The sequence below is a fragment of the Desmodus rotundus genome, chromosome 8 (genome assembly GCF_022682495.2).
Source record: "Desmodus rotundus isolate HL8 chromosome 8, HLdesRot8A.1, whole genome shotgun sequence".
Lineage (NCBI taxonomy): Eukaryota > Metazoa > Chordata > Mammalia > Chiroptera > Phyllostomidae > Desmodus > Desmodus rotundus.
Genome location: NC_071394.1, coordinates 126,767,703 through 126,981,884, shown reverse-complemented (window position 1 = coordinate 126,981,884; position 214,182 = coordinate 126,767,703). Strand labels below are relative to the sequence as shown.

General features: G+C 53.0%; 8 protein-coding genes across 28 annotated transcripts; 3 read left to right on the top strand and 5 right to left on the bottom strand.

Annotated features, from left to right (window-relative positions):
* The first annotated feature begins 1,293 nt into the window (after positions 1-1,293).
* Positions 1,294-39,024, top strand: CCDC13 (coiled-coil domain containing 13). Of its 2 annotated transcripts, XM_024566084.3 has the most exons (16): positions 1,294-1,376; positions 9,404-9,630; positions 11,412-11,560; positions 15,314-15,456; positions 16,967-17,056; positions 20,792-20,908; positions 22,091-22,195; positions 24,204-24,365; positions 25,148-25,324; positions 26,595-26,801; positions 28,766-28,905; positions 29,371-29,454; positions 31,564-31,686; positions 34,804-34,958; positions 36,884-36,998; positions 37,557-39,024. In XM_024566084.3, exons 2-16 carry the CDS (start codon positions 9,410-9,412, stop codon positions 37,714-37,716), a joined length of 2,148 nt encoding a protein of 715 aa, XP_024421852.2. In that variant the 5' UTR covers positions 1,294-1,376; positions 9,404-9,409; the 3' UTR covers positions 37,717-39,024. The 2 variants fall into 2 exon arrangements, with proteins under 2 accessions (XP_024421852.2, XP_045055820.2); XM_045199885.2 differs by lacking the exon at positions 31,564-31,686.
* A 4,419-nt stretch (positions 39,025-43,443) lies between these two features.
* HHATL (hedgehog acyltransferase like) lies at positions 43,444-52,451 on the top strand. Of its 4 annotated transcripts, none has more exons than XM_045199886.2 (12): positions 43,444-43,643; positions 45,314-45,431; positions 45,834-45,901; positions 46,394-46,507; positions 46,640-46,834; positions 47,185-47,394; positions 47,771-47,942; positions 48,165-48,309; positions 48,410-48,445; positions 51,307-51,508; positions 51,857-51,998; positions 52,200-52,451. In XM_045199886.2, exons 2-12 carry the CDS (start codon positions 45,326-45,328, stop codon positions 52,322-52,324), a joined length of 1,515 nt encoding a protein of 504 aa, XP_045055821.2. In that variant the 5' UTR covers positions 43,444-43,643; positions 45,314-45,325; the 3' UTR covers positions 52,325-52,451. The 4 variants fall into 4 exon arrangements, with proteins under 4 accessions (XP_045055821.2, XP_024421853.2, XP_045055823.2 ...); XM_024566085.3 differs by having other exon boundaries at positions 43,444-43,681; XM_045199888.2 differs by lacking the exon at positions 46,640-46,834 and having other exon boundaries at positions 43,444-43,681.
* Positions 52,452-52,521: 70 nt separating this feature from the next.
* On the bottom strand, positions 52,522-58,863 carry KLHL40 (kelch like family member 40). 2 transcript variants are annotated; one of them, XR_006656259.3, is made up of 7 exons: positions 57,605-58,863; positions 56,192-56,352; positions 55,851-55,958; positions 55,498-55,683; positions 54,003-54,149; positions 52,946-53,189; positions 52,522-52,855 (listed from the first exon to the last, which is right to left on the bottom strand). XR_006656259.3 is itself a non-coding variant. In XM_024566206.4 (6 exons), exons 1-6 carry the CDS (start codon positions 58,763-58,765, stop codon positions 53,078-53,080), a joined length of 1,875 nt encoding a protein of 624 aa, XP_024421974.2. In that variant the 5' UTR covers positions 58,766-58,863; the 3' UTR covers positions 52,523-53,077. The 2 variants fall into 2 exon arrangements, 1 of the variants encoding a protein (XP_024421974.2); XM_024566206.4 differs by having other exon boundaries at positions 52,523-53,189.
* A 7,944-nt stretch (positions 58,864-66,807) lies between these two features.
* Positions 66,808-79,686, bottom strand: ZBTB47 (zinc finger and BTB domain containing 47). 2 transcript variants are annotated; one of them, XM_024566086.4, is made up of 6 exons: positions 79,143-79,682; positions 74,242-75,795; positions 72,532-72,679; positions 71,245-71,360; positions 70,523-70,667; positions 66,808-70,225 (listed from the first exon to the last, which is right to left on the bottom strand). In XM_024566086.4, exons 1-6 carry the CDS (start codon positions 79,143-79,145, stop codon positions 69,864-69,866), a joined length of 2,328 nt encoding a protein of 775 aa, XP_024421854.2. In that variant the 5' UTR covers positions 79,146-79,682; the 3' UTR covers positions 66,808-69,863. The 2 variants fall into 2 exon arrangements, 1 of the variants encoding a protein (XP_024421854.2); XR_008427493.1 differs by having other exon boundaries at positions 70,089-70,225; positions 72,536-72,679; positions 79,143-79,686.
* A 4,254-nt stretch (positions 79,687-83,940) lies between these two features.
* Positions 83,941-128,380, bottom strand: NKTR (natural killer cell triggering receptor). 7 transcript variants are annotated; one of them, XM_045200112.3, is made up of 17 exons: positions 128,250-128,380; positions 127,830-127,910; positions 117,311-117,385; positions 115,655-115,762; positions 115,128-115,172; positions 113,307-113,394; positions 104,740-104,769; positions 104,078-104,223; positions 102,957-103,179; positions 102,369-102,524; positions 97,652-97,739; positions 97,002-97,147; positions 92,873-95,770; positions 89,938-90,033; positions 88,803-88,859; positions 88,242-88,346; positions 83,941-86,724 (listed from the first exon to the last, which is right to left on the bottom strand). In XM_045200112.3, exons 2-17 carry the CDS (start codon positions 127,885-127,887, stop codon positions 86,637-86,639), a joined length of 4,407 nt encoding a protein of 1,468 aa, XP_045056047.2. In that variant the 5' UTR covers positions 127,888-127,910; positions 128,250-128,380; the 3' UTR covers positions 83,941-86,636. The 7 variants fall into 7 exon arrangements, with proteins under 7 accessions (XP_045056047.2, XP_024421433.2, XP_024421435.2 ...); XM_024565665.3 differs by lacking the exon at positions 128,250-128,380 and adding an exon at positions 128,094-128,232; XM_024565667.4 differs by lacking the exon at positions 128,250-128,380 and adding an exon at positions 128,094-128,232 and having other exon boundaries at positions 88,242-88,343.
* Positions 128,381-135,777: 7,397 nt separating this feature from the next.
* SS18L2 (SS18 like 2) lies at positions 135,778-138,517 on the bottom strand. The gene is made up of 3 exons (XM_024566022.4): positions 138,195-138,517; positions 137,881-137,957; positions 135,778-136,072 (listed from the first exon to the last, which is right to left on the bottom strand). The coding sequence occupies exons 1-3, from the start codon at positions 138,261-138,263 to the stop codon at positions 135,985-135,987; spliced, it is 234 nt and encodes a 77-aa protein (XP_024421790.1). The 5' UTR covers positions 138,264-138,517; the 3' UTR covers positions 135,778-135,984.
* A 1,874-nt stretch (positions 138,518-140,391) lies between these two features.
* SEC22C (SEC22 homolog C, vesicle trafficking protein) lies at positions 140,392-165,724 on the top strand. 4 transcript variants are annotated; one of them, XM_053929869.2, is made up of 8 exons: positions 140,578-140,852; positions 141,040-141,126; positions 149,752-149,960; positions 152,743-152,906; positions 155,070-155,249; positions 157,304-157,422; positions 158,760-158,825; positions 160,952-165,724. In XM_053929869.2, the coding sequence occupies exons 3-8, from the start codon at positions 149,779-149,781 to the stop codon at positions 161,150-161,152; spliced, it is 912 nt and encodes a 303-aa protein (XP_053785844.1). In that variant the 5' UTR covers positions 140,578-140,852; positions 141,040-141,126; positions 149,752-149,778; the 3' UTR covers positions 161,153-165,724. The 4 variants fall into 4 exon arrangements, with proteins under 4 accessions (XP_045055793.2, XP_053785845.1, XP_053785844.1 ...); XM_045199858.2 differs by lacking the exons at positions 140,578-140,852; positions 141,040-141,126 and adding an exon at positions 140,392-140,519; XM_053929870.1 differs by lacking the exons at positions 140,578-140,852; positions 141,040-141,126 and adding an exon at positions 140,430-140,515.
* A 9,589-nt stretch (positions 165,725-175,313) lies between these two features.
* On the bottom strand, positions 175,314-204,453 carry VIPR1 (vasoactive intestinal peptide receptor 1). Of its 6 annotated transcripts, none has more exons than XM_024565873.4 (13): positions 203,976-204,453; positions 193,381-193,489; positions 188,515-188,616; positions 185,654-185,760; positions 184,233-184,336; positions 183,650-183,782; positions 181,284-181,437; positions 180,681-180,741; positions 180,405-180,474; positions 179,938-180,029; positions 177,665-177,794; positions 177,382-177,423; positions 175,314-176,718 (listed from the first exon to the last, which is right to left on the bottom strand). In XM_024565873.4, the coding sequence occupies exons 1-13, from the start codon at positions 204,051-204,053 to the stop codon at positions 176,527-176,529; spliced, it is 1,374 nt and encodes a 457-aa protein (XP_024421641.2). In that variant the 5' UTR covers positions 204,054-204,453; the 3' UTR covers positions 175,314-176,526. The 6 variants fall into 6 exon arrangements, with proteins under 6 accessions (XP_024421641.2, XP_045055893.2, XP_024421643.3 ...); XM_045199958.3 differs by having other exon boundaries at positions 181,284-181,440; positions 203,976-204,452; XM_024565875.4 differs by having other exon boundaries at positions 184,233-184,339; positions 203,976-204,451.
* Positions 204,454-214,182: the final 9,729 nt, after the last annotated feature.

Here is a 214,182-nt window from a genome sequence, read left to right as displayed (position 1 = left end):
AAGTAATTAATTCGAGGTCACATCTCTAGAGAAGGTTGTGGGTTCGGGACTGGATCCTGTGCACTCAAGTGGTAGATGCCAACAGGTGTTAGAGACCTGGAATGGTGGGCTTTGTGCAATTAATGCTGGAGAGGCAGCATTAATTTTGGTTATATCATAAATAAAATCAGAAAGAGGCGATAGCATGGTTTTGGCTCACCACTGTTTGACCTAGACCAGATCAGATTTTCTCAGTCTCTTCCTAGCTGTGAACTGAGAGATTGGTCTAGGTGATTTGCGTGATCCTATTATCTTACAGGAACCTGGGAGGGGGCGGGGCAAGAAGGAAGTGGGCGTGGTTATAAAAGCCCAACAAGGGAAGATTCTTGTGGTTTCAGTGGTCAGTGTCTTGACTTCAGTGATCAAACCTAGCATGTGATAAAATTGAATAGAACCAAATACACGAATACCAGTCAACATGGGAAAATCTGAGTAAGAGATGGGCTGTGCCAATGGCAATATCCCGGTTGTGATGCTGTGCTAAACTTCTGCAAAACGCGGTCTGGTGCCGCATCTCCGTGCACGTCCGAGTGGCTGCCTTATGAGGTTAAAAAGAATGAAAGACAACTCAGATATCTGAAGATTTTCAAATAAAAAGGCCTGGATAAATATTTGGGAAGCTTCCTCGGATCTCCTCGCCTGGAAATTTGTCTCCCACACCCAAATAGCCCTGAATATAGTAATGGCTTAAATTCGGAAGTTTTTTCCAGTATGAAAATAAACCATGTTCATCATATTCAAAACCCTCTAAAGTACAAACATAAAAACCGCATTGCCGTTCCAGCACCCAAATATAGTGTCTTCCACTATTTCCATGCATCTCTCCCAGTCTTGTTTCTGCGCCCAGTTTTTAAAACATAACTTTATGCAGCAATAACTATTCTGTGTCCTGCTTTTCTCTCTCACCATCACAACATGACCTTTCCCTCACTTTTTTTTTTTTTTTAACATTTTTCAAAGACATTCTTGGTGGGATCGTTAACTTTCATCTCCCCTGCAGGAATGCGGGATGCGCACCTCTGTGCAGAACATTTGGTCTACAAAACTTTCAAAACGTATGTTCCAAAAGCGGACCACTGGACCCACTTTAAGCCTCCAGGCACACGACACACCCTTCCAGCCCGCCGCGCCTGTTTCCATACCATACCACCGCACTCAGGGCCACCCGAACCTTTGCCACTTTCCGAACTCCCTCTCGGGCACCGTAGACTCGTGGTGACGTAGAGCGGGTGGCATAGGTGGTTTCCCTGGTGACAGTTGCCAGGGCAGCGCGAGAAGCGTCAGAAAGAGGTGACCCAGCAGCAGTGGCCCCCAAAGGCAGGAGCTGAGAGATCGCTGTAAGTGCGGGGAAGTGGAGCCCGGGGATCCCGCGGCCTTTGGGGGCCTGGTCCGGAGCCCGGGCGCACACGCTCGCCTGATGGCTCTGCCCCCCAGCTGGGCGCTCACTGCACGCGGGACGCAGAGCGACGACTCTCCACCCTTGCTTCTTTGAATCTGCACGCACCGTCTCCTTCCTCTCTAGACACTTATTTTCCGTGTGGTACAAGGGTTAGTGAGGTGCAAAGGGGGGATCACCTGCCCAAAGCCACATTAGTAGGTGGTGGCAAAGCCACAACTTCAACTCGGGTCCGCTAGACCTCCGGCGCCCTCTTCTGGTCTCTGCTGCGGAGGCCTCTCGTACCCCACGGGTGGAGCTGGAACTACAGGACCTGGTGGCATCCGCTACCCCAGTCCTCTCGCCCCAGGGCCAGCCCCCACGGGACCGGGGACTCGTCGGAGAGCACCCCTTGGCGCGGGGCTCCAGCCCGGCGACCCAGTCATCTTCAGCCCATCCCCAACCCGAACCCATCCTGGCATTGATGCTGGCCTGGCAGGCAGCGGAGAGCCTGGTCCTCCAGGAAGCCCAACTAGGCTTCTCAGGCCGACTCCTCTCCACCCCCAGGAGGCTGCTGGGAGAGGAGGGAGGGAGAGTGGAAGGAAGGAGAGAAAGTGGCAGGCTGGAGGGGACAAGGGAGGCCCAAGTCTGGATGGGGCCTCAGCCCCCTCCTCACTGGTCCAAGTCCCCTGTGCACTCAACTGCCTCTGGGATCTTCGCCACAGGAAGTGCCACTCTCCCTGTCCCATGGCTCAATATATATATATATACCTTATTCCGTAGAACAATTTTAGATTTACAGAAACACCGAACAGAGAACACAGCAAGACCCCAAATATTCCTCTCCCCTTCCCCCCATTATTAACATCTTGCATTGGTAAGGCATACTTGTCACCATTGATGATCCTATGATGTTATTATTAACTTTGTAAGTTTGTAGTTTACCTTAGCGTTCATTTTTGTATTGTACAATCCTATGAGTTTCACCAAATGCATAATGTCGTGTATTCACCATTACGGTATCATGCAGAATACTTTCGCTGCCCTAAAAGCTCCCCGTGCTCCACTGCTGGTCCCTGCTCCCCTCTGCACACAACCCCTGCAACCACTGATGTTTTTACATCTCTCTCTCTCTCTCTCTCTCAGTTTCCCTCTTCCAGGGTATCACATAGTTGCAATCACATAGTGTGCAGCCTTTTCAGACCGCCTTCTTCACTTAGCAATGTGCATCTAAGTTCCCTTTATGTCTTTTTGTGGCTTGAAGCTCATTGCTTTTCATCAACAGATAATGTACCATCATATAGGTGTGCCGATTTCTTGATCCATTCACCTGTTGAGGGGCATCTTGATTGCTTTTGATGTTTGATAATTATGAATAAAGTTTCTATAAACTTTTGCTTACAGTGTTTTGTGGAGACAGGTTTTCAACTCCTTTGGGCAAATATGATTGCTGGATCATGTGATAAGACTATTTGGCTTCGAAAGAAACTGCCAAACTGCCTTCCAAAGTGGCTGTGCCATTTTGCGTCCCACCGGCAATGAACGAGAGCATTCCTGTTGCTCCACATCCTCGCCAGCATTTGGCGTTGTCGGTGTTCTGGGTTTTAGCCATGCTAACAAGTGTGTACTGGTATCTCACTGCTGGTTTAATCTGTACTTTCTAATGACACGTTATTTTGAACTTTGCACGTGCCTATCTGCCGTCTGTAGATCTTCTTTGCTGAGGTGTATGTTCGGATCTATTGCTCACTTTTTAATTGGATTGTGTCCATGTTGTTAAGTTTTAAGACTGTTTTGCGTATTTTGGATACAGACCTTTGTCAGATGTGTGTTTTACAGATTTTCTCCCAGTCTGTGGCTTGTCTTTTCACTCTCTCAACAGTGCCTTTTGCAGAGCAGACGTTTTTAATTTTAATGAAATCCAACTTGCCAAATTTTTCTTTCATGGATCATGCTTTTGGTGTTGTATCTAAAAACTCATGGCCAAACTCAAGGTCACCTAGAGTTTCTCCTATATTATTGTCTAGAAGTTTCGTAGTTTAGCATTTTAGACTTAGGTCTGTGATCCATTTTGAGTTCATTCTTGTGAAGGGCGTAAGGTCTGGTCTAGATTCACTTTGTTGCATGTGGATGCTCAGTTGTTCCCATGCCATTTGGTGAAAAGAGTGTTTTTTCTTCATTGGATTGCCTTTCCTTCTTTTTGTTGATTCGCTTTGCGTGGGTCTGTTTCTGGGCTCTCTATTCTCTTCTCTTGACCTATTTGTCTATTCCTTCACGAATACCACACTGTCATCATCACTGTAGCATTATAATAAGTTTTCACATCAAAGCATCATCTTGCAACTTTGTTCTTCTCCTTCCTGTTGCATTGGCTTCTCTGAGTCAAGCCTTTTCATATAAATGTTAGAATCAACTTGTCAGTATCCACAAAGCACCTTGCTGGGATTTTTTTACAATTGTGTTGAATCTATAGATCAGTTTGGGAAGAACTGACGTGCTAACAATATCGAGTCTTCCTATGCCACATACGTGAAATATCTATTTAACTGTTTGATTTCTGTCATCGAGTTTCATAGTTTTCCACATACAAATCTTGTACATATTGTTATATATGTACACCTAAGTATTTCCATCTTTATGCAAATGTAAATGGTATCGCATTTTAAATTCTGGTTTCCAGTTGCTCATCGCTGGCCAGTTCCTCATCACTCTGCCTTAGGCTGACCGGGGTGCCAGCCTCCGCTGCAGGCCCCCCAGGCCCGTCTCTCAGGGCACTCACACCTCTCACTCTCACTTTTCACTCATCTTTAGACTCCTGTGGGAGGTTTTAAAAACAGACAGGTGCCCAGGCCCCAACCCAGACCAATGAAATTCAAACCCCCACTGGCTGCGTGCATGTCACGGAGCAGATGCTGATGCCCTGGGGGCCGAGGTGGACCGCAGGGGCCCGTCTGTCTTCCAGAGGCTCGTTGGGCTGGCGGCACTGCATTTCATATGATGAGGAAGATAATAAATTCTCAGGGGTGCTTGTATGCCCAGCACTGTGTTACATGCTTTCCGTCCATCCTGTCACTTAATCCTCATGACCACCCTGTTAAGTATGTCGTGATTACCTTCCCATTTTACAGATGAGTAAACTGAACCACAGAGAGATGAAGTAATTTTCCCAGGAAACAGTGTACATCCTAGAAGAACCTGTCTCCCACTGACTCCCAAGTGCACGTGGGGAACAGAAAAGAAAAAAAGCTTTCAGAGTTACTGTGTTTATTCATTCATTCATTCTTTCTCACATCCTAGAGCACCTGCTACGTTTATTCAATGACAACTCTACAAATATTAATTGAAGGCCCATTCTGGGCAGGATGCCAAGAGTTATAAAATAAATAAGACATAAGACCCCTGCCTTTAAGAGGCCTCTTAGTAAAGGAGAAGAATAGAAACAGTCATAGATGATTATAATACTTTCAGGTAAGTTTAGTGACCAAGGAACACCTGGGGGATCCTAGGAGCCCAGAGTGCCCCCAGAGGAACCCTAAAGGCTAAACAGGAGTTTGTGGGAAGGAGAAGGGCTGCTGTAGGGGGCCTGGGGTGGAAGGCATCCCAGGCAGGCAGAGTGGCTGAAGCAAGCGTTTGAGGTGCCTCCAGGTGTGAGCCTTAGCAGGGGTCATAAGCCTAAATATCTGCAGGGGCTGATGGGAAGTGACAAGGCCGAATCCAGCAGGTGTAAGAGACAGAACAGCATTTACTGCAATAGTAAGGGGCAGCTCATGTGCCAGCGGCAACCTCTGGGAGTGGCAGGGACCGTGGTGGAGTGGAAAGGACACACCCTGCCCAGAGAGAGCTCCCTCGGCCCAGCAGCTGCTGCCCACGTGGGACCACGGGCTCAGCATTGCCAGGTCCATAAACTCTTACAAAAGAAGCTGGAAATCTGGATTTAATTGAAATCTACAAATGTTTGGATGTTGGCAACAAATTCAAATCCTAACATAGCATTCTGTGAGAGTCAAACAAAAGTGTCTGGGTGGATGCAGCCCTCGGGCAGCCAGGGCACATCTGTGAGTCCTGGGCCCTGGGCAGCCAGGGCACATCTGTGAGTCCTGGGCCCTGGGCAGCCAGGATGCACTGAGTCCTGGCGAGTCTTGCAGAGGCAGGAATCACTTAGATCTGGTTTTGGAAAGGTCCCAGAGGGTCGTATGCAGTAGTGATTAAAGGGACAAGACAAAACCCAGGCAGCTAAGGTGGGAAGCAGGTAGCCAGAGAGATAGGGAGACACTGGGCGGAGCTGGGGGGAGCCCGGTGCCACCCAGCCTGTGGAGCAGGCAGGAGATGGGGTTCAGAGGAGGCGACCTTATGATATGAGGCAGTGGCTTCAGAGGCTGGAGGCAGCTGTCATGGGGCTTAGTCACTGTGGGCCCAGCAGCCAGGCAAGGTTTTCTGCTGAAGGGTCACAGGGACCGCTGTGAGGGACAAGTGTCTGGATGTGGGGCAGGAGGTGGAGGAAGGGAGTCCTCCACAGAGACCACCAGGAAGGGAGGAGATAGTAACATTTTGTTTCTACCAGTGGTGCAGCGGATGGAGCGTTTTCACACTGCCCTTTGCATTTGCCCTCTCACGGCACATCTGTGGCCTCCACGCCGTCATCTCCTGCTTACTGAGCAAGGGACCGAGGCCGGGGGAGGTATAGAAGCGTTTTAGATTCACACAGCTGCTACAAAGCCAAGTTCACCCTGAACTCCAGCTGCTGTCTCACCTTGGACCAGGCTTCTCATACGGTAGCCCAGACCACAGCACCCAGGCTGCACCCTGACCGATGACAGAAGAACCCCTGGGCACAGGACCCAGCATCAGTATCTTTAAAGCACCCCGAGTCGTTCCAGTGGGCAGTCCAGGCGGGAACCCTCGCTTTACATGCTGGTCACAGCCTCCAAGTTGCTTTCTTGACTCATTGTTGACACAGGAGGGGTATTAATAGCTCTCCCTTGCACTCTCCAAGGTGACCCAATTTGGAAAATGAAGTATATGGATCGTCCCTTCTTACAATCTACAAAAACAGGGACTCACAGGATAAATTTATTTTTAAACTCTATTAGTTAAACGTTTTCAAATAATTGGCTCAATAAGGTTTTCTTCATGCTCTAGACTCCTTTTCAGGTGAAACTCCTCTCATCTGGTTGGCACACTAAGGCTCACAGTGGGAGCTTTAATTCCAATCCCTGCCCGTTTTCGTAATCAAGCTGCATTGGGCCGCCGCTGTGCCCACTCATTTCCACCTTGTCTCTGGCTGCTTTTCACAGTGAGGGCGGAGAGCAGTAGTTGCAGCAGAGACCGTGTGGCCCACGAAGCTTAAAGTATTTACTGTCTGGCCCTTTGCAGAAAAGTGTGAGTGGGACTCGATGGAAATTGAAGCTAATCCGGCTCTTTTTCTGGGAGATGTAGGTGCAAAGTGACACTGGATGGAACCGCCACTATTAGGGGAAAACAGGCTGGAAGGAGAGACTCCCAGAGCTTTTAATGCCTTTGGACTTGATTTGGGGCTAACAGGCATGCACTGAAGATTTCGGCAGAGGGGGCATGTCAGTGTCAGAGCTGTGCTTTGGAGAAAGTAGTTGGTCAATGACGGCGGGCTAGACTGCAAGAGCGGCGGGAAGAGGGAGGGGGCAGTGGGGCAGCAGGGACTCGTTCGGGCAGGTCCTGGGGCAAGTCCCTCCATCATCCGCTTGCCAAGTATTAATTCCATGCCTGCTACACGCCAGCAGTGAGCATCACACAGCGCCTGCCATTGTGGCGCTGGCGGGGAGGAAGAGAAGCAACCAACAGACAAACGTAGGATGTGTCAGGTGAGGCTAAGTGCGTTGGAGAAAGATGAAGCCAGGTAGGGGGCCTGGGGTGAGGGTACAAATGCTTTCTACGACAGAGCAGTGGGGAAGGCCTCTCGGACGGGCGCGGCGAGCAAGGTGGATGTCTGGGAAAAGAACATTCCAGGGACCAGGAACGGCACGTGCAAATGCCCTGAGGTGGCCAGGAGGAGGAGGGTGAGAGTGGTGTCGTGGGGACGGAAATACGGGGGCGGATTTGAAGACATTTATGGAGAACCAAGATTTATGAGTGACTGGTTGGTGGGTGGAGGATGTGACTTGAGTTTGGTTTAAGTCGGGGGTGCTTAGCACTGATTACGCTTGAGAAGCATCTGGGGGGAGTTTCCAAATTCCATTGTTGGTGCTCTATTATTCCATTTACGTGAAATTCAGAAGTAGACGAACATCCAGAACATATAAGGAACAGTAAGCACTGACCGGTGTGGCTCAGTTGGCTGGGCGTCATCCTGCAAAGGAAAAGCTCGCTTTTCGGTTCGGTTCCCAGTCAGGGCACATGCCTGGGCTGTGGATTCAGTCCCTGGTCAGGGCATGTACGGGATCAATGTTTCTCTCCCTCTCTTTCTGCCCCCGTTCCTCTTTTTCTAAAAATGAATAAATCTTTTTTTAAAAAAGGAACTCAACAAGAACATAACAAAGTTTTTAAACGGGCAAAAAATGTGAATGAACAATCACAAAAGATGTGCAAATGGCCAGCAAGCACATGAAAAGAGGCTCTACATAGTTTGCCATCAGAAAAATGCGAAGTAAAACCTCACTGAGATAGCGCTCCATACCCACTAGGAAGACTAAGATTCCTACTGACCCTACCAGGCGTTTGCAAGAAGGTGGAGCGGCTGGAACTCTCACGCACTAGTGGTGGGAACGTCAATGGGACTGTAACTCTGGAAAGCAGTTTAGTGGTTTCTTATAAAACTATCATAAATTTACCACGTAATCAAGCATTGCTAATGCTAAGTATTGACCTAAGAGCAATAAAAGCATGTGTTTGTACAAAGACTTTTTTGTGTATGAATAGTTGTAACAGCTGTATTCATGGTAGCCGGAAATGGAAACAGACCAGGTCTCCTAACAGGTGACTGTGTGAGTAAACTAGGGTGTATCTGCGCAGTGGAATACTACCCAGCAGTAGGAAGGGATGAACTAGTGATGTGTGCAAACACGGGTACATTTCCAAAAAGCAGTGCTAAGCAAAACAAAACAAAACCAAGCAAAAACCCCACAAAAGACGGCCTACCGTATGACTCGAGTCGTCCAGAATTCCGAAAGGACAGAAGTGCCGTGGTGGAGAGCAGGCCGGGGTTCGCCTGGGATTGGGACGGGCAGGGGGACTGGCTGCAGAGGGGCCCCAAGGAACTTTCTGGTGCGATAGAAATGTTCTATCGTGGTGACGGGGGTTTACACAGGTGCATGTATCTGTCACCACTCATTTGCACACCCCAAATTGGTGTATAATATTGTGTGCAGATCACACTTCAACGGAGCAGATTAAAAAGAAAACAGACAGAACTCATCCTCAGTGGCAGAGGTCAGAATAGTGGTTACCTTACGGTGGGGGGGGGGACGATGGACTGGAGAGGGCACCAGGTAGGCTGCCCAGGGACAGGTGGTGCCCTATACCTCGGTGGTCGCCAGCCGAGTGTGTATTTATGTAAAGATTCACTGAACTGGGTACTCAGGATTTATGCCCTTTACTGCATGTAAATGACACCTCAATTTTAAAAGTAAGGACTGAGTCCCATTCCTAGGAATTGGGATTTAGTGGGTCCAGGCCTGTGCCCTGGCCTTGGTATATTTTAGGAGATTGTAATGTTCAGCAGGAGTCAGCGCCACAGGAAGGGCTGAGGCGTTGCGTCTGAGTGATGGGGGAGCGTTCTGATGCCATTCGCAGCCTGGTGGCCCCGCCAGGGCTAGTGGAGGGAGCTCTGCTCAGCTTTGGCTTCCAGGGCGTTTGAGTGGGGCTGGGTCCTCTGAGCTTCCACGTGGCCACACGCAAAGCTGAGCGGGAAACTGCAGGGCTGGGGCCGTACACGGGGCTGACTATGCACTGAGCGCTCTTGGGGAACCTGCCCTGTGTGGGGTTTGCTCCAGCTCGGGCTTTTTCCCTGACTCCTAGGTCAAGATGGCCACGGATGAAGGCTCGCAGGACACCTTGAGGCTCCAGTTCAAGGCCATGCAGGAGATGCAGCTTAAAAGGTTGCAGAAGCGGATGGAGAAACAGAAGGAAAAGGAGCTGAGCCTCAGTGGCAGAGCTGACGACCCGAAAGATCCCTTAGAGACCTTGGATGGCCTCAGCCCTCTCCAAGCCGGGGAGCAAAACTCGAAAGACAGCTTCGAGCAGAGGTAAAGGCAGGTTTGACCCCTGCCAGGAGCACCATGGGGAGGTCGGCAGGTGGGGGGTCATGGCTGCAGACAATCAGTCAGGTCGACTAGGTGCGCATTTATCAGGTGAGACGCAGGGGTTGACACAAGGGTTGACACTGAAGACTCTTGTGTCTGATGGAAGGTCCGCGCTCCTGTGGACAAAATTTCACAGGAAACATACTTAAAAACCCTGTAAAGTCACAGTGAAATTGGGAACTCCTCAGGGTGTAGTTTACTCACTTGGATTTTCTTATGTAGTTAGTCTCCCGTGGACACTGTTTGGGTCTCTGAGGAGCTAGCTGGCTGACTTCGATGGCCATCGAAAGTCATTGTCCCAGGCTCGTCTCCGGGACAATGACTTTCCGGTGCCAACGTCCCTTTCCTGACATGACACATACACCTGTCTGTCCCGAAGGAGCCCTTGGTGGGTTCCTTGCTGTTTCACAGTTGGTGGGAAAGTTGTAAAGGGTCCAGAACCTTTTCGGTTTGCTCTGAATTTGCCGTCACACAGATGCATACTCATCTGTGCCGGTTACGAGAAATGGGAGTTTGTACTGACACAAAATTCCCTGCTTGCGGTTTTTACATAAAAAACGTAACAGTTGTTGAGCTGTCTCCTTGTTTCTGGCTTCACCTGGAGTCTGTTTTCTCCATCTTCAAATTCTACTTTTCATGGCTTCTCAATTTTCAGTACGGTCTACCAAAAATGCTAATTGAGGGACAAAAATAAAGATCTCTCAATAATTGAAAAAAAAATTCATGCAAGTCTTCAGTATTAGCTCTACCTGTTTGGGAACGATTTGCCCAAATCTGAGAAACTGGAACTGATGGAGACTTGAGCCATCGATGGGTGAACGGCAACAATAGTCACAGCTCTTTCCTAAGTTACTGTAACCTGGAGCCCCTATAACTCACCCGCTCCCTGAGCCACTGTCTCCCAGAGCCTGCCCCATTCGCAACGATGGACGTGATCCCAGACGTACCGTCGCGGGTCACTCGTGTTCTGAAAAGAGCCTTGCAGACTGTTTATGGCGCCCAGCCCACCACCTGTTCTGGTTCTCTGAGCAGGTTCTGCCTGGTCTTCTAATGCACATGGGCATCGAAGACTGTCACTGTTCTAAGAATGCCCTTAGCTGCAGCTCCCGAGTTTTATCGCAGATCGCTTCCGCGGTCCGTCCGGTCTACATGCTTCATCACACACATTGTGATTTCTTCTTAATCCACCAACAATTCAGGAGGGTGCTGGGTTTTGTTTTAGTTCCAAACATAGGTTTGCAGTGTTGTTTTCTTATTTTATTCTTGCTGTATTTTTAGTGTTGATTTCTAATTCCAGTCTATTGCTATGAAAGAAAGCGGTCTGCGTGATGCCCGTTGTTTGGAATTTGCTAGGACTGCCTTTGTAGACTGTATTAGGACATCTTTGTGTGTGTCCCAGGGGTGTTTCAAAGTAAAATGAATTCTCCGTGCGGGGGTTTTATGTCGCTCTCTGTTAAATCCACGGTAAACCACGTTCTTCAAAACTTCTTTCCCCTTTTGCATGTGTGTGAAAGTGCGTGTGGCACGCGTGTGCTGAGCCACTCTGTTTGGAGACCATGTGTTAGCATCTGCTCACTGAGGTGTCCCTAATTCCTCATTCCTATTTTGCACAGACCAGTTCTTATCACCACCTAGGGCCCCACGAGGGGCAGCAAACCCGGGCGCGGAGGCCTGACCCTGGGCCCGGGCCCGTGGGGAGGCAATAATCGGCCTCTGCCTTGCAGGGCGCTTGAAGACGAGATGGAGCAGCTTCGTAGTCAGCTCCGGGAGACCATGGACGAGAACGGGCGGCTGTACAAGCTGCTGAAGGAAAGGGACTTCGAAATCAAGCACCTCAAAAAGAAAATCGAGGAGGACAGATTTGCCTTCACAGGTAGCTCCCCCATGGTTGTGACCGTCCCTGCCCTGAATCCCAGGTGCCCTGAAGCCTGGGCCCAGCCGTGATGGAGCCTGCCCAGCAGGGCAAACAGCAGGTTCCACAGGGCAGGTGCCCAAGTGAGAGGGTGAGGGGCCGGCTGTGGCCCAGCTCATCCAGATGTGTCCTGGGAATGAGGGAGTGGGGGGGAGAGAGAGTGGGCCGAGGAGGCCCGCATGCCAGGACGTGGGAATGGGAGAGCAGTCGGGACAGCGGGGCAGCAATGGGCTTCTGGGTGGTGTTGGTGACTCAGCTGGGACTCGGGACATGGTCCTGCATGGTGCTGGCTGCATGTTCAGTGAGCCAACAAAGTCCATTTTGGGTTGCTGCTCCAGCTCCAGCACAGAATGGTGGAAGTGAAAAAGCCCCGGTAGTAATGGGCATTTACTCGCACGGCTGCCCCAGATGGGACAAGGAAGCTAGCTGTTCCCGGGGATTTCCTAGCACCCAGCATGGTCTACAATGAACCTTGGCCCCTTCAAGGCCAGGCTGGACCTTGGCTAACACTGTTGGTAGAGACCTTGACACCATGGATCTGGTGGGGACTGTGGCTTTGTGGGTTTAAGGTTGACCTTAGCCCTGGGGGTGTGGGCTGGACGTTGGCGCTGTGGTTATGAGCTAGACCTTGACCCTGTGGATCTTGGTCAAGGTGGGGACCTTGGCCTCTGTTCCAGGTATGCCCATTGAGCAATTCCCAGGTGGCTGACTAATAAACCACAAAGTCAACTCACCAGTCACAGAGAGCAGCGGGCCTCACCCAGCATCTGCCAGAGCGCCCCTCCCTGTCTGTGGCCTTAAATGCCTTTAAGGGTGGGCACACCCACCCAGGGGACCCGTGCTGGATTAAACAGCAAGGGGCTTCGGCATCCTAAAGACCCCTGGAGGTCTACTGTGTCTCCCTCCATGCTTTGGCCTTTTCTGTATGAAACAAAACACCAAAGACCAGGCTTTGTGTTGTGAGGACAGAAGCACACTTGGGGTTCAGATGTGAAGGGGCAGCTTGCCCTCTGGCCAGGCTGTGGAGAAGCTGCTCGGGCTCCAGGGAGAGCAGGAGGTCCTCCGTGCCCGCAGGAGACCCAGGAGACAGGACCTGGGCTGCTCCCTCTCCCCAGCCCGCCCTGCGTCCCCTCTCTCTGCCTGTCCCTTCCAGCTCACTCATGGCCTCACCTGGTTGCCTCCCCGCTCTCCCTTAAATCTCCCCTCTTAAATCCAGTTCATACTCTGAAGTCACCATTTCTGATTTGCAGCTCCGCCCGTGTTTGGAAGAGAAATGTCTGACTGGCCCAGTTCGTGTTTTTAAACGAGGCCGCACGTGACAGGCTGAGGGCAGCTGAGACACTGGTTTTCCTTCGGCGGGATTTTTAGTGACCATTATAGTTTAGTGTTTTTATTTTATTTTCAGTTTTTTAAAGATTTTTATTTATTTATTTTTAGAGAGAGGGAAAGGGAGGGAGAAAGAGAGGGAGAGAAACATCCCTGTGTGGTTGCCTCCTGAGTGCCCTCTCCTGGGGACTTGGCTCGCAACCCAGGCCTGTGCCTGGACTAGGAATCGAACCCTTCGATTCACAGGTGGGCACTCAATCTGCTGAGCTACACCAGCCAGGGTAATATAGTGTAGTTTCTTAAACTATATTTCTGTGTACTGTTTATTAGCGATTGCTCTAGGGGTTGCACACTTTGCTCTCACAGTCGACTTAGAATCCCTGTTCTTATCACTGCAAGTGGAATGAAGAAACTTTACCTCCGTGTGGCTCCCTTTTCCTCCTCGTTCTGTTGCAGCTTCTATATTTATTATTTCCATATATTGAAAATCCCATCAGACAGTCTTACCGTATTCGCTTTCAACTATGAGACGTAAAGAACGTAAGGAGACTAGAACAGTCCTCTCTATCTACCCAGATACTGAGCATTTCTGAGCTGTCCTTTCGCCGCTGGCCCACTGTCAACGGGAGGCAGCTCCAGAGCGGGGCGTGTCTGGAGACAGGGTTGGGCAAGAATCGGAAAAAATACCCAGAGGATGTCTCCCATTGTCCCCGAGCTCCCCTCCCTGCCCTCGGGATTAGCGACGGCTCTCTTGGACCTCTTTCTGATGTCAGGTTCCGGGATTCGTACTGCCTTTGAGTCCTGGGAGGAAGGCACAGCCCAGCGGACTCCTGCTGGGCCACTCATACCTCTAGGCCTGGTTTCCTCCCCGGGTGCTGAGCCCTTCCTCCTGTCTGTCCTCCTCCTGTTCTGCAGACAGGACGTGAGGTTGCCGGGGGCCGCTGCTCCTAGTTGCCTTACTCACTGCCTAGCTTGGGCCAGCAGCCCAAGTGCGGGCTGAGCCGACCTGAAAACCTTCAAACACCTTTGTTCACGGTCTTGTTCTGAGGTGCACTACAGCCTCAAAAGTAGTCTTAAGAAGGTGTCTCTGCCGACGACCCAGTGCTGGAGCATCGGAAGCACTCAGGGACCTTGCAGGCCATCCAGCCAAAACCGCCTTTGTGCAGATGGAAAGCTGCCCTCCAGAGAAGGCAAGGGACTGCAAAGCCACCCGGTGGCCACGCGGGTCCAGCCCCCACAGCCTGCCTTCTGTAGCGCCCCACGCCACCCTGTTTACATCCCTCCAGCCACCCCTTGTACAGCCTCTGCCCTTGCCACAGCCTTCCAGCTGCTTCCTCAGCACTTTCCTGCCTCCGGGCCTTTGCGCTTGCTCTTTCCTCTGCTGAGAACACTCTTCTGCATGGCTGGTCCCTCGCGTTGTTCAGCCGGGTCTCTGTCCACAGTTCCCTCCTCAGAGCGGCCTTTCCCGATGGCTCCTGAAATAGCATCACCCCATCTCTCTCATCCCCTTGCCCAGCATTGGCTTATTTCAAAGCCCTTACTCCTCCCAGTTATTACAATACATATTGATGTTTATTCTTCTATAATCTGTCAGTCTTTTCTATTCACCACTGAATCCCTCACACCAAGAGCCTTCAGCACGCGGTAGAAACTCCGTAAACACATGCGTTTGCATCGTTAGGTGTAGCCACAGAATTCCGCGAAGAGGCGACCACACAATTTCAGCAGCATTCAGCCGTGAGGGTCGATGTAGCTCCGCCACCTGGGGGTTGTTGGCTGGGGGTCCGCTGACCTCAGCCAGGCTTGGCTGGGGTGGGCCAGCTCTGTTCCAGGCGTCTCTCTTCCTCTTCCTGGGACCAGCCAGCTGGCCTGCGTGTGCTGTTCCCGTGGAGGTGGCATAGGCGAAAAGGGCGAGTTTCCCTGCACTTTCAAGCCTCCACCTCCACCTTGTCTGCTGACACCCACTGGCCCGACAAGTCCTTGGCTGAGTCCAGAGTCAGGCAGGCAGGCTCGAGGGCCCAGGGGGGGCCCCCTTCTCACTGGGGGGCACAGCAATGTCGCAGGGCACGAGGTGTGGACACGTGACCCTGTCACTGAGGAGGGCAGGAAGAATTGGTACAATAAACTCGTCTCCCATAGAATTAAAACTCTGCTTCCCGACTTTGTAATTTCCCCGGAACACGCTGAGTCCCTGAGTGGCTGTGTTCTGCTCGCCGGAGCTGGGTCTCAGGGAGCCTGGGTGTGGGGTGGCTCTCCTGATCCCCCGCCCCTCTGTGCGTATGCCACCGCGCAGCCTGCGCTTTCAAAACCCTGGCCGTCGGTGGCGTAGCTTGAGTTGGCTGTGTTGGCTGCGTTTTTAACTGACCTCACCGTTTTCCTTCATTTTAGGGACAGCTGGTGTGGCGGGGGATGTGATCGCCACCAAAATTGTCGAGCTGTCCAAGAAGAACCGGGTGCTGATGGCAGAGTCAGAGGGCGCGAAAACCAGAGTGAAGCAGCTGAGCAAGCGTGTCCAGGAGCTGGAGCAGGAGGTGAGCATCCCCGGTCATTCCTGCCCCTAGAGAGGACTCGGCACCTGGGCCTCCCCTCCAGAAGGGGGAGCCACACTTAGGTGCTTTGGGTCCTTCTGAAGGGCTTGTGGGTCAGTGTTGTCAATGAGTTTCTTAGTCCTTGTCACATCCTGAGAGTGGAAAGTGTGTGGGGAAGTGAGGGGACACGGGTCATGGAGAGGCAGCCCGGCACAGAGGTTACGACACGGAGCTGGAGCCCAGCTGCCCAGGTGTGGGTCTCAGCTCCATCCCTGACTTGCTTGGTGGCTTTGAGCAAGTTATAAACGCTCTGTGCCTTTGTTCCCCCATCTGTCACCTGGCAGTAAACAGAGTACTCACCTTTGGGACTAAATGGCGTCACATTGCACAATACTTAGAACAGGACCTGGCATGCAGTAAGCACTAGATAAATGTTTGCCGAATACATGAACAGGGATCCTTGCTAACTGGAAGCTATAAGTCTCACTTCTGTCCGTCTGCCCTTTCTGCTGCCCCCTGCCCTCCCACAGCTACTCACTAAGCCCTCCAGCCAGGCAAGGGCGCAGCCCAAGCAGTTCATGGTCTCTTAGCAGCTAGAACAGGGCCCATGGCCAGACAGGACCTACACAGCTTCTGCCTGTATGGCTGAAGGAGCCGAGGCTGGGAGAGGTTAAGAGGCCTCTAAGTCGCGCCGTGTGTGGTGCGGGACTTCAGATCCAGTTCTGTTGCTCTCCAAAACCCTCCTCAGCCATTGTACTTGGCATGGAGTTGGAGCTGCGTATTCTGTAAAACATTCTTTGAGAACATCTCAGGCTCTGTGCCAGGCCTGGGGAGACTGTGGGGAACAAAACAGGGCAGGCCCTTGCCCTCCTGGGAGATAGACCAGCACCCGGGGCCTCTCAGAGGAGCAGCCTGCACAGGGGTCCCCGCAGGACGAGATGGAGCAGACTCTGGGAGGGCCCCGCCAGCAGGTGTGAAGGCCCCGAGCTGGGAAGACGGTCCGAAAGGAGATGAGTGTGGCTGGGAGTGGAACCACATGAGGTCACCGAGCTGGAGGGGCCACATCCAGCCTTGTTCAGAGACGGGGCGTGGTCTTCGTGTGAAGGGCAGTGGGGGACACCAGTAAGGGTCTGTCGGCTGTCTGTGTGTGGTGGCGGTCTTGGCCCCCAGGCCTGGCCCGACCAGTAGGTTCCTCAATATCTCCTCATTTGGGACCTGAAGCTTCTGATCCCCCCCCCCAACCCCACCCCGCAGACGGCTGTTAGAACTCCGGGATGCTATCAATTGGGTTTTGGGCAAATCCCAGGGCTGCTCCTCTGTGGGGCTGGGAGACAGGCAGACAACCCACCACGCCCTCTCCCACCACACAGCTAGCAAAGGCGATTCTTCCACTGGTGATCCTAACGGGCACGGAAAAGTGGCCACGCACCCAAGGGTGGCACCAGAGCACTTCACTTGGGCACTGCAATTGCCAAGCAGAATTAAATACCAAGTGTAAGGTTTGCTTTTTCAGCTGCAGACGGCCCTGGCCAGGCTGCCAGCCAAGGGGGCCACCGACACAGGAACTAGGACGCCGAGGGCCCAGACGGGAGACAGAGACTTGGTATGAATTCTCTTCTGTGCTGGGGAGTCAGTGAGGCAGCTGGCGGCCCAGGTCTCTCCCATTCCATGGCATGCAGGGGCCTCAGTCCAGGGTCCACCCACCTCCGCTGCATTGGGGAGCAGGTGCCACCATCGCAGGGTCCTCAGGAGCACCATCGGGGAGCAGTGACCAAGCCAGGAAGGCCCCAGCTGACACCCGTGAGGGTCTCACTCTAATTCAGTCCCCAGAGAGGGGGTCAGGAGGGGCCTGAGGACCCTGGAGCTATAGAATTTCAGAACCAGGAGGGAGGGCCTGGTCCAGCTGGCTGCCCACTTTCAGCCCACTGGGGAGATAACCAACTTCTACCTCACCCTAGAAACAGGGAGCTCACTGCTGCCCCATGGAGCCCTGCTTTGGGGGGCAGTTTATGTTGTGGCACCCCAAGTCTAAGAGTAAAGTGACTAGGGAATGGGGGCTTGTTCCCACGATTCCACTTTACTCGACAGCGATGAACCCAGGAGGTGTGAACTGCAGCTCCATGGAAGAAGGCAGGCTGGCCCTGTAGGCTGCCGGGAGGGGCACGGAGCCCAAGTCAGACAGGAGGTAGCTCCAGAGTCTCAAGAACACCCCAGGAGGCCTCCCCGGGGGGTTTCCTGGGAAGCCAGACCAGTGGGTGATGCAGGGGTCCAAGCTTGAGGACTCCTTTCCCAGCCCCACCTCCCACTGCCTGCAGCTCTGGACCGAGTCGCTTCGTGCCTGTCCTGAGTAGAATTCCAGCCCCGTGTGCAGTGATGGGCCCCGCAGGTGTCAGGGGTGGGTATGCCTCCTGAGGCCTCTCTTATGCAAACCCTCTCGATGCTGGGGAGGTGGAAGAGGGGCTCCACGCTCAGCAGAGGCCACCCCTGGTTTGTCCAGAGCGCCGAGCACGGCCTTGTGCCTGACCCTGACTAGAGCTGCCCTGGATGGTAAAGTGCTTGTCCAGGCCCTTGTTGAGCCCTGTGACCCAAAGAATCAGACAGGGCCTCTGTCCAGCGGGGAGTTCCAGAGGACAGATGAGTGGCCATATTAAAGGAAGGAGGCAGACAGGGCCTCCTGAGAGAGGCCGGGCTCTGAGGTCACAGAGGGAGCAGGCCCCTTGCCTGCGGGTGCTGGGAGGGGGCATGGAGGGGGCTCCAGAGGGGGGCCTTGCTGAAGAAGGAGTGTGGGGGAGGGTCTCCCACCAGGCAAGCCGAGGCGCAGAGGCCAGGGAGCCGTCAGCACTTGCATCAGGTTCGCTAGCTGGGAGTCAGCTGGATGACTGATGCCTGCCTGCGGCCCAGTGCTGGGGCGTGAGAGGGAAAGGGGAACGTGGGGCAGGGAGAGCGGGGGTGGGGCCACCATGGAGGGCAGCCTTGAGGGCAGCTGGAGGAGCCCTTCCAGCTTTCTCCTGTGGCTGCAGGGAGCCTGGCAGGTTTCTGACAGCAGAGTGGGTGATGGGCCTCCGGTCTCAATGCATCGGCACTGTGCGTTTTTTCTGGGCCTCCTCTGATCGCAGAGAACAAAAGCAATGTCCCCCTCCACAGACTGTGCAGGCGGCCCTGAGCCACACTGCCAAGGCCTGCAGGCTTGCTCCACATTCTGGCCCCAGAGCTGTGAGCTCCCTCCCTCCTGAGTGGGGCAGGCAGCCCTCCCTCGCTGGGGCTGCAGGGGCCAGTGGCGTGAGCTGGCGCTGTCTGCTCCCTGTGGGCTGGGTTTCAGGTATTTCCTCAAAGAACCCAGCCCGTACCCAAGGCCCTGACAAAACCTGTGGAATTTCACTCTGGTCAGAGACAGCTCTGAGGTGGCAGGAGGAAGCTCTGGCCCCGCTGCCCAGGAGGGGGGACTGGGCACGGCCGGCAGCAGAGGGGTGAGAGCTGAGCATGAACGTGGGCCCCACCCTGACAGAGCACCGAACGAGCACCATCGGGCCCTCCCTCAGCCCCTCCTCCAGCTGCCCTGCCGTGTCGGGTTAGGGCCCTGGCACCGCCCTCTGTCACAATCTGCCTTACATGTGTTATCCTACCAACAAGCACAGGACCCTGGAGGCTGGGTTTGCAACCCCATTTTACAGATGAGGAAACAGCGTTCTAGATCCAGGTCCTCTCTGTGCACTCGTCCCGTGTTCCGAGCAGGCTGCCAGTGGGCACACGGGGGGCTCATGCTCCCTCGCAGCCCCCATGTCCCCACCCAGCAGGGCTGGTGGGGCAAAGGGCACCGAGATCTGACAGGCGGGGGTGTTGCCGCCCACTGCAGGGCAGGCTCAAAGCAGCACTGAAGCAGGTAGAAGACAGCACCCAGCAGCAGTGAGGAGGGGTGGCAGACAGCAAAATGTGGCTTAGAAAAAGATACATTTGGGTTTCGTGTAAGTTTCCAGCATGCAGCTCCTGCTCACATTGGAGGTTCTCTGCAGCCCCGTGGTGGTGCTGCGGAAGCGGGACAGGGAGGCGTTTCGTACCCGTTCCCTAGATGAGGAAACCCGACGCGGCTAGGCTTTCCGGGCCGCGTGTCCAGGTCTCGTCTCCCTAGCTGTGGTTTTCGGCTGGGCTGCCCAGAGCCTTCAGGGCCCATGGAACGTCCCAGACCCCGGCAGCTCAGATCTGCCTGTCTCACTGGCTGTCACACTGAGCTGCTCAATGAAACTCAGAGAGCCGCAGCAGTCCCCGCCCTGCTTCCCCGAAGTCCAGCCCAGCTGGTGTGTTGGGACAGGAGCAGACAGTCTCAAGGTCACTGCTGGAGGGGACGCTCAGCCCACCAGCCACCATTCCTGCTGCCACGAGGCCTGGATGTCAGCAGCAGCTTACGGGAGTCGGGGGAGAGAGAGTCAGCCGGTGCAGCGGGAGGAGCAGGCTCCTGAGCCCACTGCTCTCACCGCCCTCCCCACCCCACCCCGCCGTGTGCCAGGGGCAAGTTGCTTCCTCTCTCTGAGTCTTATTTTCAGCACTTCAGGGAGGGGTTTGAATGGGCTGACCTCAGCATACCTTTCCCACCAAACTTCCGCAATTCTCAGGATCTTCTACTGAAGACAGAATAATGGGCAGCATTCAAATCGTTTCAACCAAACATCATTATTATTTTATTAATTACTAAGAATTTCAGCAGGCAGATTCTCGTGGTTGCTGCAGCTCTACCAGCCACAGATGGAGCATTTGGGGATTAAACGGGGTCCTCACTTCTATTCAGTGAGCTCGCTGCCAGGAAAGGGAGCCCCAGGCCCGGGCTGCAGATTCCAGGAGAGGGAGGCCCCGAGTTTGGGTGGTCGAGGCCCTCCTGCCAAGCCAGGGTTGCCTTGTGCAAAGGAACTAGGTCCCTCTTTACCCCAAGTGAAGACAAATGTGCTGTGATGCGGTCTCTGGTCTCCGGGCACAGCAGAGCGTCCACACCCAGAGAGTGTCTGGAGGTGCGGAGCCTGTGGGACCCCTCTGTGGCCACCACCAGTGTGAGGATGTGTGCAACACTCAGAACAAAGGGCAGGACCCACACCCACACTGCCCGGTCCCCACCCAGGCACCCTGCGCCTCGGGGACTTGCCCTCCAGCAACAGCCTCTGCTGGCATCTGCAAGGGGCCGCTGGGAGAGCCTGCCTCGCAGGGTGTGTGAGGGCTGAATGGGCTGCTCCTTGTCCAGCACTTAGCGTGGCGCCCAGCGCATGCTGGGGTAAACAGGGGCTGCAGTTGTTATTACTGTGGAGACAATGAGTGACTGCTCACTCATTGCCTCCATCCCGTCTTCCCCCACCAGCCGGAGGCCCCAGAGGTGAAGGTCGTGCAGGACAGGCTGGTGGCCGCCAACCTGAAGATGAGTGACCTCCGCAACCAGATCCAGTCTCTGAGGCAGGAGCTCCGGATGGCCCAGAAGGTATTTCAGAGCCAGGCTTCAGGTCTCCTTGGCGGGGGCTGGGCTCAGGAAGGGCATGACAGGGACAATGGGCCCCATTCAGGGACTGGAGAAGGCTTGGCCCCGTGAGCATCACGCTGCTTGCTCTGGGTTGAGCCCCAGGGCCAGAGACACCCTTCCAGCAGCTCTGGAAACAGACCCTTTGGGTGAGCAGGGTTGCTGGCCACCTGAGGGGCCCTGCGTACACGCCCTTGATGTGCCCGTCCAGCTGTGGACCGAGGACAGTGCTACCCAACCAGGCAGAGTCCTTAAAATCTTCCTTGTGCCCTGCGGTGCGCACCCAGACAGATCCTGGGTCCCTCCTTCGTAAGCCACCTTGGACGTAGAAGCCCGGCCAGGACTGCCTTCTGCCCTCTGCTGTCTGTAATATCAGAAAATGAATAGGTTGTTTGTGTATTAAAGGCCCCTTTCAAAGGAAAATCCTCAGACTTGGGATGCAGGCCCAGCTGGTTCATTATTTATTTGTATTTACACAGTGAATTCTCTGGCGTTTGTCTTTCCGGCTGGAACCACTCAGACGGGCCAAGATTTCCAAAACAGTGCTCTATTGTAGAAACAAGCCCCAGAGACTCCGCGCGCTAGCTCAGGTTTCCGACAGGCTTCGGAGGGGCCCAAGGCCCCAGCCGAGCGTGTTGCCCGCAGGTGGGGCCTGAACACCTCCGGCCAACAGCCACAGCGCCCGGCCCCTCTGGAACCGAGCACCCCTGGGTGACATGCAGAGGCCCTCTTTGCTCTCAGGCACGGCCCCTTGTCGGTGGCTCTTCTCAGAGGGCAAGGCACTTCCTGGTGGAGCCGTCCAGAACAGGCTCAGTTCTTGGTGACCGTGAACATATTCAGGAAGCGGACGGTCTTGGTCGACCTTGCGGTTCACTCATCCCAGAGTATGTCAAGAGCAAGGGGCCTCGCCTGGGCCTTGTCGGCAGCTCCTTGTCCCCTCTGAGCATCTGCCGTGTGGGATGAGGGGTCTACTGCTTTCCCAGGGCCAGCTGCACTCGGGGCCCGTTTGGCTGGCCTTCGGGGAGGGAGGAAGGTTGGCCGGGCAGAGTCCAGGCCTCCTGGGAGCCTCTGAACGGGCAGCAGCCCTGGGGCCCTGCTGGGGCCTCCTCTCTCTGCTGGCCTCACCGAAGGCCCCACCCTGTTCAGGTGTTGGCCAGCGAGGTCGGGGAAGATGTGAATGTCCAGCAGCTTCTGTCCTCACCGGGGACCTGGAGGGGCCGGGCTCAACAAATTCTCGTTTTGCAGAGCAAGGTGAGTGAGCCGTCAGACTTCTCCTGGCCCCGGACACTGGGCTTGAAATGCCCCAGAAAGACCCGCACCAGCCCCCAGCAGAGCCTAGAGCCCAGAAAAGGCCCCCTGCAGGGCCATTGTTCCACATTCCCCCCACCCAGCCTGATTTTAATTTGTTACTTAATGAACAAGCATTTACATAACAGTTACCATGTGCCAGGCCCTGGTGCTCAGCACATGCCGAGGCCTTTGATTTATTTGACTGCAGGCCTATTTTTTTCTCCCCCAAGTTTATGTAAATGTGCGTGACTAGTGTACTTTGTAGGCTTTTTCCAGTTTTGTCCAGATGTTTGTAGGCTTTAAAAGTTTTAATTACGCAATAAAAACTTAGCTTTGTCTCCCTCTTAATGTTCTAAACATTTGGAGCATCCTCAGAGCCCGACTGCTGGGACTCAAACCCCTGCTCTCCGCTCACCAGCTGTGTGGCCTCCGGCAGGGGCGTTCCTCTCTGTGTGCCTCGGGTGCCTCGTCTGTCCACGGAGGGTGAGGAAGGATGAGTCAGTGTGGGTAAAATGCTCAGCACAGGGCCAGGCATGGAGGAAGCTCTGTACTGAGGTTAGCTGTGGTTATCTTCCTCGTTTTTGCCTTCATACCAAGAAACACCAGCAGGTGTATAACTTCCCCGGTTGCCAAGCACTTTGCCTTCACCCCAGGGACTTCAGGGTCGCAGCCCCTGGCAGGTGGCTTTTATCTTCAGGGTTTCCCGGCACATCCTTGATGCCAACAAGAAGGGGGAAAGGTCTCAGAAAAACTGTAATTACTGACCAGTGTGTGGCCTTCGGGTTCAAGAGACCGGAGTGTGTGTCTGCTGAGTCACCCATCACCAAGTTCCGTGGCCTCAGGCAATTCCCTGCTGTGTGCCTCAGTCTCCTCACCTGTAAAATGGACAGGATCGCACTGGATTTTTCTTGTGCGGTTTTGAGGGTTAAATGAAATAACCCTGGTAAAGCACAGCGCTTGGACATAATAAGCACTCCACACATTAATTATCTTTGTTGTTAAATAGTGTAAATAGTTAGAAGTAATCCTGTGTTCTTCGATGCTTAATGGAATGACCACACAAGGCCACACGAGGGCGCTGTGGTGTGTTTCCACACGTGGCCCTTCCCTAGTGAGCTAGTGCATTTTGCCCCGGCTCAGGTTTACCCAGCTTTGTCCCATCACTCCTGTTATGTCGTGGTGAGGACCGTGGCTACAAGGACCCTAGGGATTTCCCACTTTAACCCCAGCGTGGTAAAGCCATTGTTCCGTGGGATGACATCTCCCAGCCCCTTGCCGAGATGAGAGCCTTTGAGCACCGGACTCTGAGCCAAGGGCTTCCCCGGGGCCACCTTAGGGTTTCTCGAAGTTGCCTTAGCCTGAGTATCTCCCATAGCACTGGTGCAAAACGCAGGTCCCCAGGCCCTTCCCCTGGAGCTCTGACATACTGATCTAAGCTTTGTTGTTCCGAGAGGCGTTTCAGGGATTCCCAGGCTCAGACAAGTTCAGGGCACTGAATGCTCCTAACAATGTTATCAGGGTGGACCCATAGGGCCATTTCACAGGTGAGAGACCCGAGATTCAGAGGGGTTACGTAATATGTGCGTGGCTGTAAGCGGCCAGGCACCTGGGGCCTCCCTGGCAGCACACCACCTCCTGGGTGTCTGTCTGTCAGAGCTCTTCCTGGTTCTGAGACCTCCCTTCCTCTCCCTCCCAGCTTCCTGGGGCCTCATGTCTGCTTCTCAGCCTCAAGACCCTCAGAGGTGGGGTGATTTTCCCCGCTTGTTTCGAAGTTTCTCTCTTCCACGCTAAACCTCTCTAGTTTTGCTCAGGGTGCCACTTGAGATCCCTCCCCACCCCAGGCCCTCTCACGTGGGGCTGCCATGTCCACCTGTCTGGTGGGGTTTCCCGGCACTCCCCAGGGCAGCCCCTCCGAGTGGTCAGTCTGCCCGCAGACTGCCGGTGGAACAACGAGTCTCACCGCCCTCAGGTTCGAGAGCTTGAGAAACAGTTGGGACAGACCCAGAGCCGGTCTGTGGGAGCAGCCAGTGACGAGCTGTCTGTCTGTCCAGACCCAAGGAAGCTGACGGCACAGGAGAGAAACCTGCTGAGGATCCGCATCTTGGAGAGGGAGAAACAGGAAGGCTGGGAGGTAATGTATACATGCCAAGGGGGATGTCAGTCAGCTGGGCACGTGGCCCCAGAGATCCTGACACCCTGGCAAGGACTCAGAGACACCCCTGAGAGGCAGGAGACACCCGGGGGTTTGGGTCACCTCTGTGCATGCTCCTCACATCCTGTTGATCCAGCTTGAGCCTCCTGACGGGCTCGTGAACTTTGGGTGGCCCCATCCTGGCTGGTTTGGAGATGCTGGACCCGAAACTTTCACTGTAGAAGGAGAGGGAACGCGTCCCGGTCCCGGACAGGGGCTAGGGTTAGATGGTCCTGAAGCAGGAGCACTCCGGGCTGATGAAAGAGGTGGGATCTGCTCCAGGGCCTGCATCTCCCGGCGGGAACAGAGTGTCAGAGCCAAACTCCCCCTGGCTGATCCAGGAAGGGGATGTATTGGCCCTTGTAGCCAAAAAGTCAAGAGGTGGCCTCAGTGCAGGCACAGATGGATCCAGGCAGGGGTGGAGGGGTGGGGACCGCCCCTGGAGGACAGGCCTGGAGGTGGCCAGAAGGTTCCCTGTCATGTCTGACTCTGGCAGAGCAGGGCAGCTGCCTGCATGCTTGAACCCATCGTCATCCACTAAGTGACACCTGCCGTGTGCTCGGGCAAGAGCTGGGGTCAGGGCCCCGGCTCTACTGACTTGCTCCGTGGCCCTCGGCCAGTCCCCTCTCCACTCTGGGCCTCCCCATGAGCAGGAGCGAGGGCCCAGCTGTGCTCGAGGGCCCACTCAGCCCCCTACCGGGGCCATACTTTTCTGCTTCCAGAAACTTGCGGGTGAGCGGGACAGCCTGCAGAGAGAGCTGGAAGAGCTGAGAAAGAGGTCTGAGGGCCTGAGGGCCCGGAACAAGGTGCTGGCGAGCGAAGCGAAGACCCTCCGGAGTCAAATGGGGACCCTCGTGGAGAAGGGCAGGCACGACGACGAACTCATTGACGCCCTCATGGTGCGGCCCAGCATGCGGGTGGGGAATTGGGCCCAGCCACAGGGAGCGCTCGCTTGCCCCCAAATGTCCCCTGCATAACCCAGAAGCCCATTGTCTCCAGCTGGACCCCAGCCCCAAAGCCCCGCCCCAGGGACAGGAGCAGCTCAGGGGCTGCCCACGGGTGCAGAGAGGGCATGCAGTGTGAGGCCCGCGTCAGGCTGAAGCCACTGGGCCTGTGGACCCCAAAGGAGAGAGAAATGGTGACAGGGACGGCTGGGATCACACCCTGGCTTGCTTTTCATCCAGGAATGGGAGGGACGACTGAGGGGCCGGTACAAATCCTTCTCACTGTGGTGACACGGGGCTCGCCCCTTCTGGGCCCCCGGGGACCAGCTTATAATGGCTAGTGGCCAACAGAGCCCCAGGGTCATGTATCACAATCCCATTTCACAGATGGGGCAAGTTCTTGGTTAGAAAAGTCATCCGAGACCATGCAGTTGAGTTCAAACCAGGTCCATCCGGCTGTGAAACCTTCTTTGAGGAGCAGCGCCGCGCTGCTGCCTGGACCCTGGCTGGCCTATTCTTTCTGGGGCCTGCGGCACCCCAGGGTCTTGCCTCTGAATTCCAAGTTGTGCTTAAGGGTGGCCACGCCTGGTTGACCAGGGTCCACAGGGGAACTAACGCTGGTTTAGGCCCTGCCTTAGTCCACGATCATTTCCTCTGCGGGTGGTGGGCGGGGCACAGGACACCAGAAAGCTGGGCCTGCCTCTGCTGATACCTTACTGTGTGCCCCTAGGCCAGTTGCATCCCCTCTCTGAGCCTCAGCTCCCAGTTTTAAAATAAGGTGCAAGGCTGGAGGTCCCCTGAGGTCCCGGTGTATCACCATTCTTTGTCACTGAAGGTGACATGATGAGAGCTGGTCCGGGTCTCCCAGCAGCATAGAATAGGGCTTCTTTTTACCCAAATATAACCCACCCCCCGGCCGAGGGGCCACCATCTGAGCTGCTTTCTGTCATCCTGAGAGCCCCTTGGATGTCCTTTTTGGCCCCGATCTGAGGGAGAAGGAAGTTGAAGGCAGGAAAAGGGCATGGCTGCCACCTGCCTGGTGAACCTCCCAGCATGCAAACAAGAAGGAGTTCCTCCTGCTTTTCAGGGGAACACCAGTGTCCCACTGTGAGGTTTCTGCAGGCACGGGGAATGGTGGGGTACTGGTGGCGGGGGCAGTCTTCCCTTGTCCCTCCTTACCCAGGGGCTGTGGCTGCCCTCCTGCCCTCCTTCTTGGCACCCCCAGGACCAGCTGAAGCAGCTCCAGGAGATCCTGGGAAGCCTGAGTCTTCAGGAGGAGAAGACACGAGCCTCCCAGCACCACCTGGGCCAGCAGCTCAACAACGAGGCTCAGCAGAGCAGCAGCCTCGTCGCCCAGCTGCGCGCCATGGTGGCTGAGCGGGAGGCCAAGGTGCGGCAGCTGGAGCTGGAGATTGGGCAACTCAGCGTGCAGGTGAGCAGGGCGCTGGCTCGGCCCAGCATCCAAAGACATCTCAGCTGCTCCCACGTCTTTCCACCGGCCTTTATTTAGGTCGCACCACATCCTACCTGGTCCCACTTTGGCTCCCTGCTTCCATCTGGCTCTCCAGCCCATTCTGCACACACCTTTCCTCTCTAAGGCGCAAACCCGAACGTCTCCCTGCTCTGCATAAAATCTGTCAGTGGCTTCCCAATCACCCTTGTTGTCACGCAGTCCTCCAGGGCCCGGCTCCTTCCAGCTCACCTCTTGATCCCCAGCTGTGTCCCTCATCCTCCTGATCCAATATGGTGGCTGGAGTGCCAGCCTTCACACTCACATCCCAGGCAGCAGCAGGAAGTCACACTTCCTCATCCAGCCTGCAGGGCACCACTTGACCAGCTCTTGCTGCCACCTCTCCCTCACCTTCCCTCCATCCCTCCTGTTCCCCCACACTCTGGCCACACTTGGCCCTGCCCTCTCCCCACTCCAGACCTGTGTGCACACCTTCCGTTTCCAGCTTCACCCCATGCCTGGCCGGCTACCTCCCCGGCCCTTAGGTCTCACTTATCTAGTCTGAGCGCCTCTGGGAAGCCACAGGGTCCACCCCCCGTCCCCCGCCCCCGCCATCATGCAACCCTCCCTCATACTCTGTGAGTCCCTGTGCGTCCCTGAGCTGAGCTTCTGTCACACCGTGCAATCGCTTCCCAGTTGTCTCCCCCAAGTCCCCCTGGAGGGGACACAGACCAGGGCAGCATCCTCGCGCAGACGCTCAGGACGTGCTGAGTGCACGGGCTCCTGAAGATATGTCACCTCAGCCGAGGCCTCGAGGGCGCAGCCCAGGCTGCGGGAGATCAGGCACCATGGTGCGGGGTGGGGGAGGGGGTTTGGTGACCTCTGGGGAGAAGGATTCCTTGACATCCACACAGGTTTCCCAGTGACAAAGGCGCCTCCCAGCCAGGTTGACTGGCACAGCCACAGGTGTGTCTCAGAGCGTCCCAGACCCCAGTTCCCGGGGCTCTGTGGTCCAGTCAGAGGATGGAAGCCAGGAAGCCCTTGTTCCCAGGCTGGTGCTGGCTGCTGTTGGCGGTTTGCCCTGCAGCCACAGGATTGGCCGAGGTAGAGAATGCCAAAGCCCCCGAGGCCCAGGGCGAGCCAGGGGTATGAGCAAGGCCTGGGGATGGAGCAGGTGTGGTAATGAGGGGGGCATCTCCTTCCGGTCCCCAGGCTCACCAGGGAGTGAAGTCTGAAGGGGCACCCAGCACCTTCACCTCACCACGTCCTGGCTCCAGGTACAAAAAAGTGGACCGACTGATCCTCCCCTCAAAGGTCACCAGCCTGCTGGGGGCCAAACACGACCCACCAGACAAGTTGGCATGTGCCATGAGTTTTGCTCAGAATGGGTGGCACTGGGGCACAGCAGGTTGTTTTGCCTCATACCAACTGTCCACTCCCTGCTGACCAGGATCCTGCTGGGGTCCTCCAAGAGTCCTGCTTCAGCCAGCCCGCGAAACCCAGCCCCGGCCCAAGGCTGCCGGCCTTGCTGAGGCCCTGTTGGCCTGTCTGGCTCCAGGTGCCTGGAACATCCAAGTGTCTCCAGCTGACAAAGGCAGCTGGCTTCAGTCGCAGCTGGCTTCAGTCACACCTGGCAGTGTGGGTGGGGCTGCCAGGAGAGATGGGCCCACTCGGGACGTCAGTCTCTGATCTGCCCGCAGGCCACGCACTTCCCCTTGAGACCTGACTGTCCTCACCCCAGGCAGCTCCCTTTCTGAAGGGAGGCATTGTGAGATGCCATTATCATGCGAGGAGGCCCTTCACCAAACAGGCCTCGCCTTTCACTCCTGAAAAGAAGCGGCTTTCATGTCCCCTGAAAGCCTCAAAGTCAAGCCAAGGCCCCCTCCTGGCTTATCCAGGCCTCTGAGCCAAACCCTGAGAATTGACCCCATGTCTGTTCCCTGCAGTATCATCAGAATAAAGGAGGGGGCGAGGGGTCCAGCGGGCCCAAGGTCAACCCCCCGTACACCACATTCCTGGAGGACCCCGGCCTGGCCAAGCCCCCGGCCTCCGCAGGTGATTGCGGCGGCAGGCTCGGGTCTTCTCGGTGAGTAACGAATGGGCCGGCGGGGTTGGGGAGTGGAGATCAACTATTCAGGAGACAGGATGTTTCCTGCTGCCTCTGCTGGGAAGCCACGGCTGCACTTTTAAGGTGGCCGTGGCCTTGTCCTTCCCATCCGCGCGCCTCTCCTCTTTCATTAGTGCCGCACTGGCGTGAAGGAGCTGCCAGGCCCAGATGGTACCGCTGCAAAAGCGTCTGGTTGCCTCTCCCTTTAAAATCCTCTCGGAAGTCACCAGCTTCTAGGACTCAAGGCTGGACTGCTGGAGGCTCCCTCTGATGTCTCCTGGTTCTCTCGTTTTGAGCTGAGTTCTGGAGAGAAGAGCAGCAAACCCACAGGGCTGCTGCCAGGACCCATGCGGGCCAGCTCCTTGGGCCCCCCAGATCCCTGCTGGACCTGTGCCCCACCCAGCCTGCCTTCCCATGGTGACAAGCCCCTTCACCTTCACACAGCTCTGTGACCAGCCTTGGCCACACACTCGTGGAATCTTCTCTCACGTGGCCTTCCCTGCCCAGTCCTCATGGGGCCTCACCCAGGTAAGCACCCCGGTTCCCCGGGCCCTCTCGGCCCTTCCCATCCTTCATAGCTCAGCCAGGATGGCCTTCCCATTCGGAGAAGGGAAACTGAGGCCACACCAAGGCCAGCAACTTTTCCAAGGTTACCTAGGGACATGGAGGGCCAGGGAGGGCCAGCGCCTTGTCCAAGCTGATAGGCTCAGAACCAGCCTTGGGCTCTGATTCTAGCGTTCCTGCCACCACAGAGCTAGCGGGGATCTTCCAGGGCCCAGAACCCAGCACCTTCCCTTGTCTTCTCTTGCCCACTGAGAACCAGTCTCTCGGGGAGGACTTTGCGTCACACGCGCCCCTACTGTGAGGCTCCGATACCTCCTGGTTCTCTGGCCCCATCTTTGCAATGGAATCAAGACTCGGGGCTAAAATGGGCCCTTTGTTCCTCCTGCCAGCGCACAGATAAAGGGAAGCTTTGTCCTGCCTCTGAGCCCTGTCCTGCGCACCCCACCACCCCTCCGTCAGTGGAACCCAGCCCCTGCCAGCAGCCACCCCACCCCCGCCCACAGGCAGGCCGCTCAGGTTCTGGGGCAGAGCCCCTGAGTGGGACTAGCCCCTCCTCTGACTTGCCTTGTGGCTCCACGCAAATGAGGAAGTACCTGAGGCAGCTCTGGCCTGGCATTTGGCAGCACAGGAACGGGGGCCGAGGCGGGCCCTGCAACTGTCCCTCTCATCAGAGGGCACGAGGGGGGGGGACAAGGGGGCCAAGTCTGAGCCCTGGGGCTTGTGCCACGGAGAGAAGGGACAGGTGCCATCTCGCTGAGGTTTCAGCACAGCAGCAGCAGCAGGGGGATGGACCAGATGACCCCTCGAGGTCCCTTCCAGGCCCGCGTGGCCGGGACCTTTGCACGCACAGGGATGTAGGAGCCAGTGCTCTCCCGGCTGCCCAGCCTGCTGGTTCTCCCACAACATTCAGTGAACCAGGCCACGCACAGGCCTTGCCTTCATGGAACTTACTGTCCCCTCCCATCAGTGACAGGGCCGGCATGCAGGGGGCAGGAGTGACCCCAGAGAATGTGTCTGTCAGGGATGGTGTGGGGACTGGTGGGGTGCCTGGGAGCAGGGTGGGGGGAGGGAATCAGCCCCTTCCTCCAGCCGCCCCTCCCCCACACCGCTCACCCAGATCCTCTGGGGTCCGCCAGGCTAGATATGGCTTCCGAGTCAGCGGCCGGTCTGGTCCAGAGACGGGGATCCGGCGTTTCTGCCAGGCTCCCAGGTGATGCCCCCGCCGACGACTCGGAGACCACCCTCCCAGCAGCAAGGCCTTCGAGCACCTTTAGGAGACAGACCATGCGGAGCCCGTGCCCTCAGAGCCCAGCTCAACCGGCCCTGTGGCTCTGCGGAGGGACGGCTGGGCCCAGGGAGGGGAAGGAGCCTGGCCAAGACCACAGAGCACACCAGCCTCTGGGCTCGCGTGCCTGTGTCCTATGACGCTGGGAGAGCCAAGCCAGGGTCACCAGGGTCTCACTGGGACAGGCGAGGGCAGAGCAGAGAGCAGCTTGGGACTCCCACATCCTCTGGGGGGTGGGGAGCATTGAGGGCAGAGCTCACCTTCTGTCCTGACCCCAGCCCCCAGGTGAGGGGCTGCTGGGCAGGCCCCATGGTAAAGAAGGAGGCAGAACGGGACAAGTCACAGAGCCAGGTGTCCGGGGTCACAGAACGTGGGCTGGGTTGAGGCCAAGCTGAGACATGCAGGAGGGCCGGGGCAGGCTGGCATGGGGCAAGAAGCCAGGCCCCAGGTCACACAGCTACGGGGCACCCCAGGTCCCCAGAAGCCAGCCTCCACAGCAGCCAGACTAACTCGAGGCTCCTGCAGGGATGGGATGGGCAGAGGCGCTGATGCAGCCCTAGCCCTGGGGGAGGCTGGGATTGGAGCCAGCCATGGAAGGGCTAGAGGCTTCATCAGCAGGGCCAGCGATGCTGGGCTGAGGAGAAGCCAGGGGAGGAGGGCTGGGAGGGACTGGGTTGGCTTCCTTCTGACTATCCCTGACCATCACCAGCTCTGTCCCACCACCACAGGGGTGAGTGTATCTTCAGGTAGCCCTTCACATGATCTCGCCCCCTGGCCCTGGTCCCCAGGTTCTCGGACTCCCCAGTACAGAAAGGCTGGCAGGCTCAGGTGACGGAGTTCAAGGCTCTCTGGCAGGCTACCGAGGTGGAACGTGACCGGCTCACCGAGTTTGTCTCAGTCCTGCAGAAACGGTAACACCTGGACTCAGGGGCTCTCTTTCCTGGGCCTGTGTGGGCTGGGGTGGCCAGCCGGGCCTCTGGGATGGGGCCCGCCCTGTCCAGGGCTAGGGCCACCTTACTGGAGAGTTCGGCTCCCACAGTGTTGATCCGGGGAGTCCCCAGACACAGCGCATATACCCACCCGAGTGCCCCACAACCTGGGGGCCCTGTCATCACACTGTGGCTTGCCCTATCCGACATGCTCCCAACGGGGCTGTGGCAGTCAGGGGGACGTGAGGGGAGACTCTCAGGGGAGAGACTCTGGAGTAGTCAAATCAGTCAAGTCTCCCCCAACACTGAAAATCCATGGTGAGCATGGCACTGCCCTGGGCGCCCTTGGGGGCTAGACTGGCCCCTGGAATTACAAAGAGGGAGACAGCAGCTGAGAGCTGGGGCACTGAGGCTCCTCTGGGGAGAGCGAGGGAAGCGTGTGGCCCCAGGCAGTGGCCCAGGAGTACGGTTTCGCCCAAGGGGCTGTTGACAGGTTTCCATTCAGATAAATCAGTGCTCCTCACTCGAGTGACCCTTTTGGCAAGAAAGGCAGGTGCCCGGTCCAACACATGGCCTAACCATGTGACCCGCACCGTGACAGTATAAAGGACACCGTTGAATTTCTGCCCTAACAGGCCACCTCGCACATCAGTCAGGGTTCTTTGGTGACAGGCCAGAGAAGCCAACTCTGGCTAAGTGAAGGCGAAGGCAGATATTTGGAAGACACTGGCAGGCTCCAAGGCACAGAGCAGGAGAGAAGCTCACGAAGGTCCAGGAATCGTGGCAGCAGGAACCTTGGGTGGTCTCCCCTGGGCCCCTCGGGCACTGAAGGCCCAGTGGCTTTCAGTTTGAGTGCCCGTGGGTCTTGGGAGAGAAGGTCTAGCTGGCCTGGGTTTCCCGTGTCCCTCCCTGGACACAGGCCAGGCACCTTGACTGGAAGTACCTCCAGGAGCTCACGGATGGGAGAGGGACAGTTTGCCAAAGAGAAGAAAGGAATACCTTTACCAAAGCAGTTAGGGGTGCCGGCAAATGGTCACCAGATGGCCACCACCTCAGCAGTGACAAGTGATCAGTGTTACCTGTTGTCTTTTCCATAGTGCGCCGGAGGATCTGAGTTTCAGGCCTACCCAGGTCCAGCAGGAAGGAAACAGTGATTTTTTTCCGATGACGGAAGGGTGGTGGGCAGCACAAGCCTGCGGTCCACCAGATGGAAGAAACACAGTCCGGTCAGGCTTCCCTCCCATTTCCTTTGAGCTGCACCTGAGTCGTGCGGGCTTTGGGAGCCGGATGACTCAGTTATCTGTCTCTGTGTGAGAAACCGCCCCCAGCACGGTGGCTGCAGACATGACAGTTTATTCTTCACCGCTTAGGTGTCTTTTTACAAAGCACATACAAGGTCTGTCCAGAAAGTACCTGGCCACGTGCTGTGAAAAAGAGACATTTATTGAAGAAGACACACAGGACAGTGACGCCCCATCCCCCTTCACAGTGGGCACCTCGGGACCTCACACGGTTCTCCCAGTCGCCGTCAGCTGCCCTGTCGTATTTTCCTGAATCTCATTCATGGTCTGAAATCTCTTCCCTTTCAAAGGGACTTTAGTTTTGGAAAAAGCCAGACGTTGCGGGGCACCAAATCTGGGCTGTAGAGGGGCTGAGTCACCTGGGTGATTTGATGTTTCATCAAAAAACCCTGCACGGGACGTGATGCATGAGCAGGCGAGTTGTCGTGACGAAGCTGCCGGTCACCAGTAGTCGCCCGTAGCTGCGGCCTTCTGAGTCCTCCAAATAGTTTCTGCGGAGGAACGTTCAAGCTGAACGCTGGAACACAATCAACACGATGAGATCAAACAAGTCCTTCGTGCGAAATGACCACACAGCAAGGTCTTCGAGGGCCGTGAATTCCTGACAGGCGCACGGAACATAACAATAAGAATAACCATGGACAGCAATACACAGAAGACAATCCCTGACTCCAAGAGAAGCAACAATGGAGAAAGAAAATGTAACCATTCCATTTCCGCTGCAGCCCCCTGTAGGGGACAGGGTCGTCCTCCGTGCCGCTCGCTCCCGGCAGCTGAGCCTGTGAACTCTTTATGTTACACAGCAAAGGGGACTGTGCCCGTGGAATTATCATTATGGACCCTAAATAGGAAGATTATCCCAGATTACTGGGTGGGCCCAATGTAATCACTTGAGCCCTTAAAAGCAGAGAAATTTCTCCCGCTGGGGGCTCTGTCAGGGAGATGCTGCGGAAGCCAGAGAGAGTCACAGGGTGAGAAGGGTACCTGCCTGGAGGGGACGATGGAGGGGGCCACGTGGCCCCTGAAAGGTGATAATGACCCAGCCAACAACTAGCAGGAAACAGAGACCTCAGTCCTTCAACAGGAACTGAATTCTTCGGATGACCTGGATGAATCCAGAAGCGGATTCTCCCCCAGAACCTCCAGTTGGGAGCCCAGGTCAGCAAGCACCTTGACGGACTTGTGGAGCCCAGAGCAGAGACGCCAACAGGACCAGCTGGACTCGGACTTAGAGGACCGTGACCGTAACTACGTGTCACTGTAAGCTGTTACGTTTGTGGTCATGTTACGGCAGCAATAAAAACAAATGCTCCACCTAATGTTAATGCCGCCCCCCAAATGGCAACATAACCGCACTGTGGGGTGCAGAGGTGATTCCGTTGGGTAAGGGGGGAGTATTGAAATAAAGCTATGCTCTCCTGTTGCACGGCGGGAGGTCAAAAGGTTATATTTAACCCTTGAAAGTAGCAGCACAAGCATCTGTGGAAATGAGGCAGAGTGCAGTCGCAGCGGCAGCTGAAAATGTTGGAAGGGGTTGCCTCTGGCGAGCAGGAACTGGGAGTGATGGGGAGAGGGCAGCGGGCAGGTTTCTACATTTTAAGCCTTGGAGAGCGGTGGGATTTTTTTAATGCACGTTCCTGTTGGAATACGTCACTGCGATAAACGTGAAGAACCGGCGCCACCGCCACCCGTGTAAGAAGTGTGCACCCCTTTGAGAGCCGGAGCGGGTGGGCTGGGGAGGGGGCTGCGCAGCCTGCCAGGGCGCATGGCAGCCCCTTGCATGTCCTCTCATCCCCAGGGTGGAGGAGAGCAACAGCAAGCTTCTGGAGTCAGAGCGGAAGCTGCAGGAGGAGCGGCAGCGCACGGTGGTGCTGGAGCAGCACGTGGAGAAGATGCGCCTGGAGCCTGGGAGGGCAGCTGGCTCTCAGAAAGCAGCTTCCCGCAGCAAAGCAGGTGGGGCTGGCCCACGGGCCCCAGGGGCCGGTGGGGGGAAGCCCCGTGGAGGAGGACGTGGGAAGCAGAGGCCTCTGCCAGGGGGGTGCTCTGCCTGATCCTGCTGCTGCCTGTCCTCCTCCCTGGCCTCCCAGTGAGAACCGGGAGCCCCCGAGTGCCATCGCCCCAGGTGGCCCTGGCCCAGCTCACCTGTGAGCCCTTAGTGTAAAGTGGTGGCCACCCCACCCCAGCCCTCAACCCTCTGTCCCAGCTAACTTTGGTCATGGGGCAAAGCAGGTCACTGGGGAGGCCGGAGGAGCAGCAGCTGACCGGCAGAGCAATCCCTCCCTGGCTCCCGCCACCACCGGCATTGTAAGAGGGGCTGAAGGGGCCTCTCCACAGGCCTGGGGACCTGGGCTCCTCTGTCTCATGTGCCACCGTCCCCAATACTCAGCTTCCATCTCGTGGTCTGAGGGGGCTGCTTCAGCTTCCCAACAGCAGCCTGAAGGGACGACCCGCTCCTTGCTTCTTAAGGCAGGGCCCCTAGGTCGCCTGTGACACTTCTGCTTTCAGTGCCTTGGTCATATCCCGAGCCCATGACCACACCCCGCTGCGGAGGGGGCTTGTTGTCCTAAAGGAAAAGGTCTGTTGCTCTGACACAGTGGTCCTCAAAGGACAGTCACCAGCAGCATGAGCATCCTGTGGGGCTGGGGCAAGCTGCGGGTGCAGGATGCCAGAGCCAGAAGCCTTTCTGGGTGGCTGACCCCCAGGGAGGGGGATCTCCTGGGTGGAGGGGCCAGGCCTGCCTCCCTCTGACATCCCAACCGGCCACCCTCCAGGCTCTCAGCACCCCAAGACTTCCCCTCCCTCCCCCCGCCAAGGACACTCAGGCCTTTGTTCCCAGCCCAGATCACACCTTGAGACACAGGGGGCATGGTCCCTTCTCCCTTCTCTCACCAGCAGGCCCAGGCTCAAGGGGTACAGATGGTCTGAGAGAGCTGCTTTCTTGTGAGGGGTGGCCAGTGAAGACCTCCAGACAAGGAGACAACTGAGCAGAGATGGAAGGAGTGGGAGGGGAGGAGGCACTCAGAGCCCTGAGGGAAGAGCAGGGGCGAAAGGCTTGGAGGAGCAGCAGGGAGGCAGTGAAGCTACAGCTAGGGCAGGGGGGCAGGGGGTGAGGTCAGAGAAGCCTCGGGTGCTGAGGCACGGTAGATCGCCCAGGGTTTGAGGGCCATGTGTGAGTTCCCTCAGGCCTCACGAAGTTCTAGAGGCAAGAACTATTCTCATTTTACCAGTGAGGGAACTAGCTCAGAGAGGCTGATAGTTTCCCTGAGGCCACACAGCCGCGGGGGGGAAGCCAGGCCTGCGATGCCCAGTGACCCCGCCCCCCAGGACACTGCCCTGGGAAGTGCCCACCTTGAGGGCCTTTCCAGCACAGAGGGTTTCTGGTGCTGGGCTCATGCCCCAGTTCCCCACCAGCTGGGCTCTGGTTTCTTTTTCGGAGCATTCTGTGGTCCATGACACCAGCCACCCTGGCCCATCTGTGGGTATGGAGCTGCCGGACAGGATGGGGACTGCACAGGGGGTCGCCGTGGTATGAGGACATCAGATGCAGTGACTGCCTAGACTGAGGCTCAACCTGCAGGCCAGACCTCAGGCCCAGCTAGCTTCCAAAAACTTGTAAAGTACAAGGACAGACAGAGGAGCGAGAGGAACCTCCTTGGTGCAAAGTCAGGGCTGTAACAGAGGCCAAAGCCAGTGCTCGGGGGAACGCAGAGCAGTATCAGGGAGGGCTTCCAGAGGGAGGCAGCCTTGTTCTGCACCTTGAAGGAGGTATATCTTTTCAACAAGTGGGAAAAGCAGGAAGTAGGCAGGAGGGGGAGGAGAGGGAGAGCGTTAGCACGGGGCCATGGCCTATCACAGACTGTGATGCTGCTGCCCTACAGGTCTGCCCGGCTCCAACACCAGGCACAACCCGAACGGGAGCGAGAGGAAAGACGCTTCCTCCAGCCAGCTCTCCGGCATGCCTGTGGAATCCCAGATGGAAGAGCTGACCACCAGGTGCTCCCTGTCCTGTCCTCCTGAGGGTGGCACGGTCTAGGCGGAGGTGCTTTGATGGGCAGAAGGACCACAACCCTCCCCTTTGGCTTCCCTTTGCCCAGAAAGCTGGTCCTGCTGGGCTGCGGCTTGTGAGACCGTAATTCAGCGCCTGGCCCTCAGGAGGCAGAGAGACTCAGCCGTGACCCTGATAACCCCAAAGTCCGAAGAGAAATTTTCCTAAGCATGGGTTGCTGAACCCACTTTTTCACTCCGTTAAACCTTTTGAGGTCAAATGCAATGATGGGAAAGGAAGGCGGGGCAACTTTTCCAAATGAATACTACCCTTGGGGCAGCCAACATTTTGGGGAGCTACCTGGTACCAGGCCCGGGGCTGTGGGTGGGCGCAGAGAGAAATCTCACGTGGTATTCCCCCAAGGGCCCTTGGGGAGGATGGGATGGGGCAGAGAGAACCTGCACCTGAGGAACAGCCGTGCTGGCAGCCCCATCTGGGGTCCCAGGTACACACTCGTGCTCGCAAGCCAGCTCGGGCCTCACCGAGCCCTCTCTCCATGGATGCAGGCTGGCCATCCAGGTGGAGGAAAATGAAACGCTGAGGGCTGCCCTGGGCGGCGCCCTGCGGGGAAAGGAGGAGGACTTCCGGATGTACCACGAGACCCTGGCCCAGGTGAAAGGCATCTTCCTGCAGGCCCTGCGGCAGCAGAAGGCGGACAAGCACTAGGACAGCAGCCCAGTGTCACCCTGTCCAGGAGGGGCAGCCAGCTCGGTCCCTGCTCCTGGAACAGGCTCCCGAAGGTGACAGAGCCAACCTACAGGCCAGGGGCACGGAGCACAAAGCAGAAGCCCCAGTGGAGCCCTGGGGGAGCCCCTGGGCAGATGAGGCTGCTGCAGGGAGAGGCCCCGCAGCCTGCTCGGCAGCAGCACGAGTCTGGGACAGCAAGCTGGCTGTGGACAGATGCCGTTTCTCGGACAGTGCTCATCGCCCCTGTCCTAGGGCCCAGCTGGCATGCTACATGCCCGCGTGACTTCCGCTGCACAGGAGAGCCCTCGTACTCTGGGATGAGAGCGTCCCCCAGGCCACTCGGCCCTGCACCACCACTCCCCTTGGCACACCTGAAGCCCCCATGGCTCCATCTGAGGCCATCCTCGCCCTCTGCCAACCCGGGGGCATGGCACTCCCAGCCGCCTTTCGGCCCACTCCTCAGGGATCTTCCTTAGATGCAAACCCTTGAACTTGTAATAACAATGATTATTTTCATAACCGCCGCGGCTCCCAGTGAGTGAGCATCGACTGTGGAGATCCGAGCCCATCTAGTGCTCTCGTGACCCAGGGGATCGTCACTGTGTTTTACACGTGAGGAAACTGAGGCTCACAGAAAGAAGCAGAGCCTGCCCGACTCCAAAGCAGGGTCCTCCCGTGGAGCAGAGTCGCCAGGGTGGGCGTGTCCACCCCCAACAGCTGCTCCAAGAGGCCCCTCCACTTGCTTCCAAACACTGCAGCGGGTGGCCCCCCGTGACAGAGGCCGGAGGTGGGGCTGGGCTGGAGCTTTGGGCAGGAGTTCAGGTGAAGGCGCGGTGCCCCTCCCTCACTGCAGCACGGTGTGGGGTCGGGGGCAGCACTGCATCAGGCGAGCCCCCAGCCTGGCCCCGGACACCAAGGCCACCCCTGTGCACACACAGGCCCACACACGGATACAGATGCACAAACATTCCCAGGCTCGGGAGCACCAGCCACAAGTGTGCACACGCAGACCCACAGACAGGCTGTGGCCCCTCCACGTGGGCCTGTGTGCCCACCGGCACGGGTGTGGGTGCCCACGCCCGTTCCCACACATGGAGGCCAGTCCCTGTGTCACTTGGCAGAGACTCACAAATGTGGGGGCACAGACTCTGAAAGCACCCTCCCCAGGGGTAGCCACCTAGGGCTCCTGGGACCCTGTCTGCTCAGGTCTTTCCTCAGGGACACAGCCGTGGAGGGACTCTGTGCTGACCCCCCCAGTCCAGGAGCCCCAACCTAGCACGAGGTGACACAGGCGGTCAGGAAGAAGAGGCGATTCTGATGGGCCCTGAGGGTCCCCAGGAAGGAAAAGCTTTTCTCCGATCCCTTGTGAAGGGGGGTGGAGGGCAGGGCGGGAGTGGGAGGGCCTGTCCTGGGAGGGGAGGTGTGACACCAGGGAAGGGCCACATGCAGAGCCAGAACACCAGGCTGGGGGCTGGGACCTTCACCTGCTGGTGAGGGGGGCCCCAGAGGGAGATCTGAGTGTGTGGGGTGTAGGCTCTGGCCCTCCCGGCAGGGAGAAGCAGGCATGGGACCAGCCGTCCTTCCTCGGGGATGGATGGAGCAGCAGGAGCCAACTTGAGGGGGTGCGGGGTGGCAGGCCTCACACTCTGGCACCTCAAGGGTGGTTTTGCTGCCCTTCCTAGCTCAGTTCTAGGTCTGAGTGAGGACGGGACATCCAGTCCCGGGGCCTGAACAGGTGGGGGTGCGTGGGGCAAGTCCCTTTCCCCACTCACCAACTGTGTGGCCTTACCTCTCTGAGCCTCCAAGGCCTCTGTACAATGGGGGCAGTGACAGAGCCCTGCCTCCGGGGCTGCTGTGTAAGAATAACTCAAAGACACTCAGCGGATTATTGGCCTGCAGTTTACTTGTGTACAAGGGACTTGCATCGGTAGATTGATTTCGGTCCACAGAGATAAAAGCAGAATTTATGTGAGAGAGAATGGGGGAGCTTGCAGTCAGGCGTGGTGAATAAATCTAGTTTGCACATTTGGGGGTGAACCGATTCCCCGGCATCTTGCAGAGCTCAGTCCGGGCGTTCAGTCCCTGCTTAGGCCAGAGGCGTGTGTAAAGACAACAGTTTCAATCTCCAGGCCCTACAGGCAGCCTTGGGGGCGTGGCCAGGAAGCTGTGGGCCAGGGGTCCCTGTTGCGCCTGCCGGCACCTGCCATCAGCACCCCAGCCTCGTTAGACCAGGCCTGTGCCATTTCCCATCAGACTCTCCTCAGGAGTCACTGAGTTAAAGTGTCAGGTGCTAGAGGGGCAGCTGGCACACAGTAAGTGCTCGATAAACACGAGCCTCTGTTAATTCAACAAATCCAGCAGCTCCTCTGCACCAGACACAGGGGTCTGCGTGAGGCAGACGCGGTCCCTGAGCTCCAAGGTGGCCCAGGCCGCAGGGCCAGTGAGTGCCACCACACGCCAGCCAGACTTGCTGCTGCTCTCCGGGAGCTTCTGCTGCAGTCAGAGCCTGGGAAACTGAGGGCCCTGATGGAGCCGGGGAGCTGGAGGGCACAGGTGGGAGAGGGAAGTGCAAAGCCAGGACGTGGCCCCTCAGAGCCTCCACCTGCCCTGATCCTGCCCTCAGCCCAGCTCTGGGAGGGGAGGGGGCTCTCCTTATCTCCCTGAGGTGTGGCAGGGGGGGGGGGGCGGAGGAAGGGAGCCGGATTTTTAAGGGAAGGAAGGGTTGTCAAAGGAGCCAAGGACTGGGACCCTGAAGGATCTGACTCAGGTGAGCCAGGTGAGGAGTGGGGCAGCCTGGTCTGTCCAGGTTAATGCCACCTGTCCCTGGGGCCCTGAGGACTTTGTTCCCCAGCCCTGCAGCAAGTGGGCAGCAGGCTGGACATGGCCTTTCTCAGAGGAGAACACACCGCCCCGCAGCCACTGGGCGGCAGGGGGAGGGTCAGAGACAATCAAAGAGGCCTCACGTGAGGATGCTCCTTGGCTGCGCCCCAGGCGGGGGGCCGGGGCCTAGGTGCTCAAGTTGCTGCACTGACAGGTGAGACCTGGCTGAGCCACAGGTGTGGCTTGGCCACTGTCCCCACGGAGGCCTCTGAGGCACCAGAGCCGAACTAGACAAGACTGCAGTGGGGCTCAGGCTGATTCAAGCCCCACACACCTCCCACTGCACCCGGGTCTCTCCTCTGGGCCCTGCACCTGGGCCAGCCTGTCCCCTCCGTCCACTCCCCCAGCCAGCCCACCACTGGCCCACAAGGAGGCCTCTGCCCACCCACCCCCTCTGCACACGGCCGTCTCAGGCCCTGAGCCTCATAGGTACATACCTAGTACACACATCACACATGCACACGCCCAACACGTGCTGTAGGCAACACACAACATACATACATGGACTCACACACCAACAAAAACATGTCCTACACACACCCAACATACTTTCCCTACATTTTTACCTGGAGCAGCAACAACAATAACAGCCCTAAGGGTGAGAAGGAGCTCAGCCCACCACGTCCTTCCCAGTAACCCTCGTTGCCCGAGGTGCTGGTGTGGTCTCACCCTGGCCAGCTTCCTGCCCCTCGCTTCGTGGTCTGGCCACAGCGGGCACTGTCCTCCCACCACCCCTCACACGGGGTGCAGCTGGACTGGGCCCCACAGCCCTCTACCCCGCCTGCCATCCCCACGTGTCTAGTTCCCTACAGTCCCCGCTGTGAGGGGTCGCCCGGTGAGCATGTGCTGTGTGCCAGGCCTGCCTCTGGAGTGAGGGGGTTCCTGCCTCTCACTCTCTCTCTTTATTTAAAGACTTTATTTTATTTTTAGAGAGAGGGGAAGGGAGGGAGAGAGAGGGAGAGAAGCATCAATGTGAGAGAGAAACATCAATCAGTTACCTCCTGTAAGTGCCCTGACCAGGGACCAAACCCACAACCCAGGCATGTGCCCTGATGGGGAATCGAACCAGCGACCTTTTGCTTTTCAGGAAGATGCCCAACCCATTGAGCCACACCTGCCAGGGCTGCCCCTCTCTATGAGCAACCCAGTGAGCCAAGCCCTTGTCCTGGAGGGAGTCCTCGAACCCCTCAGGAGCACAGTATGGTCAGGGCCAGAAGTCCGCCCATTTATAGGTGAGGAGTTGAGGCTCAGAAAAGTGGTCACACCAGCGAGGTGCAGCTTGGGTTCAAGTGAGCTGGCTGGACCTGCACGCTTCCCTGTGAGGCCAAACCACCCGCCAGCTTCCCTGAACCGTCTGTCCCCTTGGAGCCTCACAAGACGCCAGCAGGGGCAGCTGGTGGGGCTGACTCACCTCGCAGCCTCCTGCTGAGTCAGTTTCCTTCCCTCCCCACTGGGGCTAATGGCGACGCCTTCCCCACAGGTTGTGGTGAACTTGAAGGGTTGGTCCATGTACAGCCTCAGAACCTCGCCTGGCTAACGGGATTAACTCGCCCTAACAACCATTGGCACTTGCAGGATGCTGCTTAAGTGCCTCCCCCACCCCAGTCCAGGAATCCCTCCCTGACTCCCACGGCAACCCTCCCGGATGCTGGCCTCCTCTAGCACCCAGGACCCCGGCCACAGCCCTCCGCCAGCCCCTGCACTATGCAATGACTGCTCTGAATTCATGCTTCTCTGGGTCGGGGACCAGTGGTGCCAACCTCCCGTCGCTTCGGGACTGTGTGCCAAGATCTCTTGGCCTCTTGCTCTGGGCCAGCATGTCTGCGAGAGTGGGGGGAAGCTCCCTGCCTAAAGGCGCGGTGGGCGGGTCTAGGCCTCTCTCCCCTTCCCATGCCTTGCTTGCTCAGGTCCTCCAAGTGCCCCTGCTGGGGGTGGGGGCAGCCCCTCTGAGCCCATGGCCAGGGCTGGGATCAGCAGAAGCTTCAGGACCTGTCCCGTGACTGTAGTCACACTTCCAGCCCCAGACCCCAAAGCCTGGCCTTGCACACACATGCGTGAACAGTCCCCCATAGGCTCTGAGGCTCTCATCCCCACAGGGGACAATCAGAAGTTCCTGTGCTTGGGGCAGCCCCATCAGTAGGCTGGGCTGAGGCTTCAGCTGTCCCTGCCCAGAGTGAGGGCCCTGGCCCCCACCTCATTCCTTTCCCCCTGAAGAGTCCCAGCTGCTTAGGGACATTGCTATGTGCCTCCGCCATCGAGAGGATGCCAGCCACTTGAAGTACTCACTCAAGCCTGGCCAGGTGGGTCTGCTAGCACCCCTCCACTTGGGCAGCTCCCCATGGGACAAGGCTGGATCAGTACAGGGGGCCCCTCGGCACCTGTCTCGTGCCAGTTCCAATCCCAATAGGCAAGCTAGTCCTCCCCCAGGCCTGACACCTGGCCAGCCGGGACTCTCAGCCCGATGAAATGGACCAGGGCAGGGCAAGATGGTCTGCCCTGTGCCAGCCCTTGGGAGCTCACTTGTAAAGGTGCAGGCTGGGGTTCATGGGGCCGAGCATGAATGTGTGTGTGAGAGAGAGAGTGGTGCAGGCAGACATCGAAAGCCTGGAGAGACTAGCAGGGGCCACCCGGAAGGCTTCCTGGAAGAGGGGAGTCAAGGTCAGCAGTGAGAGGGAGGTGCAGGCTCTATGGACCAGGAGAGGCAGGCTGAAGTGAGGCCCAGGTGTCCCTGTCTGAGCCACTGGCCACCCCCTCCTCTCCTCCCCCCACCCCCCGCTGAGATCCTCCCTGTCGCTCCCTGTGGCCAGCAGCTCTGCAGCACTCGGCTCTGCTCCACTCCGCTCAGCTGCGCTCCAGGAAGGCCACCTCCTCCCTGCCCTCCTCCTCCCCCGTCTCCTGCTGTCACCACTCACCTCTCATAGCCTCGAAGGGGTGGGGACCCCAGAGCTGGACCCACTCCACCCTGGCCCCAGAGTCCAGCTGGTCGGACGGACAAACGGTCGGACGCAGGACCTCGGAGCCCTGAGGTGGGCAGTGTGCCAGGGTCCCTCACAGCCTCCTCAAGGTCAGTGCCAGACGGGGTGCAGCCACCGTGGGGTCCTTGAGACCTTCAGAGCCCACCCCAGGCTCTTCATCTCAGACCTCAGGTCCCAAAGTTGGCTTTGCCCCCAGGTGTACCTAAGGCAGGCAGGGTCAGGGGACGGGGGGGACCTGTGTGTCCACCAGCTGGCCCAGGTCTGGGGGTCTACTGGGAGAGGTCCCAGGCTGGGGACCAGCCCTGGCCCCACTCACGGAGGCCTCATTGGGGACACCCCGCTCTGGCCATGGGGAGCTAAAATTGGAAAGTGGCGAGTGGGAGGCAGCTGACAAAGCTATTTCACGGGCTCTTCACCGTGCTCCGGTTTCAAGCTCCTGCTCCATTAACCTGATCCTCGGGGCCTCCCTACCCCCACCGCCGATGAGGCGGCGGCTCAGCCCTCCGGCTGGCCCTGCAGAAGTCAGGCCCACAGCCCCTGGTGTGGGAAGGGGCAGCAGTGGTTGCTTTTCTCTTATCTGTGACTCCAGAGGGGCTCACTGAGAACACTCCGTCCTGTCCCGGTTTGGCTGCGTGACCTTGACAGGTCCCTGTGCCTCTCTGGTGCATGTCCCCTCCATCTGTGTAAGAGGGAGAGTGCCGACCTAGGGGAGCCATTTTCAGACTTGGTGAGGGACATTTGGGAGGGGTCTGGGGAGGGGGAGACAGAGGTGCGCCTGCTACCTCTTGGCTCAGCCCAGCCTGAGAGGGTGCCGAGACATGTTCCTCCCTTTGATTTGGGCCCTGAGCCTGTTACCTACCCGTGGGACCCTTGGAAAGGTCAAGCTGGAGTCAGATAGGAAGGGAATAAGTGTTAGCTGAGGTCCTGGAGATGGCCCAGCAGAACTTCTGGAGACTTAAGAGACTCTGCAGGAAGGGAGTGGCTAGGCTCACCCTGGGCCTGAGACAGGTCAGCACCTTGGACAGCAGCCAGAACCCGCCTGGTGCCAGCCTGGCCCCACTCCCACTTCCCCAGGGTAGCTCTTCAAATAGCACAGCCCCCAGCCAGCATCCAGGGCCTGCACACACAGAGTGCTGAGAGAGTGGCCCAGGGTGGCCACAGACACAGGCAGGGCCCAGAGACAGGGCAGGCTGGGGCTCAAGGGCTGGTTGGGGCAATGGGGGTCAGTGAGAGGCCAGAGGCTTGGAGCTGGGGGCCAGCCCTGGGGAGGTCACAGAAAGTCAAGGTGGCTCAGGAGGGTACAGAAGTCAGAGGAGGCATGGGAGGGGGCGGGGCTTCATCAGGCACTGAGGGGCAGGGGACCCAGGGGTGATGCAGATGGGGGTCCTCCACGAGAAGGGCATCGGAGGCCTTGGCAGGAGCAGCTTGACCAGCCACCCGCAAGGTGTGGGGAGTAACCGTAGGTGAGGAAGGCAGGCTGAGGGTGGAGGCTACGCCTTCCGGACGTCAGTGGGAAAGGTGGGAGCCAGGGCAGCAACTGGAGTGAGGGGAGGCCTGAGAGGAGTTGGAGACAGGGGCAGGAGGATGATGGCATGAGACCCCAAGAGGCAAGGGGGCAGTCTCAAGAATGGGGTCCTCACCACCTCAGTGGGGACCACAAGGTGAGGGGCTAGGCAGGGCTGGGGGGTCAGCGTTGCCCTCACCCAGTCCGTCTCCCCCAGCCTTTCCAGGCTATGGGTGTCAAGACAGCGTTGCCAGCGGCGGAGCTGGGCCTGTACTCCCTGGTGCTGAGTGGTGCCCTGGCCTATGCTGGCCAGGGCCTGCTTGAGGCTTCACAAGGTAATAGCAGGGCCCCCGGGCAAGGGAGCGGGTCCCTTCTCTTCCTGAGCCCTCAGGGTTCCAACAACTAGCAAGGCCAGAGACTTAGAGGCTCCAGGATCAGGGTACTCCCTCAGTCCTAGGGGCTGGGCTGAGCCAGGTACAGTCACAGGGAGACACCTGCAGAGGCTTGACAGGGACCTGGACACAGAGCCAGAGAGAGAGACAGACAGAGAGAGAGAGAGAGAGAGAGACTCAGACACTCAGGGAAACCCGGGCCCAGACACACAGTGAGAGCCAGAGGGAAGCAGAGGCAGAGAGAGGTCCCTGGTTCCCAGGGAAGGGGCAGCCTCTCACAGGGGCAGGCACGGATGGACGAGGGGAGGAAGTCCTTCCCCTGAGGCCACGCATGCTCTCTTCCAGATGGGGCCCACAGGAAGGCCTTCCGGGAGTCTGTGCGGCCAGGCTGGGAGTACATTGGTCGGAAGATGGTAGGTCCTCCATGCCCCAGGGTCCCTGAGTAGGGCGCCTCACCAGGGTACCTGACCCCTGGCACATCTCTCAGATCCCAAACTCTCCCCGACTCTCCTGCATTCCAGATGTTCAGAGGGCTCCTGATGGGGAGGGTATGTGGCTTGAGCCCCTCCTGCCCAGACCCATTTAGGAAATAAATCAGGACGTGCCTTAGCAGAGGCCTCCAGCACCGTCCTTCCCAGGAACAATGCAATAATGCTGGGGTGTCAGGCAACATGCTGGGAGAGGGGAGCTTTGAGGGGCAGGGCAGCCGGCACGGTGCCCCTCACTCCTCTCTGTCTCCCTGCCTGGTACTTCCCTCAGAGGGCAAGGCAGGGCCCTCCAGCTGTGGCTCTGCTCTAATGTGTAAGAAGAACACGGGGGCTGGGGCAGTGCTGGGGCTCTGACCTGCCCAAGGGCCAGCCCACCCCACCCCTCTGCCCCACCCTAACCTGCCTGGCCCGCCCCAGGACGTGGCTGACTTCGAGTGGGTGATGTGGTTCACCTCCTTCCGCAACGTCATCATATTCGCCCTCTCCGGACATGTGCTGTTTGCTAAACTCTGCACCATGGTTGCCCCCCAGGTGAGCATGTCCTGAGCTGCCCCAGCCTCCCCCACCAGCCCCTCCTCAGCCACAGGGGTTGTGGGAAACCTGTGCTAGGGTCCCAGCCACATGGGTATGGCCTGGGTGACACAGCCTTCTTCCTGCCCACAGCTCCGCTCCTGGATGTATGCTGTGTATGGGGCCCTGGCTGTGGTGGGCACCATGGGCCCTTGGTACCTGCTGCTGCTGCTTGGCCACTGTGTCAGCCTCTATGTGGCCTCGCTCCTGGGTCAGCCCTGGCTCTGTCTGGGCCTTGGCATGGTCAGCCTTGCCTCCTTCAAGCTGGACCCCCTAATCTCCTGGCAGGTGCGCAACAGGGAGGGGCAGGGGTGGCGGGTTCAGGGATAGGACCCCAAACCTCTCACCCATCCAAAGCCCTTACCTCCCAAGTCTCCACTTTCCCAGCTGTCTCCGAGCCTTTGAGCTTGCAGTATGCCTTGCCTACAAGGTGGTCATCTCCACCAAAGCAGGGGTGTGTCCAGCTCATTCCCTACCCTATGCCCAGCACTTAACATAAACCGGCCCTAAGTGGCCCATGTTGACTGGACCAGGAGAGAGAAGGGACAGGACCAGGCAGGGCCCCTGGGGCAACCTGGGTGGGCTTCCCAGAGACAAGGGGCACCTGGTGAGCTGGTGGCCTGTTCTCTCCCATCCAGAACGGGTTTGTAACGGGCACTTTTGATCTTCAAGAGGTGCTGTTTCACGGGGGCAGCGGTTTCACGGTGCTGCGTTGCACCAGCTTTGCGCTGGAGAGCTGTGCCCACCCTGACCGCCGCTACTCCCTTGCTGACCTGCTCAAGTACAACTTCTACCTGCCCTTCTTCTTCTTTGGGCCCATCATGACCTTTGACCGCTTCCACGCCCAGGTGAGGGGACACTTTGTGGGCTCCCAGAGCTGGGCTGGCTCTCCCTCTTCAGACAGGGCTCCCAGTCGCTGGTAGGACACCCAGGGCGGGCTGTGTCCCCATCCTCAGGCATGGCTTCCTTCCTCAGACCCCAGGACTGGGCTGCATTTTCCCGAGTCAGGGATCACAGGATGGAGACGTATCTCCTCTCTCAGACAGGGTTCACTTTCTGCTCAACTGGGACTCCCAGGACAGGACTGGGTCTCCCCCACAAGGCGGTGACCCACTGGAGTGCTTCCACCCTCAGGCAGGGCTGCCAGGATGAAGCTAAGTCCCCCTCACACTCAGAACCCCAGGCAGTAGGTGACTCCCTACTGGGACACTTGGCATCCCCCAGGTGAGCCAGGTGGAGCCGGTGAGGCGCGAGGGCGAGCTGTGGCACATCCGGGCCCAGGCGGGCCTTAGCGTGGTGGCCATCCTGGCTGTGGACATCTTCTTTCACTTCTTCTACATCCTCACCATCCCCAGTGACCTCAAGTTTGCCAGCCGCCTGCCGGACAGTGCCCTTGGTGGGTGCCCCGGGGCCCGAACAAGGGATGGGGCCTCCCTGGGGCAGCCAGGGCCCAGGAAGTGGGGAGCAGGGTGCCCATGGGAGCAGACCTGGGCAGTAGGACCTCCCTGGGGCCTGGGAAGATCCTTTCGGAAGTGGAGAGCAGCCCACCTAGATCTGGGCATCTGGGGTGGGAAGGCCGCTGCAACACCCCCAGGCCGTGACAACATGCTGTCCCCAGCTGGCCTTGCCTACTCAAACCTGGTGTATGACTGGGTGAAGGCAGCCGTCCTGTTCGGCGTCGTCAACACAGTGGCCCGCCTGGACCACTTGGACCCGCCCCAGCCGCCCAAGTGCATCACAGCGCTCTACGTCTTCGCAGAAACGTGAGTCCCGGCTGCAGGCTGCACCCTGGGGGCCCCTCTCCCTCCGTCCCCAGGAGCCCGGCTCCTGGTTGGCTCACACGCAGCTGCCCTCCTCCTACAGGCACTTTGACCGAGGCATCAACGACTGGCTTTGCAAGTGAGTTGGGGTGGGCGGGGGAGTTGGTGGGGGGATGGGCACACTCATGGAGCAGGTGTTTGCGTGGGCGGTGCTGAGGTTGGTCCATGTTTTGAAAGACAGACCCCCCCCCCCCCCCCCGTCCCAGAGGAAGCAGGGAGGGGGGTGAGGCAGACGTGGCACAGGTCTAGACGAAAGAGAGGTTTGGAGTTGGGCAGAGCCCTGGAGATGAGAGAAATAGTTGGAGCAGAGACGCAGCAGGCAGCCTGGACTGGACCTGGGGAGGCATTGCAGGGGGGGTGGGGAGAGGGAGAGATGGCTGCCAGATTCCTACCTACAGCCTGGGAGGGTGGAGGGGTGCTTTCCAGAAAGGGGCTCCATCTGAGCAAATGTCTGGTTGGAACCTGGCAGCAGGCTCAGGGAGGCAGTTCAGGGAAGTCTGGGGGACAGATGCAACTCTGCGCTTACAGGGGTGGGCGGCCTTTGAGCCTGAGCACCCCAAGGAGAGAGGAGAGAGTGAGAAGAGAAAAGAAGGGGCAGCCAGGATCGGGCCTGGAACAACCCTGGATGGGGAAGAAGGAAGAACAGGCCGAAAGGACTGAAAGGAGTGGTCATGGGGCAGGGGTCAAGGCAAGGCCGTGTGGCATCCTGGGACTAAGAGAAGCCCATCCGGGTCTGGTGGGGGCCAGGAGTCAGGTGCTGCTGGGGTCAAGGAAGCCAGAGACTGAGCGTTAGAGTTGGAGGCGGTAATTCAGCCGTTTGCTGGAGAGCAGCGGCAGGCAAGGAGTGAGGAGAAACTGAGAAACTACGGGGGGATTCTTGTGTGGACGACCCCTGGAAGAAGCCTGGGACTGAAGGGGAAGACAGAGGAGTGGCTGAAGGGGACAGAGGGGCATTTAAAAGACAAGAAATAGTGGACCAGCTTGGGTGCTTGGGGGAATTACTCCATAGAGAGGAAGAGGTTGGTGATGCAGGACAGAGGGCTGCTTGACGGACTGAGGTCCCTGAGGAGGGTCAGGGAGGAGGAAGAGAAGCCGGCGTGCTGAGGAAGGAGGGCTGGTTCAGGTGGAAGGGTGAGGGATTCCACCTGAAGGCTCTGGTTTTCTCCATGAAGTGAAAGGCAAGGTCATCATCAGCTGAGAGATGCAGGGTTGGGGCATGGAGTGAGGTGGCATCTGTGTGTCTTCCACCCTCCTGCTCAGGCCCCCCAACACCCAGTCATAATGGGCAAGGACAGAGAAGGGTGGTGTACCCACTGCAGAGCACAGGAGGAGCTGCCTAGGGAAAACTTGGCATTGAGAGCCCAGGTGGGTTGCAGGTAGTGGATTTATGGGCTCTACTATGTGCAGGTGTGAGAGTTTCCTCATCGGCGCTTAGCTTCCTGGGTGCAGGTGAGGAGAAAGTGGGTGGTTGGCCTCTCCCAGATGGGTGAGAAATACGGGGTTTTAGGTTATTTGTAACGATGACTCACTGAATATAAGCCTGTTAAGGAAGAGTCACAAGATGAGGAAGGGTGGGTGTTAATGAGATTGGAGAAGGGGGCCGGGCCAGGAAGGGCTGGGCGAAGCATGGGAATGAGTTAAGTTTCAAGTGATGACAAAGTTGGGGTGTGGCCCATGGGAGTGGGTAGCTGAGGCAGAGTGGAGAAGAAACCATTGGAAATGTAGAGCTCAAGAGTATTACCCAGTGGGTCTCCTACTGAATTTATTTAACAAATATTTATTAAGCATCTACTATGTGCCAGGCACTGTTCTAGGCACTGAGGATACAGCTGTGGACATGGCAGAGTCCCTGAACTCATGGGGCTTTCGGTCGTGGGGAGAAACAGGCCATACACAGGCAAACAAACACATAAATAACTTTAGAGAGTGGTAAACACTATGAGAAAAACAGAACAGCATCACGGGACAGAAGCCGGCCACAGGGTCTGGGCAGAACCCTGGGAGACGATATTTGAACTGAGACCTGGGTGAAGGGAATCTGGCGAAGATAATCAAGATAGTGGGGACAAGGGCACAGGCCTCGAGGCAGGAGCCCGCTGCGTCCGAGGGTCAGAAAGAGTGAACAAGGACAAGGATGGCTGGGGAGGGGGTCAAGGGGCAGCAGATGCCAGAGGACATGGGATCTCCTAGCCACAGTAAGGAAGTCAAGTTTATTCTAATCACACTGGGGGGAGGTATCGGAAGAGGGTTTGATCGTGGACGTGATGTGACCCGAGGTGCACTCTTAGAAGATGCCTCTAGCTGCTGTGTGGGGAACAGAGGGCAGGGGGCGAAGGCAGAGGCAGGGAGACAGTTAAGGGACGTGCGACAATCTCTGTGAGAGGAGAGGTTGCCTGGACAAGGGCGGCAGTGTGGAGGTGGTGAGCCACGGTCAGGGCTGGGTGGAGCCCTCAGGCTTCTCTGGTGGGGATGTGGCTGGAGATGGGAACTGAGAATCCAAGATGGCACTGAGGCCCCGGCCTACCACGGAATGGATGGTGGTGTCATTAACCGAGACGGGGACGAAGTGGGCTTGGGCAGGGATGGGGGAATCTGTCATTCAAGGGAGATGTCTGGGAACAGTTGGATAGACGAGTCCGCAGGAGATGGGGCTGCAGACACGGATGCCAGGCTCACCATGGAGACAGTGTTCAGAGCTTTGGGTCTGCAGGAGACCACTGGGGGGAAGAATGGACACAGCTAGAGGGCATCTGGAGTTCCAGGCCAAGCCCTCCGCATTCTGACATTGGGAAGAGGAAGAGAAGCCACCTGCAGGCAGGAATATTGAATGTGCCCGGGTGATGGCGTTGAGGAGGGCTGTCCCTGTTATGCGTCCTTTGCCCGTCCCCTCCCTGCCCTGTCCCACACTGCCACTGGTCCCTTCTCCCACCTTTCCCACAGGTACGTGTATGACCACATTGGTGGGGAGCACTCTGCCGTGATCCCGGAGCTGGTGGCCACAGTGGCCACCTTTGCCGTCACCACGCTGTGGCTTGGGCCTTGTGAGATTGTCTACCTGTGGTCAATCCTTAACTGCTTTGGCCTCAACTTTGAGCTCTGGGTGCAGAAGCTGGCAGAGTGGGAGCCCCTGGCACGAATTGAGGTGAGCAGAGCGGGGCTGGGCACTGTTGCCCTCTGAAGGCTTCCAGCCACGCTTGGTCCCCAGTCCAGAACTTTCTCACCACCGCCCTCCTGGTTGTCAGGACAACGGCCCACCCTGTGGGTATTGGGCCCTCCATACCATCTGTGGGGCGTGGCACACCCAGGCCTGGCTACATTGGTCAGGCACTGCCCTCTCTCCAGACCTGTTTCCCCACCGTTAACAATGACGGAGAGCTGACCCGGGACTCTCCGAGACCTCAGGGACCACGTGGGCAAGACCTCTGACCACCCATGTCCTCTTTCCCCTGGGCCTCTTGCCGCGCGGACAATGCATTTCTGGACCGGGCAGGCCTCTCTGTCGGAGCAGATGTCCCGCAGGGTCCGGGCCATCTTTGGGGCTGTGAACTTCTGGGCTATCATCATGTACAACCTCGTAAGCCTGAACAGCCTGGAGTTCACAGAGCTGGTCGCCCGGCGCCTGCTACTCACAGGTGAGGGCCAGAAGGGAGGGGGATGCAGAACAACCAGGCGGCATCCTGGAGGACTGTGACCTTTTCATGTGCCCCCACCTCCTTCCAACTCCCCAGGGACTCAGTGGGGAGGGCTGGTCCAGTGGGAGAGGCGTGGGAAGAGAAGAGTCACGGATCGGGGGACAGTCTGCTCCCAGGCTTCAATGACCTCTCCCTACCCAGGGTTTCCCCAGACCACACTGGCCGTCCTGTTTGTCACCTACTGTGGGGTTCAGCTGGTGAAGGAGCGAGAGCGAACCCTGGTGCTAGAGGAGGAGCAGAAGGAGGACAAACTGAAGCCGGAGTAGGTGGGAGGAGGCAGGGACAGCTCTGTTCAGCTATTCTGGGGCCCAGGCCAGGCCGGGCCAGACGGGGCCTCACTGAAAGAATAAAAGACTTTTCTACCGCAGTTTGGCTGGTCCCTCCCTGCCCTTTCCCCAGCATTCTCCTGGCTCCTCGTCTGTGCTGGATGAGGAGCCGGGAGTTCTGAGCCTTGGGGTGGGGGGTCAAGCTCTTGGTGCATATAGGGTGTGGAGGAAACACCCACGTGGAGGGCCGAGACCACCAACCTGGATACCCTGAAAGCTGAACGTTCAAGCCCCGAATCTTCAAACTAGCTGATCACTCTCTTGGAGCACCTGCTTCCAGACCCTGAGCGGCTGGCGCAGCAGGCACTTTATTCTTCTTATGAAAGGAGACATCTGTGCTGCAGGGAGCACTTGGTGGGACACTCCCCCTGTGACAGGCGAGGACCAGCTCCTGTGGGGAAGTCACTGGCACACGCAGCCAAGCTGGGGCAGGGCCAGGGTGCAGCCTGGGATGCATCCTTGTGCGTCTGGCTTGAGGACCAAGAACAGGGGGGATATGGAGACACGGGAGGGGCCTCAAGTTCCTCGTCCCTGCCCCGAGGCTCGGGCTGGCAGTGTTACCTTCCCTGGACGAAGCAGCCACTTGGCCACCACAGCAGATCCAGGTGGGGTCTGGCCCCTCCCAGCCTCTTCCCTGGAGCCCCCAGAAGGCCTAGCCTGTGTGGGCCACAGGGTGCAGGCCCTCTGGGCTGGTCACATCTTGGTCAGGCGAAGCACGTTCAGCCGCACAGGTACGAAGGTGGCACCGGTGGCGTAGGCAATCTCCCGCAAAACACCTTCCCACTTCTTCTCATCCTCATTATATCTGGGGATGGGGCAGAGGCACGGAGCTTGGTCAGCGGAGTTCAGAGGGAGGCCCAGCAGGGAGGGGTGGCTGGATGCACTAGGCCTACCCTTAAGGAGTCCCCCTGGCCCCAGGCCCAGAGAATGGTCCACTCCTGGAGGGCTCCCGTGCTCTGGGAAAGGGGCCCCCACAAAGCCCACCTCCAAAGAGCAGCCACCCCACATTCCAGGAAGGGCCACCTCCCTCCAGCAAAGTCTACTCTACATCTTCCCTTGAGGTGTAGAATTTGCCTACTCAGCCCTCCAAGAAGTACCCCCCGCCCCCCACTCTCCTGCAGCAGTGGGGTAAGGGAAGGTTCAGAAGCTGCCCCAAGTGGCCGAAACCTCTGCCCTCCATCCTCAGGAAGGACCAGCCATGGAAAGCAATGGCTTTCCAAGGCTGGGGTCCAGCAACTTCTCAATCCTGGCCCCAGCCCTCCCACCTCTGAGCATCCAGGAGGGAGGGGAGAGGAAAGGCCTGGCTGCCTCTTCAGGGCCCCTCTGCTTTAGGACCTGTTTCCATGGGTCTGTGCCCTGAGCTTGGGGGCAGCTCCCGACTGTGACACTGTTGGGCTCCCACAGTGAGTCATGTCGTGTGCAAGCCCAGACTTTCCCAACCAAACGTTGAGAACCAGGGCTGAACAGGGGCTGCTTATCCCTGCCCCCTGGGACTTGCGGAAGAGCCACTGGCTCTGGCCCCAGATGAGCCTGCCAGGGGCCTTGCAGCCAGGCCACAGCACTGTGGGCCATCAGCCTTGCTCGTGACTCCGCCCCGCCTCCCTGGGGCCAGGCTCACCTCCAGATGTCGGTGAGCTCTGTGGGGACCAGCTCCCCGGACTCAGTCTCCAGAGTGGCGAAGCCGCCAATGGCATAGAGAGCACCGGCCAGGCTGACCAGGCTGATGGAGCTGCGCTCCTGCGGGAAGGCCTCAAAGGATGCCCACCTGGGGGTGGGGTGAGAAGGTGAATCACCAGGGGGGCCTCAGCAAGCCCAGTGCCAGTCCCACCCTGACACCCGCAGCCTCAGCTGCGCCCCCCTGAAATCAGCTGCCCCCAGGTGCATGGGTTCTTGGCACAACCTCCTGTTTGGGACCTTCTCAGGAGTGTCCACCTGGTGCCTCTGCCAGGGCCTCAGAGTGTCCCAACGCTCTTCCCCTCCCCCTTTCCCCTGGTCTTCACTTCCTTTCCCATGCTCTCCACCCCTCCCATTTCCCTTCACTGTCCCCTTGACGCGCCATCCAACCTGCCCCCAAATCCACCGTGGGTCTCCCCAGTGTCCCTCTCACTCCTGAACCAGCTCCCACGTGCTAGCTCAGAGGCCATCGAGCTCCTGACCCCTTGGACTCCTGCCCAGTCCCCTTCTCCCTCAGTCCAATCACTTGCCTCCCAGCTCTAGTTGTCGAGCCCTCACCTCCACCCTCCCAAAGGGCTGGCAGGTCCCTCCCCACCACCACAGGGCTTGGCAGTCCAGGCCTGGCGCACACACCCCTGCTGCCGTGACTTGCATTTTAATGTGATCTCCCAGAAATCTGTGGGCACGTGACAGTGTGAGAAGCCCTGCAGGGCACGCCCTGTGCCCCTTCCCTTCTGCAACCCCATCTCTAGGCCCCCAGCACCTCTTGCTATAAAGCAGCTCCCCTGCCTCCTGGGAAATTCCCGATGTCATCTCTGCATCAGCTGTCAGGAGGCCTCTTAGTAAAACCCACCAGAGGCATTTTGTTGCCCTCAGGCTAAAGTTCTCCGCTGCTGCCTCTGCAGCCCCAGTACACCCTTCCCCATCTCCTTCCACCCTCCACACTCCGTCCAGCCGGAGCAACGGCCTTTGCTCCGACAGGCCTGCCGTTTTGTCCTAACTGCCTTGGCACCTACCTTCCTTTGCCTGGGCATCCTTCTCCCACCCCAGCGGTTTTCTTCCTGACCCCCAGGGCCGGGCAGCTGGGTCACCACTGCAGCCCTAGTCCCAGGCCGACGCCTGGTGTGAGTCTCAGCATGAGGAACCTGTTGTCTTGCACCCCACCCCCGGGGCTCTCTCCTGCAGGCCAGGCTGACCAGAACCCTTGCCCCACCTTGGGGGGAAGCCCACCTCACTACTGATCAGGGGAGAGGGGCTATATCTGTGCTGATGTCCAAGCCCAACTGCGAAAACCCGAGGCAGGAGGTATGCTTCCCTCGGGGGCTGACACAGCGAGGGCTGGCATAGGCCCACAGCCACACAGCCAGGGGTTACAGTGAGGCCCTGGGTCCCTGGCTGTCCTGGGGCAGGGAGAGGAGACAGGAGTCAAGCGGCCGTACTTGTTGTCGGTGATGCTGTACACCTCGACTGAACTGGTCAGCCCCGTGTCTGTGACCCCAGCAGCCACAAAAATGCGGCCATCATGGACGGTGGCCCCGAAGAGTGATCGAGCAGTCTGCATGGGAGCCAGCTCCTTCCACTCGAACTTCTTAGGGTCATAGACACACATCTTATTCAGGCACTTCCTGTGGGGTGGGGGCAATCAGTGAGAGGGAGGAAGCAGGAGCAGAGCCCCGCTCCCTTGGCCCCGCCCCCAAGGCTGCCGCCCCGCCTCCCCAGGCAGCCAGGACAACACCCCCTCAGATCTAACCTGCAGCCCTGCTGCTGCACTCGCGCCAGGTCTGAGCCTCACCTGTCGCTGCCTTTGCCGCCAATGACGTAGACAAGGTCCATGTGGGAGAGCACCGCGTGGCCGTACACCGTGTAGGGTAGCGGGTCCGATTCGCCCCATTTGAACGACCTGGAGGGGAGGGGAGAGGGTGAGTGCACTCAGCCCCTTTCTCTGCATCCACCGACCCCCCAATTCATATCCCGTATTTGGGGTACACCCGGTAGACTACTGGAACTCCCCAGACCTCTCATTTCCTCGCTCGGGTCCCACCTGCCAATCGCCCGCCCCTCCCCTCCCCTGCCAGTCCCAGCCTCCAGGCTCCCGCCCACACGGGGCGGGCCCCGCCCCCTGCCCATGCTCACAGCCTGTCGTAGCACATGACCGAGTCCAGGCTGCGTTCGCCGTCCTTGAGCTCCCGGCCACCGACCACATAGATGGAGTTGAGAGCCTCCCCCAGGCCGAAGAGGCAGCGTGGCGAGGGCAGCGGTGGCATCCCCAGCCAATCTGAGTCCAGGTGGTCAAACTGAGGGCCGGGGGTGCAGTCAGCTACCGTCCCCATGCCCCCAGCCCTAGCCCCAGCTCAGCCCCGTCTGGCCACCCCGGGTCACAGAGTAGTCCAGGCCTCCAGGTAGGGCCAGCAGAGCCCAGAGGCGGTTTCTGGAGACAGCGCCCCTCCTCCTATCAGGTTGAGAACAACCTAGCCAGGCAGCCCCGCACACCTCCGGGCTTCTGAATATGCAGGTGCCCGGAGGTCACCTTTACAGCACCAGGACGGGCCAACCCCGCCAGGGCCTCTGAGATCCACCCCGTCCCTCTGCACAGCAAACCCAAATGCAGCCAGGCCTGCCACTTGCCCCTTAAAGCCTAGAGTGTAAGTCTGTTGCCCTATCCACCTAAAAGGTCTTATAACAACAATACTAGTGGCTGATGTTTCTGAAAAGTTTTCTGAGGGCTGAGTCCCGCGCTGATGAACACTCTATACCAACCATTGAACCTTGAAACAACCTTATCAAGCAGGAAGAATAACACCCCCATTTACAAACAGAGGCCCAGAGAGAATCAACCATGTGCCCACCCGTGCCTTGGCTGGTAACTGGCGGAGAGGCCCCCACCTCCAAGCTTAGTCCTGGCATCAGGCTACTCCTCACCCCTCTCACCCCTGGCCTCCCTGAGTGCACTACTCACTAGGCTCCTTCCCTGCCACCCTCCCCTTCAGGCTTCCGAATTCCACCCACCTGGCTCACATCCACCTGGTCCATCACCAGGAAGCCATTTCTGCCCTCTGAGATCCCTCCATAACACTACAACTTGGACTGGCCACCCTGCTCTACTGGTCCTTGCGGGGCCTCAGTTTCCTCATCTGTATAATGGGAGGGCTAGGCAGGATGGTCCCTTTGTCTGGGGTACTCTCTTCCACACTCCAGTCCTGGCCTCATGCAAAGGCCTTGCCTAGAGCCTGCATTGACCTTGCTCCTCCTCTGCCCTGTGCCTGACCCCACCCCCTGTGCAGGGCTAGAGCCCCCAACACATCAGACCATCCCGGGGCTGCCGTCCCCCGAAACTGAGACACCAAAGTTAGGCAGCTCGTTGTCCACTGCCTGTAACTGTCTTCAGCTTTGAGGCAAGTGCCTGTCGGTGAACCTCCCTGATCTACATCTCACCCTGGACCAGTGACATTGACCAACAAGTGGACACAAGTCTCTCCTGGGCCTCAAGGCTGACCCCAGTGCCCAGCACTGTGCTCTGGCCACCCCCTCCCAGGGCTGGCCAGGCACCTGCAAGAAATAAGCGCTCATGGGGTCTTCTTTGTTGTCCTCGTTGTAGAAGAGGCCCCCAGCCACGAAGACCTGGTTCTCCTTCGTCACCAGGCTGACGTGGTTCTTGGGGATCTGGGTGGAGAGGGAGGCACAGTAACACTCATTGGCGGCCGGATCATAGGCCACGGCGCCCTCCTCACTGATCATGAAGATGAGGTCCTGCAGGAACATGCCGAAGCGCAGAGTGTCATTGAGGATGCCGGGTAGGACACGCTCGTCCTCCTCCTCGTCCTCCTCTGCCTTGGCTTCGCCCGCGCCCTTGTCAGTCGCCTTGGCCCCAGCTGCCTCCTTCCCCTTCTCCTTCTTCTTCTTGCGCAGCACGGTGATGCGGCCCTCGTGGGCATCCTTCACCATCTGCACCTTTCGCAGCAACTCGGGCTGGGCCCGCACGAGAGGGTGGCGCTCCACGCGGCTCTCCAGGAAGGCGCGCGGCAGCAGGCGAAAGCGCACGCTCTCAAAGACAGTGGGCAGCGCACGCTGGCGCTCGGCCTTGGCCTCTGCGTCGCCGCTGGCCGCCCACTGCATCACCGCCTCAAACACAGCCTCTTCCTTTTCCACATTGAGGCCATCGCTGGAAATAATGGCGATGAGCTCATCTGCCGAGAGCCCAAGAAAGTCATTGTCGCGTGACACGAGCGAGAAACGCGCGCAGATGAAGTCCCGGGCGGCCACGGCCAAGCGCGCGCAGTCCAGCAGGAGCCCGAGGCGGAAGACCGCCAGGCAGTTGGAGAGACACAAGCGCTTCTGCAGGAAGGACACGCAGATGGTGAAGATGGACGGGATCTGGAAGCGGTGCGCCGCTGCAAACAAATCCTGCACGCTCACCTCATCCAGCGAGATCTCCGAGGTGTACAGGTAGTGCAACACCTGGGCCACCACATCCGGGGACACCTCCTCCAGGCGCAGCTCACCTGCGTGCTCTGGCTCTGCCAGGAAGCGCGCCCGGAAGTAGGGGCTGCAGGCAGCCAGCACCAGGCGGTGGCAAGGGAACTCTCGCTCACCCACCCGCACCACACAGTCGAGGAACTTGCCATGGTCCAGCATGTCCTTGAGCCCATCCTGCAGGAGCGTCTGCTGGTACAACCGTTGTTCCTCCGCCTGCTCCAATCCCAGCGCCATGGTGGGTGGCCTAGGGCACAGTGACCAAGGGTGCTAGGGGCCTCCTCTCTACTCCCTGCTTTCCTGCTGGGTCCTGCTCTGCCTAAGCAGCTGTCTTCCTGGGGCTATATATAGAGGTGGCCTTGGCCCTGTAAGGCGAGCTGCCTGGCCTCCTGCACATGACGCAGAGGAGACAACTGGGCAGAGGCCCCCTCCCAGAGCAGCCTTGACTCAGCCCCAGGGCCCTGCTCATGGGATGGGAGTGGGGTTTCTAGGCCTTCCTGGAAAGATGAGGGCCTCACTGCCTCATTTCTAAATGGGTCATGGGATGGCTTTGACTGCATTCCTTGCTTGGGCAATGCTCCTGGGGGGAGGGGATGACCCAGCCTCTGCCCCTGACATCATGGAGGGGCAAGCATCGGAGTCCCACTTCCCCTGTCTCCCTGACTTCATGCCTGCTGGGTCTTTCCACCCAGGTGCCTCTATCTTCCTCTCTGGAGTACATCTCACTCCAGCCACCTCTGGATACAGGTGCTTGGGTTTCATGCTCTGTGAACTTAAGCATGTCATTCACTCATCGGGGGCACAATGGTCCCACCTCTAAAATGAAAGGATCTTTTCCGGCTTCTGCCCCAGCTCAGATACCCTCCTTCCACTGTGCAAGCAAGTGCCTTAGGTAAACTAGGTGGCCACTTTTCTGTGGAGCCTGGGGCAGGTCAGATCTCTCTGTCGAGCCTCAGTTTCCCTTCCTACCCAATGAGGAGGTGGAGGACTTAGACTCAGAGGGCCTCAGCCCATTCTGCTGAGATTCGGAGGCACTGAGGTTCTGTATTCCTAGGAGCACACAGTCGTGGGGTTTCAACGCTGCGAGGCGTCCGACATGCTGGAAGATTCATTTCCTAGAATTCAACTGTTCTAGGTGTTTAAACCCCCAGGCTTTAACATTCCAGGGGAGTGACATTCTGGACTTTAGTGTTCAAACAGTGACACCTGAAAAGTTTAATATCCCAGGACTTTAGCTGTCTGTGCTCATTGGTCGTGGTCCGTTGTTGGCTTGGCCTGACCTTCCTGGCCTTGGGGCCCCTGCCCACTGTCTACAGTCTAAGGGACAAGGGTAGAGACCCAGGGCGGCCAGTCCCTATGTCTGCACTGCTCTGGACCCCTGGCCAGCCCCCCTTCACACACACACACACACAGCAGCCTCCACCACCAAGATTAACTTGTTCCCAAAGTGCCGGAGGCTGCAGCTGTGGGTTAAATTTAGCCCCCTGGACACTGGCGTGAACTGTTATGGGGCATTCTCCCATCGTTCCTCTGAGTCACTTGTTTATAATCTCAGTCCCCGAGGGTGGAGGGATTGGAGAGGGGACCTCAGGCTGGGCCAGGACTGAGTCACCTCCCCTTTTGTGATCTCAGTGGTGTCACTGCCTGTCCCTCCTGAGCAGTGCTTTTGACTGTGGCTTGCTCATCCCACCAGCGGGTCCCAGAGGGCACAGCTCCTGGGAAGGTCCTGGAGGCGGTCCTGCCCATCATGCAGAAAGGACAAGGAGGGCACGCGGTGGGCTTCCAAACCAGCCCTGGAGCGCAGGTCCCTTCCAGCAAGTCCTGTCAGTGACACAAGGCTCTGAGAGGCTCGGCGACTTGGCCAAGACACACAGCTGACAAGTAGCCTGGTCAGGATTCAGAGGGGATCTGCCTACCTCCAAGGGCTTATGGCTCCCCACAAATTAGCAACAGTAGGGACACAACAATAAAAAGATCCATTAATCATAGTCTCATTTTTCAAAGACCAGGTCAGAAGGTACTGACTGAACAATTAACTTATATTTACCAAGTGACTCCACAATGTATTTTTAGATTATGATGAATCCCATAGTGCTCACTCCCTACCAGGCATTCCACTAGAATATATATACGGCCCATTCATTCACCAAGAACCTGCTGGGGATTCAGCAGGGAACGCATCAGGCAAGAATTCCTGTCTTCACAGAGCTTCCATTCAGCCGGGGGCGACGGCAATAAAAGTTATGCAGCATGGCAGATGGTGACAAACAGCAGGACAGGTGTGGGGAGTGACAGATGCGGGTGGTAACGACTTTAAGTGGAGTGGACAGGATGGATGACATTTGAGCCATGGGAAAGGACGGTTCCCAGCAAGGGAATGGCTTGAGCAAATGCCCTGAGGCAGGAAGGGGCCTGGCTCCTTCCAGGAACAGCAGGAGGCCGGGGGGCTGGAGCAGGGAATGAAGAGGTGAGGAGGGGAAGATAAGAAGGGGACGGAGAAGGCAGGGTGAGGGGACCGTGCAGGACCACGGGCAGTTTCCCCCTCCGTGAAATGGGGAGCCGCTGCTTATGGTTTCATACTAATTAGGGAAAATGCCAACATACACAAAGGTAGAGAGACTGACAGACAGATCTCCCGTGTACCCATCAGGCACTTCAACAACTGTCAAGTCATGGCCCGTCCTGTGTCACCTCTGCTGCACCCACTCTGTGAACGACCAGGGAGAGGCCCAAGGGCTGGGTGTGGAGGTAGGAGAGAGAGGGAGACCGCATCCCTCCCCCACTTTTCATTGAATCAAAGGAAGATGTCATCTCACTTCACCCTTTTAATTTTTACTCATTTAATCTTCACGCCCAAATCATGAGGTGGGTATTAGAAACGGACATTTAGATGGCCAGCAAATATGTTGTCACCTGTTGTTTTTAAACAGTGAACTGTGCATATGGAAAGTATACAATTTGATAAGTTTTAACATATGTATATACACTTGTGAAACCGCCACTGCAATCAAGGTAGAGGACATATCCATCGTCCACACGTCGCCTCGTGGGGCTGGTGACACTGGGCACCTGGTCTGGAGGAACCCCTGCTGTTCTCTCAGGCAGCAGAAGCAAAAACAAGTGACAGATTAAATTGTCATTGGAACCTCAGCCCACAAAAGTCGGCCTGGGCCTGCTGGCTAAGCCTAAGCAAGGCAACTGCTTGTTTAAAAAAAAAAAAAAAAGAACCCAGAGTCTTCCAACATAATAGCCAAGATGTCCGGGATACAATAAAAAAATCACCCGTCATAATAAGAACCAGAAAAATCACAACTCGAATGTAGAAAGAATCAGCTGACGGCAACACCGATGAGACAAGTCAGATGCTGGGGTGACTCGCCAGGGGCTCTAAAGCAGCCGTGGCAACAGTGCTTCCACAACGAATCGCACATCCTCTCGAAACAAGTTTGTGTAAATTGAAAATCTCAGGCAAGACATGGGAGTTACACAGAAGAACCAAGTGAAACTACAGAGCTGAAAAAAGTGGAATAACAGCAACAGACACTTGCTGGATGGCCTCAGTAGGAGAGGGGAGAGGACGGAGGATCCAGTCAGTACCTGTGAGGACAGATGAATAGGACGTACCTGATTTGAAGAACAGAGAGAGTGTGGAGTGAAAAATAAAACCTGAACAGCGTCGCAGGCCCACGAGACAAGAACAAAGGATCCAACATTGGCATCATAAGGCCCCGGAAGGAGAGGAGAGGCTGAAAACTTCCAAAATCTGGTGAAAGGCACAAACACGCAACTTCAAAGAGCTGAGCAAACCCCAAACGGGATCCAGGCCAAGACACATAATTAAACTTCCCAAAACTGAAGACAAAGAGAAAAACCTTGAAAGCAGCCAGATAAAAACAACACATCCCCAATAGGGAAACACCAATTTAAATGATGGTGGATTCCCCACCAGAAACCACAGAGGCCAAAGAAAGTGGCATAACATGTTTTAAGAGCTGAAAGAACAGAATATGGTGAATTCTATATCTGATGGGACTATCTTTTAGGAATGAAGGGGAAATAATCTCAGGGAAGCTATAAAACAAAACAAACAAGAAGCTTCTAGAAACTAATAAATGAGTTTGGAGGATATAAGAAGAATACAAGTATCAACTGCATTTCTTTTTGTTCGCAATGAACATGTGGAAACCACAATTTAAAACTTACTGGCATTTATAACCACTCCAAGGAGAGTGCAACATTTATGAATACACTTAACAAAATGCATACATCCTCTGTGAACTGAAAATCCCAAAATGCGGATGAAAGAAGTCACAGGAGACCTAAATAAAGGGAGACACGTACTGTGTTTGTGGATTGGAAGCTTCAACACAGCCAAGATGTCCATTTTCCCCAAATTGAACAAGAGGTTTAATTCAGTGTCTTATCAAAATCCTCGAAAAGTTTTTAATAGACAGAGACAAGCTTATTATAAAATCCATATGGAGAGGCAAAGACCCCAGAACGGTAAAAACAATCTTAGCAAAGAAGAGGAAAGCAGGAGCCATCACTCGACCTGATCTCAAGTCCTCCTGTGCCGTCACAGTCCTCAGGACTGTGTGGTGTGGCCCAGGGACAGACACATAGATCAACGGAACAGACCGGAGGACCCAGAAATAGATCTAAACACGCTCAGCTGATTTTTGACAAAGGTCCAAAGTGATTCAGTGGAGGAAGGATAGACTTTTAACAAATAGTACTGGAGCATGGGGTGGGGGGGGTGAGGGAAAGCCTCGACCTAAATCTCACACTTCATACAAAAATTAACTCAAAATGGATCATGGACTTAAAATGAAAACCATCTAAAACAATCTTGAAAAAGAGGAACGAAGCTGGAGATCGCACGCTTCCTGATTTCAAAACGTACTGCAAACCTACAGAAATCAAATAGAGTGGCACTGGCCTGAAGGCAGGTACAAAGGCCACTGGAAAGAACAGAGCGCCCAGAAATAAACTCTCACATACATTGTCAAATGATGCTTAACAAGGGTGCCAAAACCGTTCACTGAGGGAAGGGTGTCTTTTCAGCAAACGGTGTTTGGAAAATTAGATATCCGCATGCAAAAGAATAAAGTTGTCTTTCATCATCTGCAAAAATTAACTCAAAGAGCTAAAACTACAAAGCTTTTAGAAGAAAACAGAGGAAGAGAGCGTCATGATATTGGACCTGACGATTTCTTGGATACGATACCAGACACACAGGCAATGACAAAAAACAGATGGGACTATGTCTAAATTTAAAACTTTTGTACATCTAGGGCAGAGTTGACAGAAAAGGCAACCCACGGAATAGTAGAAAGTATTTGCAAATTATGTATCTGATAAGGACTTAACATCTAAAATATATAAAGAACTCCTAAAACTCGACAATAACAACAACTAACCTGATTAAAAAATGGGCAAAAGAATTGAATAGACATTTTTCCAAAGAAGATATACAAATGGCCAAGAAGCACATGAAAAGATGTTCAGTGGTACTAATCACTAGGAAAGTGTGAGCCCAGACCACAAGACACCACCTCACACACCCGTTAGAAAGGCTACTGTAGCACCCGGCTGGTGTGGCTCAGTGGACTGAGTGCCGGCCTGCGAACCAAAGGGTCGCTGGTGTGATTCCCGGTCAGGGTGCATGGTCCCCAGTTATGGACACGCGAGAGGCAACCACACATTAATGCTTCTCTCTCTCTGTTTCTCCCACCCTTCCTTTCTCTCTAAAAATAAATAAAATCTTAAAAAAAAAAAAAAAAGGAAGGCTACTGCGGGAACACGACAAAACAACAGAACAACAGGTGTCGCTGAAGATATGGGGAAATCGAGAAAGCCTAGCGCGCTGTGGGTGGGAATGTGAAAGTGGTGGGGCCACCCTGAAAACCAGTATGGCTGTTTGTCCTGAAAGTAAAAGCAGAATTACAGTAATCCCCTTCTGGTTAATCACCCAAAGGTACTGAAGGCGGAGTCTCAAAGAGAGAGAGATTTGTACACCTGCGTCCGTTGCAGTATCTTTCACAATGACCAAAAGGGGGAAGTAACCCAAATGTCAACAGACAGATGAATGGATACATAAAATGTGGGACACACACGTGCACAGTGGAATATTATCCAGCCTTCAAAAAGGAAGGGGATTCTGACACACGCTGTGACATGGATAAACCTTGGGGACCCTGAGGTAGGGGAAATAAGCCCATCGCAAAAGGACAAAGAATGCGTGATCCCACCTACAAGAGGTATCCAGAGTAGTCAGATCACAGGTGCAGGAAGGGGGAGGGTGGTTGTCAGCGGCTGGGAGTGGGCAGGGGGAATAGGGAGTAACGGTCAATGGCGATAGAGGTTCGGTTTCCCAACCTCTATGCCAGGCGTTGTGTGGGTGGACGGTGGTGACGGCCGCACCACAGTGTAAATGTGCTTAATGCACTGCCTGTGTGCAGCCCGTCCTGGCCGACTTCCCAGCCACGGCTCTGGAAGCCACGTAGCCGGGGGGTAGGTCCAAGGGCACTGCCAAGCCAGGGGCTCATGGCTTCCTATCTCGCTGCCCCCTACTGTGCCTGAGACGGGGGAGACCCGGCTTTCTCTGGTAGGCCAGCACTGCTTGGACCTGTGCTCCAGGTCACGGGGTGTTAGTGAGCTGTTTGGTCCCAAAGAGTGAAGCTGAAGAGAGGCTCCTGCCATGGCCCCCTGTGGTGCCCGCCACTCACGGCCTCCGCCTCCCGGTCTCACATGGCACAGGCCCAAGACTGTGGAGGGGAACTGGGAAATGCAGCTGGTCCTTGAACAACTCGGGTTTGAACTGCATGGGTCCACCTATACACGGATTTTTGTCAGTAAATACAGTTCTATAAATGTACTTTATAATTTTCTTTTTTCTAGCGTATTTTATTGTAAGAATACAGTGTATAATATATATAATATACAAAATATGTATTGATTGATTATTAGCGGCAAGGCTTCCAGTCAACAGCAGGCTGTTAGTAGTTAAGTTTGGGGGGAATCAAAAGTCACACGCGGATTTCCGACTGCCTTGCGTTCGGTGTCCCTGACCCCTGGGTGTTCAAGGGCCAGCCGCACTTTGACGACGGGGGCGGCTGAAGGGAAAGGAGGTGTAGAGACGTGAGACGCAAACGGATGGGCAGCAAGAGGGAAGAGAGCAGAAACAGAGAGAAGCAGACACCCCCACCGCGCCCCAGAGACCTGGGTGGGGGCGTGGCCAGGCCCTCTGGTCCCTCAGCCAGCCTTTTCCTGGGGTGGCCTGAGGGAGCCCCTGCTCCTTGCGGTCCAGGAAGTAGGGCTGAGGGAAGACTGTCCACAACCTGGGGACCCGCACCTCCCTGGCTGGTTAATGAATCTACCCTCCAGCCTTCTGCCCTTCCTCCCGCCCGCCCCGCCCCTGGGCCCCGCCCCCTGGGCCCCAACTAAATGGCACAACACACTGGCTTCATGCACCTCCTTTCCCCGGGGCCTAGAAACCCCCTGGTGCAGAGCCAGTGCTCCGGAGCCCCCAGGGGGAGACACATGCTCGCCTGTCAGAGGTCACTACCTGTCTTCCAGAGGGGCTTCTGTCCTCCCAGCGCCCATGACAGGATCTCCGACAGCTGGCCCCTTCAGACTCACCTGCCAGTGAAGGGAGGGATGAGTCCACTCTGGCTGTCACAGCGCCCCCCTCGAGCCCACACACCTGGGCTCCAGCAACCACACCTGCAAGGGAACCACCCCTGCAGGGGCCCTGGCCTCTGGGGCCTCCGCCTCACTAGTTCTGGGGCTTCTCCTCTTTCAAGCGCCTTCTGCACCCCACCCCAGCCCCAGCATGAGTTTGGGGTTGCATCTCTGCTCTTGCCTCAGCTCCTGACTCTGGATGTTGCCTGAAGTCTAGCCCACCATTGCGGGAGGGAGATGGGGTCCAGGACATGATGTCCATGCGGTCTGCAGCTGAGCTGTCAGGTTCCTTGCTCCGGTCCAATCTTTCTAAGCTATAGTCAGGGCGGTCCACACGTAAAGAAGAGGCTGGGCAGCCCTGGCCAGGTGGCTCAGTTGGTTGGAGCACCGTCCCATAAACCAAAAAGCGTGTGGGCTCGATTCCCAGTCAGGACCTATACCTAGGTTGTGGGTTTGATTCCTGGTAGGGGCATGTTCAGGAGGCAACTGATCGATGTTTCTCTCTCTCCCTTCCTCCGTCTCTAAAATCAGTAAGCATATCCTTGGAGGATAAAAAAAATTTTTTTTAAGAAAAAAAAGAAGAGGCTGGACCAAGGAACAGTTGTACTGACTTTATTCCCCTCTTCTCACTCACCCGCCTGCTGTCCCCCACACACTCTGTGGCGGGAGTGGCCACGTATGACCAGACATCAGGGGTCCACGGGCCTGGGCTCAGCCATTCTGCCCCCGCTGTGAGGGGCTGTGGCCGCACATGCCAGCGTCAGAGGCTCAGGCTCTGAGACCGGCCTGGCTCCCAGAACTGGGGTTGTGGGGCCTGAGTCAGATGCCCTCGCCTCTCTGGTCACTCACCCCCACCTGGCCCAAGACCAAGGAGCCCCGGAGGAGCTAGGCAGGGATAGGCCCAGGTTCCAGGCCTGAGGTCTGGCCAAGTGGGCTGACAAGTCCAGCCGGACAGAGGGACCTCCTCACGGCCAAATTCCAGGGGGAGGGGATGATCCTAAACCCCCCTCCCCACCACTACCACCAGCCCTGGGGGGTGGGTATGAAACCCCAGTCCCTTCGGTCCAATATCCAGGTGCTTATTAATCTGCTGTTAAAATAAAAAGGAAATGGAAAAGCTGGTAGAACAAGAACCCCATCCATACTGGCGCTGCTGAGGTTCCATTATTGCTTCAGACCCTTGTGGTCTGGCTGGAAGGGAGTTCCCTCCCACTGTGGCCCAAGGGGGAGAGCATTTAGCACCAGGGACACAGGGCTCCTGTCCCCACTGGGATGTGGCCTCCCAGGAAAGGGCGTGGCTGTGCCCACCTATATAGCTACAAGACCATTTTGATCAGAGCCCAGTCTGCCATCTGGACCTTGTCCTGCCCTCAGAGGGAAGGGATGAAAGGACAGGAAACCTCAGTTCTGGGACAGGGTTTCACTATCAGCTCCCCTACACCCATCTCTGGCCTCTGCTTGTCCAAGTCTGGCCTGGCCAGGGCCCCAGGCTTGCTAAGGCCACAGTGGGGCTAGCAGGTGACAAGGCTACCAGCCCTTATGGTAGAGCCTGGTGTCAGTGATGAGGGGTTGGGAACCCACAGGGGTCCCAGCCTAGAGCCCATTGGGGAAGACCAACTTTTGAGGGGGAAATGTGAGCCAGCTCTGGAGAGCTGCCAGGCACTGGGACCAGAGGTTAGAAATAGCAAGCGTTGGGGAGTGGGGAGGGGGGACCCTGAGGACATCATGGAAGCCCAGAGATAACGGGTACAAGAGAGGGAAGGAGCTTCAGTAAAGCAGGGGCCAAGGAGGCCCAGGCTGGGGACGGGGAGCCATAGAGCTGGGAGCCAGACCAGAAGCCTTCCTCTCCCAGGGAGGGCCCACTTTCGATCCCCAGAGGACGCAGGGGCCCCCAAGGGTGTGTCTGCAGGCTCTGGTCTGCCCTGCTCCTGGGGCAGAGGCAGCCCCAAACTCAACCAGGCCATGCAGGGCACTGCCCCTCCATGCCCAGAGAGATGGCAGGCTGTGCGGCTTGGGTTACAGACCCTCAAATCACTCGGGCTCCTTGGGCCTGCCCACATCTGTACAGAATAAAGTGCTTCGTTTATTGATGATTAAAATGTGCCCAGTTCCCTGCCCCAGCGCCATGGCCTCACAAGGAGGTCAGAGGGGTTCTGACCCCTTCAGCCCGTAGGCTGATGGGGCCCAGTCCCCCCTGGTCCCCCTTGGGCTCAGGCCTCTTCCCACTCCAGCTGTGCTGGGAAGGTGGTGGTGGGGGGGGTAGTCATGGGGGTTTAAGGTGCAAAGAGTATAACAAACAAAACCATATAAACACAATAGGAAAGAGCTTAACTAGGAAACATGTAGCTTATGGAACCTTCCTCCTCATTTGAAAGGCAGGAACAAAGATGTAAATGACAACAAAAAAGAGTGACCTATTAGTGCTGGCCTCTTAGGGGCAAGCATTGGGCACAGGGAGGGGCTCCCTTACCCTTCAGACTCTGCCTTACCCCTGGGCCTGAACATGCAGGTCCTTTCACCAACAATGCCACAGGCACCCCGCCACCAGCACAGGGGCCCAGGAAGGACGAGGGTGCTGGACAGTAGCCAGGGGCAGGTTGTGGCGGGGCGAGGAGGGGATGAGGCCTGGCACCGCCCTCGGGGAGCAGGGAAGGGTGCAGACACACACGTCTCCTCCAGTGTGGGAGACACGGCCAGGGCAGCTGGTGAGGGCAGGTGCCCGTGAACAGAAGCCCCTGCCTGCTGCCCCATCGATAGCACCTTAAAAACTCAAAACACGTGCCTCCTCCTAGGGCCCTTCCCCTGGGGTCTACTCGTTTGCAGGGGCTCCTTGCCTGTAGCCGCTGGAAGCTGGCGCTGCTATGGGATCCGACCCATCTGCCCGCCCAGGGCCTGCCCACAGCACCCTGAGGCCCAGGGCTCGCGGTGCAGCCGGGTGCAGGTCGGGGATCCCTGTGGGCAGGGTGATGGGTGGGGAAGCAAATGCCTGGGGTCCAGCCCCTGCCGGCCCCACTCCACATGGTGCGGAGCAGGGTCTGAAGTCTTCATGCCTCGCCGCCCCCCGCGGGCCTTCAGTCTCAAGCCCCTGTTCCGTGTGCGCACATTCAGACTGAGTCCTCAACTGCTCCAAGGGGGCTGGCACCCCCTTTCTCCCCAAACCCTCCAGGACAAGGAGGCAAGTCAGGGGGCACAGAGGAGGCAGGGATGAGCCGCTGAGGCTGGCTGGGGCTCCACCTGGATGACCTCTCCGGCTCAGGCCTCAGCAGTGACGGGTCACACCTGCTCTCCAGGCCCCCCTTCCACGGTACCTGCTGCCTCTAGCGCCCCCTCACCTGGAGGGGGGCACTGCAAATGGTTTCCTCTCTTTTCTTTTTCCTTCGCTTTCAAAAACAAAAACAAAACAAACAAAAGGAAAGGCTTCAAGATGTCGCTGAAAGGGAGCACTTGGGAGTGAGGTGTCTTTTGCCAGGTCTGGGGCGCTGCCAGCCTGCACCCCTGCCAGGGCCAGGGTCCTCAAGCAGAGCATGTCCAGCCACCTCTGGGGACGGGGGCACAGCAGTGCCAGGCAGGTGGGCCCTCCCACAAAGCGGGAAGGGCCTTGGGGGTGCTCCCAGTCGCCCCTGGGCTCCAGGTCCTGCACTGTAGGGCAGGGTTAGTTGTTGGCGCTCATCCGCCCTCCGCTGTTGGCAGTGGTAGGGAACAGTGGAGGTGGGGCAGGCAGGTGGGGCGGGGGTGGCAGGGTCTGGGGCAGCCCAGGGAGCAGGGGCAGGGCAGGAGCCTGAGGCTGGGTGGGGGGCAGGCCTGGCGCAGAGGGGGGCCCGTCGCCCGCCAGCGGGTGGCTGACACGGAAACATTTCTCTTTGTGGGCCTTGAGCATGTTGGAGAAGCGGAAGCGCTGGCCACAGACATCGCAGGGGTAAGGCTTCTCGCCCGTGTGGGTGCGCCGGTGCCGCTTCATGTTGGGACGGCTGGTGAAGCTCTTGCCGCAGATCTCGCAGATGTACGGCTTCTCCCCTGGAGGATGGCGGTGGGCAGTGGGGTGTCACTGGGGGGCTGCTACACCCCAGCCCGGGGCCAGCCTCCCTGCACCGGTGGAACCACAGTGGGGTTCAGCCCTGGCACGACAGGATCCTCCCCACCCTGGGGCACTTTGTACCAGCCTCACTGACCCTGGGAGGTGGGGAGCGTGGCCCCCAGCTTCAGAAGGGCAAACTCAGGTCCGAGGTGGAGAAGGGCGGGGCCATACCCAGCATCCTGAGCAGGGCCGAGACTGGTCGGGCCTGGCACCGAGCCCCTCCCTGGCCGCTGTACCTGTGTGGGTCTTCATGTGCTCATCGAAGTACTGCTTCATGTTGAAGTCCTTGCCACACCACTGGCACATGAACTGCTTGTGGCCGATGTGGATGCTCATGTGTGACCGCAGCTGGTACTTGTACTGGAAGCGCTCGTTGCAGTTCTGAGGGTGGGGTGGGGTGTGAGGCCAGGGGCAGAGTGGGGAGCGGCTTACAGGGAAGGAGGCACTCGCCCTGGCTCCTGGGGCACAGCAGTGTAGGGGCAGAGGTGACAAGGCCATGGGGTGCAGGGCCCTCGTGGAAATGGGGACAGGAATCGGGAAAAGGCAGCAGAGTGGAGGCAGGCCTCGTGCTTAAAGCTGAAACCCCCCTGCTCCATCCTTCTTCGTTGTCAGGCCCTCTCCCCGCCACCTGCAGCTCCGTCTGTCTGCCGGAGATGCTCCTCTCGCCGCCTCTCCCCCAAGCCCGCCCCATCATTCCAGCCCAGGCAGACTTCCCACCCTCAATGTGTGCAGTTGGGTTAGGGGTGGAGTGGCAGAGGTGGGTGGCGGTGGGGGCGGGCCAGTGGGTGACCAGCTCAGGATGGAGTGGGAGGTGACAGCCAAAGACATTAGACGGAGGGCCCCTTTCAGAACCCTGCACTCCACTGCCCGAACCCCCGGCTTTTGCACAGCTGTTGTCCCTCTGTGACTCAGTCCCGGCTGGGGTGGCCCCTGGGGCAGGGGAAGAAGGGGAACTCACCTCACACCGGAAGGGCTTCTCCCCGGAGTGCTGCAGCGAGTGCACCTTGAGAGACATGCTGCGTTTGAAGGACTTGCCGCAGGTCTCGCAGGTGAAGGGCATGTCCTTGGTGTGAGCTACGGGGCGTGCACCACGGCCGTCACAGCTCTGGGGGACCCCACCTGCCCTGGGGCCTGCCTCACCATCTCTGTCTCAGGACCTGGGGCTGCCTCCCAGGATGGCCCCCCCTTCCCCATGGGCTACTGTCTGCTCTGAAGTCTGGTTAGACAAGTGTGGAGGCCCTTCCGGTTCTTTAGCCTCTGGCCAAGAGAAATAGCCCAGGCTGCCTCATCCCCTAACGTTTCAGGGAGAGATGGAAGAATCCCAATGGGACGGCCAGAGCTCCAACCCTGGCCCAGCCACTGGCTCCCTGCTCGGCCTCCATGGGCCTCAGAGTCTTCTATGAAAGGAGGCTGGGGGTGGTACTGTCGCAGTGGCGGCTGCACATTACAGGGTGTGACCCTTCAAAGGTTGGCTGTACCCCCTACCGCAGAACCCACAGATAGACGAGGGAGAAAGTCTGGGAGGAAGTGACTGGAGGCAGGGAGGGCCCCCTCAGAGCTCACAGCTGGTGAACCTGAGCCCAGGAAGGGCCACCAGTCCTGGGCTACCCAGCATCTCCCGGCTGAGACCTAGACCCAGGGCTCCCAGCTCGCAGGCAGCTCACGCTGGAGGCTCCCAGCACTGTCTGGTGGAGAAGTGGGTAAGGCCCACCATGGCCACCTTTCCCTTGAGCCCAAGTCCAAGAGCAGGCAAAGAAGAGAGGGCTGCAGTGACATAGACTCCCAGCCAGGCCCATGTAGAGTGGAGGGACAGCCATGCCCAATGCAGAGGGGTGGCCCAGCACGTACTCAGGGCACCTCCTTACTGGGTCCAGGAGCAACCCTGTGGGGAGGGCTGCCTTCAGAAGAGCCGGAAGCCCTGTGATGGCCCCAAGGTGAGACAGAATCAGAGACACAGGTGTCCTCAAAGAGACCGGGCCTGTGACAGCTGGGTCCTGGACCCCACCCGCCAGGGGGTCCAGGAGCCCGTGTGGTGGCCACCTGCCTGACCGAATGTGGCAGCCCTGGCCCCAGATCCTCTTCAGGTCACACCTGCCACTGACACCAGTGACCCCAGGCCTCCCCGCCGAGAGGGGCCTTCTCACCCCTTCACATTGCCCTGGGACGTGAAGTCCATCCCCGCACACCCACCGGCTGGCCAGCTCTGTCCTCAGGCTCCCCGCCCAACGGGCCTGGACTGACTTACCCACCATGTGCTTGCGCACGTGGGCCATGGTGTAGAACTTCTTCTCGCAGATCTCGCACGAGAACTTCTTCTCTGCGTAGCCATGCACGATCTTGTTGTGCTCGTGGAGGGACCACAGCTTCTTAAAAGCTTTGCCGCAGGTCACGCACTGTGGGGCGAGAGGACTTCAGCCCCAGGTCCTGAGTCGGGACCCTGTGACGGAGGGCAGGTCACTGCCCCTCTCTGGGCCTCACTTTCCTGCCCTGAATTGTGCTGGAGAGTGAGCCCCTGAGTCCAAGGAGCAGCCAGATCTGATGTACTGGGGGCTGGGGGTGGTGCCTCTCTAAATACCCGCCCACTGCCCAAGCCGCAGCCTGGGCCCTCCTTCATCCTTGAACGTAACTAGGGCCAGGGGTCACCTCTTCCAGGAGGCCCCTCCTCTGTGCTCCTTTCAACGAGGCATCTCTCTACAGAGGGGAGACACATGACTGGCTGAAGGGCCCCCATGGGTGTGGAGAAGCCCCTCTTAGGCCCAGACATGAGCTCTGCCGCCTCCCTGCTGGGACCCATGCCCTCACACCGTGGAGATCACCAAGGAGACAGGTCTCAGAGGGCTGGCTGTGAGGAGGGGAGGTTTGGGGGTACTGGAGGAAGGACCAGGTTCCACCAGGCAGTGCAGGGTGGTGGGAACCTTAAGGCTCCGCTCACCTCCTCCCCTTCCCCTGGGCCCCTGTCCTGCCCATCCCTGCCAGACACCCCCAGAGACATGGAGACCAGGCCAGGGCTCAAGCAGAAACTGGGTCAGGTTGGTCAGACTGCCCAGGTCAGAAAGGGAACAAGGGTCTTCCCCCTTCAGAAGGGAGGCTCAGGTGTGTGGCAGGTGGAGCGTCAAAGAGCAGCCCAGCAGGCAGGCAAGCAGGAACAGGTACACGAGGGTGGGGCAGAGACCAGGCAACCCCCAGGTAACACTTTCTCCAGGGGCACTGCAATTAGCAATTAGTTCAGGCAATTAGCACCCACCTACCTGCCCTCACCTCACCACCTCTCACCCATGAAGGTAAAGACCTGTGCTGCCCATACCCTGAGAGGCCAGGCTGACCCAAGGCCTGGCCGCCAGCCCAGCTTCCCCACTTGGCCTGAGAAGCCCCTGCTCTTCCCAAATTTCTCATCCAGTCCCTCTTCCCCAGGCCCAGGCCAGCTGGCATCTCCAAGAGCTGAATGCAGGGACTCCTTCCTGCCAGCTGCCCCTTACTCTACTCAGCCTTGGTGGCAAGTGGAAAATGGCACCCCCCTCTGGGCAAACCCCGCCTCCCTTCATCTGTGCCATTGAGCACCCAACAGTCTGTGACACTATGCACGGTGGCCCTGCTGGCTCATCCCCCTCGCAGCTGGCTGTCCCCCAGTCCCTTGTGCTCAGGCCACTCTCATCCTCCCAAGTCCATGCTCCCTTGCACTTCCGGCCAAGGGCAGTTTGTTCCAATCCTATCTGCACTTCTTTCCCCGTGTCAACGCCCGGCGCTGTCCATTTCCTCCAGAAAGCTCTCCTTGACATTCTCACCAACCTGGGCCTGGGCTGGCCTCGCTAAGTCTGGTCTCCTCAGACTGTGCATGCAGGCGGCAGGACCCCAGGTACCCAGGTTGGCCTGGCCCAGCCTGGGTGGCCATGTATCCTCAGCTGGCCTTCTGCCCTGTCCCGCCCCGTCCAGCCCATGCTGCCACCCAGAGGCCCACCTGGATGTTGCGCTCACAGTCTGTCTGCCGGTGTAGCAGCAGCTCACTCTCCAGCAGGAAGCGCTTGCCACACTGGTCACAGATCTGCATGCGGCTGTGGGTCACGTTCATGTGTTTCTCCAGGTACCAGCGGTTGTTGAAAACGCGCGGGCACTTCTGGCATGGGTGGTGCTGCTTCTCCTCCAGCTTCACCTTGGCCCCCAACCCGTCGGGGGCCTGTGACCCTCGAGCTGGCGCAGGGGCCACTCCAGGGGGCTGCTTTGACCTCTTCCCACCACGCTGCCCAGCCTCCTCGGGCTCTGGGGGCGCCTGCCGCTGGGCGTTCTCCCGGGACCGCGTGGCCATGCGACTGTGGGGAGGGGGCTCTGCCCGGCTGCCCCTGCGCCCCGCTGGCCCCTGCCTGGCCCCAGCATCCCCTTCCTCCTCTTCCTCCTCCTCCTCCTCTGAGCTTTCTTGATCCTGGTCACTGTGTCCTTCCTCTTCCTCCTCCTCATCCTCCTCCTGTTCGCTGTGTCCTTCCTCCTCCTCCTCCTCCTCTCCCTGACTGCCACCTTCCTCTTCCTCCTCCTCCTCCCCTCCACTGCCACCACCCTCCTCTTCTTCCTCTTCCTCCTCTTCCTCTTCCTCATCGTCCTCCTCATCCTCCGAGTGTCTTTGCAGCCCGTCCTCCCGGCCCAGCACCATGGTGGCCGGGCCCGCGGCGGCACCTGGCTTCCCCTCAGGCGTCGTGGACACGTGCAGAGTCTGGTTGTTGAGGTTGACCTCCACGATGATCTGGGACTGCTCCTGGCGGCTGTAGGTGCCAGAGCCCCCAAGCTCTTCTTCCAACTCTTCCCCACCCTCCAGCTTGCACAAGCTGGCCGGGGGCCCACCAGCCTCCTCAACACTACCCTCCTTCTCCTCCTTGAAGAAGGGCTGAGCTGGCCCAAGGCTGGCAGGCACTGTGCCACCTGCAGTCCCTGCCCCGTCCTCAACACGCACAGAGTAGGGGTCAGGCCCCTCGCGGGCGTAGATCTTGGGCAGGCCTGGGGTGTCGGCCTCTTGCTTGATGTCGCAGTAGTAGGGTGGCGCGGCCGGGGTGCAGCTGGCAGCTGGCTGGGCTAGAGCCACAGCACTGGGGCCCGGGGGGCCCAGGGAGCGGGCGTCCAGCAGCTCCTGGCAGGACGCAGCGATGTCAGCCATCTGCAGCAACGAGGCAGCGCTGAGCACCTCGTGGACGTTGGCCGCGTTGACCAGCAGCTTGGACGTGTAGATGAAGTTGAGGATCTGCTGCAGGCCGCCGGGGGCCAGCGCCTCCAGGGACAGCTCCACCCGCTGCAGCTGCTTGTTCTGGGTGAACAGCGAGTGGAAGAACTGGCTGTAGGCGGCCAGCACGCCCTTGTGCGCTGGAAAGACGCTGCGCTGGGGCACCAGCACCAGGTCCACGTCGCAGAGGTCAGGCTGGAAGAGGCGCTGCTCATTCAGACGGCCCATCAAGCAGGCAAAGTGCAGCGCCACGTCTTCCACCAGCGAGAACTCAGCCGCCGGTGAGTCGGTGGTCTTCTCAACCAGCAACTGCAGGGCAGAGGGCACAGGTCAGCTCAAGGCCAGCGGGGCCCCGGCCCACCATCCCAGAGGCAGCCCACCCATCACTCCTGGTTCCGTGTTACAGAAAGGAGCCAACACTTCAGCAAGGAGGAGGAGGAAGAACCAGGATTCAAGCTCGATCAGTTGCCCCTCAGAGCTCACACTCAGATTGTGACTTTCTGAGGCTCCAGATCAGCGAATTTTCTGGGCCTCCAGCTCTTCCACTGCAAAACAGGAAGTCATCCAGGCAAGGGAAGAGGAAGAGGGGAAAAAGGACTAGGGTGACCCACTGTCCAGGTGTGCCAGCAACCTAAGGGGTTTCCCAGGATGCAGGGCTTTCGGTGCTAAAACCAGGGCCATCGTAGGCAAACTTGGACTAGCTGGTCACCCGGGCAGGGACACAGGCATTTTCTGAGCTCCGTGAATTCTCTTCCCCACACTCACTCAGGCAAATAAAACCGCACCTGCCCAACCCCAGGCCCCTCGAGAATAGAAGCCAGGCGCACTCGCTCACTGCCCGGCCTCTGGCTACTGCACCCCTGGGAGTGGTACCAGAGGGAACCCTCGCCGCACCAGTGGTGGGCCTCGCCTGGCCTGAGCATGGCAGAGGTAAAAACGTCTGTGAAGCAATCCCTGCCCAGGGCCTGTGCTTCTGTATGTCTGGTGCTACTGCCCCGCTAGAGGAGGCTGCTGAGACCCAGCCAGCCCCTCATCACTCACCGGAGCTTGGGCCCACCGGGGCTTCAGGCCTGGCCCCCAGCAATGCCCCCTCACACAGGGGTTCTGCAGGGTGGGAGGACACCCAGCCTGTGTCGGCCCCCAAAGCCTGCCCCCAAGACTCTGAGATGGCCCCGTCTTGGAAGGCCACACAGTCCAGGGCCTCTGCAGCCACCGGGAGGTCCTGGAAGTCGGACGGGTCAGGTTATCTAGCCCCTGTGCATTGCGGTGGCAGGGACTGGCTTAACCTTTCCTGGCTGCACCACAGGCGCCTCCCCAAAAGGTGGGCAGCACAGACAGGCTGGCTGCCCAGTCCCTTGCATGGGTCCAGTGCACAGCATCTGCTCACCTATGTGCCAACTACCTGCCTGGCTGGCCCAACCCCGCAGGTTCCCGGTTCTGGCCCTCCTCGGACCCTGTCCAGCTGGGTCAGAGCATCCTATATTTGAGGGCCTTGCTCCACCGCCATAAAGCCATCACCTCCCCTCCCCCAGACAACTCCCTGGAGGCCCTGGGATGAATGCCGGGTCCCCTCCATCCTCACCCCACCCTTACCCCTATGCCAGTCCTTCCCGGGCTGGGGCAGCAGTAGGTGGACCCAGACTGGGCAGGGAGGTGTGTCGGGGTGTCTATTCTCAACTTCGGTCACTTGAGTGAGAATCTGCCCTGGGCCTCAGAATGGGCCTCAGGGAGCTCCCAGGGACAACAGGGGCCCAGGGCAGCACCCACCCCACTCTCACTCAGGTCCCACTCTGGCCAGGCCCTTGGCCATGGACACTACCTTCCCCGGGTTCTCCCACCGCACCTCCTGCCCCCCAGCCAAGACTCCACCCATCTGCCCCTCTGTGTCGGGGCTGCCGGCCAGTTCAGGCCTGGCCAATCCAGTTGGGATCCAGTACCAAGTCCTCCCGTTTCCCTTCCCTGACTCAGTCTGATTCATCTTCTGGGACCAACTGCTATTGTACAGATGGGGAAACTGAGGCTCAGCATGAGAGAGTCTCAAAGCGAGCAGTAGCAGAGCACCTGGCTTTCGGGCTTTTCTAAGGCCACCCTTCTCCGCTGGGCTGGACGACTCCATGTAGACAGATTTCTTGACCTTTAATGACTTAAAAAGCAGGAAGAGGCATCTGGGGACCCTCCTCCCCAGAGCTGCTGCTACCTGTAGGTCAGTGAGGGTTCAGGGTGAACTTGGACAGTAACAGGGGGCCAGATAGTGGCGGGAGAAGAGACTTGGATAAGGGCTCATCAAAGCCAGGCCTGTTGCGGGGAGCCCACCCCAGGACCCGGGACCCTGGTCCAGCCTGCTCCCCTTCATGGAATGACCTCCAGTGCCCAAGCTTTCCGTGTGCAGGTCTGGACCCAGGGCCCAGGCGAGGCCGGGCCAAGGCCTTCTGGCTCTAGCCGAGGAGGGGTGGTCAGCCTGCAGGGTAGTGCCGCCCCAGAGACTCCATGCACAAGGCAGTGCCCTGGCCAGGCCAGCACCATCCTTGTCTCCTGAGGGGCCAAGAACCCCGGGACCAGGCACTGTGACTGGACTTCTTTGAGAAGGCACACAGATGCCGCCTGAGTCCAGAGCTGGCAGCCCTTCAGCAGGGCACAGCTGCCCCCTAGCCTGGCGCCTTCCCTGCAGGGCCCGCCAGCTGTGCCCGCCTCCCTGGCCAGATGTGCCAGTTCCCTGAGGCTGCAGATGCCCCTCCCCAGGTGGCTGTGCCAGCTGTAGCCACACACCCCACCCCGAAGGCCAGACCAGGACCAGGGGAGTGGTCAGGCACTCCAGCTGCCAGGGGTTTCATGCCCCATGCCCTGGCCCCCAAGCCAGGCTGGGGGAAAGCCAGGTGCCAGGGACACCTGCCTGGGCGCTCATCCAGGTCAGAGCTTCTACACCTGAGGGGTACCCTGCCTCATGGCCAAGAAGCCGCTACCTCCCTAACCTGCCCAGCACCTCCTTGGAGGCCCCAGGATGAAACCTGTGCTCCATCTGCACCCCCAACTCCCACAACAATCCGTCCATCACCAGGCTGCAGTGGGTGGGCCGGGTCTGAGCAAGGGGCACAGGCTCATGACTTCCAAGCTCCTCCTTTTGGGGACTGGGGTGTCTAGTCCAGTCTCCTCTGTGCTTATGCCCCTCTCCTTCCTGGGAAACAAGCCCAGAGAGGGCGGGGGACCGGCCCAAGGTCACACAGGAGTTTGGACTGGAGCTGCGATGCCCCCCTGCAACACCCTGCTTGGCCCAGGCGCCCCAAATCCCCAGGCAGGGAGGCTCCAGCGCCCACGTGGCCCAAGGCCCAGGCGGGAATCCGACCTCCCCCTTCCACCGTCACCCAGTCCGAGGGCGGCGCCGTCAAAGCTCAGGGGAGCGCCCCCCTCTACCAGTGCCCAGCGAGACCTCAGCCTCTCGCGCCCAAGGCCCCCACCCCAGGAATTTAACCCCCTCCCCGCCGAGGGCCGCCCCAGAGCGCAGCATGCCGGGCCCACGGGGCCCCAAAAGGGGGTCGGGAGACCCGGCGAGGGGGAAGATCCCTCCAACCCTTCCACCCCGAGTCAGCGAGCCGGGGGCTTAAGAGGGCAGAGAGGGCAGGTGGGCGGATAAGCGGGGGGACAGGCAGGGCCTTGCGTACCATGGTGCCGTGGCGCTGGGGGCTCACAGGGCCCCGCGGGATCGCGCTGCCCCCGGCGGCCAGGCCGGGGCCGCTCCATGAAGCGCCGCGCTGGGGGCCGCCCCCGCGCAGGGCCCCGCGACCATGGCCCCCGGGGGCGCGGCCGGGCGGGCGGAGGCGCAGGGCCGCAGCGAGTCCAGCAGCCGAGCAGCTGCGGCCCCAGAGCCTCGGGCGCGTCGGGCGGGGGGCGCGGGGCGCCGATTGGAGCCCGCGCGTCAGCTGGGGCCGCCGTCTGGACGCTTAAAGGGCCAGGCAGCCCTGCGTGCCGGCGCGGGGCATGGACACGCGTGGTGTGCTCCGTCCCAGACCTGCCCGCTCTGCCTCCGGCCGCTGGGGCCCTCAGCCAGGCCCCGTGCCTCCCATCCTAGCGGATGGACCCCGGCCTCACTCTCCAGCGCTGAGCCCCATTTCCACCGCCGGGTTGTTAGTCCCAGAGTCTAACCTCGGTGCCCTCCAGCTGCGCCACAGAGGCGGGGTCGGAGTAGGAGGCGGCCCTGAGATCTAGAGGCTGGGCGCGCCCGCCCCCCAACCAGCTGCAGAAAAGGCTTCCACCTGCTCCCCTGAGCGATCCCATGCTGAGGACCAGAACCGGCATCCTAGCCGCGCTCACCACCCCCACCCTCTGTCCCGGGCTGCTTTGAGGGTGAGTCCGGGATCTCCAACCAGCCGGGCCCCTCACCTCTACACCAGGACAACCCAGGGCTCATTTTGCTCTCTGCCTCCAGGACCTGGTTCTGGTCAACTCGTACCTACCTGGTGGCCTCCTCTGGCTGCCCGGGCCTGTCCACCTAAGACAGGGAATAACAAGAACGGCACCACAGCTGTAGTGACCAAATCCTTTCAGGTGACTGGCCCAGGAGAAGGAGAGACCCCTGGAGCCGGGCCAGAGGCCCAGGCCCCACTGTGCCCGCAGCCCTGCGACCTGACCGCTGCTCAGAGCCTCCTGCTCAGTCTCTGCTGGGGAGATGAAGCCAGGCCTGCGGAATGCTGCTCTGGCACGGACACCAGTGGGGGCAGGGGGCTGGCTGTGCTGGCGGGAGGCTACAAAGGAAGGCTGCCAGGCTGAACAGGCAGCAGGGTGGGGACCACCGGGCGCTGGGCCTGGCAGGGCCCAGGTGGTGGCTGGGCCACTATTGTAAAGAGGGGCCTCTGTGGGCCTCTCATGTGGCCATGACATCATTCAGACGCACACCCCCACTGCACCCCAAGTTGACTGCGGCCCCGTGTCCTGTCACCATCCCACTGCCCCTCCCCCCCCACACACACTCGCATACACTGGTGTTTACACACCGGCCACAGGAGTAGCCCCCGAGTGTGCCATCTGAGTCACGAGTGGGCAGGGACGCTGGGGCCTATTCGGAGTGACTTGGTTCTGAGTGCCAGGGGAAAACGAGGCAGGGGCCTTGATCCCGGGCAGACACCAACCTACCCTCTGGTGGTCTGTCCTGCAGGATTGAATGGGCCTCCCCTACGGCCAGAATGGGGAGGCCTTTATGACTAGGCTGTCCCAGAGCCAGGGAGAAAACACCTCAGGGGCAAAGACGGGCGCCAGGAGGAAGGGAGGAAATGCACCCAGCTGGATGGAGACCCTAGTGGAAAAAGAGATGGGGCGAGAGGAAGGGGCACAGATGGGGACATGTCCCCAGAGGCAGCCACTGCAGACATTTTGCTCTTCTGTGGCCATGGTAGGTGCATAACAGCTGGCTCAGCTCCCACAGGTCTTGGGCTACAGCCAGGCCACCGCAGCTTACATGCCACACTAGCCTGTCACCCCAGGGCTGCCTTGTGTCTCTTCCTCCCAGTGACCCACCTCCTCATCTGACTCAGTGGGTCCTCCTCATCAGCCACCTGGGAGGTGGCAAGGGGATTGTGTGGCCTTTGGTTGGATAAAGACAGCGAGACCCAGAGCAGGACAAATCACACAGCCCGGCGCCAGCATTAGGAGCCAGGGAACGGGGAGCCTGGGAGAGGACTGCAGGGCCACTCCTGGGCCCACTTCCCAGTCACGGCTCGGCGGGCCAGCGTGAGCAAGGTAGGGCTTTGGGATTGGCCTTGGTCGCAGCAGTCAAACCGAAGGAGGGGCTAGAGGGAGGGTGAGAAGGGAGGGAATAGGAGGGTCTCCACGAAGACCCCAGCTGTTCTTCTTGCATCTCTGGCCTACCACCCATCTGAAGGAGCCCCAGGAGGCAGGAGGCAGTTTAGCATCGCAGGAACCAGAGGCGATTTGACATCACGGGGTCCAAATTCTAGTCGGGCCGGAGTGCCAGCTGCATGGATTGCTCTCTGGGCTCTGCCATGGAGCTTCACTGCAGGCCTGCTCAAGGCTGGCTTTCTGGATGGGCAGGGTGGGACTTGGTTCCTGGGGAGGGGGATCCTGGGCCAGAAAGGCATGCCCTGGCGGGAAGCCAAGACTTTGCAGAGACAAGGGTGAGCTTAAGGAGCCTTCAGACACTTGGGGCTGGGTGGGCCAGATCAGCAGCCATGCCTCTGCCTCCAGAGGCCAGCCCCTGGGTTTTCTCACAACTTCCCCAAGCATCTAGCCCCAAGTGGCCCTCCTGTGTTAGGGACCAAACTAGCAGCCCCAGACTTGGTTGGGGAAACCAGACTCGCCCCTACTGAACCTGGAAAGATGGGTGAGGGGGTGTGCATGTGTGGCTGTGTGGCTATGTGGCTGTGCAGGCGTAGCCTCCCGGGGCACCTCGGAGCTGTGTACCTGCTGTAGCGGAGATGGGGGAAGCAGGGAGAGCAGAGCGGCCATTTGTGCTGGCACTTCAGCCCTAGGCCATCCAGGGCCTCCCACAACTAAAATCTACCACCAGGCTGGACCCCGAGAAAGGAGCACACTGGTGTCCATGCCTCTGGCTTAACTTCATTTTATTTTGAAGATACAAAGTATCCCTATGAGCAACTATTCTGTGGCACAGTCCTTAAGGGTTTGGGGCCAGAGCCAGACTGCCTGGGTTCAAGTTCTGCTCTGCCACTTCCTAAAGTCGGGGAACTTTAGAGAAATTGCTTGGATTTTTAGAATTCAGCTCCTTCTCTGAAGAACTGGGATATAAGGCCTCCTCCCTCCTAGAATGGGATTAAATGCTTAGAACCAGGCCCAGAGCCCAGCAGTTCAGGGACGCTGGCCAAGCGCTCACCTCCAGGAGGAGGAGAGGAGGCCCAGGTTCCACGTGGAGGGCCAGGCTCAGTCACTAACGAGAGGCCTGGGGTCCCTTGCCCCACAGGGTGGAGAGAACTCCAAGCGCAGTGAGGGAGGCCTCGGATGCCAAGGCCATGACGCCTGTGCTGCAGGAGGGAACAGGCGACCTGCTGGTTTGAATTAGGTCCCCGCCCGCCAGCAGCTGTAGCCTGTTAGTGCCGAGCTCCAAGGAGGCAGAACATATAAGCAAGGCCCCTCCAGCCCCCCACCCGGAGACCTAGCTCCCCTACCCTGCAGGGCCCTGGGTCAGCGGGGGTTGTCGTAGCCACCCACCGACAGGGAGGAGGCAGGGGCAAGGGAGCATTGCCTTTTTCTACTGGAACCTTAAAACAACCCAGACCTTTCAGGCCTTCTGCCCCTTGGCGTGGGCTTCTTGCCTCGCCCTCACTGGGCACTGACCTGAGCTGCCCAGTCTGTCCTGAGGCCAACAGCTACTGTCCCCTGTGAGGCTGCTGCCTTCACAGCATCAGAGGAAGGCTCCCCGCTGAGCAGGAGCCCTCTAGCACCCCTGCCTGCCCCTCCCATCCCAAGTTCCTCAGGGGACTTCAGGCTCTGGCCTGTCACTGAGGGCGGCAGCTATGGAGTGGGTGCCCTCGCCCAGGCCCCTCACCTGGTCAGGGGCTGATCTGCAGGCTTCCCACTGCACCGAGTGGGGTCTCTTTTCCCTTCCAGGGGCACGGTGGCCCACGAGGGGCGTTTTCTTTGGATTCTCTTAGCTGCCATTCGAGGCCCAGCTGACTGAGAAGAGCTGAGACCAAAGGTCCCCACGCTGTTCCCCCACACCGCCCTGCTGATGAGGCCCACTGTCGGGGTGAGGATGACGATGACCACCGCCGGAAGGAAAATCCAGACCCCGGTGCTCACTAGAAAACAGGACCCCGAAGGAACCTCACTTGGGGATTTTCCATGGCAGACTTGGAAATTTTCTTAAAAGTTTAAAGCAACACATTCAGACTGGACTTTTGTCAGGAGCTGCCCCACTTGGGAGGGGAAGGGGTCTATAGTGACTGAATTTTGAACACGGAATCTCTGCAAGCCTTACTGCAAGAGGTTATGTGGTATTCACCAAGCAAGCACAAATTCCTTGGAGTCCCCAGGAGAAAAAAGTTAATTGTACTTTCTCTGCAGGTTCTCTTGTGGCTGCTAAAAATATCCCCACGAATGTTTCCCCGGGGAGCGCGCCCCGTGTGCCTGGCTGGTGAACCGTGGGGACGCAGGTGCGGAGGCCGCATAGGTGGGTTAGCAGGTGAAACGCTGTCCCTAGGCAGCCCCTCGCGGATGGAATGTGACACACTCCTTCCCCAGCCACACATCTGCATGTGGTCGCAGCCAGGTGACCACAGCAAAGCCTGGAGCCACTCTGAAGCTCCCAGGGGGACACCAAGCACCACCAGAGCTTCTTGGGGGAGGAGAGGTCACTGCGTGAAGTTGTCAGCTGCAGACGAGGAGCCTCAGAGGTGGCTGGCAGCGAGGCCCGCAGTCTCCTCTCCCACCTCAGAAGGACCAGTTCGGTCTGCGCGGGTGAAGAAAGATGAACCACACAAAGGCGCAGACTTAGACTAAGTATACATTTTAATTTCTACAAGGTACCCCTTTCAAGTTTTAGGGGAATTTAAATGAAGTGTATACAAATTAGACATTGCTGATATGTACAAAAGTTTTTCTAGTTCTTAAACAATACCAGCTATATCATGTTGCATTTGCAGTAAACAGGACGTTACAAAAACAGCCCAATAATGCATTTTCTATTAAGAAGCACAATACGCAACATAATTCAATTTCATTAAAAATTACCTTAAAATACAGAATAATCCCCTTAGGAAGAAAAGCTTGTCTCTGTAGTTCGTTCAGTAAACACACAAGTTGAACGCTGCAGCCGAGCACTGCTCTTTGCCACAGAGCACCAACGAGGCTTCCAGGGCCCACCTGCCCGGCCACAGTGGGCAAAGGGACCGCCGAGGGAGGCAGGCTTCCAAAAGGTCCCTGCCCCATTCTGTGCCCCAACCCAGAACCTGTGCACGGAGGTCGTTCCTATGGCGATATGTTCTGTGACCTTAAAATAGGAGACTGCCTCAGTGGGCTCGATGGAACCACATGAACCTTAAAACAGAGGAGGAAGGAGATCGGAGGCACGAGGACTCGCCGGGCCATCGCTGGCGTGCAGACGGAGAGGATCACACGAGGGGGCGTGCCAGCAGCCTCAAGGAGCTGAGGGCAAGGCCCCCCGCCAGGAATGGAAGACTGCCACCCGCCCGAACGAGCCTGGAAGCAGCCCCTTCTCTAGGGCCCCATAAGGGAAACGCTGCCCTGCGGACCCTCGGCTTCCACCTTGTGAGGCCCTGAGCAGAGTCCAGCCGCACCAAGCCAGACTCACGAGCCACAGAACTGTGAGCTAAGAAACGAGTACTGTTTTAAGCTGCTAAGTTTGGAGTAGTTATTTACAAAGCAATAGAAAACCTATCCACTGCCCAACAGTAACTTTTCGTAACATAATGAGATTTGGCAGTTTTGGTTTGGGTTCTGAATACCGATTTTTCCCAGAGTATTATTAAAGCAATATTCTCCACTGCAGGCAACTTTTGAAAACCCTTCATATGAGCCATAACGTTTTGTATTCATTAGTGGGTACGTTTGTTAGACTTAGGTCGTGTTTTCTGATGTACTCCCCTCTATCAACCTGGCAAACAACTGACCCCTTAACCCTGTTTAAGAACCGTTTACGGGTAATGGTTTGAACACATCCAAGGCCATCCCTCCACCCACCAAGGGTTACCAGAGCCCTCCACCGGAGGCTCTCCCCCACCTCCCAAGCACGCCAGGCGTGGCCTGGGTAGGATGGCACCACGTTCTACCTCAAACACCCAGTTTGAATTTCTTCTGCATAACTGGACTAAACTGGCACTAAGGTGATTAAGTACACTTGGGGGAAAAACTCCAACTAGATTAAAAAAAAACACACCGGCTTTTACAGACCACACCATTTTTGGAGGAACCACCCAGAACTGTGAAAACATGCAGTTTACGTCATCCCCTATGCGTCTTTCCCTTTGTCCTGGGTTTACCCATCATGCAAGGCTCCACTGAGTCGGTGTGGGTTACGGCACAAACAGGGAGAGCATGCTGGTGCTGAGAACCGTCCAGCTACTATTGTAGTCTGCTTCTTGACTTAAAAGCCCTGCAAAATGTCCAGGATGGTGGCAGTTAGGTTTCGCCATTACTTTTGAAGTCCATTCTTCGATCCACTCTTCCAGAGGCACACGCGTCAGTCATGTGTAGTATAGGCCTGCGTGGCCACACGATCCCCTCTGCCAGTCCTGCCCCGTCCAGGAGACCCCCAGCCCACACCTGTGGCTTGACAGAACCCCTCCAAATACTCAAAGTGAATACAGCTCAGAAGGAAGTATGTTTGGTGCCGGTGAATAAAAAATTAATCTCTCTCTCTTATGAGACTGTCATGTGTAGTAGAGAAGAACAATGCTTAAAGGGGCACCAGAAAGCACCAAGCTCCAGAGGGTGAACTGGAATAGAATTGTTTCTTACAGTCTGAACTTCTGATCGTATTGACTAGAAAGCATGTGAAACATTAGGCCCTTAGAGACAGTGTAGGTGCTTAGAGTTAAGGCTGTTTATTCTTCTTGCCCTCGCCCGCCCACTGGAAGTAGTACAGACAGCAGGCTGTGCGACGGCCTCTTTCCTGGTCCTCGGAGACGACAGAGGAGGAAGGAATGAATGACGAGCCCCAGCGCCACCGCCCCTACTCCTGGCTGCCGTCAGTGTGGATCTGGGCGGTGTGTCTCTAAGAGCACGGGTGTGCTGGGCTCTGTAATGGGTATGTGGACACCTGGCCACCTTTAACAGTTCTCCCTTAACGTGCTCGGCAGCACATATACAAAAACCTGAAAATGGGCACAACGAATCCGTATTCCAAAGAATACGTGAATGGAAGGAAACAGTCTATCCAAAATAATATTGCAAATTATACGAAGAGTTCATGGTTTCTTGATTCAAGAAAATGAAATTTCACTTCCAGAGCTGGCTACTGTAAAATGTGGCATAAAAATATTTTTAGGAGACATATCTGTATTTTAAATTCTGCACACAAGGAACAAGTAACAATTAAGAAGTGTCTATTTTTGAAATTCATCTCTAATATTGAAATAGAACAATAGACTGCCATTAAGTTTCTTACACGTTTAAGTTACCAGATATTTACAAATAAGATATAATCTGTATCGAAAAGGGGGACATTTTCAACTATATCTGCTGCTTTCGCTGGGACTCCGGCGATGAGAGTCACTTCGGTCACTCTCGCTGTCGGAGCCGTAAGATCTGCAACTCCTGTGTAACAACACAAAACACACACAGGACAGGTTTTAGCTGTCACCCTCTGAGTTCCTCTGGTAGCTTCTTTTGTCACCAGACTGGCTGGAAGCCCTGCTGAGGTGGCATCCAGCACAGCGGGTGCACGGGGCAGAGGGCCCGCTGGCTGTGGCGACACTGCGGACTTTTCAGAGATGCTTCAAATGGTAGAGAGTAGTAATAGCAAGGTTAGGATAAAATACAGAAACGTTGCACCTTGGAAAGTTACTTGAAATCCACTCATGCAAGTAAGCAGAATAACTTTCCATGTTACCCAAATGAACATCAATACTTAATCAGACTGAGGAAGTGAGGGGAAGGGTACATGAAGAGCGTTTCATTACAGATATGGAAGTCAAAATGGTGGCCAAGGGAGGGGGATAGTGCGCGGGCACAGGAGGAGGGAGCACTGGGACAGGGAGTCGAGAGGACATGGTGATGGTCAGCACCCAGTTATTTGGGGAAATATTCACTGAGAGCCAGTCACTTTGCTAGATACTAGGAACACACACACACACACATACACACACACACCAAAGTGACCAAATGTTGTTCCCTGGGGCTCAAGAGCAATACAGAAGAGTGGGCAAGACAAGCTAGTGCACGGGGGTGGGGCGGCACACTTCAGGGTTGGCAGTCGTGGAGGGCTTCCTGGGGCACTGGGTTGCAGTGCAGACCTGCAGGGTGGGGTGGGAATTGGCCATTTCAAAGGGCAGGAAGGGCGTCTCTCAGCAGAAGCAAAGGTTCCCGCACATTAAAGGGGGAAGACAGAAAAGCCTGGGCTGGAGCTGTAAGTGGAAAGGCCTTAGGTGCAACGCTAAGGAGCCTGGCCCTGCCCCGGAGGCCAATGCGGACAGAGCCCTTGAAGAGTTTAGGACAAGGAAGTGTCCAGATAGCAGTGACCTTCTACAAGGATCGCCGGTTGTCCTTGCAGTGGATGAGGGAAGGGTAAGGCTGAAAGCCACCAGGAAAGGGACATAATAAAAAGTTACCATAAAAACTTGCAGTACTGGGCAAAATGTTACATAAAACATAGTATTTCTAAATATATAAAAAGCACATTTCCCCCAAATAAATGTCGAAATATGAACCTTAATCCTGCTGCTAAAGAAAATGATTATAATATTTTATTATATATTTTTTTAATTTAAAAAATTGACAAACTCCCTTTGCTATTTCTAGTAACGAGCCCCATTTTAAAAAGTGGGCCTTGGTTTGGGTGGACTTCTCTCTTTACTGCTTCCGAGAAAAATGTCTGTCCAAGGATATGTGAGTATTTAAAAACCCATTTTAGAATCAAACATCAACAATATCCAACAAACATTACCCAGCAACTTTAACACAAAAGCCACATCTGCAGCTGCCTGTGTGTGGCTGAAGTTCAAGAAGAGAAAAAGGGATTTCCGTCCGAAGACGATTATGCTTTCTCTTCTCAGTCTATGGCCTCACACGCCGACTGCCCACAGGACTGTGCAGGGCTCCAGGGAGAGACCCACCTGGACCGCCTGTTGTAGCTTCTGCCTCGGTGGTAACTGTCGCTCCTCTGGCTCCTACTGCGACTCCGACTCCTGCTGTAGTAGCTGTCGTAAGTGTAGGACCTGCTTCAACAACGACAGTACACACTAAGGTTTCCTATTCAAACACTCACCTGCTCCCACTCCTCCTCAGGAGCTTAAGAGAGTTCTCTTAGAACGTGGGCGCCGTGTGGCAGTGACACGCTCGCGTGACAAGCACCGGAAACGTTCACAGCCGCCCCAGACCAGGCGTGCCACACCAAACGGAAAAGCCTCACAAAATTAACACCAAGTTAGCTGGGGAGGCTGTGCGTTACTTTCAGTAACACCTGCCCTATGGTCTGACGTCAGTTGTGCCTTCTGACCCTGGAGCAGAACGGGCCAACAGGAAACACTGTCAAAAAGACCTCATTTAGAAAGGGCGTGATTTCACGAGCGTGTACGTTTCTCAGTGAAATACAACACATTTAAAGGGCATGCGGGTTTTATAAAACAAGGCCTCTCGATTCCGCCCCCGCTGGGGCCCCTCACCCCTGCCCATACCTGGACCGGCTGTGGGGGTCATACGAGCTGCTCCTGGATCTGCTCCTGCTGGACGTCCTAGTATGAATCACATGAGCGACCGTCATCGTGTGCAGCAGCACAGGCTACATAAAAAATCTAGACATTTATTTACCCATCAAGAAGAAAACACAATGAAATCCGGCAGCTATTAGCCTTGGTATCAAAAGTAGATTGGATTTTTAAAAAAGCATGTTGGGTTTCATACGAAAGACTGAGTTTTAGCTACTCTTCTCTGAGATGCCCCTAAAGAAAGCCCTGTGGAGGCCCTAACTGGGAGCGGGCGGAGGCAGTGAAGGTCTGCCCAGGTAGGGCACTGCCTTGTAAGTAAGATGAAGCTGCAGCTGCGGAAAATCCCTGAAGGGCAAACAAGGGTTCGAAGAATCTGTGAGAACTAGAAATCTGGGATTACCCTCACCCCACTTCTTCATTTGGTCCCCCTTTAAAACTCCTCCTATCCTGCCCTGGCTGGTGTAGCTCAGTGGATTGAGCACTGGCCTGTGAACCAAGGGTCGCTGGTTCGATTCCCAGTCAGGGCACATGCCTGGGTTGCGGGCCAGGTCCCCAGTTGGGGGCATGTGAGAGGCATGTGATGTATCTCTCGTACATCAAGTTTCTCTTCCTCTCTTTCTCTCCCCCTTCCCTCTGTAAAATTTAAAAAATAAAAAGTGGTGGTTTACAGTTGTAAATACAAATAATACAAAAATTAATAAATAATAATACAAGAATAAGCTGTTGCCTATACTCAGAACTATAAACCTACTTTGAAAAAAACAAAACCTAAAACTCCTCCTATCCCAACCTCTAACCCAAGTTACAAGGTGAGTGAGTGCAGATGTGAACTCAGGTTAAGGACGATGTATGCTGGGGGTATGCTGGGGATTGGGGGTGTGTGGAGGAGGCAGAGATACAATGGTCAGGGCCTCTCTTAAATATCTCTACTGCTCGTCTTTCCTCATTCCGGGAAAATCCCGTCCTGAGAACAGCCAGTGAGAACCTGACTGCTCTTTGAAAGAGAGAGAACTGGGTGGGAAAATGGGCCCGACTGGTACTGAGCAATGACAGGCCTCAACAGCCAGGACGGAGACCCCACAGAAGGCGGGACTCACGAGCTCACCTGTGACTTTTGTAACTGCGAGAGGAACTGCTCCGGCTTCTCGTGCGGCCCCTGCTGTACCACCCTCTGCTCCGACTTCGAGAATAGCTTCTTGATCTACAATTAGGAGGGTACAACTATCATTGTATTAACCCCCACGCTGTTAAAATTAATTACTCAGAGGGCAGGGAGGGAAACCACAGTAAGAGGACTGGTCGTTGGAAAGGTGAACTCCTCGCAGTGTGGGTGTGACAGTGACAGCTAATAAGGGTTTAAATTGAACAGAATGATACAAAGAAAAGCCAGGAAATGCCGGTACAGGTCTGTGTACAGAAGCCCTGTTAGTAATACCAGAAGAGGAAGTAATCCAATCTCCATTAACGGCAGAATGGGTTAAAAAAATTAACTCACAGATATACCCTGAAATATTCTAAAGCAGGAAAATGAATGAGCTAGAGCCCCCTGTATCAGCTGAGATATCTCTTTGGAACATAATGTTGAGTGAAAAAGGCAAACTTAGAACATCGATACATAAAAGGATTTTGTTTGAAAACATGCAAAAGCAACACTGTACAAGGACAGAAACATCTGAGGAAACACTATACAGAAAAACAACAAAATTGTAACAGCAGTTTAGAATAATGTCCAGGAGAGAAGAGAGGAAGCGGGGTAGCACTGCGGAGGGCTACATCAGGTACAGCAAAGCTCTACTAAGGCTTGATGACGTTTTAAATGACGTGTATACCTTAATCATGTCTTTTATGTTTATTTCTATTTAACCTTTATTCAAACAAAAACGTAAGTAACTCGATCCTGCCCTCTGCATTCACTTGGCCCCCTGCCCTTCTCCCCTGCTCCACGCCTGTCCCTCAGGGTCGGGACTGCAACCCTACATGCAGGCCACTTACGTAAACACCGCCACAGGGTTTACGCAGCCCTGAACACGCTGTGTTCTACTAAGATTCCAGTCGTTTCCTCAACAAGCAATCATAAAGCAGACTGGGAGGGACCGAAAGACAAGCAGGAAACAGTCTGTGGATCAGCAAATGTTCAGTCCATCCAAACTGAACTGTCCATGAGCATCTTTAGCTGATGCCAAGTGGTCCTTGCTATTTGGTCCTGTCAGAAACATCCACGCTTTAAAAAAAAACACCCCTGGGTTCAGATAACTTGTTTACTTCCATTTTTGATTTAAGACATAAAAAATCCACCATGTTTTAGTGCTGATCCACCAATAACTGTGGTGTGGCTATATTGCCAATGGCAACCCCCTCTCGCCTGGGTGGTGACGGCACTTGGGGCCAGGTAGGGAGATGGGTTGACATGGACCAAACGTCCCTGTGGGTGTTTTAGGCAGAGTCAAGATGTTCTGCAGGGCAGTCCCTCACTTCAGGGAGTTCACAGCCTAGTAGGGGAGTCAGACCCAGGCAGGTAAGCAAATCAGGGAGGCAGAGTTTAGCTCTCTGTCTACTACCTTGGCTGAACAGCTTAGAGCAAACTGCTTCGCCTCGCTACGCCTGTCTTCATTCATAAGATGAAACACCACCTACCCCAAAGGCAGTCGTCGGAAGGTACTAAATGAGAGTGGCCAGCATCACCAACAGCTCAGAGCTATCAGCGAGCAAATAGGAAAGCAGATGTTGAACAGACAGGAGGCTGGAACAGCTCGACAGGTAACTGCACCCAGGAATATGAAACGCCAGGATTCACTAGCTCTCTGGGCCTGCTGGGCGTCGGGGCAGGAGGAGGGAGAGGAACCCACAGCACAAACACGGAATGGTGTGAGAGGGATGAAGAGCATGAGCAGAGGGCTTCCAGAAGGCGAGGACCGAAAACCAGCCACGTGGAAGAACGTGAAAATCTCACTCAGTCTAGCGAGATGGGGGGGGGGGCAGAGAAGACAGACTGCAAGCAACCGAGGAGTAAATGGGAGACAGTTATTATAGGTGGCAAGTGCTGTTTCCTAGCTTTAAAGAAATCTGGGTAAAGGGAGAGACAGACTAACGAATCACTAGAAAGGGAAACGAAAACGCTCAAAGACTATTATTATATTTTACGTTCAAGTGATGAAAATCAAGCACAGAATAGTAAGAGATATGAGTAATTAAGAGACAGTGAAGTAAAACCGAGAGATATTTACAACACCAAGAGTATGAACTAATTACCCCGATCACCTTCACCACTTCTAGTTTAAAAAAACTCTCTGTCTATGCTGATGACAGAAGTTAGCTGCCACTTGAACCAAAAATAAAAAAATAAATATATCTAAAGATGATGGTTTTTACCATCCCAGCCTTGAATAAAGATCACCGAATTGGGCGAAAAAGGTAAAGGGATTAAGAGGTACAATTTGGTAATGAAAACATCACGAGAATGTACTGTCCAGCACAGGGCACACAGTCAGTAATATTGTCGTAACCATGTACAGTGCCAGGTGGGCACCGGAAATACCAGGGGACCCTCTGCTACGCCTGTGACTGTCTAACCACTGTGCTGTCCCGCCTGAAACCAGTACAAAGCAATACTGAATGTCAACTACAACTGAAAAATAAAATTAGAAGAAGATCATCCAGATGCTTGCCCTGAGCAGGCAGCTTGGTCTCTGTGGTCCGCAGCTCCCTGCTGTGTGAAGTGGAGGGCTGGGCGGAGCGCCCCTCAGCCCTCTCCATCCTGTCAGTGAGTGGAGAACTTGCCACCGGCCACAGCAACTGGTCTCTGCTCCCAGAGAGCTTCGACAGGGAGTGACCGCTGTTTACTCTGAGCCCCAACTTCTTCCCTGAAATCCGCTCCGTGTCCTCAATCCGCTCTCTGAGTCACCCGGCACAAGACTTCTCCTTATTCACCTTCCAGATATTTGGAAACAGTGATCTTGTCCCTAATTCTGGTGTTCTTCCAAGCTAAACAGTAACAGACTCTCTTAGGGAAAAAAAAAAAAAGTAAAGAGAATATTGCTCACCGATAAGAGGACGTGGAGCTTCGCGACCGGCTTCTTGAATGACTGTAGGAGACAGACCTCGTTCTGTGTCTTGATTTGGTTTCGGATTTACTCCGAGACCGACTTGGACTCCGGGACTGGCTATCATCATCCCGGCTAGGCGTCTGCTCATCACTTGAGCTCTCCTGATTTCTCGGCCTCCGGTTTAAGCGTGCCGTCTTCCTTACTTCATCAAAGAGGGACCCAGGCCGCACTTTATTTTTGCTCTTAATTTCGATTCTCAAGCCTTGTGGCTTCACTTCAGGCAGAGCAGTCAACGCCTTCCCTTCCATGGCACTGCATGTGACAGCTGCCGGTGCTGCCAGGTGGCCCGCCCCTTGCAAGGGCTTCCACTTATTATCCAGGAGGCCGAGCTGGCCCCTGTCGGCCGCTGCCTCCCGCACCGTGCCTTCCACAGCGCCGGCCGGGGCTGCAGACGCACTGTCTGCCTTCCCCACCGTGCCCACCTCGCCCACCACAGGGCCTCCCGCCATGCCGCTGCCCTGTTTCTGCACCTCTGCCTCGGGATGCCCAGCCTGCTCTTCCTGCTTCACAGGGCCCACGTCAGGCACATGGAGCCTCGAGCTTCCCAGAGGGGACGCCCCCTCCACCTTTGCTGGGGAACTCCTCTCTGGAGTGCAGATCTCCATGTTGTCATCGGCTTGGAGCACATCCTCCACTCCGCTGGGGGCACTTTCTCCCACAGGCTGGAGGTGTGGGGGCGAACCGGCCACCTCCTCCTCCGGGCTTGAAGGTGCAGGGGATATGCGTGGTTTACTGTCATCGGGAGCCGGCTGCTCGGCATCTGACGCGGGCGCCGTATTCTGTTTACCTGTAAGGCTCCCATCTTCGCAGGGCTTCTCGGTTCGGGGGATATTTTCTCTTGTGGCTTCACTGTTTTCAGAAACTTGTTTTTTCTCTTGTGACTCCCGAGTCACTTGCTTTTCATTAATCTCCTCCTCCTCCTCTTCCCCAAATTCTAGTGGAGGCTGCCAGTGAAAGGCCTGTTTTCGTTTTGGGGCCTTGTGCTTTTTGTCCTTCTTGCCCTTCGTTTTCTCTTTTACTTTTTTGGTGTGTTCCCTTTTGAGGTTTTCCTTTGACCCGTGTTTGCGCTTCCGCGGCTTCCCTCTAGGGTTTTCTGAATTGCAACAGGACCCCTCGGAGTCCGAGGGTGAGGACCGCTGTCTGCCTGACTTCCAGGCACCACTCCCGTCAGGCAGCGAAGTACCCGCTGATGACTTTGCTGTGGGTTTGGCTCTGGGGTGACTTTCACCAAACTCCGATTCGGAATCTGACGTGGCCTCCCCTTCCTCTTTGTCGGAAGATGGCCGGGAAATACTTTTACTGTTTTTAGTTACGTCTCGTTCAGAATTTGACTCCGAGTCCCATTTGCTCCCAGCATAATTCTTCCTTTTGGGCTTACTGCCATTTCTAAAGTGATCAGAAAGATTCCCTTTCAGAGTTCTTCTTTTTGAGTGAGGGCGTTCCCGTTCGGGCTTGGATTTCCCTCCATCTCTGTTTTTCTCTTGTTTATTACTCGTTTCCATTTGGACTTGCTTCCCTTTTCCCTGGGCGGACTGTGCAACCTGAACACTCGATCGTCCACTGTCTGAAGAATCATCCAAGGATGACCTGCTTTCGCTATACTTCCTCTGACACGAAGCCCTGTCTCTGCCCTTCACGTATTTATCGCGCAGTGTCTTTTCAGAGCTGCTGCTGCGCCTTTTATTTGAAGCGCTATTTTTTTTCCCATGGGACCTAGGTTTCCTCTTGGCTCGCCTTCCAGCATCACTGCTAGCAGACGAGTATGAAGATGATCGACTGTACTGCGAATGGTCACTGTACTTGTCTCGCGAATGAGATCTGGAGGAGGGAGACCGAGACCTGGAACGGGAACTGGCTACACTCCGCGACCTGGAGTACGATCCGGAGTAGGATCTACTCCTGGAGGATCTGCTTCTTGACCTCGGTGAACTTTCTGAACTTCTGCCACTGTATTTTGAATAAGCACTCCGATCGCTTTCTGAATTTTTTTCTCTTTTGTGGTAGGAGGATGAACCACCAGTCTCTTTAATACTTGCTAAACTGTAAGTGCTTTGGATGGGCAGCAAATGGGTTGTCTTCGCTTTCATTTCCTGAATTCGCTCATAAGAGGGCTTCCAGGGCTTCTGTCCAGGCTTCCACCTGGAAGGAGGGGGACTGTCACTCAGCGGGATCACGGGGATATTCTCTGCCACCACCGGCGGCTGCACTATGACGTTTTCGTTCTGTGGCACTACTGCTCTTAAAGGCTCTGTTTTAACGGGCCTGTTCTCACTCAGCGGAGAGGCTGTTCTTCCCGGCGATCGCGATGCTGCCCGTTGGCGCCCTGACTTGGAACTAGATCTGGACTTTGACCTACTTCGAGAATGTGAGGAGGACTTTGACGGTGTCCTTGATCTTGAGCTTCCTCTAGAGTAAGACTGCGAGTGAGACTTTGACCTGTATGAGTCTCTGCTGGAGTGAGTTGAAGAGCTCTGGCCATCCTTCTCAGATTTAGACCAGTCCCTCTTTGACGAGTGATGAGAAGTTAATGAGGAAGATCGAGACCTCCTTTCTCTATCACCAGAGGGTTTCAAACGCCGGGTGGAAGATTTTGAGGACTCGATGTCAGATGGTACAATAATCCTTCGCTTCTTAGTCTGCTTGTGTCTCCTGCAATGTTTCTGCTTTTTAGCTTTCTTTTTATGTTTAACCTTCTTCTCTTTTCTGTGCTTTTTATGGTGCCCATCGGAGTGTCTTGCCGTACTAAGGTCTGAATAATACCCATTATACGACCATGACCTCGACCTCTGGGACAAGCTTCTTTCATCCCATCGGCTTGAGCAGGGGTCACTTAACCTGCAGAAAGAACACAATATGCACACATTATTTGCAAGCATGCTTTCTATGCTTTATAATGAACATGCGTGTCCGTTCATTGTCAACACAAGCCCACTGACGAAGGCCTAGGTAACGGCAGGGTGCTGACCTCGTGGGCGCACGTGGGAAGGACACGACAGAGAGCAGCCCGGCCCGGCCCTCACCGCTGCAGACGCGTGGGCAGCTGCTCGCACAGCCGTTCACAGAAGGGTTTCCCGAAGCTAAGCAAAGAACTTCACATTTGACAGGAAAATGGTTTTGAAACCCAAACCAGCTAACCACAAGAGCGCTGCCGACACATGGAGCTCCCGGCGGTGTTAGCTCCTAGCCCTCTGCCTGTAGGAACACTGCCCAGCCAGGTTCCCGGACCGTTCTGTGGACTTTCTGCAGATGCAGGATGGCTGCCTGAACTGTAAGAGAAACCCCTTTGGCTCAAGAAGCTAGAAAGACCATTGTTTCATCTCAGCCTCACAAAGGCAATCAAGACCTTCCCCTAAGCTTGAAACTACTTACTACGGGAACTGCGGGAGAAGTACATGAAAACAGAAGCAGGCTTTACAGCCTCACTGGTCACGGCAGGGCGCAAATCCTCAGGACCACTGTGCCCGAGCCACTTCCGCACAGCAGGTGCCCACCTTTCCTTCCTCTTCCAATTTCAAACACGCTACGCAACGCCCACACGGACAGACAATTTTACCATGAACAACTACAGGGGGTCCCCTTGGTGTATTTTCACTTTTTAGTGTATTTTCACTAGCTGTTCCAAGGCCAGCCCCGTTTCTAAAATAAGTGTTCCACGGTGGGGTGCCCCTGAGGGTAAGAGATGGGTACACTTCTGAAGAAGGAACAGTCCCTGGGGCCAGAAGTTAATGCACACACTGGGTACAGGTTTTCCCATCTACCAATTCATTCATCAGTAACTACGACACCTGGCTGTGAAAGTACCTGCTACATAATTTCAAGTCCTGATTGTTTCTAAAGTTCAACAAGAAGTCTTTAAGAGATTCAGCAGGGTTATAGTCTTGTGAGGGGGAAACAGAATGCCTCCTGAGAATAGCACTGTTCTCACCAAGTATTCCCAAATACGTTCTCTGGTCACTGTCTCATTTTAAATTTAAATCTCTAGTGAAAAGTCCAAAAGCAGGTCTCTACCCCCCTAACACTCGAAACACAGCAGACGTCGGAGTGTGCGCAGACTCGAAGCTCTTACTTATCTCCTTTGCTCCACTTCTCCCCACTGGGTGGTCTGTAGGCTCTCAGTCTCTGCATCTCCTCTTTCCAGTGAGGGGGCGTCTCACTGCTGTCATCATCATCGGACTCCGAACAGGACCTGGATCTTGGAGGTGTGTGATAGCGCTTTCAAAACAAAGACGGGAATCACGGTTTTCAAATACCTCTCAGGTACAGTCTGCTCTAGAACCGAGTTAGGTGTGAGACCCAATCTCAGACCCCATTCAAAGGCGATAATGACCGAAGTACCAAAAGGATGATGTGAAGTTATGTCAAACATAAGCAACTGAAAGAAATGGGGAAGGGCTGAGATGTACCTGCCATCACACGTGAAAAGTTCCTCTTCGAGGTCCGAATGGCTACATTCATTAGCCTAGAGTGTTCAGCATACTAAGACTTCTCAACATGCTCACTGACTGTGTCACATGTTCATTTCACACTTAAACTGTTCACACATGGCAGTAAATTCTGACCTAACAGCAATTCCTTCCCGTGATCATAGAGAACACAACTAGCTCCTTGCACAGATTTTGGATTACACCTAAAATCAAAGCTAGCATTTTGCCTGCAGGTAAAAAGTGTACCGCTTACATAATTTGAAAAAAGAAAGAAAAGTCTTAACAAACATACAATTGTGCCCCTTCCTTTAATCTTCCGTCCAGACTTTGACACAGATGGTTTCTGATCACTTACAGTGGGGGTAGCGTCAGGAATCTTCCTGGAAAAGGTGATTGAAGATTAAAAATAAGCAAATGTAGGCAGTTTTCTCAATGTTTGCATGTAGAGTTTATACTCCTATAACACAAAAACACTTCATTTAGATCCAACACTTATGTAGAAAGAGGCACCCCACATGACCTAATTTTCTAACCCTTCAAATGCCAACACTTAAAAAAAAAAAAGTAACCCAGCTGGGAAGAAATACATACTAGTATTTATCTTTTTAAATACAGTACTATTTTTAAACAAAATCCTCTTTTAGAAGTCTCTTGTCAAAACAGTAATATTCTAAAGGAATCCTGAGTTATCTCTGACTCATGCCTAATTGTGCCTTCTTAGTCAGTTTTTCTTTTACTTTATATTTTTTATAGTTCATTTGCCTCCATCTCTCTACTATTAGCTGCCCCTCCTGCGACGCTCCCAACCTGCGGCCTCATCTTACAGGCAGTTTTGAGTACAGATTTTGTGGTGGCTACAGTTCTCTGTGCACGAGAAGTTTATTCATACCTGCTTGCTTTGTATGTTCTTATTAATAGAATGGCTAGCTTTTACTGAGTACTTACTATGTGCCAGGCATTATGTTAATGAGCATTTTTAAATATGTTTTTTACTGGGTTCTTATATTTTATATATAAAGTACATATAGAATAGAAATGCTCCTTTTAAGTGTACAATTCAGTGGCATTGATTACATTCGCAATGGTGTGCAAACATCACTACCACCTTTCCAAAGCTTTTTCATCACCTCAAATCAAAACTCTACCCTTTAAGTGCAAATTCTCCATTGCTGCACCATTCCCTCTGCCTCTGGTAACTTCTAATAACATCCCTGTGTGAGTGTGTGTGTGTGTGTGTACATACAGTTTTGTTTATCCACTCATCTGTTGGTGGACACTTGGTTTATTTCCACCTTTTTCCTATTGTGAATGATGTTGCAATGAACTCTGGCATACGGTTGTCTGTGTGAGTCTCTCTCTTCCATTCTTTTGGGTATATACCTAGGGGTGAAATTGCTGGGTTGCGTAGTAAATCTATGTTTAATTTTTTGAGGAAGCACCAAATGGTTTTCCACAGCAGCTGCATCGTTTTACATTCCTACCAGTGATGAATGAGGATTCCTAGCTTGTTTGTTTTAAATTATAGCCATTCTCGTGAAGAGTGGTTATCTCACTGTGGGTTTGTTATTTCCCTAACAACTAATGACATGAAGCATCTTTCCATGTGCTTACTGGCCATTTAATATCTTCAATATAAGAATTCATTGTCAAATCCAAGGTCATGAAGATTTACCTGTCTTTTTCTAGTTTTATGGTTTTAACCTTTACATTTAGGCTGCTCACCCATTTTGAGTTAATTTACGTATAGGATGTGAGGTAGCGGTCCAACCTCATTCTTTTGCATGTGGAAATCCAGTTGTCCCAGTGCCATTTATTGAAAAGACTGTTTTCTCCACTGAATGGACTCGGCCCCCCTGTCTAACATCAACTGGCCACAGAGGTATGGGCACTCCACTGGCCTCTATGTCTCTTCTTAATGCCAGTACCACACTGGTTTGATGACTGTAGCGTTGCAGCAAGTTCTGAAATCAGGAAGTATGGGGCCCCCAACTTTGTCCTCCTTTTTCAAGGTTATTTTGGCTATTTAGGGTCCCCTGCAATACCATATGAATTTGGGTTTTGACTTTTCCATTTCTACAGAAAGGTTGTTAGCATTTTATAGGGATTGTGCTAAATCCATAGTTCATTTTGGCATCTTTATAATATTCCGATCTACGAGCTGAAATGTCTTTCCATTTAGGGCCGTCCTTAATTTCTCTCAGCAATATTCTGTAGTTTCATTGCCCAAATCTTTCACCTTTGATTAAATTTATTCCTAAGTATTTTATTTTTTTAGATTATTTTAAATGGAACTGCTTTCTTAATTTCCTTTTCAGATTGTTTGTTGTTGTTAATAAGCATTTTATAGGCATTAGCTCATTTAATTCTCATAACAACACTACGGGGTAGATACTATTACATCTCCATTTTGAAGAATTTTATGATTCAGTGGTTAAAAATCTTGCCCAAGGCCACAGAAACAGATGAAACTTGACTCTGGGTTTTCTAAGGCTCTAGGAATCTAGACCCAGATCACTCTAACTACAAACTACACTGCAGTTTTTCCAGTCACTTCATTCTCACGGCATCACTTGGTTCTCACAATGAGGTAACTAGGTAGTGTTGGCAGGCAGCTGCTGGCCCCATTTTCCTCATGAAGGGAAAAAAGCACTCAATACCAAATGACTTACCTACAGGTGTTCAGGAAGACATACTGTCCACATAGAACCTTTTATTTTATTTTTATTATTTTAAAAATATTTTATTTATTTATTTTTAGACAGAGGGTGAGAGAGGGAGAAAGAGGGAGAGAAACATCAATGTGCGGTTGCCTCTAACGCGCCCCCCACCGGGGACCTGGCCCGCAACCCAGGCATGTGCCCTGACTGGGAATCAAACCAGTGACCCTTTGGTTCACAGGCTGGTGCTCAATCCACTGAGTCACGCCAGCCAGGGCACATGGAACTTTATAGATACTGACCCAATGCTGCCCTCACCCTCCACCTCTCCACCACATTCTGATTTGACTTGCTATATGGCCCAGAAATTGGTATTTTTAAAGCTTGTTAAATTATTGTCAAGTGCAGCTGGGGCTAAGAATAAATGAACTAAATCAAGTGTGGAACTCAGCTTCTGCTCAGTGAATTGTAAGTGAGAATGAGCTTACCTGCAGGTACGTCAGTAAGGGAGCAAGCTCTCTGTGGCTCCCCATCTCCGTTTCTGACCCTTGCATGTGCTGAGTTCTTGAAGCACACTGAATTCTAGCTCCCAAACAACTCGTCAAAATCTCAAAGATCCGAATAACCTAGATCAATCTGCTCACTTTATAAGACACAACTATCGGCCATCTGTGATTTAAAATAATTCTGCACAAAATAACTTTCTGAGATGCGACCAAAGAAGAGTAATGACCAAATAAACTTATCAGCAACATTCAACCCAAATGCAAGACAGTGGTATAAACTACTTTAAACAAAACCAGAAAACAGGGGTAATTAAATTAAGGCTGTTATGTAGGCACTTATATAACAAGACAAACCCCCAAATTTTCACAAATATTTTATTACCGAAATTTAAAATATAATAACTGAGTTTCATTTTCGGTAATACACATCTATTAATGAGGGGACTGACATTCTTTTTTGGGGTGATAACATTTCACTCAATGAGGGTTCACAGTACTTCCTATCAAAACAGATGATGTTAATGCGGTTCGTCTGGTAATGCTGATCTGGAATGAAATGTCACACGTTTCGTTTTTGAAAACATCTGTCCACCTCATGGGTTCTATGGGCAGCACCTGCAGCACTGGAGAGCTGTGCAGGGCACCAGGCAGAGTGAAAAGCACGACAGCCCCCACGCAGACTTTGCTGCGGCTGCGAGGTCCCGCTGCTGTGCAGAAGGCGGCCAGGAAAAGCATGGACAAATGACTTGGCCATCTTCCAGTAGAACTTTATGAACACTGAATGTCGTATCATTTCCAATATCACAAAATATTATGATTCCTTTGATTTTTCCCCACAAACACTTAAAAACACAAAACCCATTTTCAGCTCATAGCCTTCACAAAAAAACAGGCAGTAGGCCAAATCTGGTCCACAGACCGTAGTCTGCCAACCCCGTCACAGGACCCGGAAATTGACCTTTCAAGTCTCCTACCTTCCGAAAGCCAATGGATTTGATCAATGAACTTGGCTTCTTGTCTTTTAAGAAGGAAGGGTCTCACTAAAATTTATTCACAAGTCAGAATTTAAAAAACTGAAAACACCAGCATCTTAAGCTATTAATTCAAACATGCACCCTATTTTGTAAGACGTTTACAAAATGAGACTCAGGCTTAAAAATATTTAATAAACTACATAATAACTTTATGTAGACACCTAGTTGTGAACAGGAACACCTGCATGACTTCTCAGCCTTTAATCTGACTGTTCTTCACCGGGAATTTATCAATTACACCAGCAATATCATTATTGTATTTCTGTTCCTTTTTCACATAATACTTCTTTAAATAATTGTAAACTTGAATCTAACATGCAAAATACTTTCAGTACTATCTTTTCAGACCAAATCTAAAGCTATAATTAGCTTTTCCAAAGTAGAGAAATTACCACCAAGGAAGTTAATGACGGTGACACATTTATGACACTAAGTTCTGTCACCGACCGCCGTGCAGTTGATTTTACACTATTCTAATTGGGACACGTTTTCTTTCTCTGCTGGCTCCAGAGAGCTCAACTGACTTGGCTCTGACATCTAAAACTTCACCTCTAACGAAAAGCCCAGATTAGCACTGCAGTCTTCCCAGGCCTGCCGCAAGAACCTCCCCTGACCGGCGGGCCCGTCCCCTTTCCTACACGTAGAACGTGAATCCTGAAAGGCAGGTGCGTGTCCTTCTTTAGTCTGGTATCTCCCGCAGTTATCTTTCGAAGTGCTCAGAGTATGGGTCATGCTCAGTTATGAGTGTGGAACTGCAAGGAGCTGATGAAATCATCGATCGGAAATGAAAACACAGGGAACATCCTACTTACGGTTCAGGTTCGACTGCGACAAGAGGCATGTCTCTTCTGAGTAAAAACCGGTTCTCAGGCACTGGGGGTATCTCTTCTGGGCGCACCACCGGCTTTTCCCTCTTAGCATTTGAATCCACTGACCTTTTTCCATTGGCGTCACTTCTCTCAGAGTGACTGCGAGAGACGTACCAAGTCACCAATAAGGTGTGTAATGTTTGCATTTCATAATAAAAGCACACAAAATTAGATGTTAAGTAGCAACACTACTGATACTTCACAAGTCTCACTCAAAAGGTTTATACAGTTTTCTCAAAGAGAACATGTAAATATCAACCCATACGTAGTAGTAAAATTCTGAAAATCATCAGATGAGTCCTAATTTTTTTGAGTTTCAGGGATTATTTTCAACTTAACAACTAAATCTTTGTTATGAAATGTCCATGCTACTTAGATTTGCCAGATTTCGATTTACATTAAAAAATGCTGTCCTGTTTATAACAGGGAGCAATGCGAAGTTTACAGAATTATACCCACTTTACTCCCCCATCCCAGAGAGGCTTTCTCATTTTGTTTTTTGGTGAGACTATTCTAGGACTTCGCACCTACCCTTTCGGGCTCACTACGTGTTTACTCCGTGGCTCTTCGGAACTGCTTGCTTCCTTTCGTCTCTTCTTAGAATGTTTAACTTTGGGTCTCCTCTTATGCTTCCTTCTTCTGCTTCTCTCATGTTCGACTTCGCTTTCTGAAGATGATTCTGAAGAGGAAGAGGAGTTGGAAGAGGAATCCGATTCTTCTGAATGAGTTGGTTTCTTCCTTTTTTTCTCAAAAACTTTTAAGAAACATTAACAAAAATATTAGTACGGGAGTGTCTACCTTTCAGAGTAAAAAATGTGATTACGAAGTGTTATAAAACATCCTTTATGTATAGCAAACTAACAACGCAATTTAAATAAACTTTTTTTCAAGCTGATAATACAATCAGCTGATGAGACTGTAAGGCAATAAAGCCCTTGCCTTCATGAAGTCTAGTGGAATCATGGAAGAAAATACCTGCATAATATGATAAATAATAAGTGCTAACAACAACGAAAAAAAAGCAAGCACAAAGAGAATAGGGAGAGTCAGGGGTAATTTAAGGTAATATTTGAGCAGAGATGTAAAGGGGATGAGGGATCTGACTGGGGGTCAGACAGATTTCTGAAAGAAGAGTGTTCCAGACAGGACAGAGCTGGCACAAAGTCCCTGGGTACTTGGCATGTCTGAGTAGCCAAGGTTGACGTGGCTGGAAGACAATGAATGATGGGGAAGAAATCAGAAACAGCAGAGCCCCGGGCAGCCTCACAGGTCACTGTAAAGATGTTAGCTTTGGCTGACTGGGAAGGGAGCCCCAGGAGAAGATCGCTCTGGTGGCTGTTAAGCGTAGACTGCAGAGGGCCGAAAGTATAAGCAAGGAGACCAATGAGGAGGCTGCTGCTGCTGAGAAAAGACTGTAGAGCAAGGACTGGGGCAAAGAACACTTGTGAGGCTATCGCAATAAGCCAGGAAGAGGTAACATTTGGTAAGACTTATGATGGGCCAGATACAGGGTGTGACATTGAGGTAACAGGGCTATTGCTCTACCACTCCTATGAAGTTTTTGCACCACTGAAATCCAGGAGGTATCTTTAAATTATAGCCTCAGCACCAGTTACCTGTACCCTCGCTCTCTTTATCTCCCAAACTCTTACCATCCTTTGCGGATTTCGTGGCAAGCACCCCACAGTCGATAACGCGCACGTCTGCATACGGTCTGCTTGCAGCATCAGTTTTCAGGTTCTCAATCTGCTCGATCACTTCAAAACCGGAAATCACTAGTCCAAAGACAACATGAACCCTGTCACGATACAAATTCAAGAAAGATCTGGTTTGCTGATAATTAAGCCACGAGCAGTAATCAAGACAATTGTTACAAATGACATGTACGTAGACCTGAAAATAAAAGCAGTGTTTGATGCAGGTAGGGAATTAGAACTGGAGATCTGCTTCATAAAGGGGGAAAAACCAACTACTCAAACTGGGCCTTAGGTTTTCTGCCTTTAAAACAATGGCTCCTAACTACTTTATGGTGAAGAGTTCTCGGACAGTCAGAATGCACTTGCTGCTCAGAAACCGTCCTTGCAGGGGCCCTCACTGCTGAAGGGCCTGTCCATGGGCCCTGGGTAGGACCCCTGCAGGGGCATGAAAGCCATGCAGTCTCAGGATTATGGCACCAAGTGATCCTTAAGGAAGAGCCTGGCTATGAGGTTAATCCAGAGATCAAGAGCGCCCCCTTGAGGGTTTACCCAGGTCCAAAGTGTCTGGCACCAGCCACCCAAACACCTCCCCAAGGTGGTAAGAACAGGACTCTTACCCATCCAGGTGCGGAGCAGGCTTTGTGGTGCTGTGTAACAAACATCGACACAAGGACGGCGGCAAAAACCAGGTGTTCAGGAGAACAGAGCAGGGGGTTAACACAGAGCATGTGGAAAACAAAGAGGTGAAGATAAAAAGACAGGGGAAAACGTTAAACATGATATACATGTACATTTTTACATGAAAACCTTAAAAACAGCAATAGTAGCCATTTTACTGACAACACCCTCAAAATTATAATGAATTATAAAGCCATTATCTGTTTCTCCAATATAAGTGTTATATGTGTATTCATACATATGAAATAGGTTTGAAATATACAGCATAGACATTAAAATTAAAGTTACTCTCAATTCCAAAATAACAACAAAAAGAAACAAACTCAAAATTTGTCAAGGTAAACGGGAATAAAAAGTACCTATCCTTAGCCCCATGGAAAGAAAAGTGTGATCAGCATGTGCTCTGCACACTTAATTGTGCTATTCTATTGCATGCGTGCCGCTGGAGCGAGCAAGCGTTCTCTCCTTATTTCTCATACTGAGTCAGTGTGCATCTTTTAGGGAGGCAGATGGGAGCCAGGGCACAGGAATTCTGTTTCCAGAACTTCCTGCCTCTCTTCCTTCCCCTAGGGTGAAGATCTGCTACCACTCACAGCAACTCTGAAAATGCAACAGGGAGCAAACCTTCCACCTGCCAGCACTTCCAACAGCAACGTAAATAATGATGGATAACATCAATAGACATTTCAAACTTCCACGGCCCAGAAAACACTCAACCAGCTTCTTCCACAGTCACAAATGGAAGACAGTCACCCTGGAGAAGCCTAGGGCGTATGTTTCGTTAAGATATTTGGAACCCAAGCTGGTTTTCCCATAGCATTTTCACACACTTGTGAATTGCAGTAGGAAAAAAAAAAATCAAATGCAGATATATCTAGACTCAGAAGTATATACCAGAAACCTACTTTAACTCTGTTAAAACAGTCAAATTGTACTAGAGGCTCCCAAATACAATTTAACCTTCATCACAACAATGCTAAAAATCTTTATTCTACAAGGAACTGTAGCATTTATACTAAGAAAATTCAGTTCTGTAAGACCACTACATTAGCTCCAGAATTTTAAAGGGAATCTTGAGTTTCAAAACCACTAATCTCAAGTTTTCCTTAAAAGATTGAGAAATGGTAATTAAAGCTAATGTAATAATAAAAATGAATAAACAGAGTTGGAAGGAAGGGAAGAAACAAGGAAGAAAGGAAGGGAGGGAGAAAGGGAGGGAGGGAGGGAACCCTGGCCGGGTAGCTCATTGGTTGGAGCGTTGTCCCAATACACCAAGGTTGCAGGTTTGATCCTGGTCAGGGCACATATAAGAATCAACCAATGAATGCACAGATAAGTGGAACAACAAACTGATGTTTATCTCTCTCTTTCTACTTCCCCCTCTCTCTCTAAAATCAATAAATAAAAATTTGAAAAAAGAAAATCTAGCAAATTGGCGAGACACTAATGCTTAAATCATTAAACTAGCATCCAGAAGCTACCTCGGCCAGTATCTTTTAGATGGAAATGCCCCACAATTATAAAACTTAACCAAGGCACACCAAAGAGAGGAAGAAATCAGTCCGCACTCTAGACACTGACTCCACTGTGTGAAAGCCGCGAAGAGGTAAAAAGTGCAAAGGCAAAAATGCTCTGCAGTGTCAAGGCTCAGTCTCCGACGTGCAGCAGTGAAAACAAGGGATGGTCTGTGGTTGGATTTATTCGTCTCCCTTCCTTGGTCCTTTCTCTCATGATTCTCAATCTTCTGGTGCTGGGGAAGGCCTACAGATTTTTCTAAAACACACAGAACCCAACTCAATTTGCCACCCTGGCTAATGACAAGTGCTGTAAAACACCTTATGGCAAGCCTTGGGAGCCAAAGGTAAGATGAAAATATTCTAGCTACCTGCATGGTGTAGGAACATAGTACTTGAGACTCAATTTGAGGATGGAATAGCTACCTTTATGACGGACTGAACTTTTGTTTTTAATTCAAATGAAAACTGAAGACTAATGAACTTGGTCCTTTCCGGGGATAGTGAGGAAACCAAATGAAGACAGGAACCACTCTTCCAAGGCCAAGTTTCAGATGGCCCGCTGTGCCTAAACTGGTGTAGTGAATCCATTATTCACATCTGCAATTCGGGATGCAGCGATACAGACCTATACCTCCACTGGGCTAGACTGCACATCAAGAACATTGGAAGGACCTCAGTGAAGGAAAGCCCTCTGGGACCCTCCGCCTCCGTTCCGGGAGCAGAAATCCCTACGTAAAGTAGGCTCACTGGCACGGGGCTGGCACTCCCACGTGGATGAACACGGGATGGGGCCGTACGGGGTAGCAAAAGGGCAGGGGAAATGGTATGCTCAGTCCAAGCTGTTCTGTTCTATTAAAATGGACAACGAGAGCTCATCCCAGCAACCCTCCACTGCACTGATCTTTCAAAGCTGTGCAGTTGCAGAGTCCAGTGCAGTGATGGCCTGTGCTCAGGAAGGTAAGACCTAAGGCCAGAGACTGTCATTAGTTCACACTTGTGAAAACACAGCTGAAGGAGAAACAACCTCAAAGAAAATTTCAAATGATAAAGGCTTTCAATACTTTCATATTCTCCTGACACTTAAGACATTGATTTTCCAGGTTCCCCCAACCTTTGAATCTGCTTTAAAGGTAAAGGGGTGGGCAAAAGTAGGTTAGTAATACTAAGAAATGCCACAATTATTAATAAATAATAATACAAGAATAAACTGTGTTTCATGTGCTCACAACGGTAAACCTACTTTTGCCCACCGCAGTATATGTGCAAGAGTTCATTTAAACCTCGTAAATGCTAGAAATTGAAAAGTGTCACTGTTACCCCCACAATCCACATTTTTACACCATTATCAAAGAAGCTTTTGGCCTAACACAGAATTTAATAGTTCTGTACTAAAATGACATCTAAACCCATTATATACAGCATAGCACTCCCACCCCAAAGATGTGTGGAAACTTAGCAGAAACAAGCCACTGAAATTAAAACACACTCCCCAGGGTTAACCGTGGACAGTAACACACGCTTGTTTTACATGTATTGCTGCCATACAGATCAAGCAGAGTTTTTCTTAAAATCGTTCAATGCACATAACAATAGGATTAAAGAGACAAAGGCAAAGAAAGAAAAAGAGAGAGCCTTAGAGTAATGAGACATTACCTTTGGAGCGCACGGTGTAACACTCTTTCTGTAAATTTTACACAAAAATGGCAAGAAATAAATTGTAATACACTTTTAAGACAAGACTGAATCTATGTTTTAATATCAATATAACTTTGAAATTAAATATTTTCAAGTTTTATGCAAAGCAAGAAAGCTTTTTAAAATGGAGGGCTCTAAATTTTCTTTCACACAGGTATGTATGTAGACATGAATTACACCCAAGAAAAGCATTGTGGCTGAAGTTGGCATCTGCCCAGGTCCTTAATACTGTGACACTAGAGTGTTCATACCTATTCACGAAACATTACCTTTCAGTTCACAGCTGGCTAAGTCAACTAACCCCTTTCTCAAAAAGAGAATAGTGTACCCTGGTGCGCATGTGTCAATCCTGAATGCCCAAAGCCGGCCATACCAGCGGAAAGCAAAGATTCCAACAGAAAAAACTGAGTTAGGAGAATTCAAAACAAACACAGTTTCAGGGAACTTTTTTACTGCTTCACTTCCGTTGAAGACCTTGCGTGCTCGCACGCTTGAAACCATTCGCCCGCCACGCACCACAGCAGACCACTACTGGAAGTTCATAGGCAAGTGTTTGGACTCTAGTTACTGTTCACTGACATATACGTGTTGTGGCTGTTAAGTCACTGAGAATAATCATAATGAAGTAATAAAGTGCCATAACTAGAATTTTAAGAATCTTCTCAAAAGAGAAAAGGGCAAGAGAGATGCATGTATAAGAGTATGGTCTCAAATCCTGGACACAGATGGTGCTTTCTTTCCCTGTCTACTCTCTGATTTTCCCCATTATGTATGTATTTTTCAAAGAACATGCACTGTCTGACCAATTTTAACTTGAACTTTAAGTGTATCTATTACTACTCAGATCAAAAACCTTATTATATACGGAAGACAAAATTATTTATGTGGGTTTTGGACATATTAAATATTAAAATACTTAAAAACAAGCTTTAATTTCTTATAAGAGCATTGCTACATGAATTACTGTCAAAATGTAACAAATAATGTGAAGTTTCAATGAATGTAAAAAAAAGCGACTTTAGGTGTATAAGAGTATGGGAGAAGGAAACAAAGTAACCTACTTCTGCCTAACGGACCCTTTAATGTGCGATGTCTCCCTTCCAACTCCCGAAACTAAACTATCACACCGGAGGAGGCACCAACACACTGCGCTGTGACCAGGCCAGGCAAGGGCAGCAGGAACTAGCCCAGCCACTTTACAGCGCTCTACTTGTGTGTCCCAAACGTCACCACGACAGAAGAGCTTTCAAAAATCCAGCACTCACGTTAACGTAACCTCCACTGATGCATGTATCACGTAAGTTCTGAGTAACACCAAGACTGAATTAGGGATGACACTTGATATTCAGAGAACTTGGCTTATGGTTAAGTTTTACTGAACATCTTTGTTCATGAAAAATTTTGAAATGAAGGCAGTAGCCAAAAAAATGGAAGGAAAAAGCTAGAATTTCTCCGGTTATTACTACTTACTAGCATTCCTTCTCAAATCTACTTTTGCTATCCAAAATGTCAACGAGGCTTTACAAACCCCTTAAAACCAACCCCCCAACCCCCTTGGCTCCCCTACTCGGAAATGGTCAGCACTTCTCTCCCATTCAGATGGGGGGCACTCTCGAGTCAGACTCTACTTAAGTGGCAGAACATACCCTAGAACTTCCTTTGCTTTCCTCCCATAGTCCTACTTAGGGCTGTTCCAACGCAAACACTTTTTGAGTAAACTCAAGTTTGACTTTTTTGTATTACCTCGTTTTCTTATCTTTTTGTAATTACCATGACCACTGACTGACATACTTCTCCAAAGCTCCGGGGTCTATCCGTGGCTGTGATTTAAGGCCTGCACAGACTAAGCACAAAGGGGACAAGGGCCAGGGCCACAAGCCTGAGTCCTGACAGCCACGGAAGAAGAGCCTGCTGCTGCGGCTGCTGCGGCTGCTGCCGATTTAGGCACCGCGGGCCCAAGGCTTCCTTGCCACACCTCCCAGACCAAGGAAAACGCTGCGATAGCAATGATTTCCTCCAGGCAAGACAATGTTTGCATAAAAATCACTCCACATTTTCAGAAACTTGGCATCAACCTACAAAACTTTCATCTTTTTATGTCCACATTTTTGCCCTAAAATATTTACTTTATCTTTTGAAAGTGGGGTAGGCATTGTATGACATGTCATTTTATTTTCCAGTAATGCTGGAAGCTCCTAACCCTAACTAAAGTAAACTCAGACAGTGGCCAATAGGGTTTCGTGGTCTACAGCGTGCAGTGTTCTCTTCCTGGCTTCCATTTTTTTCTAGATTATGAGTAAAATTTCTCCATAACCTGGACTTCATATGTGTTTTCTGCTTTATTTAGCATTGTCTATAGAATGAAAAGAATGGACTAGATCTCTAAGTCCTTTCCACTCTAAGATTTTGTAATTCTGTAGCTTTGATTGTGCCTCTTCCGAATCTTTGGCTTAAAACATAAATAACAAAAAGGACAAAATGACTACATACTGAGTTAATTTGGTCACAGCTTTGGTCCCTATTCTCTGAATTCTTTCAAAAACACCTCAACACGAGCCACTATTTCCTCAGCGATGCATGGGGGTAGTGCCGTGCATCACTTCTCTCCTGTTTCTTGCGCAGTACTATTCCAAAAAGAATCAGTTTTCTTCTATTTAGGCCCCTAAAACAAAATCACTGTAACTAATACACTACTACACATAAGCAGTTACTGCAAAAAGTACAAATAGCTTCACAGAAGAAAACCTGATTTTCACCTGTACATAACTGTTCCACCCAAAGAAAGAAATATATGCAAAATTACGTGCAATAACAATGCTGTAAGCATAGGGGGAAGTTTTCAGTGAGTGAGTAACGAAGACCATAGCCACTGCACGAAGCACAAGAATCCTCGAGGGACACTTTGAAAATACCCAGACTAATAATGTTAAATTCAGTCCTCAGGAATTGCCAAGTAACAGACTTAGAACATAAACTACAAATGCAATGTTGCAAGACTAGATTAAAAGTCCTTGTTACGCTCGTCAACAGGAACTAAAAGGCAGCTCTTGGTACTTCACCACCCAGGCTCACAGCACCCTGCCTTTTTCCAGAACGACCGCTCGAGATGCCACGGAGAGAGCTGTGGTGAGAAGGTGAAGGGCAGGGGAGTCGTCAGGCAGATCTGCGACCACCTCCAACCCCAAACCTCAGCTTTCAGACCTATTATCTGTGATCACACACACAAACCGAAGGCAGTGCGTTTTACTTTCTTACTGCTTCCAACTCCTAAAGGGTCTGCAAAACGTGGATTTTCAAAGGTTTTTCTCTTATGGAAAAAACCATCTCCATTTTACTACCCTTTCCACAAAAGCAAGGAGATGTTTTGTTTAGAAACGTGACTGCTGGTTTGATTTTTACACCACAACCTGGGGGGAACTAGTACTTTTAGCCAGCACTAAAAAGCACATTCATAAAAAAAAAGAGAGAGAGAGAGAGATTAGGACTTTTTTGAGTGTGCAAAAGTACTCTATTATTTCCAAGATTGCTTTTAACTGGAAACTCACTTCCAGAATTAAATTTCCAACTACAAGTAGAAAATTTTCTTCCAAATACGGGTTCACAGTGACGTTAATGCCATCTACAGCTAATTATGAAAACAAGTTTAAAACATTTAATCTTCATTCACTAAAGTTAAAATTTTCATTTGGCGTTCCTTGTCAAAAATAGCAGTCTGATTCAAAATTAAGTAATGGCCTTAATTTTGTTTTGCCACTGAACCTTCCTAGGAAAGACTTAAGTACTAGATAACACAGAAACGAGACACTCTGAATGTTTTGAAGGGAGAATCTCATATGCTGGGTTTTAATTAGTGCATCTAGGTGTACCGGTTTTAACTCTAACACTTTATAAACAAGCTAATCAGTAAGTAGCAATGGGAAGAAGCTGCTGCTACCTGGTAAGTCAAATTTCACATGTGCTGATACAAAACAAGAAACCTAAAAGAAACTTTAGAGCCCTCAGATGGTAGCTTCCTGACCAATGACTCGTTAGTTTACACACGCAGTTCAGATAAGCTTAAAAATGGAAAAGGGGAAACTCAATCAAAGAGCAAACGGCTTCCATATTTAACTAGCATATAAGAAGTTTTTCAAAATATTTCCCACTACTTGTTTTTGGCCCCAAAGAAGGTTAACAGAAAAATACAAAGAAGTGTAATAACTAATACTATTTGCTTAAGGTCTTCCTTTTTCCCTGTATAACTCCAAATGTCACCATCTTCTCTCAGCTTTCCATTTTTAGGACATTCTTAGGAAGAGAATGCCCCTTATCTGAACTTTATCAGATCATACTGGACGTCTGTGTTTCAGACACATTAAAAATGTGACATTTATTATATGTGAACTCCTTTAAAGACAGGGAAGCGCCATTCATACTCATCCATTTAGAAAGATGACCCCCAATAAAACTTTCTGATAAACCATGAATAAAATATTTCTCCAATATATGCAGCACAGCTGTAGAAATTTGCTCACCATCTAAAGGATGGAACTTCAAGCTAGACAGTTATTCTTCATGTTTTACATCAGGGGATTCTATAACAACAGGCTTTGGAGCAGCGGTAGTTAAGAATAAAACTGAAGTATTCCAAAGGCCTTTCAGACAAGAAAGAAGTAGGGAGGTTCGGGTTGTGCACGCACATATCTACAAAGGTGTTTGTTCTTTAAAGAGCAACGTTAGCATGCTGAAGTTTCCTGAGCGATAATCTCATACATTTTGGTGGAAATGACAGTAACATGGGGTTAATCAAATTATGCATGGAGATCTCATAAGGTTTGAGTTTTTTAAAATACCGGCTTTCCAGTAAATCACTTATTTCCATACAATATCAGAAAACAATGGCATCTCTCTCAAATTGGCTCAAAGAGACGCAGTAGGAGAAAAAGCAACTATACAAGGATACATCTAGTACCCTTAAATGTTCATCTATTAGTTGCTGTTTCAATCTAGCTTTGGTAAACTAAGCCCCCAAATTAGTTAAGAGTCAAAGCCAATGTCTTTTTGTAAGCTGACAACCTATTCTGAAAATAATGTACATCCTCAAAGTTATGTGTTTTAAGCACCATTCTTCAAATCCAGGATATATGCTGAACACAGAATTGGTTCCTGACCATACCAGTTACTGTAACATCAGAAATTAAAAATAAAATCCAAGTTCACAGAATTCTTACATTAAATTTGGCTTAACTATACCACCTTTCCCATGAACAGCGCTTCTCTGTTTAAAAGCTCATCTCTGAATCATGCCTACTCACATGAAGAACTGGGAACCATTGGTATGTTTCCCTCGGTTTGCCATTGACAAAAGGAACGCTCTGTCATGTTTGAGAATAAAGTTTTCATCTGTTTGAAGAAAACACAAACTCGTCAGTCTCCAATTATAAGCCACTTCTAAAGTGAATGTTCACAGAAATAAACAGAAAGCAAAGGATGAAATTCCTCTTCTGGTCAGTACAGATACTTGACTGAATATTTAGAAAAAAAGTTTTAACTAATCAATTAACAAAAGCATAAAAAGACCAAAAAATACTACTTAAAGCCTTGAGGAAAAGAACAAGTATTTAATACTTTATACAAACAGCCTTAGAACAGTCACTTTTAGTAGTAACATACTTTGGCTAAATATTTAAACTGTACCTTTCAGAGAAGACTAGCAAAGAAATTTTAGGGAAAAAACCCTCTATTTAGTAAAGCTCATTTCCTCCAAATTATTCTGCCTGATGTACTATACATGGGAGAAACTTAATAATCCTCTTACGTGTTTAATTTCTATACGATAAATTTAGTGCTTAGCTGAACTGAAGCTAGACTATGAGAGCAAAAATCAAAAAATTACATAAATTAAGTTGTAGAGACATGCCTGAATTAAATTACGTGGATTCCTTCTGGTCGAAAGGATCCCAAAATTAGCTGAGGAAGAAAGTCCTGCAAAAACAACTTAAATGGCGAATACTACTTTCAAGTACACAGGTGTTTGCCACAGGGAGCCGCCACAGCAAGCGGCCCCCTGGCTCTCATTCCCATCGCAAAGCTGCGTGCTAACAGGACCTGCTAGAGAGCTGTTTCCTACCGCTTCAGAGGAAAAACTGTCGTAAAGATCACTTAGAGATTATTTTAATGCCAGCAGAAATATCTTGAGAATTTAAATTTGCTTTTAACATTCATACAAACAAATCTTTCTTTAGAACAAACAGAAACATAGAAAACTTTAAAAAAATGATTACCTTGGGAACAGGCTTCTGAAAAAGAGTAGTAATCCACTTTCCCCCAAAAGAAATATAAAAGACTATTATAACACTGAAGCTATCATGGCATTAAAACCTAGCACTACTGGATCCCATTATAAATCTCTGCAACTGACTTTTCTAAGGCTTTTTGGGGCAAGTGCAATAGTTAGATTTATGCAAATGCTACTACTATAGGAGTAATACACAATCATAGAGTTCTAGCGTACAAAAGAAAATATACAAACCTTGGAGAAGAAAAATACCAACTTTTATTCAAGACACTGCTCGGTTTAGGGAGAAAAAAGACACAACTAGATTCTTTTCCCTGATGTGGAACTAATAACCCATCGGGAAAAGAAAAAAGATACAGATGTATAAAGTAGTATAAAGAATTTTCCAAGTCTCCAAGCAATACTGAAATCCAGCCACAGCCTGACCCAGACTGTCCATGAATTTATTAGGGGGGGTGCAAGGGAGCAGAATTGGAGTTTGTGTTACTGAGCTTCGTTCTCTTACCTTTTCATTTTGCAAAAGACCACATTCTCTATAAACAAAAGAATATGTTGACAGTTTTAGGCAGGAAGATAGGAGTTTTCATGTATATAGTTGCCTAACCTCCATGCTGAAAGTCATGTTTAACCATAACGTTAGCCTTAATTAATCTTGTCAATTAAGTTACATATTACAATATGATTTATCCCCAAGTTCATGCAAATAAAGTATTTTCATGCAGCATTAGTTTCATGCAAAAAGTGAACTATAAGTAAACCTGTTCTCATTAAAAGTACATGATCAAATTTGCTTTAATATCAGAACTGAAACAAGAGACCATAAAATATTAAGGCTTACCTTTAAAATATCCACCGTAAATTGATTCTCCACCTTTTCCATTACCTGCAAATAACAAGCTGAATTAAACTATAATGAAAATTAGAAACATCCTAGTACATAGAAATTACTTTTTATGGTTTGAATTTGCTGTAGGAGATAATACCTTGTAATTGCTTCATAATCAAAATCCTAACAAACCTCATTCCATTACAATAAACACTATTAAAATAATTACCTCCATAATCCATTTATTTCAAACAGTAATCACACCAGAAAAATAAATGCAATCAAACAGTGCTTTGGCATTCATCAGAAGGTAATTCACCAAGTACTTATGTCATTAAAATAGCATAAAAACAACAAAAAAATCTTGGCATTTTGTTTTTTCATACATTCTTGGTCTACAACAGTTATTCATCCAACAACTACTCAATGGCCACCTAATATTTGCATTATACTGTAAGTGACAATATTTACAATTACAAATAGTGACTACTTTGGAAACTGAGAGATGAAGCTATTAGGAGTAAAACTTTTAGCTCTACCTTCACTGAAGTCCCCACCCTGAATCATAAAGTTTTTAACCACACGATGGAATGTAGAACCTTTATAACATAACTTCTTCCCAGTTGTTTTCCCAAGGCCTTTCTCCCCTGGAAAAAAGAGGGGAAAAAAAGAAAGGAAGTTTAGCTGCAAAAACATCCTTCCATGGAAAGTACCATCCAATTACTCCTTTGTCAAATCACTCCTGTGTGCTGGGCACTGTACAAGATACAAGAGACACACAGTGTGAGTAATTAAAACACCCCCCACCCCAATAAATAACACAAAGCAGCATATAAATGTTAAATTGAGCCCCAGCTGGTGTGGCTCAGTGGATTGAGCACTGCCCTGCGAACAGAAAGGTCACCGGTTCAACTCCCTGTCAGGGCACATGCCTGGGATGCAGGCTAGGTGCCCAGTTGGGAGCATGTGAGAGGCAAGAGATCCATATTTCTCTTGCACATTGATGTTTCTCTCCCTTTCTTCCTCTCTCTCTAAAAAAAATGTGACTAAATAAAATCTTAAGGAAAAAAAAACAACGAGGAGAGAATCTTAAAAAAAAAGAAGGTTAAATTGTGTGGTACAGACTCTACATGCTACAGGAGAAAAAACAGGTAAGAAACTGTTGCCATTCCAGAAAAGAATGTGATCAGGGAGTTGGTGCAAAGACTGTATATGCGTGTGTGGATCCCCAAGTAGGGGTTTTAAAGTTTCAATTTGCTATTTCTAAGGTAACATTACAGATGTTTCCCTCTCCATTTTCATACTTTAAAAAAATATCAATCCAATATTATATAACAAAGAATAACTTAATTCTCTTTTGCCCCTCTATCTTCTAATCCTAAATTTCTTGTGAAATCTGGATTGCTAAATTTGTACAGAGTACTGAAACTTTTAAAACTGTACCAAATCAGTTTTGAAAATGCTATTTTATAAACTACAACATAGAGAGATTTCATTACACACAATAGTACTTTATTTCTCATTTTTAAAGACCATTTCTTTCTTCTCTCCTCCCTTTGAAAAACAAAATGCTTCCCTGATTTCACATAGGTGAAAACAATATTTTTTATTTGCTAAACTCATCTCATAGCCAAACAATCATCATGTTTGAATGATTTTATTTATTATTTTTAGAGCAAGGTAGAAGGGAGGGGGAGAGAGGGGAGAACATCGATTTGAGAGAAAACGTTGATCAGTTGCCTCTCCTACGTGCCAGGAGGACCAAACCTGCAACCCACGTATGTGCCCTGACAAGGAACTGAACCAGCCACCCTTGGCTTTGTGGGATGAGGCCCAACCCACTGAATCACATCAGTCAGGGCTCACAGCTCATTACTTTTTAAGGGAAATATCTACTCTGTTAAGCAAGGAAAAACTGTAAGCCATGACTTCTCATTGGAAATAATTTTTTAAAAAGATTTTATTTATTTATTTTCAGAGAGAGGGCGAGGGAAGGAGAGAGGGAGAGAAACATCAATGTGTGGTTGTCTCTCACCTCCCCTCCCCCGCCCCCCACTGGGGACCCAGCCCGAAACCCAGGCATGTGCCCTGACTGGGAATCGAACCAGCGACCCTTTGGTTCACAGGCCAGCTCTCAATCCACCGAGCCATACCAGCCAGGGCTCTCATTGACAATAGTTTAATGATTCATTTACCTGAGCATAGGCAAAGGAAGTTTTTGCATGTTTTTGGACATATATCTGAGAAGAGCTGAAACATAATGCGACCAACTGCAATAAAACACAAGAAAAAAAGGTAATCAGGCTGATTAAATACACCACATTTTATATGAAAGGAAAAAAAATTAGATATATAGACTTGAAAAACTGTAAAGTCCATTTCTGTCATTCATTTAAATTTTTTAAAAAGATTCAACAGGAAAGAATTTAACAAGAACTCCACTCTATTTGTTAGGGTCAGAACTCACATGCAGCCAAAGTGGTTTCAGCCCTAATGTTAGGTGTCCTTTCGAGGGGCCTTATGTTATTAGATCCCCTTTAGGACAGACCCTTACCTGAACTATTTATTTTCTTTAAAAATACTCTCAGTTTGTCTAATCTGTGCCTGGACCCTGCAGTGATGGGAACACATCATACCCTAGGACAGCCCCTCGGGCCAGCTCAGTTAGAAGAAAGTTCTCCCCTCTACGGTCAGCGTTCCACCTTTACTCAAGAACCACTAGAGACAACTTCCTGAATTGCCACCCACAACTTATACTCACATTCTATTCCCTGAAAGAGCAGAAAAGAGAACAGGTTACCATTCCTTAAAAACAGAAACAGCCCTATGGTGAACAGGAAATGGAAGAAGCAAGTCTGCAAATCCGATCACTCAGCCCAGAGAAGTCCCTCACAAACTTTCTGGTCTCAGGACTCGTATATACTCTTAGTCGCCTCCCAAGTTAATAAGCTCTGATGCCTCTTTGGAAACTAACGCTCCTTTGAACAAATGGGTAAGATGTCAGGAACATTTGTTACTCAACACTTCTGAATTTAGTGGAATTTAATAATCTTTTAGAATCAATCATTACTGTCAATAGTATCTTTTATATACACTAAGATTTCTTCCGCAGAATTACTGCTATGCCAATAAATACACTGCTCTGTAAGGACAAGACTAAAATCTAAAACTGGTTAGTGTAAGCATTAGTATGGTGTTCTTAAGGTAAAAAATACATGGCTAAGGACAAAAACCACCCAGAGCCAGAATGGTTTCTGACCTTAATCCCAACATACAGCATGCAGAACCTTAAAAATAACTAAGATGGGGAACAATACTAAGATTAATCAGGTACTATCAACACATTTTAAACACTGGCCACAGGAAGGAAAAGCCAAGACTATGTCGTGCTGTAATCCTGATGTGGCCACCAGGTGGCGGGAATAAAATCTGCAAGTACCCAGAATCTGGGTAAAATCAACATCACCTTTCAATAATATTACTGTTCCTATTTCTCAGAAACAGCTGTGCTGGAACTACAGGTGCGAGTGCAAGTGAGAAAGGAGCTATACATCATGGACCAAAAACATATGGTAGTTTTAACACTGAGCACTAGTTGGAAAAATACTGTAGGTGGTATCAAGCCATTTACTCAAACATTATTTACTGATACCCCCTATAAATCAGGCTGTCCAACAGTATGAAGTCACCGTGCTCTTTTGGGGGGCTCATATCTTAGCTGGAAGTGACAGGCACAACGTGCCACCCAGTGTGGAGGGCCACCAGTGGTGTGAACGAAGAACACTCACATCCACCCCGGGCCCGCTAATGTGTAAGGGCAGGGCGACAGGGACCGTGCCTGCTTCACTCACCTCTCTACCCCCACTGATCTGCACAGTGCCTGGCACAGAACAAACATCTGAATAATAAAAACACTTGAAACAATATTATTCAAAGATAGAGATTAACAAAATATAAATGAAGGAATACCTAAATTTACAGATCAAAGGAATTCATTATGTACCAGCAAAAGTTATTGTAAGTAGAAAAACATCAAGACATTGCTTAATAAAATCTTTTTACTCTCAGAGATATAAAGGAAAAGAATCCTTCAAATGTCCAGGCAGCAGAATTATGTTACCCACAGAAAAAAAGAAATCAGAAAAGGTAACACTTCCTGATATTTCAGACTTTGCTTAAAGTAGATGAAAAAGGAAATATGGGTTTAGGAATATGTAAACATGTAACCACCTGTAGAATTAAAAATGTATTAAACGCCTTTCAAATTACTGTGGTGGAGCAACTCACGTAAATGGAAGTAGTAAGAGGACATAAGGAAGATGTGAGACAAGGGAAAAGAAAACAGCTCTGTAATTACTTAGGCACCTAAAATGTTTTTCATGTCATTCAATACGCAACTAAAGGTAAGGTATCCTGAAGACAGTACAAGTAAAAACTCACAAGAGAACGTATTTACTGGCTCATGAAATTAGTTGACAAGGATGTTGGCACAGATTGGAGAATTGAAAAGCTCTAAGAACCAGGATGTTGGGGAATGAGGCCAGATCCTAGAGCTGCGAAGTTTCGCCCGGCAAAAAGTACTAACTATCTTCCTTCTTTGCCCCAATCAATGCATACAGTCCTAAATATTTTCATTAATACATAAGGCCAAAGATAAATCACTCACTCAACTCAGGATGACAAGCAATAAACCTAAGGAAAATATACGGAAGATAAAAACAGAAATAAATTAAAATAACAGAAAGATATTAGACTTGATAAATAAACCCCAAAGTTGCCATGGTATAATGGATAATAGAGAAAAACAGGGGCTAGAGTTCTGGCCTTTCCAACTGCTAGCTAGCTATTGATCTTCCATCAGTCAATACCCACTGCAAGAGTCTCTTCTTCTGTTAAATGGGTTAAATCTTACATCACAATGTTGTGTGGGTTAAGCCACCTTGCAAGCATAGGGTACATTATCAGAGCCAAGATCACTACCCTGGTTTCCAACACATTCTGCTGTTAATAACGTGGCTTTTCCAAGGCCACCTCTGTGAAAACGAACAGAGGCAGAGTCACAGCCCAATTTCTACATCCTCGCCCAGCGTCCTTTCCGGCACACTCGGCTGCCTTCCCAGGTTCTAACACGACAGACTCTCCCTTGCCCCAGACATAGCGCCGAGAATGGCTCTCTCATCAAGCTATTAAGAAAGCAGGCTTGCTGCATGATTTCAGGTCACGTGTGAACATGAACCTTCCCAAAGGTGACAGCATTCTTAAAAAGGGAAAACTTAGTTACTTCAGTGCAACCCAACTGCAGACTAGTGTGCAACAGTAAAATGGAAACTTTCGGGCTCTCCGGGAAAGATAATGATCTCGGGGCAGAAGCTAGCCACTCTGAGGTCACTCCTGCTTTTCAGTCTCCTTCTACTCCTGGAATCAGATTTCTAAGCAAGCATCAAGTTTTTCAGGTAGTGGGTGTAGGTGTGCAAGATAAGGCAGGCAGAGACAGAGCTCCGCACTGTGCTTGGTCTGTCTGTCTGGGCCGTGTGCAATCGGCTAGTGTCACTGCAGTTCTGTGATGAAAATGTCAGGGTCTTTTTTTATTCCTGTCACTTAATTTCATTTTTCAATTAGCTTATATCCAATATTGTTTTGTATCAGTTTCAGGTGTACCACAGAGGCGTTAGATAATTGCGTACTTTACCATGTGTTCCCTCTGATATTTCTCGTGTCCACCTGACGCCATACGGAGTTGTTACATTAGTAACTGTATGCCCTATGCTGTACTTTACCTCCCCGTGACCGTTTTGTAACAATCTGTACTTCTCAATCCCTTCACTTCTTGCACCCAGAAAACGTCAGGGTCTTTGCATTGACTATTTTACCTAAAAGCGCCCCTTCCTGTAGCTTAATTTAGCAACATAACTCTTCCCTTTCCCCCTTCATACTGGGTACCCAACCCGCACTCACACATTACCTAGTTACGAATCAGGCATCGTTGGCTTGTGCACGTGTAAGGGTGGGAGCAGGAATCAGCAGGAATCAGGATGTGACAATGTGCTTAAGACACGGTCTCTTGAAACACAACGGAACTAAAATCAAGCACTACCATAGCAAGGCATTCACAGCTAGGGGTTCTGAATGCAATTTTTCAGATAATCTGGAAGCCATCCCTTAGTTTTAGATTATTGTCAGTTACCCAAGTCTTGCCCCTTCCAGCTTGAGTTTTCTTCTGCCCATCTACAGAAATCCTTTTAGTTCCCACCTGCTTTTTATTCCCAGTAAGATGTGTTTGCTAAATACCTGACCATCTGTGTAAATAAGTGCTCTGTCTACCAAGAATTCAGGCTAAAGCACACACACTCTGGAAAGCTTTAAGACTCTCCAGACCCAGAGATGTAATAAATCATGTACAAATCAGAACGGAAAGGAATATACTGGATAGCTAGTTCACACCAGCAATGTCATAGCCCCCTTTGCAATACCGGCAAAGGTATAAAAATGATAGGAAGGCACAGGGGCTCACACGGGGCAGGTGGAGAGAACCAGACAAGCAGCAGCCATCTCCTGTTAAAGACAGAAAAGGAGAAAAGTTTTTGACTGTGTATTTAACTTGAGCTTTGAAGCAGAGGAAGGGGAAAGGGATGTAGTAAGAGGTGAACTTTTTCTTGATAAAGTCCCTGAAAAAGTCCGTAAGAGTTTGTCTTTAAAACCATCCAACTGAGACTGGGGTTATTAATGGGATTCTCCAGGCCAAATTTCTAAAAAAAAAAAATTAAGAAATGGGGCGGGGGAGTGGGGTGGGAATCCCAAGTCCTCTTGCTTACAGAAACCTGAAACAAGACTTTTTGCTAAAATGTGAACAAAAAGGCTTAATCTACAAAGGACTGCCTGCGTAATGCCCTTATACGAAGCCCTCATATCCATTCAGTGCTCGTGCAATAATCTAAGCAACTTTAAAAACACGTGTCAACATTCACGCCCACCTGACAGCCATGGGCAACCCAGAGCAGCAGTGCGGACCAGGGCGCTCCCTGCCCCCACCGCTAGTCTCCCACCTGTCATCTGATTGTGTTGTAACACAGACAGGAGTCTGACTAGTTAAAATTGTGCTTCTTAATTAATCCATTCCATTAGAGTGACTTCATGTTACAAAAATACAGTCTGTAAGACAGGCAGGTGTTGTATTTAATTGCTCTTCCCAACAACCTCATTACGTAGGCACCATTACACTGGAGTCCCATATAATTTATGAGGTTATAAAAAGGGGAGACATCAATAGTTAGGACCACTGCATCCAGTCACTGTACTCACGCATGAGTTTATGATGCAGGGGGAGCTTGAGATGGGAGATGGACTTCTCCTGGTCCTCAGTACAAATCAATCCTCACGCTCCCAAACTACGAGCGGCCTTGAGTGTGAGTCGAAAGTTCACAGGGTAACTTTGAATATAAGCTAACCCTGCCATACTGCTGTCTTCAGAGCCACGTTTACAAAGAGGACAGGTGGCCCACCCAAGGTCACAGCATCTGTCTGCCTGTACTTAAAACAAAGTTTTTGCTGTCACTTCCAAATACTTCACAACGCTTAGTAAGGATATATTTTTAATTCGGTTTTTGGGTCCGTGTGAACCTTAAGCAGTAAAGTAAAAATACCCATTTCAACTATACCCCCCTTTTTATCTCGTCTGATACATCGCCAGGGTTCTATGATAGTGCTCTGAGGCCCCCACACAGAAAAACTCCAAAGCCAAGCATTCACCCTGGTTATCGCTTTCAAAATCAACTGTAAGTCTCTGACAATTACAAAATGAGTAATGTCCTCAAACTTCTTGATCTCAGAACTGGGAAAATCTCATAAGGAAAAAGACAACCAAAGACAGCAACTCCATGATGATACAGATGTTGGAATTATTAGACAAAGACTTTAAAACAGGTATTACAACTGAACCCCACTAAGTAAGGACAAACACTGCCCTGGCTGGTGTGGCTCAGTGCATTGAGCACCGGCCGGTGAACCAGAGAGCCACTGGTTTGATTCCCAGTCACAGCATGGGCCTGGGTTGCAGGCCGGGTCCCCAGTAGGGGGCGAGTAAGAGGCAACCACACACTGATGTTTCTCTCCCTCTCTTTCTCCCACCCTTCCCCTCTAAAAATAAATAAATAAAATCTTTTAAAACATTAAATTAAAAAAATGTTTAAAAAAAGGAAGGATAAACACTAGTAAAAAATGAATGGAAAATAGAAAGCTTCAAGCAAAACCAAAAAAATTTTTAATGGAAAAGTACAATAATGAAAATTAAAAATTCACTAGGCGGGCTCACCAGCAGAATGAAGATGACAGAGGAAAAAGACAGCAAACTTGAAGACCAATTAACAGAAATTATCCAATATGAAAAACAGGGAGAAAAAAAAGACCAAAAAAAAAAAAAAATGAACAGAGCCTAATGGACTTGTAGGGTAATGTCTAAAGATCTGAAGTTTGTGTCACTAAAGTCTGAGAAAGAGAGGAAAAAGAGTATCGGAGAAAAAACACATTTGAAGTAATAAAAGCTGAAAACTTCCTAAATTTGGCAAAAGACAGATGCAGATTCAAGAAGATCAGCAACCCCCAAAAAGAACAAAGGAAAAGAAATTCACATCCAGACACAGCACAGCTGAACTGCTGAAATCTAAGGACAAAGTAAAGAATTTTGAAAGCCAGACAAGAACACTTTACGTATAGAGTTGAGTGACTACAGATCTCCTATCAGGAACGATGTAGACCAGAAGGCAATGGAACATTTTCCATGTACAAAGGAAAATAAGTACCAACCTAAATTCTATATCTAGTGAACATATCTTTCAAGAAAAAAGGCAAAATAAAATGTTCAGGTGAAAGAAAAAAGAGAATGTTTAAGAAAAGAGAATGTGCTGCCAGAAGATCTGCTCTAAAAAAATGCTTAAATTATTCTTTAGCCCTGGCCAAGTGGCTCAGTTGGTTAGAGCATCCTCCTGTACACAAAACATTGTAGGTTCGATTCCCAGTCAGGGTACTTACGTAGGTGGCGGGTTTGATCCCCGGTTCGGTGCATGTAGGAGGCAACCAATCAAAAAACAAACAAACAAAACAAAAAACATTCTTCAGGTAGAAGGGAAATGACACCAGAGGGAACTTGGAACTATAAGAATGAACAGGTAGTAACAGAAATGGTAAATACAATATGTAGGTAAATTATAAGAGTATTTTTTTTCTTTTAAGCTCTTTCAAATATGTGTGATGTTTGAAAGCAAACGTTTTCAATGTTTGTAGATGTAATACATATGACAAATACAGCATAAGGTGAAAAGTAAAGGAATGTTATATGGTGGGATGTTTTCAACATTTCACTCACAGCGGTAAAATAAGAATTAATTCTAAGTGCACTGTAAAAAGCCATGTGTGTACGCACATGCGGTAATCTCTAGAGCAGGGGTGTCCAACCTTTTGGCATCTCTGGGCCACACTGGAAGACGAACTGTCTTGGGCCACACATTAAATACACTGCAACACGTAATCACAAAAAAAAATCTCATAATATACCTGGCTGCTGTGGCTCAGGGGACTGAGTCCCTGCCTGTGAACTGAAAGGTCGCCAGTTCAATCCCCATCAGGGCACATGCCTGGGTTGCGGGCCAGCTCCCCAGGTGGGGGCATGCAAGAGGCAACCAATTGATGTAAATCTCCCACACTGATGTTCTCTCCTCTTTCTCCCTTTCTTCCCCTCTCTCTAAAAATAAATAAATAAAATCTTTTTTAAAAATCTCATAATGTTTTACATAAATTTACAATTTTGTGCTGGGCCGCATTCATAGCTGTCCCGAGCCGCATGTGGCCTGCGGGCCGCAGGTTGGACACCCTGCTCTAGACTAACTACTAAAATACTACAGAGATAGCATCAAAAATTCAGTGAAAGTTAAAAATGCTAAAAAACATTCAAATAACCCAAAAGGCAATAAAAGAAAACAATAAAAAGGGGAAGCAAAAACAAGTATTGAATAGACAAATACAAATTTAATGTAATAATTATATTAAAGTCTACAAATATCAATGAAAAGACAGAGATTGTGAGAATAGATTAAAAACAAGACCTACTTGCTTATCTACAAGGAACCCACTTTAAATATAATGCTATAAGCAGAACAAGTAGACAAGAAAATCTGCCAGGATATAGAAGAATTTAACAATGCTCTTAACCAATGGACTTAATTGATATTTATAGATTTATTTTTTCTACACAAAAAACAGCAGACTTCTGTTCAAGTGCAAATAGGAATTTCACTGGACTAGAACATGAAAAACCACAATAAATTTAAAAAACAGAAATCATACTAGTTATGTCTCTGACTATAATGGAATTAAACTAGAAATCATTAATAAAGACAACTATAAAATATTCGAGTACTTGGATATTTTAAACCACTTCTAAATCATAGGAAATAATGAGCATAAAGAAATCAATGAAATTGAAAACAGAAAATAGGAAAAAAAATGAAACCAAAATCTGATTCTTTGAAATGATAAACCTCTAGCCTAACTGATCAAGGAAAAAGACAAAGGGCACAAATTGTCGATATCAGGAATGAAGGAGGAGCGATCACTGCAGATCCCAGACATTCAATTACGGGACTATGTCAAACAACTCTATGCCAGAAAGTTGACAACTAGGTAAAATGGACCGACTTCTTAAAAAACGCAAACTACCAAAAGTCGCTCAAGGAGAAGAAACACGAAGAGTTCTTTAACTAGTAAAGAAATAAAAGTCTTAGTTTAAAACCTTCTCAAAAACATTTCTAAGAAACAATCCTGGAATTATTTCTAAAAGGAACCATCTTCTTGGATTCACAGAGAAAAAAAGTCATATGTAGACCTCTCCTCTTTTGATACATACTTGCATTCATTTGATGACTTTATAATTGAAAAGTCTAACTTAATATAAAATGTATACATTTCCACTGATAGCAACAAAAAGCCATACTGTGTAGTATTCAACTCAACTTTTATCTATACTTGATCTCATTAATGTGGACAGCACAGCCACTCTTAAAGGACCCTTGCTTATGAAAGTAAATCAAAGATACTACTTTGTACTCCTATCGAGTGAAGTATTAACTATACAGGAGGTCAAGAGTATTACTTGAATAAGTGCTCAAAGACAAACATACTAATGATTAAATCCCACAAAGCAAGATCCTTCAAACAACTGAAGTGATCCTTAAAAGTTGTGCAAAAATCAAGTATCTACTATTCAGATAATTTACTGAAAAGTGCTGGAGAAGTATTATGAGATTGAACCATATGAAATTGCCAATTTTACCAGCCGATTCAACCGAGAACAATGTATTTCCTGCTTCATAGATGATTCAGTCTTCTCTAGAGTGCTACTCCCTTCTACCAGGATGGTATCGTAATGAATTACCTTGGATGTTGGAGACTGCAGTTCATGCAACACGTACCAAACATACTCCAGAGATTTTTCACAGCAAAGGTTATTTACAAATCTAGGATGTGAACATGTACCAGTAAAGGAGGAATTTACCTGGCTACAGAACCGGTGGTTTACTTCTACTTTTCAAGAGTCTGCTATTTTTAATTCTTAAAAAAAAACCGTAAGCCCTGCTATCTGATGCTTTGATTCACTATAAATACTACGGTATAGCCATTTCCTGCTACTCTCCCCCCTCCCCTCCCCCGCCACCCTAGGCTTTTTGAGGCTTCTTAAACAGAGAAGGACTTGCACTCCAAGACCCCTGCATTAACTGGTCCCTCTACCAAGAATGCTCCTCTCAAAGATATCCACATGGCTCACCTCATCTCCCTCAGATGTCTGCTTAAATGTCACCTCCTCAAAATGACCTTTTCTGACCAACTAATTAACGTATTACCCCTACTACAAGCCACTGTAGTTTTCCCCCCTGGTTTACTGTCTGTCTTCCCCCAGTAGAATATAAACGAGAAGCCTTTGTTTTCTTCATTGCTGTATCCCCAACCGTCCAGAACCGCAGGAGGCTCTCCCTAAGAATCTGCTGAACGGGGGAGTGCACAAAGACCGTATATACTTCAATTAAAAGTTCTGTTACAGATACTAAAGAAAGCTAAGAAACCAGTTTGAAACCCTGCATGCTCTGCTACTCAGAATGAAACAACAACCCTTTAGAAGAAAATATTTTATTTTCAACAAGATATGCAGACAAGACATCAATGCTAAGCGCATGCAGGCTCCAAGTCCATGGGCACAGAATGCTTTGGTTTATCACAGAAGACTTCCCCAGGTCATTTGCCCATGAACCAGAAATTAGAAATTCTAGCTGAAGATACTTAAGGAATAACAGAGGCCAAGTTGACCTATTAATGATATTCAAGTATTAGGAAATGCGGGATATTGGAAGTGTCTGCCACCCAGAGACACTGAAAGAGGAAAAATCCTATAAGGGTTGCACCCCTTTTCTTGGCTCCAGGGATGTTATGAACACTCAGTCTGGGGGTGCAGGGGGCATGGAGTTTGGGAGAACGAGGCCCGGACTTCCGAGTTCAGGGGGAGTGGTGTATCCGAGCCACCCTCCTACTGACAGATTTTGCCTCAGGAGAAACGGGGTGTTGACTGCGCCTACCCGCTGCCAAAAAGGCTTGGGGAGAGTTGAAGAGGGTAGACCCCTCCCCTTCCCCAAGGTAAGCCCGGGCCCCAGCAGGGCTCCCCAGTCTCCGGCTCACCCGGCTCCCGGTTGATCTCGATGTCGAAGTGGCACTGCGGCCGGTCCTGCGCCCCCATCGCTACCGAGGCGGCGGCAAGAGCTAGGAGAGAGGGGGAGGAAAGCCGTAAGGTCTGAGGCTAGGGCGAGGGCGGGGCGGAGCCCGAACCTCGGTCGCCTCGCGCCTCCCTGTCGCGACAGCGCGGGAGGGTGAGACGGGGCCCTGTCCTGCCCCGGGCCCACCAGCTCCCTCACGCACGCACACACAAGCGGGCGAGCTCTTCACCTGGCTGACCTCCAGCCTGAGCAGCTCCCCGTGCACAGAGGAGAAAGCGCCGCCACACCGGCCAGAGCCCAACGCCGATAACGGGCCCCCCCACCCCCTTCCCAGGGCCCAGCCTCCCGGTGCCACGCTAAACCCCGCGAGAGTCGGGGCACATACCGCGAGAACACAATCTCCAAGGGGCTCTTTAACCGAAGGAAGCGCTCGTGGGCGTGTCTGCGAGGTCTAGTGAAGCCTCCAATGTGGCGCTCCTGTAACTGAGCTGGTCCTTTATCGTCCCGCCCCTTTCCTCCTTACCATTGGATCAGTTGCCCAATCTGGAAGCCCTGGACGCGCCTGCGCTCTCTGCTGTCTCTCGTCCCCCTCTTTCAAGGGCCGTGAGCTTCCGCGCGTCTCCAGATATCGCGAGGCTTCGCTGTTGACAGCTGCGAGCCAGTTGTGGCAATTAAGCCGTTGAGGCTTAAGTAAGCCCACCTACCTTTTGGCCTGTTTTCTTTCTCTCAGGAATTCACTTCAGAGAACTTTTAGGCTGAGGTGTGTGTTCGTTCCGCTGGGGCGCCAGCGTCACTGGGATAGTTCCTGTGCGTTGCAGTTTTACATTTTGTACGATCAGTTCAAGTCCTTTGCCCACTTTTAAATCGGGTTCTTCGTCTTGGTGAATACGAGAGTTCTGGATACAAATGTTTGTTACATAGATGATACATGCATGTTCTGAATCCACATCTTTTGTTGGTATATGATTGCGAAGATTTTCTCCCAGTCTGGGCCTTGTCTTTTCATAGTTTTGGTGGTGGCTGTGCAAAGCAGGTTTTACTTTGAAGTCATTTGATCGATTTTTTCCCTTTGATTTCTCTGGAGTTCGGTTTCTTCATCTGTAAAATAAGCAGGATGAACTACCTTGTAAGTGCCCTCCTTGATCAGTGGTTGTTTATTCTGTCCTGTGAGTTGAAGTTCTATTTCAGATGATTTGAAGGTAAGGCATTCTGTCTGGTCTGTGGTTCAGGCGAATAAACTGCTGGGACAAGGCAGCCCTTAGCATCCACCAGGAGGACCGGTGCCTCCTCCTGCATCCTCAAGAGCGGCAGAAAATTGGTGTCCAAGGAGTTTACAAACTCAGGCGTGGTCTGGCTGCGATTACCAGGAAGGAGAATCCGTGGCAGGAATTTCCTGGTAATAATTCTGGGTATTTAGCCTCAGAGAGGGATCACGCCAGCAGCTGGAACTTCAATGGATGGGACGTTGACAAAACTAATCAGGAGTGCTAGCGGGGAAACTTAGATGAAATAGATAATTTTTTAGAAAATGGAAATCACCGTATTTGACTCAAAGGAAAGGGCAGGCCGGAATAAAACAGTAACCATGGAAGACATTGAAGTAGTAACCCCAAGTCTCCCTGCAAACACCTGTGTAAGACGTTCTGATTTTGCCAGATGTGACGATGAACTTTTGGTTATATAAGGGAATGTCTTTGATTTATTTAGAGAGGCTGACTGAAGTACGTAAGCATGAAAACACACGATACCTGTCTGTGATTTGCTTTAAAATACTTCATCAAAGAAAAAAATGCATTTAAAAATAATGAGTGAAACAAATTTGGAAAAATTTTGATAATTGTTGCCTCCAGGTAGCAGGTATAGGGTGATTTTTGGACTATGTTCTCTACTTTAGTATATCTTTGAAATTATTCATAATAAAACCATTAAGAACCACAGTCTTCCTTTCCAAAAAACACAAGCTCCAAATTGTTTCATGGGCAAATTTTGCCAGACCCTCAAGGATCAACAATCCCTTTCTCAATCAGAATATTTCAGAAAATAGAAAAAGAGAGAGAGCTACCTAAATTATTTTGTGATACCAAGACCAGTCAAAGACAGGACGAGAGAGTTATAGAACCGTCTCATTATAAATATAAACTTAAAATCCAAATAAAATGTTAGGAAATATAATGTATCAGTTTTTAAACCCCCAAATGCTCATGACCTAATTGGCTTTAACTCAGGAATGCAAAGATGGTTCAACATCAGAAAACCTATTCCTATAATTTGCCACGTTAACAGATTAAGGGAAGAACACATTATTATCTCAATGGTGTATTGGTCATCCGTCTGTTGCCCCTCAGCGCCTGCAGTGAATCCTCTGTAAGATGCAATTCAGCTTCAAGCAGGGACGCCTGCTCCGACCTCTTCCCAAAGTAACTTTTACGCTTTTATGACCCAGGGAGGGGAGAGAAGAGGTGAACAAAATGAGAGAAAAGGAACCCAGTGAGGAGGTACCTAAACAACTCTACCTCGTCCGCTTGTACTACTTTGAAAAAATAAGATGATTTTCAAGTGGGAAATGGTGCAGAAGTGAATTAATATAGTAGTCCTGAGGCTGCTGTCTGTCGAAAGGCCTGCTTACAAGGTTGGCCCGTAAGTGGAATCTGAGAACTCGAATGGTAGTCAGTTTCCTACACTTACAGAGTATTTTCACTACATGATAAGAGCACCTCACTATGCCCAAACTATCTGTGTGAACAGAAGCGCTTATGCTGAACACCTGCTTCCCTCCCGGGAAGCTGGAATTTAGGTACGTGCTAGGCAGAAGATGCGTACGTGTCCACCTGTAATAACAACTCTGGGCACTGAGTCTGTAATGAACTTCCCTGGTGGACAGCGTCTCACGTGTTGTCACAGTTCATCCCTGGTTGAATTAAGCTTGTTCTTTGGGACTCCACTGGGAGAGGGAAGTTTGAACCCAACTTCCTGGGGGCTTTGCCCCATGTGTCTTTTCCCTTTGCTGATTTTACTTTGAGTTCTTTTGCTAATGAGAATTCAAAGTGCAACTGTGTGCGGAGTCCTGAGAGTCTTTCTAGCCAACCATCAAACCTGGAGGGAGTCTTGGGGTCCATGACGCAGAAACAAGTATTACCAGAATTGGATAACAAAGCCTTATCTGTATTGAAAATATGGAAACACCTGTTTTGAAATCCTGTATTTTTTGTGGAAAAATGAGACGACCATTTTACACAGTAAATGAAAATGTGTGTTTTGCTAGAATAACGTCCTCATGTTAGGCAAGATTAGATAGACTTTCTCCAGGTCAGGCAGGGAACCCGGCCGTGGCATCTTTCAGCTTGTATCTCTATAGCCCGGCAACCTGAAGGGAAAGCATTTTTCCTGCCAGCACCAGTGAGCCAGATCCTGGGGAGAGGTTCTGATGGACTTGATGAGGTCCATGTGCCCATCTCTTGATGGCCATGGCAATGGGCAGATACTATGATCAATCGGCTTGGGGTGGAGCCAGTCACCAGGAGAAAGGCACTGGGGGTGGGGGGGCAGCACAGAGATGGCCACTGGGGCAATGGCTTCCATCTACGAAATCACCTTCATCGTGGGTACTACACCCATCTTTGGCCTTTTAGGTGTCTTTTCTGCCACTAACTTGTTTTAAAGCATGGCTACATCTTCACAAATGTCTGCTGCTTCAGTCTCTTTAGGGGGTAGTTTGGGTCCCATCCAATTCACATGAAAACCCCTCTATAACAAACACTTCCTGTCAGATAGGGTCCTTACTCATTTTTTATTGATCCTACTTGTTTCATTCTCTGAATTCTGCTTTGTGTCCTTGGCTCTAACACTAGTTTTTGCAAATAGATTGGGTTTTGGTTAAAAAAAAAATCATCTGCCCTGGGGCTGATAGAAGCTGTATTTGCTGGGCTGGTCCATCCGGGTCTGCACACCAGGAGTGAGGCACTAGACCGCTGGGGTTTTGCTTGTTTTCCTTAGAAGACTCTGAGATAGAGTGGTTTGAGGGCAAGTTGCTTACTTAGGAAGTGACCCCAGGAAACTATTCCGGGAGTGGCGAAATGAAACAAGGAAGGTGGCCAATAAAGTATGTGCTATTGAGCCAGTCACCACAGCGCGTGATGGAGTTTAATCCTGCTGGGGAGCTCTGGCCACCAGTGTAGAACATCATCTCAGAATTGTTCTTACGGTGGGGGCGGGGAGAGGGGGCTGGGATACTAACACTCCATCTCCTGAGGGTCATTAGTTGAGAGCTGTTCCCAGGGTGATCAATGCCCCTGTTCTTCTGGCCTGCTACCCCTGGGGAAAGCAGACTTCCGGTTTTAGGAGAAAGTCCTCAGATTAGAGATACAGATATGGATTGTTGGGAGCCAGTTGGAACACAAAACACAAAGTTCAGTGAAGTTGGAGTCAAGTTTAAGAAATGAGAGTGGGATGCCCATAGCCTCTGCTACCACTGGCAAATTTCGTTTGAAGACAAAGGGGTGCTCAGGAATGAAAAAGCACACTTTTTCTATGATGTAGAAGCACTTGATAATTTCCACATGGAGTCTGGGCAGCCTCAACATCTTGTCCTGCACGGTGCCCTGGTCTGTGCCTGGGTATGAGTTTCCATCTTGCCAGGCTTAGCAGGAGCCCTGAAAAGCAGGGCCTAGTGCCTCTCCTCTTCTCTCTTCCTCACTGTAGAGCCTGGCGCAGCCCTGGTCAAATGAGGACTCACGTTATAATTGAATTGATGACTACATAGGTGCACACTGCTCTATAAATGGACTCAAGAGAGGACAAAAAAAAAAAAATCAGTTGGAATGGTCTTTGCATAGCTGTTGCATCTGCCTGCACTAATGATCTCATATCAGGTTCCCTGTTATTCATATCTCAGCTACATTACTCAGGTCATCCCTGATTCCATAATTTAAAGTGGCTCCCCACTCTCCAGAACATTCCCTGTTGTAATTCTCTGCAGAGTACTTCTTAGCATGTGAAGCCTTCCTTGATTTAGTTTATTGTGTCTCCCCCACAGATTACTTATACTGTATTGTCTTCTTTATACTAGAACAAAGTTTCCAGAACAGGGACAATGTATGGCTTCCTCAACACTGTACCCTCAGCACATATTAGTTAATCCATAAGTACTGTTGAATGAGTGAGTGAATGATGACAGAAATGAAAACAACCCCCCCGCCTTGGATCCTAGACTCTTATTAGAAATTTAGGAAGAGAATGTCCCAGTGATTGAAGAGAACATCTAGATTCTAGGGGATTCTGTGGGATTTTCACTGGGAGCAGATTAACTACAAATTGCTTTTATTAAAATGGAATCAAAGCAATATACGTGTGAGGTCTAGTAACAATAAAACGAAGAGGTACACAGACCATCCTCACTAGTGAAAGTTCGCTGCAAAGGCTCAAGGACACGTGAGAGGGCGCTGCACATCATTTCCTCCCTAGGCAAGTTGTTACCTGGGGTCCCCAAACTTCATACTGGGATGTTTAGAAGCCTCCTGAGAAAGTGGCAAAATAACTTCACATTTCGTGAAATAAACCTCCCCTCAAATTATCTGCTCTCTTTGTCTTATTTACCATATCCTCATCTCAGGAGAAAGTACTAATGACAAAAGTCACCAGTTACAAATCCAGGCTTGGACATCCCGGACAACCGGCTCTGCTGTTCGGAGAGCAGCGTGACCCCGAGAGTTGGAAAAGGACAGCTGAGGGGAGCACAGACGTACGCCGGAAGCAGGTCGTCTGAGAAGACAGCTTATACCGTCCGGGCGCGTTTGGCCTGTGCCTTCCCGATCATCTCTCACAGCTACGCTGAGCTCTCTGTTTTTCCAAAGGGAGCGCAGACGCTTGTGCTTTGGACTCTCTGAGGCAGACAGGCAGAGATGGGCTGGGGCACACACGGTGACAGCTAGGCAGCCTGTGCCAGCTTCTCCAAAGGGTCTCCCCAGAACGGGGCCCTCTGGAGTGTAGGGTAAACTGTGGCTAAAGCAGCCTCGCTGTTCTCCAGGCAACTGATGTGCCTGGATTCAGTTCTCTGCACACGGACTGAAAGACCTGAGACAAAGGGAGGGGAACACAGCAGGTCACAAACCACTTCCTCCTGAGGGAGAGCTGGGCTTCAATGTCAAGGATATATATTCCCTCTGCCACGCACAAGCCGCACTTGACTGCTGCAGGCCACCCTGGCTTGCTCAGAGCCCACGCTCTGCAACACGGGAGCCTCTGGTGCTGTCTGTCACAGACCCTCACCCAGCTTGCCAGTAGCGGACAGTTCCTTGTTTAACTTATTGACAGAGACAGACAGAGAGAGAAGCACTGACCTCCTGTTCCCCTCATTGGCTGATTACTGTATGTCCCCCCATTGGGGATCGAACCCGCAATCTTGGCATATCTGGGTGACATTCCATGCTACCTGGCCAGGGTTGCTTTTTACTTTCTTCTGTCTCCTCTGACACCTGGGTCCCTCTTGGCCACAAAGGTGGCTTGTTAGAGTAGGAGGAGCCAACTCCCCTGCAGGCAGTGCCTCTCAGGTGGACACTTCTGGGACGTTCTGCATGCTTCTCTGAGGTCCCAACAGACATGAGCCCCTACTGAGAAAATACAGTTGAGAGCCGGGCACTGATGTGTTAGCGGCGAGTGTCCTCTGAGGGCTCTGACCCTTCCCAGGCCTTCTCGGGTCTGGGAGGCAGCCCGTTCTTTGCTCCCTCCCCCGTTCTGTCAGAACGGCCCCCCTCCCAGACCAATGTGTGGATCCTGATTCAAACAAATTGTCAAAGACCTTTCGTGATAATTAAAGAAAACTGAACACTGACAGGGTCCAAGATACACTACTACAAAATATGGCACCTTGGCACATTGAATATTTTAAGCTGAGGGAACTTGAGAAATGGCAGGTGCTGGAGGGATTCCCTAACGTTACCTAAAGCCCTCCATATCCCAGAGCATTTGTATCTCTGAAAATTGAGGGACACAGAGAATTTGAACCAACAAGCTTAAGTTTACCCCAGTTCACTACACTTAGCTCACACCCTAGGAAAGTCTTGTCCTAGACTCTCCACTCTTTTATGAAACCTGGTAAAAAATGCTCAGGTTTTACTGCTTCTTTGGGTTTTCACTTCCTTATGAAGTCTCTCCCATGTCATGTAAAACGTTTATTAAATATGTTTGTATGCTTTTTCTTTTTAAAGATTTTATCTTTAGAGAGAGGGTAAGGGAGAAGAGGGAGAAATATCTATCGATTGCCTCTCACACGGCCCCAACTGGGACCAGAGCCTGCAACCCAAACATGTGCCCTGACCAGGAATCGAACCAGGACCTTCCACTTCTGTAGGATGACATTCAACGAGGCCACACTGCCACATCATTCAGGGCCTGTATGCTTTTCTTTTGTTAATTTGTCATCTGTTATGAAGGCCCAGCAGAGAGCATTAAAAGAATAGAAGAAAAAAGGTATTTGTCCTCCCCTATAACATCATCTACTGTTAGATGATATGAGATGATAATTAGGGATCAGTGTGAGTTTCCTTAGCAATGATAATGGTGTTGTTACATATATTTTGAAGTTTCTACAGTTTTCCTGGGAAAGGAAATGGAATACTTAATACATGAAAACTTCTATACCTCACTATCAGTCTCTTGTGGAAAGGCAAGCTCTGTTTCAAAGCGACCCGAAAACCGCGGTCAAGGGGTCTGCAACTAGAAACTGGGAGCAAGGAGACCGCAGTTACGTGTTCAGCTGGCAGGGTCTCAGTCAGGGGTCTCACCAGTTCCTGCTGGTTGCCAAGCACCCGCTCAGTTTCCTCTTCAGGCTGAAACTAAGAACGTAGACCTGAAGATGCGCACGGTATCTCTGTCATCCAAACACACCTACTTCAGGAAAGAAAACACCTGGAAGCAACTTAATTGGGGGAATCTGCTTAATTATTAAAAATAAATATTTACATTGAATACAGTTAACTTAGTAGCTTCCTTCACATTCTCACACTTTCAGAAGAGCCACAAGGATTTCCTTCATGTGCTCAGCGGTTGCGTCGGTAAAGATCGTGTCTCCATTTCATAGGAAATGGATTACATTCAATTACTCCGCACAACAGTCGGCTGGAAGATTACTCCATTACTTTTGAAGGACTGGTTGGGTTGGCATCTGCAATGGTAGCCAAATAAATGAGATTTCTGTGTAACACATGCTGGTACCTATGGGTGAAAAACAGCAAAAATTAGTTTTGTTTTTATTGAACATGCACAACCAAATGCAAAAAGAACTTAGCTGCTCTAGTGGAATGGCTTACCTACCCACTGACTGGATGATTCAGTGCTGTCAACCTTCTTGTTTAACACATTCAAGGAAAACATGTCCAGAATCTTACCTTTTCTCACTTATTTGCACCTCCCTAGACCAAGGCTCTATCACTTCCTGCTTAGACTATGGTATTGGACTGGTCCCTCTGCTCTACCTCTGTACCTCTGTTCTGTATATTAGCAGCCTGAGTGATCACTGTACAATTTTAATTAGGATCATGTCTTATGCCTGTGTAATACCTTCCAAAGCCTCCCATCTCATCCTAAGTAAAGCTGAGCCCTCTTCATCAACTACAAGGCCCCACATGATGGGAGCCCTCTAGTTACCTGTCTGATCTCATCTCCTACCACTTTCCCTTTGGCCACTGAGTTCTGGCTACAGTAGCCTCCTTGTTGTTGCTTCAAGATATCCAGCACACTCCAGTCTGGGGGCTTTTCCACCTCAGGCTCCGCCTCACAAACCTGAGTAGCTGGCTCCCTTACCTCAAGTATCTCCACTCAAATGTCACATCAGAGATACCCTGTATAAAGCAGCACCCTTCCACCCACTTATCCTGTTTTATTCCTATTCAAAGAGTTATCAGCATGTGCCTAGTTATATGACTTCCTCCCTCTAGATTCCAGTGTCTGGAAGGTAAGCTCCGTACCAGCAGAGCTGCTGTTTTTGTACTGATTCCTCAGCAGCTGAAACAGTGCCTGGTACTTGGTAGTAGTTATAAAATATCTGAGCTTAAAGCAGGGACGAAATACTTCCACGTGAGCTTCCTATAGTAGCGATTCTCAATCAGGGAGTAGGGCTCCCTACCCAAGAAGAAAAGTCATACTAGAGGGCAGGAATCATGGCTTGTGCAATGAGAAAAAGCCCACTAGGAGATTCTGGTAACACTCTTACCCATAAGCTGAGAATCGCTGCACCAAATGAAATGCTTTGCAACTATTTCCACACAGAAAAGCAAGTGTTACTATAAATTGTAAAAACTTAAATTACCAAATGCCAGAGTCGAATGTAAAAACTTCCCCAAAATGGTTATCTCTACTTCTTCATTGAGCTGTTCAGTGAGGGACTGTAGGTGGTTTTTAGGGGGTGGGAAAAGCATGGCTTTCTTAAACACGACTTCAGTAACGATGAAATAATGTATTTCTCTGTAACAAATGGGGCATAATTCCTGGGCGACATTTAGAAAACAGACTATTTTCTCTCATTTTGATATACGACTAGAAAGCACATTAAATTACTGTGCAGAATGTACCTTTGGCTTAACTTGGAAATCTTTCATCGATCTGAGTGTGTTACAAAGAAACACACACAAAGGGAGGGAACTTAGCAACCAAACGGTCTGACTCCCGCAACGTGGAAAAAGGATGGGCCAGGGAGAAAGGACCCACAAGAAAGCAGCCACCACGCTCATCTCCTCAGACTAGTTTTCCGTGGGCTTCCCTCCCCATCCCGGTTGTCATCAGCTGACATGGCTTCACGTGAAGAAGGCTTTGCAAAGAGCACAATTCAAGAGCACAATTGAAGAGGGTGCCACAACTGACTCCAGGCTTCATAATGTACAGTCTCATGGTGTTGGGCAGGTAAGCTACGTCTCTGATCCTCATCTGCAAACAATCTCCCCAAACTACTAGTTCAGGACAGCCGCCGTATCTCCACACTGGCTTCCCCTCCACTCAAAAGTAAGGGAATGCAGTTGGGGACTTACTGGACGCACTCATTTGCCCGGCCTTTGTTCTGATACTCCACGATACAGCGGATCAGCTGGTCGTTCTCCTCCAGGAGCTGAAATATCAGGGAAACGATCAGTGCCACAGGACATCGAGACGTTAAGTAACCTGCCCGAGGTCCCACAGCCCAACGCCAGACTGCCCTGGCCCGGCGCATTTGCGGACTCCTATCCCTGACAGTCAAGGCCCTACGCAGTCTCAGCTTGGGCAGAGACCACTCCAGGAAGCTTCCAGCTCCCGCAGCCCTTCCGTTCACCATCAAGAAACCCCTCCTCTTTGCGTTAGCGCTCACCCGCTGGATCGTCTCCTGGTTGACTTGCGCCTTGCCTCTCAGCCAGTCTGGTACGAAGGCCACAGACATTGCGGGAAGCGAGGTTGGAAACCAGTCTCACACTCGATGAACCCCAGCGCAGATAAACCACAAACACCCACCAGCTCCAGACTCCCTACGGCTGCAGCAGGAACCACAATAAGTGCGGGCTTACGCTTTCCACGTTGATTGGGTCCTCGCCGCTTAGAAGGCGGGAACCGGCGGAACGTCGGTTTGTGATTGGGCGCGGAAAGGGGACGCCCAGCTCCCCTCTCGGTCCAGCCCCTGGGTCCTTTGCGTTTGCGCAGTCTGGATGGCTAACTTGGGGGCGGGGCCCGACATCAGCTCCTTGCTCTTTATCACACTGTGTGTACAGTCTATACGCGGGAGTACCGTACCGGGGTCACTAGAGAATCGTGGCTGGAACCCAGATATCTGGTTCCAAGTCTACTCTTCTCTCGACATAACTCTTGTGCCTCCAGGATTGCGTCTGGAGCGTGAACCCTGGGCTTTTCATCGTGCCAAGCCAAAACCCGCAGGGCAAAACACTAGTGTGAGTTTTATTCTTTCCTGAGGGAGAAACTCACCTCTATGCATGTTTTTCCTTTGGGCAATAATAATGTTTTATTAGGTTTACTACCCTAAAAAGCACTATTATTTTCTCCATTTTACAGATAAGAAACCATCACTAACCTGCTGAAGTCCTCGTAGCTACTAAGGGCAAAGCCAATATGTAAACGCAGGCAATCCAGCGTCAGAATCCTCACACTCTTTACCACTATCCTATACTGCCTATGCACTGTTCTGTAAAAGTGGTTTGCTGCAAGATACAGGGAGAAACCCGGCCTACACTCCTGAGCCACGTAGTTACTGTTCGCACAAAGTAAAACTCTGAAGTGGCTGTCTTCTGGTTTGTCCAGCTCATCTACTGTGGGTGACGGACCTAGGTAGGTCTAGGAGGAATGGGAAATCACCAGGCGGGAAAACTGTAGCCTGGGAAAATGTCCACCTGGGAAACCGCCTGCCGACCCTACCCGGGACAGACAGATGCCCGGCTAAGCTTGGGGTCTGGGGTCGGCCTATCCGGCATAACAGGATGCAGCTTTAACTTGAGCCTGACAAGATGTAGCAAGAACAATGGTCCGCAGAAAGGACACCCAGCAACCAGCCAGTCAGACCTGGCCTAAGAACAAGCAAGCGAGTCTTAACCTCCCTTGGTTGGCTCCCCAACCTCCCCAGGTTGGCTCCACTTTCCTTCTAATTCCCTGGTAATAAACCCTCCTCCTTAGCTCGCGGCATCCGTCTGGTTTCTTGAGTGACTCTGACCTAACAGTGGGCAAAGGAACTAGGTTGGTTTTCCCCGCAGCACGGAGTGAGCAGCAGTCACATCATTTAGGTGGGAGACCCTGGAAGCCTTTACTCCTCAGAAGAGGTCTGGGGGTAGTTCTGCCTCCTAGAGCTTCATTTCCCTGCGTGAAGGCCCAGGTCCAGAGCAGGCTCATCTGCTTTTGCTGGGATTTCCCTCCACAGTCCTTTTATTCAACCATGTCAGGAGGCAGCTGTCATCCCATTTCACAGAGGGGTAAACCCAGGGAGAGAAGTGGGGCAACAAGCCTAAGCTGGGCCAGGACTCAGGGTTTCCCGGTTCCCAGGTCTGTACTGTTATCCTCCAAACAGGCTCCGTCCCCATGGAAAGTTCCCAGAGCTTCTACAGAAAACGGTGAATAGAGGAGGAACCATCAAGAGCAAAGTGCAGGACAGAAGCTCCTGTAAGTTCTCTTAAAAACCTTGCTCCTCTCTGAGGTGCACATATCTCAGTTTGCATTTAAACACGGTTCATGTAATTGTTTGACCGGTGCTCTCACTCTGCCGACCTCTCGTAACACAGTTGTTAGTGTCAGAAGTTCCTCCCTATGTCCACAGTCCCTGGCATAGTGCCTGGCGCGTAGCAGGTGCTCAAAATTTGTTGAAAGAATAAATGGATGAACTCTGCTTCCTAATCTCCCTTCAGCTGGCCATCCCTCTGTGAGTGTCTCCGACCCAGACTGGGGTGTGTCCCTAGACTTTGGCACCTCATCCAGGCTGGCAGGAGGCTGTGCTCTTTGGTTTGCCTATCTCGGGCCTCCCAACCAGTCGCTCGGACGTCGGAACCCACGCCCCGGGCGTGTCGCGCCTTCACGCTGAACCTCCTTGCCTCCGTGTGCGTCAGTCCTGTCTGCTACTCCTGCAGGAATCGAGCTTAGACCGCGGAGCCTCCTCGCACCTCGCGACGTGGGAATTACAGGCTTGGACTTCAAACCCACGTGGGTGAGAGCCGGGAAATGGGAAGTTGGGAGGCGGGAGTCCAGTCACGCCCCCTCCGCTTTAGGGTCGCAGCCCTTTAAAATCCACTTCATTCCAGACGCTGCCGGGCCGGGCCGTGGGGCCGCGCCAGGATTGGTCGGTTCGGGTGCGGGTGTTACTTAGCAGCAGCGAATGGAGGTAGAAGACTCGCGCACGCGCACCATCGCCTACCTGCGCCTGGGCTGCCAGCGACCCGGGCTGGGTCCTCCTTGTGATCTTAGATTGCAGAGGAGGCGGCAAGTGGCTAAGCGGCGCGGAGGGAGGCCGCTGACTGCCGGAGGCCGCAGTCCGGGCAAGGTGAGGGCTGGCGGGCGGAGGCGTCCCGTTAGCTGAGAGCAGGCGGGGTCTGGTATGGCGCAGGGCGGGCCTGGAGGTGGAGGCGGTTCCGGGCCCGCCCCTCTCTCAAGCCCAGCCAAGCCCCATCGGGCATCAAGGGGGTTCCCGGAATCACCAGTTTCGTTTTGTTCTGCCCGCTGCTCTCCAGACTCGGGGACGATCCGAGGCGCTCACCTGCAGGAACCCTCAGCTGACGGATGCGCGTGGAGCACTGCTTCCTGTAGGAGGAGACGGGGTGTGTCCAAAAGAGAGAGCGGGCGATTATTTCCTTAGTTGCCCACGAAGCTCACGTCAGAGTATTGTTTAGTTTTAATAGCAAACTTCCCTTAGCGTGCCGGTATTATAGGACTTGGTTTACCACACACTGGATGCGCTAGACCAGCTTTTCTGAACATCAGGTGTAGGAGGGGGTGTGTACTTTGGGTCCATTGTAAGCTTACATCTAGACCTCCAGAGCCAAGAGGATAAAGCACTCCGGGGAAAAATTGGGATGGAATAAATCAAAGCCACACAAGATATTACCAGTGATGGAAAGTAATTGGTGAAATTGTGACATGGTCAGACCGTTGGGTAGGATAAGTGTTCATTAAATTTGACAAAGAAAGGAATTAATCCCGACAAAGTTAATTTTAGCAAGATGAAAATGTAAATAGTTGATAATGATTTAATATTGTCAAACAGGATTAAAATTGATAATAATAGCGTTTGCTCTGGAAAACACATCTTAGATGATGATGTTACAATGTTTATGTTTACACAGAGAGGACATTGTGGGGCCCCAAAGTTTTTTATTCTTCGAAGAGCTTCAGAGATAAACTGCATCGGAAAGGTGACTGATGGTCAGAGGAAAACTGACTTTTTCAAAGTAACACAATGAGTAAAGAGCAGTTGTAACAAGTGAAAACCTAGGCCTTGGCTCCTAATAACGGGTCTCTAATTAGTTTTCAGTATCAGCGCCCTAAGAGAAGGCATTGTTGAGAGAAACAGAGTAGCTGTAATACCAAATACTGGATTTGAGAGGCATTGAATAACAGTGTAAAAGTTCCTAGGACAATGCCTGGCATATGATATTAGTTGCTATCAAGTTCAGTCCCTTAATCTTAGCTCTTAACAAATGACAGTTGACTTCTCCCCTCCTCCCCAAACCATCCCCAAGCAAAGCGGAAGGGAGGAGCCTGTGTGGTCTGGAGACCTTAAGTCCTGTAGCTGAAGGAGAATCCGATCAGGGTTCACATTTTTCTTCTGTATTACGTTTATGAGGAATGGGCCATATGCCTTATGGTGAAAACTTGTGTTTGAATATTTGTGTGCCAAATGAAACCTGTTTTGCTTGTTTAAATTCCTGTTTTGCAAGGCCTGGCCGTTTAGTGTTGTGTTTGTCTCCCCCTTTCTTTCTCTTTTGGAGGGAGGAGGAGAAGTGTATGTGTCAAGGATTTGGGAGAAGTTTTAAGAGTAAAGGAGAGAGGAAAAAACAGTGGGAACAAGAATGGCCTCCAGCTAGGCACAGAGTCTTTGCTGGTAGAATAGGGATCATCTGTTTCATGGGCAGTTTATAAATAGAGCTGAGAAGAGGATTTAGGAAATGGGGAAGGCAGGTTAATATTTTAATCACACCTAGTAATACTTCGGGTGCTGTATATTTGATTACAACTCCTGTTTCTGCTTTTAAGAAATTCCATGTATATACACCTCTTTCTATTTTTCTCTCCAATTAGAGATTGATTGTGGAAAAATGTTTCAAGGTGCAGGGTGGGACAAAAGAAGATTTACAGTTATGACTACTTGAAACGCAGTTTATTCTTGGATGATTATTCTTTATTATTGTATAATTTTCCATATGAACAACTATAAACCTACTTGCCCCACCCTGAATAGGCCAGAATATGGCAAGATCTGCAAACCACATTTCTTGTTCCAGTGAGCAGAAATAAGGCAGCCTCTTAGGTCATTCATTCATTTGCTTAGCGGTTTTTATTGAGGGTTTCCTAATATGTAGTAGGCATGGTGCCAGGTACAAGGTCCACTGGCATATCGAAGGCGCTGTTAAGACCTGGAAGACAGACTCCTGTTTCTGCGTGAGCACGCTGAAGCTGCTTTTGTCCTTGTGTAATTGATAACATATTCTTCTGTCACTGTGGCATGATCTCCCAGATTCATTATGCTGTTTTCCTGTTTAAAACCAAATGCCAGTTACCTGCAAGCAGCTTTTATGTTAATGAGTCCTGAGGTGATAGTACCTTCCCGACTGAGAATGTTACATAGTTATGCAGCTCACTATAAAACACACCCTTCAGTGCTCATGCATAAATCATCAGAACTGCAGTTAATTAGAAGAAAAGGTTATTCTAGTAGAGATATTGAAAAATGACATTTGAACATAAAAATTCTGAGCATAGCTTAAGTGGTATAAAGGCAAGTTAATATTCTTTCTTAGCAGCTTTTAAAGTACAAGTAATTATAGTCACAAGAAGTTGCAAAGAGAACATTTTGCATAACTACAGTATAATATCAGACCCAGGAAATTAACATTAATGGAAAGTGTGCATAGTTCTTTTTTACTGACTCTTAGAGATAGAGAGCAAGTGTGAGAGAGAAACATGGGTTTGTCATGTCTCTCATCTCTGCACTCATTGGCTGCTTCCTGTGTGTGCCCTGCCCGAGGATCTAACCGGCAACCTTGCTGTATTAGAACAACACTCTGACCAACTCGCTCTAACCAACTGAGTCACCTGGCCAGGGCAAGAGTGTGCCTAGTTCTCTCAGGTCCAGATTGCTGTGACCACCATCACAACCAAGACACAGAACTATTCTGTCACTACAACAGTTTTCCCCTCGCTGTCCCTTTACGGTCACACCTATTCCCTACCTCCCCACCATCCCTAACCCTGGCAACCACCAATCACTGTAATTTTCTCATTTTGAGAATGTTACGTAAAAGAATTCATACATATGTGACCTTTGAGACTGACTTCTTTTTTCCACTCAACTCAGTGCTCTTGAGACCCATCTAAGTTGTTCTGTGTTTCAATAGTCTGTTCCTTTATACTGCTACCTAGTGTTACATTGTATGAATGTACTGTTTTGTTTAAGTGTTCACTGTTTGTAAAGCATTTTAGTTGTTTCCAGTTTGGGGCTGTTAATGAATAGTTGTACACAGGTCTTTGTGTGGACATAAATTTCTATTTCTCTGGGATAAATGCCCAGGAGTGTGATAACAGGTCATTTGGTAATTGCGTGTTTAGTTTGACAAGAAACTGTCAAACTTTCCCAGAGTGACTGTACCATTTTACAGTCCGACTAGTAACGTGTGAGAGATCCAGTTTCTGCATGCTTGTCAGCATTTGATGTTGTCACTTTAAAAAAATTTTAGCTGTTCCGATAGAGATGTAGTATTATCTCATTGTGATCTTAAGTTGCATTCCCGTTCATAGCTAGTGATGCTGAACATCTTTTCACATGCTCATTTGCCACCTGCATGTGCTCTTTGCGAAATATCGGTTCATGTCCTTTGTGCATTGCAAACTGGATTGTTCTTTTAGTGTTGAGTTTTGAGAGTTCTTTATCAATTCCAGATACTGTCTCGCGCACATGATAGGATATATGATTTCCAAATATTTTTCTCCCAGGCTCTGGCTTGTCTCCTCCTCTTCTTCACACGGGCTTTTGCAAAGCAAAATTCTGGATTTGGGTGAAATGCAGTTTGCTGATTTTTCTTTTATGGATTGTGCTTTTGGTTTCATATCTAAGAAGTCTTTCCCAGGTTCTGAAGACCTTCTCTTACATTTTCTTCCACTTTTATAGTTTTACTTTTTTACATTTAAATGTAGGATACATTTTGAATTAATGCTTATGTAATATGTGAGGTTAGGTCAAGGTTCCTTTTTTTGGCTATAGATATCCATTGCTCCAGCACCATTTGTTGAAAAAGACGACTGTCCTTCCTCCAGTGAATTGCTTTTGCACCTTTGTCAGAAGCTATTTTGCTGTGCACGTAGGTACATGAACTTCTGCGTTTTCCATTCCGTTCCATTCCTCTGCCAGTACTACACAGTCTTGATTACTGTAGCTATATAATAACTTTATCTATATGTTCAAACTCTCCTGTTGATATTTTTTATAAGAATTGTCTTAACCCTATATGTCAATTTGGGAGAGAATTAACATCTTTACTATGCTGAGTTTTCCAATCCATGAACATGGTATATCTGTTTATTTAGGACTTCTTTCAGCAATGTTTTGTAGTTTTCTGTATGCAAGGCCTGTACAGGTGTTGTTAGATTCACACTTAAGTATTAAATCTAAAAAATCGTAGCTTTATTGACATCATTTTTGAATGACTGTAAATGTTATTTTATTTTTGTTTCTACAGTTCATTGCTAGTATGTAAAAATGCAATTGCTTTTTGTATGTTGATTGTCGATTGGATGTTCCATCTTGTTGAACTCCTCAGTTTAGAGAACTCCCTTTCGTCATTCTCTTAGAGCAGATACGCTGGAAACGTTTTTTTAGTGTCCTTTCAGCAGCGTATATTTTAATTTTCCCTTCAGTCTCGAAAGAAATTTTTGCTGAAAATACAGAATTCTGGGTCAGCAGTTCTTTCTTTTAGCACTGGAAAATGTCCGTCCTTTTGGCTTCCATAATTCCTGGGAGAAATTTGCCGGCCTGTGACCTGTTTTCCCCCAGAGGCACGGCATTGTTTCTTGTTTCTTACAGGGTTTTCACTGTCTAGTTTTCCTAAGTTTGACGATTATGGATGTGGGCATGGGTTTCTTTGGGTTTATCCTCTCTGGAATTTATTCTGCTTTTTGATTTTGGTCGTTTTTGTCCTTTGCCAAATTTGGGAAGTTTCCAGACTTTGTTTTTTGAATACTTTTTCCACCCACTTTCTCCTCTCTGGAGGGAATCCAGTGATAATCCAGTGATACGGATGTCAGATGATTTGTTATAGTCCCACGGTCCCCGAAGCTCTCCATGGTAGTTCGAAATCTAGCTTCTCTCAGATGGTTCACATTAGGAAATTTCTATATTCTGTATCATGTTTACTGAGTCACTCTTCTGTCCCCTCCACTATGCCGTTAACTCGTTCACCGAGTGTTTTTTCTAACTCACTTCTTTGGTGTTGGTGTTGTTATTGGAAACTTTTACTGAGGCCCTTTCCTAAATTACTGGCTACTACCTGTGCAGAGGAATGGTTTTCATAATAACCATGCTTCTAAAAATCCCAAAGTGTCCACTGGCTTATCTACAAAACCAACTTGCAGAACACAGTGTAAGGGACTAGTCCCCAGTGCGCTGTAACGTACCCGAACAGCGCCCGCTCTCTTTCTCATCTGCTGTGATCCTCTCCCTGCCCCTCGTTATCTCTCACTAATGGAGTTCTAAAGGAGCACCCTAACCCACATATCTCCCTCCTACATACAAGGTCAAGGCACTCAGCGTCCTATCATCACTATTCATTTCTGTGTCTTACCTCCCTGTGCTGCTGGCAGCCCGGACCTGACTGTTCCCACCACTCCCAGAGACACATCCGTGGGAACTCCGTGTTATTCATGCGGCAGCCTCAGCACTTCTGTAGTGTGCAGCCTATAAGAGGCATTCTGTAATTTCTGAATATTTGTCCACTGACTTACAGAATAATTTGACAGCTGAAAACTACATAAGCTAATAATGAATAATTAACACTATTAGTGTTAAAATGCTACTAGTTCCGGGTACCAATCAGGCTCTTCAAGCTGGTAATATGGTTCACGATGTCTGTTCTCTCGCGTGCTGCTGCGGGATCCCCTCTTCCACTTGTGTCTTCCCCTGTAGTGTTCGCGCCCCCAGCTTCCTCTGCCACCCCAGCCAGGGCGGTGATTCTCCTGGAATGCTGCAGCCCTGCAGAGGCAGAGGACCTTTGCCGAGAAAAGAAGCCAAACCACTGTCTTCTCTCTCTGACCGCTGCGACAAAACCCCCACAGAACGGCAGCCTGCTTTTTAAATTCTAAGTCTTGTTTGGTTCTTTATATCTTCTCTTTCTTTTTATTTTTCATTTGTTTCAAGCATGCTTATTATTGCTTATTGAAGTATTTTCATGGCTGCTGCCTTGCAGTCCCAGATGATTCTATCATCTGGGTAGCATTGGCGGTGGCATCTGTTGACTGTCTCTTCTTATTCAACTTGAGATTTCCTATTGAAATGTGGGCATCTGGGGCATTATGTTATGAGACTCTCTATCTTGTTTAACCCTTCTGTTAGTTTTTAAAGATTTTGTGCATTTATTTTTAGAGAGAGGGAGGGGAGGGAGAGAGAGGGAAAGAAACATTGGTGTGTGGTTGCCTCTTGCGTGTCCCCACCTGGGGTCCCATCCTGCAACCCAGGCATGTGCCCTGGGCTGGGAATCGAACCAGCGACCCTTTGATTTGCATGCCAGCACTCAATCCACTGAGCCACAGCATCCAGGGCGGTAGGGTTGCCTCTTGTACACACCCTGACTGAGGACTGAACCCACAACCCCCAGGCATGTGCCCTGACCAGGGCTCAAACCAGCAATATTTTGCTTTGTGAGATGATGCCCAACCAATTGAGCCATGCTGGTCAGGGCTGAGAAACAGTCTTTACTTATGTTGAATACTGTTGTTTGAGGAGAAGCAGGTTCGATCACCAAAAGGATAAAATGGAAGAAGTGGAGGCTGGATGGGCTTCTCAGTCCTCTAGAGAATGGTAGAACTGGTTCTTAGGATTACTCTCCTTTGGAAAGGCAACTTTCCTTTTCATTGGCTCAACCTGGCATGATCCCTGACATGTAGTCGATGCCCCATAAAGGCAGCGCTGGAGAGGGTATTCTGGGGTCGACAGCTGGAATAAATGCACACCACTTTCCCTTGGAAGAACTTACAGTTTACTCAGCTTCCCAACAAACGTCTTTCTTATTTTGCCTGGGGTGTGTTTCTGTACTGTCTCCGATCTCGGTATCTCATCGTTCACTGAATTGGTTTTTAAAGCAAGAACTGCTCTTAGACACATCTTCATTATAAGTGTTCTTAAACTCGTCCCTGCTTGCATTGCAGGATGGCTCTAACTGATCAATACTGTTCTCCAGGTAGTAGGCAAGCTGAAGTTCTGGTTTAGACCCTAAACCCTAGTCTCAGGCTGATCTTGTAGTCTCCCCCATCTCTTTCAGGGTTTCGGGCATTACAACTTTTTAAACGTTTTTTCTAAATGAAATATTTCAAACATTCACAAAAGTACAGAAGATAATGTCATTAACCTCCATCCATCCATCCCCTGATGCTCTTTCTGATCCTAGAAGTCTCAGCACTGGCCAGGCAGCAGGGGGACAGCCCACAGCCTCCTCTAGCAATTGGGCTGGCCCTGCCGATGGTGCCGGGACAACGGTGTGGGGAACAACGGTGTGGGTGTATCTTCCTGGGGATTTTCACGTGTTTACTCCTCAGTGTTGGAAAGTGTTGGGGGATGAGACAAATGGACTGTGTAGGGTCTGTTGGCTAGTAGGCTAAGTAATTTTTCTTTTTCTTTGGTGTTTCTATACCAAGGCAGCTTCTACATGTATAAAATGGGAATAATCATTCATTCATCCATTCCCGGTATGGTCTTTATTGTTAGAAATTACACTTAGGTGGTGGAAATGACAAATCAGTAAACTAGAGAACAAGAGGAGGGAGAAGTCCTTCCAGCTGGGCGGGTCTGGGATGGTCTCACGGAAAGGGTGGATGTGGAGAGATTAGAAGAGTGGCAGGTTATAGGCGAAGAATACAGAGAGGCACAGAGGGGACGAGAGCAGTGTGCACCCTGGGGGCTCCCCTTTCCTCTGGCTCACAGGAACTGAGATGCCAACTAAGGTTACACCCACAGAGCCCTTTGGAAGGAAAGCCCGCCAGCGTAGGAACCCATTACCATGCTCTCCAGTGGAGGAGCGATGAACAGGGTCTGTGAGACGGGATGTGCGGAGCGTGGACAGACCCGTTAAAGGCCAGCGCAGTAATCCCCGCTTGCAGGGCGGCCATGTGCACACGTGCATGTCACGCCCTGTGCAGGCACCTGCAGAGTTAACAGATGGGGCTACAACCCAGCCTGGCTCTACCAGCAGAACTGGTCCAGGCTACTTCTACACAGAGGAGTGCCTTGTTCTGATTTGCCAAAGGCACCATGAGGGCTCCAAATCTGTTTCCCTTTGTTTCTTAATGGTGCTCACATATCAGGGCCAAATATTTAGTATCTTACCATACTATAATCTGCTAAATGACTTCCTTTAACCATCTGTGGGAGCTCAGTCATCATTTGGAAGACTGGCTCTGAATCAGAAATTTGCAGAAATTCAGGACGGCACACTACACTCTCTCAGTTCCGTTTTGCCCTTTCCTGTCCTCGCTATCTTCCTGCGTTAGGTTGGATGCTCAGAATCCCTCCTCTTGGGTGAGGGTATGGCAGCTAGACTGCTCAGCGCCTGCCTCCCTGGGTGACCTGAAATGCACAGGTTCCTGGACCCCATTCCGGCTGCTTCAGCGTCAGCTACGTCCTGGCCCTTCAGGGTCATCTTGCTGCCTGTGACCTGCTGCCCGCTGTCATGGCTGTTGTCCCTGAGCCCTCTAGCCCTGCTTCCTGGCTTCTCCCTTCCTTTCTCCCTTGTCCTGATTGGTTTAACTCTGGAAAAAGGGGGGTTGCAAGTACGGAAGAGCCAGGAAGGTTAATGAAGGGGGAAGATTGGGAGTGGCGCAGCCCTAGAGGGCAGGGACACGGTAATAGAAGCAACGCTTGCAGTTGTAGTGGGGGTGAGGGTGAAACAGCGCATGTTTCGAGGGCAGGTGGCTCTGGCACCGGCCCCCGGTCCTCAGTAACAAGGTGACCTTGCTTCCCTCAGGTGCCCTCATGACTTGTCTGGCGGACCATGTCCATGATCCTCTTTGCCTGTGTGGTGAGGGTGAGGGATGGACTGCCCCTCTCGGCCTCCACTGACTTTCACCACACCCAGGAGCTCCTGGAGTCCAGGAGGCGGCTCAAGACCTTAGCCGTGCGGCTGGCCCAGTACCCAGGCCGCGGTTCTGCACGAGGACGTGACTTCAGCATACAGTAAGCGAGCGCGCTCACTTTTCCAGAACGTCAGCCAAGTTCGGGTTACTTTTAAGCACACGTCGAGGTGACGCTGTGCTCATCACACGGCGCGCTAACAGTAGATCTGACATCAGACGGTGGTCGGAGGCCGTGTGTCTGTCCAGGAGAGTCGGGAGGACCTCCAGCACGGCTGCCCCAGCTTTGAGTGTTGAGTGTCGCGCTGGGAGACCCAGCTGCAGCCAGCTTTCCTGTCTTTGGCTTTTCTGCACTAGGTGCGGGGATGGAACAGAGGTGGGGAGGGAAGAGCCACTGGACTGAAATGGCAGGGAAGGAAAAGGAGAGAGAGAAAGCCATGGAAATAAGAAAACAAGACTTACAGTCTTGCCTTCAGGCTTTGCTTTTTAAATCTTTTCACTTAAAAAAAATTTTGTATTAAAAAATGTTAATTAGGTGCCAGGGGCCGGGCCGTGAAAAATGAGCACACATAGGTTCCTCTTCTCAAGGAACTGAAAGTCGAAGGAAGGAACAAGAGAAGTATGACTAAATGATGGAGTGGGGAAGGGCTCCCAGGGAAGGAGGAGTCACGTGGTTGCAGCCATCACGGTAATAATAGCCAGTGTCGTTGCGTGTTTTCTCTGGGCCAGGCACTGTTGTTGTAAGTGCTGTCTGGGGCTTGTGAGGTAGCCAGCAGTGTCAGCGCTGTTTCAGAGGAGGAGACGGAGGTTAAGTGGCTTACCTAGGGTTATACTGTTAGGACGCGGTAGTGGCAGGATTTGAGTGCCGGCAGCCAGGCAGCAAGGCCTGGTCGTCTCTCCTGTGTGTTATCCTTTCTTATTCTAGGGCTTAGAGCAAAAAGCCATTCTACGGAGGGGTCAGGGCAAGGCGGGCTTCGAAATAATCCAAATGGCTTGTTACAGATTTTACATCATTGTTTTCTAGCATGTAGCCTTCACTTACCAAGTCCTTTTTGCTCCTCCTAAACAGTAAGTGTTTCGTTTACATGATAAGGTGGGGTCCTTTTAGGGCAATTTAGTCTCAGAATCAGAAAACAGAAGGGAAAGTCCAGGCCTGACTGCAGGCTCCGTGGCTGAGTCGGGTGAGAAGGGACAGGCCGAGGGGCAGCCAGATAGCGGCTCGTTCAGCCGCCACCCTGCGGAGTGGGCTGTGGGTGCTCAGGGGCAAACACTGGGCTGCGGCGGCCGGTGCTGGTGACCCCTTTCTCTGGGTGCCTGAGCCCGTCTTCCTCATCATGTGGCCATGACCCAACATTCCGGGAACTGTGTGCCGAACCTCAAATAGGACACCTCTTCCCAGTCAAGGAAAAAAAACCCTGTGACTTCAAATGAAATTCTGGGTACTTCAGGTTTTTTGAGAAATGGAGTATAAAACGTTCTACTCATTTGTATTTTGAATTTAGTATTCGCCATTTTCACAGAGGAAACTGAGACTTTTGCCTTACAGGTGAGCCGTACCACGAGCTTATTTTGTGGCTTAAGGAGTTGCATTGTCTTCCTGGGGTTGCCACGACAAGTTACCGTAAACTGCCTTGAAACAACAGAAATTTAGTCCCACATTCCGGAGGCCAGAAGTCTGAAACCAGCGTGTCAGCAGGGCCGTGCTCTCTGCGCCACCTCCCGGTGGTTGCCAGCAGCCCTTGTCATTCCGGGTCGTGCAGAAGCGTTACTCCAGTCTCTGCCTCCTCGGTTACATGGGCTGCTTCCTTCTGCCTCTGTGACCAACTGTCACACCAGTCATTGGATGGAGGCCCGCCCTGACCCATTATGGCCTCATTGTGTCTCGATTCCTCTGCCAAGACTGTTTCCTAATACGGTTACATTCACCGGTGCTAGGGGTTAGGCCTTCGGCATATCTTTTGGAGGACACGGTTCAGCCCACAAGTAGGGGTCATCTTTCCCATAGAAGCACCTCCCTCCTCGAGAGACTCGGGCCCTGCTGGGAAATTCCTTGTAGAAGGGGGAGGTCATCCTTTTTTAAAAATCGAGAACATGTTTTATATAGAGACTTCCAAGTACAAAAAGGTGGTAGATCGGTATAACCTAAAATCCCTCCTGCCAGAAACACCCAGAAATGTGTGTAAATATTTATAAATTTTTTTAAAAAATGCGTAGCTGAGCTTGAAAGAAAGAAACCCCAAAGTACCAAAAACGAAGGGGGACAGAAAGTCAGGGGTGGTAAGTGTGTGAGCTGGTGAGCTGACGCCGAGGCTCGCGGAGCCGCAGGCCAAGGCAAATGCAGAACCTCTACAAGAAGCGTGCCCGTGTCAGGCCTCGAGGGAGGGAACAGGCTCCACAGGGAGGAGCCCCCAGCACAGATGGCGGGACCCTGGAGGAGAGTCCACAGCGAGCGGCAGTCAGTGGGCACCACAGATGGGGAACTCGAGTCCCCAGAACTTGAAGTGGTAGCGTGACAGTCTGAAAGGAGCAGGCTGTATTTCAGGGTGCCAGTGTGATTTAACGGAGACGGAAAAAAACCCCATTTTCCTCTAAGAGGCAGCGAGGTCTGAGGCTGCTTCCCTCTGATGGAGCACGCGTCCTCCTCTATGAATAAGTAAGAGTGATCCCACATGGCCCATGGCGAGTACCGCTGTGCGTTTTAGAGGAAGTGTAAGGAGGGCTCCGTCCCAGGCAGGTCTGTCCGGGACACGATGCATGTGCAGCAGACAGCTCCAGGCTGTTCCAGGCCGAGCGAGTCTTGAGAGCTGAGGCGAGGTGGTGTCTGGTGTGGGATGGGAACCCATGGGGCTGTCCCTGGTAACGTAGATGTCGCCCTTTCGTTTCAGCTTTTCTTCGTCGGGGGATGTGGCCTGCATGGCGATCTGCTCCCACCAGTGCCCCGCAGCCATGGCCTTCTGCTTCCTGGAGACCTTGTGGTGGGAGTTCACGGCTTGCTGTGACCCCACGCGCGTGGGCCTCGCCTCCAGGCCGTACGCCTTTCTCGAATTCGGTTTGTGACCCTCTTTTGCCTTTGCTGTTCTCTCGCGTGGTGTGTGTGGATCTGTAGCTTAGCTTTTACTTTGACCGTCAAGGAGAGTCATCGGGTGTCAGCAGTGAAATACCCCTGGAGAGCAGCCGTGTGTCACGAGATTTCACAGCGATGGAAGAGGCCGGGCAGCCTCGAGTTCTAACACCCTGGCCTATCGGCCCTCCAGAGCCTGGGGGCAGGGTGGAGGCATGGGGGAGCATACAGGTTGTGCACCACAGCCCTGGGAGCAGGGGCCAGCAGACTGTGGTGCGGGCCAGAACCTGCTTTGTAAATAGAGTGGAAAACGGCCACATTCAGTCCTTTACAGGTAGCCTGCGGCTGCTGTGGCCCGTCATCAGCAGAGCTGAGGAGTTATGGCCGAGTAGTGTGACCTGTAAACCTAAAACTTTTACTCTCTGGCCCGTTAAGAAAATTTTGCCAACCCTGCTCTAGAGCCACATGACTCAGAAGGTGTGTGCGGACTTGTTCTTTAATCATTAGGTAAATGTAGAAAGTGAGAATAAGTACTTAGAAGTTCTTACCATAACTTGACATTCCTACACTTTATATCAAAGTATCAGTCTGCAAGAGTTTAGAAATAAGGAGAAACCCAGAGGTCTGAGAAGCACCGCTCTGGAAGAGGATACCCCTCTCTAGGTGATGCCAGAGGCCCAGGGTGGGGGGTGCTCAGGGGCTTTGGAACACAGCGTGATAATTAGGGTGGAAGCACTGTTTCCCCAAGTGTGAGCCTAGCCATTCTGAGCCCTTGGAAGGAGGGGGTACAGCCAGAGTTGGAGGACATCTGTGATCTCTGTGTAAACAGCTGCCATCTCCCTGGTGCTGTTGAGTGAGCAGATGGCAGCATTCAGTGCTGGGGGTCAGGCCAGGGCCAGCAGCTAGGAGAAGTATTTCCACTTATGCCTCAGGGTATAGCCATAGCCCTAACATTCTGCCACAGCCCTCAGTCCTTCATGTGGTCTGCTGGCCGGCCTATCAGGGATCTGGCCAGCACCCTCTTTTGGTGTCACCCAAAGGTGCTGGGGAACTCCCTGGTACGCAGGCCCCAGCCTGGTAGACCTGTGACATAGACGGAGATTTCTGCCCCCGAGTCTCCCTGGGAGCCCTACTCAGACAGCGCTCCCCGCCTACCTTCTTCCTTCAGAGAGGGCATGCTCTCCCCAAACAGGTGACAGCTGCAGTGTCGCTTGGCTGTCATTTGATAGGTAACTAGTGGCTGTGTTCTTCTCTCCCCTCATCTCTGCGTGTGCCTGCCTTCTAAAGCGGTGTGCTTGATCTGATAGGAGGCCCGTCCAGCATCATGTTTGCTCATGGCTGGTTAGGAATGGAATATGAGCCCTGGCTGGTGTGGCTCAGCGGGTTGAGCGCCGGCCTGTGAACCAGAGGGTCCCCCATTGGATTCCCAGTCAGGGCACATGCCTGCGTTTGTGGGCCAGGTCCCCAGTAGAGTACGCTTGAGAGGCAACCACACATTGAGCTCTCTCTCCCTCCTTTTTTTTGCCTCCCTTCCCCTCTCTAAAAGTAAATAAATAAATTCTTTTTTTGAAAATAAGAGTGGAATATGAGGAAAAGTACACTGATACTAGAATTATAAGTGATTTTGCTTTGCCAGTATGTATGAAACTTTGCTTCAGATACTTATTAGTACTTGGCAATAAATTAATACTAGCATAAATAAAAGAATTAATACTAATACTTTTCAACTATATAATCCTAGTATGTACAACGTGTTCATGTTCATTGGTAATTTTACTCTTAGACTCCTTTTTTGAGAAAACCCGGTCAAGAATAACTGTCCCCATTTTTTAAGCTTAGAAATATTCTGTGAGTTGCTTGGGATTATATTCCCGCAAGTGGCTAAGGATCAAGCCCTTATCCCCTGACTCCCCATCACTGAGGTCCCGGAACGTGTTGTTGCCGTCTCTGTAGATGGCCTCTCACATTTTAACTGCTCCGCTTCAGACAGATCGGCGAGACTAGTAGCGACACGTCGCCGTCATTTGACCGTTATGTGTAGCTGGACGCTCCTGACTTAGCTTGCTCGGCAATATCAAGCTCCTTTTGTACACACTGTCCTGTAACATCCACTGTGATGAAGTGCCCACCTGGGTTGCTCTCTCTTTGCAGACAGCGTCATTCAGAAAGTGAAGTGGCATTTTAACTACGTGAGTTCCACTCAGATGACAAGCAGCTTAGAAAAGATTCAGGAGGAGCTGGAGTTCCAGCCGCCAGCAGTCCTCACCCTGGAGGACACAGAAGTGGCCAATGGGGTGATGAACGGTCATGCGCAGGTGTACTTGGAGCCTGGTAAGTGGCCTGCCGTTCTCCTATGCTAACAAAGATGAGGGGATGTTATGTATTTCAGACAGACACCGGTTTCTCTTATTAGGAGGGTGCTTTTTTGGAGGGGGTGTATAGACTACGTGGGGAGAAATGTGGACCGACGTTATTTCCAGGCGGCTGCGATAAGAAACTTGACCATTGCGCCAGTGAGTTGATCTGAGGGGAGCTGAGTCTTACAATGAAACGCAGGGGGAGAGGACCTGGCAGATCGTTTTCTTAACGGGGGAGTCTAGAGGTTTACATGTTATAAAGGAGATTCATTCTCTTTTGCTGGAAGCCACTTAAACAGATTCGTACATCTATCCGTCTTTATCTTCTATCTCTTTTCCTTTGACTATGAATCCTTATCTCATCACTTATCGAAACGCTGCAAATCTCCATTCTCTGTGGGGCCTGGGCACCCCCCCCACCCCCCGGTGGTCAGCCGAGCCCTTAGCTGGACAGTGGGGGAGTTCATGCGTGTGACCGCAGTGCCCCAGCCCTCCGTGACTGAGTGTGGCATTGGGCACCCAGGCCCAGCCTATAACGAAGCATGATTGTTGGCACTCCTTGTTTACAATTACGATTCACCCGATTTTTAATTAAAGTGGGCACTTACATTGGAAGGGTTTTGTAATGGTGCAGAGCTGAATTTTGCTCTGAAAGAAAGAGGTGTATACTATAACAATCTAATTATTTTAACTCTTTTATACTAAACTGATTGCTTAAATGTTCACAATTCTATATGTCATGCTTTTGGCTTAACATGCTTTTGGTTGTGTTTTATGTTTTAATTCAGTGTTTCAACCAATAAATTCCTGGATTGGCTCTCATGCCGATCAGAAAGTTGTAATTTATGTTGGGAATGAGCTTAACTTTTGTGGAAGGGAAAGGCTGAGCAGTTGGACCCCATGCTTCCTTTGCCGTGTCTGAAGACAGGGTAACTCTGTAATACGTGTTCTGTTTTTAACCACCCAGACAAGAGCAGCAAATCTAGAGCGTGTCAACTTGCCCACCTTTCTGGGACATTTTACCCTGGTTTGACTCGCCCTGTTGTCCTGAGGCTAGAGTCTTACAGGAGCATGTTCTTTCTAACAGGAACTTGGACTTGTTCAGGGGAAACTCTAACACACTAACAGTGGGCACCAGTGGGGTTGGGGCTAGATGTTTGTGTGTGTACAGGTGTGTGTGTGTGTGTGTGGCGGGGGGAATGTAAGGACAAGAAAGGATGATTTAGAAAGCAGAGTGCGAGAAAAGGTGGGACACCCTTTAATTCTGTGAGCCAGAATCAACTCCAGCAGTTACCTTGAAGGAGAGAATGATCATTTGTTCCTTTTGGAGCCCCAGAAGCAGCTTGTGGCTTAAATAATCAATGTTTCCCTCCTCTTCCCAATTGTGTTAGAATTCTAAAAATTACACTTGCTGGGAGTTGCTGTGAAAGCTTGGTGACACTGACCGTCGTCCTCGTTGGGGAAAGAGGGGAGCATTGTACAAGCTGAGGGTTGGTGTGTGTGGCAGAAGTTGACGGCTGGTTTACACAGAAAGCCATGAATTGCTTTAAATCAGGATTTCTCCAGCCCAGTAACATTTTGTCCGGATAACTCTTTGTTGTGGGGCTGTCTGGTGCAATGTAGGATGTTTAGAAGCATTCATGGCCTCTCGCCCAGTAGATGCCAGTAGTGCCCTGTCCCCAGTTGTGACAACCCAGAACATCTCGAGACGTTGCCACGTGTCCATTGAGGGGCTGGTATATTGCCCCTGGCTGAGAACCACTGCTCTAAACAGAAGGGAAGTGAAGCACCTGAAGACCTGTGCTTGCTCAGGAGCAGGGCCTCTGTCTGGAAGGAGCTCACCTCGGGTGTCCAGATCCCTTCTGTCCTTCATTTCTTGCCTTTCCCCCTGTAACTACAGCTGCTTTTTAAATTACTAGGTGTGTTTAGCATAACCTGTCATCAGTGCAGGTCGAGTTAATGTCTCTGTTCATCTTGCTCTCACATAGCAGCTATTCTCACTAGACTCCTTGTTTTCTCGCTGTGAAGCTCCGAGGTTCCGGATGGAACCGGTGACAGCCCTGGGCGTCCTCTCCCTCGTTCTCAACATCATGTGCGCAGCCCTGAACCTCATTCGCGGAGTTCACCTGGCGGGACACTCTCTGCAGGTAGCCTTTTCTTCGCAGTTCAGCGTGAAGGACGTGTGCTGGGGGAAGCTGATGGGGACACGTTTTATTCATAAGGTTATTATGCACGAAGTTTTAAAAATTCAAATAAAATTTTAATTTCTGATTTTATTCTTTGTAGTAAGTTGAACAAATGTGAAACGTGCTCTTTTGTATCCATTTTTCTAAGAAGCCAAAGGGGCCTCCAGGGTCCTGGTGAGATGTGGACAGCTCGGTACAAGGAAACCTGGCCACCCCGTGGCCCACCCAGGAGTCACTACAGGGGTTGGGTCAGTCACCCCTGGCAAAAAGGTGTCTGAGTCCGATTTATATCACGCAGACACCAGTTCTGTGTGTGCTTGTCAAAGACGTCTCTGGGAAGCTGTCTTTCCAGCCTGCTCCGCTCAAACCACCTTTCCACGTCAATGTTTTTGAAATACTGCTTCTTAATTCTGAAGTATTTCAAACACGTGTAAAAAGTATAGAACCATCATGGGAATAAACAGAATACTTTTAAAGAAAGAGCCATACAGCGGATTGAGTGCTGTCCTGTGAACCGAAGGGTCACTGGTTCGATTCCCCGTCAGGGCACATGCCTGGATTGTGGGCCAGGTCCCCAGTAAGGGGCGCACGAGAGGCAACCACACATCGACGTTTCTCTTCCTCTCTAACTCCCTCCCTCCCCCTGTCTAAAACTAAATAAAATAAAATCTTAAAACTAAATGAATAAGGATAGAGCCGTAGTGCTCATCCATGTCCATAGTGGCTCGAGCCTGAAGTGTGGCGGTGTTGCGCCCCTGGGGCTGGCAGCCGGCCTGAGCTGTAGGAGCGGTGACTGCCTGTTACCACTCCCCGTCCTGGCCCACGTGTGGTGTGGTTCCCACTCCTGTAGTTTATGGTGACTCACAACCTGGTTGTCTTACAACCGATGTCTTAACACTAAAACCGGTGCCTGGGCATCAAGATGGTTAAGACATATTTCCTGCCTCGGGGACACGAAGCAGAGTGTGGTGACATAACTATGGAGGTGGCAGTGCCCGGGAATGGGAGGGATTAGGGAAAGCCCAGCACTGACAGATGAGTAAGATGTTGAGAGGCAGTGGGGTTGTTGGGGGCGTTTCAGGTCAAGGGCTGAGCACAGATGCGTGGGGACAGATGGGTGCATGGTGCGTCCAGGTCACTGAGAACGATGGCCTGTCAGCCCCTGTTCTGAGACCTCAACAGGGACTTGTGTCTCTCCCAGCCAGGACCTTGTGCTGTCAGCCACGCCGGGCCGGCTTCATGTCACAGTATTTCCTTTCCTCTAAATATTCCTTTTCTTGTGTTCCTGTTTGTTTTAGGTTGCTCATGAGGAGATTGGAAACATTCTGGCTTTTCTTATTCCTTTTGTAGCCTGCATTTTCCAGGTGGGTGGAACGTTGGTATTTGGGTGAGTGGGGTAAACACATGGCCTTATTTAGTTCTTCTGTGGGAACCATCAGCAAGTTTTCCAGGTTCTGTTTTTGTTGCACCAAGGCCTTGGATCAAGTCACAGACAGCGCCAGGCTCTCAGGGGAAGGACCCTAGGCCCACCCTGCCCAATCCGCCCAGTCCTCTTATTTAACAGAGAAAGAACTCTGGGCTCAGCAAGGGAAAGCCAGTTGCTCTGGGCCATAGGGCCTTTCAGAGTGGCAGACAGAATCCAGGAATTTGGACTTGACCCCCAGAAAGGGAGGGATGAGATTGCAGTAGGGATTGGGTTGGGTCTCACTCACTAGAGTGAGGCAGGGTCTTGCCTCCTGCTTCTTGGTGGACAATCCAAGTACAGGGATGTCCTTCTGCAGCTCTGGCTGGAGTGGCTCAGTTGGTTGGAGCCTTGTCCCATAGACCGATCAGGTTTGATTCCTGGTCAGGGCACATACCCAGGTTGCAGGTTCAATGCCCAGTTGGGGCACATATGAGGAGGCAACCAATCGATGTTTCTCTCTCTCACAGCGATATTTCTCTCTCTTTCTCTGTCTCTCTTCTTCCCCCACCCCCTTTTCTGTCTCTCTAAAAGCAATGAAAAATGTCCTCGGGTGAGGATAAAAAAAAAGAAATGTCTTTTTGCAGAAGTCCTATCTTTGTATGCGTATGTGTTTTTAAAACACAGGACTAGGTAAAAAAAAAAAATTTTTTTTTAAGAGTTTATTCTTAGACTCAGAGGAAGGGAGAGAGAAAGAGAGGGAAACATCGATCAGTTGCCTCTTGTGTATGCTCTGACAGGGACCAAACCCGCAACCCAGGCCTGTGCCCTCACTGGGAATCGAAACAGCAACCTTGTGCTTTGCAGGATGATGCCCGGCCAACTGAACTACATCAGTCAGGGTCTGTTTTTAATAGTGACACTACCTGACTCAAGCCTGTCCTTAGAAAATGAAACAGAATTTGTAACATTAACTAGAGAACTTTGAATATTATTTAGTTACTCTCGAATAAGCTGCATATGTAACGAGTTTTGACTCTCCCATAGGCAGAGTTACTTCTGGTAAGAACCTGACTGTAGTTCTCTTCCCTCGTCCTCCACTGGGCTAGGATTTTAGCACTTTCTCCTCATGCTTAAGCTTTTTAATTTTTTTAAATTAATATTTTTGTTTTTAGGGCACTTCCTCTCTCACATACACCCTACAATGGTCTATTTTTAAGAATTAGATGATTATGCAAGAAAGACATTTTGAACCCAGAATTGAAAATGGCCTCACGTTTTAGAAACACGTCCCTGGAGCCTTGGGTGCTCCACCGGGACCTGCCAGTGGAAGTCCCAGCAGCTGCATCGCAGGGCTGCAGGGACCTCCTGTCCCCTGCATCCCCTCAGCTGCATGCTTGCTGGGGAGCTCTTTCGGTGGGGATCGTACTTCCTCCCAGTGTAGCAGAGCCTTTGCCAGGTTGCTCTGTTTGGAGAATGTACTTTAAAAAACAAAACGAAACGAAACCAAAACAGAGAGCCAAAAAGCTATTTTCACCTTTTGCAAAACAAGAGTGGCCTCTTTTCCATGTGACAGCCCTACAGGAAATGGCAGTCACCGTCCCTGCTGTGAGTCCTTTCTCTGTCTCAAGGATGATGCTCTGATACTTCGGAAGAGTGCTAAGGGAGAGGACTCAGAACAGTAGTCCCCTATGTAATTGTATCTCAGGAGAAGCCGAAGGGGTGAAAGCACACCCCTCTCTGGCTGTCTCACCTGCCCTGACCCCCTGACTTACTGGGAGGCCCGCCAGTCTTGCCAGGGTGTCCCGGCCTGGCTGTCTGCCCTCTACGCCCATCTCCTCTTTCTCTGCAGCATTGCTATCTGTATTTCCTGAACTTCCTTCAAGAGTGTAAGGTTCTAACTCCTCCTGTTTCCCGTTTCTTCTGTCTTCCGAATCTTCACTTTCATCCAGTGGTTAACAGGAACTTCCCCAGAACGCCCCAGCCTCACAGTGCCGCATCGGGTGTAGTGAGCTAGTGCAAGCGTATCTTGCATCTGGCCTGTGGCCCTTTCACTGCCTCTGATTGGACTTCCTGCTGTCGTTGCAGTGCTATCTGTACCTATTCTACAGCCCGGCCAGGAGGGCGAAGGTGGCACTGATGCTGCTCTTCATCTGCCTGGGCAACACGTACCTGCACGGGCTGCGGAACCTCTGGCAGATCCTTTTCCACGTAGGAGTGGCGTTTCTGTCTTCACACCAGATACTGACGAGGCGGCTGCGGGAGAAGCAGGCGGACTGTGGAGTGTGAGGCACGGACCCTTTGACTTTCACAGGAGGGTCATCTGCGTTTCTCTCTCAGCTTCCCAACGTGACCTCAGGTTTCCATCCTTGGAGTTCCTCTCGACCAGACTGCACTGACGGCGAGACTTGGGGCTTCTGCAGGCGCTGCTGGCGGCCTGAGGCCGCGCGGTGCCCAGGCGGGGCGCTGTGCTGAGGTCACCGCAGGCTGTCCAGTTCAGCACGTTTACGTGGACAGCAGGCACCAGGGGCTCCGTCCAGAGAGAGTGTTACTGGACCATCAGAATGGGATCATTTTGGTCTTTTAAACTGAATGATGCAATAAACCACTAGATTCAACGATACTAGCGTCAGTAATTAGCAGTCCTCTCCGCGGAACCGCTTTACAACCCATACCAGTCAACACGGGACTCGTTAGTTTTCCAGAGGTTGATACAGGGTGAATTAGAAACTTAAAAATATGGTTCATGTTTATCAACAAGATAAATTTTGTTTACAGCTTTTTGATAACTTGGGTCCAATATGATACCTTTAGAATAGTTTAATATATTTTAGGTATAAATTGAACTTGTCTTCATTTCAGGTAAGGATGGAAATAAGCTGAGAAAATGGTTAAGAAAGCTCAATTTACTTAATTTATATATAACTTTTTATAGTCGTGGGACTGTGTGGGTACAGAAATGTTTTGTATTTATTTGCAGGATGTATCTGAATATTTTACAAATTAATTGAGCAACCAGTGCTACTGGATTAGAAACTTATAAGCACGAGCAGAAATGAGCATTTCGGGATTCCTTGCAGTGGGTCACAGGCTGGAGTAGGGGAGTCACACGGCTTCACCCAGTGGCACTTTACAGACGCAGGTAGCAGAGGGAGCTCCCATCAGCATTGCACATGGCAGCCGAGGGCCTGTCATTTCGCTGATGATGATGAATACTTGACCCTGTGTACCTGTTCCCAGAAGACCTCCCAACTGAGTCACCCCTCTACCCTTTCCCCAGGCCTCTGAGTTAGAACAAGGGCCTCGTTTTTTGTGAACAAGAGTTAAGTAGGTATTACCTTTTTAAAGGCTTTATAAATACAGAATTAACCCTGTGCTCTGAGAAGTTACTTTTCTTTCTCTCATTGTCAAAATACTGATTGACCGTCCTTGTCCAGAAAGTGGGTCTGAACCAGACCCCTTATGTTGTCCAGCACCGTTCAGGGGCCGTTTGGGTGCTCGCTCCTGGTGGAAGTCTGGGATCTGAACAGCTCAGCCGCAGCGGCATGGAGTGCTTTGAGTTGAATTATGCAGTCACGGTAAATTAAAAAGTCCTATTTTGATAGTGTTTAAAGGTTGAAGACCATTGCAAGAGATACTGAGCACACGGGGAAAGCAAGACTTGTTTCGGGGAGTGCGGTTGTGCTCGGTTATCGCTGGTGGTCATTGTGACTGAGCTGCCTTGCTGTCTCTTTAAGCAAAACAAGTTTATGTGACTGGAAACTGTTGGGGAAATGTTGCCAGAGTAATTTTATTTTCTTACAATTTTTTATTTTTAATCAAATGAAACATCTGCATATCCTCAGATGGAAGCTTCACAGTCGTCTCTCCATTGAGTTTGGAGCTGCATAATTTTCTGCACAGCCAGCAGGTGGAATGTTCAGGCTCTCTAGGAGATCATCTGGAAGAGATGGTAAAATAGAATGGGAAGCCAAGGAGGCGAGACAAATCCGTTTATGGAAGAAGCACAAAAATAGCTGTAAAGGGGTGGTAAGGACAGCTTACAAATGACTTGCTTTCCGTCGAGCCTGTGTGCCATCGGTGTTGCTGTGTGGCCTTGGACCCCAGCTGCTTTGGGCATCCGGGCCTGTGACCCACACCCAGCAGGCGGTCCAGACAGTGCTCGCGGAGCGCTGGCTCCTGGGAAGGCTTCCTGCACCAGCAGTCGTGATATCTGCGCTTCGGTGAATGAGGGCTTCGTCCGTTAACATCTGCTTGAGGTTTACATTTGCAAGTTAAAGGGGAAAGGGCCACCAGACAAGCAGTACAGAACAGTGGCCGCATAAACGCTATTTAGGCTCAGTTCACTGGAGGAAGAAACTACCAATAAGGAAGAAGGTCTGGGGATTTCATCCAAGGGAAACCCCAGGCCCAGCATCGACTTGGTCCAGGCCTGGGGTTCTGAGGCCTCCTGGGCCAACCTCGATGCCAGAAAGCTGGCCGCACGTGGCCGTAGCTATCCTCACTCCACCGCAGACTCAGCTCTGTGCCAGCGCCTTCATTTTCCCGGTGGTCTGGTGCCACCTGCCCACCCCACTTCACAGGACGAGATCTAGGAATGGATGACATGATGTTGAAAACAAAACCTCAGAAGTGCCTTCTGCTACTAGAAGCGACAAGTTCCAGAGCATCAGAGTGTGTCGTGCCCCGTGGATGGGACCGGGCCGGGAATGTGGCTCAGTGCCTCGGAGCAGGCTTCCCCTTCCCCACGTATGCCTGAAAGGAAGCCCGGGGAATCTGGTTTTCTCCCAGGCTAGCCTAACTGTGTGGAGGACCGTGCCTGGGTGTCTTTTTCCTGGGCGGAGAGAGTAGGGCATGTTTGGGGTGGTAGTCCCTCTGGTCCTGGCGGCCCCATGGCCTGCAGCGGGAGGGGCGTGGCCATCGCCCCCTGTCTGGCTTCCCACACTCACACTTCTGTTACTGGGAGCTCTGTTGACAGGGGTTGTGAATCAAGGCCAACAGTTTAAAGATCTCTAACAGGTGGGGAAAAGGGTGTTTGGAGGAGTGCTGAAGTGAAAACATGTAATCGTCGTTTCTGTCAACCTCGCCTTGAGCTCCCTGCTCTTTGCCTACATGCCATTCTCCAAGTCTCCCCCGCCTCTGCCCCCCACACTGCAGCCCCAGCCACAGAGGCTGACACTGGGCTCTGCAGCCACCTTTAATTATGATCAATTGAGTGGGTACAGGAGCTCCAGAGTGGTGGCAGGTTGCCCTGGGGCCCGGTTTTCTCCCTGTGAGCCCCAGGGAGCCTCAGTATACTCCTGGGGATCGGGTCTCGGAGAGAAGTAGCACTTCGGTGGGCAGCACTGCTGAGTCAGATGACAGCCAGGCTGGTCGTTTGGGGGTGGGGGAGCCGAGCCGGGGGCTGTCTGTCTGCTGGAAGACAGCAGCTAGCAGCTGCCCCTTGGCAAGTGGGGACTGCAGGCTGTACCTCCATCCAGGGCTGTGAAGGAGTCGGCCACACATTGTAACATGCAGGACAGGTGGCCCCCTGAGAGCCTGCTGCTTGCTCAGTTCCGCAGGCGAGGCCCGAGGACCGGTGTCCGGGTGTGCGCCCCTGCTCCGCTGCTTCAGCCCATTGTTCCTGCACGAGCCCTGCCGGGGTGCAGGGGAGCTCCGCCTGTGTGCACTGCGAGTGTCCCTGATGGTGGAGTGGGAGAGAGCAGATGTGTCCTTGAGAGTCGCAGCTGGGGAGGGAGCGTGCTGGTCAGCTGGCCGGAGGGCCTGGCTTGGCTCTGACGCTCAGCCCTGCACCACAGTGGACAAGTCCTTGTCCATCAGTCCCAGTGTCCTCATCTGGGAAATGGTGTCAACTCCAGCCTGCTCCCCCAGCATGCCGTCCTGAGGACAGATGCCTGGTAGAGGAGAGCGCTGGGTGACCCACTGGGCGTGTGCGGGGGAAGGCTTTGAGTTCACCTACCACGCAGAGGTTCTTCTGCCTGCCTCAGGCAGCGCAGCTGTGTCTTCTGGCCCTTCAAAAACGGGGGCATTTTATGGTGCTGCAGTGTGACTGGCCTTGTTCTGTCACCCAGAACCTGTCCCCCAGACCTGCCTCCTGCCTTCCAGGCACAGAGACCCTGGCTCCATTGGCACTGAGCCCTCCAAGACGCAGGAGGCCGGTTTTGCTGGTTGTGGTTGAGGCCTATCCTAGGGAGCCGGGGACCAAACCTTGAGGCCTGTCCCCAGATGAGGAGAGCTCTGGTTTTCCCCTCTGGGAGCAGTGATGTCAAACTTCTGTTGCTGGGGCAACGTCATTGGCCCAGAACCTGTGGAAACGGGCTTGTCGGTAAAACCTGGGAACGGCCGGATATGGAAACATCTGGCTGTGTGTACCGATGACGGAGCTGTTGCCCACAAGCACCTTGTATTTAGGGTACGTTTATCAAATCCATTCTGTTCCTCTAACCTGTGCTCGGTGCAGAGGTCCTTCTTTAACCTCTATGCCTACGTAATTCGGGGCTTGCTTCAGAGGTAGTACTTGATGAGTCATTCATATGACACCCGGGGCTCTGTTTTGTTTAATGGACTTTTCTACCAAGAGCATAAAGGATGGAGGCCGATTTAGCCAGAGCAACCACTTCACATACTGCTTTCCGAGTGCTTGCTGTCCGGGTTATACAGGCGCCTTACTGTTTTCGCATCATAACAAAGGTCTATTTTGAGGGGACGATGGGTACCTTTGAACAAACTTGTGCACAGCAGTGAAGCCTAAAGTTATGTTAATGTATGTGAAAAATGTTTTGCAGCCATTGATATACTGTGCATCTGTACGTCAAACAAGGTGGCTTCAGAGGTGGTAGGAGAATAAATCCGTGGTGCTTATTAACTTGTGTGTTTGGATCTGTGTGAAACACTCTGAGCTGTGGGTCCACTTTCCTGGGCCTGGCGTCGTGGAGGGGAACGTGTCGTGAGAGTAAAATTCAGGTCCCCCTGTCCAGTGAGGCCTAGGCTGACACGAGGGTTCAAGGGGTCTTCAGCACTAACCCCCAGACTCTGGAGTGATGTCACGGGTCCAGGAAAGACCTTGGAAAAACCAAAAGAGCAGCCGCAGCACTGCCCTGAGGGCTGGGGGCCACGTGCCGCAGGGTGTCCCAGGGCAGGCGCTTTCCCAGCTCTGGTCTCTGGGCTCCCCTGCACGCTGAGGGTGACAAGGGTTTTCTCCCAGGAGCCCCGTCACAAGACGGCCACCAGGAGGCACAGCTGCCGACCACATCGTTGGGACTGGGCCCCTTTGCAGAGGTCGGTCCTGTGGCAGCTGATCAAATTCCCAGAAAGGAAGCCAATGCACCAACCTCTCCTGATCGTGCTCCGAACACATCGGGAAATGCATGCCCCGAGCCTGTCTCCCCCATCTGGTCTGCACGAAATCTCCTGGAGGAGGGCGGAGACTTCCAAAATAAACATCTGAGTGACTGAGTTCTAGGCTGTGGGAGTTGGCAGAGCCTCTAAGAAACCATCTGGTTCAACCCCCTCATTGCTTGGGTTGGGGAAGTTGAGGCCATGCCAGGGAGCCAGTGTAGTGCCGCCCGGAGCGCCTTCCCCTGGGCTGGGAGTGAGGTGCACTCTACCATTGGGCAGCGCCCACAAAGAATAAGAGGGCATCTGGGCCTATGAAGGGTGCCCTTTCTGGGCCAGGGGGGCTGGGTGCCAGTTCAAGCTGATGAAATTCCTTTCTCTCGGGCTCTCCCGCCGACAGGGCCAGGTAGCAGAAGCCCTGTCTGACAGCTCCCAAGTAGCCGTGGCTGTAACAGTGGAAGAGTGAGGTCCAGAGAGGAAGGGCTGGCCTGTGCACCTGGCAGCGGGCGCTGCCTGGCCCTGCTGAGTCAGCCCTGAGACACTGCTTGGGTGAGACGTGCAAGGTGCAACCTACGAAAGCTCATTGAAGAACATGGGGGAGAGTATAGGACCTGGGAATGAAAAGTGCTTGCGGAGCAAATGTCACAGGCATCGCCCTTAAAACAGAGTGATGGATGAATTTTATCATGTACAAATAAAGATTTCGTGGGCAACATTAAATAATAGAAGATAATTATAATGACTTCCAATAAGGGATTAATACACAAGCAGTTCCTGTAAGTCAGCAAGAAAGACAGCAACCCCCGTAGAAAAATGAGCAGACAATTTGAGAGAAAACCCCCAAACACGCATACAAAGATGTTTGAAGTCATTAGAAATACAGGGAAATATGTATGATAACAGTAAGGTATCACCATATGCCTGTTAGTTCAGAAAGAACTTAGGAAGCTGGATGGCACCGAGTACTGGAGGGACCACGGGGATGGACGACTTCATGCACAGCCATCTGAAAAGTGATGCTCCTGTTCCGGGGCTGAATGTGCCACCCCCGCTCATATGTTGAAGTCCTGACCGCCCCCCTCCCACCTTAGAATGGGGCTGTATTTGGAGACAGGGTCTTTAAAAGGCAATCAAGGTAAGATGAGGTCCAATGGGTGGGCCCAAGTCCAGTATGACTGCTGTTCCTGTAAGAAGAGACTAAGACAGACACGGAGAGATGACCATGGCAAAGCGTGGAGAAGGAGGCCGCCTGCAAGCCAAGCAGAGAGGCCTCAGAAGAAACCAGCCCTGCCGACACCTTGGTCTCTGACTCCCAACCTGCAGAACTGTGAGAAAGTACATTTCTGTGTTTTAATCTACCCAGTCTGCCATTCTTTGAGCTACCTACCCAAACGGAGTGTGCACATGCCTTGTGATGTGGAGACTTCGCCCCTGGGTTTATGTCCCTGGGGCATTCTGCACAGATCCCTGAGGGGCCATGTATGAAGGCAGGTGTTTGCTGTAGCATCATTTGTGTTGAGAGGAAGCTCCTGTGTGCCCCTCACGGGCAGCCAGTATGCACCACGCAGCAGGTGGAAATACCAGGTTAGAGTTAACCTAGTGGAGTGGGTGGAGCTTCAAAATGTAGAACGGAGAGGAAAATGACATTTGTGTGATTAGAAATAAATGCACACAAAATGGTAAGAGATTTTGCAGGAGTACTCATATATTTAAAGAGATACATGTTCAATGTGTTTGAACGGTTGTCTTCCAGGGGCCAGGAGCACGGGAGTTAGGTATGGAGGTAATGAGGAGTTTAAAAATAATAATAAAAGAAGGTCAGCGGTCCAGCTCCTGAGGCCCCAGGAGAACCAGCTGCCTGCATTGCTCCTGGAGACCCTGCCCTGGGTGTGCCCAGGCCTGGCTGGACTTGATGAGGCTGGGAAGGCCTGCCTTTGTGGCTCTACTCTCCCCATGCTGCCAGCGTGTTTGTCCCTCAGGGGCTTCTTCAGTGGGCCAGTGGGATGGGAACTGAAGCCAAGGCCAGGGACTATAATGGCTAGAGTGGGCTTGTGGAGCCTATGGGGGCCATAGAGTGGGGACAGCAGAGAGGAGAGGACTCCAGAGGGGAAAGCAGGTGAGTGCAAGCTGGCCCCGGCTACTGGGGACTCTCTCCTTCCAAGATGCAGTCTGTCTGACCAGTAGTTTCCTGTTGGAGATGTTTTCCCATGTGAGGCCCTGAGCTGACAGCTCTCACAGGGACAAGGAACACAGCTGCAGGGGGACAGAGGTGCTCCCAAGGCAAGGCCTTCCTCCCTCCCCCGAAATAGCCTGCTTTAGCTCCGGAGCCAGAGTGAGAGCCTGGGAGCTGAAGCCGAAGGGGGGCAGGACCACCATTGCCCTGAGGGGTTAGTCCAGGCACATTTTCCGAGGCCCCAGGGATCGGAGCAGGGGCCAGGAGCACAGGGCCAGCTTTGGGATGGACTTTCTCACAGGGCGGCCCAGCAAGCCGTGGGAGGCAGCTGGCCCTCTGCCCCGAAGGTGTGCAAACAGAGCTCGGATGTGCCGGATGGGCCCTCGGAACATGCTGTCTCCCTCCGGAAGACGTTGTCTCGTCCTGGATGCTGGTGCCCGTGGGGACATCTGCCTCTCTCGCCAAGTGCCTCCTGTGCGTCCATCCCACGGGGCAAGCCCAACGCCAGTTGCAGGAAAGAGCCTGTGCCAGCTCTCGTTTGAAGAGTAAATATTAGTCTTTTCAAGAGCTGCTTGTTCTCTATCACTCGGCACCGAGGCCACTGAGCCAGGGCGGGGTGGGGGGTGGAGGACCTCTTGGTCCCCACACCCAGATGGAGTCTGTGGGCCCAGCTCACTGCTGCTGTGTCCAGGCAGGCAATCACCTGAGCTCTGGAATCCCTTCCCAGGGGAGATTCGGACATCCTGACCCCCAACCCCTAGTGCGCGGCTCTGCTCACAGGCTGTCCAGGCGGTTGCTGCAGGGGCAGGGACCGCACGTTTCGAGCTGGCCCTGCAGGTCTCTGGGCCGAGCTCCGACCTACGTGGTTTGACATCCTCTGATTACCAGGAAGGGGGAATGACCTGCCCCTGCTCCACTGTCCCCGCTTTGGGGAGGCCTCCCGTGACCACCCCCTTAATCTGGCCTCTCATCCTGCTTGCCTGCTTCTCTCTTCTCTCATTGGTTATCTGACTCCCACATTATGGGGCCATGTCCCAGAGGGCAGGGCCCCTCCTCTGTTGCTGCCATGTCCTCTGTGCCTGGGACCAGGCCTACAGTTAAGTGCCCAGTAACTTTCTGCTGAATGGATGTAATGATGTGAATGCTTTGAAAGTATTAAACAGATGTAATTCTTTTCCCCTAGCCCTTGAAATTGTGCTCCTCTGAAGCCACTCCACCACCACGACCCTGGGGAAGGGCGGGTGGGTGAATGCCATCTCAGGCAGAGGAAGGGAGGCCACCGCCAGCTGACAAGTGGTGGGAAAAAGAAGGGGATGGCCATTTCAGACATGTGTCCTGGTCTCACCTGCTGGGATGAAGTCTTGAGGGGAAAAACTGAAAGCTGAAAATAGAGGGGAATGTGTCCCACTCTGCATTCGGAAGCCGGCGACCCTTCGGTGGCCCTGTCGGATAAACATGATGGAGGCACGCGTTTGATGGCAAGAAGGGCTGAGTGGGCACCACCAAGCCTCCCTGAGCTCCCAGAAGCCTGGAAGGGACCGAGGGGCCCTGTGTGCTCCACAGGGCATGTGGAAGGTGGCTGCGGTGGAGCTGGTGGGCCCTCCAGGGCTAGTGGGACGGGAGCCCGCCACAGAGGCCACGGCAGGGGCAGCTCGCACGTGGGGCCAGGTGGAGGCACGGTGAGACTGGAGGGGCCTGAGGGGCCAGAGCGAGCCAGGGTGGGGCTGGGTCAGCCAGGGCAGGCCCTGGGGCCTCAGCCACGAGGACAGGCTCTGCATGCCCCAACCGCAGACTCCTGCCGTGGGCCAGCGAGTGTCTGTGAAAACTATGGGGTGAAGGGCAGCACCAGGACCTTTGTGTGAGGCTCCTTTTCTCTGCCACCCAGAAGCCACCTGTGTTGGACCCTCTGCCTTGTATCCTATCGATGTACCTTTGCCAGTTCCTACAGGAGTAACTGGATAGCCCCTCGCCCCAGCTGCACCTCACAGTCTGCCCCAGAGCTCCTCTGGAGCCCTGGATGGGGCGCCTGAAGGAGCTGGCCTGTCACCCACACCTGCCAAGCCCGTAAGGAGGAGGCGCTGGCGTGGGCACACCTTGAGCAATATATGGTGGGAACCAGCAGTTAAGGTGCTCCTGTCCCTCGGGAGGACAATTCTGGGGTGCATTCTGCCCGCAGCTCAGATGGTCCCAGTGGAAGTGAGGTCCCCTTGCCACAGCGGTGACCAGCTCAATAACTCTCCTTTATTTTGGCTGTTCCCACTCTCCTGTTCCCCATCCGTGTTTCCTAGTCAAGGGCCCTTGAATCAGGCTCTGTTTTCTGGGGACTCAGGTTACCAGGCCACCTGGGCCTCTGTGCTAGAAATCGCCTGTGGCACTGGGCACCCCTCTCTGACCCCTTCTGCAGTCCCCTGCGTTGCGCAGGCTGGAAGACCAAAGCCTGCCTTTCCCAGATGGCCTCGCTGCTGGGGATTTGGGTACAGCGTAGGCTCTGCCAGATCCTTTGGGAGAGGGGTGAGAGGCATAGGGAGCTGGGGGGCCCTTCTTCCTGCAGCGTGGCGGCTGATGGGTGGGACCTGGCACACACAGGTTTTTGCAGTGGCTGGACACTTTGTTCCTTCCCCTTTCCTGTCACCAGCTGAATGGGTATGCCATGAGGACACTGACACTAATTCCCTGCAAGGTGCCGGCTGGGGTGGTGAGACCATGAAGTGTAGAAGTACGCCCTACCTCCCACTCCTCCAGATCTTTCTACATTCAATCCCCTACTCTACATTTCCTTCTGCACAAAATCCCTAGCGTTTTCTCTTTCCTGCGCTGACCCACGGCAGATGTGGTGCCCTCACCTCTGCCACGCGCTACACCACCGGGCTCTGGGGGAGGGGATCAGAAAGGCCACCCGGTTACCCAAAAAGGCACCCGAGAAAAGATGGGGGTCAGACTGCTGGTTGCCCACTCAACAGCCTTCTTCCGAAGCAGATCAGCTTCTCTTCTGGAAGCCAGGTCGGTCCTGCAGCCTGGGCTGGGGAGTGTGACCCAGGCCTGCCCCAGGAGCCTGAAGACAGTATGCAGATGGTGGCCTCCGGGATATAGCCTGCCCTCCTGAGAAGAGGAGACACACAGGAAACGTTCTCCTTCCTGCCGGGGATGGGGTCCTGTGAGAACGTGATGCTTGGGGCGGGGGCAGCGATGGCCGTCTCACCGTCATAAGGTGGTAAGTCTGCGGACGAGAATCAACTACTACAGAGGGCAGGGTGGACACGAGGAAATACCCAGGTCTATGGGGCATTGTTGAGCTGCCGAGTTAACCCTGGAGCTGCATGCTTCTGGTAGGTGTCACCCCCATGGGACCTTGTCCCTCTGAGCCATGCGGAGGCCAGTTCCGAGCTCTTCCAAGTCCTCTCCAGGCCCACATGTTGGGGCTCAGGGGCCCGGGACCTCTGCAGCTGAGCAAGTGAGGCTTTGGGTGTAAAAGTTAAGGAGGTGGCCCAAATTCGGCAATCAGGATAAATTGTATTAAAAAAATCAAAACAGATGCAAAAATACACAATTAACAAAGTATCCAGATTTTAAAATAAAGAGACTAAAGAATCAGGGCTGCCACCTGGGTCTGCCCTACTTGTGTGTCCACACAGGGCACACCCAGTGACTGCCCTGGGTGACAATCCACCTCCTGAAGCAGGGCTCTGGGGTTCTGAGAACTGGGTTCAAGGCCGGGCGCCACCAATGACTTGCTGGGGATCCTAAGCAAGCCCCTTCCCTTCTCTCTGGACTTGGGTTACCCCGTCCTGCATGGGGGCTGGGGCGTTGCCAGGGTGGCCTGTCCTTCTCATCCCCACGGCCTTTTGAGGTTACTGTCCCTGTTCCTGGGAGGCTGCGTTTCCAGGGCCACTGACTCCTGGCTATTAATATCTCGGCCATCCCTGGCCTGATCAGGGCATTTAATGACTGCCAGCTGTGGCCCCGGCCCCCTCCCCCGGGAAAGACAAGAGCAGTTCCTGTTCCCACATGGGAGGGGGGCAGGGAGGAGACAGGGTCATCGCTCATTCAAACAGGATCTGGGTGAGTGGTGGGAATGGAGGGACTGACACTTAACCACGCTCATCCCACCCTGGCCCATCACACTAGACAGCGGGGCCTGGGGATGGCCTCCCGGTGCACCCCTCCCCCACAGGGCTGCCTGGGCTTCTCACCTGGGGCCCTTCTCAGCCACCAGAGGAGCCTGCCCCAAACCCACCCTCATCCTCTTGGCCTCATGGAAGACGCCTCCACTGGGTTCCTGCTACAAAGGGCCCCCGGCACCTGCTTACCTGGATTCAGGTGCCCCTGGTACCCATAAGTCCCATCAGAGACTGCCCTGATGTTGCCTCACCTGGAAGCTGCTCCCAGTCCATTCTGCTTGCAGACTGGATGCCCCCCACCCCCTGGGCAGCCCATGCCCTGGGGTGGCCTCTGCCACCAAGGGGATGGTGGCCCTGTGCACCAGGATGCTGCGGGGGGTCGGGGGGGACTCCTTGGCTTTGTCTTCCCAGGAAGTGACCACCTGAGTTAACTGGCCTTTGCCCTTAAGAGCTGGGGTCAGAGCTTGACCGAGGGTGAGGGCCTAGCCTGTGACCAACCACGATACCTGGTTCTACCTGGGGCCCCAGCTGGGTCTGGGGCAGGGGCTACTCTGTGCCACAGTGGCCCTGAAGGCCCTGCTCTGGGTCCCCTTAATCCCTGGAGCCACCGATCCCGTGGCCTTGCCACCTCCTCCCTCTTCTCTCTCACTCTGAGATGGAGCCGAGGAGAGTGTGGGGGGCCCTAAGGCCAACCCTGGTGAAGCCCCTCAGGTACCCACCAGGTGGCAATAGCGATGAGCTGGTCTCACCCCGCAAGGCCCGAGGGGTGAAGGGAAGAGGGGGTGCAGGTGAAATTCATTTTGTGGTCACCCTACTCCCCTCAACTTCACAGGCAGCTGGGGTGTCTGTCTGGGCCTCTGCAAGGCCATGGAGGTGTTTCAGCTTCTCCCTACTCCTGAATGCCCACCCCTGGGCGTTTCACACCCCCCACCTCTCAGGGCAGGGCCTAACCCATGCCCCCATGGTTTGTCCCTGCCTTGGGTTTCTCTGGGTGTTATTCACTTTCCACCCTCCAGCTGATAACTCTGCTCCTCCCCCCAGGGCTCTCTCCTAACCCTAAAGCCCTGACCCACTAAGGTGGGATTTCGAGCCCTGGATAGGCTGGGTCCAGCTTAGTCTGGGGGCACCTCCTGGTCTATACAGCCCTCAGTCAGCCCTTGCGATCCCTGATCTGGAAGGTGGGGTGCTGCCCTTTCCTCTGCAGATACTTTGCTTCTAGGCTCTGTTGGCTCCTCCCATTTCTCCTCTTCCCCTCCCCCTCGTCTATCAGCCTGAGCTCATCCCTCAGTTCTCTGACCTTTTTTCTCAGCACAGCCTTCATCTCCTGTGTACCGTTTGCCCCTAGATGCCCGGAGCTCCCCCTACAGCGGCTCTCTTCCATGCGAGACCAGAGGACAGAGCAAGTGGCAGAGGGCTCTGGGCAGCCTCCTCCTCATCAGCAAAGTGACCTTAGCCAGGAACTAAGCTAAGCCATCCAGCTCTCTCCCCTATTGTGCAGGTGGAGAAACTGAGGACCAGAGAGGGGCAGGGACCTACTCATTGTCTTTGAGAAAGTTTGACACAGAATCAGGACCAAAAGCTGAGGGCTAGGTCTTCTGGACCTCACTGAGCAGTGGGGGGTGGGGTTGGGGCGGGGGGGGGGGTGCAGGTGGACAAGGTCTCTGGAGCCAGTTCAGGGGTCCCTGAGTGGGGAAGGGGAGAAAGGAAATCAGAGAGACTGAGCGACGTGCCCCAGCTGGGCGAGGAGAGCATGGACTCACTGCCTGTTCCCCATCTCTCATCCCCCTGCCTTGGATTAGGAGGGATGGGGACTCTCAGGGAAGAATGGACCGAGCTCCAGGGGTCCCAAATGCCCTAGCTCTCCCCCACTCGCACCTCATTGGTTAGCCTAGGAAGGGGAGGGGAGAGAGGGGGCTGAGAGTTCTCTCTCCAGCTGGCCAGGCGGTGCCTTAAGTCAAAGCCAGGGGCACTGCCTCCTCTGTCCTACAGCTGGCGACCTGCACAGGGCAGGCATGGAGCACGGTTCTAAATGGGGAGGGTTTGTCACCCCGGACATGCAGGATCTCAGATCACATAGGCCCAGGACTGCCCCTGCTCTGGGTTCATGGGCACTCTTATCCTGGCGACCCTGGACTTGGGCCTCTGCAGCGTGCTGGCTGCGGCAGTCCTTAACGGGCCCTAGGATGGTGGTAGGTAGCCCAAAACTTCGAAGGAGCCTTGCAGCCAGCCCGTTCCAGCCTCTTGTTACCAGCCTGCCATCCCTCTCCTGCTCCTACAGTAAGAAAACCTCCTTGCAAATTTGCAGGATGTGGAAGCCAGGGAGGTCAGCTTAGGCAATGGCTTTGGAGACACCTCTTGCTCGCTGACCTCATCTACTTGTCGCTCCTGCCTCTCTGTCTAACCCTTTCTGTTAGCGGTATTGTCTCTGCTCACCTGTTTGGGTGACATTTGCGCTGTCCTCTGTCTTCTTCCTCTTGGCTGAACCGTGGTGATGGCAACATGGTCCCTTCACAGCCCGCGGGCTCCTTGATGGCAGGAACGGCTGCGGCCTGTGACATGCTCACAGGCAACCGTTTCTGGGACCGTGGGCAGCTCTGTTGGCTGTTTTGTACTGATTCAAGACTAGAACTGTCTCTATTTGGCAGGATTTGGGTGGGGACCTGGTGTAACTCTTTCTCGCCCAGAAGAAAGAAGCTACCCCTCAGTGAGATGTCAGGTGAAGACCCTTAGAACGGTGTCTTCTCACCTGGAATGTATTCCTGCAAGTGGGAAGCTAGTCCCCACCTTAGGCCACACGGAAACATCAACCACCAGGGAAACCAAGCCAATCCGACACAACATTTATTGCTGCACAAGCGCGGGTGCTCTGGCTGGGCTGCGGGCAGGAAGCCTTGACCTCAGGGTGCAGGGCAGACACACAGCACCGTGACCACCAGGCGCTTGTCTGGGTGATGGATGGGCCACAGGACGACGACTCGGCCACACTGCAGGGAGGGTTGGGTGGGAACGGGGCTGCCGGGCTGGGGGTAATGACAATCAGCGGTGATACAAATAACCAAGAGGATCCAGCATGTTACAAGATATAAAAATAGCAGTAAAAAGTCTGTGCGTTCACTTGCCCATTGGCCAGGGTTGAGTTCAAGTCCCGCTGTGTGACAAGACCAGGTACCTGCTCTCTGTGACACTCCGTTTCCTGGTCTGTGAAGAAGGGACAGCAATTCCCACCTTGCTGGGTTGATGTGACAACGAGGGACCCGTGAGTGCACATCTCTGAGCCTAGTTCCCACAGTAGGCACCATAGGTGGGCAGCCAAGCGCATGGGTGGCTTTGGTGGCAGTCTCCTCGAATTGTTCCAAACATCCTGGGGCCGCTCCACTTCAGCAGGGACTCTGAAGATAGCTGTGCTCCCCGAACTAGAACTCCATTTCCCAAGCGCACCGGCCTGAGGCAGAGCAACTCACTCATCTGGAGGGGCGGGCAGCTAGAAGGACCCTGGGGAGGGGACTGCATCTTCAGAGAGATGCCTGGATGGCAATGCTTAACCCAAAGGACTTGACAGCAAGGTTGGAACTTCAGGCACTGTTGAGGTGATGGTGCTGGGTCACGTTTCAAGGGCCAGGCCTTTGACAACCATGTTCCCACTGTATTATTTGCGGGTGGGTGGTTGCCTTCCTGGATAGATCATGAGAGGGGGTGCAGTCCCTTAAGAATATGCAATTTTCTTGCCATTGATTGGCAGAGAGGGCTTTTGAGGGAGGAGTCTGATGACTGCACTCCACCCCACGTCTTCCAGGGTTCGACTCTCAGGGCTCTTGCTTACTCTGAAGCGGCTCCAGGTCTAAGCACCCTTCTCTCCCTAGGCAGGCGCAAGAGCAGCGCTCTCCAGGGGCTTCCGGACAGTAACCTGGGGGCCAGGGCAGCCTCTGAGCCCAGGGCTGGGGCTGGCCTTGACCCAAGCAGGCCTCTGTCCCCGGTGCCACTCGGGGTGGGTAGGCGTGGGCGGGTGGGGCCTCCCTGGGCCCCTGGGCGCCTGACAGTCAGACCAGGGAGTCCTCGGCCTGGAAGCTGGAGAAGCGGCGTGCGCTGGGGCTGACGCGGGTCAGCAGGGAGACTTGTGTGCTGCACGTGGCCCCGCTGCTGCCTCCTGGCGGGTACTGGTATTTGGGGCCACAGCCCAACACGCCCTGTAGGTTCCAGCGCCGCCACTTCCGCCGAAGCTCCGCCTGCACCTGGGAGAAGAGAGGGTGGTCACACCTACAAAGGCTTTTCCACTGCTGATTGGGCTGTTCTCCAGCTAGGATGCTGAGCCAGCCAGTCATGTGCCCTTGGGGAGTCTAGATTGAGAGACCGGGATGCTCCCTTGCCAGGGAGCAGAATTGGGATCCGTAGGGGCCAGGGTCAAATCAAGGCCTTGGAGTGTGGGGGGTGGGGAAGGCAGAGGAGATGGGAGAACACAGTCAGGAAAGGAGAGGCATGCTGCCTGGGGGTGGCTGTACCCCCATTCTTCTGATCCCTGCCCTCCAGCTCACTTGAGCTCATGCAAGTGGAGTTCTGTGCTTTGTAACCAGGGCTTCGCTGGAACTTGGCCTTCAGTGGCTGCCCCCATCTGTCCCCACTCACTCTGCACACAGCCACTTAACAGGCACTTCTCAAACTCCCAGGGTACACAAGTCTTCTGGGGGAGGGGTTGGGGTGGAGGTTACTTAAAATGCAGATTCCAAGCCAGCAGGTGTGGAGTGGGCCAAGAAATCAATATTCTTAACTACGTCTTAGACGCCACCGCTGATTTCCTAGTCTGAGGACCACACTCGGAGCAGCAAGGTCTAACCCATCCTCATTCTGCTCATATCCCATTAGAGTCTCTGGGGCCCCGGGATCTGAGAGGGGCTTACCTCGCCATTTAGGAAGCAGTAGAGAACAGCCACCACAAAACCCTGAGGAGGAAGGGGTAGGGGAGGTGAGGTACACAGGCCACAGGAGCCCCTAACCCTGCCCCACTCCTGGCTCCAGCCCCGTGTTCCCCGGTTAAGCACAGGGCTATTGAGTATATGGCAGGGGCTTCATCAATACTTATTACAATCAAATGACTGCAATCCCGTGGCCAGAGGCCAAGGCCCCAGGTTGAATTCCCTTAAAGCCCAGAGAAGAACGGAGCCTTCTGCCAATAATTCGTACCTGGAAAGACCCCACGACGAGCTCCAAGACAAATTTCACTTCAGACTTAAAGTTGTCAGGGAAGAAGGCAAACATGGTGTAGTGCACTCCAAACAGGGGGATCAGCAGAAGGGTGGACTTGGCCAGCCTCCTGGGGACGGGGAGGGGCAGGCAGTGGGTTGGCGTGTCCACGCATGCGGACAGCTGCGGCACAGAAGATGGGGACAATGACCAGGGCGTGTGTGAACGAATGTTTGGCTCCTGTGGCGACTGCGTCTACAGCTGGGCCTGTTCCGCATCTGCACAGCGCCTGCCCTCATGCCCCCAGCCCCCCTGCCCGGAGGGAAGCATGAGGGAGAAGGAAAGCCCTCTATTCTCAGCTTTCTGGAAGGAAGAGCATAAAGAGGGCCAGGGCTGAAGCTTGAGGATGATGCATAGTTGTGGTGTCTCTGGCTCTGTAGCAGCCAATGGGAGATGTTTTCAGGCCACTTGTGATCCCACCCCCGACCCACACTCTACGAGGCCTCATTACAGAAATGGGACCCACAGCAAACTCTGAAGTGCTCTGGGTGCTACCAAGTGCGGTGAATCCAGAAGAGACCAAGTCTCTACAGGGGAGGTCTGAAGGGTGGGAGGGGTCCCTGTGTTTCTCTCTCCTGCCTTGGCAGTCAGCCCTGCGAAGCCTCGCCTGCAGCCTGAGGTCCCACAGCAAACTAGGGGCAGGGAAACTGGCCTTGCCTCTCCCACTCCTTCCTCGACCTGGTTCTCAGCCATGCCAAGATCCGGAGCACCGCCCACCCCTCCTTGGCTGCAAACCTATCAAACGCGCCGAGGCTGACAGATGGAAGCTTTCTTTAAATTGAAGCCTTTGGGAGAGGTGGAGAGTGGGAGCTGACAGCCCCTCCTCGGAAGCTCTGTCTCCCCCTCCCCCTGCCCCACCTAGCAACAACTGTTCCGTTTCTATCTCACCCACGTGGCCCTGGCAATGACCAGCCCTCCCTGCCTCAGATTCAAGCCCTTCTGAGTGGCTGAATGTTGAAGGGGAAAAACAAGGCCCCACAGGCAAAGGAGAGGATGAGTGTGCACAGGCCTGAGGCGCTACCTACCCTTTGGCACACTGCACACCCCTGCAGGGCCTTCCCTCCAGAAACTGGAAGAGAAGCCCCACCTACACGCCCAGCAGCAGAGCATGCTGTCATTCCAGGAGTGCCAGTCTTCGTCTCCTCAGAGAGGTCACGGGATTCCAGAATAGCATCCTAACTCCAGCAACGCCTGACATTTTAGCCAGGAAACTTAAAACCACAGCACACACTCCCAAGCCAACAGAACCCAAGACAAGGAGAACATTCTAGAATCCCAGGACTACAAAGCCCTTGTGGGAACCCCGGCTTGTCTTGTCTGTGCAGCACTGGTAACCTGTTCCCATCTGTGGGCATGCAGACCCCTACTCACCTCCCTCAGCTTTTGTTTCTTTTGTTTTGTCTTCAAGCCCATTGTTCTCATGAGACCCTGTCTCTCCAGTCTTCCCAAGCACAGGGAAGACCCCTCACACCTTTCTAAGCCAGAAGCATGACTGCTGTCCCATGGACACTGTGTCCCCTCCTGCCCCTGCCATGTGACCTACTCCCAAACCCTTGAGCGGAGGGAGTACATGTCAGCTTCCTCCCCTGTAAAATAGGGACAATTTGGGGGGACTGAGGGGATGAAATGAGATGACGGATGGAAACCCCTAGCACATGCCTAGCATGCGAGCTGCAGGTCCTGTTATTCTTCCTGGGGACTACTGAGCCCTGAATATGGCTGTCCTGTCGATAGGCTGGGGGCTTCCCCAGGGCTTTCATCACTTGCGTTTATTGTCCCCTTTTCTGTGCCAGGCATATACCAGGGCCTGGATACACAGTCCAGTCCATCTTCTCTACTCGAGAGGAAGAACTGGGGGTGGGGAGCAGTTGGGGACGCTCCTGCATTAGGCATTGGAAAGTCTAGATTTCAGTTCTGACCTAGACGTGAATTCCCTGTGCAACCTGACTACCCGATCTGGGCCTGAACGAGACTCAGGTTATCTGCTGTCCTCTCAAGCTCCCTGGCTTGGCCGCAGGTTTGTACCTGGATAGATCATGTGCTAGGAAAGGTGACTGCGGGAGAAGCAGGCACAGGACTCATGTGGGGCTGCTGGAGGGGACACTCGTGGACTGGGCCAGGCCATGGGGCAGCTGTGGGCGAGGGCACGCAGGATGATTTGAGGACCGGGGTCAGGGGTACCGGGACAGCCAGGGCACCGGGGGCACACTCACGAGTATGGGCTTTTTTCACTCTTCCTCACATCTGGGGGCTGCAGTTTCTGCACCAGGATTCGGATGATGAGAATAAACATGATGAAGTTCACCTGCGGAGGGGTGGGGCAGGGGGTGCAAGGTTGAGTGGCAGGAGAGGGAAGGCCAGGTGTCCAGCCCCCTGGGCTGATGGCCTGACTTGTCCCCTAGGGCCCTGCCACCCCTCCATTTTCACTATCCTCTAGTTTTTCCCCTTTGGGCAAGTCATCTGGGAACTCTACTTCCCTTCCCTGAGGCCAGGGCCTCCCAGTCCATCTTCTCTACTCGAGAGGAAGAAGTGGGGGTGGGGAACGGTTGGGGATGCTCCTGCGTTAGGCATTGGAAAGTCTAGATTTCAGTTCTCACCTAGACGTGGATTCCCTGTGCAACCTGACTAGCCAAACTGGGCCTCAATTTCCCCATCTCTGAGTGGTGGGAGGAGGCCTTACCAAGATGGATGTGAGGATGGGTGCCTTTAGGATCCACCACAACAATGAGGAGTTGATGGTGTCCCAGCATCTGGGCAGAGATGGAAGGGGAGAAGGATCGAGGCAGTCCTCAGCTACAGAGACGGTCAGCAGCTCTCCCAGTTGTCCCCTGCTCTGCCCCCAACCCCTTTAGAAGCTCTGGGCCCCGACTGTGTTGCTCCCAAGTCCCTCTTACCCCACCCAGGGGGTCAGCCCCAAGGGATGGCAGCCAGGAGGAGGGGGCAGGTGACAGCTCACCCATGATCCTCAAAATGGATCTTGGTGATGGTCCACGCCATGGTGAATATGCTGGGCACCCCTGTGAGGGCCAAAGGAGAAAGAAAGAGAGGAGAAGGCATGGGAGGCAAGGAGAGGGCGTGAGGGAGGGATTAAGAAGGAGGAAGCAGAGACGGAGGGAGAGAGAACGGGGCAGATGACCAGGGCGGCCCCATGGGGTGGCATAGGTTGTTCACTGTGCCCCACGGAGGGGGCTGAATCTGTTGCCCGAAGGGCTGTGCCCACCGAAGGGGAGAGTCTTTTTCTAATTTCGGCAGAGGCCCTATATAGCCCAGCAGTGGTTCTGTGTATTTAAAGGGCTTCGAAGGGGAAGTGGGTGGAAAGATATTCATAGAACCTGATTGTCCCACGGTTCAGCCCTGAGGGTGCCTGCCCTGGGTCTTTAATCACCCCCCCACACACACATTTGGGGAACTTTAATCACCCCTTGGCTAGAGCATTGCAGGCTGGACCTCCAGCCCACCAAGACTCAAGACTGCAGGCTGGGTTGGCGTCCGCCCCCTAGTGAGCTCCCCGGCCTTGCTCCCTCTGTCCCCAGCCTGGCGGCCCTCCCCAGTACCATACCCCAGCCGATGAGTATGTACCCCCAGAAGTACTTCCGCTCGGAGAAGAAGGAGACTGAGAGCAGGGTGTACAGGTAGAGGCCCTCCACCAGCAGCCAGAAGTAGTTGGCCATGACACAGTACTGGAATAAGACCACCACGGCCTTACAGCCCACCTGCTGGGGAAGGAACAGAGAGGGGGCTCACTGGGGCTAGCAGGGGTCCTCGCCTGCCCACACCTCTGTCTGGGGCGACAAACACAGTTGCTATAGAGCCAACTTAATCTTTGTTATTTTTGTTCATTATCCCCTCAAAAATGTACTCAGTGTTTTTCCAATTATCCCTGATTTGAGAACATCTGATGCGTTGGAAAAAGCTTGTGGTTTTAATTATCCATCAATTTACCATCTTCTTATTTATATAATTACCCACCCACCTAACCATCCAACCATCCATCTCCCTATCTATTTATCTATTTATTCACCCACTCCCCCACTAGACATCCACTACCAACTCACCCACCCATCTACCCACCTATCACCCATCGTCTATTCATCTTCCCATCCATCAAGCCATGCACACACTCACCTATCCACCCCCCATTCATCTACCTATCCACCTACTAGACATCCGCCAACCCACACATCTAACCATCTATCCATCCATCCACCCACCTATCTACCCACCCATCCCTCTACCCATTGTCTATCCAATTTTTCTTTATCCATTTATCCTTCCACCTACTTAGACATCCATGCACCTATTTACTCAGCCATCCATCTTCCTACCTGCCCCCCCATCCACTCAATCACCCTCACCCCACCACCTACTCATTCACCTGCATTTGCAAGAGAGTGGATGAAGGTGTGGGGGTGTGGGGGTGTGGGCTGTGGGCTGCGCAGTACACCCAGATGCAAGTGCTGAGGAGAGACAGGAACTGAGAAGAGGGAAGTGGGGAGGAAAGGAGAAATGAGGGAAGAATGGACAAGGAAAGGATGGCCATTCCTCCTGGGGGCCAAAGGAGCTAGTGAAAGAATGAGTTCCGAAGGTGGGTGGGGACAATGGAGGAGTTACAGGTGACCCGGAGTAGGGCGATCAGGGACTCTGGGTTGATTAGGTCTTCCGCGCTCTCCTAGAAACAGTTTCCCATTTTGGATCAAGCCCAGACACCTTCGAGTGAGAGCTTAAAGTTACCTCCTCTAGGAAGCCCTCTAGCACTCCCAGAACATGGGTCCCCACCCTTCCTTCCTGTGCCCTTGGCTTTGACACATCCTCGGAGAACAGCCTGCCTTCCTCTCCCAAAGGCTGGAAGGTCCTTCTTCAGGCCACATGCCAGTCCTTCCTGCTATGGACGTGCCTGTTTTCCCCAACCTCCCACACTTGCTTTACAACAATAACTCAGCTCCTTAACGGGACAATCCTGTGCACTTCTCCCAGCCTTCGAAAAGCTCCACGGAGCTGCTGCTAATGGTCGGGAAGCCAGTCTCCGCAATTACGCATGACAAGCCCGTAGCTCCCCATGCTCCGCACTGACCCTGATGTGCCTGGATCCTCAGAGGAGCTCTGGGCGTGGCCAGCGCGGCTCCCCTGGGCTTTCCCTTCCTATTGGTGTGACGCCTGAGACTCCACCATCGTGGGTTAACTCTCTGGGGAGAAGGTGCTGCTGACCCCGGAAACCAGGCACTGCCCCTGCCGTCACCCCTGAAGCTCAGGAATGAGCGGGAGCTGGGGCTGGTCTTGAGCTCCATCCCTGCTCCAGGACACTCAGGGAGGAGGCCCTGAGCTCGGAATCACCCGGAGACAGACCCTCAGCGACAGCATTGAATTCTTAGATGCTCTCTTGATTTCCATTCTCGAAGACGCCCCTGCACTTACGGATGGCAGGGGAGAGCAGAGGAGGGGGCTGTGTGTCTGAACTGGCTCCGCGCGGCAAGGGGGATAGGGGAAAGGGTGGCATGGTGAGCAGAGCCCTGGGTGTGCAGACGGCAGAGGGTAGGGTTGAAAGCAAGCTTGGAAGTCCTTGCACAGATGGGGAAACTGAGGCAAGGAGTTTCCTAAGGCCGCACGGGGGGCTAGCAACCTAGGTGGGCTGGGGGCTGGGGGCTCTGGTCATGAAGTGTCCCGTTTCCTACCAACATGAGATGTTTCTCCCTGGCAGGGGCAGGTCGGTGAACCCCCATGTGGCTGAGCACCTTCTCCTGTTGTGGGGAGCAGAATGGGATTCAAGGAGCTACCAGGTGGGGTTGGGTGAGGGGCTGGCCATCCTGGGAGAGGGGAAGAGGAAAAAGGAAAGAGAGAGGAAGAAGGAGGAGGATGAGGAGAAAGAGAAGAATCCTTTTCAGCGAGAGGAGATGAAGGAGAGGCAGGGGGTGCCTGGCAGGTCCTCACCGAGGCCACAGGGCAGCTGTCCAAGTTGCTGCCATCGAAGAGGGTCAGGTCCTTGATGAGGACGGCGACAGCCCTCAGGATGAAGGACATGAAGAGGTGCAGGTGGATGTAGTTCCGCGTGCAGTGGAGCTTCCTGGGTGGGGCAGGCAGAGCTGGGAGGCTGAAGGGGCCTCGGACCACTCCCCCACCAACCAACACTGTCCAGTACTCTGAGCAGGGGTAGGGCAGAGGGAGCATGTGGCCCCGAATGCTGCCTCTGTCCCAGAGGTATCCCCTTCCCGACCACCGAGTGCAGCTGGGCCTCCAGGTGCCTCAGCCTCAGGGTGCCTCAGCCCAGAGCACCAGCCCCACACTCTGGTACCCTGTGCCGGGGTGCAAGGCCATCCTGTGGGGGACAGAGGGACACTGAGCCTAGCCTAGTCCCTAGGGGAGGCTGGCCAGGTAAGGGGGCTGGGGCAGGGCCCGTGTGCTGCTTGGGAGACGATAGAGGAGGGGGCCCGGGGTGCCTGGGCCAGGCTGGGCTCGAGCGCCGAGTGACTTGGCCGGGTTTGTTTTGAGGCCTGTTGCCAGGGCCGGATCTCACCTGAACAGGCTCAAGATGGCCGTGGCAATGAGCAGGGTGGCGAGGGACAGGCTGTGGCCGATGGTATAGCCAGTCTTTACGGAGCTGTAGAACAGTGCCTGCTGCTGCTAGAGGGAGCGAGGTGAGGATCTTGGTTGGCGGGGGGGTGAACTCTCCTAGGGGTGTTGGCAGGGGCAGGGCCCCCCACATCCTCTGCCTTGGCAGAGGAGGAGGCTGATGCCCAGGGCTCCCAAGGGCAGCTTAGCTGCTCCCTTAAGGACCCAGACCTCCTGGCCTCCCAGTTTCCTCAGAGGGGACAGGACTGCCTCCCAGGGTGGAGGTTAAATTCAATCCCTCTCTCTGCTCCTTCACGGAAAAAGTCACTGAGGCAAAGAGCGAAGACCTCACAGGGTCCACCTGCTCACGGACGCTTTAGCCACGCGTCTGGCACCCCCTGTGCCCGGCAGCCTGGGGAACCCAGACTGCTTGCCCTTTAGACCCCCACATGGGACGCACAGGGACGGAGGAGGTGAAGAAGACACTGTGGGGGTGATGTCTCACTGGGGGCCTCAGGGGCTGGATCAGCCAGATGAGGCGCAGTTGGCCTTTCAGGGGAGGCGGGGCAAGCTGGATCCCAAAGGCTTCTTGCCAGTGCTCTCCTGATGTCCTCCCCAGGGTGACACGTGCAGAGCCATGGTCCCGGGGCCACCCCCGCCGCCCCCAGTAGAGGCAAGAAGTTAAGAGGGATTTAGGAGACTCAGATACTGCCTGCTTTAAGGATCCCTGAGGAAAGTCCACCCTCCCAGGAGGAGTGAAATCCCTGTCTGGGAAGGGTTTCTGAGGGTGGGACAGATGTCATCACAGACAGACGACACACACCCATGCATTCACAGACCAAAGTAGCCAGGGCTCCTAGCGGAGGACTCCAATCACGCGGCAGCCGCCCCATCGGCATCCCTACTCAGCTCCTGGTCCCTCGTCCCGATGGTGACCACCTACGCTTCACCTGCTCTGGGGCAGACCCCGTCCTGGGACTGAGACTGGCAATGCTGTCCCTATCCCCGACTGACTGTTGGGCATCTGAGGCTGGTTCCTTCCAGGACCTACCCCCTTGGTTTCCCCTCTGCACGTGACAGGGGAGACGGTGTCTGCCTGCCTTGTCCCAGCCAGGGCTAGAACAAGGAGGGGCTGGCCAGGGGGGACGAGGCTCAGCATTTGCTGCTATGAGTCATCCTCATGAAAGAACTCTCACGTCAGGGGGAGCCAGGGGATGAGCCCCCGGAAATACAGGCCTGGAGTAGGAGAAGGTTCAGGGAGGGAAGACCCGAGAAATCCTGGCTTCCACACAGATGGCGCCCCGCCCCCAACCTTGGTGGGGGAGAGTGGAAGGAGCCCGGCAGGCCGAGGCGCTCTGGTGGGGGCTGGGGTGCACTGCGGCCTACCTCTTCCAAACTCGACTCCTTGTCATCCAAGCCACAGGCAATGTTGTAGGGGCCAGGCTCCAGCTGTGCCCAGCCCTCGTCGGTGCAGCTGCGGCTCACGTTGGGGCCTGGGTGGAGGGCAGGGGTGGGGAGGAGCCAGGTTGAGGCCTGAAGCAGGGCGGGCCCATGGGGTAGGCGTGGGGCCCCGCTGCCTCTGCCCTCCGCCCGACTCCCACTGACCCCTGCCATGTCAGACCCACTCCAGCTGCCCCAACCTAGACCCCCAGGGCCTCACAGGGGAACCCAGGGCAGGGAGAAGCCCCTCCGGGATTCCACACAGACGACAGTCAGAGCAGACGCCCCTGGGCTCAGCCCTGCCCCTTGTCCTGCCTGAGCCTGACCCTACATGCAGTGGAAACTCTGATCCTTGAGACTGAAGGCCTGGACCCTTGGCTGCATGATCCCTGACCCTGGCCCTGGGCTCCATGTTGGCCCTTGTCGCAGGGCCACAGGGTCAGCTTGGTGTGGCAGAGGGTTTCTTTGTCCTGTGTGTCCAGGCAGCAGCCCTCTGGCTGGGGCGGGGGTGGGGGGACCCAGGCCTGCCGCCTCCTCTGGGATTAGCCTGCCTGGACCTATGGGCCTGGGTTCCCTCCCACACGTGGAGGGGCTCAGATGTGCTTCTGGGGAGGGCCCAAAGGTGAGGCAGGAGGTGGGTGGGGGTAGATACACCTGATAACGCCCCACATCTGTAATCCTCCTAAACGGAGAGGCAGGGAGTTCCTGGCAGGGGAGCCTGGCCAGGCAAAAAGGCACGTGCGAGGGCCTCAGCACTGCGGGATCGTGGGCTAATGTGCACTGCTGCGATTTCTCTGTCCAAATAGCTATCCTAAAAAAGGTCCCTTCAAATGTTTGAAGGTAAAGCCACCACAGATTAAAGGCCTAGGCCCCCAGGAACATTTTGGTGACTTAATGAGAGATCCCTCGCCCAGACCACCCCTATCCCCACCCCCAGGTATTTGTACCCAGACTGGGTAAATGACTTCTTTCTAACCCTCCACCATCTTTACCTCTTACAAGCTTCCTTCAGCTTTCACTGTAGAACCAGGTCCCTTCCAATCCTTCCAGGGAGGACACGTCTTCCCCAGTCCTAGTGCCTATGAGCTGGGGTTGGCCTCAGCCCTCCCCGGCACGTCCCTCACTCATCCATTTCCCTCCTTGGAGTTTAAGGTCAGATGCTTGTACCTTGTCCTCTAGTCGCCCAGGAAAATGTACCCTATTTGCTTTACATGTTCAGCCCCTCACCCTGTCTCCTATTCCCCTCCATCATTTTGGGAAACTAGGGCCACCAGCTGTAGCTGTGCAGGCTGTTCACGGCTTGAGGGCCCGGGTGATGGAGGAGGGGGCTGACTGTCCTCTGCGTGTGCAACTCGCCACTAGGTGGGTTCTGGAGAGAGGTTGACTCAGCCCGAGGAAGGGCTGCCTTTTCCTCCCTTGCGCAAAGGCTCCCTGTGGGCCCCCAGCTGGCTGGGATTAGTCAGAGGGTGGGCCACCGTCCAGGTTCGCAAGTGAAGGAGCTGCCTTGGAGATTTCAGCGGGGCCAGAAGGAAGAGCCGTCAGGAGGAATGCAATTAGTGGCGTGGCAGGAAGGAACGCAATTGGGAGCACTTCCCGGGATCCAAGAGAAGGCTGGTTGCCAGGCTCTGCTCAGGGAATGCTGTGAGACGGCCCTGGTTACTCATCTCCGACCTGCCCACGTGCTGGGCTCCCCTGAGGGCGCGCCGTCCTGGAATAGGACACTCCTGGGACCGCTCCCAGATGCCTCAAGGACGGTGTTGGGCGGCGGGGTCTATCCTTCACTGCTGAGGTCTCCACACTGGGGGTCCAAGCTGGCCTGCCCCCTCCCCCAGGAAATTTGGTCTACTTCCTATGACTGCTTTACAACAGGGAAACTGAGGCCCAGAGAGGAAAAGGCGATCCGGAGTGAGAGATGCCCAGGAGTCTTTCTGCCCTCCCTCTGAGTCCTCATCTAGGTCCAGCTCCTCCCTACGTCCTCCCCTCCCCCAGCTGCTGATTCTCTCCATGCTGCCCCAACAGGATCTTTGCGTCGTGGCTCTTCGACCACCCTCCCCCCCCACGCCCCCACCACTCCAGTCTTTAGTGCCTGTCCCTGAACACCTGCCTTACATTGCACCCCACCCCGCTCGCCCCTCCCAGCACTGCTGACCACTTAGGACACGTGTATCTGTTTTCTTGCTCAGTGTCTCTCCAGCTAGGATGCTAGCTCCCAGTGGGCAGGCAGTGGGGCTGTTCTATGCCCCTCGCAACCCCCCCATGCTTGTCTAGCCCAGCGTCTGTCACTTAGCATGTGACAGTATGTCAATGGAAGGATGGCAGACCACATTATGTTGTAAGCCTCTTTGATTATTGAGTGTTGTAAGCCTCTTCTTCAAGAGGCTCCCCTGTTTCGTTTCTGCCTGTATATGAGGATTCCTTTCAGCAGAACACGACGAGGTATGTAAGCAAGGCCAGGCGGTGGATTCATGGAGCCGGAGAGGGCATCAGCTCCAGGCAGTGGAAGACTGAGTGAGGAGCAGGCCAAGACAACGGGAACACGAAGCCATAATTTAATCAAGTACTGGTCAACCAATCAGTTAGTAATCGCCAAGCAAATATTTAGTGAGCCCCTCCCACATGGTTATCTTTATGTAAATAGTTAATCAAATCCCATGAGTCCTTCAAAGGCATGATGCCAGAGCATCCTCTTCCAGGAAGTCCCCCAGATTCCTTTGGTCCCTTTGACACTTTCCCTTTCCTTCACATCCCCACTCTAGTTGGTGTCTTTTGTGCCACCCAGCACCTTCGCTGCAACCCAGGGCTCTTACCTTGAAGGGGGGAGTTATAGATGAAGGGGCAGGCCAAGACAACCACCTGGCCCCGAGGGGTGGCTGGCCAGCAGGTGATGTTGTCCCACATCTTGCTGCAGCCTGGTGGGTAAAGGCAAGGGACGCATGGGTCAGCATGGCCACCAGGTGCCTCCAGCCTCTCTTCCTCCTCCTCCAGGCTCCCACCTCCAGGAGCCTGTGGTCCAGGGGGAGGCACAGCCCCGCCCAGGCTGTACAGAGCCTGTCCTGACAAGGAGTGGAGAGGAGGCATGACTACACTCCACGCTTCTTAGTGAGGGACAGAGTGCCCCCTGGGGGTGTTTTGAACAGTAGTGCGGGAATTCCTTTTTTGCAGATTGGGGCCTCACCCCTGCATTTGATGGGCAGGACCCAGGTCCCGCAGGGCCCTGCACGGAGAGGAAATGCAGAGCTTCTGCAAGGCTTTCGAATGAGCACCTGGGCATTCGCGTAGGTGAAATCCTTTGGTGGTGACTACAGCCTGGACTCTTACTCCATTCACACACAAACACAGGGTACTTCAGGCATGTTTAACGTACAAGGTTCTCCCGGCGTGCAACTACTGAGTAAAGGGAGGGAAGACTGGGCGCTGGCGCGGGCTTCAGTGCTCTGGAAGATCCCGTTACCTGCAGCGACAACGCCTGAGCCAGTGATGCAAAGGCTGCAGTAGCAGCCTCCAGCTACGGCCCTCCCATTCCCTGTACTTGCACTTGCAGGCACAACCTTCAGACTGTGTCTTCTTATCTTTCAGTGTGATGGGGCCCAGATAGGTAGATAGTATTTTATTATATGTGACTTTCCTTCTCATTTTCCTTAGAGCATCATTTTTAAACAAGTGCGTGTGTGTGTCCTGAATTTCACTTTGTAATGGCAAAGGAGGCATCAGAAATTATATTTGATAAAAAGGAGGTTTGTTTATGATGGGGTGATGGATATACTGGGGTTCAGCTAGTTCTTGAGGGGTATTCATACAGCTCCTGAAGCAACACGATGCCCTTAGCGGGGCCGAACTGGGGATGGTGGAGGGGGGGGGTGGTCAGGGTTGAGTTTGGAGAAGACCCTGCTCGCAGGGTGGGTTCTCCAGCGCGTACCATTAGCCCGAGGACCTGGCTGGTGAGGGAGCACAGTGGGGTCTCTAGGAGCCTGCTTTTGTAGGCAGATGAAAATGCCATGGTATTGCCTGCTCAGGGTCTGGGTGCCTCTCAGGGACGAGGACTCCTCTGGACCTCTCCCCTGAGGGAGGTTTAATTGTCTCCTTGCAACCCTGCCAGTCCCATGGACTTTCTCAGGAAACCCAACCCCTGAGCCAAAGTCAACGCATGCTGGGCCAAGCCCAGCCCAGCCCAAGTCCGAAGGTTCACCAGTTCCCAAGCAGGGGGCCTGGGAAGAGAAGGTGGAAGGAAGTCTCCAGTTGAGGAAGAGCCTCGGAACTCAGAGTGCTCTAGTGGGCCGGCAGCAGGGCGGGGCACCTTCCAGGACTGCAGGAGCCAAGTGGTACCTGCTGCTGAGGGCTGAGAACATCTGGATCCCTGAGAGCACCTCCTGCCTTCCTCGGGGATCCCAGAACTTCTGCCCCGCCCTGTCCTGAGGCTTCTGTGGCTTCACTGGCTCCCAGTCCCTCCTTCATTCCTGTGCCAGCCTCTCTGGAGGCCACGTAGGGGACATTCAGGACAGTCAATCCTTCTGGCTGTTCAAGCCCATTATAACATCAGCCGACACTTCCGTAGCCTTTGGAAGTGGGCGGCCCTGTTCCACCATCTTTCAATGAATGGCTGAGTTAACCCTCCCGGTTTACGGATGAGTTACTGAGGCAGGGGGGCAACTGGGTAAGTAGCCCAGGGGCGTGCGGTGCCGCCCGTTCACGTGCTTCGTCCCCCAGCAAACCTCTCGCGCTCCTGTTCTGAACGGCTCGATGCTGATTCTCTGGGAGTTTTGATCTGACAGCACTGGGCACACCCTGTTCTGCAGGCTGGCTGCTGTGTCTGGCTCCTCACTAGACTTTGGCTCTCTGGGGCTCCAGGTGCGGCACAGGCTGGGGAATAGATTTGGAGCTGGGTTCCCGGCCCGGAGCTTGGTTTCACCAGAGGCAGCACAGAGGACAGGGATACCAGGACCTGTCCTTGTGTGTGTGTGGGGGAAGGTCATGCTTGGCCTCAAGGTATCTCAGCACTGGCAGGCTGGGCTGTGAGCTGTGGAGGGCACAGGCCAGTGGGCAGGGCAGGGAGCCAGGGAAGAGAGGCGAGTAGGGGCACGTGGCCTGTGAAGCTTCCTGCAGGAGGCAGCAGGGTCTAGAAGCAGAGGAGAGGGCAGCACACACGACTCTCGGACACAAGGGCTGGGTGCCAGGAGGGCCTGTTGTCCTGGGCTGGGCCCTCGGAGTACTTCTGTGTGTCCACCCCACGGAGAGCCCTCAGGTCCCACCATATGTGTCACTGGGCCCACTGAGACCCAGCGCCCGGCTGGCTGTGTGTACCCACTGGGGGCCGCCACCTCAACAGGGAAGAAAGCCCAACCTGGGGCCTGGGGTGGGGGTGGTGAAGCAGAGTAGGGGCCTGCGCTGGGTCATTCACAGACCTGTGTGTACAGAGGGAGACACACTGACTGATGGGTACTCCCAGGCACCCAGAGCCATAGACACACGTGCAAACATCCACACGTGTGTGCTCACTTGCACTTGAAAAGACCAGACACAGTAAATACAGGCACAGAGAGACACACGTGCACAGACACAACGGTGTACCACGGGCGTTCACAATGACACACACACACACACACCCACACACACACACCCCCCCAAACAGGGAGACACCGCACACCAGGCTCCGTCCAGGCTACACAGATGCACACAAAGACACCCAGAGTCAGACGTGGAGCTACAGACCTCGGAGGCGCAGCCACAGAACCGGACAGACTCCGGCCAGGAGTGTGCACCGGAATGTGCCCAAACGCATGCGGAGCCCCACAAGGTTGTGGCCGGACTCGCCGCCCACTGACCCATATCTGCCCTCCTCTGGTTCCCAAACTGGCTGCCTGGTGACAGGGTGTTTGTTGGCACCTGACAGGTACCCTGTGCCAGCCATGACCTCATCAGGATCACGAGGGTGGCCTGCCTTCAGGGCCTGGGAGGAATGTGGCGTCTGGGGTCTGGGTTTCTCTGAGCGTCCGTGACCCCGGATCCCACTGCTGGGGCCTCTGGGGCCTGTCTGCAGCCTGGTCCTGCCTCCCCATCTTGGCAGGTGCACAGGCAGTGGGCGGTCCCGCTACCCCTTGACCGATCCCATCTCAGGGGCCAGGGAGGCTGCTCTTCCTTGAGCGCTGAGGGAGACAAAGGCCATCGGCGAGGCCACACACACTCTCCTCGGGGGCAGGAGGCAGAGAGCCTGGGCACCAGGGCCAGGGAGGAAGGACCGGGGAGGGTTACATAACTGTCAGACTCAGAGGTGGCGGAGGACTGGGGAGCCAAGAAGACGTTAAAGATGTTCCTTGCTCCTGAGCAAGGTGGTCACAGAACTTTAAGCTGGGCCTCAGGGAGGTGATGTGGGAGGGAGGCCCAGGGCAGGCACAGCTACCCCACAGCCTCCAGCCCTCCCCCTCCCTCTCAGCGAACCCAGGACCCCATACCCACCCCTCCACCCCCGCTCCCCAGGGCAGTCTGACTCTGGGCCTCCTGCTCTCCCAACTTCCCTGCATCTCCCAATCCTGCCCACCCTCTGAGCATGGCTCAGTGGCACCTTTCAAAGGAGCCCTGTGTACTTCCTCATTCCCACCCCAGGGCTGCCGAGCCAAGTGTGGTGCACCTGGGGTGGGGGGCAGAGTGAAGAGGAGAGGATGCTATCATCTGGTCTGATGGCTCTGCTGAGTCTGGGCAGCTGGGCAGCATCGACCTGCAGGGACCCCTGGCACCACTGTTCACCATGCCAGGCTGGGGCGCCTCCCACCCTGCCCCCGGGGAGGAGTAGCTGGGCCCCACAGGCTCAGCCTCACAGTCTGACCTTGACTTGTCTACTCAGCAGGATAACGAGCTGATAGTTCATCTGGCCTATGGAGGGTGGGCTGGGGTGGGGAGGTCAGTGTGTATGTCTAGGGGCCTGTGGTATGGCGTCACCTCTGGGTGTCGTGCTGTCAAAGCCTAGGGTTGGGAGGAAGGACCTCAGTTTCCACCCCCACCCCGTGGTGAGTATTCAAGACTTCGGCAGACTAGCCTGGTTCCCCTTCTTGCTCTACACTGCCAACACGGCTTTGAACTTCCACGTGGTCCCTGTGGCGGTCATGCAGTGTCACAGAATGTCCTCCCCTCTCCCGCCAAGACCCTAAGAGTACAATGGTTTAGTCCTGGAGTGTGATGTTCTCAGCTCCATCTAAGTTGGAAGCCAAGGAACGGGACCTGGAAGTGCTCCTCCCAGTGAGCTACCCAGCCATCCTCATTGTCACTGGCCCCCACCAGGCAGTGCCCTGGGCCTCTCATCCTGGGCCAGCTGGCAGCCATGGGCATCATTCCCACTTTTCCTGGAGAAAAGGGGTAGGAACCCCCCAAGGCACAGTTGGCTTCACTCACTTTTCTAAACCCCAATTTGTATGATCTCCCCAGATAACAGCTGGGAGCTCCCCAGGCCTGGGGTGGGTGCTGGGAACATGGCGGCCTGTTGGTGCCTTCCTTTTTTTTGACTCCCTGACTTCTCCCAGCATCCTCTCCTTGCCACCCAGCAGCTCCCCAGCTTCCTGGTGCTCCCCCCTCCAACGAATGTGCAACGAATTCGACGTGGACCTGGGCCCTCGGGTGAGGAGGAGCGGGGCTCTGTGGGGGTCCTGGGGCGCCTCTCTTCCCCCAGGGGTGTGGAGGGAGCTCACCTGCTGTGTCATTCTCCTCCTGGGCCTCCTCCAGGCACTGCTGGCGCTCCGCCTCAATCATCTGCATGTAGTCGCACACCTCCCAGTGCGGCCTGGCCACCCAGCCGCTCTGGGGGACAGAGACAGGGAGGGGACCCGTCAGCCTCGTCTGTGGCCCACATCTTGTGCATAGGCTCCAGGAGCATGGGTCAAGCAAGGCCTGACCCTGACCTGGATCTGACCCAAACTGTGTTCATTGTCCCCACAGCTTGCTCTGCTTTGAGGACCCTGTCATGGCTTCTTGTGGTTCCCCCAACAGTGTGGTGGCTACGACAATTTTGTCTCTTTACGGGCAGCATGACCTGGACAGAGGTAGGAGGACTCTTCTCAAAGCCCAGAGCTGGCCCAGGGGACACTGCCATTATCCAGCTTGGCGGGAGGGCTGGGAGTCCTCTGTCCCTGCCCCAGTCCCTATGGCCGGGTGGGGCTCAGTGAGTGCTACCTCATTACAAGGGTTGGAGCCAGACCCGGCAGGAATCCAGGAGTTTGGCTGCATCTTGCAGCCTCTGTCCCCACTCTGGGAGCCTGTGCTCAGTCTCCTGGGTCACCGGCTAGGAAGGGCACGTTAGCCCTCCTTGCCCAGACTTCAACTGCCTCCTTCTTAGCTTTTGAATAATTCAAGTAAATCAGAGACAAGGCGAGGGGCTAGGGAACTAAGAGAAGGCCTTCTAGGTTGGCTGGCCATCCTGCCAGGCTCCTCTGTTGCTGGGAAGTGGGGAGAAGAGATGAGGAGGCTCAAACTCCTCCTCTCCCCTCTCCTCCCCTGCCCCCTAGCTGGCACACCGGCACTGGAGCAGACATGTGAGTGGGGGTGATCGATGCCCAGGAACAGCCAGAAAACTCAGGTCTTGGGGGCTGCTGGGCGGCAAAGGGCAGGTGAAATCCTCCGCGGAGGAACGGCTGGGCTGGTGGCAGCTTCTGCCTGTCTCTTGTAGCTGTTGCCCCCAGCAACCCCTTGTCTGTTTCCTCATTTCTGCCTCGTAAGAGAACGTCACAGTCCCAAACAGGGACTGGGGGACAGACCAGCAAGACTGCTCCAGAATCAGAGGTTCTCAGTGTCTCTTTCAACTTTTCCTCCCTGCCCTGGGACAAGGTCTTCACCCCCTTGGGCCTCGGTTTCCCTGCAGGATAAATGGGCCTGAAACACCTCCCCTGCTGACTCAAAGGGTTCTTGTAGTGGCGCTGTGGGAGAGACATCGATTGGAGGGGTTTCCCCTTATTTCCTTCTTTTAAGGGGATCCCTGTCTAGTGTGTGGGTGCCAAGAGTGTGACTTTGACCACTGCTCTGAGTGAGTCCACCCCACTGAGGGACAAGCGCCCACGTGCCAGTGAGCTAGCTCCCCACTGCTGTAGAGGGAGGAGGGTCCAAGCTGAAGCTGGACAACTCAGTACCCAAGCGCCACACAGCCGACTGCCTTCAACCTCAACAGCTCTCTCAGCCCTCATGGAAGGCTTTGGTGGAGCCTCATTGTCACGGAGGTCCCCAACTTCCCCAGCTTAGCACCAGAGCTGGCCGAGCTGAAGTCCAAGGGAAAGCCTCCTCGTCCAGGATGTCCTTCAGACTCACTAGCATCCAGACCTCCCTCACCCACGTGCCACAGGCCTGGACGCCACACAGTGACCGTGGCTTCCATCTCAGACCATTAACTTTACCTGCCAACTAGGGCAAAGACATCAGCTGGTACGTCATGTAAAACTTGGCATGTTGAAAGCAACACGGATCTATTATGGAAAGGATGTAGTTATTTGTATCACTGTTTAAAAAAAGGATATGAGATTTCCAGGAAATGCGCTGTGGCCCCTCTTTGGGGTCACGTGCTTCCTCTCTTGCCCATAGCGTTATCCAGACTGAAACACTCCAGATGTCCCTTCTTAAGGGGTCTGTGGCTGGCTCAGGCATGGGAAGAGGGGTGGCCAGATGGATCCTGGAGGTGGCCTCTGGCAGAGGAACTTGGGGACTGGCCACCCCAGGGTGTGTCCCACCATCTTGCCTGCTCAGAGCATACTTCTCCCCAAAGTCCCTCCTCAGCCCCACTGTCCTCCATCAGTAGGGCTCGTTCTGTCTCCTGGTCCCTTCCCAGCCTTTCCTGCTTCTCCTGCCCATTGTCATCTCTTATGTCCCACATCATGGGTGGAAGTGGACATCTACTGTTGCTGCCATCTACCTTCCTCTACCCTCCTCTGCTGCCATGTCCTCGTCTCTGTCTAGGAAACCACCTTCTTCCCCACTCCTAGTTCATGGGTTCGAATGGCCTCTCTTCTAGGGGATCAACACGTGAGCCCGTCAGAGTATTCCTGTCCCTGGTGTCTGGCACATGGCCCCCGTCAGGCTATTCAGAGCAAGGAGGCTCATTCCTGGGACTCTGGATCAAGCAATTTGGCAAGTGGATTTGTTCTTTCCCACTGGACTGGAAACCTCAAGGAATGCAGGGCCTGGAGCTACTGCCACCATCTTGTCGCCACACAATGTAGCACCACACAAAGTGGAGCACAGGGACAAAGGCCACACAGCTAATGGCTGAATAGAGAGATGAAGGAACATCGGGTCCTCTTGACTTGGTCTGAGCCCCTGAAGGCAGCCATGCCTGAAACCAGCCCCGCTTCCAGCAACGTGAATCAATACCTTTCTTTACAACTCGAGCCAGTTGAGATTTCTGCCCCTGTAATCAAGAGGGGGACCAATGACATTTCTCTTCCAATCACTGAGGGCATCAGAGGGCTCCTGGAGGCCTCTGCCTGCCAGCAAAGGGCAGGGGGTGGGGGCTGGTGTTGGGTCACCTTCTCTAGCCATCTCTGTTCCCCTCACCCCAGCAGCAGCATCAGAGCCCTTCCTGAGGGGCAGCTTGCAGAGGTGGGTAGGAGCCCCCAGAGTGACTCGGGATTCTGGGATGTCTCTGAAAAAAGTGAGGGTGGTCTGGAAGACGAGCCCTGACTTCACACAATGTAGTTGGGAGCTGTAGTTGGGAACGGTAGTTTCCTCTACCGTTCTCTCTCCACAATGAGGAGAACGGTAGAGGAAGCAGAGACCCACAATGGCTAAGGTCACCCAGCAAATGCACTGTCCCAGAAGTGGCCAAAATCTCTGACCACTAACCTGGACTATGTCAATCCTTCTCCACCGCCTCGTCTTGGAGCATCTGGTCAACCATTGCCCTTTGGGGTTTGGAGCCAGGGCAGCTCCCTCTAGCCTTTATCACTGAGGAATTCAGGCAAACTTTGGACTTCCTCTTCCACTTATTTCCTTATTCTAAACATCCTCATTATCCCTCTGGACTCCAGACACACAAAGTTGGAAAATTCCTAGCTGGATACAGGCAAGCCTGCTGACCCACGGAAGGCTTCCAGGGTAGGATGCAGCTGGGGTGTGGACTTCAGAGAGAATGGGTAGTAGAGTTCGGCCTTTCAGGATGGGTAGTAGCTGGACAGTTAGAGGTAGAGTAAGAACATTCCAGAAAGTAAGAGCCGTGTGTACAGAAGCAGGGAGGCATGAAAATGCTTAATACATTCAAGGCTGCAAGAAGCCTGGTGTGGCTGCAGCAAGGAAGGGGCCCCAGAGGCACTGGGAGACAAGCTGGGAGATACTAGTAAGGGCCAGGCCTCATCGATGCTGCCTGAACTGGTGCAGTCGTTTGCAGCCCAGACACCAACACGCTGAGGGATGGTTACATAATGTGTATCCCCATCCTCATTCTCCTGCCTCTCATCTCAAATGGTTCCCATGACCTGGGAGTCAAAGGCCACACTTCAGAACTGCCATTCAAGGCCCTTCCTAATCCTACCAATGCCTGTGTCTCTCAACTTGCTTCCTGACATTCCACGTGGGGAGGAGGAAGTGGGGCGTCCTCCCAAGCCCTCACTAATTCCTGTGCTAGGCTGAGCTCCAAGTGAGCTTAAAGTCAGCCTGACCTTGCGATTGGGTTTGAGGCTAGACAGTTAGTTCCAGGACATCCTGGGTCCCCAACACCTTCCCTATGATTGGAGTTCTGGAGCCCAAAAGGGACCTAGGCAAGAGTGAGGGAGTCCACAGCATCTCCTCAATCCTGGTCCTCTGTGTCCCCTGCCATGGTGTTGGCTGGATGTGGGAGGTGATTGACAGAAAGTCTGAGTCTCTAGTTGGGGTCAGAGATGAACCGAAGTTTGTTAATCCCACCTGCTCAGCTGAGCCCCCTCCTCTCTATTGCCACTGTGAGGGGCTTGGAAGAAAGCCCTGCCTTCTCCTCTCTACGTGGAGCTCCTGAGATTTGGGGCACAGGCTGGAGAGGCTGAAGATGTTGGGAGTTGAAGCTCTTAGATACTAGGGGCTCAGAAAGACAGGGTGGGCCCAGCTCACATGTTGTGGGCCATACCCAGTCCCTTCCAGGGCAGCCTGAGACCACAGGAACTGGCCTTGAATCAGAAGCCCTTGGGCCAGAGAACTATGGCAGGAGCAGCCAGGGGAGACAGAAGCAGCAGGCCAGGGTAATGGGAGTCCTTCGGAGGAGCAGCCGGTCTCAGAAGTGTCTAAAATGCAGCAGGCTGCATTAGGTGAGACAGCAGAAAGGCATTCCTGACTGCAAAGTACCAAGCACTGGGAGCCGCCGTGGCTGGTCTGTACTTCTGAAGTTTGTCCAAAGAGGGCTTTTTCCTGTTGGGGATGGTTGGAGGAGGCTGGGATTGGGAAGCTGAGGTTACAGGGCTCGGGAGCAGCCCCACTTACCCTTTCCCCACTACCATCTCCTACCCCATGATTTATTTAAGCTCACCCCAACGGAAGTAACAGGCAGCAAAGAGTCACGGGGGAAACTGAGGACCCAGGGAGGATGGAACACAGGACCGCAAGCCAGCCTCCCAGGCTGCTCCCTTCACTGTGGCTTTTGTGTTTGGGTTGGTAAAGAGGTGGAGATTTGCCGCGAAGAAGGCAGGGGCGAGAGACAGACTGGGAGGAGAGAGGGTGGGCTGGGTGTGGTGGGGGCCCAGGGAGGTGAGGTAGAGGATGGAATCCAGACGTCATGAAAAGAAGTTGAAATCAGACCTCATTTTCTTGGTAAGGGGCACAAGGGAGACTTTGGGGGTGGTCCTAGGAATTGTCATCCCTCAATCTGGGTGATGGCTCCACAGGTATACACATGTGTGACAATTCCCTGAGCTGTCACTTCCTGTTTGTGCATTTCACTCATTAAAAACTATCTTTAAAGTCCCCGGGCCACACGTGGCATGCCAGAGCCATTTTGGAAGTGGCAGCTCCTCTTACTTAGTGGGGCAGCGGACCCTAGTTAAGTCCACAGGGTCTGGGCCCAGACTGCCTGCCACTTCCCGGGTGGGTGACCGTAGGCAGGTTACGCCACCTCATCTGCAAACGGGCACAAGGGCAGCACCACCTCCCTCCAGGGCTGTGTCAAGGGTCACATGTAAAATACAGTAAGGGACTACCAAGAACTTAGCAGTCATTGCCAAAGCCCCAGGCCAGCCCCCCATGCCAGGCTGTCCCTTCATCACTGGGCCCTAGTCTAGCCAGGGCCTTAATGCCCTGCATAGGCTCAGGCAGTCGGAGTGTCCGACCTGCTGACCTGTGGCAGCTGCGCCCACCAGAGGAGAGGTTTCCAGTCTGGGAGTTCCCCCCTCCTAACCCCCCCCCCCCCCCGAGTCATTACTCTTCCTTGCCCTGTATTTTTACATCCTTTTGCCGAGAGTCCGAATCTTCCCCTGTCTGCAAACCCATATTTTGCCAACCACACCTGCGCTTGGGGAAGGCCGAGCTCTGGCTGGTAGGAGGGCAGAATGAGAACTAGTGAGTGTGCAGAGAGGGGTCGTGAGGAAGAGGAGGAGACACAGGGATGCAAGTGTGGACTTGGGGCGAAAAGAACTTCCCACACTCAAGAGTGGTGCCGGGACAAGGGCTCCCGCTCCTGGAGAAGGCGAGCGAAGCCTGGGTTCAGCTTGGGGTTCAGCTGGTCTCATCTAAGGGCTTTCTTTCCCTGCAAGCTTTACTCAGGGGCACGACGTCTTTCAGGACTTCTTTGCAGACAATTACAGTGGGGATAGCCAGCAAAGCATGGGACAGTGGGGCTTCAGTTTTAAATCCTCTGTCCTTTGAAAGTCCCCTTGGGCAGCCCTAGGGAAAGAGGACTTAGTTTACAAACATGGTATCCGTGGGTGATGTTGGTGTCGGGACCACCTGCTGAGGGCTGCGTACCAGAACAGGGAGCCATAAGGCTGTGAGTCCCCAAGACGCAGGGGTTGGTGGGTGACTTCTTTCCCTCCTCTGATGACCTGCTGTGCAGGGAGAACTTGCTTTTGAGAGAGTAAGAGGCACTTCCTGAGAGATGCAGAATCACATCTGGAGCCACACGAGACGGGGCTCAGAGAAAGGTGGGCCTGGCAGGGAAGCCCCGCTGGAGGCTCAAGCACCTGCAGCTCACTCTGCAGTCCCAACAAGACACAGGCCCTTCGCAGCGAGACCCAAACCCCTGATAATATCACCACTCATCTTGTGAGGCGTGACTCAGTGCTTCCCGGGGAGATCTGAACATTAAGGAACGCTGTTAACTTTGTTTCTGGTGATGATGGTCTCATAGTTATATAAGAAAACGTCATTTGGTTTTAGAGATTCATCTTAAAATAATTTGGGGTAAAAGGTCATGATGTCTATAATTTATCTCAAGATATTTCAACCCAAAAAAGCAAATGATGCTAATATTAATTTGTAAAGGCGAATAACCGTCAAAACTAGGAGTCGGGGGGGGGGGTGCCAGAAATCCCTATACTGACATTTTTCTGATGTCACTCCAAAGGAATGGGTATTTCCATGCTCATTATACTATTTTCTACTTTTTTGGGCATGTTTGAAATTTTCCAAATAAAGAAACCCCGTAATGTGGTGGAGAGATTAAACTGCATTCCACTCTGTTTTTCTGCAATATGTCTAAGGTATGTGAGAGTTTCCACACACTGCACGTTTGCCCGGGTGCAGGGACAGCTGCTTTGTGTTGGGAAGTGGCACTGGGGAGGCTGGAGGCTGGGAGGCTGAGAAAGGGACGGGGAGAAAGGGATGGGGCTTTGTCTAGTCCCCTGGCCCCACTCCTGCATCCACAGCCAGAGGGGCCACAGTGAGGAGCCGGGGCAGGCGGCAGGCTCCGCCCACCCAGGTCGAGTTACACAGGAGGCTGCTCACTGTGTGGGGAAGCCCATTACCTGTCACCCAGCCAGCCCTGAGAAGAGCCATCGCCCCTCTGGGCCTGAAGCCTCACTGCCCCCCCCCAAATTGTCTGGCCACCTCATGAGTAGAGCTCCTGTCTCTAGGATGCCAGCCCGCCCTGGGGACCCCTTGGCAGGTGGTGGCAAAGAGGGCTGAAGAGGTGTCCACAGGGTTCCCCGAGCTGAGGATCAGGAGGGAGGAATGACCTGTCATGTGGTTCACTCAGCGCTTTCATCCCCTTCGGGCCTCACAGGAGTCCTGCCTGGAAGACCACACCCATTGCAGAGTGGTGAGGCCCACGGGCAAGACTGTGCCCCACTCAGGGGTGGAGTTGGCCTGCAGCCCAGGCCTCTCTCCCCATTTCTCCTGCACATTGGGCCAAGGGTTCTCGCCCTCCCTTCTGTGATGAGCGAACTGGGGCTCTTCCAGAGATTCCACAAATTCTCAAGACCAACTGGCCATGGACACGGAGTGGGGCGAGGACCAGGTTTCCTGGCCCCCGCTCAGGCTCCTCCTCATGGAAGCTCCAGAAACATCAGGGAAGGCTGAGGCCTGGGGCACCGGGGTGGGAAGGTGGAGACCTCTGACGGCAGCTTGCTCTTCCAGCACAGGCCCCTCGAGCCCTGGGCAGGACTCTCGGAGGCGGTCACTTCGCTCGAAGAGGAGGCCTGACCGCACTGCAACCCTGCTTCCTAACGCCCACGGTGGGGCCGGGAAGGCCTGGGCAGCTGTGGACAGCCTCTGGAGAGACGAGAAGCAGATGGCTGGGGCAGGATGCCCATGGTGGGGTGAGGCATTCAGGAACAGGTAGCCAGCCACCTGCCTCACAGAGGGGTTAGAGGAGCCAAGCCTCCCCCAGTCTCTGGGCCATGCCACCTCCAGGAGAACCTGGGGGCTCCCTCCTCCTACTGGAGTCAGGCCCACTGGTCCTGCCAACGGAGGCTGTTTTATGAGTTCAGGTGGAAGTTTGGCCTATTTTGCGGAACTCTTCAAAGCATTGTCCTGCTTCCTCCAGGGAGCCCTCCATGGCTGCTCCTCTCAGAGACCTAGCTCTGGGAGGCTGCACCCCACATCCAAACAGGCTCTTCTTCCTGGGACACTGGCCCTGCTCTTCCCTATCAGCCTGAGAATCTTCCTAGGTCAAGGCCTGGTCTGCCCCTCCTCTGTGACACCCCTCCCTCCACCATTGGGCTGGGCATTGCCCAGAGCAGCTCTGCCACCAGTGAGGAGCCCCTGCGCCTGCTGTCCGGTGTCAGGGGCGGGGAGGGGGGCAGGGAGGAGCAGTGGAAGTCCTGACCGGTGGCGTTGGGGTGGATTTCCTCTTCTGAGACACGAGACTTTCTTCCCTTTTTTTGCTTCCCTGTTCAGAGATTTCCCCTTTCCAGGCTGAGGTTAGGGCACCATAAACAGGAGTGATAAGGCCTTGGGCCTTCGAACTGAACTTTGCAATGCCATTTTATGGCTCTGATAACGTCAGCCCCCCACCCTCGAGTCCGGCTGGAGCGGGATTGCCTGATGTTCATTCAGCGCAGGAGCAAGTGGCTGGTGGGGAGAAGTAGAGGGAGCTGGGACCCCTCTCTCCAGCCTGCGCCCACCCAGTCCTGGCTGAGGGCCCTGCCCTACACTGGGCTGCAGGGGACATGGGTGGGGAGAGACCTAAGCCCTGATCCCAGGGGATGGTCAGAAGAGCCCAGGCTGGGAAGTGAGTAGGGCTGCAGGGTGGGGTCAGAGGTGAGAGGGCTGAGTGGGCTGGAGCAATCCGGGAAGGCTGTCTGTAGGAGGAGCTGATGTTGTGTGCAAAGCGAACAACATATGGAAAGACAGTGCAGAATAGGCACTGGAGGAGCCAGACTTGGACTGTCCCAAGAGATGGGGGCAGATGTGACCTTCTCGGCACTCTTCACCTGGGCTGAGAAGCCTCCAGGGACGGGCGAATGGGGTGTCAGTGGTGGCCCCAAGATGCCTGTCCCATCCAAGGAGAATTGAAGTGGTCGGAGACCAGGGTTGGGAGAGCCAGGGGGCTATTGGTGATGCTGGAGGCTCCGTGATACTGAGGGGCTGTATGTGGTGCCCAAGCTGTGGCCTCAGGTCTTGACCTTGGTGGGGTTTTGAGTGCTCAGGAGGTGGGGCTCAGGGATAGCAATGGAAGGAGGGGAAGCTTTTGTCAAAGGTCATAAGGTCTGCTCCCAAGACAGGCAATGAGCTCCCCGCCCTTAGGGTGTGCAAGACATCAGGAGATAGAAGCAGAGATTCCTGCCCTGGTGGAGATAACAGTAAGGGAGGTGGAAGAGACTAGACCAGCAGACTCCACCCTCCCACCAGCCAACCTGGCGCTGGTGCCAGACCTGGAACCCACCTGCACAAGCATTAACCCCCGATTCCTCAAGTCCTGGGGTAGGGGTAGGGAGAAAATTGATCTCAGTCCAGGTCTGACTGGTAGGGGACAGGTATGGCGCCACTGTCTTTGGGCCTCACTTTTAGGCAGATTCAGTGAGTCTTGAGATCTTCCCTGATCTTAGAGGGAGGGGATCCATGTGTCTCCTGCTTCAACCAGGATCTGCCTTGCAGACGAGGTGAACCATCACAGACAAACACGGGCACACCCACACGCGGGGCATGCTGGCACAGGTCAGGGGCACACACATACCCGTGTGGGGATGCAGCAGAAGGGGGAGGAAGAGGAGGCCACTGCTTGTTGGCCAGTTGCTCCTTGTCAGCTTTCCCCGTGCACGTGGCTGGCCCTTCCTGCTAAACAGCCCCCAACCCCTTACTGCCCACCACCTTCCACCTTTCCCTCCCTACCTTTCACCTCCGCTCAGAGAGAGGACATAGGAAGGGTCTGCTTGTCACCCACCTCATCCTCAAAGTCCCTTCCCAGGTCCTGGGGTCCCCAGTGCTGGATCTGCTGCTGAGACGTCACTTCTCCACGTAACACACAACGCCCCACAAATACCTCTAAACTGGCACAGCACACAACGACGGCCCTCACAGCCTCTCTCCCACTCACCGTCTACTAGACCGTCTATTTCAATCAACCACAGTCCCTAACCCTGCACCTACTGACCTCCCCGCCCCACGCACACCCGCAGCCACAACACGGAAGGCCAGTGTGGAGCCCGCTGGCATCTCCTGTCCCCCACCCCGCCACCGGTGTTCCAGATCGCCGCGCGGAGAGGGCTCCAAACTGTGCTGGGAGAGACTAGGCGCGACCGAGACCCCTCCCCTCGGGTCTAGATCCGGTACGAGGCGGAGCGCAGTGGCGAGACATGGTCTTCGGGGCCCTTATTCCCCTCACACAGGCGTGCGCACAGAGAGCCGGTCTCCCGCCGCCCCCACTCCACCCCCAGTTGCCGGGATTCTGGGTGGCCGGGTAAGCACTCACCGCGGGGCGGAGGGCGCAGGCGAGGGCGCCGGCCAGCAGGTAGAGCCAGCGGACCCGCAGGTGGCTCGGCGAGCGCATGGTGCGCCCTGAGCCCGTGCCGGGCGGCCTTACGCCGGTAATGAGCGCGCGGAAGGCGCGCCGCGCGGCCGACGGCTGGAAGCTTGGCAGAGGGAGCTGCCGTGGTGGCCCCAGCGCTGAGACGCCTAAAGGGGCTGGGGGCGGGACCCGGGGGCTCGTCTGAAGGGCGGCGGATCCAGCCAATGGACCGGCAGAGGCGGGACCTCAGCGCAGGTGTGGGCGGGGCCGGGGGTACCCCGCGAGTCGGGAGTCCCTGGGTTCCCTCGGCCTAACCTATACGTCAGTCCCCAGTCTCCGGGCATTGACAGGCCTTCGCCTCCGCGACTGCATCCCGGGAGTCTCGAGACCCTAATAGTCCTCATTCATCTCTGTTTGGCTCACGAGGTTTCCAAGCGCCTGGCTCCCATCTCCCCTCCGGTTCTCCCCCAGCCCAGCCCCGACTCAGGGCGCTTTGCCTGTCCACCTTCAGAGCCATCTCTTGGAGGCCCCTCGGCCAGCTTCCCCATTTCCCACTTGTGCGCCTCGGAGGGCTGGTGCGGGCGGGCCGGACGACGATACAGGACAGGACTCTTGTCCCCTGGGTTGCCCGCTGCAGGGCCTGCGTGTAGGGTCCTGGGTTGCAAGGGACTTGGAGTAAGAGGGCGCGTTGTTTGCTCCGTTTTCAATCATCCCAACTCATCCCTCGCGCGGGACAGGCCTCGAGAGGGCAAGCAAGGGCGCGAGTGAGGCCCGACTCTGGGTTCCTCTGTGCCTCCCGGATCCCAGGCGACCTGGAAGGGCGCACTCGGCGCCGGCTGACCGGCTCCAGCGAAGACTGTGCGTCCGCGCCCTCGCGCATTTTGGCGGAGACACCTCCTGAGCGAGACTGGGCCTAAGTTCCAGCGCCTCCACGCGGGGAGGGAAGGTCTGCTCCCGGCGCGCTGGCCCCAACTCTGCGCAACCGATCTAAAATCAGAGACCTTCTCCTCCTCCCGCCTGACCTATTTTACAGCCCGGGAAACTGAGGTCCAGAGAAAGGTGCGGACCCGGGCCTCTTGCCTCTGTTGCCTCGTTTCCAAGACTCGGCGGGGCGGCCGCTGGGTGACACCAGGCCAGCCTGCCTCTACCGCGTGGCCTCAGAGTTCAGTTTATTCGTGTCTAGAGCGCATCTTGTGGACCGAGAGCAGGTGACTGCTTTGCCTTCTTTTCGAGGCCTCCAGACGGTGCAATCGAGACTGGAGATGGCTACGACAGTAGCGGCGGGGACAGGCGTATTGTAAATAAGATAAACAGATGCGGGAGGGCGGGGTTAGTGGGGAGGCGGAGAGGGCCGTCTGGCCCAGGCGCTTACAGGGATGTGCAGCTGTTTGAAGGAGGTTCAACTCCAAGCGCTGGCTGACCAGCACGTGTGTGTGAGTTCCGTGCGGACCCACCCAGGCTACGCTCCCCGTGGCTCGGGAAACTCCGGCCACTGACTTTCCAGGGCAGGATGGAGTTAGGGAGTCAGGGAAAAGCTGGGGAGGGATGAGGGCCCAGCCCGTCTCGATTTTGGGCTTTTTGCTGTCCCTCCCTTTCCTGCCTCCTTCCCTCCTCCCTACTCATACCTCTTTCCGACCCTCCCTCCCTCCTTTCCTTCTTTGTGCAGACTCTGCTGTGCACTGGGGCACAAAGGTGGGTAAGACAGGGACACTTCTTTTTGGAGGAAGACCCGGGGAGCTATGGTACCTCACCCCCCCTCTCCCCTCAGTTTCCACCTCCTTCCAGATAGAATCAGTGAGCCTGGCTTAGGCCCTTCCCCATATAGGGGAAAGCTGGGAAATGCCTTTGCCCTGGCCATTCTGAGGTTTGGACCCAACCCCTCCTGGAGGAAGTGTTTGAAAAATCACCAGCCACTGGCTCAGCCATCCCCACTTCTGGGGGCCAGGTTAGGCTCAGGAGCCAGGGGTCTTTGCTTCCCCCTGTGTCCCCAACAGCACCTCTTCTCAGGCCTCTGTTCTCCAGCAGGACAGTGGAATCGCGTCCTCAGTCTGGGGAGTTGTCTCTGCTGGCACATTGTCCTAGGAGTCCCAAATGAATGGTGAACCCAGGGGCTTTGGCGCTGGCACACCCTGCCCACTCTCCCTCCACAAGCACACAACGTAGCTGCTGCGGAAGGCTGAAATCCCACCGTTAGTGCTTGTCCCCCTGGGCTGTTGAGGTCCTGCACTCTCTGAGGACAGGGGTCATGGGTACTTGAGCGGTGAGGGCTGAGGATTAGGGGATAGCAGGGAGCCAGATTCCAACTTGGCCCTGACCTTCTGGGGAGGGGTGGGAAATCTTAAGGCTTCCAGTCGGGGATGGACCACACCTCCCCTCTTCTGGAGGGTGGTTCACAAGAAGCACGCTCTCACTCAGGGCTGCTGGGGCAGGCTGCAGGCAGGGCCTCTAGATACTCATGCGGCCCGGGCTCCCAGGAAGGAAGTGGTGGCGGAGGGGGAGAATAGTTTCCTTGCACATCCTTTGCAACGAAAATTACTCCTCTGTTCTGTCAGAATTGTTCTCCTGGGGGACCCACCCTTCCGTACCTATCAAAAAGCACAAAATAATTCAGAACCTAGAGAAAAAAGAAAACAGCAAAAGCAAACAAAACCAAGGTTAAAATGGACCGTATTTCAACCAATTGTTGCTGAATGTCCATTCCTGTGTTCTGAGGCACTGGGGCGGGTCACCCATGGCCCACTCTTGAGGACCCCCGAGGGATCTGATGAGGAGAAACCATCTTTCACCTGTCAGAAGAGCTGGGAAGGCTTCTGGGTGGGGGAGGGATGTCAGAACCAGGAGGTGGGGAAGCAGCTACCCAGCACTGAGGTCTCTGTTCTGCATGTCCCCACCCTGTCCCTCTGGCTTGTGGAGGGGGCCACAGCCACCCCCTGCTCTCTCTTTCCCATGTCCTCTTGCACAGATCCCTCCTGTGCATATTCTGTTCTGGGGTCTCTTTTCCTGGGTCCCTGGAACCAGTCCTTAGTCTCTGGCCCAGTCCCCACCCCGCTTCCGGATTCAGATTCCAGAATTACAAGGGTACAGAGGTGGAGGAAAAGAGAGAGAGGCAGAGTCACTTGCCATCCCCCGTGACATGAGGACAGGCACGACAAGCAAGGCAGGAAGGATCTGTAGTTACTCACTGGGAGCCTGGCTGGCTTCCTGGCTGCCTGCCGCATCCCTGCAGTGGGGGCCACCCTTGCCTCCCCCAGTCCTTCACGCACAGCTCTGAGTCATCCCTCACTGCTTGCGGCTCCCAGCTCAGGCACTCAGTGGTGGTGGTCAGGCTCTGCCGTGCTGTGGGAAGGGCAGCTGGGGACCACAGTGAGGTCTTGGCCTGCATGGCTGGGGCCAGGCAGGGACCTGGTCTGCGGAGTCACCCCTTCCAGAGCCATCATGTGACGGTGCGGGTACAGACAAGCTTTGGCCTCCCTGGGTTTCTGAGTTGAAGGGACCCACACCTTTAGGTCTTCACTCATCGAGTGGGGCTGGCAGCTCCAGGGAGATGAACTGCTCACCACTCTCCCGGGCTCCCCCTTCTTTGGGGCCAGTTCTTCCTGTGAGGAGCCACATCTTAACTCCAAGCTTAATTCCAAGGTCTGGTGGAAGGCAGGTGTTTAAAGAAGGAAAGTTTCCTTCCTCGCTCTGTACCAGCATACAATAAATAGCGTTCCTTCATTCCTTGAGTGCCATCCCCTACCCTGCCTGGCCCAGTGGTGGGCACTGGAGATGTCACGGTGACTCAGTCACAGACTGACCCTCCAGGGGACTCTGGCACTGCTTGAGCGCAGCCCTGGGGCTGGGGGAAGGGGATAGAGGGAGTGGACATCTTCTGGCTGTGCACCTAGGAAGAAAACAGAGTTCATGGGCATGTAGGCAATGGAAGGAGAACTGTCCTGACTTGACGGAGGGGAGATGAAGCCAAGGACCAGCTCTGAAATGGTCTGCGCCCTCCCTTGGTCCTGAGGCCATGGCTTAGCACTCTGGAGGGAGGATGGGGAGGCGGAGGACCAGTTCAGGTCCCCCAGTGAGCAGATGCTACAGTGGAGTTAGGATCCTGGAGGTTTACTGTATGTCAGGGGAACCCTGTGGAAGGCAAAGGAGGAGAGAGCAGGATCAGGAAGGGAGAACCTCAGACCTGATGCAGCTCTGACAGAGCCTCTGCCCAGCTGACAGGGAGCCCTGAGCAAAGACGGCACACAGACGCCTGGGCCACCCTGCTGTGCTCGGTCCCTCGGTGGTGGGGCTGCCTGGGAAGAGCAGGGCCTTGGCTCCCTGAAAGGCTGTGGTGGATCCTGTCAGCTCACTGCATCATCCCTCACTGTGGAGCGACAAGTTCTTGAGGCAAGATCCACATGACGCATGTCTATGGCTACCACAGAGGGAAACTGAGGCTTAGGGGTCACCGTGCAGTGAGTCTGGGAGCAGCCACGGTCTCTTGGTCTAGAGTGTACTGCAGTGCACGTGTGTAGGAGAGCATGCAGGGGTGTGCGTCTTTGTGTGTGGGCATGGGTCAGTACAGCTGGGGGCTGAGAGTGGGGCTTGGCCAATGAGTGTTGGGAGGAGGTGGAGTTAGGGGCAAGCTTCTGGGCATCCAGGGCCAGAGAGTCTCAGAGAGGGGTCCAGGGACCCCAGACAGCACCAGGCCACCTCTCAGAGTCCATTCCTGGGGCAGTGCTGGTGGGACACTGTCCACCCCAGGGAGAGCTCAGACCGACTCCACAGGAGATCCAAATCCACAAGCTCACTCCCGGACGCCCAGCCTTGGGTTCTTGTGCATCAGTGTGGAGCCGACCTTGGGCAAGGGTCCTCGGAGAGGAAGATAAGGGGGTGGGACAAAGCAGACACGGAGTTCAAGTAACATCACCCATGCCGTCGGAGTTTAGTGTGTTGTGTTGAAATTTTAAGGCTATCAACTGAAAAAATAATGGAAGTTTCTCTGTGACTCCCTAACAACTAGAAGAAGGAAAAAGAAAACTCCATCAATTTAATAAAAGATTGTATGTAGGGGGGAATTAGAGACAAAAGTACGTGATATGATAAAAAGAAACAAAATCAGACATTAGGAGTAATTACGAACATTAATCATTATAGTCCGTGTAAAAGAAGGGTAATTTGCGGTGGGAAATTTAAGATGGATAGTTTATAGTGTTGCTGTAGGTAGTGAACCAGTTATTAATAAGAAAGAGAGCAAAGGGAACTAGACACTGAGCTGAATAAACTGGGGGGCATGAGCCTGTTTGCTCCACCGGGAAGCTACAGCTTCCCACCCCAGGGAAGCATAGCATTGTTCCTAGCACTGGATTGTTGGGGGTGCAAGGGGAGGTGCTTGACCACAGAGGCCTGTCAGTCTAACTGGGGGGTGGCCCCATCAAAAAGCCCACAAAAACTTGGGAAGTTGGTTGGTTATTTTGAAAAAGCACCTGGTTCATTCCAAACACAAGCTAATATAATCCCAGGGGAAAAAGCCGTGCTCATTCTCTCTCTCTCTCTCTCTCTCTCTCTCTCTCTCTCTCTCCCCCCCGCCCACCCAGTGACCTGCACCAGCCCTGTGCTTTCACATTCCCGCTCACCTGGGAGCACGGACCACATGAATTTAGCAGTTCCTGGGGCCACAGCAGACTGCATGGGCTCCAAAGGACTCTGGACGCTGGCTTTTGTTTTGGCCTTGCTGAAGACACAGTTGGTCTTTTTCCCACGGTTTGGGACGGACAGAGATGGGACAGAGGGCACACAGGCAGCCCTCCACACTAATAAACCACCTTGCCACACCACAGTCTCCTGCGCATGGGTCCTTGGAATGCTTTCCTCGCAATCCCATAGAAAAGCCTGATTTCCTCCAACAACAACATTACTAGAACATTGAATCTATCAAGAAGATGTAATAATCCCAAACAACTGTGTACCTAATAATATAGCCTCAGGTCACACACATTAAAAAAGGAGGACTTTCAAATCTACAGGCAATACCATTCCCTCAGGAATTTTATTCAGCCATCAAAACAAACAAGCTACAGCCCCATCCCCCAGCAGCAATATGTATCTCAAAATACGGCGTTAAGCAACCAGAGCAGGTTGCAGACTGATGTGCATAGCCCAGTGTTACTTATACAGAACTTCAAGTCTGCAAACTGTACTGTGTACCTTTGACAGTTGCATAAGTATGTGGTACGTCTAAGAAATGTTTAGGAAGGATGAACACCAAGTCATGTTTTTCCCTTTGCAGAGAGAAGAGAAAGTGGAATAAGGGGGGTATACCAGTTTTCTACTGCCATCACCACACCTTAGCAGCTCATACCACCACCCACTGACCACCTCACACTTTGTGTAGTTCAGAAGTCTGATAGGGGTTAGCTGGGCTCTCTGCTGAAATCCAGGTGTTGGCGGGGGCTGTGGTCTCTTCCAAATTCATCCAAATTATTGGCAGGATTCAATTTATTGCAGCTGTGGGACTGAGCTCTCCTTTTTTTTTTTTTTTTTTTTTTTTGCTTTTTTTTGCTGGCAGTTGGCCGAGGGGCCAGCTCCTAGAGGCTGTCCCCAAATCCTAGCCACATGAACCGCTCCCCAGGCAGCTCACAGCGCAGGTGTCTGCTTTTTTGCCAGGCTAACAAAAGAGCATATGCCACAGCTTGAACTTCTCCGACTTCTGTCTCTGAACTACAGACCTTCTTTACAAAGGGCTCACCTGCTTAGGTCAGGCCCACCCACACTGAAGGGGAGGTGTTACCCAGGGCGTGCGCACCAAGGGCCAGGAGTCTTGGGGGCCATTGCAGAATCCTGCCAACCGCAGTGGGGATACACAGGGGGTCCTCCATTGCACTGAATATTTTGTTTCTACATAAAAGTCTACAGCGAACATGGCGTTATGTTAAGGTCTAATGAAACGGGGTGAGGAAGAGAATGGGTATAGCTTGGGTTTTATTTTCTTATTCTTTTCTCCTGTATATTTGGAAGTATTTCCCACATATGTACAATTAATAACAGCAACAAAAACAACAACAAAATCACCAGGAATCACTTTTCTAAGTAACTGTTGTATTAAAGACATCACAACTGAAATTATAAATGATTTAGAAACAAAGAATAATGAATACTAAAATCTAAGAGAGAGAGACATTATAGCAATGAGGTGAAACATGGGTAGCTTTAATTATATATATTATGAACCACGAAACCTGACGATTAGTGACATAAGTTTACAACTCAATATCCTGGAAAAGAAACAACAAAAACAAATGTAAAGAAAGAAGGAATTAGTAAAGATAAAAACAGAGAGTAATGAAAGAGAAATAAAATATTGAATTAATGAATGAAATAAATAAACTGACCGCTTCAGCAGTAAACAGACAAAGGTTTAGTGAGCCTGATCAAGAATAAAGGTGGAAACATGCAGGAACAGGGACATAGTTCCAAGAATAGAGAATATTAAAAACTAAAAGCACACTGTCTCTATGCCATGTATTCGAAGACCTAGGTGAAATGGATGCTTTTCTAGAGAAACGTAAATAATTATATTTACCCCTAAAAAAAAATAGCAGGCCCAGATAGTTTGAGAGGAGACTTTTATGACCTTTAAGGAACTGGTAATTCCTATGTAATCAAACTGCTGGACAACAGCAAAGAAGCTGGAACATTTCCCAGGATGTTCTGTGAGGTGTTATTAATGCCGATTAAAACAAGGCAGCGTTAGCACGAGGAGAGAAAACTGTAATTGCATGTTATAATTCAAGGGATATTAATAAATAAGTAATTTAATGAATTAATTACATAATTTAATGTTTAACGTTTAATTCACATTCATACATAAACACAGCGGCAAAAATTGAGACAAGCGAGACAAACCATGGCTGCCTCGGTGGAGGAGGGTTGGGGCAGGTCTGTCATCAGCTGATGGGACACAGACAGGAGGGCCCTGCCAGCCATTGCCTGGTGAGCGGAGGGCGCTAGCTAGGGCCTGAGAGGTGTGTCTGCAGAGTCTCACCTGGCAGGTGGGAGTCGAAACTGGAGGAGAGGACCCTGGCTGGTAACACAGAGGCTGCTCTGGACAAAACAGGTGTTTCCAGAACAGGACAGGCCCTAAGCCTGGGCTGCCAGGGACAGGGACGGTGGAGCCCAGCCCGGCCCTGGGAAATTCCAGGCACAGCCACTACCCTGGTCCTTGTGGGCAGGGTTGAGAGCATCCAGGTTGGTTTTCTCTCCTATCTGATCTGGGGCCTTTATAGCAGCCACTGTGTGGTTTTCCAGACTGAAGAGTAGGGTCCGGGGCTGGGCTTATGGCTTGAGGATTGGGCAGAGAGAATAAGAAACCTGGGCTAGCTGCGGACAGCCATTCTTTGGTGCCTCTTTTGTTCCCTCTTTAAGCCACTGATGTCTAGCAAAGAGGCCTCTCTGGGCTCCTTCTGGGCTGACAGTGCCCACAGGCATCCAGCTACACTCCTTTAAATGCTTCTTAATCATTTTATTACTATGACTACTATCGGAGCCCAGTTTCTGCCCTCTGGTCAATCTGGGATAGTGTCCCCCATCCCTGTGGACCCAGGCTATTTCAGGGTCCTCAGGCCCACATGACAGCAGCACAGGCCCGGGGGGCAGCCCATGTGCCGTGACGTGGGACGCTTTGATGCCACTGGACAGGGACCATGTCCCACCAGCGGGGGTCTGGTGCAGCCAGTCTCAGCCTCCCTGGACCAGAAGCCCTCAGCCCCTTTCCCAGCCTTCCCTTTCACTTGAGTGGAAATTTTGGCCCACAAACTCTCAGGTCCAAGAAATACGGCTCGTCTTTATTTTCTAGAATTAAAATTAATATTGACTTTATACCCTCATTACTCCAGACTGGCAGAAAGTACACCTTCTGCCTTTCTAGGGTTCCCAGGTGGGTTGTGCTGGAACGTGTTAGGGATCCCCTTCTGTCCATCCTTCCTTTGTTCATTGGCCCATATTAGTTAGTGCCAAGACCCCCATTAGCCCAGCCTGCACAGTGTGGAGGCTTTGGGGCCTGAGAATCTTGGTGGGGCTGGTGGCCTCATATCGGGGTCCCCCTGGTGTGTACTGTGGTCCCCTTCGTGAGGTGGGAGCAGTGTCTAGCACTGCCCAGAGAAGGCCGTCTCAGGGAATCCCAAGGACGTCCTCCCCTTCTCCTCCCTGCAGAGTCAGCTCCTAGGCTTGGCACTGTATAAAAAACGGCCTGGACAAAGTGGCCCCGGTGTCTTGGGGTCACTTCTGCTTCCTTCACAGTTTCAATACTTCTTTGTGGTGAGAGATCACCCGTCCAAGAGAGGAATCATTTCCGGGGAGAAGAACAGCAAAAATCATCTCACGCTCTCCTTGCCAATTGGGTCTACCCCCACCCCCACCTCTCCCTAGGTGGGCCAGAACTACCTAAGGCTGAGGTAGTGCCTGCTGTGAGGAGGAAAGGTAGATCCTGCAACATGCTTTTTTCTTCTTTAGAGTAAACTGGGTGGTGGGGGGGCGGGGCGGGGTGCTGTTCTCAGCCGGGAGAGCAGGCCCAGGAGGTTGGGGGTGGGGCTGGGGGTGGTAACCAGAGGAGTGAAGCTGAGCTGCCTGGCAACCTAGTTGCAGAGAAAAAGCAGCTGGGTGGGACCACCTGTGCAGCGCTGGGCGGCAGGCCAGGTCAATGCCTGTTCCGAAGATAGGCGGGAAGAAGATTGATGAGGAAGGAGGGAGAGATGGAGGAGAAGGAATGGGGAAGGAAGGATGGGTGGGGAGGATTGGTGGGAGAAAGGAAGTTGGGAGGGAGGAAAGGAACAAGCAAGGCAGGAGGAGGGGTGAGGAGGAAACCACACACTGGAGCATGGGGGAGTCTTGCAGAAAAAATCCTTCTCCTACACACCCATCCCTGTGCCCTCCCCCCACCCTCACTTCCTGTCTCAGGTCCTCTCCAGCTCATCCCTTCCAGCCCACCTGCTCACCTGCTCACAGGGCAGCTTCCTCACACTCTCTGGCTGCTCCCTGGCCCCCCACTCTCCAATCTCAGCAGCCTGGTTGTATGCTATTATTGTTTTTGAATTTATTAAGAAGAGCTTCAAAATATATTGTACAAAGTGGATACAATGATATAAGGAATGCCCATGTACCCATTACTTAGTGTTTCCTCTGTGCCCCCACCCCACCG

What these genes read in the sequence shown, in the direction of transcription:
- ZBTB47 (XM_024566086.4), bottom strand. An exon ending in AGAAGCCCTTCCGGTGTGAG is followed by an intron (nt 70,668 to 71,244) that starts GTGAGTTCCCCT and finishes CCCCACCCTCAG; the next exon opens with AACTGCAACGAGCGCTTCCA. An exon ending in GCACATGAAGACCCACACAG is followed by an intron (nt 70,226 to 70,522) that starts GTACAGCGGCCA and finishes GCCATCCTCCAG; the next exon opens with GGGAGAAGCCGTACATCTGC.
- NKTR (XM_045200112.3), bottom strand. Translation starts at nt 127,887, where the DNA reads ATGGGGGCGCAGGACCGGCCGCAGTGCCACTTCGACATCGAGATCAAC. An exon ending in CACGTAGTGAGCCCGAAAGG is followed by an intron (nt 102,525 to 102,956) that starts GTAGGTGCGAAG and finishes CGTCTCTCGCAG; the next exon opens with TCACTCTGAGAGAAGTGACG. An exon ending in AGCTCCACGTCCTCTTATCG is followed by an intron (nt 90,034 to 92,872) that starts GTGAGCAATATT and finishes TCCTAATTGTAG; the next exon opens with ATCAAGAAGCTATTCTCGAA.
- CCDC13 (XM_024566084.3), top strand. Translation starts at nt 9,410, where the DNA reads ATGGCCACGGATGAAGGCTCGCAGGACACCTTGAGGCTCCAGTTCAAG. An exon ending in TCCAGGAGCTGGAGCAGGAG is followed by an intron (nt 15,457 to 16,966) that starts GTGAGCATCCCC and finishes TTGCTTTTTCAG; the next exon opens with CTGCAGACGGCCCTGGCCAG. An exon ending in AGCTCCGGATGGCCCAGAAG is followed by an intron (nt 20,909 to 22,090) that starts GTATTTCAGAGC and finishes CACCCTGTTCAG; the next exon opens with GTGTTGGCCAGCGAGGTCGG.
- VIPR1 (XM_024565874.4), bottom strand. Translation starts at nt 204,053, where the DNA reads ATGCGCTCGCCGAGCCACCTGCGGGTCCGCTGGCTCTACCTGCTGGCC. An exon ending in AGTGAAAAAAGCCCATACTC is followed by an intron (nt 177,795 to 179,937) that starts GTGAGTGTGCCC and finishes CCCCGTCCCCAG; the next exon opens with GAGGCTGGCCAAGTCCACCC. An exon ending in TCGTCGTGGGGTCTTTCCAG is followed by an intron (nt 177,424 to 177,664) that starts GTACGAATTATT and finishes CTTCCTCCTCAG; the next exon opens with GGTTTTGTGGTGGCTGTTCT.
- SEC22C (XM_045199858.2), top strand. Translation starts at nt 149,779, where the DNA reads ATGTCCATGATCCTCTTTGCCTGTGTGGTGAGGGTGAGGGATGGACTG. An exon ending in GCAGGTGTACTTGGAGCCTG is followed by an intron (nt 155,250 to 157,303) that starts GTAAGTGGCCTG and finishes CTCGCTGTGAAG; the next exon opens with CTCCGAGGTTCCGGATGGAA. An exon ending in TGGCGGGACACTCTCTGCAG is followed by an intron (nt 157,423 to 158,759) that starts GTAGCCTTTTCT and finishes TGTTTGTTTTAG; the next exon opens with GTTGCTCATGAGGAGATTGG.
- KLHL40 (XM_024566206.4), bottom strand. Translation starts at nt 58,765, where the DNA reads ATGGCGCTGGGATTGGAGCAGGCGGAGGAACAACGGTTGTACCAGCAG. An exon ending in GTCATGTGCTACGACAGGCT is followed by an intron (nt 55,959 to 56,191) that starts GTGAGCATGGGC and finishes CCTCCCCTCCAG; the next exon opens with GTCGTTCAAATGGGGCGAAT. An exon ending in GGCGGCAAAGGCAGCGACAG is followed by an intron (nt 55,684 to 55,850) that starts GTGAGGCTCAGA and finishes CCCACCCCACAG; the next exon opens with GAAGTGCCTGAATAAGATGT.
- SS18L2 (XM_024566022.4), bottom strand. Translation starts at nt 138,263, where the DNA reads ATGTCTGTGGCCTTCGTACCAGACTGGCTGAGAGGCAAGGCGCAAGTC. An exon ending in ACCAGGAGACGATCCAGCGG is followed by an intron (nt 137,958 to 138,194) that starts GTGAGCGCTAAC and finishes CTGATATTTCAG; the next exon opens with CTCCTGGAGGAGAACGACCA. An exon ending in CGGGCAAATGAGTGCGTCCA is followed by an intron (nt 136,073 to 137,880) that starts GTAAGTCCCCAA and finishes TTTCACCCATAG; the next exon opens with GTACCAGCATGTGTTACACA.
- HHATL (XM_045199886.2), top strand. Translation starts at nt 45,326, where the DNA reads ATGGGTGTCAAGACAGCGTTGCCAGCGGCGGAGCTGGGCCTGTACTCC. An exon ending in CCTGCCGGACAGTGCCCTTG is followed by an intron (nt 47,943 to 48,164) that starts GTGGGTGCCCCG and finishes TGCTGTCCCCAG; the next exon opens with CTGGCCTTGCCTACTCAAAC. An exon ending in CCGGCGCCTGCTACTCACAG is followed by an intron (nt 51,999 to 52,199) that starts GTGAGGGCCAGA and finishes CTCCCTACCCAG; the next exon opens with GGTTTCCCCAGACCACACTG.